This window comes from Drosophila ananassae, chromosome 3L (genome assembly GCF_017639315.1).
Source record: "Drosophila ananassae strain 14024-0371.13 chromosome 3L, ASM1763931v2, whole genome shotgun sequence".
In the NCBI taxonomy this organism is placed as follows: domain Eukaryota; kingdom Metazoa; phylum Arthropoda; class Insecta; order Diptera; family Drosophilidae; genus Drosophila; species Drosophila ananassae.
In genome coordinates, this window is record NC_057929.1 from 1,919,851 (window position 1) to 2,122,174 (window position 202,324).

Here is a 202,324-nt window from a genome sequence, read left to right on the forward strand (position 1 = left end):
AATTGCGAACTAACTCAATTTTATGTCCTGCAATTGTTGTTATTTCCATTTGGAAATTGCGTTAAATTCAGTAGAGAACTTATCGAGACCCTCGGACTAGACTAACTGCAACGGATGAAAAATTAATAAATGCTCATGTGACGATGGGAAATTGTGTTTTTGGTTTATGATTTCAGCATTTTTGCTTTGTTATTTAATTTGCCTGAAAGATTTGGCCAGCTCAAGTTGCAATCAAATTGAATTCCTTGTGGTCATAAATAAATTATACTATTTGCTTCAACCACAAATATTTTTTATGTTTCCCCCCCTCATTTCCAACTTGTATATTTTTTTATTTTATTTCTTGTTAGATTTTGTGAACACAGCAACCGAATGATATCAGTGTCAGTATTCTATGTTTTATTTAAACAGTAACAAGTACTGGTTCATCAGTTTCCAAATTATTGTCCCTCATATAGAACCTAAATTTCGAGTAGCTCTAAGCGTCCTTATTTATTTTGCAAATTTTATTACTTGTAACTTTTGGCCCTCAAAACGGAAAAATATATACAAAATTTAGTTGGTTTTAATTTTGTCAGTTTGGGCCAAATCTTATATAAGAAGCCAGAAAATAAGGATGCCAATATTCTCGAAGAATTTTCCATCGTTGCGCCAGTTAACCGCGGGCAGCACTCGTCGGGCCCTCACCACTGGATCCAGCTTGGAGCAGGCGGTCCTTCTGACCACCTCATCACTCACCAATAACACCAATCCCATCCGTAAGAACTGGCCAGCGCGTGAGGAGTCCTACGCCGCATATCAGCTACTCCGCCAGAAGCAATTGAAGCGCACCTGGAGCAGCCGTGCCACCTCCCACCTGGAAGCCACCAACATGTTTCGCTCAGTTAGCCGGTTGGACCACGCTGCCCCCCGCCGGATGCCAGGTATGACCACCCATGCCCAGGCCAGGACCCGACTTGCCAACGACAATCATTCGAGATCGATCGCGGATAGCGATGGACACTGGCGATCTTATTCCGACCAGGAGCACGGGAGAGGAGAGTTTGAAATGCGTAACGCTCAGGATCGATACCAAAACATGGACAGGATGGACGCCGAAGACGAGCAGAACGAACAGGAGATGACCGTTCGCTCGGTTAGGGAGACGGTGTTCGGTCCTGCCGAGTCCAATGAGGACGACGAAAGGGAGCGGTATCGTGCCGACGACGAGCTTCTCAGGCGAGTAACAGCCGTACGCCCAGAAGCTCCCCAACCGTCCATCTCCAAGAAGGTTATATCGCCGTACAACTCGTATCGCAATCATCGCACCCGCTGGGCGGAGTTCAGGCACGGCATGATCTACGGACGGTCCTCCTACTAGGCAACGATACGCTCCAAATTATAGAACCTGTTTCAAGAATTACCATTTTTTAAGCATACGTTTCAAAAATTTGGTATTGTAGGGACTCAATATACTTTTTGGTTCACTGAATGAAATTTTCAAAAATCAATTCAATATAATACATACATTAATTGAAACTTGAATATTTTTAATTCATGTGATTCTGCTGGAATTAATTTGAACATGAAACATAATAAAATCAATGTAAAATAAAAGTTGTTTTTTTTTTCATATTCTAGAATTTAAAAATGTTGGAATAAGTATAGGGAATCTAAGCTAACTCCCTTTCTCTAAATGTTCAAAAGTAAAGTTTTAAAAACATTTATTTTTGAAGATCAGTTTATTGACATTTCTCAACCTAGTAATCTTTTCATTAAATATCATATACATATTAGAATGTACATAAATTAAACACATTTTAAAAATACAAAAAAAAAATATATATATTTTAACCGAAATATGAGCCGGAAATTGAACACGCTGGTTGGAAGGACTCCCGTAGTCCGAAATTTCATCCGGAGCATCGGGATGCATACGAAGTTCTACGCCGACGTCAGCTCCAGCTGCCATCCGGAGCAGCGCCGAACCTTGCCGTCAGTGTACCTGAACAAGATCGAGATGATGCCCATTCTGGAGACGGAGCTGCATCCCAGCGAGTGGAAGACCCGTCGCCCCAAAATGGCCACCACGATTCAGAGGCGCGGGAAAAAGGATCACTTCGATGAGCTGTACAAGAAGGAGCAACGTTGCTATTCGGACAGCTATCGCTGGTCGGAGTTTCGGCGGAAGTTCATCTACGGCAGTTACGTTTAGACCCGAGTACGATGAGGGTATTTTGATCTTAAATATGTATTTTCGAGGCATAGCACTATGCACTGAAAATGCAAATTTCAGATTAAAATAGACGAGGCGAGGGTGCATAATAAAATTGATAGTCAGGTCAACTTTGAAGAGTATTCTTAACCCTTGCTTTGCTACTTAATACGCAGGTTTGCACTCGAAAAACTAGCGACATACTTTGGCCAGAATGCGATCGCATCCGTTCTGAAAACAAAAAAACAGGACCAACATGAAAAAGTGGCAGAAGCAAAAGAGAAAGAAAGGAAAGAGGCACCCAAGTGCACTCAAGTAATATGCTTCATAATTTTTATTGTCAAGCCCTTTTCTTTTGGCTCGGGTGGCAGTGGCACTCGAAAACAAAAGCTCAAAAGCGCTTGGGAAAATGCTAAAAACAAAAAAAAAAGAGAAATAATAATAAAAAGCAAAGGCAGAAAATGAAGTGGCCAGGAGGGGACCCACTGGGTGGGTCGTGATGATGAAGGAGTGCAACAAAGCATAGCGGGTAGCATAAATTTTATAATATAGAAAAAATCAATGGGCCAACGAAGGCAGAAAAAAATGCAGAGCGCCAAGGATTACAGTACAGGACTAGACTGTCGAGGGTCCTGGGGCCTGGGACCACTTCTCATGCAAAGCACTGTCCTACTTGCCTGCAGACAGAAAAACACAATACACACTCTATTATTAAACATGTTTTTAAAATACAAAGAAAACTACTACCCTAAAGCTATATATCCTCTTATTTAGTTAAAAGTATCTATATTTTTTCGCTGTGTATCCCATTCCGAATCCGGATCCTGGCTGCACAATTAACTTGTCCCGCTACAGCTGTGATTTCAACGCTCACTCTCATTGTTGCCAGTTAATTTTGATGTATTTTTTTTATATCGTCCTCGGCAAACAAATTTGCATTTCACTTTTCCATCCACTGCACTTGGCGGCGTAATTAGGCCCGAAGCCAGATTTGGCTTTGATGTGCTACGTTTCGAATTGGGCTAAGTAAGGACAAGTGCCAAAAGGCTTTTTAATTGTTTAATTATGTTTTGTGCCCAAGTCTCGAGTGCATGTTACATTACAGTTCAGTAATTGGGATAGGTAAAGGGATTGCATTTTTAAATTTATAAAAAAAATGATTAGATATTTAAATATTTTTATTTATTAGATTTATTTTACATTTATTTTCTAAATCCTCTATCCCCAAAAAATATATCATTAAAAAGACCAGAAAATCAACATTTACAAGATGAAAAATTAGTACATTTACTAAACTAAAAAAGAAATTAAACAAACTGAGTATTGCTCGATACGGAGGGTCAAGAATCACGGCGTCTCTGCTATCGGATCCGACTCTTGAATAGGTTGTGGGTCCGCTTGAAGGAACTCCTCCGGTTGAGGATTTGGATTCGAAGGCACAATGGAACGATTACGATCCCAATCATAATGCTCCGAAATGCGTAGATACGGATTGTTTCGATCGCGGTCCGGTAGTTTCATTAGTTCGACTAGCAGAGTCCGGTGTGGCTTGAAGCTCAGCTCGTCCGTAGCTTGGGACACATGCTTCGCTTCGTAACCGGTGTCCAGGTGCCGCAAGTTAAAGAAGCTCTTGACCAGAAGAAATGGCGGACGGGTTAGGTCGGGCCAGGTTGTGGGACGGGATTGTATTGTTACTTTGGTGGATTTTCGCTTATATATCAGCCTCTCTTCTGACATCCTACGCTTCGAATAGGATGTCTTCGTATACGATAGTCCGGTCAAGGCCCGATTCAGCATCATTGTGCGGCAGGTTATTGCGATACCAGTTTTTATGTAATACTTTTCAAATTTAGGGTCAAAGCCAAATAAACAACTGGCTTTATAAGTGTATCCGTATCAAGAATGTATTCCATGAGCCTACTAAAAAATTACTGTACCCTAATCTAAACTAAAAACTATAAGACATTGAAAATATAAACAATGGTAACTTTGTTTGAAAAATCTTGAAATATATAGACTTACTTTCTCAGATATTTTCATGATTGAAATATATTTTTAAAACCCAAAAGAAAAAGCCCAGAGACACTGTTTTTCCTGCTATATAAAATTTTGTTTATCATACAACAAAAATTTATTACATGCGAAGATTTCCGGAACTATGTATTACTTTCCCATTAAGTCCGTGCCAATTCTCTATATCATTCAAGTCTTTAGGGTTCGTAATTTGAATTTACAACCACTTCCATTTCGATAAGAATTGATCACTAAACTCGATCGACACCTCTCGCATATACGACGAGTTAATTTGATTCAAGGCCTTGAAGCTTCTGATTAGCAGCCGTGGCGGCTTCGTTGTCTCTGCCCGGGAGAAGGTCCTCCGATCCGGAACCACGGGAAATGGCCTTCTCACTCGTCTCTGATGCAAGCCCCGGCACCCCGCCACGTTTGTTAGCACTAGACCACAGAGGTTTCGGCCCAGACTCATTCCGACTATGGGTTTTGATATTTAAGCCTTAATTTTAAGGAACACTTGTACAATTTATTGCCAAAACAAATTAATGCTCTGTTCGAGAACGACTCTACAGATATGGTTTAGCCTACTTTCTAATTCAAAAGGATCTTTTTTTTGTGGATGTTTTTAACGATTATCATGGCTACTTGTACAGAAAAAAAACATCAAACAGAATAAAAAAAATACAATTTTAATCTAAGCTTCTACCAGTTTTATTTCACTCAGCCTCGCATGTTCGGTTTTTTTGATGTGAATGGATTTAATTGCCTTAGTCCTGTGTATATATAGACTTTGTGCTGAAAAATAAAACAGAAATACTAATTTCTGACCACAAAACGAATTTACTTTGAGGGTTAGCAAAATATTTGCCAAAATGATTCCAAAAATCGTCCAAAAATGTGATTTTTCGACGTGATTTCCCAAAATACATATTTTTTATGTATCTCCATTTAGTTTAAATAAAATTATATTGTTAAGTTACGGATTAATTTAGTAAATTGTGATGTTTTTTGAAACATCCTGAATTTGTATTTCGGCCATTTTGTATTTTCACTGCTGGGGCTTTAGAGCGACGACGATTTGGCGGCTTTTGTGCCACGCGTGGTTTTATGTAACAGACCCCAATCCCCGATCCCTAGTCCCTATTCCCTAGTCCCCGAAAATCCTTCCCCCTCCTCCCCTCCTTCTTACATAGATGCGCGATTTTTTACATATACACCCACAAAACGTCAATTGCATGAGCCGGCACGTCGATATTTTTGCCAATTTTTTAGTCGGGGCCCTCGCAAATTGCTTTTTGAGCTTGTTAGTGTTTTTTGGGCCTCACCCTTACGCACACACACACACATATACACTGACCAACACACACATGCTAATGAATAGTCAAAGTCCAGGCAGCACTCGCCTGCAAAACGAAAACTAAACGCCATGTTTAGGCTGCATTACGGGACTGCAACGGGACCCCTACAGGAAGTGCAGGAGCAGCAAAAGCAGCGCCGCCATTTTGTAATCAAATGCAGCACAAAAGTATGCAAAGGAAATTGCCAGCAAAACAATTAACAAAACTCCAAAAAATTGTGCGCATTGGCTTTCTTCATACAGTGGTAATAAGTTCTAGATTTTTGGATAGAATTTCTAAAGTGCGTTGTTAGTTGATTATTTTAAATAAAATTATATGACTTTACTTGAGTAAACCCCTTGTTTTATTTTACTTATTTTTGATCACAATACTTTGTTATTGTATTATTTTATTGCCTAATTTATTTAAATAATCTCCATAGATCATGATCATTACTTTATTTACTGAACCCATCGCCTTGAATTGGTTCCTAAACCCTATCGCCCTCTTCCCACCCACCTCTCCTTAGCGGCAACTGCTGTTAGTGGCTGCTGCTTTTCAATTAGTGCCACCAGAGAACGGCAACCACCCCGTTACCCCGTTATCCTTGCAACCTGACACACACACACACCCATCCACTCGTCCCCCATCCCCATTTCTATGCCGGGCCGCCAATCCCAGGCAACACTTGATGCCACCGACTGTAGACTGCAGTCTGCAGTTGACGTTGCTTGTTCGTTTGTTCTATCCAGTTCTGTTCTGTCCTGTTCTGGCCGTGTTTTACGTAAATTGAACAACAGGCTTCCAAGGCACCGAAGCACGGACGTGCAGCGTGTACCTAAACTGCAAAAACCAATACATTGGAGTTGCAACAACTCCGAAATGCAGGCGAGCTAAAGCCATCACTGAAACAAATTAGTCTTTCAATCTCCAAGCTCTCTGAAGACTAAATGCTGAAATGCGAGCCTACATAGAGGCTTCTTCGATTGATGACATTTTAAAGGGTCCCTCGGAAAATTTGACAAAAAATTTAAAAAAAATGTTATTTCCAGATTTTAATGCAGATTGATGGAGAATCGATCTACAAATCGTTTGAGGTATTCCGCCCCAGAATCGAAAAAATTTTGGCCAAGATATAGACTTCGCTGGGGGTCATATGGAGCCTTCATGCATTCTTGATACATTTTGAAAGGGATCCCCCGGAAAATTTAACAAAAAATTTTTAGAATATTTTGTTTCCAGATTTTGATACAGATCGATGGAGAATCGATCCTCAAATCGTTAAAGGTATTCCGCTCAATAATCGGATCAGTATTGACAAAGATATAGCCTTCGCTGTGGGCCATATGGATCCTTCATGCATTCTTGATACATTTTGAAGAGGAACCCCCGGAAAATTTAACAAAAAATTTAAAAAATATTTTGTTTCCATATTTTGATGCAGATCGATGGAAAATCGATCCACAAATCGTTTAAGGTATTCCGTTTATTAATCGGATCAGTATTGACAAAGATATAGCCTTCGCTGGGGGCCATATGGAGCCTTCATGCATTCTTGATACATTTTGAAGGGGATCCCCCGGAAAATTTAACAAAAAATCTAAAAAATATTTTGTTTCCAGATTTTGATGCAGATCGATGGAAATTCGATCCACAAATCGTTTAAGGTATTCCGTTTATTAATCGGATCAGTATTGACAAAGATATAGCCTTCGCTGGGGGCCATATGGAGCCTTCATGCATTCTCGATACATTTTGAAGGGGATCCCCCGTAAAATTTAACAAAAAATCTAAAAAATATTTTGTTTCCAGATTTTGATGCAGATCGATGGAAATTCGATCCACAAATCGTTTAAGGTATTCCGTTTATTAATCGGATCAGTATTGACAAAGATATAGCCTTCGCTGGGGGCCATATGGAGCCTTCATGCATTCTTGATACATTTTGAAGGGGATCCCCCGTAAAATTTAACTAACATTCTAAAAAATATTTTGTTTCCAGATTTTGATGCAGATCGATGGAGATTCGATCCATAAATCGTTTAAGGTATTCCGTTTATTAATCGGATGAGTATTGACAAAGATATAGCCTTCGCTGTGGGCCATATGGAGCCTTCATGCATTCTTGATACATTTTGAAGAGGATCCCCCGGAAAATTTAACAAAAAATTTTAAAAATATTTTGTTTCCAGATTTTGATGCAGATCGATGGAGAATCGATGTACAAAACGTTTAAGGTATTCCGCGTAAGAATCGGATTATTATTGACAAGGATTCTCGTGAGAAAGTCAGACCCAATTTCTCCATGTGTAGACAGACACACTAGCAGTTCGCTTTGGGGTGAAGCATTGAAAAAGTGCAACGCCGACGCAAAAAGTTTAGACAAAAAACTGGCTCTCCAGAGAAGCAAATAAAAAGACGCAGTCACCAGACTCTCCCAGGTCCCTCCTAGTGCCTTTAAGCCTAAAAGCGAGCTTCATCTGTTATGCGAAACGTTTAATTATTTATCTGAAAGGAAAGGCTACACATCCCCGCCAGTCGGAATGAAAATAAAATAGCTAAAAAGAATTTTATTGACAGGATATCTAGAGGGATGTGCGAAGGGATGTGTGTGTATTTGCCCGCCTGGCCCCGGGGTTAATTAGTTGACATTTGCGCTTAATTGCAGTGCCTCATCCGAAAGGACACATAGAGCTTCAACGAGGCGTTCCGAATCGCTTGCATGATTGACAGCCGAGTGGTGGGCACATCCTTGTGGCGTCGATACCGAACGCGTTCAGGCAGAGCGACAAACTTGACACCCACTTACAGGTGCAAAGTGGCTCAATCAGTTGCAGCAAGGGGAGTGGCATGTGGCTTGGGTGGTTATTTTGTTGGATATTTATTTAAATTTATAGAAAGCAGACATAAAACTTTCCAATTAACTGAGAATCGGAAAGTCAATCTTGTAATCCTTTCAAGCCTCTGAAATATACGAGACCATAAGTTTCTTTCCAATTTATTTTATTATTTGTAACCCCAAGGACATGACATGGTATTAATCAAGTCAGTTTCCATTATTTAAGGACCAACTATCTTGGTCTCAATGAAATCATAAATCAGAGTAGTTGCTGGGCCTCATATTCGGCCAGGACAATAGGACACTTCTGGGCTCTTGGCGCGAATCCACTTGATGAACGAGGCGACCCGGGTGTTGACCGACGGCTGCTGGGTGGCACAACCCTGTCCAAAACTGACGATGCCCACGGCCACTAGGCGCCCATGAATCCGCTCGTACAGAGCTCCTCCGGAATCGTACTGACACGTGTCCCGTCCGGGCGTATAAGTGCAGAAAGTGTGTGACGGCACCACAGCCGAGGTCAAGGTTTGCCGACAACGCTGGCTATCGATCACATCCAGAGTGGTCTTCAGCAGGCGATGAGTCTGGGGTCCGCCATACGAAGTGGTGCCCCATCCGGCGGCCACCACCTGGTGCCCTGCCAGTGGCAATTTTTTCCCATCATCCGTGAACTGCAAAGGCAGGCAAGCGGGACCCACATTCCGGCTCCAGGCGATTGGTGATCGGGTCTTTAGAAGGGCTATGTCGTTCCTGGGCTGCCCATTGGCCTGGCTGAAGTCCTCGTGCAGGATCAGGGTCTCCAGGTCATAGCGCCGGGTGGCAAATGTCTCGTACGCACTGGCCAGGTCGTGCTCCCCCACCACCACCCGTAGCTGCTCTGCTTTACTGGTTTCCGAACCCAGAAAACAGTGAGCGGCGGAGAGTAAATAATGATGATGAACTGGAGGTTAAGATTATAGAAATATTAATAAAATAATATACATTTTAGAGAGTTATACTTACTAATGGCAGCTCCGCAGAAGACCTTGCCCTGTTTCTTGGTCAGCACCCCGGCCATGGGTGGAAACTCGTGAAGACCTGCCTCCTCATTGAAGGGACTGGCTATTCGGGGGGCTGTGTAGCGGCTCCAGCCGCAGGTGCACGTGGGCCGTATGGCCTCCACGAGGCAGGTGAACCGACCACCTCCTGGCAGAGGGGCCAGCGGATAGTTGGAAACAATTCGCGCACGTTTTGCGGAAGTCTTTGGAATGCTGAAAATCGTGGCACTTGATTTCCTGGACTCTTCGTCATCGTAAAGAAGTGAGGCCACATAGGCCAGTGCATCGCTAACGCCCACATCCTGCAACACGTGCAACACCTCATCGCTGAGGTCCTCCTCTGGCTCTTCCTGTTCCTCCAATTCCTCTTCCTCATCCTGCTCTTCGATTGAATCACCTTTGGGTGCCTCCGTGGTGGTAGTAGAACTTGTTGTTTTCTGTGGCACACTCGTGAGCTTATCCTTTAGCTTGACAGTCGAGGGGGGTGGAGCCTGGCCAGTGGATATGTAGGAAATCACGGCACGATTGAGAAAACTTTTGCGCTCGAATTTTCCGCTGCCACAAAAGTATTCGGAACTTGTTAACACCTCGTCGCCTTCGGAATTGAAATGAAATACCTCCGAACGGCATTTCAAATCTGTGGCAAGCTTTAGTTTAAAAAAATATATTAAAAATTAAGATTTTTTCACAAGAGGATATCCCCACCGTTTGCAATTGCAGCTCGCACTTGAACTGCAACATGTGATCCTTGGGAGCCTCCACGGCGTAGCGACAGGAAGTGCCGACAGGATACAGGGCGGGGTAATAGGGCGAGTTGATGAGCAGCTTTTGGCCCGATTGCAGTTTAACCTGGTGATTGCACTGCTCGTAAAGAGCCCGGACCGCAGAAAATATCTGAAGAGGTAGTAGCAGCAACAGATGTGGATGCCACATGATTGTGTTCCCGACGTCGCGACGTCTAACCGAGCACTGAAGGTGATCCGTCCAGAGACCGTCTCTTAAGAATGGATCGCCATCACGCGATCTGCCTACATGGGCTCTCAACACCTCTGTGGCACCCACGCCCTGTTCCTGCCTCAAATGCCAGTTAATTAGGGTCTCGAAGAAATCCCAAAGTTGTTAACGCCAAAAAGAAAGAAACCTATCACGATCATATCTGGCGGCTAATTGAAAGAAAGTGCAAGTGTGTCAATCAAAAACTGGTTTTCGAAGAAACAAAAAATAAGTGGCACGCTTTGAATTAGGTGAGAAGTTGGCAGTGACCATAAAAGTGGATTCATGGAGCTACCAGTTGAGGTAGGTCTTATGGAGATTGTTATTCAATCTTTTCTACGGGGAATTGTGTTAAATTAGAAACTAAAAGTAATACCTCTAATGATAATAGCTTTATTTATATGGCATTTTAGGATGCCCATAAACCTTTCACATCCTTGTTAATTCCAATTCCCCGAGATCTCTTTAAAGCCAACAATTTCGCACCCGCCAAGCCGGCACCTTCCTCCTCCCTTAATAACTCATTTTTTAGACCACTTCCAGAGCTGCTTAATTGGATGTGCTTCATATGAGGAAAAAGAGGAGCAAACTACAACTCCTGGATAAGCGAAACACAACAAACACACACACATAAAAAAATGGAAGCCGAAGCCAGGCAAGTTTGTCGCCCATTTTGTAAAATAAATATCAGAAGAAAAAAAAAGAAAGGATGAAGAATTGGGAAACGGAGGGATGCAGGATGTGGCGCCGTGTCTGTCAGAGGCGCAGAGACAAACGCTTAATGCTAATATTATTTTCTTGCTTAACAAGCGATGAGCTACCCTCTCTCGGGCACATTAGCTCAGCAAGGATGTGTACTAGGAACCAGACAGGGTATCCTGTCGATTGGCATGGCCGAACCGGACAGGACTGTCGGGACCTCAGCGACGACGAGGACTGTGACTTATTTGCACAAGCCATAAAAAATTTAACTTTATTTCGCCATTTTTAATTTCCTACTCCGCGGATCGCGACGTGGCGCAGGGCATTCGGCGTAAACAGTCAACGTTGGACAATAACTACAAAACCGGACTCGGACCAGGACCCGGACCTAGACTCTACTTTCCCCTTCAAACAACCACCCGCCCCCACCAACCACATCCCATAAGTCCCGTAAAACAATGCTGTTAAAAAAAGTACTCTGCTGTTGTTGTTGTTGTTGTCGTTTTCTATATTTTTTACTTTATTTTTTAGCCCGAAGAGCGAGCGGGGAAAACAAACAGCAAATAATTCAAAGTGGATACAACTAAAGCAAAGTCAAAGCTAATATACGAAAATGTAATAAAAATTAAAAAGAAATAAAAACGAATTAAAATGAATTTCGAAGGAGCAGAAAAGACCTTCTGGCATAATAAAAAATATACATTTGGGGGACAAAAAGGACATAGGAGTTCAGGACGACAGTCGTAGGACTTCCCCGTTTCGCAGTCCCGCTATGACATATGCAAGTTTTGGCGGGAAGGGAAAATATATCCTTTCTTTTATAGAATTTATTGGAATTGAGACTTCGAGGTTCACAATGTTTGATTGTTTAATAAGTTTACACAAGAATATTCATTAAATATTTAATATTAATATTAATATTAATATTAATATTAATAAAAAAATAGGATCTTAAATACTAATTCAAGTTAGTTATTTGAAAATTTTGTTTACTACTAAGAAATCTTAAAAGAAAAATAAAGCAAAATGTTATTGTTTTTTTGGTTTCTAATTACTTAAATCATTTTCTTAATTTATAGTAATATTAATAAATAAATAAGTTAATAATAATAATAAAAAATTTAAGTACGCCATCTATGGAACAAATGAAGTAACTAATTTCAGCGCCATCCATGTCTTAAGCTTGTGAGCTGCCTTTGGTTGTGAACTTTGCTATTATGGATTTTCCATATAAAAAATTCCAAAAAAAATAAGAAACAGAAACGAAAAACGCGATTAAAAATGAGTTCCGGGACGGGTAAACATGATGGGGGTATAAAAAAGGCGAAACAAAAGTCGAAACCGGGATAGAAATTTGTGGCAGCTCAAAAATGTGAATGGAACTGTAGTTAAAAGATGTGGCAGCACATCTGGTACAAGTCTGGCAACTTCAAACAAATTCAAATTTTGGCGAATAAAATGTCTGAGTTAAACGAAAAACAGGTTTTATCAACAAAGCTGAAGGGCAAGCTTGAAATCAGGAGACTAGGACCATAAGATAGCCAATGCCATGTGTGGATTTCAACATGAATATCCACCAATCCGCCAATCTAGAAAATTGGAAGAAACTATAGCTAATATATGTATGTCCTTTATGAATGTATCCTTTCTAAACCCTTAAATTGAAAATATCCCTATTGAATCCTAAATTTATAAAACTATATAACCCTGTTTCTTTATCGCTTATTACAAAAAATCGGGAACTAAAATGAGTCCCTCAAAAACATATCTTCCCCGAAATGATAAATAATACCAGTATAAGTTCCGTAGTCCTTTAATGATTCCTTGACAGACAATCCAGCCTTCTCCTTCGCTTGGTATTCCCAGGCGTCTTGCTTGACCAGTGAAATTAATTAACAATAGACTGTTTTGGCCACAGGATCCCAAGTGACCCACAGGAAGTTCCTGGCCAGCAACAAAAGGTAGGCTGGCCGAAGGTAGGAGAGACATCCTTCCGGAAGGAAGAAATGAAGCCAAGCGCAACAGTTGCATGAAGTGCGGGCACTTCAAATTAATAAAAGGAACTGCAAATAACAATGGAAACTAAATGGGAAACGCAAGAGAAAAGGTCAGTCAATGGAACGTCCTGGGGAGAGCGATGTGTGTGCAAGTGCACCAGTGTCCTGGCTGCGTGGGGTCCTTTCCCATTCCCACAGGTGTGTATCTGTGATTTCCCGAATATCCGAAATCCCATCTATACACTGACCACTGACCGATCACCTTTGATCAGGACCGCTGGGTGCAAATCTAATTAACGCAGATCGTTGGAAAATCGATCGATCTTAGGGGCCAAGGATCTGTTTGCTTGCATTGCGATTCGATGCGCCAATGTGAGGCCATAGAAAGGACATGCTCGATGGAATCTCAGTCGCAGGACTACCTGCTCGGCTCCGAGTCCTTGAGAAACGCACTTCATAAGTGTGCGCGTATCAAATTACCATTTCATTTAATTTCATTCTCGTTTTTCAGTCTTTCTTCATTATCCTTTTTCCCAGAGTCCTTAATTGCTTGGCTAATGTGTCGGTATGTACTGGAATGCTGATGCAAATGGAGTCCTGGAGACCTCTAGGTCCTGTTGCCACTTGATCCACGAATGGGTGATTTATGGGACAAGGAACATGCTCCAACCGATTCCCAATGGATTCCACATGATCGCCGATGACCACCCACTCGAAATATGGAATCCCATCCATCCATCCATTGCCCTAATCCTGACTGATCTCTGGGCTAAATACCTGTTAACCTGTTTCCGAATACAAACAAACAAAATGTTTCTCTCCCAGCCGAACAATAAGATCTTTTGCTCTGCCACAACAAATGAGATTTTCTCAGCACCTTCTTTTCATTTTCAGGTTTTTATTTTATTTTTTGGCCAACGATCTTATCGATGCGAGGGTGGGCCCACATCAAATTGGTTCCCGAGGACAGGTTCCCACATTCGCCGTGGCCCATATTTTGCAATTTAGATTTCTATTTATTGTCTGGGCACAAAATATCCTTTCTGCGTGCCCATCGCCCTGCTGCTCTCCTTTTCTTCCCAGCCAGCCAGTCAGCCAGCCAGTTCCGCTTACCGGAAGGAAGTGCACGAAATTTGTGTGAAATGTCTCAAAGGAACATGGAAGAGGATGGGAAAGGACAGGAAATTAGCAGAAATCGGAAACATTTGGTTGTGAAAATGAATTTCAAAATTGAATTAGAATTCGGGTTAAAGGAAAAAAAGGCTCAAATTGTTTGCTTGAGTTTTTAAGAAAGTATATATTTTTGGTTCTACATATATTTATTTTGGTATGAGATTAAAATCATTTAGGATCAGGTATTTAAATATCTAGAATAAACATTTTATTGTACATTTTACCAGAATAATAATATAAATATTTAAGATATTTAACAAATAAATAAAATATACGGAAATCCTTTCAAAACATTATATTTCTCAAAATACTTAAGTAGAGGTCTAATGATTTTAATAGAAACAATGTTAGAGAATTCAATTCATCTTTTTTATAAAAATGTTGTTTCTTCAGAAATAAAAATCTTTGAAAACCATTAGGAAACAAAACCCCTAACTCTTCCTTTAGATGATATATCATCCGCTCCACCGCCCACAATTTTCACAGCGTTTTCATCAGATTCTCAGCAAACAAAAAGGAGCCCAGCACGAATGAAACGAATTCCCACCACATATCGCACTCATTCCCATCTAAAGAGTTTCCCAAGCCAGACACCTTCGACAAATTCCCATAGCAAACAAATTTGACTTTTGCATACCTGTACAGTGCACATACCCATGCCAGGACCTGTTACACCTGCGAGCATTGAATTCTCACGGCCAACAACGGTAACACTCCAACGCACACACAAAAGGACATCCAACCCTGTGAAACAGGTTGCCAGGATCCCGAAACGCGGCATGGGCAATGGGAACGAAAGGACTCGCACATTGAACAGGACGATGACAAGTCCTGAAGTAGGCGCTTCGTTTTCGTTTCGTTTTTATTGATTCAGCTCGTTGATCATAATAAACGATTAGTGTGGCAAAGCAGAATCCTGGCTGATCCTTCAGAAATTTTCGCTCAGTTTTTTATTTTATTGTTCTGTTATATTTTTTTTTTTGTTTGTGTGAGGAATTTAGGATGGAATAGAGGCTGGGAAAATTAGTTTAACCGGGTTTCCGGACGATTATTGGCTGTGATTTTCAATTCAGGAATTTTTATGATTTTCCATTTATTTTGATAAGAAATTTTGTCAGATAAGCAAGAATTTTTTAACGAAAAAATTCTATTTCGGTATTATTTTTCCAGGAAAAAGGAGTCACAACGTTTTCTTAGAATTTGCCAACGAATCCATCAGGATTTTCAGCCAAGCTTACATAATATTACCTCACAACCAAAGCCTTTATCCTTTTTGGGTAAAATATTACTTTTCTGGGGAAAAAAATTGACTTTTCGAATCGCTGGCAAACGTTTTTTACGCAAATCTAACTTCAGTTTTTTACGCAAAACTAAAAACTCCGAAAAAATGGAAAAAGAACGAAACCTTTAGGACTTCCTGGAAGTTCTGGGCAAGCCCTTCGTTCAACCATCGACAACCCGCTAATCGTCCTGCTAATGGCTTGAGGATGCAAGGATATCCTAGCATTATCCTTGCCACCCGCCGTCTTTATTGTGACCAAAACAAATAATCACCCATTGCTCATATTGTTCAACGCTGAAAACGGTCTTTACGAGCGGCCCATAAAGTTATCCTTTCTTGCATCCTTCATAGCCAGAGTCTGGGTTGTGTGTGTTTGCAAGGATACGAAAATATGCCGTCAACTTTGCGCATCGCGCATCCTTTCGAGCATTTAGTCCTTTCGGGCATAGTCCTTTCATCACAGTCCTTCCGACCGCTTTACACGGAACTTTAGTTGGAAATTTGCCAAATCATAAAATGTAACCTTGTGTCGAGGACACCATCCTTGTCGTCCTCGTGGGAGTGGGAATGCACTATAAAGTCATTAGCGCTTCCATCAAGGTCGCCGAATTTGTTTACATTGACTTGGCCCATCAATTTGGCCCAAAGTACTAACAAACATTAATGAGGAAATCCTAAACACCAAAGTTTCAAGGTCCTTTGAGATAAAAATGTTAATATAACTGGAGTAATTACTTTTTTAAAGGAATATAAATTAATTCAACTGGAAAAATATAATGGCTTTTTGATAAAAATATTTTTCTATTATAGAAGTAACTATTTTTTATAAAATATCCTGTTTATCTTCTAGTGTCTAGTGTCAGCTGCCTAGAAAATAAATCCACAATTTGAGGCATTTAGCTCGCTTCGCAGGAACTGTAATTTCTTTGGCAAACTTCCTTTGTTTGCCCCGATGTGAGGGCCAGTTCTGTGCTGTAGACCAAGTCCCCTCAGCACACGCTTCTGACACATTCCCTCCCCACCCAAGGACGAGTTCCTTTTACGCCGCGACCAGATCGGGAAATCTTATTTTTTTTTTCTTCTATTTTATACAAAATGGCTGAAGCGTGGCTTGGCATACAGAACTTTCACACGAGTTGCACACAACCTGGTTGTGTTTTGGGGTGTCTTGAAGGAAATCTTTCGCTCAAGCAAAAACAACAGCTGCAAATGGAAAGAAACCCCCTGAAACCTGGAACAGAGAAAGGTCGTTGCGCCTCAGCGACCTCTCTGGCGGCCTCCTTCGTCTTTCGCGTCCCTCGCTGGCTTTCCTTCTAGTTTTAGTACTTTGCCAACCCCTAACCCCCTTTTTTTTTATTGTGGATTGAAAGCAACCCTCTGATTGTACATTTCGCAAAAGATTTTGTCAGACAATGGAAGACTTACCAAGGGGTGGACCACCACCTCCTGAGACTTTGAGTTGCGCATGCGCAGCAAACTTTGCTCGTTTTTTAAAGAATATTGCTTAGACACTGTAAGAAATTTAAATAAATAAGCAGAATATATATCTAACTTTTAAAAGGCATCGTAGTCCTTCCAATTCTATCATTTTCTCACCGTGTAAATTATGCATAAAAAGGTTGCGCAGATATCGGTTCTAGGCTGTATAATGTGTCGTCGTACGACTTGGCGCACACCTGGTCACAAGTTGCCATGCGATCCATGGGATTCTGACCTAAGGCTTTTCTGGTTTCGATTCGTTCTGGCTGAGCGATATGTTAAATTAATGGTTTATTTATGTAGAACAGAGTCTTTTTGCTGGCCGAGTTTCTAAACACACAAAAACCAAACCAACGACCGTAATTAGTTTTTACTTTTCGCCCAAAAAAAAAAATCTATATGTTTCCCAATCATAATCGCTTTATGGCTCACCTACAAAAATCCCTCAAAGAAAGAAGATTGTCAAAACACAGGAACTAGACCCAGAGTCAGTCGGCGGAGGAGGTGGGCGTTACCTGATTTTTCTACGGTCTTCTTGGAATACGCGTTATGGTTTTATAGACTAGACACTTTTGCACATTGACATCGAAAACTGCAAAATATTGTGAACCGAGGCACCCCCCAAGGTGGCATGCATAATGTGTTTATGAGTGGCCCAAGGATCCTCCTTCTCTTCCGGGGAGTGTCCTTTCGCCGTCGATGACACTTGCTGTGGTCAGCGATGCTCGGTTTTCGGCCCAAAACCCTGATTGCTGAAAACCCCGAAATAGATAATTTGCTGGCAACCATGAAAATGGTTAGAGAACTTTGCTCTACTGCTGCGTTCAAGGAAATCCTCAGCTCAAGCATTTCACGCCCCGTATCCTGAGTACAAAAATTTTGAGATACGTTCTGAGACTTTTCAGAGCAGCTCAGTTGAGTGGGAATATAGTTGAGTGAGATCTGTAGAGTGGTGTTCAGATAACTCAAAATAATGAAATGAGTTTGGGTCTTTAAAAGTGAGTGATATCATTTATTAGCTGGGAGATATAAGAATCAGATATTACAATAGTATAATAATGTATTATTCATTCATAATCGGGAAAAGACATATAGAAATTTTAATATTGAAGAAAATAGGATCTATTTTTAAATAAAACTAAGGCGAATTTCCAGAAGCTTTATAAATTAAGTATGAAAAGATCTTTGACAGATCCCTATTATTATATCCCAATTTTATATATCTTTTCATCAGATTTTGTTTTCAAAAAATAATAAATATAATATTCAAGCACCAGAACTCATGATAAAATGCCAATCTTTTTCTACAACTTCCGAGTTGACTTTTTGTTAATCCTTGAATATTTCTCCTATTCCTTGTCAACTTGAAAATAAATAAATATTTGACACTTTTTGAGCTGACCCAAAAAAAATTATATTTCCAAAATGATATTTCATCGTTATTTTCTGAAAAAATCTTCCCAAAACATAGCGACAGATTCTGACAGATTCGAGACCCAGGATCCCTGGGATCAGCTAAAAAAACAGATTCCGTCAACTATTTCAATTACTCGGCGTGTCAGGCCCTAGGATGTCCTGTAGGACGTCCTGTAAAAAAAAGACGAACAGCTGTTGGCCATATTATTAAGGAAAAGAGAGAGGGGGAAGATTTGGCGCGTGCCAGGCGCAAAGAGGGAAGACCGAAGGAACACCGGGCTCCGGGATCCTGGGCTCAAAGTAACGTTCGTTTCGGGATCACTGATAAACAATTACCCAAACAGGACGACGCTGATGAGTCCTTGCAGCGGCTCAATGTGCAACTGCAACCCCCGGTATGTTGCGGAAGAGAGAGCTCATTGCAGGGCTCATTGAGGGTCCTTTCCGCAGAAGAAAAGAGGGGTCCTGTTTGTTAGCCAAAGGGATCCTTTGCTCCCTTACGCGTGGCTCAACAAATTCGTTTGGAAATTACCGGTTGTAACGTATTTTCCAGCCAGCACCTCGTCGGCAGATGACGATTTCCTGGCACGTGTGTTCTTTTTTTTTTTTATAAAAATTCTATAACACAACATAGCTCACTCCTTTGTGGGTTTTCCTCTTCTGGATTTCTTCTTCAATTCAACATACAAATTTTTGTTTGCTTCCGACTGTCTAATTCAGCTTAATTAAATCAATTCGATGTGGCTACACAAAACCATCATCTGGCCGAATGACAACAAAAAAAATGTAATAACAATGCCGCAGACACAATGTCGCAATCGGGACCAGCAGCACACACAAATCTGTGGCAAGTGCTTCTTCCTCAGCACCACTTGCATCATTTACCAGCTATTTGAACATCAATTATGAGCAGAGGCTCGCCATGAATGGGGGTCTAGGTGGTAGGGGTTGGAGCAGCCGGGAAGGGGGTATTCCAAAGCAGGGGATTTCGTCAAAGCATCCGACATGCATAGAGGATGAGCAGCACTCGGCATGCAGAGGAGGGCATTCAATGGGGAAAAAAGAGGAGGCACAAGCCAAGGTGCAGCACAAAAGAGTGGCATGCCTCCAGCACAAAGGCGTTTATATAAAGGGGGTTCTTATAAATAATATATACTTTTAATGCCATAAAATATAAGGGAGAAGTTGTGTATAATCTAAACAAAAATCTTAAAAAGAAATATGTTTTAAAACATTATCCCTCTCCTGCCACCCCTGCCAGACATCAGCACTATCTCTGCGTCTGCCTCAGAATCCACCTAACCTACATTCAGGTCACTTGATACAAACATGGGGCATTGCTCTTCGTTCCTGCCCCCCAAAGCCCACCTCCTCCCTCTCAACCCCCTTTAACAACTTTGACCCAAATTGAGTTTGCATAACCGACTTGGGGCAACTGTCAATGCCCAACGAAATCTGTTCCCAGGGTCAGGTTTTTTCGAAACACCACAAATCTGTATTTTGCCAACTGTCCCCAATTACATCAAATTATACCCAAAATAACCCTTTTTTTGCTTTTGTTGAAAATATTTAAAAAGCTCTAATTATGCGGTTTGGGTTATTGAGAACATGTGTCAAGTATCCTGACAGATTGTGGGATAAAAAGAAGACTTTTATTCACAGATTTAATAACTGGCCATCAAAATGTGATAATTTTATCAAATCAAAAGGATATTTAAACAACTGTTGTTTTTAATTTTTATTAAAAATAATGTTTTTTTTTTAGTCTTTTAAGTCCCAAACAACTCAATTAAAAATCCAGATCCAAAGCACTTCCCATCGAATCCAAATCCACCCTTAAAACTCCTGAAAACCGGAACATTTTTTTCACACCTTCGCAAATGATTTGCCAGCTAGCGGTATCACCTGTTAATAGTAAGGATTCCCAGGATGTAGGACAATATAGGAACTCCAACTGTAAAATGAACAACAAAAGGATGTGGAGAAAGATTAGAAAGAAAGTAGAGAGAAATGAAGAACGGATGTTGTGCACGCTCCAAGCACAAGCGTAGCGGAAATCAAAACGAGACAAAGGACGATCGCAGAAATAAAGGAATGGATTGTGGGTGAGGAAGGACTATGGATATGGAGAGTTCCATTTTACCGCTAAGGGAAAGACAAAACGGAAGTACAGGGGAATCACTTCCGCGACCAGAGGGATAAAGAATATAAGACCACACACTTTGAAAAAGAAAAAATATTGGAGAATTTCTATACTGAAGACCTTAAAAATCAGGTTCTAATAACACAACCAGAGCCTTGCATCCCAAACAAATATGTGTCACTTCTAACAAGTGTTTATTTGTGGAAGTAACTTAAATAATTTATGAACCCTGGGGTTTTATCAAAACCGATAAAATTGCGTTCCCACAAGTGTTGCTTGAAACTGATAGAGGCCTACACACGATCTCAATTTCTTTGCATTGTAAACAAGAAAATATGAGAGGAATCATAAAGCAAATGCATACAATCTGAGGAAGCGCGCCCTTATCATTGTGACATTGAGACGATGTGGGGCAACAATTGGTGATTTTGGAATAAAAATATGATTGGAAGTGGGATGTGGGGAATGGAAATGGAAAAGGGATAGGGTCTGAGGAAAACAGCAAACAAACAAACCAATAAAACGGCCATTCTATAAAATCACTTCCCCCATTGCCATGTCAAAAGTCGAGTCGAGTTACATGTAACTGAATTTAAAACAGTGGAACGGAAATTTCAAATAAAAATCATTTAACGATAATACAAGGAGATATATTTATAGACTAAGAGATATCCAGTAACCAGTTAATAAGATGGAATACCTTAAAATATTTTTTAATTTATTATTCCATTGAAATTTTTACTTTATTTTAGAAACTTAAATCTTAAAATCGTAAATTTTTATAATTTATTTATCATATCCATATAATACCCCTTAAGGGCCCTCAAAAACAGGGCGCATGCGCAACATTCTTTCTCTCTTTGAATCTCTCTCGCGATCACGTACGCTTGTAAGTGTGCCATACATATGGGTGTGTGGGTGGGGTGGGAGAACCGCCGCCATTTCTCTCCGTCTGGGCTATCTTCGATGTACCGGCTCGTTAGAAACGGTCAACATTTGTTTTTGATCTTAAGCGTTTGGCTGATGGCTCCGTTTGGTTAGTATTTTCTGCGTTTGAATGCGTGCTGGAATGCTGTCCACAAGCGTATCGAACTTGGTTACAGGGTGTCCATATATGAGTCTCGACCACACCGACACACCGAAGAGCCTCAACCACATGGACGCCACATTAAGGCTCACCCACTGAGGGAAACAAGCGGAGCTGTTGTGCTCTCATTCCAGGCCGATAAGCTCCACAAACTCAAACACATACACTGTTCCCTGTGATGTATACTTGAGTCATCGTCCTAAAAACAACGCAACGTACTTTACACTGTAAAAAGTTATATTTTTAATTATATTTTTGATTTTAAAATAAGTTTATTTCATTACTTTTTATTATATTATTCCATTTTATTATAGAAATAATGTGAATAATAAATACATAAAAATGATGAATTATATTTCTTTCAGTGTACTCCACTCTCCTGATACTCTTCTTCTTTGGTGTTGCGTTCATTGATCGCCAAAGCCAATTGCTTCGAGTTGAGTTAAGTGCTGCGTCAACGTTGTTGACTTACATACACCCATAAAGGCATATAGACATAGCTGCCACACACACACACACGCTGGGTATGGTATCTTGATCTCCACCCCTCCCACCAGCCAACCAACCCACCCACCCCTTCCACCCACTCATCCACTCTCGCTCCATGTATCGCCAATGTCTTTCACCAATGGATTTTCATTTTAAGCTTTTTATGGCTCTAATTGAGTGCCTTCCAATTGGGTTATGGATTAATTTTTGTGCATAAATTAAATATCCATGCTGGTACGTCTGTTGGGGCATTTAGAAAGCAATTTCAAGTGCCAGAGGAGCCACGGCGAAAATGCAGAATGCCCCAGACCAACAGCTCCGGTCAAGATAGTAGCTATAACGCTAATTGAGATACTTTTGTATCTTTCAGATACGTTAAGCATATTTAGCTTGGCTTCCAAGATCGTATAATCTTAATAAAATGTTGATTAATGCAACTGTTAAATATTGGAATAAATACATATACTTTTTTAATCTTATCATTTTTTATCTTAATTGTTTTTAAAACAAAACCTATTCAAGAGTAGGTTTTTGGAAAAATAGCTTTCTTAAATGAAAAATAGCTTTCTTAAATGAAATAAAAATAGTATATATTTTTTAGATCCTCATAAATATTTATTGCTATTATTTTGACCTTGACTATACGATTTCTTGGATATACTGACATATAGGGTGTGGCAGGGAACTTATGTATGGATCGGACCGAACCAAAAATGGGCAAGTTTGAAAGTTCCATTTAAGTTATGCTCACTGTAGGAAAGTAAACATTTTTTAATTGTTTGCGGTGAGTGATTTAACTATTTTTTTGCGTTCAAAAACCCCATATTTCAGTCACTGACTCAGACTGAGTTCTCCTCCCGTCTGTGGATGATTGGAATTATGTGTAACAAAAAAATTAGTCAGCCTTTTCGGTGATTGTCTGACTTCATTGAAGCCATTCAGACATAGACATTCTCCCCCGATAAGTCCCAGACATGTGCCAATGGATCGTAGTATTATAGCACCCTGTAGTCCAACCCGATCCGTTCCATCTGGAGCTGCAGTTGATTAAACAATAAAATTATGGAATTATTTCCGATGTTTTATGTAGTTAAACTAAAGAGAAGACTTTATTTTGTAAAATGCAAGAGTATATTTTTGTTTTGTTTTGTTTTTCTGCTGGTGTTGGCTGCTTTCTGCTTTTCTGATTCTGCCGAGTGTGTTTGGGTGTTTTGTTTTATGACTTTTTTATGCATAATAGGTAAAATACAATTACAATATCAATAGCATACGTTATACATGGTTTCATTATTTTTGTTTTTCGTTCTTTTATAATTAATTTTAGGATCGATTTCGCCTCGTACTCGTATTTTTTTTCTGCTTAGGTGTTGCTTTAAGATATTTAAGTATTTTGTAAATACCGTTTTGGGTCTGGTTCGATTTAATTCGATGATGGCATTTGATATCCATATTCAATTCATTAGGCTAGCAAGTAATGTGTCCGTCAAGTAATGCCCTGAATCTATATATAATCGTATCGTAATATTGATAAAATACTGCAACTGCTATGAATTATTATAGTAATGGTACAAAAAAAACAAATGCAACGCCGGCCGAGTGCGCGATTGCTGTGCGAATAGAAGAAGCCTTGTGGGGGCGGCTGGGTGAGGCCTAGGACTAGGACTAGGACTAGGCCCAACAATATATATATATTTTTTATGCACTTTTTCTTGTATTACTTTATATGTAGGTATATGTATAGTTACGGGGATACGCTAGGGATTTCTTTTTTATGCTTTGTTTGTTTGTTGTTTTTAGTTTTTTTTTTTTTTCTCGAGATTAGCGCTTAAGAATATCATGGGGGGGAGATGGGTTGGGAGATGGGATGGTGTACGAGGGAGGAGTGGATTTTGAGCGTGTTGACTTAGAACAGACCCTTCTTCTTCTTTTCCTTTTTGCCATCAACATTGTCGGAACTGTTGTTGGCTCCCAGGCTTCGTCGCTTCAGCTCCTCGAGCGTCACATGGTTCACATCCTCCCACTCCTTCTTCTCCCGCTCGAACTCCCGCCGCTTCTCGTCCAGTTCACGGATCTGCAGTTCCAACGCCTTCTTCCGCTCCTCGTGGCGGCGTGCCAGCTCCAGCTCAGAGTCCCGAAGCTTCTGCATCTTCTCCTTCACCTTCATATCGAATACCTGCTCCATCTCGGCCTCCATCTTCTTCATCTTCTGTTCGTGCTCCCGCTTCTCCTCCTCCATCTGGGTGAGTGGATTCTTGTTGGACAGTCTGGCCTTTCCGTCCACCAGACCCAGCTCGGAGAGCTTACGGCATCGGTAGTTCTCGTAGTGGACGTTGTTCGTCACGTCCTTGAGATCCTGCAGGTGTGTGCGAATCACCATGTTTCGCAGGGCAATAAAGTCGCAGTGCGTCAGGTTCTCCACCTCCACCAGGCCCCAGGGATAGCGCCTACCGCGCACCTTCTTCCCGTCCTGCTCGATGATGGTGTTGGCACCCACCACCGCAAATGGCACTCGGCTACGCAGGTTCTGCGTCGTCTTCGCCTCCTCGGCCGCATCCTCCAGAGTGGCGGGGAAGTCGTAAATCTTAATCTTGTGCTGGGCAATCTCGTTGAGGATCTGCTTCTTGAACAGATGCACTTCGTCGGGAGTCATTGTGTCCGCCTTGGCGATCACTGGCACCAGATTCACCTTGTCCGACAGACTCTGCATGCAGGCAATGTCCAACGGCAGCAGTCCGTGTCCCGATGGTGCTATGAAGTACAGGCAGCAGTGCACCCGACTGTCCGAGATTGTCTTGCGATAAACTCGAGACTCAGCGGTCAGGTACTCCTCGTACTTGCTGTCCACATACTCCAGTATGGGCACCCAGCAATTGCTGTTATCGACGGCATCGCCAAATCCGGGAGTGTCCACTACGGTTAGGGTCAGGTTAACGCCATTCTCCTTGAGTACGACTTTGGTGGCCTCCACGGCGACGGTCTTCTTCTTGCGCAACGAGGGACCAGGATACTGCTCTGCGTTGTAAATGTCGGACAGAAACATCGAGTTGATGAGCGTGGACTTGCCCAATCCGCTGGCACCCACCACCATCAGGGTGAACTCAAAGCCCCGCTTCACCGCCTTGCGATAGACCTGATTGGGCAGGTTGGCAAATCCCACATAGCCGGCGATCTCCATGGGCTTTTGGCGCACCGGGAGCGGTGGCTTCTGTGGCTTCTGCACCAGCTGGTGCTCCTTCTCCTGCAGGTCGTGGGTTAGCTTGTTCGAATCGCCGTTAGAGGCGCTGTTCTCCAGCTTACTGGCACCCGTCAATGATGATGGCACACTAGGTGGCTGAGTTGCTGGCCTGCCGCCCACGGAGGAGGACTCGCTGCCGCCGTTGCTAGTGGCGGGGGATGCACCACTCGATGCAGCCGCCTGCTGCTTGTCGCGCAGAGCCAGTTGGGCGAGAGTGCTCGGAAGGGCGGAGATAGCACCACCGCCGCTGCCGACGCCACCGCCACCGCTGCCGCCATTGACCGCGTTTGTGCGAGGACTATTCATTTGAATGGCCGCCAAGCGACAGGCTCAAGTTTTCGGTTCGGTATGGACACGGGGTTGGGTCTGCTCGAGGGGGACACTGCACCGTAAGCTCCTTTGGGGTCAATTGCACTGTTCGTGCTGCACTACGCTTTTTTTCACCGTTTGTCACGCCTACGCCAGCTCTTTTCGCTCTTACTTTTTTTGCATTTTCTGTGTCAGTATGACCGTCCGAACAGTATGAAAAAAATACTTCTTATGTAGCAACAACAACGCCCGCTTAGCGCGTCGTGGCCCTGAAAAAATACTGAAAAGAGTCACTTAAATACCAAACGATGCCAGCCGACCAGGCGCATGAGTAATACACAGATACAGATACAGATACAGGAATGCAACTGCCGGGCTGTTTTCGAGTTCTTATCATTTGGAATTTTTATAAATAGCCAAAGAAACGCATTCATTCCACATGTGCGTCTATATATTCTGGGTCTGAATGAGTGTTCTCGAGTGGTTGGGTATTGGATTTCACTCAGTTGCAGCACCAAATGCGATTATTTCGTTCGATGACTTTGACTTTTCTGCCGAGCAAGGGTGGGGCCCCAAAGGGGTCCTTTGTCCTTCAGATACTTGAAACGTCATAACGACAATATACTTTAAACAAACCAAATCATTTAAAAGAAAAATATTAAAAATGTAGCTCTTTTTTGAATGGAATCTAGCTATTATTAGAATGATTATAAAAACCAGATTTTGTATCTTTATTTTAAAAGATTATTTATCTACATTAGTTGTTTTTGTTAATTCAAGCTATAAGATATGAAATACCACAAAATAAAATAGTAAATTTAAACCCTTAACCCCTTAAGACTTCCTGACAACTACGCCCTTGTGTATCTTTTGGATACGTATCCGTATTTTTGCAATGTTGCGCATGAGCACGGGATGGAGATAGAGAGGCAGAAGAGCTTAGTGCTCTGGGAGAAACCACAATGCTCTCGGATGAATCTGTATCTTTCTCTGCGAAAGCCTTAGCATCTCTTGGGTTGCCAGAGTCATCTCTGAGAACAAGAAACTAACTCTCTGTGGGACGTAATGAGCAGGAGGAGCTGAACTGAATGATTATTGCCTTCAGTGGGATGACCCGCTTCATGCTCGAGTGTCCTCGTGAAAAGTTCCCACACACGCCTCGTCCTGGCACCCTCCCTCCTGGCTCCTCCACCTCCTTCTCCTGCTCCTCCTCCTTATATCTCCCTCACATGCCGATGCACACACGCACAAAGCCCGTTGATTGTGAGTTCTCTGTTTGTTTGTAATTTAAATTCTCATGCACTTCTGGCGATCGACGGAGGAGGAGGAGGAGGAGGGGTAGCCAACCACTAGTACGCCGCCGACCACCACCATAATCATCACGAAGGTCCTGCGTCCTACTCCGCCTGCTTCCTTTTTGTCGGAGGTGATGTGGTGGTGGTGGTGGTGGTGCCCTGGTATTGCTCTAGTGGTGGTGGGTTCCTTATGCTTCCTTCCGAACTTCCCCCTTTTGCACGTGGATTTTCATTTCCATTAAACGCCGTCTGCGCGACATCAAGGTGATCGTGAGAAAGTTTTTTTCTCACATTATTCCGCATCGACTTCTGTTTTAATTTTAGCTCTGTCGGAATTATTATGCATTTATGAATTGATATGACTCGCAGTTGCTCGATATTTCCCCTGTGGTCTGTGACTGTACTTATCGTTAGATTTACGGCTCCTGTCGTCAGGGGAATGAAATGAAAAGTGACGTCTAGAGGGGAATATGAGCTTCCAATTTCCCAATCAAATTGAGTGGCAATTAGTTTTTATGATATCTGGGAAATGAGAAGAAAACTAGAGATTTCCATTTAGCTTTATGTTTTAAATACAATCTTCTACCCTTTTTCTTAAAAACATATTTCATATTTTTTAATAGTTCTTTAATATTCCAGAAAATATTTTATGTCCACCCTAGAATCTAAGAATTTGATGACAGAGATGCCCTAGGAAACTTACACCATAAATGCAACCGCAAATCTTTACAATAAACAAATCTCACTTAATCTCCCCACAACCCTTCCACGTCGCAGCGTCTTGGTGCTTTTGTGATCTGCAGCAGCTGGCTCGGATCAGGCACGCTCCATCAGAAATCCATTGCAAGTCGCATCTCTCCCGATTATGTAAGATGTTTGCCATGCAATTAGGGCCTGCTAGGAGCGGAAAAGGAGAAAAACCCTGCACGTCCCCTGGAAAGTCAGTTTTTCCTTAGCGCCGTCCATTGTCCGGGCCGTAAGCCATTGTTGTCATGTTGCCCGAAAAAAAGAATTCCGGGGGATGCTAAGGAGTTGGGGGTGTGGATCGGCAGATGTGGCAATCTTTGGCACGAGACGAAGGACATTTTAGTGCAAAATGTTGGCTCAGGAGCAGCTGATCCTCCAACTGACCGTTACATCCAATGGAAGAGGTCATAAATAAATGGGATTAGACATCATATGGAATGTGGATATAATATATTTCAGGAAATAGTTGTGGTCTCTAGAGGAAGGTGACTAATATTACTCATCACTAGTATCTCAAGTAAAGTGCATGTGCAATGCAAATGTTTATCTTAGTCTTTATTAAAATTGTAGTATTAATCATTGCATTCTCAGTGATGATGTAGTCCTTAAATTTATTTAATTCCCTCACATTTTTTATTATAAAGAAATGAAACATAAACCCTATTCTGTCACTAGAAGTGTTAAGTTCTCTTCCCCAGAATCTCTTTATTAATCTCCCCTGTTTTAATGTCTTTTTTGGGCGGAAAAGTGTGCGGGATTATAAGTTTCCCCTTTTGGGATGCCTGTCAGAAAGAACTTTCCAGTTATTAGCCCAACTCCCCGGCTCGCCATTTATCAAATTCATAAAAATAAAATCTCCCACAGACGGCAAAAAACAATCAAATACCCGGGGCGGCCCTATATGACTTCTAATGCCCCACAGACCGCACACTTCACTCAGGAGTCTCCCCCTCGCGACTAAGCGCCATAAAAATCAACAAGGAATTCATTTAAATCAACATATATCTTGGACGAACAGGAGTTGCTTCTCCTGACTGTATCCGGACAGGGGTTTAGTTCCGTTTGGATCAGTTCACACATTTGCCACCGTTTCATATTTTTCATGCTCATTATTTTTGAGGCACGCTGGAGTGGCGTGTGGGGTATGGGATGTGGGGTGCGGGGGCGTTGCTGCCAGCACAGCCCAAGTAATAACTGCAGTTCCCACAGCTAAAAATACAAACTCCTGAAGTCACTAATTTGAGGTTGAGAAAGGTCTCCTGTTCCTTCAGAATTGATTAAAAAAAGGAGGGAAGTAGATCGTCACTGGTCGACAGATCGAAGCTCCCAAACCGACCGGCTGTACAATAAAAATTAAAGTGTTTTAATGTGTAAATCGTGCGTTGGGAACGCATCGGGTATCCGTCGGTGCCCGGGAAGCCCCAAAAAGAGACCAGAAGAGATACAGATACAAGCCGGGCTACCGATCAGCAGCGATCGTGCCACACTAAATGGCGTTTACCTTGATCCCTTGCCGGGAATACAAAAAAAAAAAAGAACTCTGAAAACTGAAGGAAAAAAATAAGAAGAGAAGCCAAAACGACAACTGTGTTTTGGGGCTGATATTGAACTTTGATTTTTGCCTTGTTTCTTCGTTATAGAATTTCAATTCTGGTTTCTTCAGAAGGAACTCTGTCGCTTCTCCAGCACGTCTTCTGCCAGACGATTGATCCACATATGTCTGATGATGGTTCGTTCCATGGATTCTTTTTGCTTCTCAGCTCATTGAGTTTATTTGGCTTTTCGTGGGAAAATGTTTGCCAAAAATTTACGCCCAAATGGAGGCATTTAAAGGAGCCAAAGTGCCCGGTTATTATTCAGCTCATCAGTCTAGAATTTGACCGAACCCCAATGGTTTAGTTTGTCAACCCAACCGGCATCAGCAGCAGCAACAGCAGTAGCATTTATTCAATTTAAAGCTGTCACGATCGGTGGTGCAGAGATCGCATATGATGGATGATCGTGGCGGATTATTGCTCAACACGGGATTTACACTCCGGGCTTAATGCCAGGCCGAGATTGCTTTGCACAACCAGAGTTGCCAGGCGGCATCGCAACTTTTACTTTTACAATCCCAACCGATCTGATCCCAACTCCCCAAAATCGTAGGATATCCTAGGTAGTGAGATCTGGCAGCTGTCAGCTGGCGCATGGCCCGCGACAGTGGTTATTGACAACTCCTTTCGCCTTAATCCTGCCAACATCGTAAAGTAATAAATTTGCCTGAAGATGGAAAATCTGGACGGGGATCGGCCATAAAACTCCCGGCCCAGCCCAGGTAAGCTTCGTAATGATTGACCCCGAGAAGATCTCGTCTAGTTAGAAAGCAACCCCCTTTAAGACGACGATATCCAGGCAAAAACTAAATCAGAAACAAAAACAGAATATTCTTCGTCCTTCGAAAAAAGGGGGTTGGGCTGCCACGGGGGTTGCGGCAGCTGCGAGTAACAATTGCCAAGGATATCTCCTTAATGAATTGCAAATCATTCGACGGGCATTGATCAAGTTTGCCCTCTTCTATCCAAGGGTGAGCTAAGACGACACATCAGCCATCCAAAATACAGCCGGACTTCTTGTACGGATCGAATCCCAGCACAGCTGTCGCGAAATATTCGACTTATAAGGAATTATTTTATCGAAGTGATTGTAATTAGAGATCATTGATAGGGATATAGGGTTTTCTCATTTCAGATATTTTTAAGATTATAGTTTTTGAAGTTTTAGGAGTCCTTAGAGTTGTCCTTAGACTATGAAATACTTTAAAATAATTAAAGTTATAGTTATTTCTTAGAAAACATCTCAGAAACTTCTAATTCCCAAAGCCAACTCTGTATTTTGGAAAAATAATTCCCAAACATTTTCCAAAACCCTTGTTATAGAAGTTCGACTTTAGCAGAAAGCAGACTTCTAATGACTTTGGCTTTATAGCAATATTGTGTGGTTTCTGGATCAAAGTCCGGCTTAAGTTAGTTTATTTAGTTGAGCTCGGATTTTGACTAATCCCATGGCTGTAAGTGCCGTAATTTGTTGACTCGACTACTCTGACTACTCCGGCTGCCTGGCCGGAGGGGGAAAAACACTCACTCGACCAACCCCCAGAATGTGACACTCAATCAGTCGCACTCGGACTTTTGGGTTTCGAGTGCAAATGCCTCTGCTGCGGCTGAGCTGCAGAGTTCTTAGTCTGCAGACGATCGTTGAGTTGCCTACCTGCACTCTGCCGCCGTCGCTGCCAGCGTCGCCAGGTAAATGAGCACCTTCGTGTTTCCACTCGGGACTCGTTTCGGACTCGGGCATCGCCTTCGCCTCGATTCGTTTTTATTCACTGTCGTTACCCTCCGAGGATCAGTATCCTTTTGGCATCTCGTGAGCGCGGTCGTCCACCGCTCGACTTCGAATGAATCTGAAAACGAACTGAATACGCGTACCGTTGTTAAGTTTTTGTTATTCGAACTTTGCATAAGAGTACGGTGCAATAATTGTTAAAAAAAAATAATAATATTTTCGAACTGAAACCAAAGTATTTGTGTTGTGAAACCCCAAGCTGTATACTATCAGCTAGCACTTTTGGATTACTACTACACTATTTGGATAAATAAATTAAAATCGTTACAAAATGGATTACAAAAACGATATTAATTCCGACGATGACTTCGACTGCTCCAATGGATATAGCGATAGCTATGGAAGCAACGGTCGTCTGGCCAATCCCAATGGGTTGTCCAAGGCTGAGCTGAGAAAGGTGAGTGTGCCATGGACTAGAACACAATAATCAGCCAAAAATACATCGTTTTTGAATCAAAAAATAACTCTTTAAATGAGAAACTAAATCCCCTTTAATAGTCAAACACTCATTTATTTTGACTCTTGAAATTTCTAAAAAATTGCTTTTAAATTCCCCTAATTTATTAATTGGTATTTTCCCTTTTATTTGTAGACCAACAAACCGATTATGGAGAAACGTCGTCGGGCTCGCATTAATCACTGTCTGAACGAACTCAAGTCCCTGATACTGGAGGCAATGAAGAAAGACGTAAGTATCCTTATATATGGGAGTCCTCACGCGATTTAGAAACTAGGCCCCCGATCGAAATCAGTTCACGTTCCCTATAAATTATGTCAGGTCATAAAAAAAAAAAAAACAGAAACCCTTGAGACCACAAGTGTTCGAAGGCGGCAAAAGTACAAAAGGATAAAAAAAAAGAAACCAACTCCTACGACAAACGGACAGACGGACAAACGGACAGACCTCAGAGGTCTAATTGAGTATTAAATTTTATTGATGATCATTACACGAGAGCGCCGACGAGGAGTCAGTCAAGAGACCAAAAAGTGTTAACAAGTCGAGGAATTACGCAGAAATCGTCGGAGATGCGAACGAAACAAGTTTCCAAGGAGGAGGTGATCCTGCTGTGAGAAAACTACAAAGCAGAAATCAAGTAAAATTTGCCGCCGCAGAATTCTGCAGTGAGAAGGATGAGAAGACCAAAAAATCAAATAAGAAAGACATTGAGGGGGGGGGACATTGAGAAAAAAAGCAAAAGTAAACAAAAGGTTCAGACAGAGGAGCGGGGGAGGGGACGAGCTGAGGGCTAGAGGGGTATCAGGGGGTGGAGAATGGCGAGCGACCTGCGTGGGAACCTTTTTGCTAAAATATGCAGTCCCCGAAGGTGAGACAGAGATGCATGAAGGAACAGAGAATATTACACTGGGAGATATAAGGACAAAGTATAAAAATCTTGGTAAAGGGATAAGGTACAAAAGGATTAGTATATGAAATGGGAAACCTCTTTTTTTCTCTCTCTGTACTGAGAACCAAGATCGAGCTATCTTTTCTCAACGTTGTTGCTGAATCTCACCTCGGTCGTGTGATATTTGCAGAGTGGACTCCACCGAAGTGGACTGCAGATTACACGCGAATAGTTGGACATATGAGGCACAAATCGTGCTCCTTGACTTGCCCAGCCATTTTCCCAGCCATTGAACTTGTTATAGGGCCGAAAACAATTAGCCAGACCGACCATACCATCTTCTCCTCATTTCATCATTATCTGACCATGGATTTTTCTCATTCGTTTCGTTTTAGCCGGCTCGCCACGTCAAGCTGGAGAAGGCCGACATACTTGAGATGACGGTGAAGCATCTGCAATCCGTGCAGCGCCAGCAACTGAACATGGCCATCCAAACCGATCCCAGTGTCGTCCAGAAGTTCAAGACCGGCTTCGTGGAGTGCGCCGAGGAGGTGAATCGTTATGTCAGCCAGCTGGATGGAATTGATTCTGGTGTGCGACAGCGGCTCAGCGCCCATTTGAACAACTGCGCCAACAGTCTGGAGCAGATCGGTTCCATGAGCAACTTCAGCAATGGCTATCGTGGCGGAATCTTCCCCGCATCGGCCCCAGCAGCTGCTCCGGCTCCATTGTTTCCCTCGCTGCCGCAGGACTTGAACAACAACAGTCGCACCGAGACCACGGCTCCAGCGATCCAAATGGGTGGACTCCAGCTCATCCCCTCGCGTTTGCCATCGGGCGAATTTGCCCTGATTATGCCGAATACGGCGGGATCCACTGCTCCGCCACCGGGACCCTTCGCCTGGCCGGGATCAGCTGTTGGAGCAGCACCCGCTGGAGCAGCTAGCGCCGCTCTGGCCAGCATTGCCAATCCCACGCACCTCAATGACTACGCCCAGAGCTTCCGGATGAGCGCCTTCAGCAAGCCGACTCCAGCCGGCCAGCAGGAACACTCACTGCACAACCCACACCCGGCACAGACCCAGCTGGCCGTGAAGAACAGCACCAGCAGTCCGCCCCTGAGCCCCATCTCGTCGATTTCCAGCCACGGGGAGGAGTCCCGGACCGCCTCGCCCGGCGTCGATGTGCTGGCCAAGCACAGTTTCGCCGGTGTCTTCTCCACACCGCCGCCGACCAGCGCCGAGACCTCGTTCAACACGAGCGGATCCCTCAATCTGAGCGCCGGCAGCCACGACAGCAGCGGTTGCTCCCGATCCCTGGTCCACTTGCAGCAGCAGCAAGTGTCCTCCACCAGCGGATCGGTGAAGCGGGAGCGGGAAGCCGCACCCGGAGCCGATGCTGATTCCAGCGATTGCTCGTTGGACGAACAACCCTCGTCGAAGAAGTTCCTGGCCGCCGCCATCGAAAAGTCAGCAGGCTCCGCCTGGAGGCCCTGGTAGATCTATCAATAAAACATAAATCTCTATGTTAAGTTTATTATCAATTCCAAAAAAAAAAAAAAACAAAAAACATTGTTAAATTATTTAATTGCAATTTATTTTCAAAGACCACGAACTCGAATGCTTTAGAACCCCATTAAGTTTCAACTTATTCTATGTTTTTGTATCAATGTTTCGATTTCTTCATTTTTAAGTTCAGCTGTGATTTTGTATATTTTTTTGTGTAATTCTCATTTAAGCATTTTTATACATACATCTATTATGTAGTTCATTAATCAATTGTGTATGTTCTTTGATGTTCTATCGTTTCTTAAATATTTAAATCATTTTAAATACTTATTATATTTATAAGTTATGTAGATTCTCTTGTATAGCATTACGTTTTCACGTTTCTATTTTAGTGATTTATTATGATGATTGTAATTATAATTCTAAGTTCAACAATAAGTTAAAAAAAGAGTGAAAATATGAATAATAAATGATACAAGATTAAAACGAATTTTTCAACTTGACTTTTTCAAAAACTTGAACTCGAAATAAAACGGAAATAGACATTCGAGTGATAATGCAAGTTGCGGAACTAGCCTTGCAATCTGTTTTCATTAGAATATGTTTTTTTGATTAAAACAACTGATTAGCTAATCAAAAATGCTCTGAGCTAAAACCTATTTAAACTCAGACCCAGGCACTTTATGTGAAAAAATCAGAAAATATTGTTGCAGTCGAGAGCACGCAGTGATTTTCAGGCGTGCATTTTTAAAAACTCAAAAAGCATCTAAAATATATATTCCAAAATGCCAAAATCACTCAAAACATTACTAATCCTTTCAATTTTGCCCATTATTACCTTGGCAATTGATTACGAGGATACTATACTGAAATACCGCGCTTCGCCAAAGCTCACAGGTCCTGTTAAGCTGCTCCACGATCCTGACGACGCCATTTTGAATAAATTGGACGCCGCGATGGAAAAGATATCCGCCATTTATATGCAGGCAGTTTTTGCGGGAACCCACACACCGGAGATGGAGGCGCCACTGCGTGTCCTCGAAATGGAACTATTTGAACTACTGGATCAGCTATACAAGCAGAATCGTCTCAAGGACTATATGAAGTACGAGGCGGAAGTGACGCGACAAATGATAATCTACAATATGCTGAAGAGATTGTTTGGATACACGCAGGATAGTGTGGAAGTAGCGCCAGGAAGCTTTTGATTTATTTCTTCAATAGAAACTAATTATTAATTAAGCTATTAATTAAAATTTATTACTACACTTCCGTAGGAAGCCCAAAAAAAAGTGTTTGGCAGAAACAAATTGATTTTCATCCTCATTTCCGATTTTCAATTTTCCATTTTCCCCAACTCTCCGTTTTCTGATTTACCTTTCTCCCCTTTTTCCAATTTTTATATTCAAAAAAACAAAAAATTTGATTTCACTTCCGTAATAACTTCCGCAACAGCCTGTTCCTTGCGTGTGGCTGTCGAGCGTCGCCCCCGCCTCTCAAGGGTTCGCCGCGAGTCCTTCCACTCTCGGGATCCTCGGCACTTCCCACACTCAATCATATCGGCACTGCTGTTACTTGATCCTTCTGTGAGAAAAACAACAACACCTCCGTGGCGAGATCGAAAATTATCATAATTTTCATTTCCTCTTTACGCTATTATCCTTTTGCATTTCCAAATACCGTTGCACTTGTTTCGCTCCTCCGAGATCTGTGTGTTTCCCACACATCCTTCAGATCCTTTATCTTTGCTTGTTTGCTTTGTGGTTGTTCTCCTCCATCCGTCTCGCCTGTTTGCATTCCACTTGTCTTGCTGGATCCTTCGGTTTCATTCCTTTGTGTGTTATGTTTGCTGTGATTTGATGCTGGGACTGGGTCTGGGACTGGGACTCGAACTGGCATCCCTGGTATCTCCATGAGTGTGTAAGATTTTTTTTTCGTTTCGGCTATCACTTTTATTTTTTTACTTTTGATTTCTTTCCTGGGAATCGGTGTGGGAATGTGTGCACTTACATACCTACTTTTCGTATCATTTTTTGGACAATTTTCTTGTTGTTTTTGTTCTTATATTGAATAATTAATACTTTTCTCATACCTATCCATTCTGAGATCCCCTTTAAAATGTCAAAAAGGAGTGGAAGCCCCCACCGATGGTTCCACCAAAAGATATATCTTTGCCATATCAAATCCGATTCTTCTAAAAAATACCTTCACCGATTTGTAGATTGACTTTCCACAAATCTGCATATATATCTGAAAATGAAATATTTATACAATTTTTTCTCAAATTTTATGGGTTATCCCCTTCAAAATGTGGGGTTAGGCATGGGGACGACAATATGACCCACTGCGATAGCCATATCTTAGCCAATTTCCACCCGATTCATGAGGGGAATACCTTAAACGATTTGTAGAACGATTCTCCATCAATCTGTATCAAAATCTGGAAACGAAATATTTTTTTGATTTTTTCTCAAATTTTACGGGCTATCCCCTTCAAAATGTGGGGGACGACAATATGACCCACTGCGATAGCCATATCTTGGCCAATATTTATCCGATTCATGAGCTGAATACCTTAAACGATTTGTGAATCGATTCTCCACCAATCTGCATCAAAATCTAGGAACGAAATATTTTTTACATTTTTCTCAAATTTTACGGGCCATCCCCTTCAAAATGTGGGATCAGGCATGGGGACGACAATATGACCCACTGCGATAGCCATATCTTGGCCAATTTCCACCCGATTCATGAGCGGAATACCTTAAACGATTTGTGGAACGATTCTCCATCAATCTGTATCAAAATCTGGAAACGAAATATTTTTTAGATTTTTTCTCAAATTTTATGGGTTCAAAATGTGGGGTCAGGCATGAGGACGACAATATGACCCACTACGATAGCCATATCTTGGCCAATTTTTATCCGATTCATAAGCGGAATACCTTAAACGATTTGTAGAACGATTCTCCATCAATCTGTATCAAAATCTGGAAACGAAATATTTTTTTGATTTTTTCTCAAATTTTACGGGCTATCCCCTTCAAAATGTGGGGGACGACAATATGACCCACTGCGATAGCCATATCTTGGCCAATATTTATCCGATTCATGAGCTGAATACCTTAAACGATTTGTGAATCGATTCTCCACCAATCTGCATCAAAATCTAGGAACGAAATATTTTTTACATTTTTCTCAAATTTTACGGGCCATCCCCTTCAAAATGTGGGATCAGGCATGGGGACGACAATATGACCCACTGCGATAGCCATATCTTGGCCAATTTCCACCCGATTCATGAGCGGAATACCTTAAACGATTTGTGGAACGATTCTCCATCAATCTGTATCAAAATCTGGAAACGAAATATTTTTTAGATTTTTTCTCAAATTTTATGGGTTCAAAATGTGGGGTCAGGCATGAGGACGACAATATGACCCACTACGATAGCCATATCTTGGCCAATTTTTATCCGATTCATAAGCGGAATACCTTAAACGATTTGTAGAACGATTCTCCATCAATCTGTATCAAAATCTGGAAACGAAATATTTTTTTGATTTTTTCTCAAATTTTACGGGCTATCCCCTTCAAAATGTGGGGGACGACAATATGACCCACTGCGATAGCCATATCTTGGCCAATATTTATCCGATTCATGAGCTGAATACCTTAAACGATTTGTGAATCGATTCTCCACCAATCTGCATCAAAATCTAGGAACGAAATATTTTTTACATTTTTCTCAAATTTTACGGGCCATCCCCTTCAAAATGTGGGATCAGGCATGGGGACGACAATATGACCCACTGCGATAGCCATATCTTGGGCAATTTTTATCCGATTCATAAGCGGAATACCTTAAACGATTTGTGGATGGATTCTCCGCCAATCTGCATCAAAGTCTGGAAACGAAATATTTTTTAGATTTTTTCTCAAATTTTATGGGTCATCCCCTTCAAAATGTGGGGTCAGGCATAAGGACGACAGTATGACCCACTACGATAGCCATATCTTGGCCAATTTTTATCCGATTCATAAGCGGAATACCTTAAACGATTTGTGGATGGATTCTCCGCCAATCTGCATCAAAGTCTGGAAACGAAATATTTTTTAGATTTTTTTCTCAAATTTTATGGTGGGTCCCCTACTAGGCCTTGGCACAATTTTGAAGAATTGTATTTTAGCAAATTTGCCAAGATTTAATCTAAGCGCTTTCTTTATACCATTGTTTTTGGGATTGGGATATTTAATTGTCATTTAACAAATTAACTTGCAACAAATTTGAAAACTCTTGGCATTGTCCAGGGATATTTTCCCATAGCCCACAAATACGAGCCTTTTGAAAACAAAGTCATGCGGTGTTTAGCAGGAATTCTCCCACACAGACACAGACACACCATCACTTTGAATATGCCCCCGTGATCCTTTTTTCTGTTCGGTTGCAAGTGAAAAGGATGAAATGTATCCTGCCTACCTGTGCATCGGCAAATTCAAATCGCTTGCATTTCTCACACAAAATACAAAACACAAAACCAACAAATACAAAGGAAAGCAACCAATGGTCTCTGAATGAGCCCAGATATCCTTGTTTCTTTGCCTGATTTGGTTTCCTTGGTGGGTAACAAGTGTATCTATCGGAATCCGTGAGATTGCTGTGATTGAACAGCTTTGCGCAACCTATCGCAGGATATGATAGGTTTAAGAAAATGTGGAAAAGTATTTCCTTGAGGTTTCCCAGGATATGACCTCCTCATTCCACAGGTAAACTGCTGAAAGAGGAGAGATTTCAAAAAAAGTATTGGTTTTTTATTTGCGAATTAATGCATATTTATTTTTTTTTTGCGCGCATGGCTTTGCTTAACATACATATTTTATTGTTAATCATTTTTTTACAATATATATTTTTTTAAAATTTGGCTTTGTCTGAGCATTATTTTTACAGGAAATCTCGTTTTCTCTCGGCTTTAGGTCGATTGATGTGAAAATTGTGCAAACTATGTACGATATACAATACATAATACATAAATATGTTATGTACTACCGTTGTGTGAAGGATAATTCACTTAATTTCTATTCATTTCTGTTCATTAATTTGTATATATGCTTTTGTGTGCTGGCTCGCGTTCGTCCTGGCATTGTGATGACTTAATTTAAATGCATTTTTGGTCAATATCAATATCAATATCAATAGACGAATTCGTGCGTTTCGTTTCATTTCGATACATTTCACTAATTGGCAATGTGTGGTTTAGTGATTTAGCGAAAGACAAATCTTGCCATTTAAATGTTAACTAGGCTGCTTGCTGGCGGGCAATAAATGTATAAAATATGTACAATGTTCTTTTCAGCTCTCACGAGCTTTAACTAAATCTACCAACTATAAAATTTACAGATCCACTGAACGTTCCGGATTATACACACATACATCATTATACATATATAAAATTCATTTATCAAAAGGCGCATTGCTTGTTAAACGTTTAAACAAATGACAAGAAGAATTCCCATTTAAGGTATGTAGGTTTTAAGGACATCTCATTCGGTACATAACAAAGGGAGCATGGCTGCCTGAGTTAGAGCTCTTTGGATGAGGCCGGGTGTAGGCCATTTAAAAAAATTATATAAAATAATATCAAACATAAAAGGAAACAAAATGTACACAAACGTTTACGAAAAATTCGTTATATGGCTACACGCTATCAGTCCATTGTTCGAGTTCAAATCGGTAATGAGAATAATTATGATTTTTTTTCATTTTGTTTTTTTTTTTTTGGAGAAGGCTGCGCCTAACACAGATCTGGCTCGGGGCGTGTCAATCATCAGAGTATGTCCGGTGTATGATTCTCGTCATGCGTGTGCTGCAGCAGTCCCTTCCGCTCGTCCGGAGCCGTACTGTGAGCTATTTCCGTGCTAGCTGGCTCCGGAATGGAATCGGCGTACATGGATTCGTACACCGGATTGGCAAAGTTGCCCTGCGAACGAAAATTTGAATTAGTAATTGCTTTGGGTAATTGAGTTTAATAAATTCCAGCGTGTACCTTGTCATCCTCACTGGCGAATGTGGGCGCCTCGTCGGCATCACCGCGATACATGGCATTCGTGAGCATGATTTCCACATTGTCCGTGAGCCGGGCATGCGAAAATGGTTGAGCTATGCGATGTTTCCTATAGAAGATAAAAGGTATTACAAATAGGTCTAATTGCCAGTTTATGGAACTCACTTTAGGAAGTAAACAGCGCCAGCGAAGAGGGCCAAAACCAACATGATCACTGCCAAGATCAGGGCCATAACAGAGAGCACGCCACCCGACTCAGTCGATTGATCCTCACCCTTGAGAGCATCCACGCTATCCATCAGACAGGGCACCACCTTGGTGTTTTCGCAGAGACACTCGTTGATGGAGCTGCCCGGACGACAGACGTTGCACTCTCCGCCGACGCAGTACGGAGGCAAGTGGCAGGCATTACCCTGCCAATCCCCTATGCAGCTGCAATGCGGACGCGAGTACCCGTCCAGGTGGCACACTCCGCCATTGGCACAGAAGCGAGCGCAGGGATTATCATCTCCAACGGGCAGGGTGCAAAATTCACCGTTCCACTGATCCGTGCAGTTGCACAACGCCACACCTTTGATGACGTGACAGGTTCCAGAGTTTTGGCAGATGATTCCGGTGCAGGGATCTCGCAGGGGCACCTTGGCGGAGTCGCAGAAGTGCGGTGGATTGGAAGTCGTACACAAGTCCGACTCGCAGGTCTCTCCAATGTAACGCGGCGGGCAAGTGCAGCTCAATCGACGACCACGCTCCGAACAAGTGCCTCCATTCTGGCAGAAGTCCCGGCAAGAGCTGGATTCGCAGTGATCCCCAAAGAAGCCGCTGGGACATTTGCACTGACGCTGACCCTTGCTTCCGATGATACAGGAGCCTCCGTTCTTGCAAAAGTCGGCGCATTCGTTAATCTCACACCGTTTTCCGGTGAATCCGTCCGGACATTCGCACTGCGGGTTTCCCGTGAGCGTTTCCCGGCAGATGCCGCCATTATCGCAGGTGAGATTCAGGCAGTGCTCACATTGATCGCCAATGAACATTTCCGGGCAGCTGCACTTCATACCCTCCGTCTCGGACAGAAGGCAAGATCCGCCGTTGTGGCAGCGGCTTTGGCAAGCGGGCATGGATGTCTCGCACCGAGCTCCAGACCATCCGGCCGTACAGGTGCACTTCAGAGGCGGTGGATCAAAGGAGCCAGGCAACTGCGGCGCCACCGTGCACACTCCGTGGTTAAGACAGTGGCCGGAGCAACGATAGTGCTCGCACAACTCACCCTCGAACTGCGGCTGGCAGATGCACTTGGGTTCGTGGTCGACGATCTGGCAGGTTCCGAGGTTGCACTGCAGAGGGCAGTAGCCTGGAATGTCCGCATGGGCCGTACAGAGACCCGCGTCGGTCATGACGAAGCCATCAGCACACTTGCAACTATAGCCGCTGGATGATTCAGAGGAGAGGATGCAAAGAGAACGGGAGGCCTTGCAGGGATCCTTTCCACAGGGATTGGTAACTAAAAAGTAAACAAGGTTTAGAATGTGTCCTGGTCAGGACTAAGACCTATATACGTACTATTTTTATTCTGCTTCATGGGATGAAGAATTCCAATGTCGGACGATCGATATCCCTTCAGCAAATAGGTGCCATTGTCGTTGCCAAACTTGTTCATTTTGATGATGCTCTGGTCATATAGCTTGATGTACAAGTAGTCCTCGAAGACATCGATCTTCTGGGGCTTCTCCCGATTGCCAAAGCGGCGCACAACATTCCGATCCTTGCCATTGAGGCGACACGTTTCAATGGTGCCCTTACGGTAGTCCGCCCAGTACAGCCGACCAGTGGGATAGTCCATGGAAAGGCTGATCGGCCAACCCACGTCGCGCTCTACCAGGCTCTTCTTATTGCTGCCGTCCAGCGAAGCCACCAGGATGCCGTTCTCCAGGGTGGACCAGATCATGATACGCGACTCCGGTTCCAGGACAATGTCCGTGGGATTCAGACCGGTGGACACAAGGGATATGTACTTTTTGCCCTCAATGTCGGTGACCACAATTTGATTATGCCGCGAATCGATGATGTATACCCGTTGGGTAATCCAGTCCACAGCCAGGGACTTTGGATCATCCAGTTCTGGGATCTAGATAGTAAATGACATGGTTATTGGTGAGCTTTTCAAAGACAGCGTAAAACTTACATTAAAAGCCGTCAGCTCCTTGAGATCCCGACGCACTCGCAGTCCTGTTTCCTCCACATGCGGCGTGGCTATTTTCATGGTGTGCACTTTGCCATGATGCGAGTCAATCCAGAAGAGCAGCGTGTCCTTCGGTCTGATCAGTATATCAAACACGTCTATCTTCAAACTATCCGTTTGGAAAAAGCCGACCACGGTGGTTCCCTCCTGCTTGGCTGGCAGAATGAATCTGAACTCCTGCTCGGATGCCAGCAGAAGGATCTGATCCGGCCCAGAGGCCAGACAAGTGGCATTCTTCTCCGGACCTTTGTGGTAGCCATCGGCACACTTGCAGTTGTAGTGGCCCATCTTCTTTTCAATGCAAATCTGAGAGCAACTGCCGAAGCCGCACACCGGCGGCTGGCAGTTCATCTCATCGGAGCCATCGATGCAGTTGTACTGACCGTCGCAGCGGAAGATCTTTGAGATGCAGTCGTCGTTCTCGCACTGGAACTGGTCATGCCGGCACTTGGGCAACGCCGCACACACCTTCTCGGACTCGTCCTCGTTGTCGCCGCAATCGTCGACGCCATCGCAGAGCGCCGAGTTCCGGACGCACAATTGATTCTTGCACTTGAAGGCGTTGGCATGGCAGTGGACGTGGGCACAGGTCTCTAGGCTTTCGTCGCTGCCGTCCAGGCAGTCATCCCAGCCATCGCATTTCCAGCGGGACATGATGCACTTGCCGTTGCCGCAGCTGAAATGATCGGCGGGGCAGGTGCAGTTCACCTCGTCAGAACCATCCGGACAGTCGTCATCGCCATCACATTCGTATTGCCTGGAAGGGGATAAGGATTAGTTCCTGAAACAACTCTATTCTTTTGGGAGTTGCTTACTTATTGATGCAGGTATTGAAGGCGGCACACTTGAACTGGTTCGCTTTGCAGGTGATGTTGCAGTTGATCTCGTCGCTACTGTCGTCGCAGTGGATCTCCCCATCGCAGCGGTGGTTGTGCTTGATGCACTTGCCCGTTCCGCACCGGAACTCGCTCTCCGAGCAATTGCGCATCTGGCAGTTCATCTCGTCGCTGCCATCGCCGCAATCATTCTCGTAATCGCACCGCCAGCGTCCCGGTATGCACTTGGTATTGTTGCACTTGAAGTAGGTGGGGTCGCAGGTGGCCTTGGAGGTGAAGCAACTGGCCGGCTCATCCTCGCCGTTGGGACAATCAGCCTCGTCATCGCAGCGCCACGCCATGGGTATGCAGCGTCCTGAATCGCACCTGGAGAAGGAAGAAAGTAATCGGATGAGTAACCTGAAGGATCAGATGGTATTCTTGGACACTTACTGGAAGTCATTGGGACCACATGACAAGTTCTCGCAGTTGGCCTCATCCGACTTATCGGGACAGTCGATATCGCCATCGCAGACCCAAACGAAGGGCATGCAACGATTGTTGCCGCACTGGAACTCGTGCCTCTTGCAGACCAGCGGTAGGCATCCGGTTTCATCCTCGCCACCGGGACAATCCCGTACTCCGTCACACCGCTTTCCATTGTCCACACAGAAGGCACTGGAGTTGGACGTGGCGCCGCACTTCAGATGCGTATCGAAGCAGGTGAACTTGTCGCAATCGATCTCATCCGATCCGTCGCCGCAGTGGTTGGCGCCATCGCAGATATTGGACGGGTGGATGCACTTCTTGTTGGCGCACTGGTACTGTCCCGGCTCACAGTGGAAGGGCGGACAAGTGTCCGGCTCGTCGCTGCCGTCGCCGCAGTCATCCTGCGTATCGCACCGCCAGTAGAACGGAATGCATTTGTAGGTATTCTTGCACTCGAAGTGGGCTGCGGTGCAGTTGGCCCGGCAGGTGCGGCCATCGTCCGCCAGAATGAAGTTTGTGGGGCACATGCACTTGTAGTAGGGAGCCTCAGGGGAGAGGACACACAGGGTGGAGCAGTTGGCCGCCAGGCAGGGATTACCACTCAGGGGCTGTTGCTGGCGGTAGGGATGGAAGATGCGGAGATCCATGGGTCGGTGGATAGTGGTAATCAAGGTGGTGCAGTTGCGGTCGCCATAGATGCTGCAGTACTCGATGGACTTGGTCTCCCAGTCGGACCAATAGACACGTCCCTCCCACACGGCGATGGCGAAGATATGGTGCAGGTTCAGCAGAGGATTGATGCTCCTCGCCAGGAGCAGGCGCGTGTGCTTGCCTTCCAGATCGCTCACCGAAATGGTATCTTCCCTGGCGTCGCCCCAGAACAGTTGCTGAGTCTCAAAGCTGATGGTCAGGGCATTCGGCCAACCCAAACCATCCCGGATAATCATCCTGGGGTTGGATCCATCCATGCCTGCCTTGCCGATGTGCGGATTGTCGCCCCAATCCGACCAGAAGATGTGCCGCTGGTACGGATCCAGGGCAATGCCACGGGGCTCTCGCAGGTTCTCACTTATCAGCACCCGTCGATACTTGCCATCCAGCTGGGACACCTCGATGGTGTCCAAGCCCTTGTCGCACCAGTAGAGGTTCTTGGCCACCCAGTCGACAGCCAAGCCATCGGGATTCTTCAGGACGTTCTGGTGCAGGGTCTGGGTCTTGTTCTCCTTGGGGCAGTACCGCTTGATGGTGCCCACTATGCTGGTCACATCGGACCAGTACAGGCACTGGCTGTCCCAGTCAAAGTCCAGAGCCACCGCATTGGACAGCTCGTTGATCAGGATGGTGCCGTTGCCCACCATGTTCACCTGCCGGATGTAGTATCGGTTGGAGAAGATTAGCTCCATGGATATGTTGCTGGTGGCCTTGCAGGTGTGGGAATCGACCAGGGTATACCCCTTGGCACAGCCGCACTTGTAGGAGCCGTAGGTGTTGATGCAGGTCTGGGAGCACGGCTGCTGCTCGTCGCACTCGTCGATATCCGTGCAGAGGTGGGGACTCTTGGGCAGGACCTTGTAGCCTGGCCGGCAGTGGCACTTGTAGCCCACCACCTTGTCCTCGCACTCGTGCTCGCAAATATCCCGAATTAGGCACTCGTTCACGTTGCACAGCTCCTCGTCGGAGTAGTCGGCACAGTCATCCCTCCGATCGCAGAGCAAGTCCACGCTGATGCAGGCTCCGTTCTTGCACCGGAAGTCGTCCGTTCCGTTGCACCCACGGGTGTGGGCACACAGGCTGGCCAGCTCATCCGATCCGTCGCGGCAGTCCTGCCTGCCATCACACGTCTGGTTCCGGAAGATGCACAGTCCGTCCTGGCACTGATGCATTTGTGAGCCACCCGGACAAGCATGCGGCGGATAGACCGGCACACAACCCTCGTACTCGTCATCGCCTCCAGGGCAGTCCTCGTCGCCATCACACACGTACTGGGAATCGATGCAGAGACCTGGGGAAGCAGGAAGATATATTAGATCCCTTTCCACCTCAACTAGTAGTCTAAGACTTACCACTTGAACAAAGATGAGCCGGCGGTGGACAATCAGGAATGTGAGCAACCGTTCCGCACTGGGGTCCTTCGTCTTCACTGCCCTCGTCGCCTCCGGGACAGTCCTTCTCGCCGTCGCAGACCCACTTCTGGGGGATGCACCGTCCGGAGCTCTTGCACTGGAACAGATGAGGTCGGCACGGCCGACTGGGACATTGAGGACCCTCATCCGTACCGTCCTCGCAGTCGCTTTTGCCGTCGCACTGGAAGCTGGCCGGGATGCAGCCGTTGTCGCAGGCAAATTGGCTGCCGTGGCACTCATGGCGGCACTCCAACTCATCGCTGCCATCGGGACAGTCCTTCTCCCCGTCACAGTGCCAGGATCCGGAGATACAGTTCCCGGTGGCGCATCGGAACTGGCCAATGTCGCAGCTGCCGCTGGTGCGGTTGCCGCAGTTCAGCTCATCGGTGCCATCAGGACAGTCGGGGTCGCCGTCACACCGCCAGCTGGGCATGATGCAGATGGTGCTGTTGCCGCAGTGCTCGAAGGTTACGTCGCCAGCCTCGCAAGGCATCGGGGGGCAGTCCTTCTCATCGCTGAAGTCCCGGCAGTCCTTCATGTTGTCGCAGCGGAACTTGCGGGGAATGCACTCCCCGCTGCCGCAACGGAACTCCTCCCTCTGGCACTTGCAGAGTACGGCCGCCTCGTCGCTGCCATCGCCACATTGGTGCTGGCCATCGCACATGTTCTCCTTGGGAATGCAGCGATGGTTCTGGCACATAAAGTGCGTCTCGGGGCACTCCCGGAAGATGCAGTAGCTGCGCCACTCATCCGAGCCGTCTGCGCAGTGGGTCACATTGTCGCAGGTCAGCTCCATGGGTATGCACTCTCCGGAGTGGCAGTTGTACTGGGATTTTCCACAATTCGTGTTGACGGGGGCGATGCAACGGCGCCCGTCCGCTGCCAGGACACCCTGGGTGCAGTGGCAAGTGGCCTGGCCACTCGCGTTCAGGATGCACACATCCTCGCACTGACCGTTCAGGATCTTGCACTGGTTGGAGTCGCAGTTCACGCTGCTATTCTGCACCGCCACAATGCCCATGGGCCGGGTGACGTGCTCGCGCAGGAAGAGGACATCCGTGCCGGTGAACTTGTTGGCTCGCACCACGGCGTGCAGCACCCAGTCGGTCCAGAAGAGCAGGTCACCGTACACGGCCATGGCGAAGGCATGCTTGGGCGTGGAGTGGGCCAGGACCACCCGATGGCTACCATCGTAGTTGGCGCGCTCGATCTTGTCCAGCCTGGCGTCCGCCCAGTACAGCTTCTGCTGCTCCAGATCCAGAGTCAGGGCATTGGGCATCTTGATGTCCGTCTTGATGATACTCTCCACGCCGTATCCGGTGAGGAAAGCTCTCTGAATGCAAGGGGCCTCCTCGTTCCAGTTCGTCCAGTAGATCATGCCCAGACACGGCTCCACGGCAATGCCTCGCGGCTTGTCCTTCTCCCGCAGCTTGAGTACGTTCTTCACCTGCTTATGATTCCAATCCGACACCAGATCCAGGTGGCGCAGCTCCACGCTTCGGATGGCCGCGTTGTTGTTGGACGTCCAGAAGAGCTGCTCGTTGACAATGTCGTAGGCCAGGCCCTCCACCCGCTCCTGCTGTCCCAGCAGCACCCGCTGTCCAGTGCCATTAAAGTGTACCTGGTTTATGGTGCTCAGCTGGACATCCGAGTAGTAGACCAACTGCTCCTCGTAGTTGTAGCTGATGGCGATCACATTCCGCATCAGGGTACTGTTGGATATCATCTGGACGGGCCAGTTCTTGTTGGAGTGATCCGTCATGTGAATGCTCTCGATGTTGCTGCGGTAGCTGAACAGCAGGAAGTTCTCGTAGGGCTCACAGGAGGTGCCGTCCGCGGAGAGGCGACTGTGGGCACAGGCGCAAATGGCAGTGGTTCCATTGAACAGGCAGAGCTGCTCGCAGCCGCCGTTGGCCGTGGCGCACGGATTGCTGCCCCGCTGTATGTGCTTCGAGTAGATCTTCAGGTCCCTAATGGCGTCCTGCTCCGTCTGCAGCACCACCTTCGACTGGCTGAGATTGGCCAGTGGAGCCACCTTAATGGTTCCCTCATTGTACTTGTTCTCAGCCCAATACAGATAGTCTCCCATCTTGGCCAGAGCCACAGGGTTGTTCAATGTTTCGTTCAGCAGCTGTTCCCGAAGATTGCCATCGTAGTCCACCTTCATCAGGGCATCTGGATAACGCTCGCACCAGTACACCTTAGTGGCCTCGATGTCCAAAACAAGACTTCCCACCGCCCAGTTGGCACGCGTCTGGTTCACGAGGATGAAAGGCTGACTCCCGTCCAGCCCAACCCGTCCGATGTGCTGCTGGGTAACGTAAAAGAGCATTCCCTGGAGGGGATCCACAGCCAGAGCTGTAGGCTTGTCCACATTAGACACCACAACATAGCGATGACTTCCGTCCAAACGAGCCACCTCGATGAGATTTCTCTTCGTGTCGCTCCAGTAGATGTTCCCTGCCACCCAGTCAATGGCAATGCCACCCAGCCAGTCCTGCTGCTTATATCCGGCCACGTTGATGGCCTCCAGAATGGTCTCACGTTGGGTGCCGTCGCGTTTCACCCGCGAGATGCTGCCCAGCTCATTGTCGCCCCAGTAGAGGGTGTCCGTGGCAGCGAAATAGTCAACGAAGCTGGCAGAACTCACCCGGGAAATGGGCACCAAAGCCTGGAAATAAATCGAATTCTCAGTCAAGGATGGATGTGGGAGCACTGAAAAAACCTACCGCTGGTGGCGGAGCAAACTGCTCTGCAGGATCAATCATTTCCACTCCCTGCAAGACATCAATCGAGTAGAAAATAAACTCTGCCCGTGGAACACAACGTGCGGGATTGTTAGGTTCCATGTCGTAGCCAAGGGCGCAGCGGCAAACATGCTCCGTGGCGGAGGTGGCCAGACAGAGATGTTCGCATCCACCACGTAGTGGTCCTGCGCACGAATTAGTGCCAGTTTGGGCATCCGCATAGAACATTTTCATGCTCTGAATGGTCTCTGAAAGTAAGGTATTAATAGAAGAACTCTGAAGGACACAAGAGACTCCCTTACTTGTGTTGACCCTCAAGTAGGACATATTGGAGCAGGACTCCTTCTCGCACTGCATAATCACACTCTGGATATTCTCCGGGAAGTAGATAGTTCCATTATAGACGGTCAGGGAACTGATGGAGGTGATCTGACTGGCCACCAGTACCTTCCGCGTCTCATTCCTGGGGATGTCGTAGTAGGCGATGCCAGAGCCATCATAGGCATAGTACAACCGCTGGGAGTCAAAGTCCATGGTCAGACTCTGAAGGCTGCTTTCATGTTCGTAGATCAGAACCCGACCCGAACCATCCAGATTGGACTGCTCCAGTTGCGACAGATTGCCATCCGATGTGGAGTGAATCCAAAACATTTTTCCACTAAAAATAAAAAAAAGAATATAGAATCCCCTCCCGAGTTGTATGATTCCATCGCGTCTTACTTGGCTGGATCCAAGGCTATGCTGTCCACCATGTTCAGGTTTTCGTGGATGTACGTCACGAACTCTCCCTTCAAGTTACTGGCCAGTATATTGCACTTGATCTGTCCCGAGGAGAAGTACATGTTCCGACCAATCCAGTCGAGGGCGAATCCGTACGGCTTCTCTATGTTTGTGTTTATGATGGGTTCAATGAGGCCATTGGAGATCCCAGCGCTGGAGATCTCATTCTGCTGGATGTCCGACCAGAAGATGCGGCTCTCGTCCACCAGGAAGTCAATGCGTTGCGGCGCCACTAACTGCAAAGTTAAACAAAGTTTTAGTCAGTTTTAGTCCGATGATTATCAAAACCACTCACCCTTGGCGACTGCCTTATAGTTGGAATCGTATGGTGATTGGGCTGGTGGAGATCAATGCCCCGGATCTCATCCACCATCACGAAGAGCAGGACCTGCTCGTTGGCCACACAGTTGCGCTCATCGCTCGGATCCAGGCGCATGACATGGGGACACTCGCACTTGAATGTGCCCTGCCCACTGAGGAGACACAGATGCGAACATCCGCCATTATTTTCGCCACAAGGATTCGGTTGCCAGGGCTGGCGACTGGAGTGCAGCACCTGGATGCCGAATGGCTGCGATGTGGTCCGTTGCAAGACCTGGATATCGCTACCGTTCCATTTATTGGCCCGTATCACGGACGTACTTCGCCAGTCTGTCCAGTAGACATGGTTCTCGAACACGGAGATGGCAAAAGGATGTGAGAGTATCTCCTTGTTGCGCAACACCACATGGTGCTCGGAGCCATCGTACATGGTGCTACTGATCGAATCGGACTTGGCGTCCACCCAGTAGACCCTCTTCTGGGTGTAGTCCAGAGTGAGCCCATTTGGCCAGCCGGCGCTCAGCTGCCAGCTGGTGGAGATAATGCGCCTGCCTTCGCCGGACATGCTGGCCCGCTCAATCCTGGGCGAGTTGTCGTCCCAGTCCGTCCAGAAGAGCAGACCCTCGCGCGGATCTAAGGCTATGGCCCGGGGGCTCTCCATGTTGCCAGCAATGAGGGTGCGCCGGAAACTGCCGTTCAGCTTGGCCACCTCGATCTGGTCCAGGTTGGAGTCGATCCAGTACAGATTCTTGCCCACCCAGTCCACGGCCAGTCCCTCTGTGGTGGACAGTCCCGAGTGGATGACTGCCTCCACGTTGCGCAGACTCTCGCCCATCAACTGGCCCCTGTATATCTTGTCGTCGATCACATCCGTCCAATAGATCTCAATGCTGGTCTTGTTAATGTACAGAAAGTCCAAGGCAATGATGTTCCTCAGCGAAGTGTAGAAGTTGCCCACCTCCAGGGTCTTCAGGTTGATGCCTTTGATGTCCTGGCGGTTGGTGAAGATCACGTACGGCTCATCCGGAGCAGTGCTCTTGCAGGTGAACTTGTCGTAGGCCAAGTCGAAGCCCTCCAAGCAGCGACACTCGTACCCCTTGCCGCTGGTCTCACACACCTGGGAACAGCTGTCCCAGTGATCGCAGGCATGCTGCATGCTGCACCGCTTCCCGTTCGGCTGCAGGTACAAGTGATCCGGGCAGGAGCAGATGTAACCCTCCGGTGTATTGTGGCAGCGGTGGGAGCACTCGTGGTCCCGCTCGCACAGCTTATCCGCGCACAGGAAGCCCTCATCCGTGGTGTCCTCGCAGTCGTTCTTGCCGTCGCACAGCTGATTCACCGAGATGCACTGCCGCGAGAAGCCGCACAGTCGGTCCGGGTGCTCACAGATCACGGTCTCGTTCATGTCAAACCTGGTGGCATTGATCATGGTGCAATTGAGCTCGTCCGTCTTGTCGAAACAGTGCGGAATTCCGTCGCACCTAAGGTAGTCCGGAATGCATTCGAATGGATCCAGGCAGGCAAACTCGTGCTGGGCGCACTCGTCCACCTCCTTCCAGCCGCTCAGCGGATGATTGTCGCTCTTGGTCTGGTTGCAGTTGGCCTCGTCGCTGTTGTCCTCGCAGTCGATGATCCCGTCGCACATGTGCATCTCCCCGTAGCAACCAATGGGCCGGCAGTACTTCTCCCCAATGCCGCACTCCTGTTCGCATTCTGTCTCATCAGCATTGTTTCTAAAGGATTTAAATGATTAGTTGTGTCCAAAAAACCCCCCTCAACTAGTACCACTTACCCGCAATTGTCGGTACCATCGCACACATCCGGGAACTGCCGACACCGTCCATTGCCACAATCGAACTCCGGACACTTGCTGCCGAAGAATATCTCCGCCGACTCATCCGAGTCGTCGTCCGGTCCACAATCAATGACCCCGTCATTGACCCAGCTCATTTGGATGCAGCGACCACTCAGGGCGCAGGTGAACTCGTTGCTGTTGCAGGTGCTCTGCTCGCAGTTGGCCTGATCCGATCCGTCCGAGCAATAGGTAATGGAGCTGCAGAGCAGGGAGCGCTGGTAGCAGCGTCCATTGCACACGAAATTGTGCGTCTTATCGCAGACATTGGGATTGCAGGGACCATTCAGTTCACTGCTCTCGTCGAAGCCATTCTCGCAGTCCACGAATCCGTCGCACAGATCCTTGCTCTCGATGCACTGCCACGAGCTGCGGCACATGAACCCGGATGAGCAGTTGGGCAGAATCCGGGGCTGCAACAGCTGCGGGATGCAGTGGCTGCCGGTGCCATTGAGGGTGAATCCATCCGGGCAGCGACATATCGCTCCCTTGGGCGTATTCAGGCACATGCCCGGGCACTTGGACTGCGAACAGGCACTGGGCGCCTGAGCCAATGGCTGGATGGCTACATCGAAGATCCTGAGATTAGCCGCCCGTCCAGACCGCTGGAGGTGCACTGTCGAACTGACCGTGTTGTTGATGTTGGCTCCGTGCAGAGGAAAACGCCAGATGGTGGCGTTCCTGTCGTCCACCCAGTAGATCAGTCCGTTGTGCTGGACCATCGAGAAGATGCGGAACTGGTTCGATTTGAAGAGCACCTCCCGGCCAGTGCCATCCAGCTTCATGTGCTCGATGGTGCCCAGGCCGACGTCGCACCAGTACAGCCGCTTGGAGCGGGAGTCTACGTCCAGGCTACGGGGAGCTCGCATGGGCAGAGCGGTTGTGCCCTTGGCAAGTAGCTCCTTGTGAGTTCCGTCCATCCAGGCGCTGTAGATCCCTCCCTCACAGTTCAGGGACGTCCACTGGGTCCAGTAGAAGAGGCCCGTAGTGGGATCCAGAGCCATAGATCTGAAATGGAAAGTAATGTATCAGCACTGGTGACTTCGGTGGGTCTGGATATACCCACCTGGCATCGCAATCCACATTGAAAGACAGCACCCTGCTGATATTCTGCAAAGGAGCCACCTGGATCTTCCGGTGGATGGACCAGTACAGGTGCTCGTTGATCCAGTCGAAGGCCAGGCTGTGCACCAGCGTCAGATTAGTAACCAGTATCCGGGAAACGCTCCCGTTGAGCGACTGACTCCGGATTCCCAAGGCCGGCTCCTTGTCTTTGCCAACCGAATCCACGCTCACGTAGAAGATCGCCTTGCCGCGCACATTCACATCGATGTCCGGTTCACCCGGCACATTGTACACGGGCACCATCACGTCCGGCTGCTCGCCCTTCTGCTCCAGCCGCTGCACCTGCTCAGTGTCGAGTGGGACACCCGTGATCCTGGTCAGCTGTTTGTCGCTGTAGACCAGGAACTTGTCGAGGGCGGAGAGGAGGCAGGTGGTCTGGTTGTGCAGCTTGTAGCCAGAGGTGCACAGGCATTTGGCGCTGGCGAATCCTCGGGCCCACAGGGGAACACAGATCTGATTGCATCCGCCGTTATTGTCCCGGCAGGGATGCGCCACCTCCGGCTGCTTCTGGCGATGGAAGATTCGGAAATTGTTGGGATGACTGATACCCCGGATGAGGACTTGGGCCTTCAAGGTGAACCTGTCCAAGGTGACTATGCCAGTGCCCGTCCAGGGACCCAGAAATATGGTGTTCTCAAACACCTCCACAGCATGGATTGCTTTCAGGGGCACCAAGGACTGCAGTACGCAAAGGATGAAGGATTTATTCTCAGACTATCATTCAATAAAAACTACTTACATCTGCTGACTTTTTCAGAGTCCAGCGATTCTGACCCTCGTAGGTCACACGTTCGATGACATCTTTATAGATATCGACCCAATAAACCAGCTCATTGGCCAGGTCCAGGGTGATGCTGCTGGGGTGATAAATCTGTTCGGTGACCAGGACCGTGCGATTGGTGCCATCGGGCAGGGAACGCGACAAACTGGGCTTCCAATCCGTGTAGAACAAATAGCCCTTGGTGGGGTCCACCGCCAGCGAAGATATGTGGTCCACCTGCTGCAGGATCAGGCGGCAGAAGGTCATCGCATTGGTGCATAGATAGACCAGGCCGTTGTCCTCGTTCAGCAAATACCAATTTCCCGACAGCCAGTCCAGGCGCAGTTCCGTAAAAACTGCTGCAACAACATAACGTTTGGGGGTAACAATTTAAAGGATAATTCCCCCAAGCCCTCACTCACATAGACCCGTCGCTATCGACGGAGAGATGGGCAGTGTCCATTTGACCCGCCGGTCATCGATGCGCTGGCACTCGAGATGCAGATCCCGCCAGTTGTTGTGCAGGACGCAGAGGGTGCGATTCCGGTGCCACACTTCCATGGCTGCCACCGAGATGATACTGTGCTTGGAGAAAAGATCCACCTCCTTATCGGTAGTCGCATTCGCCGCGACATCTTTATCCTTTGCCTCCGCTGGGGAATCGATGAGTTCGCCATTGATTCCGATGCGAGCTACGCCGCCGGTATGGAGCAGCGTCAGCGATGCCGCCTCCGTGGGTGGTACTATAAATTGAGAGGGATTAGTGGAGCTGCTGGCGAATGTTTGGCTGCCACTCACCATTAATTGCCCTACAGCTTCGTCCTTTCGATTTGGCGTAGCCAGAGACGCAGGAGCATTCGTAGGAGCCTGGGGTATTGCGACACATCTGGTCGCAGATACCCGGCTCGGAGCACTCGTCGTAGTCCACGCAGCGGGTGGAGTTGGCCGATTCGGTCACCTGGCCCTTAGGGCAGTAGCACCGTGCACCCTGCGGCGTCAGCTTGCAGTTGTAGCTGCAGTTCAGAGCGGCACAGGCTGCGTTCTGTTTATCTATTGAACGGAAATGCCAGTTACTAACTAATCTCCCAATCCACTACCTTGGTGGTGACTTACCACATAGCAGCTCATCGTTATCACAGTCCCAATGGCCGTCGCAGAAGCGGGACAACTCCAGGCAGTCGCCGTTGCGACACTCGATCTCGAAGGCGCGGCACTTGGGCGCGGCACCATTTGGACCTGGTGGTCACCAAAATAAATAAATAAATGGCGATGATACAGATTGGGAGATTGGGGAGGTGCGTCTCCAGTTTTTGAATGGATATATATGAAAAGGGATATATGCCTCGCCTTACTTACAGTTGGTTTCATCGGATGTGTCGCCCTTGCCGCAGTCGTACTCCCCGTCGCAGAGCCAATTTTCCGGAATGCAGTGCCGGCTTTGCTTGCAACGAAACTGTCCCTCGTTGCACTTGGGAGCCTTTTCTGCAGAGAGAGAAAAAATAGGTTAAAGTTTAAGGATTAGAAAAGGGATTTAAATAGTAGTCAAAGGATAGTATTATAAGAGGTTTCTGAAGAAGGAGTCTATTATTGTTTAATTTATTTTAATCCCCTGTTTCTCCAAGTGTATCAAACAGAAGCCACTAGCAGAACTGAACACTGTTCACTCCCGTACAATAACAATAACCGAAATGAAGATTTATGGAAGGGTTTGTTAGTGGTTCTCGGGGCTATGTTGGTTCGTTGGTCCGCTTTTTGGCCAACAAAAAGTTGCTAGCACTGTTGTTCGTACAAATCGTTGAATTATTTCGCGAGATATCGTAAATAAAAGGCAAACAAGAGCAGTTGTGGGATAACTTCCAGCGGATACAAAACTTTTAACTAGCTCTTTAAGTTCAAAAATCCTATAAAGGTTGGGGCTTTTCCTCCTTTCTATATCCTTATAGCCCTTCAGTTCACTCCCTTTTCCGCTTTCCTATTAACCAATTAGCTCTAGCTCCTAATAAAGTGGATGACTTTTATTTCCATTTTAAGGGGGTGGCAATGAGCAATGACCCACCCCCTAAGAGACCCCATGAGAGAAAAAAAATGGAAAAGAAAGAAAAACTGTGACAAACACGCTTCGCTAGATGGGTTGACTTTGCATTCTCAGTTAGTTAAAGTAAATCCCCGTGGCACTGGAAAATGTTTAACAATTGCCCGGCAACATCATTTTTGACCGTTCTTCCTACGGCCCGGAGTTGATTAAATAAATGCCGGACGGACGGACGGACCAACCTCCGTCTTCCACACCGGCCAGGCCACCCTTGACAAAAATTTACGCTCCTGGTTTTTGTATTTGTTCGGGGCTTACTTTGGGCTCCAGTTCCGTCCCCATCAAGAGGAATAAAAAATTTAAACTTTACTCCGGACCCTGCTGCCCTGTGACTGCATGCCCTTGGGCTTATTACGTATTATATCCGTGTCCGCCACTGTCGGCATGCAAATTGCCACGCGAATACGGCAAAATGTGACTCCGGATGTCAAGGACTGGGGTAGAGCGCGCCACGGAGAAGTCGACGGAGTCATGGACACGTCCAATGGTTGTCTCTGGAGTTTAACCTCTTGGCAAGCAAAATATTTTTGGCCGTTCCCATGTGTCACCAATGTGGCTTTTATGGTTATAGTCGCGCATGTCGGTACCCGGTCTCCCGGACCTCCTCCCTCCATACCATGGGCATTGGGATAGCGACCATTCCATTCACAACCATCTACCCTGTCACGGTATTGTCATTGCTTTCTCTGATTTGGACCACCGATGTGGAGAAGAGTATAGCAACGCGTTATTTGAATTCTTCTCCCTGCGAATTTTCATTTTATTTGTGTCAAACAATTTGCATCTCGGGAAAGGCTCAGCGACGAAGGAACGAGCTCGACAATCGTACCAGTCCGGGCCGAGGGAAACAGGAAAAATATTATAATGTTGCTATGTGACAACATTCCACTTGGAGTGGCGGGGCATATGAAATGAGGAGACCTCATAAAAATCCCCATACACAGTCGGAAAATAGAACTTGAATTATATTTTTAAAGCATCTCCCGGGCATCCATCCTTGTGATCCATTTTAGTTAAATTTTTATGGAATAACAAGTAACCATCTCACACTCAAGTCGTGGAGATGCATTTGGAGGAAACTTTTTTGTCGCTAGTGTAACGAGGCCAGTTTAAATGCAATATATCAAGAGACTTATATATATGACAACACTTTATAAACTGGCATTTGTTTGTGTGCCTGTGGGTTCAGTTCAGTTCGGTTTAATTGAAATTGCGAGCGCGGAAGCCGTCCCTCCTCGTCTCTGATGGAGCGGATAGTAGTGGTATACATATATAGTATTCCCAGGGTCTGGGAGGAGAAGAAGCTCGCTCTGTTTGGCAAATGCAGATGACAACGATGTGCCAGGCACATTTATTATAATCTGTTGCATTAATATTTGCCGACAATTTGTCGTCTGTTGTCGTTGCCACTCCGGGTCTGGGGCTGTCCAGGGAGGAGCTCTCTCGATTCATTTCCTTGCCAACTTTCTCCCTCGCTCCACGGCAGCGCCATAAAAATGAAATTAAAAATGCCAGAAGAAGTCTCTGGGCCAGCAATTGTTGCAGTTAGCTGCTATGTTGTTTTTATTGGAATCTGGCTGCCAACAAGTAAGAAAAATGAGATCGAAAAAAGCACTACAGAGTAGACGAAGTTGGAGATACTCTTTGGAAGGACTTTTTAGGGATGTCCTGCCCTCTTACTCTAATTATAGAGACTCTCCTAGTTGTATCCTAGTCTTCAGGAATATAAAAATGTCTACACATTTATATTAGTGGGCTGGAAAGTGGCCGCCCCATCGAAACAGCAGCCATGTGGCTTTTTCCTCTTATCCTGAAAAGAGTCCTGGCCATTTCCAGCCAACTGGCAAAATTAAGGAGAAAAAAGCGCTTAAATTTCAACAAACAATCGACCAGTTTTAAAGTTCTGCTAGGCTGGCTTTCAATTTCGGAAAATGGTTCGGTTTCTAATTGCATTTGGTCTCCCCGTTTTTGGGGTCTCCCGTTTTTGGCCAGAATTAGTGGGTAAATGGGAGAGCAGTCTGTATTTTTGGTCATGTATTTTCGGTGAATTTTTCGGACCACCCACCTGTCATTAGGCGGTCCACACACATCGATGGTGGGTGTGTGAGTGTGTGTTTTGGGCCCAAAAAGCGTTTCTGACCAAACAGTCAAACCAATAATAAAGCAATCACCGACTGCTAATGTCCCCAACGGGGAGTCGTTGGGAGGCTTTTGTGGATTCCGTCCGGGTTTACAAGGATCAATGGGGGGGTGGGGTGGTTGGGTGGTGTAGAATGGCGAGGGTGGGTAGTGAATACTCACCGCATTCGCTGGTCTCATCGGACCTATCCGGACAGTCCGCCTTGGAGTCGCATTTCCAGCGCATCGGTATGCAGAAGCCATCGTTGCATGTAAAGTACGAGGCTGGACAGGGACCTGCAATCGGATAGATGACAGAATAATGGTCACTCAATGCGGTATGGATAGATACGAGCCGGACGACATCGACATCACATCGATTCATTCCAGTCTTTGTCCAGTTTGAATTCTAATTTACAAAGTGCAGGGGAGTGTGGGGTTTAATAATCGACATATTTGTGCTAATCTCACAGGCATGTTATACAATGCCTTTGAAGTAGAACTATGCCTTTAAGGACTAAGGATATTCCACAAACAAATGAGAACAAAAAAAAAACCCAATCAAATCCTCCATCAAAACAGAATTAATTATAATTCAAATCTGTTTACCGGCAGATGCGAGCCATAGGTTGCCAAATTATATTTTCATTTAATATGCAAAGTAGGTGTAGGGGGCCGCCCACTGGCCCATTCTTCTTCCTGAAAATGTCAGATAATTTCAATATTTATGCAGTTGTTGAGGCCCCCAGTAGCTGTTGCCACTGCTACGTGCTTACAATTAAACATTAACAACAAGCCTCCTTCGCCAGCCATTGTTATTGGTTACTTGCCGTTGTTATTGCTGCTGTTGTCGGCGGCCAACTGCTGGCGGCCAAGCCAGAGGTACGTGACTCTGGGGGCAGTGCATCATTAGGCCGGGAGACAACAAACTGTTTTCCAACTCGTGTCAAACAATAAAAAACTAATTTAAATTTGCTTAGAGCATAAATAATAAGGTGTCAGAGAATGTTGCGGGCTGTCTTCCTGATACGCAACAAAAAGAAAAACAATTACTTCAATTTTTGGGACTGCTTTCCAAACTCAAACAAAGGTCGTCAGCTGTCGAAACACTTGCGGGTAGGTAGGCCCATCTATCCCATAAAAGCCATAGTTTGGACCAGAAACCAAGACACAACACACCCACCAGCCATGTCGACCAAGTGGCTGATTCTATGCGCCCTGGTGGCACTCCTCAGCATCGGTTCCGAGACCTGGGCCAAGCCCGGCAGACGCACTATCCAGGCCAGGCCTGATCCTGAACAGGTGCAGCGACTGAATGCCCGCTACTATGCCCAGGATGATGAGGACGGCGATGATATCCTGGAGCACGAAGAGGACTTGGCCGATGACAACGAGGAGGATGACGACGAGGAAGCGGAGGACGCTGAGGACGCTGAGGACGCTGAGGAGAGGGAAGAGGACCTGCACGAGGAGAAGCCCAAGGAACAGACTTTAACCAACAAACAGTTGTCCATAAAAACGGAAACAGTTCCCCTCAAAAAGGAGCACCGGGAGGTCCAGGCCGAGGACAACGAGGACGATCTCCAAAATCTCGACTATGACGAGGACGAGAACGAAGCTCTGGCCGGGGGCATTGACTTCAAATTGAACGAGGGCCGTAACAATCGACGGGGAGCCGGCAGACGTGGAGGCAAGGGCGGTCGCAAGGGGCGTGGCAGGCGGAACCGAAGGCGTGGCAATCGTCGTTGCGGCGGTCGTGGCAAGCGCGGGCGAGGCGGCCAAAAGCGGCGCACTCCGTCAAAACGCAACGGTAACAAGCGAAAGACGGCTAACAAGCGGAAAACGGCTAACAAGCGACAGGGTCAAAAGCGTAAGGCCAACAATACCAACAACAACAAGCAGACTGGAGCACCTTCCACAAAAGTTGCTTAAAGGCCAGAAAGACTAGGAAGACTTTTCCCCAAATTAGAATACAAACTTTATAAAAATAAAAAAACAAAAATCATAATCTTTAAAAATGGTAGTCTTTAATTATTAATTTTAATTATAAATTATTGAACTAGTTTCCACTAATTTTCCATTATATAATGTCAAATTTAAAAACCTATAGCAACCAAAATACTTGATACTTATGGGATAATGAATCTCCACTGTCTTCTGCCTCATCCCAGCTGGACACTCTGATCTGAGGACACAGGACTTTCGATCACCATCCATTATATAACCATCTCTGCAGGCACAAGGACCTCCACATCCCACAACACAGGTTCTACTCAAAAATTCACAGGTTTCAGGACAAGGACTAGGACACAGCTCCCAGGTGGCGTTTAAAAAAGAGCAGTCTACTCTTGACAAGTCTATTTCTGAAGAATTTATTTTTAAAATAGTATAGATTAAATAAATAAAAATTAAGAAAATGTTAAACATTATTCTAATAAGATTTCAACTAAAATGAGTGGGAAATGGATGCTATAACACTTTGATTATAAAAGCTCTTCCATAACTAATTCTATTAAATTGTGATTATATTTAGTCTGATTTCAAAGCTCTTTTTAGATACTTTATTTTTATTTGAATTTTTTATATATATGGACTGTATCCTGACGATCTATTATTATATCCTTGCATATTCGTTCGTAAAAATTTTATTGTAGCATACTTTTCGGTCCAGATACTTTCGCATTTCGCCATTTCCGCCAGAGAAAGTTTTTATCGCAAACTCATACAAACACACTCAGATACAGGTAGAAATACAGGTGGAGGTGCGTGATTTTGTTGGTATGGCAGGTAGCAACCGCAAGTCATAAATTTCGCCAGCTATTCTGCTTTTGTTATAGTGCTTTTTTTTATATATTTATGTTGGTTTGTGGATGTCTGACCCCATAAATTATAGAACGCCGCAATTTCGTTTAGCGGCTTTTGCAGTTTTTCGAAATTAGTTTTAAGCCTCTTTTTTTTTATTTGATAGTTTTAAAACTTTAAAGCTTTCTGTGCATAAAAATCATAAGAATGGAAGAGCACTGAATTTTATATATCCATTCGTGATCAACCAGATATAAAATTCCAGAAAATTCCCAACTCGCATTCCAGCACTGCACTACTAGCACTCAATTTCAGTTTATTTTCCCTTCAGCTTATCTTTGGAGCTGGAATGGAGCTGGTGGTGGCTTGGCCAGTGGGTTCGTTTACCTGACAGCGTCATCATGTCAATCGTTTGTTCAAGGATGTTCCACAAGCACCAGTCCCTCAATTAAAACTAGAGAGGAGATATCCTTAGAGAATGGGATACATACTATTCATAAAATCATACTTTAAACAGATTATTATGATTAATATTTCCCTAAGTTTAAGAAAAACCCCTTCCTTATCTATCTATTTTTGAAAATCTCTGTGAAATTCCTTTAAAGAACATCCCTAGATGGTTTCCTCTGTTTACTCTGTCTACCTGTAGCCAATTTCGAGTTGCTCTTATCTGTCTGGACTGCTGCTGGCAGTTGGTCAGCATAATAGAATGGGATGGTGAGCGAGAACGAGAAGGATACGACTGTGGAAGTTTTTCTGTCCAGGAACAGGAACAGGAACAGAAGGATGTAGGTGGTCGACGTCCTGGCATGCCAGCCAACCAGCCAACCATCGTCCTGTGGCACTGTGCCTGCTAGCCGACGCGACGGTTGCCTGCCACTGACATTTACCAAATCAAATAGAAATTTTAATTGACTCTTGGCTGGCAGGACGTGCCAGTGCTATAGTTTCTATAGCTATAGATTGCTTTAATGAACTGAAAGAAAATATATTATTCAATATAAAAATATAATAAGAGATTTTTAAACTAATTCAAAAAACTTCTAAAGCTGTATTTTTATTAAATTTATGAATAGTTTCATAACTGATATATATTTCTCTCTGTGTCTTATTTTATGTGTCCTTGTTGGCGCTTCTTCTTATTAAATTGCAGCTCTTTAACACCATTGACATCCTATTACATTGGCTTTAAGGCCTTTGTCCCAGCCATTTGCTCTGATTTTGTTCAGCTCGACCTCAGCCCCGTTTATGCAACAAAAATAAAAAAAAATAGTAAAGGGGTTAAGCGCCTTTTGGGCTTGAAGCGAAATTTGCATCTGTCGCCGTCGCGAATTATGTGGGCGCACGCGGAAAACAGAAAGTTGCCAGGAGCATCAGATTCTCCTGCCTTCCGTGCACCAGCCAGCGCTCCATTCCTGCCCCATCCTATTTGTCAACAACTTTGAGTGTCGTTCTTCTTTTTTTTTCGCGAGGTTTTTGTTTGCTTTTTGGGTCAAAAAGATGTGTGTGTGTGTGGGGGTGTGGGGGTGTGGGGGTGTATCTGTGTGTAACATCCCAGCAGTACCAATCGCCCCGGAATCACCCTGGATTCACCCTGGATCCGCCCGGATCACCCCGGAATCCAACCGGAAAGCTAGAACAAGCGGCCCGGAATTTTGTACTGAAATTTTTGAAAATGTCCTCTCGGCCCGGAATTCGATTTCAGGCATGAATCAGCCCTGAATCCGCCCGGATTTCGAATCCGGATTCCGGCGTGAAAATTGTCTCGAAATCGCCCCTGATTCAGACCTGAATTTCAGAGCGGAATCAGGCCGGAAAAGAAAGCATGATTCCGCGGTGAAAAAGGTGGCTAAATCAGGTCGCATTCATAACCCAAAATTAAAGAAAAAAATTTCCTCTTACATTCTTCTAATCTGATAATCAATATTTTTTATGTATTCCTTAAAAATTGCTGTTAATTTATGTTTTAAACTAAATTAATATGTTAAATAACATAACATTATTAATATTGAAAACTATATTTAATAATTACTCACCCTGGGATTCGAACCTTAGTGCTTTTGTATACTGGACCGACATGCACGCCTCTAAGCTATCAAGGAATCGCGCGTACTTTGTGACTGACTATAATATACCTCTACAAATTTGCATGTTTAAAACAATCTCAATTATTAAGAGTCCCCGTTTAAAAAAAAGTATTGAATATAACAGTTTATTTTGAGACTGCGATATTAAAATAAAATGAAAGTAAACAAAAATCAACTCATAATAAAGACTTTTCCGCTTGGAATCGAACCCACGACCTTACGATTAACAGGCAGATACCTTAATCATTGAACCATGGGGTGAGAGTTTTTCGGGCAAAATATTTAGAATGACTAGAAAATATTAGTGATTAATAACTAATATCGAATATGCATAATTTCGAACTCTAGCAGCAGCAGAGGGCCGGCAGAATTAGTTCGCCTACTTTGTTTTGACGTTCGAAGAGCAAACCTTATTGAATTGTTTTTGTTTTTCGATCGAAATTTGACATTCGGGCCGGAAAAGTCGGGGCCAGGAATTTCAGTACTGCTGGGATAGTTTTTCACTTAATTAGCGCGTTGAATGACGCGTTGACAGTTGGCAGAAGTACGTGCCACGCCTGCGGGGTATGCAACACACAATTTTCCAGATTGTTGTCTAGTTGTTGTCTTGTTGTTGTTGTTGTTGTTGTTGTTGTTGCGGGGGAGAGGGGTTATGAGGCATGTGGCAGAGAAGAGATTCTCCGGATAGCGTGTTATCTGAACTTTCAACTTCAGCGCACACCGTTCATAATTAAGGACAATGCTTACAGTTTATTACGGAAATGAAAGGTTGTCCTAGTCCTAGTCCTAGTCCTAATAAGCTCTCAACACCTTTCATAATAAATTGCTTTAAATTCGCCACTAACTTGGCTTAAAAACAAAGTACTTGTTAAGCCCCCGAAACAAAATAATTGCCACTCAAATTTCGAACAAATTTAAGGACCAGTCTTAAGCCCTGCGCCCTGAATCGAGTTCATGAATATCGTAAACATTTTCACTGCCGCTGTCAGCTCGTGCAATTTACAGTTCACACATCACTTTTCCTTGCTGTTTTCCCGCCCAACCAACCCCCATGTCATCGCTTTTCCTCAGTCTCTCCCAGACTCCTCTGGGTCTTTAATGATAAGCCCTGTTGGTTGCTTTCGTGTTGCTTTTAATGAGCGATACATGGAGCAACAAGGATGTTTGGCAAGCTTTTAAATATTGATTCGTTATTAAAAGGATTCAAGGACTTTGCAGGAGGATGTTTCAGACAAAGGATAAGACTTTTTCATCAGACAGAATACATAATTTTTCAAACTCTCCTTTTATACCGTTTAATAAAAGCTTATCATTTGTCATTTTAAAATTATTCTAAAAAAAAAAAGGGCAGGTGACAAAGCGAATTGTTGGGGGAAACAGATTTCCGGCTGGCCATTGGTCAAACAACAAGCCATGGAATAACCGGAGGAAACAGGAAGCCAGAGCTGCATCCTGTGGGTTTTCCACATTGCCATCTGGCCACACGCACACACACAGCCATACAAATATGGCGGCTTCCGTTGGCATTTCAACTTCCTTTCACTGCGGTGGTCTCCATTTTCATTTATATCGACAGCATCGCATTTTGATGGAATATCCCTCGACGGCTGTGTTTCGTCCTTCGTCCTCGCCCCTTCTGTTTTTCTATGTATAATTTAATGCACTGATGTGCGCATAATGAGCGTCCTGATTGACATAAATGTACTTTAAATGCACAAGGGAATCGGAATCGGACCAGGAATCGGGCCAAAACGAATTGGCCAGAACAGTCATAACCGCAGGACATTCGGCCTGTCATTTTTTTGCAAAAATTTAACAAGAATTAGGTATAATTTTAGATTTTCTTTTTAAAGTCTATTTTCTGGCTACTGACTTTGCCAAAAATTTAAACTGAAAGTTGGAAGAGGAGAATGCAGTTTTTTGGTGGCATCCTTCGGGCCAGAGCCATGTCCGGTGTTGGCTTGTTTGTCGTGAACATTGGTCTGTGCCGTCGTTTTTGGGTTGCTGGCTCGGTTTGTTGTCTGTGGCCGTATGTTTTCGGCACTTAAATCGAGTTTATTACGTGCTTCCCAGCTCGGCCAAATGGCCAAAAAGAGGCAGGGCAGGGTACTGGGAGATACTGGGAGATACTGAGAGGTAGAGGGTACTGGGGGCACCGGACTAAAACACTCCTAAAAGCCAAATCACTTAGAACAATACAAAAAAGTAAAATAAAACTTTAACCCCAACTTTATTTGTAGTGTTTTGTTTTGGCCAACCACGAAATGCTGTAAATGAGTGTTTCGTTTATTAAATCTAATTGTTTTCTGAAAGCCTTAAAGTTTTCAAATGAAAAACTTGCCGCATCCTTTAAAACATCCTTTGTGAACAAATACAGGTTAGAATAACCCATTTTAGTTGACTCTTCATGGGGCTATCTAATGCATTGCCTTTACCAAAATTGAGATATTCTTTAGCATCCGTACGGACCATAAAAAGTTGCAGCATCATCAACGCTTGTCAAGGGACGAGGGAAATTGAAAAACAAAAAACCGGGAGGATGGAGGAAGTAGCTGAACTGCAGAGTGGCTCTGAAAGTTTCTCGTTGCATACCGGGAAAAACTTTGTAGCAAATATTTAAAAGAACTTCCCCTTTTTCCCAGCCAGCCCACAATTTATTCGTTGATTTTATTGCCAAAAAAAAAGGCCAAACTTTTGTTAATGAGACGCACAGCGAATCGCTTCAACACCTTTTTGACAAATGAAACTATTATTTTAAAAGGTATTATTCGTATTTCGATAGAGAAGTGGCAGGAAATTAAACAGAATTTCAATTAGAATTCATTTGTTGGCATGAATATTATCAAAAGTGTTAGCATGACCGTCGAATCATGATTAATAGTAGATGAATTCCAGCCAGGGGAAATTAAAAAACTGCAAAGCTGGATATGCAAAACAATACAGAACAACAACACAAAAAATCTACAGACTATGAAAAGTTTCCGGGCCAGCGTAATTCTACCGTCTGAAAAGTTTTCCCTTCCATCGGACCAGGGGCCTCCAGTTGCCTGCAAGTTTCGGGTTAGAGTTTGAGTCAATAACTTAAAGCACTTGATGCCTTTTGCAGCCTCCATCCCCAGTCTCCCACCACCACCATCATCATCATCATCATCCTTGTCGTGGGCCTGCAGTCCTATTCAATCTCCCAGTGGATGTTGGAAATTTCCTTCATAAATGTTTATAAACACAATTTTCTAGTTGTGGCAAAAGTTATACTATTGGAGGGCCAGGCCACCTCTCCTGTCCCTGTCCCTGTCCCTGTCCCTGTCCCTGTCCTGTCTATGATTTATATATAAGCGATCATCAATCTTCTTTAAATGACAAACACACAGAACATAGAGCTTTGGTGCAGCTCCGCCTGTTACTGCCAGTCGAGTTGAGCCGAACAACAGAGAAGCCTTGAACGATTCGCTTTTTGTCTCTCATTGATTTCCAAACTCCAAAGACTGCAAATTTATTTTAGTTGTACTAGGGAACAGGAACAGGACGATTGGATAGGATGGGAAGCAGTTGATGTGTTGTGGCTTGTCGTGTCTGTCATTGTCATGTTCCTGTCGTACAAGAGGACAATGAATGCATTTTCAGCACAAACATTTATTGCTGGAATCACCACCACAGCAAATGGCAATCAAACGATGATTTCTATTCATTTTTAAACACTTTTGTAGGAAGAAACATTAAAAGCTCTTACACAAAAATGACAAAAAACTATCAAAAATCTATGGCCATATGTTATCCTTAGAGTGTCATGTCGGTGACAGTGACAACTTATTAAGAAAATTCTCTTCTGGGTTTTCGAAAGCAAACCTAAAAACCAAATTTAAATCAAATGTAAAGCTACAAAGTTTGATTTATAGTTGTTTCATTATGTTGTTGACAACATTTTACCAGAATGTATACACACATATATTTCTTGTGTTTGTGTTTGTGTGCAACCCGGCGTATACGTAATGTTTATCCACAGATTACACATACGCCCTGTATGACATTCGTGTTTTATTTGCTACAGAATTACTGACCAAAGCAGCCATGGCCCGAAGCTGATTTCAGCAGGCTACAATGTTTTTGACCCCAGATCCTTATCCCTGGCAGTCTGCTTCATATCTGCTTCATTTCTTTTGAGCCATTTTTGAGGTGGCAGAGTCTTTTGTGGCACTTGTAGAGCTCCTGCTGGCTGATGACTTTTAAAATGTGTCTGTTTCTTCCCCAGCCCCAGTCGGGGGATTTATTTTTATTGCTTTGTAGGGGAAGGAGAAGCGCTGCAAATGATTAGCCTGACAGAGAAAGAGTTGGGTTGACGGGTGAAATGGGGAGCAAAGTTGAAGCCACGCATATTTTAAGTGGCAAAGTTTTTGGGTTCTGTGAGAAAATTGTTGCCTCAACTACTATGACTCTAGTCCATACTACAGTCGGCCAATAAAAAATACAAGGCAGCAGCAGCAGCAGCACAACGAAGCCCGAGGCATCTGAATGGCAGTAGTGTTTGCTGCAAGAGGCAAAGTCAAGTAAATAAAAAATTATTGCAAAACTTTTCCATGCAATAAACGATGAAAGTAAGACCTTCTTGAGAAACTGTGAGGCGGCGAAGCATGAAAATCGCTGTAAAAATAGTTATACGAGAGTAGCAACGACAGCAAGAACAGGATCTCACACCCGAAACATCAACATTAACATCCCAGTGGCTACAATGTCGCTGCTTCCCGCAATTGTGTAATCAACGCAGGTGCCGCAAAAACAGTCGAGGGCCAGGATCCTGACCGAAAGAGCATCGCGAGGATTTTAGGCGCAGTTAAATGGCCATCTTAGGGCCCAGTCCCAGTCCCAGTCCCAGCTCTAGCCCCAACCCTAGCCCCTCGCCATTACATTTCATTTCGTTCTTCGGGGAGCGGACCATACTTTCGTTGGGATGGCACACACGCTTACATAGTTGAGACAGACGTGACAATGGAACATTGTTGCACTGCACAGTGGGAGTTGTAGTGCTCTTTGGTGGTCAAAACAGTTCAAGGGAGGAAGTCTGGAAATTGTGGGCTGGTGAATTCAATTTTTCCTTACAATATCCCAAGTATTTATATTTGATAGCTTACAACATGCATATCTCTGCCGAAATATACCCAAACGAATCACATTAAAAGAATCGAAAATCGATTCTCCAATAATCTGCATCAAAACCTGGAAACAGAATATTTTTCATATTTTTTGTCAAATTTTCTAAAGGGTCCTTCAAAATCTCGAAAATGCATGGGAAGCACTATATGGCCCACTAAGAAGGCCATATCTTAGATAATACTTATCAGAATCTTAAGCGGAATACCTTAATGGATTTGTGGATCGATTCCCCACAAATCTGCATCAAAACCTGGAAACAAAATATTTTTTAGATTTTTTGCCGAAATTTCCAGGGGATACCCTTTCAAAATGTTGAAAATTCATGGAAAGCACTATATTGCTCACCGCGATAGCCATAGCTTTTCTAATTCCCATCCGATTTTTGATCGGAATATCTTAATCAATTCGTAGATCGATTTTCCGTCGATCTGCATCAAAATCAATCTAACTATCTAATTTAAATCTAGAGCAAAATATTTTTTAGATTTTTTATGAAATTTTCTGGGGTGGGAAAGGCACCAGTTGTCATCTGAATTTTCAGTCGAATACCTTAAAAGATTTGTAGATTGATTCTCCATCACTCCTATGGACCAGCTCTGATTAATTTATTTGAAGAATAAAAACCCCTCACGCCCCACTGTGGATTGTCCGAGCAGTTATTAGGGAAGATGCTGCAGCTATCAAATAGCCATAAAAGCGAATGTTAAACTGAGTTGCCGTAAACTGCTCACTATACGGCCGTAGTGGAGTAGTGGGCCGTATTCCTTGGATGCCTCTGAGGAAGCTGAATGCGGCCAGTTAGTTAGATGAAGGAAAAAGCGAGGAAATCAAGCGAGGCAGCCTCAATTAGCCCTTCGGTTTGATTAGAGGCTGGGAGCTGGCGGAGATGGATGGCGATGCCGATGGAAATTTCCATTACACTTAGCATGCCACAAGCTCTTCCCGACATCCACAGTGGCCCGGTCCCAGTCTCGGTCTCGTTCTCATTCTCCCCTTCTTTTCATTAGCTAAGTGGCAGAGTGCGGGCTCTGGCCATTGAGCCTCCGAACAATATAATTTTTATTTGCGTCTCCTATTTTTTTTTTTTCTGTATCTTCCTAATTATTTGATACAAGGGAATCCGCTTTAACTTTCGGGCGTTGATCTGTTTCAGCTGGCACAGTGGACCGTTCAAGTGGCATAAATCACACAGAACACTCGTCTTCTGACACAATGGGATAATTGGATGAAAATTGAGACATTCAATTCGGTTTGAAACCAAGTGCAACCCACAACCAGGGGGGCTGTTGTTGTTGTATACAAGATACAAGATACATCCATCAGATCTGTATGAGAATTACTTTATAATGGGGGAGTATAACAATATGGGGGCTGCTCTCAAATGACTTAAACAGAACATTTCAATTCCGTTTTTATTATCCAAATTTATTTTGAGATGCATCTTCAAGTAAATAGAGTAGATTATCATTCATCATCGCTTAATCTTTTCCATTTTTCTGCTCAACAAATTGTCAACAAACCCGAAAAGGGGGCATTATAAAAATATTACTGGCTAGATTGCACCGGCCCCCTGGGGGTTTTGACCAAAAATTTTCAAATAATAGACAAACGTGACCAGCAGATAACGAGGACAAACATGATTTTCACTTAAACGATAACTTTTTGGCAAGAAAATCCCTTAAAGGATCTATGTAAGAGGGAAAGTGTGAGAGGGGAAGAGATAGCAGAGTTCTAAGTCGGGGACATCTGTCAAAAGCAGGCAAAAGCGATTTTGTGGTTAGCTCGGTAAGCCATAGTGTTTTTTGACCTCCACCCCCGGGAGCGAGTTTTTCCAGCACTTTGTTCCTCATCTCAGTTCGTATTTTTTGGTCCTTCGCTCTCTGTCTTTCACTCGTCCTGGCTTCTGTGTTCTGGACTGGATGGGCTGCCCCTTCAAGTCCCTAAAATCCTGGCAGTCTCTCATTAAAAACAACAAAGACAGTTTAGTTCACCTGTTCCGGTTAAGAATACACAACAAACATAAAAATACAAAGTTTTTTTGAAGTTTTATAATCAATTCTCTATAATTTTTAACCATATCTTTTAGATTATAATATATATTTAATATTTATTATATTATAAACATTATTCTCTCCGTGTAGCATGTTCGTTTGATGCCATAGGATTCCGGCTGTTGCTGCAACATCAGCAGCCACGTAACTGAGACAGGAGCAGTCCACGTAATTGAATCACCCTCGAGAACATATTAAAACCATCCATGAAGAGAGCTCAGCCCTCAGCCCTCAGTCCGCAAGCCGAGCGAGCGAGTCCTTCTGCCAGCGACACCGATTGCTGGGCTTGTTGTATTGCGGTTTGTCCTTCAGACAGAAATGACCGATACCAGCGAAAAGGATTTACCTTCTAGGTGAGGTTTAAGTGTACATATGTACATGTTCACTCTCTGATACACTTTCTTTGAGTTATAATCTTTATATAGGAACTAAATCATATAATATTTTGAGTGTTTATTGAACCCTTTTGTTACGAGAATCCCTCTTATGGGGTTTATTTTTAAACGTTTTGTTGGCAAAAAAGTGTACAAATTCTCAGGCTTTCGATAAGAGTATTAATGTGCATCAACTCTTTTTATTTTCAGTTTTTTTTTATTTTTTTGAACAAGATGTTGCTGATGTTTTTGTGCTGCCCGTGTTCGTGTTGCTGCTGTTGCTGCTGCTGCTATTGCTGTTGCTGTTGCTGCTGCAGTTGAAGCGAACAGGTTCAGAAAAGGCGACCAGAACAAAGCCCAGGGAGAAGAGAATACGACAAGAATAAAAGGAAAATCACGACTGATAAATGAAATAAATATATATATATATAGCATACAGATGCACGCATTCTATATATACTGAGGTACATATATATATATATATTCAGATATATCTGCAAGTTCCCCGAACCCTGCACTTGGCTCGCTTATCATTTCGCCTCTGTGTCGTATGTTTGAAGTCTGTTGCCTTCTGCCTGCCAACTTTTCTTGGCCCTGGACATGTGCTGGCCAAAAGATCAACCTAGGGCCAAGGAGAGGAGCTACCCAGAAGACAGAAGAACTAGGAGAGGAGCTTTGGAGAATTGCAACAACGCCGCTCCTTGAGGCAACAACTCTCAGTCTCAGTCACAGTCTTGGTCTCGGTTCTTCTGGTCTTCCAATGTCATTGTGGATGCAGAAATTTGATGCCAGCTGCAACTTGTTAGGCTCCTACTTTGCTTGAACCCTTTTTTTTTTTTTTTTCCTTGCTTTTGTAACCATAGCAGCCTTTACTGGTTTTGAGTTTCAGGAGCTGCAGTTTGTGCAGTTTTGTAATTGCAGCACCACTGCCATTCCCACATTAAGCTTGAGAAACAAAGCAGCCATGCAGTTCAATGAAGGGGGATCTGTGATTTGCCAAATCATGATTTCGAACTTCTTTTGTTCATTAAGCAAAGGGGTAATGATGGGTTCAACCTCCAACTAAACCAAACTAGAGACTTCAAGTAAAAAGTTAAAGAGTTTTTCCATCAAAGACCACACAACAGGCACATCTTCACCTCAGCTCTGACCCTTTCTAATATTTATGAGAGAGAGACATAGAGACTTCCAACGTAATCCGAGATAAGTCCGAGACTAACTAATCGCATTCGAAATCAATCCAAAATCTAAATCGATAACCCGACTGGCAAGGCAAACTCAAAACGTAAACACATTAGAGTGTGATTCTCGAGCTGTAAATGTGCAATAATTTATTCAAATTCCCAAATGTGTGCTCTCGTAGACATTGTCATTAATATTTAGTTGATTTGATTTTCTTCTCGGGTCCAGGAGGCCATTAAGCCAAAGGCAGTTCGTTCTGCGTGGGCAGTAGAGCCCAGTAGTGGCCAGTCCAAAGAGACTGGGAAAGTCGTTAACCGGCAAGTCGCCCAATCAACTGAGCAAACTAGTTTAGACGGATTTCTTGGCCCAAGACGGTCGGTCGGTCGGTCGGACGGTCGGTCGGTAAGAGAGCTCAGAACTAGAAACTGTAACACGAAAAGTGGCCGAGTGACAAGTTTCCAACTGGTCATAAATATTATATTGCATATTAAATAATTTTGACATGCCCCGAACGAAACATTTAATTGGACACTTTTGTAGGTTTTTTTAAAGAGTTTTCCCCCAGAAAGTTCTCCGAGAAAATGATTCACTTTGAAGACAAAGGAAAGCATTGAATGCAATTGCACTTTTTATTAGTGCCTCACTGAGTTCCAACTAACCTTAGCAGATTAGATGTATTTCTTGCCCCGACTTTGCCCTTTTTTTTTTTGATTAATCGACCAGAATTTGTGTGCCATAAGCACGTTTTTGTAGTTTTTCTTTCTCTCTTCAGATAGGGCTAATCAAATTTCCTTGAATCGTGTTTCCTTTATGCATAGTTTGCTTTTGTTTTCCAGGCCAATTATTATTTTTTTCGGCAAGTCATAAATCTATCAAAATTTCATCCATATGTATGAAAGTATGGCATAAAGCGGAAGTCTCGGTATCGGTCTCTGGGGTAAATGAATAAATGATAATATCCTCCTATCTTCCCATACGATGTGTGCGATAAATATTTATGTGGCAATTTGGAGCACATTCAACCGACAGCTCAACAGCTTTACTGTCCTCAGTTCCGCAGAGGACAGAGAGCTGCAGAGCTCCTGAGGTCTCCACTCCACTCCACTTCATCCCGCATAAGTATTGAGACATATGTGACACATGTCAATACCATCTTACCCCCAACCCCCACCGCACTACACTCGGAGAAAGGGTATATTCTGAATTAGATGCTAGGCCATCTAAGATAGAATATTTATAATTGAATACTTTTTCTGTGTGGATTTTAAAATCCCTTCTGGAGTCTTCTTATCACGCTATCAATTTCCATGGGAGCCCAGCCATTGATTGGCAGCTGGCATAACTTTAAACATCCAGAGACTGGAGGGACTGGTGTTGTTGCCTTACCTTTTTGAAAATATGGGCATCGAGAGCAAGGTACAACCAGATTTCCAAAGCTCCTAAGCTGCTAACCATCAAAGGTGGTTAGATTTTCCTACTAGCAGAAGGAAGTAGGAGCAGGAATTCCTTTTTAAGAGGCTTCTAGTTATCCCTAGTTGGTTTTAAAAAAATAATATATATTTTCCTATGATTAGGCAGCTTTTGAGAGGGGAACTCCAGTGCCCATGGAGCTATTAAACTGTCAAAGTCCACCATCATCACTCACTCACAAAAATTACAACAGCAGACCCCTCAACCAGTATCCGATTCACTTTTGTCTGTTTACTTAAAGCTTCAAATTACGCTTAAATTGTTTTTACGCCTCTTTTGCTTTAGCCATTGAACAAAGATCTATAAAAAGCTTTTGACGCAATCTATACCCCAGGAATCTTCAAGAAAATATCTTTAGAATAAAGTAATCCGCCGTTGAAGGGGTATTCGAATATGAAATACTCTCCTCCAGTGAAAGATACTTATAATATGATTTAAAATATTTTTATTATAAGATAGTCTATCAAGTAGAGTGTCCCTAATACCCTCGCAAACAATTTGCCAAATCATTCCAAGAGCCAATCTCACCCACTTCTGGCCAGCATCCAGCATCCAGTTTGAAGCATTGTCTGCCGGCCATCAATAATTTATGCATTCAACCATCAATCACTTTGAGCGGCTTTGCGTTAGCCGAGAATTGAGAAAGGAATTTTGTCATAGAAGGAGGAGAAAGGCGGTAGAAAGGCGGCAGAAAGGCTATTGAGAGGAGGATACCAAACTCCTACCGAACGCTAAGTAAAATCAGTCAAGTGTGGATACCAAGGCGCAAATGGGTTTCGGTTAGGACTGGTATTGGTTTTGGTTTGATTTGATTCGACCCTACTGCCATCCATCCCAACCCCACCCTTTTGAAAATTGCCAGACAAGTGCCAGCGGGTGTCTTAGAGGGTCTAGAGGACATATATTTTATGTATTTTGCATCATTTTACTTATTTTGTGTACAATTCTAGTGAGTTCTTTTCTTGGCATTTGCCATTCGGTTTCTGCCATCTCTGCGAAATTCAGAACTGCCTCTCAGGATGAGGGTAAAGTTTTTCTCTTGGTCCTTTGTAAATTTGCAAAATTGCTTCCTTATTTCATTTTTTGCAAATAAACTGAAAGAATAACATGATGCCAGCTCCCCCATCCATGGCATTTGAATACGTACTTCCGACTCTCGTTTTCCTCCACTTGTGCCCCAAAAACAAGCCTATTTCAAACAGCTGACGTGGCTCAGATCTTTGATTTATGCAAAGTTGTTGCCTAAATTGATTTGCAATTGCCAATTTTGCGCCGAACGCCAAGCGAGTAATCAGCCGAGGCGTGCCGGGAAACAAAACCCGCCAAGAAATGCGACCCAGTTGCGTAATAATACTCCCATTTCACATCGAGGCGTCAATGGGTCTAAAAGATGTTAACAGATCTCCGGCTGCTTCCATTTGCCCGCCAATCCAATCCCCCGCCAGTTTTCACAATTTTCAATATGTGAGACGGCAAACAAGCTGCTTACAATGAGATGTGAGGAAAGCGAGAACGACGATGGCAAAGTTCACGCCCTAGAGCGGGGAACAAGTCAGCAAACAATGAAATCCATGTAAGATTATTGTTTAAAATAGGCTACAGACTCGACAGATACCCTGGAAATCTAATAAAAATCAACATCAATCAGACATCAATTAAAATAGATCTCCCAAAACTTTATAGTATCATTTAGAGTCAAAATTGTAGGCAGCTAAATAGCAATAGATTTTTAAGAACCGGGTATTATGAGAAACAAATTTCTGTAAATTATTAAAAGTATAAGAAACTTCTAGATCCCTGTTTACTTAAAAATACTTAAGTAACTTAATGTCTAAATAATAGGCAACAAATATAAAATCGATCTGCAAGTACCGGATACAATTATAAAAACTCATTCAACTTCCTCTAATTTCCTCTAAAAACTCCAAGATTACTCTTAAAAGGATCTAAATCCTTAAGAAATTCTCTCGAAAACTAAAGAATAGTAATATTTAGAGTCAAAATGATAGACAAAATACATTAAAATAGATCTACAAGTACCGGGTATTATTATAAAAATATAATTTTAAAACTTCATTCAACTTTCTCTAAAGTCCCAAACAACTCCTCTTACTTTCCAGATACCCTCTACAAAGAACACCAAAAACCCATTTAAATTATATTGAGTTTTCTTCTTTGGTGTGCCAGGTTTTTTTTTCAAGAGACTTTTAAGAGACTTTTTGGATCGGCATGGGGTTGCTTCATTTACATATGTACTTAACACGTGTCGTTTTCTTCTGTTTTTTCTGTTTTATGAGAAGGAATAATCTTTTGGGAAAACAGGAGGCAATTAGTTAATGAAGAAACAAAAGCTCGAACAAGTTCTGAGGCCAAAATGCAAATACTTTGGCGGCATTTCGCTTCCTAATTTATTTATTCAGATAAAATAAATGGAAATCAAATATGGGTTGTAATTAATTTTAATTCAGTATACAGGATTAACATGAAAAACATCTTAAAGGTTCTATTGGAGAATAATTTTTAAGCGAAAAAGAGGCAGCTTGGTAATAGATTTTTCATTTAAAATTTGTCCTTAAGCTAATTGCATTTTATTTTAAAAACAGAACATGCAAAGGCACTTTAAAAGACTACTTCGAGATGAGAAGCCCACAGTGGTTGGCACTGCCAACTGGCAACACAGCGTTGCAAGTTCATTACAAACAATTGATTTGGCAGAACGGCGTAAAACTTGGCACAGGTAAGACAGAGGAAAGCCAGGTGGCACAAGGGAAGGAAATGAGGCAAGTCGGGCAGGGCAACCCACTCACTCACAGCGACAAAGTCTGCCCATGACCAACGCAATGTGGTTGCAACTCTAGACAAAAAGCCAAGTCAGCAAATGCGGCCCAGACGCTGCGGGTTGTGGAAAATGAGGACGTGGGATTGGGATTGGATAGGAGCCAGGTGGGTGGCATAGGCTGGTGGTGGCAGGATGGCGTCAGGACGGCACGGCACAGCTTCAATGAGGGGGCGATGCGATGACTGCTGGCGAGCATTAATAATGAAAATATTCAGGCAGCTGCTGCTGCGGCTGCCGTTGATTGAAACTGAAAGGGCAGCAGCCAAGGAAGCAGCAGCCAAAGGAGCTGCACTGACAGAAATAGGGCTACTACTTCCTAGAGAGTAAGCTCTAGAGAGTAAAATATTTTTTAATATTTATTTATAGAGAATTTCCAATTAAAAGGATATTTTTCTGAATGCCTTCCCTGAACGGCAAGAAATCTTTTTGAAAAAGGATTAACATTAAAATCAGCATACATACGTATTTTATAAGGATATATAAGGATATGTGAGGATGTGCGTGTGCCTGGGTGTTTTGTAAATGGCCATGCGAGTGTGAGTGCGAGTGCGGATGAAAAGTTGCTCGTTGGACTGAGTAATGGGCGAACATAATGAGTAACAAAGCGCCCTAATGAAGTACTCAAAGCCCCCAAGCAGAAGCCAACTTCCAAGCTCCTGGATATTCGTATTACGTCTATATATATATATATATAAAGTTCGCCAAAGTGCTTGCTGGCCCCGAACTCCCAGCTAACTTGTCTTAAACTTTAAAACTTTCATAAATGCTCTCTCGCCCATAAGCGCCAAACAACAAACAAGAAAATTGGGGCCAATTGCCAAAACGGAAGTGGATTCTGAATTCTTTTCCCTCAAAAAAAATTAAATAAATAAATAAACAATAATATTAATGTAAACATAAACAATTTTGACTAAAGAATGTGTATTCATTTTGTTTTTTTTTAACCAAAGAATCAAGATACATCCTCTATATTATCTTAAAGATACTTTTGTGTATTTTTTTACAAAAAACTTAAACTTATACATTAAATAAGAGATCTGCTGGGCAACCTCTTAGTTTGATTTGATTTCTGTTTTCTGATGATGTTCTCTGATTTCTGGCACCGCGACGTCTACACGGCGTATACGTAATCTATGTCTCTGGCAAATAAAACGCAATTTTGTGGTTATTCTCCATTGCCTCTTCTATTGCCGCAATGATAATAAAAATAATGATAATCATAATAGTAATAGTAATAAAGAGTACAATGGGTTAGGTACTTAATAAACTTAATGTGTGTAGATTTGGCGACCAATTAGACGGACATTTTTTGCTCAATTTAATCCACAATGGCCTCCGTGTGTGGTGGCTGGGTAATTGAGGCAAGAATGTGTGGCAATACCTAGAAAGAAAAAAAAAAAAAGAAAGAATTTTCTTATTAGAACATTTTCAATTTCAGTTTGTGTGTCTCACCAAAGACATATTGGTCTAAAAACCCTCCATAAATCCCAGTGGCAGAATATAGTGCCAGAACCGCCCCTGAATCTTATTGGCTCCTAAGCCTCCTGAAATTTATTATAAAATTCAATCTTACTCCACCCAGGAGCGAGGAGGAAAGTGTCGAAAGCGCCGGCGATAAGAAGAATAGGAAAGAAAACATGGCAAAAGGTATTTAAATCGTTTTTAATGGAAAAATATGCAAAGCAGTCGCGGACTCGTAAGCCACTGAAGAGGCTGGGAGACTGGGAGCTTGAGAGTCAGGATGCGAGACAAATCTCCGCAGACTGCCCGCCCCAAACACCGCCCCCTTCATTAAAATTCCAAGCATTTTCACTTTGCGAGCAAAACACACGGGCTGATGAGGGGGTGGCTAAAAAAAGACCAAAGGACATAGAGATAGAGATAGAAACAGGAGCTGTGAAAGAGATGGGAGAGACAGGAAGACAGAAGAAATGCTGACACACTTTAAAACAATTTTCTGGCTTGGCTCTCGGGGCTTTTCTTCTTTCGGTATCCTACCCCCCATAGGGTGGTTGGGTGGTTGGACAGACACATCCTTGTCGCAGGACATATGACAAACTTGACGTAGCATGTCAAAAGATTTGAAGCCAATTTGTCTGCCATCTACCAGGGCTACCTCGGAAGTTACAAAGGGCATCATGAACCCATTTTTAATAAAAATATTTAATTAAATTTTAATATTATTAAGTATACTATTAAATAATCCCATTATCACTTTAATAAACATTATCTAATTATTACTTTTTTAAGTGTTTAGTTAAATATTCCATAATTATCGCATATTATTTGTCATTTTCTATTGTTCCTGTCACTTTGAATTTTAATTGCTAAATTAATAGAATGATTATTATATAATATTTTGGCCTCTAATTGGAGGGAAAACATTTCATATAATTTCATATAATTTCCACATATAATTTCCACATGGTAAATAGAATATTTGTCTCACTAATTGGACACTGAATGTGGGGTGGAGGCGTGTTTGTGTGCAAATGCATCGCAAATGCATATTTAAACTGATTAAATTAGTTCGAGCGTTTCCATAATGAATGCGAATGCGAATACGAACATGTACTACTACTTACTAAAGCATAATCACACACGTACACACATTCTGGTCTCTGAACAAGTTCTAAAGTGCCACTAAAAAGTGTTGAAGAGATAGACAGATAGAGCAGGCTAGGCTGCCACTTGCCTCATGCTTGTGGCAGGCATTCGAGGCAAGGAGTGGAGTTTGGGGGCCTTAAACCACCTCTCAACTCCAGAGCAAGAGCCTTGTGTTTGTTTAGCCAGAGGAAGAAAGCCCGTGAAGCTTTGCACTACTATAAAATTAAGATTAAAAGCTCCAACTGTAAATGAGTCCAGAGCTAGTCCTTCGTCCTTAATCCTTCGCCCCCCTGCCAGACTGTTTGTATTTGTTTAAGGTGAGCATTTGTGGCTCTGTTTGCGAATGTCGAATGGCTTTACCTCGCACGAATCACACAAAAAGATACATAAACAGGATAGAAAAAAGCATGCTTTATGCAAAGAAACGACGCTTGTGTACCTATGCTTTGACTTTAAAAGTTCTAAGCCGTTTCAAAGCCTGGCGGACAAATTAGCGGACACACGGACAAGGTGTAGAATGGTTGTGCCTCGCAAAACACACAAAAACAGTAGATAAACAGGCAAAAAAGTATGCTTTTTGTGCTTTTAGCTTAGAAACGGCTAAATACCCATTCTTTGACTTGGGCCATTTAAAGGACAAGCGGACAACTGGCGGACACACGGACAAGGTGTCAAAGGGCTTTGGCAAGCAAAATACACAAAATGTGCAACAAAAAAGCATGCTTTTTGAGTAAAAAGTAAACTTAAGTAGCCATGCTTTGGTTTTAATGGTATATTGTGATTTCTAGGCCATTTAAAAGTCAAGCGGACAAATTGGCGGACACACGGACAAGTCTAATGCCTTTTTTTATATTTTTTTCCGAAAAAAAAAACAAAAAAAGCATCTTAAACCACTCTATAGTCTAAAACATGCTTCTAACTTGTGCCTTTTTTTTAGTCCTTTTCATTGTTTCTTGGATTAGCCAGCTGCGTGCTCTTTTGTGAAAGCGAGAAAATTAAAAATTCTACCATGCACCCGAAACAAAGAAGAAATTTTAATTTCCTCAAACTGAAAAACCTTTGTGGTTGTTCTAGAAAACTAGAAATATTTTCAGATTCTAAAAACCATATATGCCAAAAATATAAAACTCCCCTATAAAGGAGCTGCGGGTGCCAGCAGATAACTACAAAAAAAAAACATATTTTCCAATTTTCCCGAGAGCCTCTTTGAAAAACTATGTCCCTGGCCTTTCAGTTTTTCTCTTGGAGAGTAAAAATTAACAAAGATTGATGAAAAGCAAAGGGATGCTCTGCCTGTTACTTTTTTTTTTAAATTTTTTTGTGGGATGGTGGTGACTTTTGTGACTTTAAAAGTGGGGTTGGGATGGCTGGTTGGCTGGATGGAAAAATGCTTTAATAAAGGTCTTAGTTCATAATCTGCATAACCCAAGGCATATGCGAAAAAAAATGTAAATAATATATTTTTTCCCATCTATAGTTGTTTGAAATATTCATGACAAATAATAAAACAATTGATTTTTGTCGTTTTTTTGCGTTCTTTTCATGAAAAATGCCATATCGTTGTCAATCATTTGTCAATTATGCACTTCATACATCCGAATGTCTGGCAGCGAATCGACACAGTCATGTAATATATCTCTCTGATATATATTTCATGCTAGGCCATACACATTTATTAAAAAAAATACATTTTTTTGTGTTTTTTGTGGCCATAAATTGAAATTTACTCGCTCCGACTGTCAGCATCGGGAGGGAGATATTGATATTATCGGAGGGATGATGCCGGCACACATATATCCAATCCATCTGGTGTGATGGAGGCCCTCCCTGTTTTCATAAAATTGAAAAATTGCTCGCCAGGCGCAAATTACACAAATCAACAGTCCCGGCATCAGAAATATTGCGGAAAATGAATTGCAACTTTATTTATTATTTTTAATCCATGATTTTTTAAGTATTTATTGCTTTATTATCGATGGCAATTAAAGGGGTTTTATTAATTAAATTAAAATGAAACAATTTTCGACTCTTTTTAAGAAGGTAACTGCTCACTTTTCAGAAAGCATTTATATCTCAATGTTGCTTTCTAATCTAGTTCAAGTTTGAACTTCTCTGAAATACTTAATTTCCCGGTTATAAGTGAGGAAGACAGAAAATGAAAAACTTTTGCTAATCATTCAACCCGAAGGCATCTTTTCCGCCCATCCTAGCCCGCCCTGCCTGACAAAATGTGGCTGGGCTGGCAACAGTCTCCGCCAAAAGTTTGCACATTAAAATTGGCGCTAAAACTAACAAACTTTGTCAGCAAAGCAAACAGAGAAACAAAACTCAACTCTCCACTGTATTGGCCCACTTTTCACCCACAGCCACGCATAACGCGCTTTCCCGAAAGTTTTCCAAAAATGAGGGGGATATAGGGGGCGCTGTAGAGGGCGCTGTAGAGCGATTTTAGGGATAGGGGCTTCCTAGGGTTTATACCTAGATGGGATAGGAATTTAGCCAATTTATAAAACAAAATATTTAGATTAGTTTAGGTTTTTGGGTAATTTGGTATTTTAGGCATTATGATGTATAGAAATTTCATTAAAAGGGGGGTTCCAGTAATCACTGGCCTAAGATAACTAGAAAACTATACAATATTTTATTCTAAAAGTTATAGAAATAGTGTATAACACAGTTATCTACCAAATAATAAATCAAAATGGATCAAGTTTTATGAAATATTGGAAATATTTACCAAATCTGACTAACATTTCGAACCAAACTATAAGAACTATGACGCGTGTCTTGTAAGTTTCCGCCAATTCCTGCCCCAATTTATGGGGACAGAGCCATAAATTAGAGAACAAAGTTGCGACGCACCAATAGACATGTGGAAGATGCCTCGGAAGCTCAGCTTATCGATGGCAATTGCAACATAGATGCTTCGGCACTATGATTAACAGGGGGAGAGGAAGGAAGCAGTTTACTCCAAATGGACTGGGGCAAGACAAAAGAAACGGAGATTGGGGGGGCAGAACAGGGTGGGCCACAGATGGGGGGGACGGCAGCCGGGAGGCGACTCGAGGTGGAAACAATTTTGCAAAGCGCTGAGCGTTGAACGTTGAGCGCTTTTGCTTATAATAACAGACATAGTGGCAGTAGCAACAACCAGTGTGGCAAACAAAGGAAGAGGAACAAATTACAGCACAAAAACCAGCAGCAGCAGCAGCAGCAACAACAGCAACTTGCAACAAAATCCATCAGCGGCAGATCCGACGAGTGCGCAAAGGTAGACAAATATGCAAAAAAAAAAGGAAACCGGAGAAGGGAAAATTCCGGGAAACTGCACTTGGAAGGGTGCGACTAAATAGTCCAGAGCTCACAGCTACCAGCTACCCTGTCCTGGCCAAGTTTAATTTTTTTTTAAATTATAACTTATTTTTGTTTGGAAATTAAAAGCCTTTGAAGTGTTATTAAAACAATTAATTGAAGGAAACAGCAGCTTGCAATTACAAGAGAACCCTGCTAGTCCAATGCCCCTGTGGTGTACCACCCTCTACTAACACACTCGCAGGACATCAGGACAACAGGACGAGAGGACATCAGGACAAAGTGTTCTTCAAACAAACGCCCACATGGAAGCGTGCGATTTGCCACAATTGCGTATCATTAATTTGCGTTTTGCCTGCCAGACGCCCAGGCACCTAGCTCCCAGTCACCCACCCACCCACTCTAATCCCTCCTGTCGTCGTTCGCTTAAATTACTTTGTAAAATGTATCCCACGGATGCAAAGAAAGGAAAGCGCAGTGCACAAATATTGTTTCAAAGCAGGACCAGAACCAGAACCATAACTAGCATTTTGCATGAATTCTATTTGATCGCAAAATCGATTGACGCATAAACCTTAACCGAAAGGTCCAATAGAGTCGATGGGAGAAGGATGGCTTTGGCTTTGCGGTTTTGTTGCTACACGAGTATAACATTTTCTACTTACGAGGCACTACTACCACTAGTCATTCAGCTCTATTTTAATGCACTTTCAATATTGTAGCGCTGGCCACAGAACTGGCCAACAAAACACATCAACGTCGAGTGCAGTTCTGGCCATATATAGAGACTAATACCAGTTCCAGTTCATCAATAGCTGACCTGTAACTGTGTTGGACTTAAAAACATAATTTTTTATCCATTTTTTAAGCTCACTTTTTAAAAGCCTCTCTTCTCATTTCAATTGAATGCAAAAATATATATATTCTTTTGACCTCAAGAGCCAGCAAGGCAATTATAAAATGTATTTCCATTATGAGAAATAATTATGCCAAAAGTATGCAAAGAGTGGAGAAGTGGTTGCCCACTCGAGATGCCCCCGTTGAGTTTGTAGCTTTTTCGCTTTTTCGTACAATTATTTCATGCTCATTGCTAATTAAAACTAAATTGAATGCACTTTGCTTCCCAGCCACATACTATACAAGTTTACTTTCCTGCTGGCTAGCTGCAAGCGTGGGTGAACGAGCAATTAAAAAAAGCTTGTAAATTAATTGTAGAATATTCGAAAATATTACTCATGAGCCAGAGGCCTCTGACTAAGATACAGTTTGTTTTAAAAAATCGTGACAATTTATGGCAAGAGTTGCAGTTCTCACTCAAGGCCAAGAATGAGGAGATGTCAGTGGTTTTAACTTAAAAGTACGTAGGCCCACAGTCCTGGCCCTGACCATATAGGGCTTGGAGTCTAGACCCCCTGGCAGAGTGGAGAGTTCTTTGTTCGTCGAAGCGATCTGAACCGGTCCCAGATTTCTTTTCTTTTCTGTCTTTTTTAACAAACACAGTAAGAAAAATATTATTTATTTAAGAATACTAATAAGCTATAATAATAAATCATTTTAAATCTTAATTATTTAAGACTTAAATCTTAGAAGTTATATTTTTTCTGGAAGAACCGGTCCGGTTCTAGTTATTATATTTATTTTTTTCAGTGATAATTCCCATCTTGGCAGTGCGTCATTCGATTCCAGACGGACCATAAATGTATTTTGTTTCTGCAACACAGAGTCGGGACATGCAACTCAATAGAGTTGAAAAAAAAGAAAATCAACAGTATATGGGTGGGGAGGAAAGGCCTCCTCCTGAATGGATTTTCCACATAATTGTTCTGCAACAAATTACTGGCTTAACCGAATTTTCCGACTCAATTATGCACCAACAAAAAAAAACAAAAATAAAAAGGAGAAAAAATCAGAGTCCTGAAATGTTTAAAGAGCCTTTAAGCCAAGCCATCACGTTCATGGCCTTTGGAAAGAAATCCAATCCCCAAACTCCTCCCACTCCCACCACTTGGCTGGCCAAAGCCGGCCGGCATGGTCAGTTTGTTTTGGGCCAAGTTTGCTTTTGCTTTTTTGCCTTTTGCCTTTTGGCTCAAAAGCATGCTTTTTTTTGAAGCCAAATTGTTTCGTTTTTTTTTTCTGTTTCTGTTTCTTTGGAGCTCTTTTGGAGCTCTTTGGGCTTTAAGCAGGTGCGACTTGTGCGTGTGTGTTGGAGTGTGTGTGTTGGTGTGTAAGGTGTCTTACAAACGTGTTTGCTGCTATTGTTGTTATTATTGTTATTGTTGTTGGTGGTGTTACCTAATCGTCTGCGGACAGGTTATCGTTTGCTCTTGAACTTGAGGCAGAAACAAACAAACAAACTCAACGTGGAACTTGAAACGGGCCTCTCTCCCTCTAAATATTTTAAAACAAATATGTAGAAATTTAAAATAAAATCTACGATTTGACAGAAAGTGATGACAGATGGTAGACCTTGCCCCTCGTCTGTTAGACAGAGATAAGTTTCAATTTAAAAAAAATATATGGAATAAATAGCTATTCTATTTTTTTAAAAATAATCTAAATTCTAGACAGAGGCAAAAGAGAGAGATAGAGATTCCTATCGGAAAGCCTTTCATCGCAGCTCAAGCACATTCAGGCACAAATGAGGCATGCCACACCCACTATGCCCCACTCCCACCACCCCACCACCCCTCTATCCCCCTTTTCCATTTAACGCGAACAGCAATTATTAAAACAGAGCCATTGGCGACATGATAAACGATTTCCGCAATATTTCCGCCTGCCCAGAACGCGCTGGCCAGGATGCCAGGCTGGGGCAGGAACGCTCTAGCCACCCCTTCTTTAGGCCGACCAGCCCTTTCCAAAGCTGGCCTGGCCTGTGATGACCCGCAGGCGGAACGCTTACTGCGACACACTTCAGTCGGCAACACAAATTTGCGCTGCGTTGCAAACAGTTGGGGGAGTTGTGGGAGTTGGGCAGTTAGGAGTTGGAAGTTGGAATTGGAAGTTGGTAGTTGGGGGAGTGTTTCCCTGGCAAACACTCTTGTTTACACAGAACGGCAAGTGAGGAGCCTAAGCAGGCTTAGAGGGACAGTTATTACCACACAAGAATCAAGAAAGACTGTCCAGAACCGCTCTTTCAAAGTTACCAGATTTGCAGGGTTTCAAAATTAAAATATTGCTTATTGGTTTAAAAAAAAAGTTAAAAATCTATAGAATATTTTTATAATAAAGTTATTATTCTATAGTTTATAGCTTAATAAGTTTTTTTAGATCCGTGTCATACTTTAAGAGATACTTTTGAGATACATAGACTATAAGAAGTAGAAGCTCCCTTGTCTCTTAAAACATAAGATTCTTTTTCTTCGAAAACTAGGATTTGAAAAACTTGATATCTCGAAAACTACTCAACAGATCTTGATGAAATTTCAGATACTTCTTCCAGATACAATTAGTAGTAGTAACTGAACAAAGGATTATTATTTATTTTAAAAAGATCTATTAAAAAATGGATTAAAATGCTCCAAAAATCTATTCCATCAATTTTAATAATTTTTCGTTTGAAAAAAAAGGTTACTCTAGTTCGTTAAATCTTAAATAGCTTTAAAAAATCAGATATTTTAGTGAATTTTATCTTTATTTTACAAAAAAATCCATGAAACCCACCTAAGCACACATTTTTACTGAAAGTTGGAGATCACTTAGACTCTAGACTCTAAATTTTAGAGTAACTTATAAGCCAAAAATTCATTATTTTTATTATTTAAAGCGTTTACTGACGTCTGAAAATGAAAAAAACCCTGTTTATCCCATTAATCTTTAAAAAATTAATAAAAAAAAGGCAATGGTTTGTGTTTTAAAGCCAAGAGCAATATGCAAATTGTATTAATTATGCGGTTTATTCTATGGCAAGTGAACGACCTTGGGAATGTGATACAAATGGAGGGGAATATTGTTATTGCATTTTATTAAAAAAATACTGAACTGGATTAATTGTGAAAGTAAAGAGCGCTCTGTCTAAATTCTTTCGTAATCTGACCTATTTGGAAGTGTGTTTTTTTTGTCATTTAACTCCTAGTCACTGATTAGAAAAAAAGAAAATCATTCCATTTCCAAGAAGAGAGATAACCCATGTCTCTTGTCTGTTGCCTCCCATCCCCCCTTAAGGGGTGGTTGTCAGGCAAACAAACAATTTGTTTGATTGATTTCGGTGGCTTTTGTGAATTATTTCCATTGAAATGCTTAAATTGTGACAATATTCTGACGTCGCGACGCCTCAAATAAGGAAATGCTTACTTTAATTTTATTTTTTTCTCATCTCCGCGACAGTCGTTCTTAATAACAGAGAAGGGGGGAGTGGAGAGTGGGGGAGTGCCAGCAATGGGGGTCTTTGTGTAAGGGGACCTCTGGGACCCCTCGGGTCATGGATCATGTGCATGCATAATGCGGCAAGTCAAGAATGGAGCACACACTCTACATGGTCCATCATTTATTTAAATTTATTTGTTTTTCAGTTGAATTTTTTTTTACATTTTTGTTGTAATAAAATAATAATAATAATAATAATAATAATAATAATAATATTGCTTAATATTATAAATTAGTCTTATAATAAATAACACAGGCCAACAGCAAAAAATCTCCACGCATAATTTTACCTGCTCCATAACCTTTAGGCTCCCCTGAACCAAAGTCCAGAACAAACATAGGTTCTATCACCCACCGTTTCCGCGGTACACCTAAGAGAAGAAATTGATCAAATTTTACCATATATTGAATTATGTAGGCCGTGAAATGGCTACGACCATCATTGTTTCCAGTACATATCATTTTTGAAATGTATGTGTACCAACTAAAATTAAAAAATGGTATCTAGCAGTTACCATATCTTTGGAATACTCATCAAAAGTTGAAATCTCAGATTTTCTACGTTAAGTTTTGGTCTTCTATGATTTTTCCCCAAACATTTTTCTATGGAAGATTTTTATTTTCTTATTGAAATCAGTAGATCATACCATGTTTTAATTTTGGATTTAAGGAAAAACTCGAAATAATTTTATTGAATTTAATATAGGTGGTTCAACAATATTTTCTTCAATTAAATTGGAGTTTTTAATCTCATATTTTCAAAAAGTCATGGCTATCTAAAACTATTTCTATATTCAAAACGTATCTATTGCAGGTTCAGCTTGTTTAGTAAAGCTTTACAGAAGTTGTAGATAGCCATGACTTTTTGAAAATATGAGATTAAAAACTCCAATTTAATTGAAGAAAATATTGTTGAACCACCTATATTAAATTCAATAAAATTATTTCGAGTTTTTCCTTAAATCCAAAATTAAAACATGGTATGATCTACTGATTTCAATAAGAAAATAAAAATCTTCCATAGAAAAATGTTTGGGGAAAAATCATAGAAGAGCAAAAATTAACGTAGAAAATCTGAGATTTCAACTTTGGATGAGTATTCCAAAGATATGGTAACTGCTAGATACCATTTTTTAATTTTAGTTGGTACACATACATTTCAAAAATGATATGTACTGGAAACAATGATGGTCGTAGCCATTTCACGGCCTACATAATTCAATATATGGTAAAATTTGATCAATTTCTTCTCTTAGGTGTACCGCGGAAACGGTGGGTGATAGAACCTATGTTTGTTCTGGACTTTGGTTCAGGGGAGCCTAAAGATTATGGAGCAGGTAAAATTATGCGTGGAGGAAAAAAAAAGTTGGAAATTGTCGGCCTGTGTAATAATATTATTATAACTTTTTTATTTTAAAGAAATATTCCAATAACCTTATTTAGAGGTTATGTTTTTTGTTTATGTTTTTGGGGATAACCCCCCCAAGGCCCTTCTGTCCATCATAACATGTTTACATTTCGTTTTAATCCCGTTATTGTGATGATGGGTTAAGAAACACCCGGAGGTTCTGTAACTTTCCATGGTTTCTGGATTTTTTTCCCCCCAAGCCTGAAAATTCCCCACAAAACCACCGAAATAAGAAATTTTCACTTTTTTTTTTTTTAGTTTTTTTTAGTATTTTATTTATTTATGTTTTAAATTTTTTTGTTTGTTTCCGTTTGTTTTGTGGCGCATTTTTGGAAGCAAGAAGAAAAACCAAAAGAATTTGCATAACAAAGTGAACAGAAACTAGCGGGGGGTTGGGTGGTGGAGCAGTCAGACAGGCGGAAAGAGAGAGAGGAGAGAGAGACTGGCTGGCAGACAGACGGAGAACAGTTGTTATTTTTGGCACACAACAAGGGGACGGGGGTGGGAGATTGGAATGGGGATAGGGATGGGGCCGCAACTGTTTGGTGGAAGCGAGAGGGGCTGATGTTTACTCGCCAGGTTAATGCACCGCAGATTAACAACAATTAAGAGCGATAGAGTGAGATACAATATACATACATAGATAGAGATGAAATCTCTTCTAGAGGTGGGAGGTGGGAGGTGGGAGGCGAATTTGTTACCTTTATCCGGGAGAGGACGAAGCGTGGACGTCAAGGACTCCTGTTGCTGCTGCTGCTGCTGGCCCTTTTTGCTGATGATGCTGCTGCTTTCTACGGCGACGACGACGCCGAACAACAGCAACAACACCCACGAATTCGCTGTCGCCGGCATCTTGCCGCAAGCCGCTCTTCTCGCCGCTGCCCTCTCTGATGTTTTGTTTTTCCTTTTACACAAAAACACAACAACCACTCGCACACACACACACACTTACACACTCACTATCTGACACAAACACGAACACACGGGGGAGGCAAGGAAGGAATCACGAACAGGAACCTTCTATTCAGGTTTCCACTGAACCTTGCATTTTTATTCCGATTTGTTTACTTTCCGAAGCGCCAGCTTGAATACTTGAATAGAAATAATCAACTTCTCCCGTCCGATATTTATTATTTGTCAACAACGGTATCCTTTTGGTTTTTTTTTTACGATTTATTTTGCTCGCAAACACAACAGTTGTCAGGAGGGTTTTTTTTTCAAGCACCAAAGATTCTCAAAACGATTTAGAGATTTTTTTTATATATTCCGGCAGTACTTCGAGCACAATATTCAGATTCGCCGTAAGATTTACGAAAGACCGGTGTTTGGTAGTGCGCGCGGCGGCGATGCTTTCTCCAGGTCATGAAAAATCCCGACCGTCGAAACGTCCGAACCGCGCGCCCTCAACTTATTTTTGAGACTTTCGAGACCTATTGATACCCCCTTTTGAATTTAATCTTTTGAAACCCTATTTTATACCTTTTATTTTGAGGGTGGGCACACTATAATTCTGGGCTGGTCACACTATTATTTCGAAATCAGCTGCTTTACCGGTTCAATTTCGAAATTCGAGAATGAAAGAATAGACATTTAAATTGCGAATAAAATTGAGTTCCGGTACGGGTAAACATGACAAAAGTTAAAAAAACACCCCAAAACTATAAAAATTAGAATAAAATGTGAGTTTAAAGGGAGTTCAGCACAAAAAAAAAGCGAACTGGTGGAGATATTTCAAACTATTTAAGAGCTATAACCGCCACACTTATCGATGGGCGCGAAGTTTCAAATTTTATGATATAAAATACATAAATAACTAATCATTTGTATCTAAAAGACAAATTTGAGTAATTAGGATTTAGTTCGAAACTATTTCTGTTGCTATATACGACTGATGTTGTGAATTTTTGATTTAAATTTGTCATTCTTCAATGGTATATCATAAAAAATAGGAAAAAAATCGATATAAGCCATAGTTTCTATTGACAATTGATTATTGCAAAAAAATAATAAAATCTGAGTAAATTTTTTAAATTATTTAAATTTATCACCAAAAACTGTGGGAATCCCTGGAATTATCGATGATAAAATCCCTCTTTCCCCCAAGCAGAGTGACCTTACATTCCCAAAGAACATCGATATATGAAAAAATAGTACGATTATTTTTCGGGGAAACATCGATATTTGTAGATATACATATATTTTGGACTTGCTATAAAAGCAGATAGCGCAAGGCATTCCCGAGACACTTTTTCGAGACAGACTTCGTGTAGAACAGTTGTGCGAGTGCTGTAAGCGAGAGATATTTTTAAGTTGAAAGTTAAGAAACCAAGACAAATACAAAATGAGGGAAATCGTTCACATCCAGGCTGGTCAGTGCGGCAACCAGATCGGAGCCAAGGTATGTAAACAATATAATTTTTTTTCTTATACATTTTTTTTGCACCATTATGAGCATAATTGTCGAGTACAGTCGCCAAAATGGCGTCATTTTTGCACGTCTGCCCATGTGGCAAAAAAATGATTGAGGCCGCTGCCGGCATTTTCACGCACACACTCACATTTTATGTATATATCCGATTCTCAGTGAGTTGGCCGTTGTTCGCCCGGCGTCTGTCTGTGTTTTTCCGATCTCTACAAAAATCTCTCCAAAAATCCCAACAAAAACTAGCAAATATGATGATTTATGTACTAACTTTTTGACCAAGTCCCTCGACACGCCCCAAATTTCCGAAAGCCACTCTTTTAGGGCCATTGACTTGCACATATGTGTGTGTGTGTAATTATAGTTGGGTGTGTCGAGCAATTACATTGCCCATAAAATTTGTCTATGTGTGTGTGTGGTAAGTGCATGAGTCATTTTCTCTTTGGCGAAAATACTTTCATAGTTTTCCTTTGGGCGTGAAAGCCGCTTTGCTGCACAGATGGTGAAGGGTACTTTTCTTCTTTGGTCAACAACACCACGAAAGGTTTTCTAAAACCCAATACCACTTTAAGTCATAAACTTTTACATACGGGGACGGGAATACGGCTTTTCTTCATGTATTGGTGAGCGTCGGCCGGTTTTTGCCGCTATGCGTCTTCTAAAGAGAAAACATGACGTCATTTTAACCTAAAATGGCTGAACTGAACCGTCGCCGTTGACCGGTTCGCAGTATAAGAGTATACACATAAATGGGATGTATAATATACCTATACTTAGAGATGTGTATATGTATCGTATGTACACAGCAGCAGATGTACTCGTTCTATCGATTTGCTTGCATTCCGCTAATTTTTTTTTTGCACAACTCCAGCACTACTCTCTATCTTATCTAGCGTGAAAATAATTTCTATTTTCTGAACATGACGCCATATACATACATATGTATATACAATAAATGCTCCCCAATTACCATACATACATGCTAACATGCCTACATGCAATTTTTTTACAAAAAGTTTGGCTTATTTTTTTTTTGTCTTAATGATGCTGGCAGAAGTGGGATGGCCATATATGGAGGAATTTGCCAGAGCCATCTGTTGTCTCTATCCAATTCCCGTACATACCGTACACCTTTTGGGGGCAGGAGAAAGGGCGGTGCTGCACATGCGCGCAGACTTGAGTAGTAACGGGACTTGGCGATGACGAATCCGCTGTGTCATCGCCTGTTTCTAGTCCTTGCGCCGAAAAATCAATATCCCTGTCGCATGTCCTGAGAATAGGCCGAAAACAACCCTCGGAAACGCCTAAAAATGCCGAGCAGCCCGAGCAGCTGCAACATAACAATTGTTGTGCCCAAATATGGCTCTAGGTATGGGTGTGACGGCTTCAAAGGCTGTGGCTTAAAAGGGAATATTTCTATATAGATTATAGAAAAAGATATATAGTTTTCCATTTTTTTTTTTGTACGAGTGGCAACCACACATTTCCATTTCCATTTCCTTTATACAGTAAATTGGTTTATTTGTTTACGCGACATAAACAACGACTTGAGCCTCACTTTTTCTGCTCTGCGATGACGCAATGCCCCCAAAAAACACGCCAATTTATGCGCCAGATGGTCGGTAGTTGAGCTTAGGAGAGCTGCATTTTAACCTTAACTACTAACGCCAACGCCTACGCCGTTCCTCTCTCCCCAAGTGCCTCCTCCGCCGTACGCCGTCTGGTGATGTAAGCCAGACGGGAGAGGAGGGAGTCTGGAGAAAATCCCAGCTCTGAGTGCGTGGGGCGATGTTCAGTCATGTACATATCACTGCAGGGGCAGCCCGTCATCAGCCTACGCTCCAAAAGCTTCAAGAGAGATCGAGATCGAGATCGAGAGCCAGATCCAATGCCAGCCGGCGGCGGCGGCGACAGCTGCGCCTCAAAACCCACGCCAGATGACGTTATCGTTGGTGGTTGGTTGGTTGGCTTGGTGGCACCAAAAATGGCAGCGGAATGAGACTTATGTTAATCGGAACTCGGCCCATACACAGTTCATGATGACGGTCGCCCCGCCGACACAAATAGGTCCATGGACATGTATGTAGCTTGTGTCTGGGGGGGTAGCCATCTAATTCAATCAATAAAGATTCATTTCAACTCTCCTCAACCGAATTTGTTCAAAAATTAACTCGGAAAAGAAAAAGTTGGTCGGTTCATTGATTTTCCCAGCTGAGTCATCGGCTTTTATTATTGATTTTTTCCAAATTTCCTTTCTAATTTGAAAACTTTTCTTTTTCTCTTTCGGATTGCAGTTCTGGGAAATCATCTCCGATGAGCACGGCATCGATGCCACCGGTGCCTACCACGGTGACAGCGATCTGCAGCTGGAGCGCATCAATGTGTACTACAATGAGGCCTCCGGTGGCAAGTATGTGCCCCGCGCCGTTCTTGTCGATCTGGAGCCCGGCACCATGGATTCGGTGCGTTCGGGTCCATTCGGACAGATCTTCAGGCCCGATAACTTTGTTTTCGGACAGTCTGGAGCCGGTAACAACTGGGCCAAGGGCCACTACACAGAAGGCGCTGAGCTTGTGGACTCCGTTCTCGATGTTGTTCGCAAGGAGGCCGAATCCTGCGATTGCCTGCAAGGCTTCCAGCTCACACACTCGCTTGGCGGCGGTACTGGCTCCGGTATGGGTACCCTGCTGATTTCTAAGATCCGTGAGGAATATCCCGACAGGATCATGAACACATACTCGGTGGTGCCGTCGCCAAAGGTATCGGACACCGTGGTGGAGCCCTACAATGCCACATTGTCGGTGCACCAGCTGGTGGAGAACACTGACGAGACCTACTGCATCGACAACGAGGCTCTCTACGATATCTGCTTCCGCACCCTCAAGCTGACGACACCCACATACGGTGACCTGAACCATCTCGTCTCCCTAACCATGTCCGGCGTCACCACCTGCCTTCGTTTCCCCGGCCAACTGAACGCTGATCTCCGCAAGCTCGCCGTCAACATGGTACCATTCCCCCGTCTTCACTTCTTCATGCCCGGTTTTGCGCCACTCACCTCCCGTGGATCCCAGCAGTATCGTGCCCTCACCGTTCCCGAGCTTACCCAGCAGATGTTCGATGCCAAGAACATGATGGCTGCCTGCGATCCACGTCACGGTCGCTATCTGACCGTTGCCGCCATCTTCCGTGGCCGTATGTCCATGAAGGAGGTCGACGAACAGATGCTTAACATCCAGAACAAGAACAGCTCCTACTTCGTTGAATGGATCCCCAACAATGTGAAGACTGCCGTGTGCGATATCCCACCCCGTGGTCTGAAGATGTCTGCCACATTCATTGGCAACTCCACTGCCATCCAGGAGCTGTTCAAGCGCATCTCTGAGCAGTTCACTGCTATGTTCCGTCGCAAGGCCTTCTTGCATTGGTACACCGGCGAGGGCATGGACGAGATGGAGTTCACTGAGGCTGAGAGCAACATGAACGATTTGGTGTCTGAATACCAGCAGTACCAGGAGGCCACCGCCGACGAGGATGCCGAATTCGAGGAGGAACAAGAGGCTGAGGTCGATGAGAACTAAACAACAACAAAAACCAATAAAAAATTCCCATTCGAATTTCCGATTCTCGATTCAAATGTTTTGCAAAAGAAATGAGAAAACGAGAACAAGAATTCAGTTGTAATTTGTTTGTTCTTTTAACAACGTAATCAATAAAGTCGGATCCAATTTTGTTCACAAGCCTAAACATTATCTATTTTGGTTGTATTTTCTGGGGGGGGGATTTAGTTCCTCATTTACTGAAAGACTATAAGACGAATATATGTATGTAGTCCCAGATATTTTCGATTATTTGTATTGGGGTTATGCTTGATGTATGTCTAGTCATTCATGAAAGGATCTATATATAGATTTTTATTTATTAGCCGGTGCCGATGCCGGTGCTGGTCCCCAACCTGCCCCAACTCTTCCGAAAACAAAATAATTACTTGCCCTTGAGGAGAGGGCATGATGATAACACTGACGTGGGCATTCCAGAATTACTTGTTTTTTTTACAAAAATCGGGTTCTGTAGGAGGCTACTTTCGAAATATATATATTTTAGATACCATATAAAGAAATGCCGGTAGTGTGAATGATCTTACTTTTGTTTTTATTAGTTAAATATTGATTGAAACAATCATATGGCGGTAATTGTCATTCATAACCTAAACCATTTTGGCCAAAAAGACGGCCTGAGTCATGGAACCGGTTTGAATAATAATGGGCTTTGTTATGTTAAAATAAACTTGAAAATGAGGAGACATTTCTATGGAGACATGGGCCTCATTGTGCAGAAGGAAATGAGGTTATTTAATCAATCAGATATCCGTAAAGGACAGAATATAGGATATTATATAGTTATAGGACATACCTAACCGATTCCATGCCCCTTCGAATTATACAGACTGCAAAATTATCATTTTGCTATACAATTAAGAGACTATCTTTTATAGAAACATACAGACAGACAGTCATGATTATATCGACTCTGGAGATAATCCTGATCATGAATATATATAATTTATTTAGTCATTTTAGTTGCCTACTTTTAGACACCCTCAGAAAGAGTATAAAATTTAGCGCCCCTAAAAGTATGCACCACATAACGCTACTCACAATCGATACTATCGATAAATTTGTCGTCTAAATTCACACCCCTAGTTTTGTCGTTCGTGTGTGAGTGTCACTGACTTTTGACAAGTAAGATAAAAAATAAATAATAGGCAATTTTTTTTGGCAACTACTACAGTAGACATATTCATCCACCCTTACTCCCAACAAAGATGATAGCAATGGATGAGCAGCGCGGCGACAAGATCTATGGCGGGTGCGAGGGGCCCGACGCCATGTACGTGAAGCTGATTTCCTCAGACGGCCATGAATTTGTTGTAAAACGCGAGCACGCTCTTACCTCCGGCACGATCCGGGCGATGTTGTCCGGACCGGGCCAATTTGCCGAGAACGAGGCCAACGAAGTGCATTTCCGTGAGATACCGTAAGTACCACCAATGGGGTTCGGAGTCCCACCCACCAGACAACAGCCTGGTAGCAGCCCCCAGCAGCAAAGTCATCCGGCTGACCTATTGACCGGCGACTCACAATCCTATATATAATTATATATATATATATATTCATGCGACGATGTGTAGGTCATACCATGCACAACTCAGGTGCACCTTTACGACAAATCTAGTCCCGGATTAATATACTACACGTAATCCTAAGTATCAAAACTAATCAAAAGGCGAGAAATCTCTCCGAAAGCCGGTTCCGGTTTTCAATTTCTCAAAATTTCATCATTCTTTTTTTTTAGAATTATTATTTATATTTTAAAGAAATGAATGTTATTTCCAAAAATAAAATATGACTTAATATTTTTGATTTTTTTTTTTTGATACTACTGGCTAGGCTATATCTGTTTGTATTATCTATTAATAATCGTGTTTTACTTTCCAGATCCCACGTTCTACAAAAGGTCTGCATGTACTTTACGTACAAAGTGCGATACACCAATAGTTCTACCGAAATTCCCGAATTCCCGATCGCACCCGAGATCGCATTAGAACTCTTGATGGCGGCCAATTTCCTAGACTGCTAAATTATATTTGAATAATTTGAATTTACATTATGATTAATCGAAAGGAAGGTATAATAATTCGCCTGTGTTGATTTGTAATGAAACGAAGAATGTCCTTGTATGCGAAACGAAAAAAAAATATATAAATTTCTGTTGATTTCCAAAAACTCCAAAAAACAAAATGGGTGATTTATTTCAAAACAAAATATGATTCTGGTTATTTGGAGATCTTGGCTTTGGCTTTGGAGGCGTCTTTGTTGCTCAACATGGCGAATCTCATCTGCTGGATGAGCCATTGGACACCTTCGCCGAGTCCCTCGCCGGATATGGCGTTGCTGGAGCAGATGTGCCACGGTTTCTCCTTGATGTTCTCCAGCCTCAGAGCTGTGGAGTTGTATTTTATAATTTTATTTATTAAAATAGAATGCTATGAACCTGCTGCTATTTTAACGCAAGACAAGGAGTCCTCCACATCCGACTTATTGCCGTAGAAAAGTATAGGCACTATCCGGTTGGACAAATCTGGATGTTTCAGGACCAGATCCAACTCATCCTTGACCACAACTGAAACAGGAAGGGCTTGCAATCAAAAGGATAACTTCTATTTAAAATATGAATACCAAATCTCATTCGATCGCTGGAATCAATGACGTAGATGATTCCATGACAGTTCTTGAACTGGTGCTCCCAGAGATTCCTATACCGCGTGGCTCCCGACATATCAATGGCCTTTATGCTGACACCAGACATGCCTTTTGAAGATAAACTTTAGATTGGATTTTAGGACATCCTTCACTTTCACTCACTGTAGAACTGCTCGACCATAAAACCAACTGTGGGCACCACAATACTAGTCTGTTCACTGGACTTCTTAAAATGGTTAATTATAGATGACTTTCCACTGTTGTTGAGGCCCAGCACCAAGATGGTCATTTTATCCTTCTTAATCTTTATCAAGTCGGCCAAATTGTGCAACATTCCCATTTTATTATTGAACTGGCATCGGTTCTATTTTGTTTACGGCTCAGTCTGTGATTGTTCTTGGCATGTTTGGCCCTGCAAAGGACTTTGGGTAGTCATGGCAACCACTGGGTAGTGTCGAAATCGATTTATTGAAGCATTGAAGCACCTTCAACTTTGGCACCCACATCCGATTCACATCACCCACTCGCAAATGTTCAAGTTCACCTACGGTCTGACATTGAAAATGGCTTGGGTTGACCCAGGCAGAAGAAAAGAACTATCTAACTAGCAATGGATAACAATTTCTCATCAAAAATAATCTATATTTCGTTCTAAACTCGATGAGCTTTTCAGTCAAACCACTAACTAAATTCTATAACAATTATAATTTCAAGTTTTACGTGTTGACACAAGCCAAGGTTTATTTTAGAATTCTTCTTAAAAAACATGGTTAGGAGTAGTACGCCTCTACTTCTTGCTGTTCAAGATGATACCATCGTACTTCTGCTGGAACCACTTCATGGCATCCTCCTTTGTCAGGCGGTGGGGGAAGCCCACAGTGCCGGACTTGCGCTTCCTGTGGTTCACGTTGTAGCCTGAAAATAGGAAATAGATTGTAAGTAAAAAAATACAAGATAGAAATATAGTTTGGTGTCGAAATTGTACCGTGTGGACTGGCAAGGTAAGAGAAGCCAATCCAACTGAGCACATCTTCTTTGATTTTCGCACATTTACTGAGCATCAGTGCCTCAAATGGCAGAGATACCTAATTAAGTGCGAGACTATATGGGAAAGAGCGATTTGCTTACCTGGGCGTCCCAGAACAACGTAAAAGTCCAGACCATAGATACCGATGGAGGGATCGTACTTGATACCCAGATCGATGTGTTCCTGGATGCCGAAACCGAAGTTACCGGTGGCGGAGAAGTTGTCGCGACGCAGCTCGTACTCGCGCACCTTCAGACCGCGCTCCAAGATCTCCTCGGCCTTGGCGCCACGCACCGTGCAGTGGACGGCGATCTTCTCGTTACGACGAATGCCAAAGGAGCGCACTGTGTAGCGGGCCTTGGAGAACACGGGCTGCTGACCAGTCAGCTGCTCCAGCACCTGTTTGCGAGACACCACAATATTAGCTTAGCACTGATAATAATATATTCCGGATATGTAGTCGTACCTTGGCGGCACGGGTAAGCCTATCACCAGACTCTCCCACGCAGATGTTCAGGCAAAGCTTGCGGATGTGCAGATCCCGCATGGGGTTCTTCGCCGGGTCGCGCTTAATCTTGGGTTCCTTCTTGGCAGCGGCCTGCAAAACAAGCAATGGACATCGTCACTTCCGATTCATAACCACGCAAAAAATAACCTTTCGGTCCGTCCGCATTTCGGGCGGTTTCCCTTTGTTTCTGCCCTCCAACAAATGCCTAGTCGCCCTTGCAGTGCAAGAATACATAGCCCACGTGTCAACCTACCGTCATTATGGATATTTATCTAAAATAAAAGTGCAATTATTAATAAAAGAAAACAAAAAAAAACGTGGAGCTGAAATATGGTGCATACCTCGCCGGAAACGAAAAGAAAAGAGGGAACCAGTGCTGCCAGATGGGAGGAGGGCAGTCTGGCCAAATACCACTTATTGTGGTACTAACGCGTTTTTGTCTGGGTTTTCTCAAATTCAAATGGTTATTCAAATATTTTGTGGGGAATAATAGCAATAACTTGTTAATTTAAAGCAAATAATATCGTATTATAATATATTTTAATAAAATTAGCCACGAATAACTTTTCGAAACGTTGCAATGTAACATTTCCACAACCGGTTAAGACCGATTAAAAAAAGAGTGGCAACGTCATGACTGAAATCCTGAACCGAAAAACCAGGGCTGACTATTTCCGGAGAAAGCAACACCCGCTACAAATAAATGATTTAAATAATGTTTCTGTGTTTATTTAAATAGAATTAGTTTACATGTTTTGCAAAAACACACAAATGAACAACAAAAATGATTTATTGTTACTGTATCTTAACGATTAATACCCAAAACATGCCAAATGTGCAATATTTTATATTATTTGAATAAACGTCCATGTTTTTTTTTTAATTTAAGTGAAATTTGTATCATATTCTGGTTATTTAATTGAAGCAGCATCGAAGCGCCTAACAAATTATCCACTTTAGTCGATAGACTTCATCTTGCAGAGGTGGTTAACCGGAATCATCTTCACCTCGTCGTTGATCTTGCAGACAAGGACGTCTCCCTCCTGCTTGGCCAGAACCCGGCCCACGGACTCGCGCTCCTCGCCATAGATGACCTTGAACTCGTCACCACTGTTTGGTGGCACCGGAGCCAGATGCTCGCTGACTATGGAGACACTGCGATCCTCCTGTCGCAAGAAAACGGAGCAAACTCCATTGGAAACCGTGCGAATAATGCCCGTTTGTCCAACCAGATCGGTATCGTCATGCGTGTGAATCCGAACTTCAATATCCGTAGTACACCAGTCGCCCATCGAGGAGTCGAGACTGGCGCCAGGAGTCTGCGGATTGTACGGAGACTGGGGAATGCCTCCCGGAGTGTTCGGGGAGTAGGTCGATGGCGACGGGGTGTTCATGTACCCAACTGGATAGGGAGATGGTGCTGGACTGGGACTGGGATTGAAGGGGCTGTAGCTCCTATCCGATCCATACAAAGTGCCAGGTGTTTGCGGGGCAAACTGCGATGTCATTTGATAGCCAGGAGTGCCTAAAAAATGAATTGAAATTAGAGCAAAAGAGGGATTTGAGAGAAGGGCAATTATTACTTGGATTGTAGCCGGGACTTGGGCTTGGCTCCTCCAGCGAATAGTCGAACTCGTTGTTTCTGGCTGGCGTGGTATTGGCCGTCGGATCCCAAGCTCCGTGGCGAGGCGTCATGCTGCCATCGTGCGACGGAGTCATGGTACCATAAGGAGTACGAGTATCCGTATCCCAGTTGGGTGTCTGGCTTCCCACCAACGGTGTTTTGGAGCCAGCAGCAGTGTAGCTGGGCGTCTGGGCTCCATAGCCAGGAGTACGGGCCGGAGTACGTCCGTAAGTGGACACACTGCCCTCCTTGCCGGGCACTCCCACAATGGCAATGTGATTCCTATCCACCGAAATAGTCTGACACGAAGTGTGCAGCTCCACGCGAGCAGTGCTCTCAGTGGCATCCTTGACGATTCCCACGGCTCCCTTGTAGGGTCCACCACTGATTTTGATGGTTTTTCCTAAAATCTCTCGATCTCGGGTAACACGGAATCCTCCCCTGCCGCCGCGGGCACCTCCTCGAGCTCCACGACCGCCGGACGGATGCATGGGCGACTGGATACGCGGCGACATGAATCCCAGGCCACCAAGAGTTCCGGCGTTGTTGACATTCGTCTTGCTGCCACCAGCCAACTGCAAGTGCCGGGTCTTGCAGACGAAGATGCCGCCGTTCTCGGTGTACATGCGGCAATGGAGGAAGGCGAGACTGCGGTACAAGTGCTTGATCTCTCCAGAGCGGCCCTAAAATTGAGTTTCTTTAATGAAGTTCTCAGAAATATAAGAATCTGCTTACGGCATGAGGTCCCTCCATGACTTTCACAATATCCCGACGACGAATCTGATTCTGATCCGCATCTAGGGCCACAGTATTCCGGTTCTCCCGGCGCTTGTGCAGAGCAGTGGGCTTGCACTCGATGCACTTTCCATTCATGCCAAGGACATGGAAGTTTTCACGCTCCAAACGAACAATGACGCCAACATTTTGGGAGCTATTGAAAGAGTTCTAAATGAGCTTAAATTCATGAACAAGTTAATGGGAAAACTCACTCTAACTGCACTAGATCTCCCCATTGGAACTGTCCAAGACAGTCCACACCTGTGGCCACATCGGAGCACAGCTGCAAATCGCGTGGCAAGACCTCCAACTCATGATTAGTCAGATCCGAAACGAGAACCACACGGGAGGGCTCAACGCGAATAATCAGACCAGTTTCGCCTTCATATCGGCCGGCCAAGACCCTGGCGTGATCTCCTGTCTTGAAGTACTTGCGCAGCTCAAGGGCTTTGAAGATCAAAGGATCCTGGAAAGGAATTCGGTTAGTTTCCATTTTATTTTATGGTCATTAGGGATCTCTACCTTCAGATCCTGATGCTTGGGCATCACGGTAATCATGGTGCCATCAATGGCCACAATCTTGGCTTGCAGATTCTCCAAATCACCCACGCAGACTTCCACATTGTCGCCCATTGAAAAGGAATGAGCTGAAGTTGGGTCGTCCTTGGCAGTGCCCATGATTTCCAAGTTGACCTCTGCAAGAATAATATATATTATTATTTTTCTTCACTATTTTAATGTTAAAATGTAAAATACCTTCTGGAGATTCTTCAAAGCGTTCCAGCTCGGCCAGGGTGGGCTTTACGCCATCGGACAGAATGGCCGACATGTTGAAGTTCTTGTAGAGAAATCCTTTCCGGGAATACCTGTTGCCCTCGAAGAGCAGGAAATCACCATCCGAATGGACTTCACCTCCAATAGCTCTGCATATTTATGTGGAAGTTAGTAATGCCTCAAAAATAATAAACAAACTGGTCGTATACCTGACGGCTTCTGGATCGAATGGCTTGGCCGGAGGTCGGCGTTTCTTCTTGCGCTTGCTGTCATCCGACTCCTGAAATAGTTTACATTCTCAGCTTTCTGTATTGGACTCTTGAAACTAAAACTTGCCGTTGCTGTGGTCCTCAGGGCACCGCGCATTCTCGTGTAATCGATGCGCGGCAGGAGCTTCAGATGCACCTGGTTTTGGGCCAGATCCACGTAGTCCACTTGGGCGATGTCGTCCTTGTAGAGGCCGCGCTTTAGACGCACCCATTGCTTGACCTTGAGGCCCACTTGCTCCTTAACCACCTTCAGGACGTCAGTCATCTCCTTGATGGGCACCATCTCCTGTTTCCACTTTCCCATTCGCAGGTTGCCCACATTGTCGATGGCCGTCTTGACGTGGGTCTGTTTGTAGGCCTCCAGGTAGATGTATCCCTTGACGCCTTCGGGGGCGACAATGGATTTAATTTGAAGCGGATCATCGGTGTTCAAGTAGGTCAGGAACTTCCGCATCAGCAGCAGGGCGGTGGCCTTCTCCTCGCCAATGCGGCACTTCACCATCCACAAGTTGGGATCCCTGAATGGAAATAAAAGGAATTGTGAAATATTTGGGACTTCCAAGAGTCGGGCATACTTACTTGATTCCTGGGAGCAGCGTTTGCTGGGTGATCTCATCCGACATTTCCTCTCCGCCATCGCCAAAGTGTCTTTTTGCGATGGATTCGTCGGCGTATTTCTTGCGGAGGTACTCCTCGATCTCGTCCTCTTTTTGGGTGCTGTGGTGAGGTATTTTTTAGATAAAAGACATAGTTTTGTAACAGTTACTTACTCCCAGAGGTTTGTGCCTCGTCGTCGGATTTCGATGTCCCTGGCCGTGGGTCCCAGCTCATCTATTTCGTTTCCCACAATGCCTATTTCGTTGGCACCTTCTTCCCACTCTTCATCCTCGTCGACCTGCAATTAAAAGTAGGATTAGTGAGAGCTTGGTGTTATGGAGAATAGAAATAAACCCACTTCATCGTCCACTTCGGCTTCGTCGATGATGAAACCACCGAATCGCTCCTTCTTTTTCTTCTTTCTTGGATGATCATCGTTCTCCTCCTCTTCGTACTCCTCCGAGTCGATGTCCTCGCCTGGCGGCTCTTCCTCCTCCTCACCGGACTCATCACTCTTCGGGCCACGATTGCCGCGACCGCGCGGCGACTCTGATCCCGACCGGGAGTGGCCCGACTGCGAGCGGGACCTGGATCTGGATCTGGAGACGGACCTCGATCCGGACCGGGACCTGGACCTCGACCTTGACTTGGAGCGGGCGCTGCGCTGCGATTTATTGGAAATCGATCCGTCCTCGGACCCACTGTCCGACATGTTGCTAACTTCGGAGTCCGACATTCCTGCCAACGTGTTCGGGGGCTTCTGCAATATGGTTTAAAGTTTTCAGCTGAATTATACTCTAGATTGGGAGAATGATATGGCTAGATATGGCGAGAAATACACATGCATATTGCAGGCATACGGTTTTCTTTGTTTTTATAACAATTATTAGGATTGGACAGAAGTCCAAAACTAGAAATGGCTTGGACAATAGTAATAGTGTATTTTTAGCCAAGATCTAATTACCGCACAACCAGTGGACAGCGGGAGGTGAAGTAACCACTCTTTACGGATAAAAATGCCACGCAAAATGCGTAAAATTACTTTTTTTTTGCTCAAAAAAGGCTTGTGTTGGCTCACCTTTTCGCGTTTTGAAGAACTTGTAGATGTCGCTGTATTTGGCTAGAGATGGAAGTTCTGTTCGAGATGGCAGTACTTTTTTCTAGAGGTGGGTTAGTGATGGTATTATTAGTTGATGGAAAAGTTCGATAACAACGAATCGGTGCTTTTATCAGTGTGTTTCCACCTCTACAGAGTATTTACTTTATTCGAAAATAGACATTTGAGGCCTGCCACGGCCATTGCGGGCGTTATTAGTTGAATTAAGTCGGTGATGCGGGGAGCCAGTAGGATCAGCGTTCGGTTTTTGCAATTAATGGTCCAATAACCACGCCAACCCCTCACATCTGGCAGCCCAGACTGCTATGTATGTATAAACAGATGCATATATATGTATAACAGATGTATTTTCATAAACCGAGAGTTTGGCAATAACCGAGTATCGCGCTTTCCCGGCCAGATTAGAGAATTCGGCCAAGTTGACCGTCGATCGTGCTATCCATCGGGCCATCGCAGAGAGTGGGCGGGCAGAGGCGGAAGAGAGTTAAGGTGTGGTTCGGTGCCACAACAGAAATTCATAACGAACGGGGTGGAAAGTCTCTCACTCTCCGCGACAACGTCTTCGACGACAACCTCCTCCACCTGTCCGTAGATTGGCACAGGATTTCCGACTAACTACCGTGTGATGCAATCGCTATCCGGCATATACCGTATAAACTACGCATCTGGTGCCCGTATCGCAGATTGAAGTTGTGTCCGGACGGCAGCTGGTGGAACATGAACGTCGTGGAAAGCAGTCAACCGCCGCCCACCAGCCATGACTGTGAGTAGGAGTTCTGGTTTGGCCTCTCCAATTTTCAGATTTTCCCCAAAAAAACACCCACTGATTCATTGATCTCTTCTGCAGCGCTCCTCGACGAGTACGTCATCCATGTGCACATGCCCAACAAGAGCTTCAAGGCGGTCAAGTTCAGTGTCAAGGAAACCGTCTTCAATGTGATCCGGAAGACCATCGAGGATCTGGGACGGGATGGGCGGCCGCCTAGCATCCAGCGCTATGCCTGTCGGATGATGAACATGATCACCAAGGAGGTGATCTGGTTGGCCAGGACCACCCCCATGCAGAAGGTCCTCACCCACATCCTGACGCCGGGCTGTGCCAATGTGGACTGCCCCAATAACGAGGACGCCAAGTTCGAGTTCGAGGAGGGAATGCTGCACCATCAGGATCAGGGAAAGAGGGTCATCGCCAACAGAGTCTGGCGGGTGGAGCTGAGGGTGCGCTATGTGCCCAACAGTATTCAGGATCTATTCGACGAGGACAAGGCCACATGCTTCTACTACTTCAATCAGGTGAAGGAAGATTTCATCCAGGCCAATGTAACCGCGATCGACACAGATGTGGCGGTCCAATTGTGCTGCCTGGGCATCCGTCATTTCTTCAAGAACATTACGGTTAAGGCTCCGGACAAGAAGCAGCACATCGATTACATTGAAAAGGAAATGGGATTTAAGAGTTTTCTTCCACAATCTGTGATAGCCACAACAAAGCCAAAGAATCTTAAGAAACTGATCCAAGTCGGTTACAAAAAGGTCTACAATTACAATGACATTGAGTACTTGACACGGTGAGGCATTTCTTGGTCATACGGCCTCACGTGTTCGCACGATTAAATTACCTTTTCCGTTGCAGGTTCTTCGATCTTTTAAAAAATATTTATTTAACAAACTTTGAGCAATTCTCGGTGACACTGAGCTCTGCCTGGAATATATCTGGAATCCTACACGTCGGCCCCCACATCGGTAATGCTATTTTTTTAATCAGAAGTATAAACATTTCTTGGTTAACAACTCCATATACTCTTGTATTCGCAGGAATCTCTTATCAGACCCATCCCCAAGCTAGCCTGAAGAATGTGGCTCAGTTCAAGGATGTCGTTGCAATAAAAACATGCACTCTACCAAAGGAAAAGCTGCCCAAGGCCAGCGAAAATGCTACGGAATCCACGGAGTCCCATAACTTCAACTGCAACTGCCAGAAGATCAAAACGCAGATCAAAATCTCTGCCTCGAATAATGTGGAGGACTTGGTTATTACGTGCAATGGCATTAATGTGAGTGTACTCTTCCCTTCGATTATCTCGTTTTGAATGCTAATATTATATTTTTCAGACGGCGGAGAGCATTGCCGACCTCATTGACGGCTACTGCAGATTGTTATCAAAAGACCTGGAGTTCACGATTTGGCAGAGGGAAACAACCGCATCGACCAGCGATGATAGCACAAAGGCCTCCAGCAATAATGCGACACTGGAGTCGAATAAATCAGGGGCGAGTCCGGCAAAGCCTATGCTAACGGATGACTACGCTGAGATTGGTCTGATGGAGGGGGAGGGCGACTACTCCACGCCCACTGTTCGCAACTATGAACTGGACAGGGCCCACATTACGCCGAGCGCTAAGATCGGAGTGGGACAGTTCGGGGATGTCTATGTGGGCACATACACGCTCCCGAAGTCGGCCAAGGCCAAGAACTTTGTGGGAAATGGGAAAGACAGTAGCAATAGCGACCAAAGAAATGCCGATGGAAGGCCTGATGTCATTCAGGTGGCAATAAAGACATGCAAAGCAAACGATGATCCCGAGAAGACAGAGAACTTCCTAGCAGAAGCTTGTAAGTATGGTAAATACTATGATATATGTTAAAATCTAATGGATTTGCCTTTTCAGATATTATGCAGAAGTTCGATCACCCTCATATTATACGACTAATAGGCATTTGTAGTGTAATGCCGATTTGGATAGTCATGGAGTTGGCGAAACTGGGAGAACTGCGGGCATACTTAAAGACAAACAGCGAAAGGTGAAGGCGTAAACTGATCTCTAATATGCAAATTAATCAATCTTGTTTTTGTTTAGACTAAGCCATGGCACTTTGCTTAAATACTGCTACCAATTATCCACGGCTCTCAGCTATCTAGAGTCCAAGAAGTTTGTCCATCGAGACATTGCTGCTCGCAATGTTCTCGTCAGCACTCCAACGTGTGTTAAGGTTTGTTTTCATGAAAGATTTCTTTATAATGCATTTTATATTCCCATTGGATTGTTGCAGTTGGCTGACTTCGGATTATCACGCTGGGTTTCCGATCAATCGTATTACCACTCGACACCCACAGGTAATAAATAAATATTCCAGCTGTGACCTTATAACATAAACTGGTTTTTTTTTGTGTTTTTTAGTGGCCCTGCCCATTAAGTGGATGTCGCCGGAGTCGATAAACTTTCGTAGGTTCACCACAGCCAGCGATGTGTGGATGTTTGGTGAGTGGAGCTGGGAGGAGGGAGGAGGAACACATTTATTAAACCGACACTAATCTCTTGAATTAATCTTGAATCAGGTGTCTGTATTTGGGAAATACTCATGCTCGGCGTCAAGCCGTTCCAGGGCGTTAAGAACAGCGATGTAATCTCAAAACTGGAGAACGGGGAGCGCCTCCCGTTGCCTCCCAACTGTCCCCCACGACTTTACTCACTTATGTCCCAGTGCTGGGCTTACGAACCACTTAAAAGACCGAATTTCAAGCGGATTAAAGAGACACTTCAGTAAGTTCCCAAAACCAACCAAAAATGCATAAAAGTCTTATGATTAAATCCATCTCAGGGAAATTCTGATTGAGGACAGCATTAGCTCATCGGAGACTCTGAAACGGGAGCACCGACGAGTGGCAACCATGTCCTGGGTGGGCAGTGACGACGTCGACATACCGCCCATGAAGCCATCGAGAGCTATACACGATTCGGGTAACAAAATAGATATTTTACTTGTTAGAAGGTTTTAAAATCGTTTTATCTCTTATAGACCTTTCAAACTTGATGTCCAATGTGAATGAAACAACCTCGACACCTCAAACCTACATCATTGCCCAAAACCCCGCGGTGCTGGCCAAGCTGATGATGGAGAACCAGAAGCGTGGCATCAATCCTGCCGCCTACACCACACCAGCATCGGTATTTAACACTCTAGCCGTAGAATTAGATGACAGCAAAGCGCAGGTTTCTCTCAAGACCACTAAGCTTCCGGCAGCCGATATGCTTAAGCTCGACCCCATCGCAGAATCTGAAAGACTCAAGACCCAATATTCCACTAACAGCAGTGCCAGTCAGATGGCCAACTCCCTAAACGCAGTAGTTAACCCCCTAGAGACCCTTACTCCCCATCAGGCAGGTATGTTTACGGGTAGTCTCCCCTCGAAGAGTAGCTTCGTCGTTTGTGCTCCGCACACCGAGGATCAGATGCCAATGGAGAACAATATGTCCAACCCGGCTGTTTCGAAGGTGGCCGGTTATAGCTTGTACGGCAGTTTGGAGCGACATCAGCCAGCGCCCGCCAAGTCGATGCATTCCAAGGGCGGCAGCCTAGAGCGCCATCAGTCGTTGATGTCCGCCCAGAACTTGGTGTTTTACAACGCCAAGCCGCCGCCCCATTGCACCAACACGGCGGAGCGTTCACGGAGCATGGAGCGGAACACATACTTCCATGCCTATCGTCAGCAAATGAAGACATCAATCGAGTGCGAAGCTCTGCCAGAGGAGATCTACGACTTTGGAGGAGCTGGACTCAAGACTTGTGTCTCCAACAAGCAGCAACCACAATGCAGTCCAATGATGAACTTGTGCCCCGTGGAAATACCACAAGTTCCGGTCCCAGAATGCTCTGGAATGCATCCCAATATCCCACCAAGTGGCCAAACCAGTTCATTTGGAGTCATCTCGCCACACAACCTGGAAAGTCAACGAGAATGGGAGCGCCAGTGGATGCTTTCAGGGCAGCAGAACGTTGGAATGGGACCCAGTGCATCCGATGGAGCTGTTTGTATGGCCACCTTGCAGGCAGAAGCTATGGGAAATCAGGTTTGGCGTTGTAGTGGACTTGTTGGCTAAAGAACTTTTGTTTTTATTATCCCCTTCTTTGATTGAGTCTTTAGTTTGTTGGTTTTTTGTTTTAGGAATTTGAGTTTTGTTAGTATTTTTGCTTTTTTTAAGCCAAAAAAGTAGAGTTTTGAACTAATATTCTTCCAACTTTTCAGGCTATTCATAATGTTATGGGCGAAAAGTTAAGACAGCAGCGAAAGGATAGCAACAGTGATAGCGAGTGGCTGATCCAGGAGGAGTTGCTGGTAAGTACTTCCATTTTCAAGGCTTAAGCCAATGAAATAATTAAATATTTGTTGCAGCGACGTCGATCCAGCTCGATACCACATGGAGCTCTACTCGATCACCAGCAACAGATGCTGCGACTCGACCTGATGTCAGCCGGGCCGTCTAGTCTACCCGACTGTTCCAACTCCAGTTCCCGGCCCATGACGCCCAACGCCAATCTTCTGTCCCTAAAATCGAACAATTCTTCGGCGGATCACTTGTCCGGCTCACATACCGGCGAAGATCAGACAGGCTCTAATGCCAGAAACTTTGGCCATTCGGTGTCCAGTCGCCCACTGAATCGCGCCGATGATGAGGTCTATTGTGCCACCACAATGGTGGTTAAATCGATAATGGTGCTGTCACAAGGGGTGGAGAAGGCCAACACCGAAGGCTATTTGGAATTGGTCAAGAATGTGGGCGTCAAGCTGAGGAACTTGCTGACGTCAGTGGACAGAATATCCGTACTCTTTCCAGCACAGGCCCTTAAGTAAGGAAATATTTGATTTATTTATTGAGAAATCCAATTAAATATTTATTGATATTTTTTAGGGAAGTCCAAATGGCACATCAAGTACTTTCCAAAGACATGCATGAGTTGGTATCCGCCATGCGATTAGCACAGCAATATAGCGACACTACTCTGGACTGTGAATATCGCAGGTATGTGCGGATGGATATTATTTATGATATCAAACTCTAATGGCTATACTTTCTTTAGGAGTATGTTATCGGCAGCCCATGCTCTGGCTCTGGATGCAAAGAATCTGTTTGATGTTGTCGACTCGATTCGGCAGCGTTATGACAACTTATTCCCGGCCTCCAACCCCAAGGACCACGTCAGTTCATCCAATTTCGAGCCATCCTCAAGCCATGAGCCTATCAACGAGCTGGGAGCCCACTTGAAGTCGAGTACCTCTGGTGATTTGCTCCATGGAACAGGAATATACGACAATGACTTGCACCAGAGCTTCAGTTCGCAGTTGCAGCTGCAAGGTGTTGCCAACAATAGTGGCGGCAGTGGTAGCCTTCAGAGGGGCATGAGCTTGGATCCCACAAATGAGCCATTGCGGATTGTGGAAGAGAATCTGGGTAGCCCCGGCGAACACATGTACTGCAACACATCCGCACTGCATGGCCACGCGTAATTCTTAAATAGCCTATGTGTTTTGTGTCTGCCCGATAGATATTAACTTAATCACTAAACTATTGTACATACTTAAAATATATGTATCGAAATATGTATAACCAACGGAATATCCAGCGAACAATTCGCTTATCAGCATACAGATTATACATAGATCCAAAATTACTCACTAAATTTTTTGACGAGACCCGCAACTCGGCCGGCCGCATTCTCACATCGTCACGTAGTCAAAATAATTTAAGGAACAAAGACGCGTTTTGAATGAAAATGGCTAGAAGTAATATTTATAGTTAATCTGCCCAATCTAACACAACTAAAACTGGAATTTCATCGCGACTTTGGGTGTGTTTTAAGACATTTATATTGTGATTTATTTACTACCATTATAAGCTGTAGTCAGAGCAAGTTATTTTGGTGCCAGGTTCAATCACAACAAATAAATTAAAATACTTAACAAAAAGTGTTGCTTGCGTTTTTAATTCTCAACTGTTCAGGATATTTTCAAAATATTGAAAAAGCACAGGGAGGAGACATTATGGCCCCTTGGGAAGGCCATATCTTGGCCAAAACCCATCAGATTCTTGAGCGGAATACCTTAATCGATTTGTGGATCGATTCCCCACAAATCTGCATCAAAATCTGGAAACAAAATATTTTTTCGATTTTTTGTCAAAATTCCAGGGGATCCCCTTCAAAATGTTGAAAATCCTTGGGGAGGACAATATGGCCCCTTAGGAAGACCATATCTTGGCCAAAACCCATCAGATTCTTGAGCGGAATACCTCAAACGATTTGTGGATCGATTCCCCACAAATCTGCATCAAAATCTGGAAATAAAATATTTTTTAAATTTTTTTTCAAAATTTCCAGGGGATCCCCTTCAAAATGTTGAAAATGCCTGTGGAGGACAATTTGGCCCCTTGGGAAGGCCATATCTTGGCTAAAACCCATCAGATTCTTCAGCGGAATACCTTAAACGATTTGTGGATCGATTCCCCACAAATCTGCATCAAAATCTGTAAACAAAATATTTTTTCGATTTTTTGTCAAAATTCCAGGGGATCCCCTTTAAAATGTTGAAAATGCCTGTGGAGGACAATATGGCCCTTGGGAAGGCCATATCTTGACCAAAACCCATCAGATTCTTGAGCGGAATACCTTAATCGATTTGTGGATCGATTTCACATAAACCCCCATTAAATTCGGAGAACAAATTAAATAAAATTCGAATAATTTGATCTGGAATTCTTTAATAAGTTAACATTGGCTCAAATTGCAAATTCTTGTACGGTCAGGAAGCTGCGTTAACAAGTCAATAAATTCGGAGATTTCTCCTTCGAGAACTTCTGCGGATGAACATTTTGTTTTGTACTATATAATGAAAAATATTCGAGATTACAAAAACCATTGAGAGACATAAGGATATTTGTTTGTTCGAGTGTGATTGGCTAACTAAGATGTCAAAAGCTTTTTATGAATAAATTGTGCGCTCGATCCATTCCTCCAAGGTGAAGGTAGCCGTTTCGTTCTTCTCCGTGTCCCGTTCTTTAAATATTTCTGTAAATAAATTCCTTGATTAATAATTATCCAAAGATATAAGAAAGTTTTATGTTACCAATATATGTCTTGATTTTCACGGCGCACATAATAAAGTCATCAAATGCAATCTTGCCGTCTCTGGAGCCATAACGATGCCCCAAGGCGTTGAGGACACGGTTGTTCAGATGATAGCCAGCTGAGTTAAGAGCCTCTCGAAGCTGGAAACCTGATATCCTTCCTGTATTCTCCACATCGTATATCTTGAATATAGCCTTCCATTTGGCAATTTCGGCGAGCAGTACTTCAAACTCTTCGAATCCCAGTTTGCCAGACTTATCAGCGTCCAACATGGCCACCATGGAGCGGCACACGTCCTTGGAGAAGCCATGGGTTTCATCGACAATGGCTAAGAAGGATTACAGTTTAGTAATTTTTTTTTATTAAACAGAATATAAGTTGTTAGTCGTACCAGTTGGTCCACCGTGTCCTCCAGCATCTGCGGGATTATCGCTTATAAGCCTCTTATTTGACTGGTCATTGGCTCCCAGCTGATCCTCAAACGGAGTACCCTTCAAAAATGGTCCACAGATCAAGGACAAAAGTCCACAAGCTCCAGCACCATCATCTCCAGGACCACCAGCCTGAGTCTCAAAGGCATTGTTTGGAGAAAAGCGATTGAACACAACAGGTTTTGGCAAATCTTTAAAAAACAAATCATAGTTATTATAAAAATTAATCATAGAATATTTAAACTATTCACCATCCTTCATGGAGTGATCCAAGATACGCTTCAGTTCCATCCAATCCACCTCCTGATCCTTGCCGGCAATGCTATCGAATAGACGTCGCAGGCCCTCCTTCTGGGGATCCAAGGGCTTCGGTGTGGGGAATCCTGGTGTAATCTTCAAAAGAAAGTCTTTAAGTCATTAATTAAAAGATTGGATTGGAAATAATGTACTTACCGTGTCGGCCTGGCCGCCATAACCCACATGATCATCATTCTCTCTAGATGGGAGTGAAAAGCGAAATGAGATGAGATGAGTGCGAATCGGAAATCGGAAATAATCCATTCATATAGGGAACATGTAATGGTTTTTATATACACTACATAAAGGATTTTAAATGGCCTAATGATAGTTTAAAGCAAGTATTTGAAATTATGGTTGACAGACCCGTTTTCAAAGCATAATACGTTGTTGTGGGTGTTTCATTTATTGTTACTTTAATAAATAATATATTGTAGTTAGGTACATGAGAGAAATACAATAGAAACAAGGATTTAAAAGTACACTGTCCTCCTTAAATTGTAAATCAGAGCTAATTTATTTTAATACTTTTCGTTTTAAGTTTTGTTCCTTTGTGGCAGACAGACGGACAAAGCTATCTATCCTCTTGTTTTTAAGAATAATTATTCAAAGGAGTGTTTTAATCTCAAATAGATTATGAAATAAAAAATATAATTATCAACATGCAATTGTGTGTTTCAACTTTAGGGAATGTGTAGAGGTGGAGAACCGAAACAAACAAGTTGATTAGCTTAAACAGGGCAAGTAATTATAGAAATATTTTGTAATCACATACCCACAAATTGCACTTTAGAAGCTTTTTTTTTTAGTTAAAGAAACCCCGCGTATTGGTCGCAACCCGAATTATGTCTAATATTCAAACTCATTATTATTCTCTACGTACTCCATGTTGTTTTGGGTTTCGGAGAATACTCGGATGATGAACTCTCCCTCCTCGTTCGGGTCGAAGGTCGAAGGCACAATCAGGTAGTGGCCAGGAGGCAACTTAAACCGGGCACATACCTAAAAGAAATGTCACATTTGTTAAGGAAAAGGCATTTATTAAAAGGCAATTATCTCCACTTACTTCACGGGTGTTGATGAAGTGAGGCGAACGTCCTACGGAGGACTTATACCTGAAGAAGCTCAGACCCTGCGGGCGGTTCTCCAGCTCACGATCAGTCAGGCTGTAGATGGCGAAGCCAATCGTAAGACACTCCATTCCCATGTTGCGCTTGGAACGCCTGTTTTTCTGCATCAGAGCCACAATCACGGTGCAATGTCCCTCCTCATCCTCCTCGTCGGGATCCACCAGAGTGATTATGTACTGGGGATTGTGCCAGAAGGTGTCCAGGAAGTTGCGGCATCCACCGGCCGTCACTCCAGGTGTCCATTCTCCTTCGTACATGGACATCTCCCACTTGCGTTTGCCACTGTTTTGTTGGTCTTCCGTCAGAGAATCCGGCGACAAATTGCAAATCTAAAAAAAAAGTTTTTAGAACAGATTTTTGAGAAAAAAAAGGAAGCTCTTAACCTCCACACGATCGAAGTGGTTGAGGAAATCCTGGAACGACATCCAGAACTCTCCATCTCTGTCGAAAGTGAGGCCTATTTCCGCTTTCTGTTCCTCTGGGATGTAGCGCCACTCCGGCGAGCTGTCACTCCAAGGACCATTCCACTCCGCCTCATTTCCCCAAGGATTTCGCATTCTAATCATGGGAATTTTTCCTTGGCGATTGGGAGTAACGATATCAATCATGCAGACCTAAAAATAATACATTCTCTTAGTGTTCAAGGCATAAAATGATAAAAACAAACCTTGGTGATGGAGTAGGCATGACCTCGAATCAATCCCTGGGGAGTTTCAGCCTCCAGCACATTCGGATCCGGCTCGATAGAGCAGCCCATCATGGAGTTACGGTCGGCTGCCTTTTGCAGAATGGTGAACAGGTTACCCGGGGCCTCCTTCAGGTCGTACCACTCGCTGACACCTCCGGTAAAGTCCTCCATAGCCTCGCAAGTGCTGCCGCCCTTAAGGGCCTCGTAAGAGCCATGAAGTCTGGAAAGATTTATATTTTATTTATATTTATTTTATTTATGTTGAAACTAAGTACTTGGCATAGGCCTTCTCCAGAAGGGCACTCCAGAATTCGTTCTTCTCCGTCGAATGCATGTACATGAGCTCCCCGTTGTAGGTGGGAAGACGGTCATCAATGATCACATCCACCCATTTACCTTTTTAATTAAACAGTAATTTATTAGTTTATTTAAGAAAGTGTTTAACATTAAGATTACCATATTGCCAGAAGCGGAAATGGAAGATTCCGGCGTAGTTCTCTTCGAAACTCTGCTCCGGTGGAATCACCCGGAAGAATAGATTGGATTCCTGGGTCAAGTTGGCCGTGGCAGCCAGGAGCCAGCAATCGCCCAGCTCTCCCTGCTGGACATCGAAACGGGAGTAGCCCTCCACAAAGAACTGCGGATTCTCAGCTATTTCCTGGATGATAAACAATATTTTATAATAATTTAAAATAAGAGATATTTCCAAAACCCACATGCGGTCTAAGCCATTCGATGTGACGATCTGGACGGCGAGAAAACATCAGAGATTCATTGGCAGCCGGGAACATGGGATCCTCGAAGAGTGATCCACTGGCTATGCAGCTATTCAGGATCGTCTCATAGTCCTGGACTTCGGAGTAGGGTCCCAGGTTGGAGCTCTTCTCTCCCAGCTAGAAATGTATTTTGCGTTAAAGAATGAATTACAGGAAAAAATAAGAAAAAATATCCTGAAAGTAGTTTGTTTGTACAGATACTTTATTATTATGAATAATTTTGAAGCGAGGATGCTTTTTTACACTTTACACGCAACAAGGACAATAACAAGGACAACACATTACGACATTACGACATCGTGGCAGCACATTATCCTCCAGAAGGAAAACCATGTCAATGCCATTAGGATGACTGGAGTAGGAGTAGGTACTTACGTTCCCATAGTACAACGTTTGAGATTTCAGTGGCTGAGATTGTAATTGTTGCTAATGATAACGAACATTTGAATTGGAATGTATAAATGTGGTTAACATGCATGTGTGGGTATTCAATGGATAGGTTTACATTTAGATGAATCACTTCTACTCTTAGTGATAACCTGGTCGATGGAAACTTACTACTCTCATGTTCTTGATGCTGGGCAGGACGCGCTTCGTGTCGGCCTCCTTCTTGATGAAGATCTCGTTGATCACAGATCCGACCACATCCTTGGCAGCTCCCATAGCTGCCTCGCCGGCGGCGTTGAGGAACTCCTGTCCCGCTTGCCTCAAGAAACCCTTCAGGTCATCCATCGTTCAGGTATCTAGAAATTTAATTTTAGAAAGAAATATATCGTTAGAACCACCGACCGAGATTAAAAGCCCATTACTGGTATCTTGTTAGCAAAGTCCAAAAATATTATATCGCCCATAGTTACTTATTTGGAGCTCGTGATGGAATTAGAAGCACACCCAGCGACTAAATGGGACAACTTATGGTCTAAACGGAGCGGAGATAGTATTCCCAACGTGACTGGGTCTTAATTAAATTACTTAAATTCACGCAAGGAGTAGCATTGGGTTTATTCAAACAGAAATTATACGTTAGAGACGAGAATGTCTCGCGGTTCGCACCCAAATATAATTCATTCGCATATGCTTAGATATACATATAAAAAAAAATGTCGAAATAATATGTGTCCGTATATATGCCACACGGTGTGACATCATTCCGAAGCATGAAATTCTCAAGTGACTCAAACTCAGAGAAACCCAGAGGGTGCCCGCCATTCGGGAGATTCACATCCACATCCAATATGCTTCCCATTTTCCACAACGACCTTGACATTGAGCCCGGAATTGGTCAGATACTGCGGCTTTGGATTTCCGCTCTGGCCGTAAATTGGCATTTAATTGGAGCCCTAAATTCGCTATTTATTGTCACAGAGCCACATAGTATATAGAAGCATTGTCTATTCCACTGCGGAGTCCAAACAGGTTTAGTAATTAATGCATTCTTTAGGCCTGGCTCATTCCCGTGGCCAGCCACTCTTCGGACGGGACTCCGTAGAATTAATTATAATTACGGCCAAAAGAAACAGATTATCCCTATTTTAGATGGACCTTGATTGGCCGAGAGAGCAATTTAAATCACGCACTTTCACTCCCCAAAACCGAATCGGTAACAGTCAACGGGACGAACGAGTTCCGTCTTCAAAGCAAACAATCTCACAAATATTTATTTTTGTTCAGCCCTGCATCTGTATCTGCGCCGTGAACCAGCTGATGGCCGGCACGGACTATCGTTTAAAAATGTAGTGTTGTGCAATTACTTTTAATTACTAATTGTTAAATTATAATAAATCAAAATTATAATTACTTAATGCAACTTAATACAATAATTATTTGAATAGAATCAAGCTTACTTGGTAATGTAAATTTAATTCAGTTGGCAGCCCTATTCAGTAGCCTTCTCGCTCGCACGCAACTGTACAGGACTAGTGGTTGAGAACCAGTATTGCAAAACTCTAATAAATACTAAATTTCTAGCTATCAATAAATTAATTCCTTTAAAAGTTTCAATTTGGAGGAAAACTATAATCCATACTAAAATAAACAGATATAACTTTATAAATTTAATAAAAGTAAAATCTTGTACAATAAAGCTGCCCAGTTGGTATATTTTGTACATTTGGTATTTTGGCTTTGGTAAATCTTTATCGGAATATGGCAACACTGTAATATTTTCGACCATCCGAACCGCACATCACGCGCAGCGAATTTTCGTGTAATTCAGCATTTACTAATTGTAAGCAACGGTTTTGTCCAATCCTCGGCCGAGTCAATTGGCACCCAAATAAGTGACTGTTAAATTCGAAAAAATTCTTTAAAAAAATAACCCGAGAGGACTCTGTGAAAGAGGACGCATCGATTTTTTCACGGCATTGCCGGTGACGGGACGCCGTCTATACACATACACACGAAATGTGTACATGTTGCGACCCTGTATTTGTATAAATAATATGACATAATCGACGTGTGCGGCTTAATTGACATAGTTTTTGTGCGATGAATACCTAAAAGTGCCAAGCGGGCTGCCAAAGAAGCGTATTTGTGGTCAGAGCGGCAGACAGGACTTGCACCGCTATTTTTTTCCATCCGCTTTGCTCCAAATATTCGTTCTTCCCAACTCACGCTCTCCTCTCTCTCACACACACACACACGTACGCGGCGTATATTTGGGCGTTGCAGGATGGTGGATCACTCTCCCTCTCTCTCACAGATATTCCAATAGTCAGAAATAAAAAGAAAAATTAACCTATAAAATACGATTAGTAATAGCTTATTGAAAAAGATAAATAAATTCGAAAGAAACCGCGGATTTGTTGTTAGTTTTAATAATTTCCCCAAAGTAGCTGCACCCACTTGACGTTGCCTAACACTGCCCGCCCGCCTTCTGGTCTCATCGGGCTCTTTCGGGCTTTCCTCGTCGAGTTGTCAAAGTGCGCTGTTCGTCGGACGATTCGTATTTATTTTCCCCCAAAGTTCGTAGGCAATTTTAATACAAATATTTACAGTTAATTGCAATAGTGCGGTGCAATGAAATAGTGCCTACGAGCGGCGCCATCTTTAAACTTTAAGATATATATTAACCGTTAAGAAAGAGAGAGAGAGCATTTTACCGTTATTTCGATCAGTGAGGTGCAGTGCCTTGTTTTGAATTCAGGAAGATCCAAAATTTATGCAATTTTTAAATTCAAGCCAATAAAAAGTTAAATTTATTAAATTTTCTCCCTTTCCCCCCATTTCTGATTTGTAGTCTTCTGTGGCATACATAGGTGTGTGTGTGTTGTACGAATATATGAAATAGCAGCCGAAAAAAGCAAAGTGCGAGAGCGAGGAAATATATATAGAAAACGCGTGCGTTCCCCCTCTAACGAATAAGTGAGTGCCACCGTTGTTGTTGTATTTGTGACAGAGATATAAGCTCAAGGAGCAAGGATAATCATACCGGTGAGTCTTCCTCTAAATAATATTTCCAAAAAATTACTTAATTAAAAGTTTAAAATACCGCCGGGCTGTCCTATAATTTGTAGTGTTATGATGAGCGGTGACGCCATCTTTTGTGCTTCTCTAATAAGTGTTGTTTTTGTTTTTTGGGTTTGGTCAAGCACCAAGTGTCCATGTGTGTGTGCGAGAGTGTGTCTATTTTGTTGTTATGCTTTGAGCTTGATGTTCTTCTTCTTCTTCTACTACTACTAGTACTCTCTTTCTTTCAATCAGTCCGGTCCCTCCACTCTCTTTTTTTTTTTTTTTTTGGGTGGGTGCGTGTGCTTTTCCTTTTTTTATTTTCCAAAATGGAAATGAATCATGTATCTTTCTCACGGCTCTATATAATTCTATGACTTTCTACAGTCTATAAGACTTTCCGGTTCTTCATCATTTGTCTCTAAATGCACTCTGTCGCTAATAAATTGCATCTCGGTGTGCTGTTGTGACCCACTTTTTCCCCCACTAGTCCCCAAGCCAAGTAAATAGCGAAAAGCGGCAGCAACAAGTGATAAACAGATTTGTAAATATTGGAAACTTGTTTATGCGATTTGTCAGTGCAGTTTTTTTTTTGTTAGACATGGGTTTCTCTCTCTTTTAGGTTCACTTTAGAGAGGTCCACCTGTACTGTCTATGCAATCTTATCAGAAGGGTCTCTCTTGTTACGATTCTTGTTAGATTTCCGTCTCCGATACAAGTATGTACTTGTAATAACAGCGTTCGAAGGTTAAAGGATTTTTTCCACTATTTTTTATTATTTTTTATTATTATTTTTTTTATTTATAACTTAATCAAAAATTCCATTATTTTTTCTTTCAATCGCCTGATAAACTTTACCCACCTTTTGTATGCCACATGACGTCATCTCACACACACATATACTCATTGCTTATATAAAAAGAAAAAAAAAAAATGAAAATTTGCTCTTTTTTGTTTGCTGGCTTTTGTTGCTAATTCGAATTTGCTCACAAACACACGTATACCTTTTATTCCATTGCTTATGTTGGCTCCTCCATCCTCTCCCCGCCCCTTATCACTCTTCCCGCGCTCATTCGCAAATTAGAGCTGACGCGTTTGTTCATGTTTTCAATTGATATTTTTTTTTTTTGGGCTGCATCTGTATCTAATAGATATAGTATAGTATAGTATAGTTATTGGAAAGGTTGATTTTCAATTGTTTATTGCCTCCTTCCGTAATCCATAAAAAAAAAGTGACAAAAAAAAAGAGTGAGATAGACTGTAGTTAGTAATTCTCACCTCTCTTCATCCAGTCGCAGGAAGTGCATAGTTAACTGTAAACAATTGTTGGGGCAGCACCGCTAGCCTGGAAATGTTTGCATGGAAATGAGTCGGAAATTCGAATTTGTGGCTCAACGAACGATGACACATAAACAATAACAAAAAAAAAATAGATGAAAAAAATAGTGTGTAGAAAGAGGAGAAATGGGAATCCAATGATAAGTAATGCACTTCAAGTAAAAGAAATGACTTTCCAGGCGTGTCTCTCTCTTTCTCTTTCTGACAATGATTTTTTGATTGGAAATTGTTTACTGAAGCGTGGGGTTGCACCTCAGCTGCCTCTTATCTAATTTCCCACTGACGTCACTTTTGCCGTGCACCGGTGATTAATTGATTTTGGGAATTAAGCTGCATAATTGTGACGTTTCTTTTTGATTAATGGAGCTTATCTGGCAGTTGGGCAGTCTGGCAACCCTGCCAGCCATGCAACCAAAAACAAATTTGTCTAAGAGACAGAAAAAAAAATAAAGTAAACTCAGACTTGCCCCAAAGCGTGGCGGGAATATGGGAATAAATAAAAAGAGGCGTACGTGCCAAGCTTCAAAACAGGGACACACAAGCGAGATTAAAAAAAAGTAAATAAAAAAAAGAAAAAGAAACAAAAAAGAGATGTTGCTGCTGCTGGGCTGGCTGCAACAACAACAACAAACTCATCAATAAAACAGCAGCAGCAACAACAAGAACAATAAACCAGAAACAGAGACAGAAGACGAAAGGGGGGAGCGAGATGGAGAAGGAGACAGGGCAGGCGAGAGACAAGCAATAACAAATGTACAGTTGCAGAAGCAGCATCCATCCAAGCAACAATAACAATAACAACAACAACAACATGATGTTGCAACACAACATAAATCTTGAAAGAAAATAAGATAGAAGACAGAGAGAGACAGCAAAAGAGGAGTCTTCAAAAAAGTCTTCGAAGAAGGAAGAGAAGCTTTTGTGGATTTTAGGCTGTTTTTTGAGAGGTTTTTAATAAAAATTGTTTAGAATTAGGTTTCTTGGTTAAAAAATTTAAATAATAATTGTTTTTAAAGAGTATTTAGAAGATGATGTATCTATATCTATAAGATAGTAGTAAAATCTAGTAGATAGTACTAGATATTATAGATATCTGGTAGATAATAGTAGTAGTATCTAGTAGATAATAGTAGTAGTAGATAGTAGTGTCTGTATCTATAAGATAGTAGTTTAGTAATAGTATTAGTATCTAGTAGTTATATCTACTATAGTAAAAGAAGTATCTTTTAGATATTAGTAGAAGTATCTGGTACATAGAAGTAGTAGTAGTATCTGTATCTATAAGATAGTAGAATAGTAATAATAAAAGTATCCAGTAGACATTATTACTATTAGTAGTAGTATCTAGAAGATAGTAGTAGTGGTAGTATCTAGTAGATCGTAGGAATAGTAGTATCTGTATCTATAAGATAGTATTATAATAGTCTATAGCTCAAAAAACCCTTAAAAAACCATTCTAATAATCCATTACCACTTTTTTCTCAAAGAAACCCTTCCCAAAATGCATCTTAAGCTTTGTTATTATGATGTATCTCTTAAATGCCAACATCTGAGATCCGAGATCTGAGTTCCAACCCGTAGAATGTGGATAATTATACAAAAAAAAAAAGGTTAAGGCAGCCGAGTCGGGGAAGAATGTGGACACTGTGTCGCTGCCTTTCTTGCAGCTCCTTCTTCTTACACCTTTCTTTCTTCGCTGCGCTTGAACTTCAATTGAAATCTTGCTCTCCATCTCTCTCTTCTCTTCTCGCTCTTCTTGTCTTCGGAAAGTGATTGAAAGCCCGTAATTACGGTCTGATTTTAAAATTTCAGATGGAATTTAGGCTAATTTCGTTGTAGAGGGCGTGGGAAGCGGCAACTAGTCTCTGATACTCTGATACTTGCCCCCAAATTGCCTTCCTTGCAAATTAAAGCAATTAGTAATTAATTCAAAAGCTTTAGAATTAAAAGTAATTTGCAAAAAGTGACAAGTGGTGGCTATTTGGTTGCTATTAGGAGAGTCAGATCTTCTTTTTTCTCTCTAATGGACTGTTAACCCACTTTGCTGGCAAAAAAATCTGGTTTTTCGAGCAACTTGTGGCATTACCGAACAAAGTGCAGCAATAAGGCAAGAGGCAAGAGGCTCTATAAAAAACATCATCATCATTATGGTCTCGGGTCTGGTCTGGTCTGGTCATCATATAACAATGGAGCTCGCGAGTAGCTGCATAAATGAATTCATAATTCCAATTGTTTTTTTAAATAATAAAAAAAAAGAAAAAGAAGAAGAAGAGGAGGCATGTTACATAATCATTTTGTGGCAAGTCGGCCCTAAAATCAACACCAGAAGTGCAGGAAATTGCAATTCAAATTGCAGAAACATTTAGAGCGAGTTTATGGGGTAATTTTGAAGGGAAATTGTGCGTGATAAGCATGTCAGAGCATGTTTGAGCTTGCAGTCTTAGTTTTTGAATTAAAAATGCAATTATTTGATGTAGTATAGCTTCGTATAATAATAACTAATAGTACGGAATACTTGAAAAGCCCGCTAACTAAAAATATTCGCGTGACATCATCGAACTGAGACGCCAGACGGCATCTCTCTTTCGCTCGCCCTCTCTCGCTCTCTCTCTCTGTGTTGGGAAATGTATTGGCTTTGAAAAGGGAAATTTTTTAAAAATATTCCTCTTCTCTTTCAGGAAACTCTCTCCCAATGAATTTTATTTATTTTTTTAATATTTACTCTTTAAATGAAAATAATCAAATAACCGTTTATTGAACTCTTTTTATTTTTAATTATGAAATTTTTCATATTTTTCTTTTTTTTTTACAGGCACTTTATACAATAAAGTATTATAATCACGCAGAAAATACAATTTTAAGGTGAGTTGCGGATCGCTGCCATCCATCAAGTGGCAAGCAAACAAAACAAACAACAAGGCGTGGCGAAAAAGATATAAATATTGAAGTTTTTTTTATTTACTTTTATTATCTGCCGGCGATGTTTAAATATTTGCATTTGATTTTTGCAATGAGGGGTGGATCTTATGGGCACTTGTTTGCTGGCCACACCTTTTCAACTTTGAACTTTCCAGCTTACGAAATAGTTGATCGATTCCGGGTTTTGTTTGCCAAACTAATTGAGAACTAATCGAGGCCATGACCATAAGGCAGGCACTCAACCGGAGACTGTTTTTTTTTTTTTAACTATTTTATTCATAATTTCATAATAATCAAGAGATGATATCATCTGTTTTAGAGACTAAAAGACACCTAGTTAGGTGTCATGTAATAGATATGCTAAGTAGCTCTCACTTTTTTTTGTTAAATCTATATCTTTTGGTGTCTCTGTTACATGCCACGCATAACTTCACCTCTAATTCAATTAAGCATGACCTTTGTTTTCTTTTCATTTTTTTTTTTATTTATTTTTTCGCAAAAACCTCGTTTTCAGTCTACGCTTCAGTTGAAATTAAATTAAAAGCCACTTAAGCGTTGAGTCTAGAGAGTATATATAGTGATGTTATATATCTCTCTCTGTATATGAGTTCATAAATTGTGATTTAGCCCTCGGGCATGTGGCATGGTAGACTGGATTTCAACAAACATTGCTGGCAATAAAGTGGGGAGCCATAAACAACAGAGACTCTCTACAGAGATCGAGTTCATCTAGCACTTTCATAAATGGGTCATTGAACCACGAAGAGAGTCTATCACAACCCTTTCAATAACCCTTCAATAATTAACATCCAAACCGGAACTGCTGTCCAATTAAAAGGCACTTTGTATCAAGATCAAGTTACTTGTCGCTAGGGACATGTGACTGTTTGGGTTTTCCATCGATTATCCTGCAACTTGAAGTATTCTTTGGCACGCGAGTCGGGGTCACCAGGGTTCAACCTGACACCCAAACACCCACCCTGCCTGACTGCCTGACTGATCCTGGAAGGTACAAGTGCCCTGTGACACGCCCAAACATTTTTTATTGGATTTTCGTTGCCGGCATTTTCATTACCATTCGTGTGTTGCCATGCCAGGCTATTATTTGGGCGGCCGGTGGCGCCATAAAAGGACAGAATGGTGGCGCCACCGAACAGAGTATGCCGGCCGGAGAAATGTTTCCACGCGACTCTCGTAAAAATATCCTTGGAGTGGGTGGTGGTTCTGTTTGTGTTTTGAGTTAATGACAGGAAGTGACGTCATTTGTAGCAAGGGATGAAGTTTTATTTCCTGATAGGAGGAGGGGGTGTCCTGGGTGCGACAATGTCCTGGATGATGTCATGCTCCACAAATATGATTATGTTATTTCCTCCAGTGGTAGAATTACTTTATTTCTTGTTTTAATGTCTTCTAATTAAAGATATTCTATAAAATTTATGAATTATTCACGAAAAGACGTCATTCAACCTCTAATATCTGTGCAGATTTCAAGTTTATTTGGCAATTTTACAAACCTATTTTTTATTCGAATCTCTGGCCTCTAGCCAAGTGAGTCAAAGACACCAAAAGATGTATCTCTACAAGGGATTACATCAAGGGTAGACCACCAGACCATCATCGCAGACAAAAAGCACAAAAGCGATTGTTTATTTTGAGTCGCAAATCATTTTCCTTTCGTTCAAAAGACCACTTGTTGTTGTCACTTTACTTTTTCTGCACTTGGTGGTATTTTTTTCTTTTTCTCAAACACAATGGGCGTTGGCGCCAACTGCCGTCTGGCTGGCCCGCTTTTGGATGAGATTTATGAGCAGATTTTGTAATTCAAGCCACGCGACTCACACGCGACTTTCGGTAGCAGCCGCAGCAGCGGGTCCAGAAGAGAAGCAAAAACCAGACACTCTGGCAGCTTGTTAGCAAAACAAACAAAATTAGCAGCAGCGAGGCAAGGTAGGTAGTAGTGGCAGACAGAAAAGCCTCACGGCTAGACGCGACGGTGGTACAGGTACTGGGCTACCTTATTAAGACATTCCACACACGACAGAAGAGGCCCAAAAACAAAGAGAGCCAACACACGACAGAAGAGGCTTAAAACAAAGGGAGAGATAAGATTCCAAAATAAACAAGTATATATAGTTTAGGTAGAGAATTTATAGATTTCCAGTGTTAAATACAATTCAAAAGTAAAGTAAAATAAATAAAATAGAAATTAAAATTTTGTTCAAGTTAAATAAAATAAAAATAAAAAAGTTATTTCGACCTGTTTCCGCCCGGGATCGAACCGGGGGCCTTCTGCGTGTTAGGCAGATGTGATAACCGCTACACCACGGAAACAGCTGGAAGCAGGGCAGCCAAATGCTCAGTAGATTGTTCACTAGACCGAAAAGGAAGGCAAAGCATAAGGGAAAGAAAATAAATAATTAAATAATAACTAATAAAAATAGTAATATTACTTCTAAAACAAACATTAGGTGATTATTTAACTAATATTATAATTTCCATCCAACATGCCATCTGAATTTCCTTTGTATAGTAAATTTCGTTACTTTCCTTTTCATCAATTTATTTTAACCATTTTTAAAAATAAATTACTAAGCAAATTACTAAATTGAAATGAAAATAAAGTGTAAATAAAATATAATTAAAAAGTAAAAAAAATTATACGACATGTTTCCGCCCGGGATCGAACCGGGGGCCTTCTGCGTGTTAGGCAGATGTGATAACCGCTACACCACGGAAACAGTTGAGGGGAGCCGAGCCTAAAGCCAAACAGTCTTCGGGTGACACTTTAATAGACAGAAAAAAACTATTTTTAGAAAACAAGTTATTAATTATTCTATTTAAACAGGAACTAAAATATATAATGAATTTATTTAAGCACAGCTATTTTAAAAAGCAGCAAGAACCAAGTAAACAAACCAGTAGTTCCCTCACAAAAATGTCCTGCTTAGAAAGAAGTGCCAGCTAAATATTAATTTTAATAGTTTCTTGTGTTAATATTTAAAAGTATAATAAAATAGAGAAAAAGTTAAATAAAATAAAAACAAAATAAATTTGGATAAAAAAAAAATTGAACCTTTCGCAGCCGGTAGGATTCGAACCTACGCTCCCAGAGGGAATCTGATTTCGAGTCAGACGCCTTAACCACTCGGCCACGACTGCTTGTGTGAGAAGCCGGTCGGATGTGCAATAAGGCAGCTAGAGCTCAGGGCAGACCCGTCCAGCAACCCTCTTGTTCGTTCTTAGTGCGGTGTTCGGGAAAATCGTGGCATGGCCTGGTGGAGTGGAGGTTGGCGGGCGAGACACTCTACTGTGGGGCTGGCAGACATTGCCAGTTGCCTCTGACCGTGTCTCGCAGATAAAAAAGTATATATTTTCACGCCGTGCGAGTCGTCCCAGTGATCCACAGCGTCGATCTTATAGAACAGTATTTTATTTAGATTTAAGGCTTGGCTTTCAGCTTTGCATTTTATTTTTTAGAGGCGGTGGGTGACAGCTACGAATTATCATTATTTACACTTGAAGCTCCAAGTTCTGGTTTATTTTTTTTTTTTGTCATTTTTTGTGGTTTAATGATCAGATCTGTGCCCCACTGACTGACTGACTGACTGACTGACTGGATATCTGAGTGACTTGTTGCATTATTAATACTGAATGACCTCTTACATCTCTCCCACTTGAGGCGATGGGACAGCTGCTGTCGTTGCTCTGCTCGATGGAGTGGAAGATTACGTAAGATTTCTTCCGTTGAGCGATAATTGAATGCTTTGGAAATTAAATTAACGCCAGCATACATACCATATGTGTGAGAGCTACAAAGAGGAGGTCAATTGGTTGAGTTGCTAATTTATAAAATATTATTTAAGAACTAACTACTTGCCATAGTATCTAGTAACTAGTATCTATAGCCTTGCCTTCCTTGTTCTAACCAAATTGTTGTGAAAAAAATTTAAGGCCTGCCGGTTTTGGCGCCGCCGGCACACTTAACCCATTGAAAGACATGGGTGTGTCCGGACCAAAACAAGTGTGAGGTAATTGCATAATGTCAATAACTGCCCGAGGCGACGCTCTGTCGTCTTCCGCCCTGAAAGGCCACAGGAATAGAAAATACAAAAATTTATAAATAAAAAGATTAGCAGAGGGTTCTCTGCCATTACCAAAGTTCAATAAACCATCAAATATTCAGAATAAGGCTTCTAATCAGGCACTGCTGACACTGTTGTCTAAACCGGGCAACCAGTTTTGGCCAAAAGAGTTACAAAAAAATGCAGGTTTCTAGAACTGGGCTGTTGTACACAAAATGCGTGAGAAAGCAAAAAGATTTATTTTTTTCTCTTTAAAAAAACCCACGCAATTGGAACTCCCAACTCCAGCCCACGCTGGAAAACTCTTTGGCTCGTTAAGTTTTTATTCAAAAAACAACCCACGCATTCTTGCCTCGTCTGCCGGGACTCCTTTTATATTTTTATTTTTGTTGGTGTAGTCACTTAAAAAGCGTTTATTCAGCATTATTCTGTTTGATTTCAACAGAAAGCTATACTTCCATTCGTCACCCACGCACTGCTAGCTGGGATAGTTGGAAGTGAGCAGACTGGTGTTTGTCCGCAAAGTTCAATTACCTGTACTGCAAAAAAAAAAAAAAAAAAAAAATTATGCGGCACGCGTTGCTTTCCATACGTCATAATTAGCAACAAAGGCTATGCACTTTGTTTTTATACACTTTCCAGGGGGTATTACAAGTTTATTATACATAAAAAAGTAGATATTCTGGATCAGAATCACTTCCAGAGCCTCTAGAAGCCTGTCCGCTTGTCCGTCTGTCCGCGAAACTGCTTTTAAGCTTAGTAACTCTCTCAGTTTTAAAGATATTTCCACCAAACTTGCCATATATGCTTCTTATCTTGTCATAAACCTATATAGTTGGAATGGTAAGGATCGGTGGACTATATCCTATAGTTGCCCTATAACTGTCTACTCGGAAAGGCCATAACTTTTGTATTTTTGAAGAAAGTGTCTCCAAGCTTCGACTCTTCCCTAAAATACCTTTTCCTTTTTGATTTTCCACTATTATTTAGCAAATAAGCCACCGCCCACTCCACTATATTTTCTCATTGCAATTTCCTTTCCGAAACGGCATACTTGTGTAGAAATTTGTGCTTTTAATTGGGAAGAAAGACAGAGAACAGAAGAATTGCTTGCCTTGCCGGCAGAGTAGTGGGTGTGCGGAAGAAATCGGGTCAGCATAATGCACATTAATTATGGTTTATGGCTGTTTCGAGTGTGTCATCTTAATGTAGAAATGCGACTCAAGTTTATAGTAATTTTTTTTGGTTTCAGTTTTAAGTTTCATTTTTGGCTGAGCCAAGAAATTGTTATTCGATTTGTTATCTCAGTCGCGACATCGTTTTGATTGCCATTTTCGATTGTTTACGACAAATTGAAGGTTAATATTCGTGGTATTTGAACTGAACTGAACACCACGCCTAAGAATACGCATTTTTTTGTTTATTTTCTTTATTTATCTCTGGCTGCTCTTTCGATCGAAATCGAGGCATTAATTTTTGGGGTTTTTCGTAAAAAGCCAAATGGATCTTAAAATAGTTTTCAGCGATTCTGTTCCGTTTCTGTTGCTGTCTCTTTGGCACGTGGGGTTGGGGGTTGGAGGAAAATATATGTGCATTTCCACTGCGTTTTCCCCCTCGAGTTTGGGGGCTTATTTTAGCCAAAATTAGAAATTAACTAAAGTGGAAATATGTGGCGGGCCATCCCATACCCCACACCTTTTCCTTTTTCCCATTTTCCCCTCTTAAACATTTTCTTTTGACATTCACAGTTTTCCGCTCTCTTCTCTGAGTGCTACTCTCTCTCTCGGAGAGAGTATCGGCACTTGGGTGGTTGCGTTGCATTCGCTCTCTCTTCCCGCTCTCTTTCACTCTCTTTGACTCTCTTTGACTCTCTTATGCTCCCTTGTGCGCTCTTGCGCTCTCTGTGTCTTGGGCTGAAGCCACCCCCTTTTTTCGTGCTGCCCTGCACTTTTTAAGGTCAGTCGAAAATTTTCCAGCTGAGCGTAAAGTTCAAGAAACACTTTTTCTAAAAACAAATTTTTATTCCATTTTTTTTTGCAGCATTTTTAACTAAAATACAAAAGAAATAAATCATGACTGAAGTCGAGCAACCGCCACAAAATGGCATAGATCCCACTGCCGGCGAGGACGATGACAACAGCAAAGCCCGTCCCGCGGATATTGAACAGGTAAGTCTGCACCACCACCACCACCCCAAAACCCAACCACCACCACCATTTCACCCCATAAAATTTGTTATTTTTCATCAGGATATGCGCGAAATGGAACGCCGTAAGCGGGTGGAGGCCATCATGGGCTCCAAACTCTTCCGCGAGGAACTGGAACGGATTGTGGATTCGGCCCGCGATGGCGGTTCTGGTGCCAGCGGCATCCTCCAGCAGTTATCGGACATTGTGGGTGTCCCAGTGACCCGGGTGGGCAGTGTCTTCAAGAGCAGCAGCTGCATGGTGCCCATTAATGATATACGCGGCGTGGAGTCCATGGGATATGCCAAGGGTGAGAAGATACTACGGTGCAAGCTGGCCGCCACATTCCGTCTCCTCGATCTGTATGGCTGGACCCAGGGCCTGGGGGCACTGATCAGCGCCCGGCTCAAGGTCGATCAGGAGTACTTCCTGGTTAATCCCTATGGACTACTCTACCACGAGATCACTGCCTCGGCGCTAAACAAGGTGGACATGCAGGGACAGATTGTCGAGCAGGGCACCACCAACTTTGGCGTCAACAAGAGTCGTAAGTTCTCTTTAAAGGATTAATCCCCATTTATCCTGATTCATCAGCTATTCATCTTGATTTGTAGACTTTGTCCTCCACTCCGTGGTGCATGCCGCCCGTCCCGACATCCGGTGCGCCATTTACATCGGTGCCAGTCCCGTGGTGGCCATCGCATCACTGAAATCCGGTCTTCTGCCACTGACCAAGGACGCCTGTGTCCTGGGCGAGGTCACCACGCACGCCTACACCGGCCTGTTCGACGAGGAGGAGCGCAATCGTCTGGTCCGCAGCCTGGGTCCCAACTCCAAGGTCATGCTTTTGGCCAACCACGGTGCCCTGTGCTGTGGCGAGACCATTGAGGAGGCCTTCTTCGCCGCCAGCCACATTGTGCAGGCGTGTGAGACGCAGCTGAAGCTGCTGCCGGTGGGTGTTGACAACCTGGTGCTGATACCCGAGGAGTCGCGCAAGGCCATATACGAGCAGTCGCGCCGGCCGCCAGAGGATCTGGAGAAGAAGTTCGCCGCCGTCACAGCCGGTGAGGATGGTGGTGCCGCCGACAAGGAGGCTACCGAAGCTGCCGTGCCCAAGATCGGCAGTCCGCCCAAGTGGCGGGTGGGTGGAGCGGACTTTGAAGCTCTGATGCGGATGCTGGACAATGCCGGCTACCGCACGGGCTACATCTACCGACATCCTCTGATCAAATCCGACCCACCCAAGCCCAAGAACGACGTGGAACTGCCGCCAGCTGTTTCCTCGCTGGGCTATCTGCTGGAGGAAGAGGACCTCATCCGTCAGGGGTAAGAATCTAACATAACTGTCATGGAATTGGTAATAATTGTCTGTATTTTAGCATCTGGAAGAAGGGAGATCTGCGCAAGGGTGGTGACCGCAGCCGATGGCTCAACTCGCCGAATGTTTACCAAAAGGTGGAAGTCCTGGAGACCGGTACTCCGGATCCCAAGAAGATAACAAAGGTAGAGATCATAACATTTGAAGATAAGAAGCAAACCACCACAACCACAACCAGCCTTAAGGAGATTGAGGGAAAATAGTTGTGTAATAGTGTCTCCTCCCAGCACTTTCCAGACATTCCACTTGCTATATCCCATCATAAGATTTATTTCCACTTAGTTAGCGCCTCAGTTTCAGTTTAAATCTTGCTACTAAAACGCATAATTATTCGTATTAGTGATTAAGTAAACTATATATTTATTATTTTATCTGCTTTTGCGAGCAAGCAAATCAACACTGTAATGTGCATTAATCAAATAAATGTCTAAACTGAAAAATAAAAACGAAAAACTCTAGTTTTTTAGCCTCTAGCATAGATGATTTTGTGCCATCTTTTAGGAAAAAATAAATAATGCAAAGAAAGAGAAAGAAATTTGCCATTTTAAACTCGACCACCTGAAATGCATCTTGAATATAATTTATTTTCATTAATCATCTGAAAAGTTTATTATTTTTCATTCCATGACTTATTTCTTTGCATGTTTTGTAATTATTTTCTGTTGATTTCTTCGTGATTGTTTTTTATTCATTGTTTTATTCAAGGCACAAAATCATTTACGCTTGTTATTTTTAAGTTTTTATGTTTATTCGATCATCGACTTTAGAAACTAAGTGATGGAAGTGTCAGTCTCAGTGTAACTCTCAAGAAATAGCTTGCAAATGGAATGCTAATTAATTATTTCCTGTATAACCTTAACTATTAAGAATAAGAATATTTAAAAAAAAACCACCACATTAAAAACAAATTTCTTTCTCTTTCTTTTTCTATTAAAATCAAAAAACAAATATAATTTAAACCCAAAAGTGGGTGGCTGAGGGTTCTCCGACCCACTCTACGCCAGTGAGGATAGAAGATCCACTCCAGTTTGTGCCTGCCGGAACTAATACGAGAGAGTTCAAGCGGGTCCAGCAACAAGTCAGTATTTAAATCAATTATTTCCCAAAAAACTCCAGTCACTAAAGAGAGAGATCCTTTCAGATCAAGGACAATCGCCGAGCGGATAAGATCTCCGCTGGACCACAGTCGCACATCTTGGAGGGCGTCACATGGGACGAGGCCAGCCGACTGAAGGACGCGACGGTCTCCCAGGCCGGCGATCATGTGGTGATGATGGGTGCTGCCTCCAAGGGCATCATCCAGCGAGGATTCCAGCATAATGCCACTGTCTACAAGGCTCCGTATGCCAAGAATCCATTCGACAATGTGACGGACGATGAACTCAATGAGTATAAGCGCACGGTGGAACGCAAAAAGAAGTCTATACATGGAGAATGTAAGTTTTATTTTATTTTTTAATTATTATATATTTTTAGTAAATAATTTTTTATTATTTCCAGATACCGACACAGACTTTTCAGAATCGGAAGCTGTCCTGCAGGCGGGGGCAAAGAAATACCCTCAAAGCGAACCAGAGACCGGTATGTAGTTTAATATTTATTAAATAAATAATAAATTGGATAAAAAATAATACTATATTTTATTAAATATTTTAGAACACCAAGTCATTGAGATCCAAACACAACAAGCGCCAGTTCCCAGGCAGGCTGAAGTCGTGCTGAGCGATGGTAAGTCCGTCTATGAGAAGTGTTCCCTAATGTCTTTATTTTTTTTTTAAATTTTATTTTAAAATTATCACGCACACACAAAAATTACACACACTTATATACCCATGTCCTAGAGTTACGTATGTCCTTTACGTATGTCCTTTTTCCCCAGTCATATTGCAAAAAAAAATTCCCATGACATTGTTTTTTGTTAAATGATTTTGTTTTATCCTTTCTGTCATGTTTTTTTATCCTATTTCTAGTTTTTATTAACCCAACAGGTCTTGATTAATGCTAAAATTAAAAGTTATTAAGTATTTTTGAGTAGTTTTATAAATCTATATTATTTTCTAGAAGTATTATTTGGTTTAATTTATTGATTCGATTCTAACATTTTTAATAACATTGTTTTTATGCCATTTCTCCTTTTTTCGTTTATTTTATTTGCCGTAAAATTTCGCATTTATTTTTAAAAAACCAAACAACACACATACGACCCGAAAAACTACACACATTTCTAAATCGAACTGAAGTCAATAAAAAGATACTTATAGCACTTGATACTGTTACAACTTCCTTCTTATAATTCTTATATAATTTCTTAAATAATTTCTTAGATTATAGTTTCTTTTCCCCATTCCCCAATACTTGTTACTTTTCTTAGGTTTTGATAATTGCTATTTTTTTTGTGAAAATCAAATATTATCCTTTATCCAAAAATACTTCCAAAGGAACCAACAAATGATTATTATTTCCAACAAAATACAACAAACAGCACAACCAGACAACCATTGATTTTAGTAGAAGAGCTGCAGTTTTAGTTTCAGTTTTTGAAAAAATTATTTTATTTCCCGAATCTGGAAAATTGTAAATCAAAATTCTCCCCCAACTTCTGTCTATTATTTCGCATAGGAAAAAAAACCAAATAAATTGGAATCTAAATCAAAAAAATGCACAAATAAAAGTAAAAGAGTAGATAGAATTGATTTTAAAACGAAGTGTGTGTAGGTCCTTAATGAAATAATTTAAAAAATGTAAAATAAAACGAAAAAAAAAAAGACAAAAACCAGCAACCAACAAGAAGAAGCAACCGAAGCTCTCAACAGAACACAAAATTCTACTCCTTCTACTCCACTACTACTACATACTACCTTTTCTACTACCACTACTACTACTACTACTGCGGCTGCTGCGCTCTAACATCTAAAAAAAATAAAAAATAAAATCAAATAATAAAAAAGTTTAAAAAAAGAATACACTATTGAGTTGGAGGTGAGTGCAGCCCCAAAGGTTTAGTGTGTAGTTTCACTTAAAAAAATTAATAAAAATTAAAGAAAAGAATTAAGAAATCATGAAAATAGTTTATAGAAACAGTTCAGCCTAACATAAAACATAAAACATAAACATTCTGCACACTAAACCCCATTCAAATAAATATATTTGCGGAATGCTATTAGCCAAGCAGCCTGCTCTTAACTCTTTTTTTTTTTTTTTAATTTTTTAAACTGCAGCTATTTTTTGTTGGTTGCTTCCTCAGTTGCCGCCTAGCCTGGCCAGCTAAACTATGTAGTTCTATGTCTCTTTAAAGCATGCTTTTTCAAAACTAATCCAAACTCACATTCGACTTAAGTATTCCTAGTTTAAGGCACTAACTTATGTATGTTACGCGTTATCGCACTTCTGAAAGCTGAATATGATTTTATTATTTCATTTCTCGATACTATTTTAGCCACTCTTAGTTTTATAAACGGCGAACGCTCTCACACAGCCACAAATCGCAAGCCGCCAACTGGCCGAGGTAAACAAAATACGACCCATGACCCCTGATTTCGTCCTTCAATTTGCTCAGGCTGAACGCCACGCCCCCCATGTATATATATCTCTAATCCTGGTTGTTGTATTATAATCCCCAAAGTGTACAAAAATATATACTATATACTAGATAACATCTTTATAATCCACAAAGACCATGGCCCATTGTTGTTGCACCTCAAGACTAAAAACTAGTTATATATTTTCACAAAAGTTGGGTCATCTAGGTACTAGGGTTTATGGTTAACACTTTCATCAATTTTCAGAAAGATATACAAAGCTATTCCCACTTAGTATTGGGAAGTAGCATCCTGACAACGATATAGATTCTGAATTTTCAGATATAATAGGCTTTTGGACACTTAATTCCACTACGTATCGCCCTCCTGTATGTATTTATTTCGAGAGCCGCACTACAGAAGCTGCTGGCTCGGGACTCCCCCGTAGATATTCCCACAAATACTCATTATTTCTTTGAATCCTTCTTCCATCCCCTGATCTGCGATATGAAATAGGAGATAATAATCCCGATGGATCTCAGATAGATGAACAGGATAAGGAGAATCAGCATCGTGGCGGGCGAGCGAGGAGCAAGTGCCGCAGGGATCTGTTGCCGTCGCTGAGCGAGGCCTCCAATATGCCGCAGGATCCCATGTACTCGTACGTGTATGCAACGGCGGCATCCTGGGGCCAGTGCTCCCAGCCGCAGGTGTGTTCGGCACTGCTCCGGGCTCTCCACTGCGAGCAACTGGTCCACCTGGCCAGCTGCTATCGGGGCGGGGCAGGGCCCTCGAATGCTGCCACTTCGAGCAGTGGCACCATCACCACCACGCACACCAGTGCCACTGGATCGTCGGGAGCATCGCGGCGTCCCCTGCAGCAATCGAATCAAATCCAACCACCACCTCCATACCGCACTGGGTCTCACTTTGGCTTCAACTCACCGCGCCAGTTGCCGCGCACAGAACACAAGCACTTGCCAGCCGCGGAGCGGGAGCGGCACGGCTACCGTCCCATGCAGCGGGCCATCAGCTACGAGGAGATATTTGCCTCGCCGCGATATGAACACCTCTGCCAGTACTGCTTCGAGCAGTTACTCCGCCTCAAGCCGGAGCTGCAGAGGATTGGCGGAGGTGTGGGTGGGGCTAGTAGCTGTGAGGAAGAGTTCAGCAGCATCGAGAGTGGCAATGTCATGACCCCGACCCACCATCCCAAGCAGCTGCCTCCGGTACCGGAGCTGGCCGGCGACGACGACGATGACTTCAGCGAGATGATGCGGCGTCCGGGGATACTGCGAGATGCCAGTACCCAGACACGGGGAATGTCCTCCGCCTCAACCACTAACTTCCTGCGACAAATCGAACGATTCAACTTCTCGGAGGAGTCGACGAATGTGGGCTACTCCCCTGGTCTCGTCACCAGTGAGATGAGCATCTTCGGGCTGGAAGCCGAACAGCCGACTGTCTCCAGTGCTGGGGCTAGTGCCACTAGTGCTCCTCCGGCGAGAATCTACCATCCGTATAGGGGTGACATTACCGAAGTTTGGAGCTTCGGTCGTTGGCAGGAACCGCAGGATTCCCAAATGATCCCTGGCCACCAGCCACTGACTGAGCATCGCCTGACCCTGGAGATTACAGAGCACTTTGAGCCGGATCAGATGGACGACCAGATGGGTCCTGGCGAGGAGACTGTTCCACGTCAACTGATGACTCGGGATGAGCGGCAGCGTCGCAAGTCCGAGTTCGAGGAGTTGTGGCAGGACCATGTGGAGTACTACACTGTCAAGGAGGAGCTGCAGCACGAGGAGGCGCAAACCATGGACTACCTGGAGCACACAGTACAGATTTGCATGGACGGGAACGGGGAGGAGAGGACCTTTACCTTCAGAGCTCAGGACTGGCTTAGCCATGACCAGGAGTTGGAGGACGAAGACGACGAGGAGCAGCTGGCAGTGGCTCCTCCCAACGATGAGACCCTGACCGAGCCCACCGATGAGCTGCCCAAAATTCTGCAAAACTTCGAAGAGAGCCTCACGCTGGCCGGCGAGAATCTGGAGAAGCTGGTGGCCACGACCAAGAAGATGCAGACCCTCGACGTCCAGACATCTAGCAGCTCCTTGAGGGACAGGGCCCTGGCCGACATAGGCAACCTCTACGCTTCTAATAGCTCGGAGAACATTCCACTCACTGACCAGGAAGTCTCCGATCAGGTCTGTGTATTGGAGGAGGTACAGGAAGAAGATATCCCGGCAAACACCAGCACGACCAGTAATGGAGAGGAGCTGGGTGAGGAGGTTGCTGGTGGTCTAAGCCCCGAGGAGGAGGAGAAGCGTGACGACGAAAAGCCCGTGACTCCAGATGCTCCAGAAGTGGAGGAACATCTGGAACCAAGTGAGAAGGAAAGGGAGATCGCCGACGAAAAGGACATAGATGAAAATGAGCTGAAGGAGCAGCAGGACTTGTTTACTCCTTTGGAACGAGAGATCCTGCAGCGCATCGAGAGCGATAGGCTGGACGAGAGTGAGCCCATCTTCGGGAAGATAGACCACAGCATCCGCAACAAGCTGACGCCGAAGAAGTTGCAGGACCTGGTCAGCGAAGAGATCTTTCGCACGTGCACCCATGTCTACACCAGTTCCCCCACTTCTGTGCTGGACAGTGCCCAGCCGGGGGAGAGTCCCTCGACTGCCAGTGGCTCCTCGTTGTCGGCCCACAACATTAGCGCTCCTTGCAGTTCGACAGCTCACACTCATCTGGTCATCCGGCCCTCACCGAGAATGTCACGGTCCTGGGCAGAGGATGCAGGCGGAGATCAAGAGGATAGCCAGACGCAGGAGCCGGAGGAAGAGGAGCGGGGTCTCCTGGAACGTGCCGTGTCCTCTACAACCTTCGTCTGTCGGCCGAGTGTGCGTCGCAAGCGGAACTTCATCCAGGAGAATATCCGGAATGCCTGTCGACCGCGTGTTGGAGCCGGGGCCGTTCAGAAGCAGAGGACCAACGTCTCAACCCCCTCCCTGGCTGCCCGCTCCAGTCCGACCTCGGTGTGTGCTTTCCAGTGCGGTCAGCGGGATAGTGGCGCCCGTCTGTGGGTTTCCCTGCCCACGCCACCTCGCTCCGCCTCCGGCTCAAAGCGGTGCAGCACTGTCAGTCCCACTCGGACTTTGTACTCCGTCCGGCGAAGTCCCACCTCGCCATATCCCAAACGCCGCAAGCCTTTGGTTATCCTGCCCCCCTTGAGGGGCGCCAATCTTGACAAGAAACCCTCCAATACCTTTGAACCCAGTTCGTCCAGCTTGTCCCTTCATAAGTCGATGTCCTCCAGCACCTACTTTGTGCCGAGTGATGAACAAGATGACGCCGATGCCGACAAAGCCTCCACCCACACCTTTCACATCAAGGATCTGAATGAGGAGCAGGAGGAGACAGAAGAGCCAGCAGAGTCGGAGGAGCCTGGTAACCATAGTCAGGCAGCCAATGCCACCAATAGCACCTTGTACTACAGCGCCAACAGCACCAGGGAGGAGACGACTGATCGTTCGCAGCCAAGCGGCGATGGGACTGAGGAGGAACTTGGGGTGATGCCTTTTCGGTCCCTAGAGAATGAAGAGAATCCGGAAATATCTTACTTGGGGGAGGCTAGCTCCCTTAGCTGTATGTATACCGAGAATTCCTCCCAGAAATCGGAGGAGGAGGTGCCATTGGAGGAGACCGAGACCTCTGTGCCCGAAACTGACATCGAATCGACCATAACGAACCTAGTCTCCGGGGAGTCTCAGATTCCATCGCAGTCTGAATATAGCGATGCCTATGTGGGAATAGAAGACTATAGTGAGGGGGCGGAGAATGGGGAGAGGTCGACATCCCCGCCAGAAGTCTCCGAAGAGCAAGCAGTTTCCGAGGAAGCAGAAGCCGATGAATATCAAGTGAATGCTTCGGAAATGACAACAGAAACTGAAGGACAACTGGAGGATGAGCAAGTGCGACTGGAGGGAGGATCAGAACCCAAAATAAAGTCCGCGGGGTCATCTGACAAAGGAGAGAACATCGAGGATGATGTCGGCAGGGCTCCTTCGAGCTTCTCGTTGACGAAGGCGCGAGAATTCAATCCGATACGATCCGATCACACCTATGCCCATGTAGTCAGTAGTGACGAGGAAAAGGCTGAGGAGCAGGTCATCCGGGTGACCAAGTCGGAGACAACTATGGCGCAGGATGACAACCAACCGAGCACATCCAAGGCGGCCGATCGCCAGAGTGGTGGGGCAGAAACCATCCCCCAGCCGCCGATCTTCTCGCCACCCTCCTACTTCAACCAGGAGGATGGGGATGTTGTTGTCCTGGAGACCTCTTGCACCGTCGTTGGCCAGCAGCTGCTTGTGCGGGAGGTGGTGGGGGTGGAAATGGAAATGGAAGAGAGAAAGGATGACCAGAATGTCCAATCGAATGGTTGGATCCAAATGGAGGGCATGATGGGGGAAGATTTTGAAGAAGACGATGATGATGAGGCTCAGGAGTCAGATAGCCAGGAGATAGATGTAGCAGACTACTCTGAAGAGGGTTGAGGTTCCTTTTTGTTTTGTAATTTTAAAAATTAAATATTCATACTACATTTTAAATAATTAAATAATATCATATAGTTTTAAGGCTTGGCATGAATTCAAGTTTAAATTTCACTTTTTATACCTTTTTTTTTGGTTCTGAATGAGATATTTTATAAAGAATATTTTTCACTTTCCATAAATCATATATTATTTCAACAATTTTTTACTTATTTATATACATTTATTAATTACTTAATTAATTATTAGTTACTAACGAAAACTGTATTTTGGTGAAAGGAGTATCAAGAGTTTTCTTTCAGGATAAAATAATGTTTTAGAATTAGTTAGTTTAAGTAACTTTGTTATCCCAGAGGTAGAGGTCCTCCAGTGTCAAGTGTTTCTATGTCAACCCTATATAGACCGTGAGTGATAGTTTGGATTTGTCCAGAAAATATGTCTAGAAAACATACTCACCACCACACACACTTCCTCCTCAGTGCAACTCCTCCATCTGGCTAGGAAGTATGCCTTCCTTTATTCCCCTGGGTGCTACCTGGAGGCCTGTACGCGCCAGGGGCCCATGGAACAGGAGGTGTTTGTCATACACAAAGTCGATACGGTGACCAAGCACAACTATCCGCCCGTCAACGGGCCTCTGGGGGATAATGTGGACATGTCCACGTCGGCAATAGAGCTGAGTGGCAGCAGGGTGGTCAGCAGCACTCCGATTAGATACCAACGGCCATCTGAGTCGATCCCGGGACCTGAGACGAGCTTCTCCTCGGCACCGCCGTACAGGAACAACTCCCACTTTGGGTTCATCTGCCCACTGACGACGGAGCCCAGTATTCCCCTGCATCCGGGCCACCAGTCCATTTGGCGGACAGTTGCCGAGCAGCGGGAGAAGGTCGTGTCCTTCATTAATCTCGCCACGCTGAGTATGGAGAATCGGAAGTTGCTCAGTGTGATGTCGGCTGGGACGACGCCTCCGCCCCCGCGATTCCAATCCCAATCGGAGCAGTCCCAGTCGGAGTCCCAGAACCAATCCTTCATCTCCGAGAAGCACATACAACTGGAGCAAAAGTCGCCGAAAAGGAAGCTGAAGCAGCGGGAACTGAGCATAGTGTCCAGCAGTGGTCGCAGCTTGGACGAGTCCCTGGAGGAAATGGAGTCCATGCTAAGCGCCATGACCCTGAAGAATTCTTCGAGGAGCCGGGCAGATCCCTCTGACTCTGGTCTCTACCGGAGCTACACTTTCTTGCCCAATAATCACGACTTGCCTGATGGCAGTGGCCAGACGAACAGGGATCGTCCGGAGGCCGAGCAGGAGCAGATTTTCGCCGACAGCGGAATGGGTGATTCTTCGGGAAGGCGTCAGCGATTGGCCACCACCAGCAACGAGTCGTCCACCCAGGAGGCGGAGGCCTACACCTCGGGAAAGCATGTCAAGCTGACACTCAGCAGCTCCCCCACCCTGATGACGTCCACACCGTCGACCATCGAGATCTTGATCAACGTAACGCTGCGGAATGCCGAGGGCGTGACCACCGAGGTGCCCAGTCACGAGCAGGAGTTCCGGGCCAAATTAGAAAGGATCATCGACGAAGAGATCAACTATATTGGGCAGAACCTGGCCTTTCAACGCCGCAGGTCGGAGTTGATCGAGGAGGGGCAGTCGTCGACACGTGCTCCCCTTGCCACGCCCTCGTCGTCGCCGCCCACATCCACGTCATCGGTGGTGCAGCGCAGCAACTCGGCACCGGCCCTGTGCCACACCTACAGCTACGTGGCACTGCCCGAAGCCGATATGCTGAAGAAGCAGCCGGAGTCCCCACCGATGTCGCCGGAGGGGGAGAATCTGAAAATGCTGCTGGGCAGCTTGGAGAAGGAACTGGAGCGTCTGCTGAACAGCGTGGTGAAGGCCTGGACTCTGCACAACAAGGCCATCATCCACGAGTGCCGGGCACGAATCTCCCAGATGAAGGAGGGATTTATTCACTCATAGACTTCATTGTTTGAAAATAATCTCCAAAAAAATAATAATTACATTTTTCTAAGATTCTATTTCATCTAAAAAAAATAAAAAGATATTAATTACATAATTAGTGTTAAATATTTTTAAAGAAACTACATTTTTTTTTCTAATTTAAGATGGAATATCTAATTAAGAAAACTACTAAGACTTTAATGAAACAAATCCTTTGTAAACTTAAATATTTTTGTGAATTTGTTGAGTTTTTTTTTTGTCAAAACTAAAAATTTTTGTTCAACTTTTTTTATAATTCAAATACATTGCATAATTTTTTCATTATATAATTGCAAAACCTTATTTGTAAAGCACTTTAATTGTAAGACATTTTTGTGTTAATTCAACCAGGTAATAATTTTCCATTTCTCATTTATGTTTTGTGATCTGTGCATGTCTGCTTGCTTACTAATCTTAACTGCCCTGCCATGTCCTGGTGATGTTGCATGCCCCTTAACCCACTATTCCATTTGTGTAATACATAATCGTACCACCCAGAAACCATTTAATACATATACATGTTTTAGTTAGTTTCTAATTTGTGTTTGAATTTGTGCGTGTCTCGAAAGGTGATAGATGAAAAAAAAATTTAATAAACACACCCCAAGTGAGCGTCCTCTGAGTTAAAATTGTAGGAAGATAACTACATCTATAAATTAAATAAAAATTTATTAATAAGAAATATTTTCCAATCATTTCCCTCCAGGTGAAAATGTACAAAACGGTGACCACTCGGAGGCCCACTTGAGCACCTTCTCCCAGAGCAGTAAAGAGGTAAGTAGCTCCAATGGGAATGCCACTCTGAATGCCACTTCACCGGCGATCATCATCATGAAGCATTGGAGATAACCCACCCATTATGTCTAATTACTAACCCCAAGCGCAAACGATATTCTCACTGCAAATTTCTATTACGGTTCCAGGACGTATCCACGGACGGATCACCCAAGAAAGACAAGAAGAAGAAGAAGGGCCTGCGTACACCTTCGTTTTTGAAAAAGAAGAAGGAAAAGAAGAAGACCGAGGCTTAAGCCGGGACAGAAGCTACCCTTTGGGGTAGCAGATAACCTGACAAGGAGTAGGAGGCACCACACGACAATGAATACCACGATTAAAGCAAATATAAACTGTAGCCCGGAGCAGAGATGAGGATTATTTAAGCGGAAGGACGATGGATGGAAGGATCACCTCCTGATCCTGATTATTGTATGAAAGATGTAGAGAGGCAACAAAGCAACAAATGAGCAGCTAGAATCGATTAAGAAGACGACGCAACTGAGAGAGAAGAGAAACCCCCGATTCGCATTCACCCCCCAATATTACCTATCTATTATAATATAATTCTAATTTTTAATTTATACAATGGCGATGCAACGCAATCCCCGCAACAATTTGTATATGGAAAGCCGAGAGTTGTATCTCTCAGATTGACACGCAATATCCAACACACAAAAAAAAAAAATAAAAGATAACTCTTCTAGATGTATTAGCCTTAAAAAAAAGCTACGTAAACACATTACATGGTAAAAAATACAAAAAAAAAAAACATCAAGCAAACAACAAACTGATCAGACATAAAGGATATATATCCTCAGATACCTATGTGCTACACTGAAAAACAAATCTTTTGAAATTTGCTTTTAAAAATATTAAAAAAAGAAACAAACTTTTGTCTTCAGTGGACAATTTTTTTCGTGGTACCTACATGCGTATGTACACGTATTAAATAATACTTAAATGCAATATTTTTTATAAATGCAATAAAATCGATGACATAAAAAACAAAAACGAAATTGATATTCTTTGCATGTGTGTGTGTTTGTCAAATTGCTTTTTAACAATCTTGTTTCTATTTTGACTTTCGAAAATGCATTTTTTGAGGAAGAACTGGAACAGGATTGTATGTTTTGTGTTTTTAAATTGTTTTGTTTTTACAATTCCGACAAGAAACAGGCACACCTTGCACATAAAAACGATTTAATAAAAAATATGTATACTTGCAGAAATTGTATTAGTTTTTTTAAAAAATAAATAATTATATATTTTTATGTACGTAAAACTGTTTATACATACATATACATATATATATTTATAAAACACAATAAATTATGATAAAAACAAAACACGTATAAACTTATGCGATTAATGAGAGGAAAGCAGAAACACATCCACAGATAAGACGATGGAATATTTCAAAAATATATATTCCCCAATATTTAAATTTCAGCATTTCTTTTGTAAGTAGATGTGCTTGATTTTTAATCGCTAATAACATTTAACATATTTGAATGATAACGAACACTGCAAGAAAACATATATGACTGCCATAGCATGTAAAGTTTTAAGGCACAACTTAATCGCATTTAAATTTCAAATAACCCCCATTAAACTTAAAAAATTCCAATCATTAAAATCACATAAATCAAATGTTTCTGCTTTTCCCGCCAACCACGCCGCCACACCCAACATACACAAATCTCTGTAATACATGCATTGATGAGCCTTAAAAAAAAATTGAAAAATACGTCAAACAATTACGATAATTATATAGAAATTACAATTAAAATGATTATTTGCGCAACGACAGAAGCTTATTTCTAACAACTTTTTTGCGTCATCAAAGCAAAAAGTTTGTATCATTTTGTCCTTAGATTAACCTTAGAAATTTGTCAATATTCTCAATCTCTGTGCAAATAATAAAAAACAAAATCTTTTGAAAAGCAAACGAAAAGCCGACAAGTTGTTTCTTAAACTTCGTTTAGATTGTAAGTCAAACGCATATAAATATATATATATTTAAATTGGTATTATGAAAATTATACACGACACACGAAGGAAAAAACACTGAATAAATAAACACTTGGAAATTGTACAAAATCATTGATATCTTTATTTAAAAAATATGATTTTTTAAATTTAAATCTCTTTAGCGGGTTTTAACTGTTGTTTTGCATAAATTTCCGCTGGATGGCAACCCTGAACATCTGTTCTCCATTTCTTTGTTTCATTTATTATTTTGTGACTCAGGCCGTACAAAATCAGTGATAAAACCTTCAGTATTGAAATAAAATTTAGTCATTTTCTGGAAACTTAGCTGCCAACATGTCTTTTGTAACTGATGAGGAGTGGGCCGAGTATAAGGTTTGCGAATTAAGATAATTCTGTTTGCATTTTGCCCTAAGACGCAATTTTGTTTGCAGGCGAAGTTCAACAAGTCTTATGAGGCTGAGGAGGACATTAATCGCCGTGGATTATACGAAAAAGCTAAAGCCAAAATCGAGGAACACAATCGTAGATTCGAAAAAGGAGAAGTGACATTTAAAATGGGAATCAACCATTTGGCTGATCTCACCCCTGAGGAATTCGGTCAACGCTGTGGAAAATAAGCAATCTCATCCAGAGAATCTCTATGTATTTTTTAAAGTCAAACTAATCTCTCTTATTTTAATTATAAATATGCATTTAAAAACATTATTTTTTGTACCCACCCACAAAAATAAACAATAAATCAGCTGATTGGGATAAGAAAGTGATTGTAGTCTTTGTTTAATCTGGGCACACCTTCAAGGTAAACAGTTCAGGTTCAGTGAACCGTTTTCCAGTTCCATTAACCCTCAATATACAAGGATCGTTTATTCCCATTTGCCAATTCTCTTTTTTTACTTTTTCATTATTTTTTCCATACAGAAATGTCTTGAAAGCAGTATGGTTGTGCAGTTTTTTATACGCACTTGGGTGTGCTTTTTTGATAACTATTTAAAAAAGAAATTGTATGGTGATATGAATTGTTTACACTAAAAATAAAGTCTGAAATAGTTTAGTTTATTTTTTATACCTTATAGTTGAAAATTTCGGTTTTTCAAATAAAATCTTAGCTTTTTTGTCCCACCTGATCTGGTGAACTAGTTCTGGTTTCTTTTACACACCGCTCCGCTCATGAGCTGAACCGCAGACCGACGAGCGGCCGTTCACAGACAACATTTGAAAAATTGTAAACTTTTCCTTTCGATCACATAGACACCGACACAAATAGTTATTGTTTTATACACTCACCCCTTTTATAAATATACGCGTAACAAAAATCCTCATCATTTCTTGCAGAAACCGCAGCAGAAACACCGCCAACCCTAGCCGTCAGTCACAATGTCCGGAATCATGCGTGTGCCATCGATTTTGGCCAAAAATGCAGTCGCCTCCATGGTAGGTACAGCCGGGAAAAACATTGCCTCCACATCATGTCCTCTAATCGTTCGATTGGTGATTATACAACCGGCAGAGGAGCAGCTAGTTTGAACTTATTTGGGAAAAACAAAATACCCCAGAAATTGGCCAAAACAGACGCCTGCACTCGTGTTATGTAATTGGCTCAGGCCGTGTTGGCCAGGTGACTTTTGATGGCTCCTATTTGACGTGTGCCTGGCGAGAGAGTTAATAACACCGTAATGCCTTGCTCCTGTGCTTTTAGAGAATTGGAGGCAAAAAAAAAAGTTGGTGCGCCTGCGACAGAAGAGGTTATGTTATGTGCTGATGCCTCGTCCCCGCTCCCGCCCCCGCTGTCAATCCACCCGCGGTGGATTCGTGCCACTCGATGTGCGTGCCACAAATTCAAGATCATTAATTGCAATTGCATTTAAGTGGAGGGCGGCTTTTGAGCCCAGAGACACGCCTTGATAAGCGCAACAAGTTCCGCTCAAGCGGTGGAGCACTTTGGAGGCACTGGCCGCGCCAGGGAGAGAGAGAGACACGGTGGGGAGAGGCAGATAGGGAGGCACGTCGGCCAGCTAACAACTAACAGCTGATTATACAATTGAGCTGACCACTCCCCCTTCCTTTGCCCCTTTTGTTTGAGAGAGAGTCTACAATTATTTAATTTGTTTATTACATAAGGAGTCTTATCTCTTGATGGAGAAGCTTCTGCAAGTCGCTCTTGTCTAGCGCTTGTCTTCTGGTCTTCTTCTCAGTGTCTACGTCATCTGTTCTCCTCTCTCTTTTAGTTGTTCTAACTAAGCTCTTGGGTTAACTAAGGGGGATGACTAAATGGTATTGTGTTTAGTTCCCTTTGGCATTTGCTGATAAGATAAGCGCCATGAGCTTCTCCAGATAGCTTAAATAGCAGGAGAATTAATAACCAAATATGTCATCTTTATCCTTCATTTGTAAATTACATAAAACACTTATTCTTCTCCAATATTCTCTTTATAAATTATCACTATCTTTTGTGGCTAAAAACGTCTTAAAAACCCGCCTTCCCAGCCAGCTTTACGTAATTTTTGTCACAAATACTTGCGAATTATGGCGGCATGACAAACAAAATCAACTATTTTGATGACTTTATTGGCAAGCCAGGCTCTCTAGTGACTATATACTATATATATTAGTCACTAAATTGTCCACACAGAGCGACCTATCTCGATTAAAACCCAGCAACGGGTGGGCCATTAAGATAATCACATCTAACTACTACTAATTTCTATTTACCTTCTATTTCTCTCACAGCAACGCGCTGCTGGCATCGGAGCGCAGCGCAGCTACCACATCACACATGGCCGTCAGCAGGCTACGGCCGCCAATCCCGACAAGATTTCGAAACAGTACCCCGTGGTGGACCATGCGTATGATGCCATTGTTGTAGGTGCTGGTGGAGCTGGACTGAGGGCTGCCTTCGGCCTGGTGGCCGAGGGATTCCGAACGGCGGTGATCACCAAGCTGTTTCCCACCAGATCGCACACTATCGCCGCCCAGGGCGGCATCAATGCTGCGCTGGGAAACATGGAGGAGGATGACTGGAAGTGGCATATGTACGACACGGTTAAGGGATCTGACTGGTTGGGCGATCAGGACGCTATACACTACATGACACGGGAGGCGCCCAAGGCTGTCATCGAACTGGAGAACTACGGCATGCCCTTCTCCCGCACCCAGGACGGCAAGATATACCAGCGTGCGTTCGGCGGCCAGAGCTTGAAGTTCGGCAAGGGCGGCCAGGCCCATCGATGCTGTGCGGTGGCCGATCGTACCGGTCACTCCCTGCTGCACACCCTCTACGGTCAGTCCCTCAGCTACGACTGCAACTACTTTGTGGAGTACTTCGCCCTGGATCTGATCTTCGAGGAGGGCGAGTGCCGCGGTGTGCTGGCTCTTAATCTGGAGGATGGTTCGCTCCACCGATTCCGTGCCAAGAACACTGTCGTTGCCACTGGTGGTTACGGACGTGCCTTCTTCTCGTGCACCTCGGCGCATACCTGTACTGGCGACGGTACCGCCATGGTGGCCCGCCAGGGATTGCCCTCCCAGGATCTGGAGTTCGTTCAGTTCCATCCCACTGGAATCTACGGTGCCGGATGTCTCATCACTGAGGGCTGCCGTGGAGAGGGTGGCTACCTCATCAACGGTAATGGCGAGCGCTTCATGGAGCGCTATGCCCCGGTGGCTAAGGATCTTGCCTCCCGTGACGTCGTCTCCCGTTCCATGACCATTGAGATCATGGAGGGACGTGGCGTTGGACCCGAGAAGGATCACGTGTTCTTGCAGTTGCACCATCTGCCTCCCAAGCAGCTGGCCGAGCGTCTGCCTGGAATCTCCGAGACTGCGATGATCTTTGCCGGCGTGGACGTGACCCGCGAGCCTATTCCTGTCCTGCCAACCGTGCACTACAACATGGGTGGTATTCCGACCAACTATCGCGGCCAGGTCATCACCATCGACAAGGACGGCAAGGATGTGATCGTGCCGGGACTGTATGCTGCTGGTGAGTCCGCTTCCAGCTCGGTGCATGGTGCCAATCGTTTGGGAGCCAACTCTCTGCTGGATCTGGTGGTGTTCGGACGTGCTTGCGCCAAGACCATTGCCGAGGAGAACAAACCGGGCGTTCCGGCGCCCACGCTCAAGGACAACGCCGGCGAGGCCTCTGTGGCCAACTTGGACAAGCTGCGCAACGCCAATGGCTCCATCACCACCGCCGATCTGCGCCTGAAGATGCAGAAGACCATGCAGCATCATGCTGCTGTGTTCCGCGACGGTCCCATCCTGAAGGACGGTGTCAACAAGATGCAGGAAATCTACAAGCAATTCAAGGACATCAAGGTCGTGGACAAGTCGCCTATCTGGAACTCGGATCTGGTGGAAACTCTGGAGCTGCAGAACTTGCTGGCCAATGCCCAAATGACTATTGTGGCTGCTGAGGCGCGTAAGGAGTCGCGTGGTGCTCACGCCCGTGAGGACTTCAAGACACGCGAGGACGAATATGTAAGTTGGGAAAATATTTAACTTTAAACTATTATTAAATTATAAAATTCCCATTACAGGATTACAGCAAACCAATTGAGGGCCAGACACAGAAACCCATGGACCAGCATTGGCGCAAGCACACACTATCCTGGGTCTGCAACGACAACGGCGACATCTCGTTGGACTATAGACCTGTCATCGACTCCACGTTGGACAAGGAGGTTACAACGGTGCCGCCGGCAATCCGCTCCTATTAAGACTAGACCTGGATATGCAGAACATCCGCATTCATTCAAATACAGAGTCCACCACTACAAATCACACTCACGGATGTCTACTTAATTGATTTTTAGGGACACCTAACACCCCAAACCCACAACCAGTCAAATTTTTCATCTCGCCACTGGTGCAGCAAGATCAGTTCCTGGCGCAAATATTTAAACCAGCTATTAACATCCTATATACATATATACTTTATATATCCTATTCAGCTGTTTCTATTTATTTTACTTTTTGTATGCTGCCCTCCACTTGGCTACTACTTATCGGTTGTCCATTAATTACACTTAAATAAGCGAAAAATGTGTGTGAGCGTTGAGGCGATTTGTCTGTTTGACGATGGAGTCTGTTAACAAGTAAACGAAAACAAATCCAACAATTTTCTAGTATTTGTTAAACTTATTAAATTATTAAAAACGAAAAAACATGTAAAAAAAAAACAATAAAAAATAACAAAAGTCGAAAACATTTGCTTGTAGAGTAAATAAAACTGAAGAAGATTGCATAAAAAATAGTTGATTCCTCTTGTTAGCCGCGGAATACATGGATCTGGTTGGGTTTCACCTTCAGCTCGGTTAGGATGTCCTCTGCAGCTGTGTTAAAGCTACTTGGTCCACATATCGCCACATAAGTACATCGGTCGGGCTGCTTCTCCTGGAACAGGGGAGCCAAGAGCTCGGTGGTAATTCGTTGCGGTTGGTCTTCGGCCTGGGAGAGAAAGTGGGTGCAGCTGAATCGCTCGTCCTGGGAATGGAGCTCTTCAAGTTTCTCTTTCAACCAAATGTCCTCCTTGGTTTTGTTGAAATAGAACAACAGCAGGCTTTCTCTAGAAGATCATTACTCGTTTAGTTAAAAATTCATTAAAATTTTAACAAAAACTCACATGCGATTCGTATTCCGTTTTAGAATTGGCTGAAGGAGGCTTAGGATGGGCGTTAACCCACTCCCAGCTGCCAAGAGTAGAATGTTTCGATGGCCAGTTAATTCGGACAGCAGGAAGCCACCACGGGGAGGAGTGAGCTGGACACGGGAGCCCACTGACAGCTGGTGCAGGTGACTGGACATGGGACCATTCGGGTATCGTTTGACTAAAAAGTGCAAGCCTTCAGGCGGGTTTGCTTCCAGGCCAAGAAGCGAACTTTCCACCGGTGTATAGCTTCTTTGTACTACTCCTCCATCTAAAGGGGCCTCCAGAGATACATGGTATCCCACTGGAGGGACCATCAGCACCTCCCGCTGATTGCTTTGAAGGCTTAGTTCGAAGGAATCGTCGTTGAATTCTTTAGTCCGAGTGACTTCATATTCATAGGATTCTTCCTCGAGAGTTGGGGAATCCAGCTTACTGGATGTGTGACTGCCATAGTTGGTCCATGGAGCTGACTCTTCCTTCCCCAAAACTATCTCTATTTTGCCCGTTTCCGCGCCAATTTTCACGGTTTTAGGAAGCCACTCCACCTTGTCTTTCAGCTGAAAGTCAAAAACATGCCATTTATGCTCCACCAGGACTCGAACCACCAGCTCTTTGGTGTTTCTTCTCCTCAGCAACAATCCTGGATTGGCGAAACTCCTTGTGTAGAAGATTAGGGTTAGCTCGCTACTCTTCTGAATCCAATCGAAGCGGGGAACAATCTCTGCAGGTTTTGAGATTGGAGCTGGCAAAGGAAAATCGGCAGTATCCTTGGAGACTTTCACGGGATTCTCCTTCAGTGGCCCTATGTAGCATTTTCCCAGCAGCTGTGGATAGTTGACCCAGGCGTGCACTTCGTCGAATAGCTTGGTGGCATCCCGACCAACACCACGCATAAGCTCATCCACGCCACCAGGATGAAAGTCCATGTACCGGGTGACATTGAACACCCGACCGCGAATAGCCATCCAGCCATCGGTGACCTTGTTGTGGAGCGCCAACTCGTTCTTAGTTACGGGTACAACACGTCCACCGGTGCCAGAGAGATCGGCTCCCGAATTGCACAACCGAATCCAGTTCATTAGCGAGTAGCCCGGCTTCAGGGCGCACTTGTTGCGGGGATTTCCGGTGGCGGATCCAGATGCAGAGGAGGAGGCGCTTGAATTTAGCTTCTGTTGCGCTGTCTGAGGTAACTGGAGTCCGCCAGAGGAGGCGAGTGCTTTTACCTGCGGCGGTCGCAGTGGTGCATTGCTAGTTGGTGGCTTTAGTGATGAATCGGACATGGCGGGATATATATTTTTACTAAACCATCAATATAAACAAAACGAAAAGAGGTTCCAAGAATCAGCTGTTTTAAATATGAACTGGTTCCATAATCCAACTAGTTCAAAATACCAAAACAAGTTGGCGGTAAAAAGAAATAGGTATTTAAATTTTAAAAGTGGTTTATTTTTGGTATTAGAATTTACCGTCGAAATGTAGGGAAGAAAAATTAGAAAATATATTGGTGATAATCCGCCAGCCATTGGACAACTGCCGTGAAACTGGGCATCGAATCGTAAAATGCTTGCGCCTCTGCATCTCCGGTAGCATTCATGAACTGCCGTCCAATTCCTACAATTGTCGAGGGCATCTCGAAATCGTAATCAGGTTTCTGGAATCAAAAAATGATTAAAATATAAACAACTTAGGAATATACAATATTTTCTTACCGTTAACTCAATTATGATGTCAATGAATTCTTTCTTTAATCCGTATGAGTAGAAAACGATGTACGGCGGAGTGACGGCCCTGAAGCTGTCCAACAGTGACCACTTGGTAATGGTCACATCTGTCAGGGGCTGAATGACCAGAGTGGAATGATCGGTAAAGTTGCATCTCATCACTAGCTGCAGGGTTTTGCCATCATCCAAAATGGTTCGGTTTAAAAGCGTCAGCGGAGGAGTGGGAATCGGGGTTTGTATCGGGGTTTTTCGTTCGATCCAAGTCAGGTTCTGGTACGCTTTCAAGTAGCGCCAATCAGGAATCGGCTGTGCGCAGACGGGCCATGCGTTGCAGTCGGCGGTCAAACTTCTCATATTGCTGAGATCCACGCCGGCTTCTGTGAGAGGACTACTGCCACGGCGATCCTGCAAGCTGATCAGGTATCCGGACTCGTTCCTGCTGACTGTGCCATCGAACTCGTAGAGCACACGGTTCACTTGCTGTATAAGATGGACAGTCAGTCAGTTGCCTGTTACAACAATGGATATAATTTTTATTTACTTACCAAAGAAGCAAGACGTTGCACATTAGTCTTGGGTCGGTAGGGGAAGCCAATCTCCGTGGAACTGGCCACGTAAATAGTAGCAGCACTGACGGCCACCAAAGCCACCAAAATAATACCAGAGCGACGAGACATATTGATAAGAAGAATCTGTAAATATTAAATAAAATGTTAAAGGAACTGGATAAAAATGTAGCAACTAATCTTACCAAGAAACCCATGGATAGAACAGTACCCAGAGCAGCCAAGGCCGAAATAAAAAGATCGGGGTTGGTGTTCCTAAAAAATTCAAATAAGTTAAACTAAAATATCTCTCTAAAAAAAGGTAGATATTGAACTTACTGTCCAAAGCGTCCCATCATTGGTGTGAGGATAACAATCAAAACATAGAAGATGTAGCTGTTGTACATGAAAGGAATCACTTGGAAGACCTTCAGGACAAAGGTCCACGACCAGCCGCGATCATGCAAAGTGCTCAGCAGGTTGAGGGCCAAGGGAATGGCGTAGAAGATCAGTGTCCAGGTGAAGACATAGGTGGTTCGGAGTCCATAATAGTTGAGGGCTACACACAGGAGTGACAGGACAACGGCGTGACCATGGAGAGCCATTTGGAGTTGTTGGACGTAAGTGAGGTTCTCCTGTTAAATACACACTTAGATCTTGAGATATTCTCCTTCTTTTGACCAGGATACTTACATTCTTTTGCAGCTTGAGGTAAATGCAGCTGGGCAAGGCCAATCCCACAAGGGAGGGGCAGACATAGAGACCCAGGGATAGGATCGGAGTGCTGTAGTACGAGAGAGTGAGTCCGTACTTGTCGAAAACGTAAGCCACAACTATGGGAAGACCCACGCCAAGGACGAAGGCAATCACCTGCACCACAAGGATCAGGACGAACCAAGTGATCACGTGTTCGGAGGTGACTTTGGCCACTGATGCAATCCGCAGCAGGGATAGATACACCAGAACAATGGTCACAGCAGCCACAGCGTAGTTAAGTTTTACGGCCACGGTGTTCGTGTAGGAGATCATGAACAGACCCAAGAAGTCAAAGAATACAGCGGTTCCAGTCTCCTTTAAAGGCAAGATGGTTAAAACTTCCTTTCTAAAATTGTTCAAATTAATGTAATACTTACAGTAGTTTCCGTCCAATCCTCAGTGGCCAGACCAACAATTAAAGACAACGCATTGTCACCAGTATTTTGAATAGAACCCAGGGGAATAATGTCATATCGATCGTACTTTGTGTGGTATACAAAGCCATTAATGCACTGTCCAATATCATAACCTGGTTAACATAATAAAAATATTTGTAAGAAAATCTCGAAATATTAAATATTAATTATCTTACCAACTAGAGTGTTTTTGACGGTGGTGTAAATGGACCAATCCGTATCTGAGGGCACTATGCCTGACTTGTAAATTTCCTCGGCGATGGCAGTGGCGAACGGATGGCGGACGTATTTCTTGTACAACTGGATATTATATATTTTATATATTATTATATATTATATATATTTAATAGGTTGACTCACCTTAGCAAGCCTTGGATCTTTTGATTGAAAAAGAATTTCTTTACTACCACTACCGGCAGCATCCATATTTACAAGGACCCTAACAAAATATAAAATTAATATTATGTATAATACATAGTTTAAATAGAAATTCTAGATCTTACGTGCAATTTTCCGCCCACGGGTGTTGGGTGATAAAGCCATGAGATCCCAGCAGCGTATTCTCCTCGGCTCCGTTGAACACAAAGACAATTGTGGTCTTTAGTTTGAAATCTTGGGTTGTAATTAATCGCAATACCTCCATTCCGATCACGACCATGAATCCGGCATCGCCAGCCGAAGGACTTGTGGGTTTTGAATCCGAGTGGGTGTTGAATAGAATCCACTTGTCGTTTGTGTTTCCCGTGGGAGTTACCTTCACCACGATATTCTGAACGTTCTCGTACAAATGTAGCTGGGTGTTGCGAATAAACGTACCGCTGACAGTTTGGGCGCTTATCTCCATGGTGACAATTTCGTCATTCACGTTTCCCAAAATAGTTTCCAATCGGTTTAGAATAAAATTATGGGTTTTGATTTCATTGTTATCACTGCTTAGCACCTTAGTGCCAATTGAGGCAAATACTCTGAGGTCCTCCTGAGCCCGTTCGGCGATGAAAGCCTTATTTCCTGGGCCGGCATCCTCGAGGGTCTTGCCCTCTGGTAAATGGTAGAAGAGGGGTATTACCACGCCCAGGAAGAGCATGATCCAGAACACGACATAACCACCAGCCACAAACCAAGGTAGCCTTGGAATAAGCTTGGTGATCCCTAGCTTCTTCTTAACATGAGCAGATTCCAGCGAATCGGCAGTTATCTAAAAGTCAGATAAAGTCAAATTATTAATTTTATTATTAACCTCTTTGTTGTTTCTCTGCTAAAATCCTTACAAGTTGCTCCTTGTCAGTCATGGTCCTGATCAGTGACTATAGCACAGTTCGAGACCTCTACAATTTGTGGACTGATCGGCGTTGAGTTGCTATAGCTTTTATATACCCAAAAATTGGCGAATCTCAATAAACTTTTAGTGAATCAATTAAAATGTGATTATTGGGCGTGCGTTTAGCAATTTAGATAATGATTTATTGGCCAATATGATCCATAAACATAACAAGGTGTGCTAAAGTATAGAAACTAAGTAGCTTTCAGAACGACACGTGTCAACTAGAACCGTCTGAGGACTTTAGCTTGAAATGTTTATAAAGTTTCTAGACAGTTCTTGAGAGAAGAAAATATGATATATAGCCTATGGAGGCTCAAGATTAGCCTTTTAATTTAAAAGAAAACATCCTGGGTAAGTACTTTGAATCCTTTGTGATATCACTCTTATATTATCTCAACTCATCAAAAAATTATAAAAGTAAAACTGATCAACTCTGGCGGCAAAATTTCGTTTATTACACTTTAACATAATCGATCTTATTCTCGAGAGTTTGATTTCTCATCGACTTTCATTGGCGATAGAAAATCTTTATGATTCCAGACCCACCGCAACTTAATGATTGTTACCAATGATATTGCGATAACGAATATTCCCCAAATCATTTCGATTATACAAATATACGTGTGTATATTTTATAGACTTCAATAATACAAGGTGCACTGATGCAGCGTCCTTCATACATATATTATCTTGAAATATACATAAAAGAAAAACCCCTTGATATCATGATAATTAATAATTAATCGGCTTGTTTCTAACGTACAGACTTTTGCATAATTTAGATTACGCACTTTTGTACAAGTAATGCCATAAAAGCGAAGGTGGTTTCAAGACTAATAGGTATTCTGTCTTCAAAAAGCATTAGTTTTTTGGATAAGTAAACTCCACCCTCGTTTATTTGAACTTTATAGTGTCAAGTAGTCTCATATCTTTGGCGATAAGAGACGATTTTTATGATCCAGACCCACCACAACTTTTCGATTTTAAAAAGCTATTAACTCGGTTCTGATTAGTCAGTATGTGAAAGACCTCTCCCAACTTTTCATCAAACTAACAAGCATTTTACAATATAATTTTAAAGACTGTAAAGCGAGGGTTAATTTAATTAAAAATAAATTAAAGTGGATTATTAAGCCATGTCAAAGTCATAGAAACAAACGCCAGATAGTACCCTATCTTTGACAATTTCAGAATTTTATAAAACCCAATTAAAAATCAATTAAAAATGGTGCGATGGGGGTAATTCAAATGCTTAAGTCTTAAGCTATGCAAAGTTCATGATGAAGTCATGGTTTTTATTGCAATTTCAAATTCGTTTTGATAGCCAGGTCTTTTGTTTAGCCATAATCTACCTAGAGGAAAGAAGTCAGTTCAAGGCAAAGTTAAGTTTTTGGGGTTTTATTTTGCTAGGATATGTCCACATAACATATATATTTCAAATGAAATCTTAATAAATATATCTCTTATAAATAGCTGGCCACTGGATAATCACTCCAAAATCAGGAAACTTTTTGGCAAACTCTTGGGCCTCCTCGTCGCCCTCACTGTCCATGAACTGCTCGGAAATTCCCACTCTAACAACTGGAACATTAAAGTCGCCATCCGTTTTCTGTAAATAAATAAATTTAAATTAACTTCCAAGTAATTTAAATAAATTTTAAATATCGCCTACCTTAACTTCGATGTAGAAATCCAGAGGTGACTTATCGATTCCATACGAGAAGTAAATGTGATATGGAGGAGTTTGTGAGGTGATGTAGTCCTTCAGGAAGGACCAGTCACTGATAGTGGCATCCCCCTCGGGCTGAATAAAGATGCTGGTGTGATCCGTGCAGTTTAGTTTAAATTCCAAACGGAGTGTTTTTCCATCCGACGATACAGTCCGGTTGAGCACTTCCAAGGTGGGTTCCGCCGGAGTGTAAACTTGATTCTTTCGCGGCAACCACATGTTGACCAACATGGACTCGACCCAACGGTGATCGTATTGTGGTTGTCCACAGTACATGTACTTTTTACAATCTTCCTCCGTGCCAACCAAGCCAGTCAGGTCGACGCCAGCATCCAACAGAGGTTGGTAGCCACGACGGTCCTGGAAGTTGAAATAGTAGCCGGACTCGTCCTTGATCACAGTGCCATCGTATTCGTAGAAAATGCGACGAACTTGCTAAAAATTGAATTTAAAAAATGTTATATTTAATTGATTAATTAGTTAATATCAAGGATAAACTAACCAAGTAGGGAATTCGCTGGACATTAGTCTTGGGACGGTAGGGGAATCCAATGTCGGTGGAACTGGCCACATAAACGGAGGCAGCAGCCACGGCCAAGAGTCCAAGAAGCACCAGGCCAGATCGGCGAGAGGCATGGATTAATAAAATCTAAAAATAGAAAAGATATTGTTTGCTTTCTTCCATAAAAGCCTCTCTAATAAATTCTTACCAGAAAACCCATTGAGAATATGGCACCAAAGGCAGTCAAGGCACCAATATAATAGTCAGGATTAGTATCTCTATAAACAGAATTTTTGTAAAGAATTATCCTTGATTAATAGTTTAAAAATAAAATAAAACTTACACTCCATACCGACCCATCATTGGAATGAAAATGATAATAAATGTGAAGCAAAGATAGCTGTTGTACAGGAAAGGAGCCAACTGGAAGGTTTTCAGGACTCCAGTCCAGGACAAGCCGCGATCGTGCAAAGTGCTCAGCAGGTTGAGGGCCAAAGGAACGACGTAAAAGATGAGTGTCCAGGTAAGAATGTAAGTGGTTCGTACGCCGTAGTAGGTCAAAGCAACTATAAGAAGGGCCAGGACAATGCCATGACCATGGAGAGCAAACTGGACATGTTGGGCATAGGAGATTTTATCCTGAAAGAGGTTCAGAAAATAAGTTTTTAAAATACAAATAACAGACTAAGGTATAACTTACATAAGTTTGGAACTTGAGGTAAATATAACTGGGCAGAGCCAGACCTATGAGACTCGGACACACATACAGGCCGACCAAGAGGGAAGTGGTTGTGAAGTAGCTGAGGGAGTAACCATACTTGTCCAGACCATAGGCCATCAAAAAGGGCAAGGCTACAGCCAGGACGAAGGCAATAACCTGGAGGACTTGAACCAGAATGAACCAGCCAAAGATCTTCTCATTGGACTCTTTGGACACAGAGGCCGTTCGCAGCAAGGACACATAGACGAGGATAATGGTAGCAGCAGCCACGGCATAGTTGAGCTTTACTCCTGTCTCCTCCGAGTACTTGATTAAATACAATCCGAGGACATCGAAGAACACCATATTACCAGATTCGTTTGACTGTTTTAACGAAGAGGTTATTGGATATCATGGACCATATTATCTTTGTATTAACTTACCTCCATATTCACCATTTCAGGGGCATTCGAAAGAGCTCGAACCAAACTGAGAAGATTGTCTCCGGTGTTCTGGAGAGCACCTCGGGGTATCACATCAATACTGTCGTATTTTGTGTGGTAAACAAAGCCATTGATTACCTGGCCGACATCCAGACCTTTAAAATGAAGCATTTTAATAAAAGTAATGGCTTTAAAATCATTTTGGTATTCTTACCAATAATGTTTCCAAATTCCACAAAAATAGCAAAATCCGTATAGGAAGGAACTAAGCCAGCTTGAAAAATTTCCTCAGCCATGACAGTGGAGAAATAATGCTTGGCATTCTTCTGGTACAACTGTTAAAAAAAATACAATAACTATATTAAAAGGGAAACATTTAAAGAAAAGGAGTCGTACATCAACTAGCCAGGGATTGTTGGGTCCTGTCTGGAACACAATTTCCCGACCGCCACTGCCACCAGCATCCAGATTAATCAGAGCCCTTAAAATAAATAAGATTTGTTAATTCATAAATATTTAAAAACAAGAATAGAAAACTAATATCGGGCGAAAACTAATATACCCTGGAATATATTTTGCCAATCCTTATAAGAAGATTGATATCATGAATCGGGTACAAATGGCTACTATCCTTGGGGATGATAAAAATTTTGAAGGCCCTTAGAGTCTTTAGAAAATGTATGAAAAAATCTAAAAAAAATTTTGTTTTCAGATTTTGATGCAGATTTGTGGAGAATCGATCCACAAAACGATTAACGCTTAAGAATCGGATAAGTATTGGCCAAGATATGGCTAAGATATAGCTCTCTGTATAGCAGAGAGCCATTCTGCCCTCAAGCCTATAGCTTTAAAAATGAGAGACTGAGAAATACAGACAGAAGGACTTATGTATATCGGATTAGGAGGATATTCTTATGAAGAATATAGACACTGTATAGAATCGGTCTAATTATATGAAAACCCCAAACTTACTTGCAGTTTTTGGCCCACTTGTGATGGGCAATGAAGGCATGAGAGGCCTGCAACGAATTCTCCTCGGATCCATTGAATAAAAAGATAATAGTGTGTTGGGTGGTCTCGTTGCCGGAGGAAATCACTCGCAGGACCTCCATTGAAGAGACCAGCATGTGACCATCATCGCCAGTGGAGGGACTGGTGGGCTGAGAATCAAAGTGACTATTCACCAGGACATAGTTCTCGCTGTTGCTACCTTTGGGTGTTAGTTTCACGACGACGTTCTGGATGCCCTGGTACATGTTCACCAGATTCCACTTCACATAAGCGCCATAGGCTCTTTGCACATCAATTTCAATTTCGAAGAGATCTGTGTTTAAGTTGTCCTTGATCAGATTGATTTCCTTGAGAAGAAACGCCACTGTCTTGATCTCATTGTTGTCACTGCCCACGACCTTGGTGCCGATGGCCCCGAACTCGTACAGATTGGCGTAGGCACGTTCGGCAATGAAGCCTCCTTTGGGTGCATCCTCCAGAGTCAGGGGCTCAGGCAGGCGGTAGAAGAGGGGCTTCACCACCGACACGAAAAGCAGGGCCCAGAACAGGACAATGCCACCGGCAAAGTACCAAGGCAGCTGGAAGTATCCCTTTTGATGCTTAGCATTTTTCTTTGAGATAGAGTAGTGGACTCCCTTTTCGACGGGTTCGTCTAAAATCTAAAAAAAATAAAACAAATATTCCTTGTTACTAAGAACTACTTCTTGTTGGCTACAAAATCCTTACCAGCTTTTCCTTGTCGCCCATTTTTCTGGCAGCTTCCTGAAGTGCTTGTCCAATGGAAGCCGGGGAGGTAATGTCTTGGACAAAATTAATCAAGTGCTTTTATAAGAGAGGCCTGAAAGTCTGGAAAATTTTGAAATTATCTATATCTAAACTACTCTCATCGTAAATCATGTTTATGGGCTTTACGAGCGAAATTATGATTTAGGCGTGAACCGACCTACCCCTCCAAAGCAATTTAATCGGCACGATTACAAAAAGGGCCATAATGTTTTGGCCAAAATTTTGATATACATATTTCTAATCAATCTTTGGCGATAAGAAAAGTCTATGAATTCATGGCGTTTATCTACCAAGGAGTGTCTAAAATTATAAATTTTTATGAGCCCACACGTGTGGCACTATCGAGAACATTATTTATGGTTTTTTAATGTGAAACACACTTATGCTAATAAAGTTCATATCTTTTCGATATGATAATTATGATTGAATTGATAAAAATAAATATTGTTCTATATTTATCTTGTAACACTTATGGAACTTTGATTTTTATTTCATAATCTATATATGTGCCATAAATTTTGGTTCGACATATTCATTAGTCACTTCATCACTATCCAGGTACTTTTGAAAGCGATGGCATATCTCCAGAGGTGTATGCTTTACAGCACGAAGTAGTTGTTTTATTGTGGCAATAATTTGAATTTAATGAAGGCATATGGTCATATAAATGGGGAACTTTTAGTTTAGTAAATGAATCGCTGGTACGAGGTTGGCCACTCAATCAAGACGGCATAGTCTGGGAAGGATTTGGCAAACTCCTGGCTGATCTGGTCTCCCTTGTCGCCGATAAAGTGTCCGGACACACCCATTTGGAAAAGCGGAACATTGAAATCACCATTGCTCTTCTGTAAAATAAAGTTTCAGATCAATGTTTGTCAATATTTATAACATAGACCACTTACATAGCAATCCATAAAGAAGGACAAGGGTGTACTGTCCCTACCATGTGAGAAATAAACATGGTAGGTAGTTTGCTGGTCGATGTAGGCCAGCGGGAAAGTCCAATTGGTTATATTGACGTACTCGTAGGGCTGGATGAATATGCTTGTGTGGTCTGTGACATTTATCTTGAACTTGTAGCGAATAGTTTTCTTGTCGGACTGGACGATTTTGCTCAGCAGTTCCACCTTGGGCACTCTGGGGGGATCTATTAGCTGTTCCCGTGGGAGCCACATTCCATTCAGACGATTCTTCACCCAGCGATGATCGTACAGTGGATACCCGCACATCATGTACTTCCCACAGTCCTCTGAAATGCCAACCAGTCCGGTTAAGTTGACTGACGTGCCCTGCAAGGGAGCGGGTCCTCGACGATCCTGGAAGTTGAACAAATACCCGGAATCGTCCTTGCTAATGGAGCCATCGTATTCATAAAGAGTTCTGCGAACATGCTGGAAAATGGGACTTATTAAAAGTGGTTCTTCGGGTGTCTAGGAAGGTAATACGTACTAGGTAAGGAACTCTTTCTACGTTAGTTTTTGGGCGATATGGAAAACCCAAATGAGTGGAAGTGGCGGCATAGATACTAATACCGGTCACGGCTAAGAGGGTGACTAAGATCATACCAGGACGACGGAATACATAGACCAGGGGAATCTAAATAAACAATTGGGGTTTATCATGTTTGTAGGACTTGGAAATAGATGATTCTTACCAAGAACCCCATTGCCAGCACAGTTCCCATAGCATTAATACCTGACATAATTAGATCCGGATTGGTGGACCTAAATGGACCAATGGATACAATAGACTTAAAATAGTTTTAAGAGGTTGGTTAGTTTACCTGCCAAACCGTCCCATCATGGCTATCATAGTCTTGACAAGGGTATATTGCAAATAGGTATTGTACAAAAAGGAAACCAGTTGTCCAATTAATAGGAAACCAATCCACGCTAAGCTGCGATCATGAAGTGAGGTGATCAGATTAAGGATCAGAGGTGTGACGTAAAAAACAAGAGTCCAGGTCACCACATAGATACTCCTTAAGCCATACAAAGTCAAGCCAATACCCAAAACTGCCAGGATTAAAGCTTGAGAATGGAGAATTAACTGCAGTTGTTGCCCAAAGGAAATTTTACGCTGAAAGATACAAATTATATTATTATAACTTATTAGTTTTAAAAATAGATTCTACTTACATTACTTGGCAGCTTCAGAAAAATGTACGAGGGAAGACATAGTCCCAAAAGACTGGGGCACACGTAGAGACCAAACATGAGTTCTGATGTCGAGAAGTAGGTTATAGGTAGACCATATTTGTCAAAATAATAAGCGATAAATATGGGCAAACCCATGCCCAGAACAAAGGATACAAGTTGTACTACTAGGATCAGTGTAAACCAGCACAGAATATATCCGTTGGATACTCGGGAAACCCCCGACATTCTGCATAAAGATACGAAGATTAGGATAATGGTGGCTAGGGCCACGGAATAATTAAGGATTATGCCAGTCCCCTCTGAGTAGCTGACCATGTAGAGTCCCAGTATATCGAAGAATACCGAACGACCCGAGGCATAGGCTGCTGTATCGCGCAATTCGGTGGCATTCGACAAAGCTCGAACCAAACTAAGAACATTATCGCCCATACTCTGGACAGAATCGGCGGGAATTATCTCGTAGCCATCGTACTTGGTGTGGTAGGTGAACCCATTAATATTCTGGGCCATGTCGAGGCCAACGAGATTTCCATATTTGACCAGGATTCCAAAGTCCGTGTCTGATGGAAGGGAACCTGTTTGGAAGATCTCCTCACCCACCGTTGTGGCAAACGGGTGTAGGGCATTCTGTTTGTAGGCCTGCAACGTAATTGGCATAACAACTAATAGATTTCAAAACAATTCCAACAATTCTTACTTCCACTAGCCAAGGGTGATTGGGTCCAGTTTGAAACAGCAGCTCTCTTCCGCCACCAGCACATCCTTCAAGATTTAGAAAAACTCTGGGGAGACATGAGGTTATAATACACAACCCCGTTATAAATTTTGACTTCACTCACTTGCAGTTTTTGGCCCACTTGTGCTGGGTAATAAAGCCATGTGATGCCTGGAGAGGATTCTCCTCAGCTCCGTTTAGCAGGAAGATAATTGGATGTTGAAAGGATTGCTTAGTCGTCGACATTACTCTCAGTACTTCCAGGATAATTGAAACCATTTGACCAGCGTCTCCAGCGGACGGACTCGTTGGCTTGGAGTCGAAGTGGCTGTTGACCAGGAGGTACGTATCGCTTGTGCAGTTCTTTGGGCTGAGCTTAATGACCAGGTTCTGGACTCCCTGGTACATGTTCACCATGGTCCAGTGAATGTAGGAACCTGAGACCTGCTGATGATCGATCTCGATATCGAAATAATCATCCAGAACCTGCTCCTTGATCAAAGCCAACTCGTTAAGCAAATACTGGACCGTCTTGTTTTCATTGTTGAAGCTACCAACTACTTTGGGACCGATCTTGACCAGGTTATACAGATTGTCCATGGCTCTTTGGGCGATGAATTCACCCTTGGTGGAGTCCTCCATACTCCTAGGATTGGGAACTCGATGGAAAAATGGGATTACCACGGCCAGAAACAGAAGCAGCCAGAAGAGAAGAAAGCCAATGCCGAAATACCAAGGACTCTTACGTCCCTGCTTCCTTATGCTTTTGGAGGAGGCACTTTCATCGCCACTTGAAAACTCATCTAACAACTGGAAATTAATAGTTTTCATTTATTTAGAAATTCTTAATATTTTGATATTCGAATAGTATTAGTACTTTTTCCTTGTCACCCATTTCGAAATCACTGCACGCGCTAGTTCTAGACTCCGACTAAATGGTTAGTATTAATTGGTCACTTCTTTTATAGTCGAAAAAACCTCGGAATTTGATTTCTTATCTGTTTATGGCACATCTATAAACGGTCCAATAAAGTTTTTTGATTTGCTGATTATATAACCGAACAGGTACAAACGAAAAAAGTATGGAGTAGTGTCTCAACGAAGAATTGGTGATGTTTTTTCTTCTTAAAAAGTAAATGAACGGAAATTCTTTGGCTTAAAAAATAAATTGTTGATATGAAGTGGGCCAGTCGATTATCGCGGCAAAGTCGGGGAAGGAATTGCCAAAATCCTGGCTGATCTTGTCTCCTTTATCGCCAATAAAGTGTCCTGATACACCCATTTCGAACAGGGGCTCCTCAATGTCCTTATTGCTTATCTGTTAATGGAAGGATGTTAGTTATTCGTTGCTTAAATATATTAATAATGTATAAACTCACGGCGAAATCAATAAAAAAGGAAAGAGGAGTATTGTCGTTGCCGTATGAGAAGTATATATGATACGGAGATTGGTGCTCGATGTACTTCAACGGAAATGTCCAATTTTTTACATTTACGTTTTCGTACGGTTGGATAAAAATACTTGTGTGATCTGTGACATTTATCTTGAAATTGTACCGAATGGTTTTATTGTCTGCTTGGACGAATTTGCTAAGAAGCTCCACCTCGGGCACCCTGGGAGGCTCGATGGGCTTCTCCCGGGGCAGCCACATTAGATCCATGCGGCTATTCACCCAGTGGTGATCGAACAGTGGATACCCGCACATCATGTACTTTTCGCAGTCCGCTGAAATGCCAACCAGCCCGGTTAAGTTCACAGTGTTTTCCAAGGGAGTGGGTCCGTGACGATCCTGGAAGTTGAACAAATACCCGGAATCGTCCTTGCTAATTGTGCCGTTGTAGTTAAAAAAGGTTCGTCGTATATGCTGAGAACAAAAAGTTTCATAAATGCTTGTTTAAGGATCATATCCATTAAGGTACACACCAGGTAAGGCACTCGTTCCACGTTTGTTGTTGGACGATACGGAAAACCAAAAGGTGTGCGGGCCAAAATGACGGTAATGAGGAAAATCACCAGAAAATAAACTATAACTGCGAAGGGACGACGGAACATATTGACCAATGGAATCTAAACAGTAAAAGAATTTCAAATTTAATCAACATGCTAAAATTTGGCACGGGAATTCCTACCACGAAGCCCATTGCCAGGATAGTTCCCATTGCATTGATAACTGCTATATAATAATCAGGATTGTAGCTTCTGAAATGAGATGCCACTTTTATTGCCAATATTTTCTTATAATTTCGTAACTTACCTGCCCAGTAGTCCCATCATAGGAGTTACTACCTTTAGCAGAGTGTATTGCAAATAGGTCACATAGAAAAATGAAAAACTGTGAAAGAGCAACAGGGCTCCCGACCAGGAGTATTGGACATCTGGGATGATCAAATTGATGATCAGTTGAAGATCAAAAAGGATAAGAGTCCAGATGATCACATAAGTACTCCTATATCCCGCGCAGGTGAAATAAATGGCCAGGATCGCCAGAATAAGCGCTTGGTTCAGTACAAAAAGATGCAATACTCGAGCATAGGAAACCGGTTGCTGCTGCAATAATACAAATATATATATTTAATAAATTAAAAGGATGGAAAATTAAAAATTACTTACACCCCGCCACATCGGCATATAGAGAATTGAGGGTAAACAAAGTCCAATAAGACTGGGACACACGTATAAACCGAACATAAGCGACGGGGAACTGAAATAAGTTAAGCTTCGACCACAATTATCAAAAACTTTTGCCACCCATATGGGCAGTATCCACCCAAGATAGAAGGCGAAAATCTGTAGAATTAAAACTGGGATGGAGTATCCAATTACGGTACTTGTGGATACATTAGACACGCGCGATATTTTGAATAGGTACAACACAATAAGGAATATGGTAGCTAAGGCCACGGTCCAGTTTACAAGCGAATAATTGGAGTACTCGACAACGGCCAGACCCAGGAAGTCGAAGAACACAGGGGATCCACCGGCATGCCCCTGTCAAGTAAAGATTAAAATCAAATTCTCAACAAAGGTTGGACTTACGGTTCCTACCTCAATGTCCTGCAGCTCTTTGGAATTGGAAAGGGCGCGTACCAAGCTAAGAACATTATCCCCAATGCTTTGGACCGAATCAGATGGAATAATGTTATAGTTGTCCAACCTGGTTTGGTAGGCGAAACTGTTGATGCTCTGGGCCAAATTCAGACCTAAAAATTACACTTTTTAAAAGGAATATTCAAAGAGGTATGAATTAATAGTAAAATACCTGACATATTTCCATATTTAGTCAGAATACTATAGTCTGTATCCGGTGAATAAACTTTTAAAATATCCTCAGCCAAGTTTGTGGCAAACGGATGTTTCACATTATGTTTGTAATACTAAAAAAAAGTATTATTGCTTTTGATTTAAAAATGATATTTAATGCTCACCTCCACCAGCCAGGATTGATCGGGACTACTTTGAAAAAGAAGGTCGCGTCCTCCGCCACCATAGCCGTCTAGATTGAGAAAAGCTCTGGCAAGGAAGAAGATTGTCATATGAATATGAAGATATGTATTTTCGAATCTTTTCTGTGCCTTACTTGCAATTTTTGGCCCATTTGTGCTGGGTAACAAAACCGTGGGAACCCTGCATGGGATTTTCCTCGGCTCCGTTTAGTAGGAAAACAATTGGATTCTGAAATATTTCTCGTGTGGTGGACATTACTCTCAATACTTCCAGGATAGTGGCAATCATTTGTCCTCCACCTCCAGCGGAAGGACTCGTCGGCTTGGAGTCAAAGTGGCTGTTGACCAGGAGATATGCATCGCTGGTGCAATTCTTTGGGCTGAGCTTAACGACCAGGTTCTGGACACCCTGGTACATGTTCACCATGGTCCAGTGAATGTACGAACCTGAGACCTGCTGATGATCGATCTCGATATCGAAATAATCATCCAGAACCTGCTCCTTGATCAAAGCCAACTCGTTAAGCAAATACTGGACCGTCTTGTTTTCATTGTTGAAGCTGCCAACTACTTTGGGACCGATATTGGTCAGGTTATATAGATTTTCCATAGCCCTTTGGGCGATAAAGACTCCCTTGGAGGACTCATCCTTGGTCTTGGCATTGGGCAGACTGTTGAACAACGGCACCACTATCGCTTGAAATAGGAGTAGCCAGAAAATAAGGAAGATGCTACTTATATACCATTGACTTCTCGAATTATCCACTCGATGACTCTAAAATTAAACATAAATATTTATTTTTGTATTTTAATTCAAGTTGTTTGGTAACACTTCTTTTACGTAACGATTCTTTTGAAAAATGGACTTCCCCGTAAATGGATGTGTATGTACATATGTATGTATGTGTGGATGTGTATGTATGTAATACATACATATGTACATATGTATTTACTTACAGGCATTTTTGTTTGTTTGAAGACAAGTCTTTAGTCTCAAAAATTCCTGGAAAAGAAAATGTTTATATAATTTCTAATATTTATATTGTATGTAAATTATAAAATTGTTAGCACAAAACAAATAATTTATTGTGAAGTTTTGTATATTTTTATATGTATATAAATAAAATTGTTCAAGGCACATGCGATTCTCCGATTCTAGCCGATCAAAAAAAATGTGTTAGTGTTAGTTTGTTAAAGGGAAATTCACACATAATTTAGTGACTAAATTAAGTCTCTTTTCAAATTACTTTTAATTTACAGGCTCTTATCGATACATCCGATCTAGTACTTGATATCATTAAACTTGTATTGACAAATAAGCGATCATGCCGAAAGTGGTGTGACCAAAATGCTTTAATCAAGTTTTACCGTATACTAAATTAATACCAAAATGGGCGCGAAATTTAAATCACTATAACCTTCATTTATGTTTAAATATATCTTATTTAAGTTATAGTTTATAATAAAATTATACAATTTTTATACTGCGTGCTAAAAATCTTTATTTGATTATTTACAAAGATCTGTTATTTACAAAGAGCCATAAAGGCTGTTATTTATTGTGGCTACGATGAAAGAATCAAGGCTAACAATTGTAATAAGTTCTTAATAACTATAAACTTGGTAAGAGGTTGGCCAATCTACTGGAGCGGCATAGGATGGCAGGGAATCTATAAACTTTTGACTTGTCTTATCGACAGGCTTGCCAATAAAATGTACGGCTAGACCAATCTGAAAAATGGGAATGTTGAAGTCCCCAGTGGATTTCTGAAAGAAAAACGAAAAAAATAATATAAGGAATATTTAGGAATTAACAATACTTACCGAAAACTCTATGAAGAAGGTCAGCGGTGATTTGTCCTTGCCGTATGTAAAGTATATATGATATGTGGTTTGCGTGCCGATGTAGGCGGGGTGGAAGGACCAGTTGGAGATCTTCACGTCAGTTTCGGGTTTTATAAACAGACTGCAGTGATCCGTGCAATTGGCCCGGAATTCGAAGCGCACCGTAACATTGTTCTCCAGGATAGTCCTGTTCAGTAGCTCCAGTTTGACTTCGTAAGGAACCACGACTGGCTCCGATCGGGGCAGATATAGTGCGTTGCGACGGTTCTTGACCCAACGATGATCGTACATGGGATAGCCGCACATCAAATACTTGTCACAATCGGAAGCGACACTGACCAGTCCCGTCAGATTTACCTCGGAGTCCTTCAGGGGGTTGGGTCCGCGACGATCCTGTAAATTGAATAAGTAACCGGAATCGTCCTTGCTCACTGAGCCATCGTACTCGTAGAAGGTTCTACGGACATGCTAAAATATAAGAATTAGTTAAATATGATTTAAAATATGAAATTTAAAAGAAATACCCACCAGAAAAGGTACTCGTTGTACATTGGTTTTGGGACGATATGGAAAACCGATCTGTGTGGAGGTAGCCATAAAAATGGTGACTCCACTCAGTCCCAAAAAAGCTATTAAAATAAGGCTAGGTCTGCGGAACATATTTATCAAAGGAATCTTTTAAGAAGAGATCCAGTTATTATTTAAAAAGTTCAGGGAATATTAATTGTACTCACCAAGAAACCCAAGGCCAGAATTGTGCCCAAAGAGTTCAAAGCAGAGATAATCAAATCGGGATTAATTGACCTAAATAAAATTATTTTAAGGTTGGAGGGTTTCCGAAGTGCTATGATCTATTAACTCACCTGCCGAAACGACCCATCATGGGTGTGAGAATCACAAGAAAACAGAAAATCAAATAGCTATTGTAGGCGAAAGGAATAATTTGGAAAATCTTGTGTAATCCAGACCAAGAGAACCCGCGATCGTGGAGAGTGGTTAGTAGATTAAGGATCAAAGGAATTGCATAGAAGATGAGGGTCCAGGTCACCACATAGGTGCTTCTCAGACCACAAAAGCTCATAGCAAATGTCAGGAGGGCCAGAACTGCAGCATGTCCATGAAGCACCAATAGCAATTGTTGGGCAAAGGAAAGTTTGTCCTGTTTCGTAAAATATTGATCATCAATAAATTATAATTGAAGAAATCATAAGACAACTTATTATAGACTCACTGTCTTCTGGAGTTGGAGATAGATGTAGGAGGGCAAGCTCAATCCCAGGAGACTGGGACAAACGTAAAGGCCAATCATCAATGCCGGAGTGCTAAAGTAAGTCATCGAAAGTCCATATTTGTCCAAGACATAAGCTACCACCAGAGGTAAACCAAAACCCAGGATGAAGGCTACGATTTGGAGTGCCAGGATTAGGGTAAACCATTTCAATACATAACCCGTGGGCACGAATGACACGGATGCAGTACGCCAAATGGATGCAAAAATAAGAATTAGTGTTCCTACGGCTACGCAATAGTTGAGGATAATGCCCGTGCTCTCATTATAGTTGATGAAATAAAGTCCCAGAAAATCAAAAAACACAGCATGACCCGAGCCATGGGCCTAGTTATAAACAAATCATAGTTTTAAGATGTATAATGGTATAAATATTCATAGAAATTACTTACCGAAAGGTCGTCCAACTCAGTGGCATTAACGAGGGCTCTAACCAGGGCCAGTACATTGTCACCTGTATTTTGGGTAGAGCCTCGAGGTATATTTGAAAAACGATCATATTTGGTATGGTAGGTATATCCATTGATGCACTGAGCAATATCCAGACCTGTAAATAGGGGTTATTTAACGTTTTACTACTTTAAAGATTAGGTTTCTAGTTACCAATTAGATTTCCGTACTTAACAAATATATGAAAGTCGGTATCGGATGGCAGGATACCTGTTTGGAAGATTTCTTCCGCCATGGTGGTGGCAAAATAATGTTTAGCATTTTTCTTATAGTACTGAAAGTATTTATTAGTTATAAAAAATCAAAATATTTAAAAGGGTAAGTCTTACCTTTATTAGCCAGGGGTGATTGGGACCAGTTTGAAAGACAATCTCTCGACCGCCACCACCAGAGGAATCCAAATTAATTAACAATCTAAAAAGAAAATCCATAAAATTAGGACATCAATGATTCTATTTATTATATTCATAATAAAACATACTTGCAGTCCTTGGCCCACGGGTGTTCGGTTATGAATCCATGCGAGGCCTCCAGGGGATTCTCTTCGGCGCCGTTTAAAAGAAATATGATTGGATGCCTGAATGTCTGTTCGGTTGTGGACATCACCCGTAGGATCTCTAGGATGACCGCAACCATTTGTCCATCGTCCCCAGCAGATGGGCTGGTTGGCTTCGAATCAAAGTGGGCGTTGATCAGGATGGTAGAATTACTTGTAGAGTTCTTCGGGGTCAACCGGACGGCTATATTCTGCACGCCTTGGTACATATTAATCATCGTCCTATGGATGTAGGAACCAGAAACCTCTTGTAGGTCGACTTCAACTTCAAAGTAGTCGTCCAGGGCGATTGCCTGAATCCCTTCCACCACACTCAGGAGGTAATTAACCGTTTGGTTCTCATTGGCATCACTTCCAACTACTTTGGGGCCAATCTTGTCCAGATTCCAGAGATCTTTCTGGGCTCGCTCGGCAATGAAGACGCCTTTGTAGGCATCCTCGATGGTCAAACCGTTCGGAAGACGGTAGAAGAGTGGCACCACAACGGCAAAGAACAGAAGAACCCAGAAGAGAAGGAAGCCACTGGCCAAATACCAAGGTCCCCTCCATTTTTGTTCGGCATATTTGGAATATTTAGAGGACCCCGATCGATTTCTACCTTCATCCGCTTCATCGGCAATCTGTCAAAGAATAAATATTTGTTTTTATAATTTATTCATTTATGAAAGTGGACTTTACTTCTAATGTTCTGCTATCAAACTTTAAGAAAACAAACAGATTCTGGAAGAATTTACCCTGTTATGCTGCCATTACCATAAAATTTGATAAGAATAATATTTTTTTTTCTAATTTTAGGCTGATATCTATCCAAATGATTAAAAACACGCGTGCGATTCCTTTTTCATTTTTCCAAAAAAAAGCAAATAATAATGGGCTATGCCAGATTCATATACCGGACCCACCACAACCCAATAAATGTTAATTAAAAAAGAGAAATGGGGTTGCTTGTCGATAAGCATTTAAGTAAACATTTTTTTGATTCTAAGCACTTGATTTATGGTATTTTCTCAACAGTTTTTAATTGAAAATGCGGGTTTCAAGTGTAACTCAAACTGATTTAATAGACAGTGTGTCGACTTTTGTCTCGTGGTAGCACTTTATTGACTTTTTACGACTAAAATCACCTTATTTCGGCAAGAATCGAAGCGGTTTCGCAGGCCCTGCCACATTTTCTTTAGAGGCAAACCACTCAACTGAGAAGAAATCTCCCGGAGACGCATCATTTTAAGCATTTACTTATCAGATTATTTTTGTCTAAAAAATTAGTATTCTCACGGTCGTAGTGTTCTCCGAGAAATTGTATTATTTTGTAGTTCTCTATCTCTAAAAAACACCGACTTCCTAGCCGTCTAATCTCGCAATAAATGTGAGATTCAGTTTTGGGTGGATTTCTTTTTTATGAAAATTCTTTCGTTACGCACCTTTGTGTTTACACTTTGCCAACGTTTTGTTTACCAAACTATTAATTCAGTCAGGAAATAAATAACCATGTCAGGGCTTTCATTTATAATTACAGTGTATTCGTAAGGTAGTTTAATAAAATATGAATTTTTTATGCCAGATTCTATACAGTTAAACATTAACGCCTAATGACTACAATTAGTAAATCGGATATAATATCAATGGGGGATTGTGACCTTAGAAGTACCAGGTCTCATAGGACCCGACCCAGCCCTGAATGTAGGCGTATGAGGGAAACCGACTGATGTAGCTGCTGAGCTTCTCGATGGCAGTGATGTCCTGGGTGACCCAGTGACCCCCAATACCAATTTCTAGGGTGGGTGTGTCAAACGTCGATGTGGTCTTCTGCAAACAGTGCAAGGCTTATTAATTATTCAGATTGATGTATTATATCAGAGACAAACCTCTACATCGATGGTAAACTCCAGGGGACTGTCATCGAGTCCGTAGGAAAAGTAAACCATGAATGGCGGTTCCTCATTCTCACGTAGGAGTGTGTCATTGAAGGACCAATTCAGTATTTTGGCATCGTTCTTTACATTGACGAAAATTCCCATATGCGAGGGTCCTTCCAGGGTGAAATTGAATCGCCTCTGGCCAGCACTCTCCAGCTCAATGCTGTCCTGCAGCACAAGCTTCGGATATTCGGTGGGTATTTCCGGTTGCTCCGATGTCTCCACCCACAGGCTATATTCTCGAGCCTTGTTCCATCGATGATTGTACAGCGGCATGCCACAAAACATTTCCTCGTGGCAAAAGTCACTGACTTTATGACTTTCACCAATAGCTTCAATTTGATCTACAAAGAGGTGGATTAAAGTAAAAAACTAACTAGATTGATGAAATACTTACCATGTGCTATGTCGAAACGTCTATCCTGGGGATATATGTACAAGCCGGACTCATCTATGCGAGTGCTTCCATCGGCATTATGCAAACGACGGTGGGCATGCTTTAAGTTCAATGAATATTAGTTTATCATGAAACTAATAATAGTTTTTACATAATACTTACAATCATAGAGTACCGCTGCGGTGATGTCTTTTCTTTGTAAGGAAACCCGGCATCTGTGACAGCAATGATGATGAACAAAATAGTAATTCCCAGAAAGCAAAGTACTATGGTTCTTGTCTTGCGGAAAAACATAATCAATGGAGCCTGGAAAAATAATAATTCAGTTTTTTTATATATGTACAAAAGAATAGTCCTCCACTTACAATGAAACCCGCAAACATTAGAGAAAAAAGCCAAACCATGGCTGCTACTACTAAATCAGGATTTGTGGAAGATCCTGATCGTCCTTGCATTGGCATTAAAGTAATCAGAGCTGTTGTACACAGATATGTGAAGAAAATAAAGGGCAGGATCTGGCACACCATGACAGCAATGGCAAACAGATAAGCTAAAGGATAAAAATATTAATTAATATTGTATATTATAAAAAGGATAAAATTTTAAATGCTTACCCTTTCGATGCCATTTGGTTACCAGATTCACAATCAGAGCTACAATATCGAAAACTAAGCAGATCATAATGAGAAAAGCCGATCGAATACCCATTCCGGTTAAGATCAACATGATCAAAATCAGACAAATGCAATGTGAGTGCATGAACAATTGGATGCGGAAACCCAGGCCCAAAGGATCTCGCTTGGTCCTCTCCAGGTACAAGGCAGGCAAAATACTCAGTCCGAAGATAATCGGTGCCAGGTACAGACCGTAGATAGTCCAGGAAGAAGTGAACCAGGTCATGGATCGATTGACGCCGTCCATGAAAACAGCCACCAGCAGGGCCAGTCCCACGGCCAGGAACAGGGAAACAAACTGGATGCCCAAGGTGATAGAGAACCTCAGCAGGACACCCTTCCAGCTGCAACCGGATCGGAGGCACATGAAATAGACGGAGATTCCAATTCCCAGGAGAGCCAGCACAGCCACAACCACGTTTATGATGATACTAGTGGTTTCGGTGTAAAAGATCATGAACCAGCCAAGGAAATCGTAGAAGATGTTGTGTCCTTCAGCATGGGCCTGAAAAAGGATAAACATATTCAAACCAGTCGAAAGATTAAGGTAGTTCCCAACTTACCTCAGTATCATCCAACTCAGGGGCATTGGCGAGAGCGCGAGCCAGGGATAGAACATTATCACCTGTGTGTTGAAAGGAAGCCCTCGGAAAGGCATTTATCCGGTCATACTTGGTGTGATAAACGTAGCCATTGAAGATGTAGGCCATGTCCAGACCGGGAACGCCCCCAAAATCGCGAAAGATGCGGAAATCTGTGTCTGATGGAATATAACCACCCTGGAAGAGCTCCTCGGCCAGGGTATTGGCAAAGGGATGCGGGACATTCCGATAGTAATTCATAAGCCAGGGATGATTAGGTCCGGATTGAAAGAGGATTTCCCGACCTCCACTGCCTGCTGAGTCGAGGTTGATGAGAGCTCTGTTGGTAAGTTAATTAATTAATACATAAATATTTAAAATTAAACTGACTACTTACTTGCAGTTTTTTGCCCATTTTTGCTGAGTGATGAAGGCGTGGGATGCCTGCAAAGGATTCTCCTCGGCGCCGTTGAAGAGAAATACTATGGGATGGGCCAGTGGATCACCTGTCTTGGCTATTACCCGCATCACCTCCAGCATGGTCACCACCATGGAACCATCGTCACCTGCTCCCGGACTGCCGGGCACTGAATCGTAGTGACTGTTGATCAGCAGGTAGTTCTCGTTGGTGGAGTTTCTCTCCGATAGCTTCACGACCACATTCTGAATACCCTGATACATGTTCACCATCTCCCAGTGCATGTAGGCACCGCTGGCCTGCTGGACATCCACTTCGATCTCATACCGATCGCTCATCTCGGCCTCCACCTTGGCCACCTCGGCGCGGAGGAACTCCACGGTGGTCTCCTCGTTGGCTATGCTGCCCACCACTCGGGGTCCGATGCGGGTCAGCTCGATGAGGGTCTCCTCCGCTCGCTGGGCGATGAAGGATGTGGGATTACTGGCCTCATCGCTCCGCAAAAGAGGCGTGGGCATGTTGTTGGTCTGGGTGTTCACCACGGAGAGGTACAAGACCAGCCAGAAGGCGAAGAAGGCGGGAGCATAGTACCATTGCAGCTTCTTCGGAACCTCAAAGTCCACATCCAGGTGATATTTCGAATTAAACTGTTGAAAAATGAGTTGAGTATCTTTTATATTCTTTTGGGGAAGTACTCCTTAATACTATTGAAATTATACACTGACTCTTTGATCAAAAAACAATATCTAATCGCTGGCTGGCAGCGGCCTGTCTACGGGAATAGAAACCCAAAGCCAGTATATCACATATTTGGGATAATTTATAGGCTGAAAGAATCCACGGTCTAGACCACCTGAATCCAAAGTTTCTACTGCCAAAAATCAGCAGAAAATATTAGTACAACCTTTTTTTTGTTAATAACGTTATGGTTTTATAATCAAACTTAATCGGTAAGCGATTAGTTGCAATTTCACAGGCCATGTTCGTGGTTTCCGAAACTTTTCTTTTTGATTTTTAGAGCAAACAGTCTTCGACATTGAAATCGTGCGGCGTCGCGTGTTCACTTCATGATTCACGGGGCGTGTGGGATGGGTGGGCCAGGCCAGTCAGGCTTTTGGTTAAAGTGAGATTATCAAGGACCATAAAACGGCAGAAGTTGCTGGCCCGTAAACCGATAACGCCCCTAATAAATAAGTAATAGTACGTTTTATCGCTTGGACATGCTAAGAAATTCGCAATTTTCGCCAAATCGACGGCGTCTTTGAAGTATGTCCATTCTTTTAAGTTAACTTAATCGATTTCCTATCTATATGAGGTGTTTATTTTATTTCTAAATTTGTAATACTGCTGACTCGTAATGATTGTAGATTCTAGATTGGTCAGAGGTCACATTTCTTTACACTTGATCTCAATTAAGTTTTATAAACTCCTTGATTTAAGATTAAAAAATGGACATTCTTGAAATCGTTTTCGATAAGATTGCTCTCGAAATAGATTTCAAGGAGCTAACAAATTTTAGCTTGGGGGTCTACAGATTAACAGCCCATTATTAAAATTTTATTGCTGTTGCGGAAATTAATCTTAAGACTTTTTGGGTGATTTGTTATAACATTCTTGGTTCTTTTTATCAAAGCTCACAATTTGATCAAAAAAATTAACACAAATACGTACAGTCATTGTGATTAAGGACTTTTTTCACTGGTATCCAATTATAACTGATATCCTTTTGAAGGATATTCCTTTAAATCGTTGCCAGACCGATCTGGTTTCTGTATTCCCTCGTTATCCCACAACCAGGGACCACCACCTTCCACTTCCAAGTGAGGATTGATTTGCTCCGGTTCCCTAAAGATATATGAGGCCCAGGGCCATAAGAACTATGGAGAATTCTCGGGGTAGGGGTACTATTATTGACGGTATCGGTGACTCTCCAATATCGTAGCAGTTAGATGATAAACAATCAATATTTTGTAGAATTTCGGGTTGAAATCGGTTGCGGATTTGTCGGCTGCCACCTGATTTTTATCTTTATGACGGAGAATATGTCCAGTTGTATCGTAAACGGGTGGTAGAACTTGTGCCCGATATCGTTAGCAATTTATTGGGATATATAGACATATATTCTGTGAGTGGTTGGGTAAGGGAATATTCCGTAATCCCGAGATGTGTCTCTTTGCCAGCTTCGCATCCGACTGACGGGCCTCGGATGCCAGCTCCCGGGGCACACCCCATCATGGCACTTGTTTCGCCCATTTCAGACTGTTTTTTTTTACAGAGTTTACTAATTAATTTGTGCCCGGCTGTTGTACGATTGTTGCTGATTTCATTCCATTTTCGTTTATATGTCATTTTAGCTTTGTCTGGCACATGGTAGTACTAGTACTACCTACTGCCTCCCGTTCGCTCGCATTGTCGCGAATCCTCGTCGGGGTTTTGGGTTCCGCTGATTTCGCTTGATTAACAGATTGTTTACGTATTTGAATTGCTTTCGCATGTATTTCAGATTCACCTGTCTATTGAATTGCCGTTTTGTTGGTAGCCTCTACTTTTTTTCTCTTATTTTTTGTTGTTGTTCTGCCTGAGCGGATCCAATAGCTGGGAAACTGGCGGGCGGCGGCTATCAAATTATGTCAATCGTTTTTGCGCTCGAGTGAACCAAGCCATGAAGCTACCTATCTGCCAGTTTCAGGTGTATCTGAAACACCTAAGAATTTCACAGAGCAACTATAGTCATCCCGAAGATAATAATAGGTTTAAAGGTAAAAGTTCTGAAGTCTTTAGCTCTCATCTTCACCAACCTATGCATAGGTATATCCCCACTTAATAATAAAACAATAAACAATATCCAACAAATACCTGAAACTTCTACCAACAAACTCGTGTCCAAGGCAATTAGGAGCTTGTAATTAGTCAATTACCCGCTGTCTTTGCTAAAAGTTAGAACAATAAAAGTTTAATAAATTTTCTGGAATATATTGCCGTTGTTGTTAAGCCAGTTATCAGTATGGTTAGTTACCTGTAATTCCTAATTGCTTAGATTACATTTTCAAAGCGATATTAGAGCCGGTAAAAAAGTTGATTCGCTTTGAACATGATATAGTACACATACCCAATAAGATTTAAAGAAAAGATAGAAATTTTCCCAAAAAACTGTTGTTTTGAATAATAAAACGTCATTGGAATTGTCAAAAAACCTAATTACTTGCTAAAAACACTGCTTATCATTCCGGAAAGAACTAACTATTGTTTTCGGTGTGTAATTCCCAATTATTTAGATTATATTACCATGATTCTTATCCATGAAAAGAATACAAATATACCCAGAATTGAAAACGTATATGGGCTACTTTTTGTTGACTAAGTGAAATCGCCTCAAGTGCCAGTTGTCTCGGCCACAAACTTATCTCTCGAGCACTGTCACTTTCAGACATCCGAATTCCGTCCAAGAAGCCCATAAAATCAGTGTGAACTTCTATTAATACCCACTAATCGTTACCACTTAATCTAGATTACGGCCAATTATGAATGTAATCGCTTGGCCAATACGGATGAAACAGGCCATAGGCCGCCCCTCTTCTCAGCTCCCCCCCTAAGTACCTGTCACATTACGTGATTATGTGTCCCGGGGCTCCCTGATAACTCAATACTTGTGATAAGCCCTCAGAAATCCGTCCGAAAATCCATCGGCACGTATAAAATTGCTACTGCCATTGTCCGGCAAATTAGTTGGTCTCCGTACGGCACGCGGCAGTAACATTACGGGATATTTTTTACGGACATTGGTTACGGACAAATTATAAATTCAAAATGAAGGAAAATGAAGCAGAAATGTGGCCAGAAAAAGATGTTGGTATTTTAGAAGATTTAAAGAATAATGATACAAAAATTTGGATATGGGATATAAGTTGTGAGAGTGTTGGGCTGCCCCCCTTAGGGACTTGGGGCCTTCAAATAAAAAGAGAACTGCCTTTTCTCTTCGATTCTTCATTCTCCCGCTTTTGGGGACCCGATCTCCTGCCTGAGAGCGGCAATTTATGCCATGTCGCAGCTCAGATGATCGGGGGCCCGCCAGCTGGCGGCAAACTCGAACACAACAAGTCGGCAGCTCGATGGCTGCAGTTGTGCCTCCACTGGTCTTCCAATTGGAATAGCTCTTCAGTGGCATAGACCGCGTATCCCCAATTCCGATTCTCAAACACCTACGACATTAAAAATAAAAAAAGTAAAAGAAAATTCAGTTTATTTTCGTTCAGATGTGCTAATAAACGTGCGAGTGCCAAACTATTTGTGCCGGTGGTTGTACAGTGCAAGTGCTTTTCTTCCCAAGTAGCAGTTTAGATTTTGTGGCAGGTTGAAAAGGTGAGAAGACTGGCCGAGGAGAAGAAAATAACAGAAGAAGAAACAGTTGCCGGGCTTCCTTCGTCGATTCTTTCTTCAACAAACAACCGCAAGTGGAGCCGCAACTTCCTTTTCTCTTCGGCAGGTTATTGACTCAAAGCCCTTGCAGCGTGTCGCATTTTATGTGTATTTATGTTTGAACGCCGTCTGCATCTGCATTCTGAGGCTGCATTCCGTATCTTCAGATACAAATGTATCTGTATCTGTGTCGGTGATTGTTTTCATTCTCAACTTCGTTTTTGTCCCGTTGCGTTTGTCGGGGCCTTATTCCAAACAAATGCGGTTCTTGTCACAAGACTACAGTTGGATCTTTTAGAAGATTCTTTTTCTTTTAAAGTGATTCTAGCTGACTTCCTATGTATATCTCTGGAACAAATAGTTTGTTCAATTATTAAATTTCTAATGAAACAAACTTGTTAATATGTTTAACTCTCAAATAGGTATCTTTTAGTCCATAAACTTCAAACTTGTTTGTTGATCTCGCCGGTTGCTGTCACAGTTGATTGCCGACGCCCCTGCAGATTCAAGTTTTGTTTTGGATTTTTCCTGGGCCCTGTCTTTAAATAGTTTTCTTCATTCTTCCAATAATATTTTTGTTTTCTTTCCCGGCTCTTTTTTTTTTTTTGGATTATTAAGTAGGCGTGGCTCCCACACACAGAGTTCTTTGGGAATGTTTTTGTTTGTTTCTCCACCGTGAAGTAAAGTGATTAGTCCCATCGATAAGCCATTCGCTTGGAAACAACAAAAAAAAGACGAAGGAGGGCATTTGTTTTTGCTCGCTTTTAATCGCAGGTCACCGAGAAGTCAGTGGAAAATGGGTCGCCGTCGTGCTCCAATCCAAATGCTATTTTGTATGCACTTGCGGAAAGCGAAAATAAAAACAAGAACCCTGCCTCTTAATTGCCTCAGCAGCCAGACGAACATTTCTCGCCACCCAACCCACCGCCACCCGCCGTTGATCTTATTTGTTTTTAGGACACTCTCGACATCAGTTCTCGTTTTAGTGACCATTAGTCTTAAATTCTACATATTCCGAGCAGCTTAATGAGCTTTAGATGTATCAAATGGTCTATTCCCTTGGATTCATTATCCATAGAGTATTTACGATTCGTTACAAAGCAAACAGAACCAAAATTTGTTATTAAATATTTCCCCACACAGGCACAAAAAATAAAAACAACGCTCTGTGGCATCACATGTGTGAACATTAAAACCATAATATGTATTATAGCCTCAGTCTGGCTATAAATAAGAATGAAATTTCCCACAAAAAATTACAAAAAAATTATGTGACTCGTTCCGAGATGATTATTTGCCTCGGATATTTGCTCGATTTGTTAGATTTTTCAAATTTTCAAATTTAAATATGGGCTCATTGTTTATTTTTTTAGAGCTGCATTATTTCAATGTCGTTTGGAAAAGTTGCCCGTCTGGGCCTGTCGTTATTTTCTATTCGAAATTTTCAACTTTTAAAGGCTACAAACAGCTTTTATTTGAGGTTTATGCCGCGAATGGTCAGCAGATGTTTTCCGGTCTGCAAATGTTGATATTTTGTTTCTGTTTACATAGTCAAGGCGAGTTTTCCCAGCTAATCTTCTATTGAAAATTGATTTCAAAAGTCTTCTGTCCTCAAGATTTCTGTACTCCTCCTCCTCTTCCACTTGTTTCATTTCCTGTCCACTTGAAGCTTCACAGTTCCGATAAGTACTATCTGAGGGCAAGATGCTTTGAATAAATAATCTATCTGGCAGTGATTTTGATAAAGAGTCCCATTCATCGGTCTAGACCCCCATTCATTCTGTTTTTTTTGGGGGAGGCTATCATGATTGATTTTTGGAGGGGCTTCAGCGGAACTTTCGATGGCTGGATTCCGCTTTAATTTTTTGTCTGACAGCTTAAAGTACGATCGCACTCGCTTATCACGGCACCTAATTATTTAATCGACACTTGAGTCTGAAGTGGCTGCATTAGTCCAAGAACTTAACCCATAACCCTATCGGACGAGTGTGGACGATGATTAGCTGAGCTGATGACGTGAGGCACACAAATCCCTCCGAGCTTTATCAGAGAGTGCGTCATGGCTGGGCGGCCGATCATTTAAGTCAATTAGTGGAGTGCATTGCCACTTTCAATGGGTTTTCGGTGACCAACTACATGAGCTTTTTTTTTTTACTTCCAGCACACAATGAAATCAAAGTACGAGAACATGAAGATCATCTACAATCGGAGCAAAATCGGCTGGTACTGGGCTCCCTTGTTTGTGTCCTTCTGGTTCGTGCTCTTCTATGTGGTGGTCATACCCGCCTTCCACCGCATGCCCCCGCTCAAGACCCAGGAGGATGAGCTCCAGCAGCCGGGCCAGTTCATCGGGGAGCGGGCGGAGAACACCCTACTGAGGCTCTCCAAGATTGGACCCAAGGTGGTCGGAAGTCCAACCAACGAACAGGTGGCGGTTCAATTCCTACTCAATGAAATCTCGGATATTATGGAAGAGGCACGCGGGGATTTGTACGACATCGAAAGGGATGTGCAGATAGCCTCTGGCAATTACCTCCTCTGGTCCATGGTGAATGTCTACCAGAGTATCCAGAATGTGGTGGTCAAGCTGACGCCAAAGAACTCCACCAGCGAAGCCGCTCTCCTAGTCAACAGTCACTTTGATTCCGTTCCGGGCAGTTCGGGAGCCGGTGATGCCGGAATGATGTGTGTCATAATGCTGGAGGTACTCCGGGTGATCGCCAAGAATGAGACGCCACTAACCTACTCGGTGGTGTTCCTATTCAATGGAGCCGAGGAGAATCCTCTCCAAGGCAGTCATGCCTTCATCACCCAACATCCTTGGGCCAAAAATGTGAAGTGAGTTTTTCAAATTCTTTCCATTAACTGGAATTTATTAATTTTATATATTTTATTCCCAAGAGCTGTCATAAATTTGGACTCAGCTGGCAGTGGAGGACGAGAAATTCTCTTTCAATCTGGACCCGATAATCCTTGGCTTATGAAGGTAAGTCTCTTACATTTTAAATCGTATCTTTATAATCTTTATCATGACTTGATTTCAGTATTATGGAAAGAACATAGTTCATCCGTTCGCCTCCACTATCGGAGAGGAATTGTTCCAGAATGGCTTTGTCCCCTCGGAGACCGATTATCGCGTGTTTCGTGACTTTGGCGAAATACCTGGTATTATAAAAATTAATGTGAGAATCAGCTAATCGCTCATACATTGTTTTCTGTTTAGGTCTCGATATGGCGCAGACTTTGAATGGCTATGTTTATCACACTAAATACGATCGATTTAATCTCATCCCGCGACGAACCTACCAACTAACTGGCGAAAATGTCTTGGCTCTGGTCAAGGCTTTGGCGAATGCCGAAGAACTGGAGAATCCATCGGTGGGTAGAGTGGTTCTTTATAGAGTTTACATCTAAAATCTAATTTAAATCTGTTTTTCAGGACCACGCCGAGGGTCATATGATATTCTTTGATGTGCTGGGCTGGTTCTTTGTCTATTATCCGGAGAGTACTGGCATCATCATCAACATATCCGTGTGTGTCCTGGTCTGCATCACCATTGTGGGATACATTTGGATTATGTCCAGTAGTACGGGCATGTTCCGGCGCCGCATTTGGGCAAAGTTTGGAATTCTGACAGCCCTTCAGGTGACTGGTGTCGCCCTGGGCATTGGTCTGGTCATGTCGATTGCCTTGTTCTTGGATGCAGTGAATCTCCCCATGTCCTGGTTCGCCCAGAACTGGATGCTATTTGGTTTATACTTTTGTCCCATGATCTTTGGCATGGGCATTGTGCCAGCTATATATTTCAGTAGGACAAAGGAGGTGAGTTCTCTGGCTTCTTTCTGTAGTATTTATTTTAAAACTTGTTTCTTTTTAGCATGGTCTTCCCCTGGGTTATGGCATACAGTTGCTAATGCACTCGCACTGCTTGATTCTGACCATCATCACGATTGTAATGGTCAGCTACGGCATACGATCGGCCTTTATTTTAATGCTTTGCATTAGTTTTTACACTTTATCCGTACTGATCAATATGGTCACTAAAGCTCACAAGACAAGTAAGTTTCTGATGGCGTCTTTAAATTTTTGATTTTTAATTAATTCCATGTTTTTTTTTTCAGACTTCCTCTGGCTCATTCCGCATTGCATTTGTCAGGTCCTGCCCTTCATGTTCTACACCTACTGCTGCTATGCCTTCTATGTGGTATTTGTGCCAATGCAGGGACGGGAATGCAATACCAATCCCGAGATCCTCATGGGTTTCTTCACGGCTCTGATGGTCCTGTTGTTTGCGCCCTTCCTGGTGCCATTGTTCTGTCTATTCCGCAAATCGAAGACCATCATTTCGTTGTTTGGAATTTGTACAATAGTGTTTATTGTTTTGGCCGCCACACCAGTTGGCTTTCCTTATGCTGAGAAGACGGCTGCTCAACGTTTCTATGCAGTGGTAAGTGAAGACTTAAGTCTAAATTTCATAAGAGTTTTAACGAATTTATTACAATTTCAGCACACTTCCCGTACCTTCCGGGATGGCGATCCATCGAGCGCAGTTACCCATACGGACTCGGGGTACTTTGTTCTTCCAGTTGATCGTCGTCCTCATACTGTGGACGACATCCTTTTCGAGGAAACCAACTACACCAAGTCAGAGGACATGTCCTGTGATTCTGAGATCATGTGTGGCTATCCGATTTACAGTTCCAGATGGCTTAATGCAGTGTAAGCTAAAAAAAATCCTTTAAACTGAAGTTAGTCCTGCTAATCACTCTTAAACCTACAGGGATAATAGCTACTTTGTGCCTGGCCCAGAACCCAACAAGGGATATATTCCTACTCTTCAAATTCTGGACAAGTCGAGTAAATCTGCTACCCACATACAATTCGATCTGGAGATCTCTGGGCCTGATCACATCAGCATGTTCATACAGCCTCTGAATGGCAGTAGACTAGTCGACTGGTCTTTCACCAAAAAAACTTTTGAAGAAAATGTGAAGCCTCCGTATTATGTCTATTGGTCTTATGCTTTGGACCCCACTCCCTTGCAGTTTCGTCTGGAATTTGAGGTAAATAGTATAAATAAATCTAATTGCTGGAATATAATAACTCACTATTTTACTAACCCATAGCACGACGATCCTAATTGGAGCGGCAACACTTTTAAAGTGGCCCTGATGGGTCACCGAATCCACGATGATATGTACATAACGGATGACTTCCGGCAGTTCCTGGCCACATTTCCGCCCTGGGTGCACGTCAGCTCCTGGCTTGGTTCCTACAACAGTTGGCAGCTCTAGATCTAGGCCGAAAGTCAATCCACAAACTCAACTCCAACCCATTGTTGCCATGACACCTCAGCTACTGTTATCTTTGGTATTAAAGTACATTATTTCGACCACTATCCCTAATCCAACGAACAAAGTGTCAGTTCCCATGTCACATCTTAGCTTATAAGTTTGATTAAGACCAGTGTAGTTACTACTTTGTAATTTGTAATAAAAAATATTTTATTTATTTATTAAGAATCAAATCTAGTATCTGTTAGAAGTTCCAGCTCTCGAGGGCTGAGAACCAGTCAGTGGTGTAAGTCCAGTCGGGGAAGGTGGCCAGGAATTCCTTATAGTCGTCGGTGTAATATTCCTGATGATACAGGAAGTGCTCGACGACCACCAGCTTAAAGAACGGTCCTTCGGTGTTGCTTTCATCATGTTCGAACTCCATCCAAAAGTCGAAGGGATCTTCGGTTTGGGAATACACATGGTAGATCAGAAAGGGAGGCAAGTGCTCCTCGATCAGCGGTGTCTGGTCCATGGACCAGTTGGCGACTCTGACATGGTCGTAGGGCTCTATGTACATCATTATACGATCGCTGGCCTTCAGGCTGAAATCGTATTTAAGCTTATTGGGTGTCTGAGCTTCCTTCGAAACCAGGGTGAGATCTATGGCAATCGGGAACTCGGGTGCCGTACTGTAAATCCAACGAGCAGAGTCCCTAAAAGATAAAGAAATAATGTTTAAGTTATGGGTTTATTTTGATGGATTGTCCACCTACTTCCAGTCATTCCAGCGACCACTGTAAATGGGCAAACCGCAGTAGGGCTCGGCAGCACAGGTGGCGTCTGTCCAGCTAGTTGGTTCTGCGTTCTTCAAAGTGGTGTCGTCCAGCTCATGGGTACGAGTTTCCACAGGTTGAATATAGAAACCAGAATCCTGCAGGGTACTGCCATCCAAGTTATGAAAGATTCGCTGCGTGTGCTACAAAAATCAAAAAATAATTATAAACTATAAAAACTGAAAGATAAATAATAAACCTACCAACACATAATAGCGCTGTGGAGCTACTTCCTTGACGAAGGGAAATCCTGCTGGAGTGGCTGCCAGGATAATAAAAATAATCGTAATCACACCAAACGTGGAGAATACGATTTTTGGTTTGCGGAACTTGTGCATAATGGGCACCTATAAGGAAAAAATTAAAGCTTTTTTAGTTCTATGGAATATATTTTATAACTTACCGTAAACCCAGCATATTGGATTCCAGTTATAATCACAAAGAGACAGACCAGGAGTTCCGGGCTACTGTCCGGACCATCACGTCCTTGCATGGGCACAAAGGTCACCAGGGAGGCATAAGCGATGTAGGTGTAGAATAGGAAGGGAAGGAACTGGCACAGCAGGTGAACAGTGACAAAGTAGCTTTCTACAATAAAAATACTATGTTAATAGATCTAGCTCAGGTCATATAAGTCTATGTAACCTACTTTTAACGGTCAATTTTAGAGTAATTTGAACTAGAACAGATATGGCGTAAAAAAAGATTCCAATCATGAAAAAGTAGCTGGAACGGATTCCCATGCTGGTCATGATAATACAGAGCAGCGCCAGAAGGATGCAATGAGCGTGCATGAAACAGGCTATGGTCTGATCCAGCTTCATGTGGGTCTTCCTCTTTGTCCACTGGATGTAGAAGGCTGGCAGCAGTCCCATGGCGAAGTACAGGGTGCAGAAGTACAGTCCAAAGGTCATCCACTTGCCATAGTACCAGGACTCTGCTAATCCCACTCCTTGCATGAACACAGCCACCAGAAGGGTGAGGCCACAGGACACTAAAGCAGTTCCCGTTTGGACCAGGAAGATCACGCCGAATCGTTTAATCACAGCCTTAGGAGCATCGGCACCATTGTCCAGGGTCATCATGTAGAGCGAGGATCCAATGCAGAGGAGCGCCGCCACCGAAACTACTATGTTGATGGCCACACTTACGGATGTGGTGTAGGTGAGCATGAACCAGCCCAGGAAATCGAAGTAAACCATGTGGCCCTCGGCATGAGCTTCGGGGTTATCTAGTTCAGGAGCATTGGCCAAGGTCCAGACCAGGGGCAGGACGTTCTCACCCGTAGACTGATACGTTCCCCTCTCTACGTTCCGGTAATTGTCGTATTGAGTATGATAGACATACCCATTTATTACGCTAGCCATGTCCAAGCCAGGAACTCCTCCGTAGTCGCGGAACACACGAAAGTCTGTATCCGAGGGTATAAAGTTATTCTGGAACAATTCTTCAGCCAGAGTCTGGGCATAGGGATGGGGAACACTCTGTTGGTAGTATTTGGCCAACCAGGGATGGTTAGGTCCTGTCTGGAAAAGCACTTCACGTCCTCCGGCACCAGTGGAATCTAAATTGACCAGAGCTCTGAAAAGTTAAATAATATTGCAGATATATGAAGAATCGATATTTGAACAAAGAAAATAAAGGTATTCCGCTTGGGAATCGGATCAATATTGGCCAAGATATGGCCATCGCAGTGGGTCATATTGTCGTCCCCATGCCTTTTCCACATTTTTAAGGGGATAGCCCATCAAATTTGAGAAAAAATCGAAAAAATATTTCGTTTCCAGATTGTGATGCAGATCGACGGAGAATCGATCCACAAATCGATTAAGGTATTCCGTTTGGGAATCGGATCAGTATTGGCCAAGATATGGCCATCGCAGAGGGTCATATTGTCGTCCCCATGCCTTTTCCACATTTTTAAGGGGATAGCCCATAAAATTTGAGAAAAAATCGAAAAAATAATTCGTTTCCAGATTGTGATGCAGATCGACGGAGAATCTATCCACAAATCGATTAAGGTATTCCGTTTGGGAATCGGATCAGTATTGGCCAAGATATGGCCATCGCAGTGGGTCATATTGTCGTCCCCATGCCATTTCCACATTTTTAAGGGGATGGCCCATAAAATTTGATGAATAATCTAAAAAATATTTCGTTTACAGTTTTTGATGCAGATTTGTGGAGAATCGATCTTGAAATCGTTTAAGGTATTCCGCTTAGGAATCGGACAAATATTCTTTAAGATATTGCTTTTGTGGTGTCCCTCTAAGCCATTCTATTTTAACTTACTTGCAATTCTTGGCCCATTTGTGCTGGGTGATGAATCCGTGGGCACCCAGCATACAGGCTTCTTCGGCGCCGTTGAAGAGGAAGACCACTGGGTGGACCAGGGGCTTCTCAGAGCGGGAGATAACACGTAGGGTTTCAAGCATAATCACCACCATGGCGCCATCATCTCCAGCAGCTGGGGTTTCCACTTCGGAGTCGTAGTGCGAGTTGACCAAGACATAGTTTTCGTTGTTTGAAGTCTTCTGGGAAATTTTTACCACCACATTTGAAAGATTCGTGTAGCTCATGGTCATGCCCCAAAGGAAGAAACCACCGGAAGAGTATTGTTTCTCCACCTCGATATCATAAAGATCAGTTCTCGCCTCATCTTTGATCTTTTGGATTTCTCGTAGCAGGAAGTTGACGGTGTGCACTTCATTGTTAATAGATCCAGCCAGTTTGTAGCCAATAGCGGAAAACTCGGCTAGCTGTGTCATTGCTCTTTCGCCTATGAACTCATCCGGATGCAATGCCTCCTCACTCCGGTAAAGCATCTTTGGGTAGCTGTTGAAACTGGGCAGCACAGTGACATAGAAAATGGCAAATAAGGCAGCCGCGTAGACAGGAGCTCCAAACCAGGGCCATTTCTTGTCCCTGGACTTTTCACCATCCTGGTCGGTTGTAATATCTACACTGGAAAATGTCATCTAACAAATTAAGGAATAAATACATACATATTAGTAAGAGTTTTTGTTAAAACTTTCATCATACTTTTCAGCATGAAAATATTTATGAAAAAGAAAGTATACTTTTTGGCATTATTTGTTTGTTCGATTTCTTTTCCAAAGGAGTACAATTATTTTCATTATTTTCTTTTCTATTTTAAGAATTTCTGAGGCCTGCATATGGAAAGGTTGTAAACTAATTACCACTCTCATTAGGGCACTTCACTTTATGGTCTAAACTATTGCAATAGCAACAAGAACTTGGTCTAAAAACAGCGTTCAATAATATGTACAAGAAGGTTTTAATTTATAGCCGAAATAAAGATTCTTATCGCTTTGGATACTTGAAAGTTTTTTAAAAAATACAAAGGGGAATTTTCACTTGGCTGAATACGATCTATAGAATAACTTTCACTTATCACTTTTGTATCATCTGTATTACTCGTTTACACTCTTACTTTGAATAAAAACCAAGACCCTGACCTTCCAAAAGCACGTGAATCTTAATTCGGAGATTAAAATCAAATACAACCGCTCCACAGGCCCACCTTTGGCCAACTGAGACTCCTTCGTACTGCTTCCAAGAATTAAATAGGGCCATCTAATAGGTAGACTTCGTGGATGGCTTATCGCGCGAATTCAGGCGATAAAAATTAAATGTTATGATTATAATCTTCAGTTTTTGCCACATAAAACGATTACATCCCGCGATAGGTGATATAGAAGGTACCTGCCGAATGCCAGAAGCCGATTCTCTTTATTGCCCTTTATAGATTAGGTCGGCAAATACCTTACGGTGGGGTCCAAAATATATAAATTCCACTAACAGTATAATTAATGGACATATAATTAAAACACCTAACATAAAACATTAATATTTATCATCATACTTCTTATCGGGGAATGGTTAATGGTTCAGAGATTTATTAAATTAATCTATTCAGTTATACATAATAATTCGGTTAGAAAATAAAACTTTCTAATGCCGCAAACCAATCCGTTGTATAAGACCAATCGGGAAAGGTGGCCAAGAAATTAGTGTATTCATCGGTATAATATTCCTGATGATATATAAAGTGTTCCACGATCACAAACTTAAAGAAAGGTCCCTCGGCGTTATCATTCTCGTGTTTAAGTTCTATCCAAAAGTTGAATGCCTCCTCGGTTTGGGCGTATATACGAAAAACTAGATAGGGTGGTGTGTGCTTTTCTTCTAGCGGGGTTTTGTCTAAGGACCAATCCGTAATGCTGACCTTATCGAAGGGGTTTACATACATAATAACACGATCACAGGCCTTCAAGCTAAACTCGTAGCGCCACTTGTTGCCAGTTAGCTGTTGTTTTGATTTCAGGGAAAGTTCTTTGTTAGTTGGCAGTGCGGGTGACGAGCTGGAGATCCAACGGGCAGAGTCCCTGTGGAGAAAATAATTGATATAGAAACTATATGAGAGAAAGTATTCCAAACCTACGTCCAGTTTATCCAGCCACGTCGGTAGACGGGCAAGCCACAGTAAGGCTCTGCGGCACAGGTGTCATCCATCCAACTCTGCGATTCCGCATTCTTGAATGTGGTGTCTTCCAGTTCATGGATGCGGGTCTCCTCAGGCTGGATATAGAAACCAGAATCCTGGGTGATACTTCCATTTAGGTTATGGAAAGTTCGCTGAGTGTGCTATCAAAAAATAGTTACAAATCAATGAAAAAACTATTCATGAATTATACTTAAATTTATAAACTCACTACTGCATAATATCGCTGAGGAGCCACATCTTTGGCAAAAGGGAATCCCGCAGGAGTGGCTGCCAGGATAATAAAAATAATCGTAATCACACCAAACGAAGAAAATATAATCTTTGGTTTCCGAAACTTGTGCATAACAGGGACCTGAAAGATATAGTTTTAGAGTAGATTTAATATAAATCTATTTTCCCTTTAATACTCACCGTAAAACCCGCATACTGAATTCCGGCTAGGATGATAAACACAGATATCAGGAAATCAGGACTGCTATTGGGACCATCGCGTCCCTCCATGGGCACAAAAATTACAAAGATGGCATAACAGATATAAGTGTAGAAGAGGAAAGGAAGGATTTGGAATAATAAGTGCACTGTCACAAAGTAGCTTTCTAAAAAGGATAAAGATCTTACTTTAAAACTCAGGAAAGTCTTTTTAAAAACTTACTCTTCACAGACAATTTAAGAACAATTTGCACTAGGACGGATAATGTGTAGAAAAAGATTCCAATCATAAAGAAGTAGCTGGACCGAATGTTCAAACCGGTTAGGGTTAAACAAAGCAATACCAGGAGGATACAGTGGGCGTGCATGAAGCAGGCTATGGTCTGATCCAGCTTCATGTGGGTCTTCCTTTTCGTCCACTGAATATAAAAGGCTGGAAGCAATCCCGTGGCGAAGAACAAAGGGCAGAAGTATAGTCCAAAAGCCATCCACTTTCCATGGTACCAGGACTCTGCCAATCCCACTCCTTGCATGAACAGAGCCATCAGAAGAGTGAGGCCACAGGCCCCGAAAACTGTTCCCGCCTGGACCAGGAAGATCAGACCAAATCGCTTGATCACCGCCTTTGGAGCATCGGCTCCATTGTCCAGGGTCATTATGAAGAGCGAGGTTCCAATGCTGAGGAGCGCTGCTACAGAGACCACTATGTTGATGGCCATACTAACGGATGTGGTGTAGGTAAGCATGAACCAGCCCATGAAATCGTAGAACACCATGTGGCCTTCCTCATTAGCCTGTAAATCATCCAGTTCAGGTGCATTTGCCAAGGCCCAAACTAAGGGTAGCACATTGTCTCCCGTAGACTGATAGGTTCCGCTCTCCACATTCCGGTAGTTGTCGTATTTAGTGTGGTAGGCGTACCCATTCACCACGCTGGCCATGTCCAGACCAGGAACTCCTCCAAAGTCACGAAAAATACGAAAGTCGGTATCCGATGGAATGAAGTTGTTCTGGAAGAGCTCTTCCGCCAGGGTCTGAGCATATGGATGGCGGGCACTTTGCTTGTAGTACTTGGCCAGCCACGGGTGATTGGGTCCCGTCTGAAAAAGGACCTCGCGCCCTCCAGTGCCCGTCGAATCCAAGTTAACCAGGGCTCTAAAATAAAGATAATTTTAGGTTGAACAGAAAATAATGATCCCTCTTAACATACCTGCAATTTTTGGCCCATTTATGCTGGGTGATGAATCCATGGGCTCCCAAGAGACGAGCCTCCTCAGCTCCATTGAAAAGGAAAACAACTGGGTGGTTCAGGGGCTTCTCAGAGCGAGAGATCACACGAAGAGTTTCCAGCATAACCACGACCATGACACCGTCATCTCCAGCCCCAGGACTTTTCATCTCAGAATCGTAATGGGAGTTCACCAACACATAGTTTTCGTTATTTGAGTCCTTTTGGGAGATCTTAACCACCACGTTGGAAAGATTCTCATAGCTTATTGCGAAGCCGTAGAGATAGAAGCCTCCTGTATAGAGTTGTTTCTCCACTTCGATATCATAGATATCCGAGCGAGCTTCGTCTTTGATTTTTTGGATTTCACGCAGAAGAAAATTCACCGTATGGACTTCGTTATTAATAGATCCGGCTGGCTTGGGGCCAATGGAAGAGAGCTCTGCCAGATGCTTCATCGCCCGCTCGCCTATGAACTCATCTGGGTGCAGGGCCTCCTCGCTTTGGGTGAACATCTCCGGGTAGCTGTTGAAACTGGGCACCACGGCAGCATAGAAGAGTGCAAAAAAGGCGGCAGCATAGATGGGAGCTCCAAACCAGGGCCATTTCTTGTCCCTGGCCGTTCCGCCATCCTTGTCGGTTGTGATATCAACGCTGGAGAAGGTCATCTGGAAAATGTATTTTTAATTATTCACAAAACCTTTAACAGCCCGTTAACAGTCGATTGCTGATTAAATCAGACATAATCTTAAATTATGTCATGGGTATTTCAAATTAGGTGGAGGCTATTTTTAAAATGCTAACCATATTGATTTGATTCATGGAGGGGTGTAAAATGTGCGACGTTGCCCAGAGGCCTCAGCATACGGAACTGCATTCTTGTTTGAATTGTAAAATTACTCAAAGTCTGGGTGTATATGTATCTATCCCCATACATCTTTGCATTTATACCAGCTGATTGTATATATTCTTGCCAATCCATCACAATAAAGCTATCGCTGGTGTTCAAGCATTGAACACGATAAAAATTCCAAACATAGAATGTAAGAGATCGGACCCATGAGAATAAGTAATCAACAGCATGGTTTGAAAGACGATCTCCTGCAGTCTAACCAAATATTTATGTGGTGCACTTGAAGCACTTAAGAAAGGGTCACATACCATGTCAGCGTGCAGTCCGTTGATAAGTAGTTTTAAATAGATTTAAGATTTTCATGTATGTTTCTTGTAAGAGAATTGTAAGAAGTAAAAACAGTTTTAAAACGGAACTCATTGGAGTATCACGACTATTTACGGGGCTCCTCTTAACAGCTGGAAAAGATCTACATGTTTCTCTATAGAATGTTTGCTTCTAAACATTGTGTGGGGTTGTTTTATAAATAATGAAGGAATGATTAGGGCTCTGCTTGCCTTTAAAAATATTAAATGCTTCTTTTAAGTTAAGAATTTAAGAAAACACACTTGAAATGCAACCGCACCGTACCTCAATCTCCCTAGAACTAAGCCAGCTCTCAAGAATATAAGTTCCCTTGACCGTTAATTGCTCAAAATTTTAATCTAGCTCTGATCTTAATCTTTGTTTTTGGTACTCAAAACGATAACATCTAGTGATAAGAGGCACCTCCTGCAGTCGATTCTATGTTTCTTACTTTTTAGATAATAATTTTACATGGCAATAGATTGAAAACTTTAAAAAATAAATACTTCAAAATTTTCAAAATGGTAATCTTGTCAAGACTCCTCAAGAATCAAACTTAATTTCTTCCGCTTTTCCATTTCATATTCATACAATGCTCTATAAAAAAGTCCAACATTGATTACAGACCAATTTTCTAATCTAATGTAAATGTAATAATATTGAGAGAGCCACATTTCTATTTCGCATATAAGAGTTCTATATTTCAGCCATTTAAAACTTGACATTTTTAATCAAAACACTTTGATATGAACCGCGAAGCCTATAGGATTAATTTCTGTAAACGCTTGATAAATAAATATCAAATAACCCACTCAATGTGACATCGAAGTGACTCAATCAATCATAACTTTCCATTCATTTTTCATAAAAAAGATCTCATATTGACTCAATTCTGTTAGTCTTTACTTAACAATAATAAAATCTACATATTTGCATAATCTAGTAAATCCAGCTCTCAAACGAAGCTGGCCAAGGTGTGGCATCCGTATATTTGGGGAAACTGTCTAGGAATTTCTTAAAATCGGGTGTCAACATGTCTTTGTGGTGGGTCCAGTGTCCTCCCAGACCTAGCTCCAGGCTGGAGGAGTTCAAGTTTCCATTGGGTTTCTAAAAATGAAGTTATTAATTGTTATTTTAAAAGGGTTTAATAAATAACCTACCTCTAGTTCTATCCAGAACTTGAGGGGATCTCCATTGACACCCCAGGAGAAGTAAACGAAATAGGGCGGATCGAATCTTAAACGCAAAGGAGCCTGGAATGGAATATTAATTAATATAGTTTTGATATACTATATACTATACAATAACTCACCTGATGGAAGGACCAGTTTGTGATGAAAGCACCATTCAAAGGCTGAACAAACACAGCCATGTGATTCGGCCCAGTTAATGACATGTCATAGCGGATCTTAGTGGCGGAAAGTTCCTTCTTGGAGATAACCTTGACGGTTGGCAGATCATCGCCCAGAACTGGCTCCGAGGCGGGGATCCATAAGCTGTTCTTTCTGTAGTGATTATTTAAATTAGTATTCTTCCACTACTATTTTTTTGTTAATAATGAAACTTACCTTGTTTTGTGCCAACGCTGGTTGTATAAGGGAAGTCCACAATTGATTTCCTTTTCGCAATCATCTCCGATTCTTTGGGCAAGAGTCATGTTGATCACATCATCTAAAAAATATATAATTTTTAAGTTTCTCCTAATAATAATGATTAATTAATAACCCACTTTTAACGGTGTATGTGCGTCTATCCTGGGGCATGATGAAGTAACCAGATTCCTGGCGACGAATTTTGTTGTCAGCGTCATGGAAAGTACGTTTAGCGTGCTATAGAAAAATAAATAAAAATTATAACACTTTTCATATAAAATAAGTACAATTTCTAACTTACCAGAACTGCAAAACGCTGAACATTGGTCTCCGGGCGATATGGGAATCCAGCAGGGGTTAGAGCAATAATAAAGCAAATCAGGGTGATGCCGAGCAGACCACAGATGATTGTCTTGGACTTGTTGAACAATTGCAGGACTGGGAGAATGAAGCCACAGCAGAGGAAGCCAACAGCCACGCTGAAAATTGCCACGGCCAAATCCGGGTTAAGATTCTCCCCGAAGCGACCGAACATGGGAATAAAAGTGGTAAAGAATCCGTGCGAGAAGTAGGCAAAGAAAACAAAGGGCGGAATAAGACAAACAATGTGGGGAATAACCCAGGCGACATCTGCAAAGGACATCAATAAATGGTTAACACAAATTGAAGGTTTATATCCATGTTTATCCCACCTTTGCTATGCAGTTTGGTGGCAATGTTGATGATCAGACCCACAGTGTAGAACAGACAGCTAAGGGTCAGAACGAATACAGAACGGACACCACAAATGGTGAGTATTAGAGTAAGAATGGCCAAAAGCAAGCAGTGGCTGTGCAGCAAGATCTGAACTCTCTGGCCGATGGGCAGTTTGTCCTGAAATAGTTACATCATTTAAGTCTTATTCCCCATCTAGAGTCTTGGTCCTACTCACAAACTTGGTCCAGTGGAAATACATGGCCGGCACAATGGCAAATCCAAAGAAGAAGGTGGTGAAGTACAGACCCAAGATGAGCCAGGAGTTGGAGAACCAGGACATTGGAAGGTGAACTGCGTCCATGAACAGACCCAGAAGAACTGGCAGAATAGCTGATACCAAAACAGAGAGCAAGTTCACAAAGAAAGTGTGCAACACCCGCTTCAGAATCTTCTCCAGTTTAATGCCAGAGCTCACGGACATCAGCTTGAAGGCGAAGCCACAGATGCCAATGGCCGTCAGGGAAACAATCACATTGAAGATAACTCCCTCGGTTTCAGTGTAGAAGACCAAGAACCAGCCCATCACATCAAAGTAGATGGTGTGTCCTTCGGCATATTTCTAAGAAGGAAATCGGGTTAAAACTTTATAAACTTCTCCATTTTAATACTAAACTTACCGAGGAGTCCTCCAACTCCGGAGAATTGGCAATCTCCCTAACCAAAGCCAGCAGATTGTCACCAGTGTGCTGGAGACTTCCTCTAGGAAAGATCTCAGCCTTATCGTGGCGCGTATGGTAGACATAGCCGTTGTAGGTGTAAGCCATGTCCAGTCCAGGAACAGCACCATGATCGCGGAAGATACGAAAATCGGTGTCCGAGGGTATCATGTTGTTCTGGAACATTTCCTCGCCCATGGTGGAGGCATAAGGATGCTTGATGGCGCGTCTGTAGTTCTTCATCAGCCAGGGATGATTGGGACCCGATTGGAAGAGGATCTCCCGACCGCCATTGCCGCAGGAATCAAGGTTAATAAGAGCTCTGAAACACAATAACTTATTTTTTAAGGAGGCAATCATTAATCGTTAGATCTGGAAACATACTTGCAGTACTTGGCCCACTTGTGCTGGGTGATGAAAGCATGGGAAGCCTGTAGGGGATTCTCCTCGGCTCCGTTGAACAGGAAAACCACGGGGTTCTTCAGGGGCTTCTCGGAGTTGACCAAAACACGCAGTACCTCCATCATGGTGGCCACCATGGAGGCATCGTCACCGGCACCTGGACCCGCAGGCACTGAATCGTAATGGCTGTTCACCAACAGCCATGTGGTACTGTTGGTTCCTCTGGGGCTAACCTTGACCACAATGTTTTGAATGCTCTGGTACATGTTGACCATAGACCAGTGGACATAGCTGCCAGAAGCCACTTGGACATCCACCTCGATTTCGTTGGCCGTTCCGGATTTGATCTTATGCGTCTTCTCAGAGAGGAGTTTCAAAGCTGCCATCTCGTTGGTGCGACTGCCCACTACACGCGGTCCCAGGCTCACCAGATCCCGCAGATTGTTCTCCGCCCGCTCGGCAATAAACTGATCCGGGTGCTTGGCCTCATCCTGAATAGTGAGTGGCCGGGGCAGGCGATGACAGGCGGGGATCGAGATGGTAACGTACAGGAGCAGCCAGAATCCAAAGAAAGCGGGTGCCCAGAACCACTTGATTTTGTTGTGCTGGATGAAGGCCCTCTCGCAGCCATTCGGTTGGGCCTGCAAGAAAAAATTGATAAGAATTAGAAAATAGATCCCTGGCATGTGAATATCACCAACAATTATAGCTGACTTATAGCTACTTCCATAAAAATATATAAGGCATGACTGAATATCTATGGGGGATAGATAAGTTGTTTGTTATACGCAGAAATTGTGGGTTCGGGGCTCATTCAAATGGAGAGGGGTTTAACCCATCCCTGATACTTGTAGATACTCGATACCCATGTCTAGCTCTAGAGCCGTGACTCAGTTTCGCCATTGGAATCGTCCAGGTGTATCGAAGTCGAATGTTAGATTTAATCCATCAGTTTCGTATCTTATCTGCCGGCAGTTAGGCAGGCACTCTAATAAAAATGTCGCAGTCGCCGGCTGTTGCCACCGAAAATCGAATTGGCTAGCAGGAACATGGTCGTCTTTTAGCTGCGCCAAACCAAACCAACCCAAACCAAACCCAGACGTCTAGATAAACGGGGTGTGCAACTAGGGCAACTAATACGCGAGCCACTATCTCAAGGGTTTCCGCAGTGGGTTAATTAACGACTCGCCGCCAGATAAGTGGGTGCACTGGTGCCGCCAAATATAATATATAATCAATAGGCGAATTATTTCGAAATGTTTAAAACCCTGATGGCCGGCGATTAGCCCGTAGCCCGTAGTACCGCACCCAAATCGAAAGTGGGGCAATCTAATCAAGGATCCGAAACGGGACTGCTTACCTCATATTGCTGCGAGCTGCGGGGTCTAAGGAGGGGATCCGTATTATGGGGATCACTGGTCGGCGTAATGACGCGCCGTCGCACGTTCTTCTCCGCCCCACTCATTTCTCCGGGTTCCGGACTTTCCTCCTGGTCAAGATTTTAGGGCCAACCGTTCGCTCGGCCGGCTAACGCGCAACTGATCGCCTCCGGCAGCAATAGGTTCTGGTAAAGTATACCTCCGATAATGTTGCCCATTTCCCGCTCCCTCTCTCTGGCACCTACGCTCACCTGTGGCCAATCTTATCTGGCGGTTCTCATAGATCGGATAACCGTGTTGCAGGTCGCGTCAGAGGTGTGAGGGGTTCTGTTTTCATTATGGGTTGGGGCGTCGAGAATGCCTACCTAACTTCCGCTTGAACTTAACATAATTCTGAACTTGACCAACAAGATATGGGGGAAATTAATTGAATTATTTGGTGCACACTGAGAAAAATGTTTTCTAACTAAAGGGGTTTAAAAAAGTGTTTGACCAAAAAAATATTTCTATAATTGGAGGAATAAATCTAATCTATCCATATGATCTATTGAAAGAGAACTTACAATTCTCTCAAAGCAGTCACATTTTCTCCCAGTGCTAGATACTTTTAGATCTTAAGCTACGGTGTTAGATCAATTTTCAATCCGTACCTTGGCCCTTTTCTCCTCCGTTTCGCTGCTCATTCTTAAATATTATTCCTCTTTTTGTCGGTTGTTTACGATGAAACCTTTTGTTTTAGCCGCTGTTGCTTCTGTCAGCCGCCGTCGGCGAGTGTGGAACAAAGTTCACCAAGCTGGGCTTTAATACCGCTCTACCACAAAGGCATTGCCGCACTAACTGAATTATTTAGCCCAGTCACCGTTGTTCTGTTGACCATACTTAGTTGCTTTTGTTGACTTTTCTTTTTTGCCGGCACGTTGTTTACTTTTCTAAACAAAAATTACGGAGGGCATTCGATTGGACCATAATAACTATCGCAACAAAAAGTTATCGCATTATACTAATTGTGGCTTTCAAAAATGATTGCATACTTCCAGGCGGCAATTTCTCTATAATTTCTTTTTACACTGGCCAACCAAATTAGAACAAAGCGCACAAGCTAACTTACAGTTATAGGCCCTGCGGGTGTCTCGCACTACTATGTGCATTAGATAACGATGACGTCGTCACACACACACACACTAACACACAGCATCCCGTTTGGAAAGGAGGACAACGTGCAAAACATGTGCCATAAAACATGCAATAATGGGTCGGGCGGAGAAAGGGCGGTAGGCTTAGTGTCATTCAACCTAAATGCGGGAAGAGCAAGCCAAAGTTACGGGTTTTCCCCCAATCTGTGTGTGGGTGTGTGTGTGTGTCTGAGTGTTACTCTCCTGCATTCATTCACTCACTGCCACGCTCTTTTATTCATTGCCTTGTGGCCAACAAATTCGTAAACAAAGCGTTCACCGGAATATTGGTCAAAAGGAAATCGATAGAATGAACACGCCCGTTATTGGAAGAAAGCGGGAGAGGATCCGAAATCTGTGCTATAAAAGAAAAAATACGCCGAGTTTCCGAGTGGCCTTCCACGCCAGCAGTTTTTAAACTACAATTTTGGTTTTTTATTTATGCCATTGAGGAGGCAAGAGCTAGAGGCGGAGGTGGAGCGCGGCGCAGGCGCAGACTGTCGACAAGAGAGAGAAGTGCCGGCTCCCACAACCAAAACAAAGCGAAATATGTGTCAGCTGCTGCTTCTTCTTGCTTTCCCGCTTTCCTTTGGACACAAATTCGCGCGTCCTCACCCTCTCCCAATTGGCCGCCCTTTCTCTCGTTCTGGCGCGTTCATTTCGGGTCTCCTTATTGGACACAGTGGTTCGGAAGATAAAATTACTCATCCGCCCCGTTGGCTTTAACTCGGGAGAGAGAATGTTAATCATACGCAGTGTGGGCTGCTCAGGGGGAGTAAATCTTTTATACTTGTTCTAAATATTTTGCATTTTAAGCTACAAATATCGAATAAAAATATTTTTCTTTAGGAAAATATTAATCATACGCCATGTGGGCTTAAGGATTATAAAAGATGGAAGGTGTAACCACTGTGCACTCTCCACTTTCTCTGGTGGCCTCTGTAGTATGGCTGAGCTGACGCCGCTGTCAAAGCTTCAGTCGCGTTTCAACGCTCGAAGTCTTTGGTCGTGCTCGCTCTTCAAGGAGAAAGTGGAAAGTCCAGAGTGCCCGCATAGCATATCGGTTCTAGGAGGAACAACAAATGTACAAATATGTGCTTGGAGTAAAACGGGGCCGCGTGTCTATGTCTGTGTGCGTGAGTGTCGGTGTGCGCGTCTATCTCTCGGCCTGTTCTGTTCCCTTTGCCTAGCCTTAGCCTGGCTAAAAATAAAATTATATAATTTTTAATAAACCCAAACAGCGAATGCAAATCGTATTTGAGAATCGTGCAATTTCCGTACACCAGTCTGCTGGAAAATAAAGCGGAATATGTGAGTAGCGGGCGGAGTTTTGGAGGCGACGGATGGCGGGATGCGAACACGTGAAATGTTTGCATACTTAATGGAGGCGTGTCAGTTGTACGCAGACATTTTAACTTGGTCCGCCTGTCTATGAAGTATTCACTGAATTAAAAATAAAATCATATAGAATACAAAAAAATAACCATACACTGTTTTATCATGTGAGGGGGTGTTATGGAAATTCCGAATCTAATAAACAAGTCCTGTGTCGTGTGCTCTTTTTGTTCGAAATTGTATTCCGATATTTTGGCCTTCTTCTGGCCTGGTTGGTTGCCCATATTTATTGCAAATCAATTAAAAGTTTTAAACAAAAACTTTCCTGTAACCAAGGGGAGCAACTTTGGCCGAAACTAAATTGTCAATTTGGGAACTTTCGAATTGGAATACACATGGTCGTTTTTGTTTATTGATTTCTATTTAAGTTTGTTCCGAGGGCAATTTTAGATTATTTTTTTATATATATAGCTAGTGACTGGCACACTATCGCCAAAGTTGGCTCTTAAAAGATTAATTCGCGGGGCTAACAGGTCGTTGACCAAGCCGATTATCATTAGCCTCCCATTAGGGGAGGCCCCATATGCGGCCCACTTGGAAGCGGTAGCGACCGCGGCTGGATGCCGTAAAGAATTTCCTTTATGAGACAATGGGCCCGCACCACACACACACACACACACACCGCCTGAAAGCTAAGTCCTTCCTTATTTTTTTTCCGTTTACTTTTGTGGGTCATAATAAAATTTGGACAATGACACAATAGCGGCAAATCAGTGGCAGGATGTGGAGCGAACAAAGCGCACGCAAGGAACTGGAACACGAAAGGAATAATAAAAGAAAACAAAGAAGCAAAACAAAACAAAACAAAAAACAGAACTGAAACTGGTAAAAACTGGTAGAAAAGTTTTCCAGTTAAGATTCCGCCAAGTAGTTGGCCACTGCAGGGCTTTTCTTGATCCTTCACTTTTAAAGAAAAGATTTTTACAATTGCCAGATTCGTGTCGATTTCATTCTTTTTTTTCCCTCCAATATCCTTGAATTTCAACTTTGCCACCTTGATACACTTTTCTCCTTCACCCCCTTTTGAGTGCCTAAGGACATTACTCAAACATTTTGGCTCCAATTAGGTCCTGTTTAGCTATAATTTGAATAGATTTTCAAGCAAGTTTCCCAGGCTAGTCCCCTTGAATGGGGGGTTTCGCCGACAATTGTTTACAATGCTGGAAAATGTCACGGCAAAAGTTCAAGAGTCCTTGGGCGGAGGTGCTGAGAAAATCTTGGGAAACTTTCCCATCTGCGTGTGTTTTTGAGAAGACAAAGGGCTGGGATTTCATCGAATTCGAGTCCTTGCTAATAGCGACTTCGAGCGTATCGGAGTGGCGGCAACAGGGATGAGCCTCCAGGGTGGTTGAATAGAGATAATAGACAGCAGAGTGCGTATATCTCATGCTCCTGCTCCTTCTCTCTCCGATATCCTTGTATACACTTGACTGAGCCTGCTGACAAGGCGACTCCCTATCCTGCAGTATCCTGCCAACAAAAAAAACCGAATAGCTTCTCAACTTTGAACTATGGGGAAATACCATTTTTGTAAATGTCAATTGTTTCCATTTTATTATCTTATATCTAGTATTAAAATCCCATCAAGTTGAAAGGTTATTCTCATAATAAATCAGTATTCTCCCTAATCAGACCCTTTATTTTTCTCTGTGTAGTTTCTTTCTGCGTTTCCCTGGCTGCGTGTATGCCGCTTTTTAATGAAGTCATTTGAAGCGTTCGCTGATTCGTTTGTGATTTATGAGCAGACACCACAGGACCTGGCACTGGCTCTGGGACAGGCAAAGGCACAGGCAGAACAGGATGAGCTGATTTCTTCTGCCTCAAAAATCCTTCCCCATCCAATGGCCCAGGTGCCGCATCAATCAGTTGTTGTTGTGTCTGGCTGGGCATGTGTGTAGCTCCAGTTCACTTGTCACGATAATTGCTTCAAAATTTTTGGCCCAGGAGCTAACTGGATTACGCTAATTGGCTGCCAGATGTTTTGGCTTTGAAATTCTACCGAGTCTTATCGTTCGCCTTCCAGATAAAGACGCACCAGTTTGAATAACGTTAATTAAGGTGGAGAAGCGTTGATTGCGAATTAAGAAAGCAAATAGTATTCATGAGCTCCTCATTCCCCCTTTTTAAGTATTCTTTTACAGGGATTTCGTTGCACTTTCCGTCCAGGTTGTCTCTGTCTCTGACATTTTATGCAAATCCTTGTTTTCTACGGCAGTATAACTTTAATTTCAATAATTAAAGTTATATAATTGCGTATACGCCTTGTACTTGTAGTCCACGAATCCCTAGCTCTTTGTCTTTAAGTTTGCTGATAAAATTTGTATTTTCAAGAAAGCTTCTTGAATGTAGTTGCGGTTGAAGTCGAAGACAAGTCAACAACCTAATCATGTTCGGCTTGGAGATATTTCTATATATATGTATATCCGACAAGGATTGGACTATTTCAGGCTTGATTAAACAACAGCCAAGCAGAAAATACTTATAACTCAATGTCGAGTTTTTCTGCACAAACACTATGCCAGGGGCACTGTCAAATGGATATGGCTCTATGGCAATGGCTCTCCTGCTACTTTCCCCTCCGAATGACACTGCAGACATTGACTTATTCATGCTCCTGTTGCAGTGCAGCTATTGTCCCGGCCAATGACTTTTGGTCTTGGCCGCAGCCAGAGGGCTGTGCAACAGGGGGCACGACTCCCCACAATGGCAAGTGGATGCCTTTTGGCATGCAGCAGTTGAAAAGCAGCGACCCCTTATTGCTTTTTCGCCCTTTCGGGACGGGGGAGAGGAGCAGCCAATTGCAGAGAAAGGAATGCCTGGCACTGCGGGTTCATTACTTTCATGTCAAGTTACCTCCAGGACATTTAAAATCAAATATGAATTATCCAAGATAGCTGGGACATAAAACTTTTCTCAGTGCACCCCGGTGGTCAACCAACAAAGTGGACTCTCATTAAGAGAAGGCAAAAGCGACCGCAAGCAGAGACACACTGTTTCAATGGATCCTTAAGCACTCCCACTTGACAGGATAATCGAATCTGTTGTCCAGGTGACCTTCTGGCCGATTGAGTGGCGAGCCTTGCCACAAAAAGGATAAGCTGCTCTGGACTGAGAACCGAGAATGTGAGGACTCATCGCGAGCCTGTCGATAATGATGTTGCGTTCCTCCCGTTGATTGACAGCTTCATTCATTGAGCTTTTTTCCTTTTTCCTCCTTTTGGGTCCTATTTTTTGTATTATTTTTCCGGATTAGGTTGTGAAAATTGTGTAATAATGAAATTTACGTCAAAGTTTCCGTTCAGCGCTCTTACGCATTTATTCACGACCGACGGCTCGCTGCTGCTTTAATGAAGAGGCTCAAAGGACTTGCACATCCTTTTCGACTTTTATTCCTGTATCGATTGCTCTAAGGGAGTGTGAGTAAGCATTGTCGATGAGCTGGCCGTATCTGGTGCTGATATGTTGGCCTAATCATTGAACTGGAAATCGTACAAACAAAGCCACGCCTTAACGAATGTTTTTGATGTTTAGTGAGTGGGACTCTGTGACTCTGACTCTGGTCGCGAGTCCTGTTGTGGTATGACGACTATTGTGGTCTTCTCATCAATGTCTTTGTGGCCATTTCTCCCTGGGGCTCTCCCATGTCCCATGACCTACCTCTCCATGCGAGAAAATAAAGTTAGGGGGCCCATCAGGCCATAGACCAGTAGACAGTAGACAAAAGTTGGCCTACTCTATATATAGTTAATGAAGAACCTACATATTAGACAGGGCCAAAACCCACATCAAAGCTGAACTTCAAACTAAATAAAATGCCACAGCTCCCACATATTTCAACGTGGGGCGAAGAATTTTATTGAAATCCTTTTAGCGACATAATTAAAATTTATGCACATTCTGAATTTAATTACACTCACTAATTTAATGCTTTCAAAGGCGAGTCTGTATATGAATTTAATTGGAAATATTAAAGCTATCGGGAAAATACTTTACTCTATTTAAGCACCACATTTCTGGACAGTTGAAGTAATTCAATAATTAATGCGTTTGTATTCGATTGCATCGTTGAAAAGTGATTAATTTCCACATTTTTTATTTTTGCAATTATGATATATTTTACGGGGGAAACAAAGCAAAAACTTTCCGCTCGCTGATTTATGGGCTGACATCACAGGTAATATCCAATCGGTGGAACGATTCTTTGGTTCTTTGCGTTGTAAATTAGTAATATTATCGCCCGAATAATTTTTATCAGGACCGGAGTACGGAAGCGAGCATCAATCAAATTCAAACGCAAATAATCAATGTGCGGAAAAGCGTGAAAATGTGCTGAAATGCGAAAGGATGATTACTGGTGTCTCGCCATCATAATCATAATGATGGTTATTTATGATTATTATAATAATCATAATTGTTATGGTGATTTTACCTGTCTTTTCCGTCGCATTGCCGCCGGCCACGGTGCGTATGAGTGATGATGTGCCGCGCCAAGCCGAGCCGAGCCGAGGAAATCAATGACAGTATGTGTTTACACATGCGGGATTTGCCGGAGAGGCCGCAAAAAAAAGCCACAATGCTTAATGTTTAGCCTCTGGAGACGAGACCTCAATATCAATGCAAATGTTTGGAGGACATATTTTCCTTCTCCGCACGACCACCAGCTCCACCTCCTGGAAAATTGATTTGATGACCACTTGGGAGTCCAGTTGCGCCAGTAGCGGCGGCCAACTTAATTTGCCGCACAATCTCCTAGCTTTTAATGAGAATTCTGTTGTCATTCCATGCCACATTTTCTTGTCTTTTTTTTGGTTTGTGTGTCTGTTTTGGGTTTTTTTTTATAAAAATTATGTAAATAATGCTGAGAAACAATTTGTGTCAGCTTCTGCCTCCTTTTTTTGTTTGGTTCTTTCAGTTTTAATACGAAAAGTCAGCAGAGTAATAGAAAATTGTTTGCCTTATAATGGAAGAATAAATCTGCTAACAGCGCATTGGGCACGCGTTGCGTATACGTAATATGAGAAAATAATTGCTGCTGGTCGTAGCGAGTGACTAAATTGCTTTTGAGG

At 42.9% G+C, this 202,324-nt stretch overlaps 31 protein-coding genes, 1 long non-coding RNA gene and 3 other non-coding genes across 57 annotated transcripts; 12 read left to right on the forward strand and 23 right to left on the reverse strand.

Annotated features, from left to right (window-relative positions):
• The first annotated feature begins 354 nt into the window (after positions 1–354).
• LOC6495449 lies at positions 355–1,518 on the forward strand. Its single transcript, XM_001958831.4, has one exon. The coding sequence runs from the start codon at positions 617–619 to the stop codon at positions 1,358–1,360; it is 744 nt and encodes a 247-aa protein (XP_001958867.1). The 5' UTR covers positions 355–616; the 3' UTR covers positions 1,361–1,518.
• A 200-nt stretch (positions 1,519–1,718) lies between these two features.
• LOC6495450 lies at positions 1,719–2,337 on the forward strand. Its single transcript, XM_001958832.4, has one exon. The coding sequence runs from the start codon at positions 1,841–1,843 to the stop codon at positions 2,192–2,194; it is 354 nt and encodes a 117-aa protein (XP_001958868.1). The 5' UTR covers positions 1,719–1,840; the 3' UTR covers positions 2,195–2,337.
• A 1,119-nt stretch (positions 2,338–3,456) lies between these two features.
• LOC6495200 lies at positions 3,457–4,136 on the reverse strand. The gene has a single exon (XM_001958833.4). It carries the CDS (start codon positions 3,992–3,994, stop codon positions 3,542–3,544), a length of 453 nt encoding a protein of 150 aa, XP_001958869.1. The 5' UTR covers positions 3,995–4,136; the 3' UTR covers positions 3,457–3,541.
• A 145-nt stretch (positions 4,137–4,281) lies between these two features.
• On the reverse strand, positions 4,282–4,812 carry LOC6502538. Its single transcript, XM_001958834.4, has one exon. It carries the CDS (start codon positions 4,677–4,679, stop codon positions 4,425–4,427), a length of 255 nt encoding a protein of 84 aa, XP_001958870.1. The 5' UTR covers positions 4,680–4,812; the 3' UTR covers positions 4,282–4,424.
• A 3,757-nt stretch (positions 4,813–8,569) lies between these two features.
• LOC6495199 (venom serine protease 34) lies at positions 8,570–10,404 on the reverse strand. The gene is made up of 3 exons (XM_001958835.3): positions 10,126–10,404; positions 9,386–10,067; positions 8,570–9,323 (listed from the first exon to the last, which is right to left on the reverse strand). The coding sequence occupies exons 1-3, from the start codon at positions 10,351–10,353 to the stop codon at positions 8,662–8,664; spliced, it is 1,572 nt and encodes a 523-aa protein (XP_001958871.1). The 5' UTR covers positions 10,354–10,404; the 3' UTR covers positions 8,570–8,661.
• A 12,857-nt stretch (positions 10,405–23,261) lies between these two features.
• On the reverse strand, positions 23,262–25,959 carry LOC6495198 (protein peanut). The gene has a single exon (XM_001958836.4). The coding sequence runs from the start codon at positions 25,720–25,722 to the stop codon at positions 24,085–24,087; it is 1,638 nt and encodes a 545-aa protein (XP_001958872.1). The 5' UTR covers positions 25,723–25,959; the 3' UTR covers positions 23,262–24,084.
• Positions 25,960–30,996: 5,037 nt separating this feature from the next.
• On the forward strand, positions 30,997–34,467 carry LOC6495451 (protein deadpan). The gene is made up of 3 exons (XM_001958837.3): positions 30,997–31,548; positions 31,744–31,839; positions 32,893–34,467. Exons 1-3 carry the CDS (start codon positions 31,423–31,425, stop codon positions 33,994–33,996), a joined length of 1,326 nt encoding a protein of 441 aa, XP_001958873.1. The 5' UTR covers positions 30,997–31,422; the 3' UTR covers positions 33,997–34,467.
• A 221-nt stretch (positions 34,468–34,688) lies between these two features.
• Positions 34,689–35,256, forward strand: LOC6495452. The gene has a single exon (XM_001958838.4). The coding sequence runs from the start codon at positions 34,791–34,793 to the stop codon at positions 35,211–35,213; it is 423 nt and encodes a 140-aa protein (XP_001958874.1). The 5' UTR covers positions 34,689–34,790; the 3' UTR covers positions 35,214–35,256.
• A 4,417-nt stretch (positions 35,257–39,673) lies between these two features.
• LOC6495196 (low-density lipoprotein receptor-related protein 1) lies at positions 39,674–88,653 on the reverse strand. The gene is made up of 21 exons (XM_001958839.4): positions 87,872–88,653; positions 57,709–57,822; positions 54,672–54,797; positions 54,429–54,551; positions 54,114–54,365; positions 53,738–54,058; positions 53,295–53,674; positions 52,497–53,233; positions 51,371–52,438; positions 49,553–51,311; positions 49,198–49,493; positions 48,780–49,135; positions 48,460–48,725; positions 45,671–48,401; positions 43,572–45,609; positions 43,119–43,505; positions 42,247–43,060; positions 41,625–42,189; positions 40,233–41,565; positions 40,050–40,176; positions 39,674–39,983 (listed from the first exon to the last, which is right to left on the reverse strand). The coding sequence occupies exons 1-21, from the start codon at positions 88,020–88,022 to the stop codon at positions 39,831–39,833; spliced, it is 14,097 nt and encodes a 4,698-aa protein (XP_001958875.2). The 5' UTR covers positions 88,023–88,653; the 3' UTR covers positions 39,674–39,830.
• LOC6495453 (protein nemuri) lies at positions 58,658–59,543 on the forward strand. Its single transcript, XM_001958840.3, has one exon. It carries the CDS (start codon positions 58,714–58,716, stop codon positions 59,455–59,457), a length of 744 nt encoding a protein of 247 aa, XP_001958876.2. The 5' UTR covers positions 58,658–58,713; the 3' UTR covers positions 59,458–59,543.
• A 717-nt stretch (positions 88,654–89,370) lies between the features above and the next one.
• On the forward strand, positions 89,371–93,339 carry LOC6495454 (tubulin beta-1 chain). Its single transcript, XM_001958843.4, has 2 exons — positions 89,371–89,568; positions 91,887–93,339. Exons 1-2 carry the CDS (start codon positions 89,512–89,514, stop codon positions 93,171–93,173), a joined length of 1,344 nt encoding a protein of 447 aa, XP_001958879.1. The 5' UTR covers positions 89,371–89,511; the 3' UTR covers positions 93,174–93,339.
• Positions 93,340–94,241: 902 nt separating this feature from the next.
• LOC6495455 (elongin-C) lies at positions 94,242–95,378 on the forward strand. Of its 3 annotated transcripts, none has more exons than XM_014907825.3 (3): positions 94,242–94,334; positions 94,418–94,629; positions 95,091–95,378. In XM_014907825.3, the coding sequence occupies exons 2-3, from the start codon at positions 94,418–94,420 to the stop codon at positions 95,230–95,232; spliced, it is 354 nt and encodes a 117-aa protein (XP_014763311.1). In that variant the 5' UTR covers positions 94,242–94,334; the 3' UTR covers positions 95,233–95,378. The 3 variants fall into 3 exon arrangements, with proteins under 3 accessions (XP_014763311.1, XP_044571683.1, XP_001958880.1); XM_044715748.1 differs by having other exon boundaries at positions 94,295–94,310; positions 94,384–94,629; XM_001958844.4 differs by having other exon boundaries at positions 94,298–94,629.
• LOC6495194 (ADP-ribosylation factor-like protein 6) lies at positions 95,369–96,433 on the reverse strand. Its single transcript, XM_001958845.4, has 4 exons — positions 96,018–96,433; positions 95,832–95,963; positions 95,647–95,775; positions 95,369–95,595 (listed from the first exon to the last, which is right to left on the reverse strand). Exons 1-4 carry the CDS (start codon positions 96,193–96,195, stop codon positions 95,429–95,431), a joined length of 606 nt encoding a protein of 201 aa, XP_001958881.1. The 5' UTR covers positions 96,196–96,433; the 3' UTR covers positions 95,369–95,428.
• A 129-nt stretch (positions 96,434–96,562) lies between these two features.
• On the reverse strand, positions 96,563–97,791 carry LOC6495193 (60S ribosomal protein L11). The gene is made up of 5 exons (XM_001958846.4): positions 97,732–97,791; positions 97,644–97,662; positions 97,349–97,480; positions 96,984–97,281; positions 96,563–96,770 (listed from the first exon to the last, which is right to left on the reverse strand). The coding sequence occupies exons 2-5, from the start codon at positions 97,647–97,649 to the stop codon at positions 96,643–96,645; spliced, it is 564 nt and encodes a 187-aa protein (XP_001958882.1). The 5' UTR covers positions 97,650–97,662; positions 97,732–97,791; the 3' UTR covers positions 96,563–96,642.
• A 371-nt stretch (positions 97,792–98,162) lies between these two features.
• Positions 98,163–102,607, reverse strand: LOC6495192 (transcription elongation factor SPT5). Of its 3 annotated transcripts, none has more exons than XM_001958847.4 (12): positions 102,510–102,607; positions 101,790–102,191; positions 101,605–101,729; positions 101,414–101,551; positions 100,902–101,352; positions 100,775–100,845; positions 100,548–100,714; positions 100,314–100,486; positions 100,004–100,257; positions 99,750–99,945; positions 98,974–99,697; positions 98,163–98,915 (listed from the first exon to the last, which is right to left on the reverse strand). In XM_001958847.4, exons 2-12 carry the CDS (start codon positions 102,165–102,167, stop codon positions 98,347–98,349), a joined length of 3,246 nt encoding a protein of 1,081 aa, XP_001958883.1. In that variant the 5' UTR covers positions 102,168–102,191; positions 102,510–102,607; the 3' UTR covers positions 98,163–98,346. The 3 variants fall into 3 exon arrangements, with proteins under 3 accessions (XP_001958883.1, XP_032307079.1, XP_032307078.1); XM_032451188.2 differs by having other exon boundaries at positions 102,474–102,546; XM_032451187.2 differs by lacking the exon at positions 102,510–102,607 and adding an exon at positions 102,396–102,418.
• Positions 102,608–102,631: 24 nt separating this feature from the next.
• LOC6495456 (focal adhesion kinase 1) lies at positions 102,632–108,944 on the forward strand. 3 transcript variants are annotated; one of them, XM_044715747.1, is made up of 17 exons: positions 102,632–102,855; positions 102,949–103,311; positions 103,396–104,116; positions 104,182–104,291; positions 104,364–104,602; positions 104,661–105,162; positions 105,219–105,351; positions 105,408–105,540; positions 105,601–105,664; positions 105,729–105,809; positions 105,887–106,091; positions 106,150–106,289; positions 106,348–107,399; positions 107,576–107,665; positions 107,723–108,177; positions 108,240–108,350; positions 108,409–108,944. In XM_044715747.1, the coding sequence occupies exons 2-17, from the start codon at positions 103,266–103,268 to the stop codon at positions 108,833–108,835; spliced, it is 4,509 nt and encodes a 1,502-aa protein (XP_044571682.1). In that variant the 5' UTR covers positions 102,632–102,855; positions 102,949–103,265; the 3' UTR covers positions 108,836–108,944. The 3 variants fall into 3 exon arrangements, with proteins under 3 accessions (XP_044571682.1, XP_032307077.1, XP_014763312.1); XM_032451186.2 differs by having other exon boundaries at positions 102,632–103,311; XM_014907826.3 differs by having other exon boundaries at positions 102,636–103,311; positions 106,348–106,496.
• A 1,123-nt stretch (positions 108,945–110,067) lies between these two features.
• Positions 110,068–115,496, reverse strand: LOC6495191 (calpain-A). Of its 3 annotated transcripts, none has more exons than XM_014907701.3 (14): positions 115,351–115,496; positions 114,332–114,516; positions 113,714–113,890; positions 113,454–113,655; positions 113,273–113,393; positions 112,977–113,217; positions 112,693–112,923; positions 112,246–112,638; positions 112,063–112,181; positions 111,336–111,378; positions 111,134–111,275; positions 110,843–111,073; positions 110,450–110,779; positions 110,068–110,391 (listed from the first exon to the last, which is right to left on the reverse strand). In XM_014907701.3, exons 2-14 carry the CDS (start codon positions 114,503–114,505, stop codon positions 110,306–110,308), a joined length of 2,490 nt encoding a protein of 829 aa, XP_014763187.1. In that variant the 5' UTR covers positions 114,506–114,516; positions 115,351–115,496; the 3' UTR covers positions 110,068–110,305. The 3 variants fall into 3 exon arrangements, with proteins under 3 accessions (XP_014763187.1, XP_001958885.1, XP_032306270.1); XM_001958849.4 differs by having other exon boundaries at positions 115,316–115,439; XM_032450379.2 differs by having other exon boundaries at positions 115,279–115,436.
• A 398-nt stretch (positions 115,497–115,894) lies between these two features.
• LOC6495457 (protein hu-li tai shao) lies at positions 115,895–142,080 on the forward strand. 9 transcript variants are annotated; one of them, XM_014907827.3, is made up of 14 exons: positions 115,896–116,000; positions 117,012–117,205; positions 121,371–121,420; positions 127,600–127,727; positions 127,809–128,292; positions 128,360–129,071; positions 129,125–129,248; positions 130,091–130,201; positions 130,265–130,559; positions 130,624–130,704; positions 130,780–130,851; positions 132,560–132,628; positions 139,915–139,982; positions 140,126–142,080. In XM_014907827.3, exons 4-14 carry the CDS (start codon positions 127,632–127,634, stop codon positions 140,237–140,239), a joined length of 2,226 nt encoding a protein of 741 aa, XP_014763313.1. In that variant the 5' UTR covers positions 115,896–116,000; positions 117,012–117,205; positions 121,371–121,420; positions 127,600–127,631; the 3' UTR covers positions 140,240–142,080. The 9 variants fall into 9 exon arrangements, 8 of the variants coding, with proteins under 8 accessions (XP_014763317.1, XP_014763313.1, XP_001958886.2 ...); XM_001958850.4 differs by having other exon boundaries at positions 140,132–142,080; XR_006507299.1 differs by lacking the exon at positions 132,560–132,628 and adding an exon at positions 131,562–132,102 and having other exon boundaries at positions 140,132–140,211.
• On the reverse strand, positions 123,736–123,808 carry Trnav-aac. The gene has a single exon. It is a non-coding gene; the product is annotated as a tRNA-Val (tRNA).
• Trnav-aac lies at positions 124,143–124,215 on the reverse strand. Its single transcript has one exon. It is a non-coding gene; the product is annotated as a tRNA-Val (tRNA).
• Positions 124,555–124,636, reverse strand: Trnas-cga. Its single transcript has one exon. It is a non-coding gene; the product is annotated as a tRNA-Ser (tRNA).
• Positions 142,081–142,209: 129 nt separating the features above from the next.
• On the forward strand, positions 142,210–142,741 carry LOC6495459 (protein CTLA-2-beta). Its single transcript, XM_001958852.4, has 2 exons — positions 142,210–142,349; positions 142,409–142,741. The coding sequence occupies exons 1-2, from the start codon at positions 142,311–142,313 to the stop codon at positions 142,592–142,594; spliced, it is 225 nt and encodes a 74-aa protein (XP_001958888.1). The 5' UTR covers positions 142,210–142,310; the 3' UTR covers positions 142,595–142,741.
• A 163-nt stretch (positions 142,742–142,904) lies between these two features.
• On the reverse strand, positions 142,905–143,090 carry LOC123257275. The gene is made up of 2 exons (XR_006507300.1): positions 143,044–143,090; positions 142,905–142,960 (listed from the first exon to the last, which is right to left on the reverse strand). It is a non-coding gene; the product is annotated as an uncharacterized LOC123257275 (long non-coding RNA).
• A 28-nt stretch (positions 143,091–143,118) lies between these two features.
• On the forward strand, positions 143,119–147,226 carry LOC6495460 (succinate dehydrogenase [ubiquinone] flavoprotein subunit, mitochondrial). The gene is made up of 4 exons (XM_014907832.3): positions 143,119–143,199; positions 143,310–143,408; positions 144,705–146,453; positions 146,513–147,226. The coding sequence occupies exons 2-4, from the start codon at positions 143,352–143,354 to the stop codon at positions 146,690–146,692; spliced, it is 1,986 nt and encodes a 661-aa protein (XP_014763318.1). The 5' UTR covers positions 143,119–143,199; positions 143,310–143,351; the 3' UTR covers positions 146,693–147,226.
• Positions 146,928–148,973, reverse strand: LOC6495190 (cytochrome b5 reductase 4). Its single transcript, XM_001958854.4, has 2 exons — positions 147,598–148,973; positions 146,928–147,540 (listed from the first exon to the last, which is right to left on the reverse strand). Exons 1-2 carry the CDS (start codon positions 148,902–148,904, stop codon positions 147,243–147,245), a joined length of 1,605 nt encoding a protein of 534 aa, XP_001958890.1. The 5' UTR covers positions 148,905–148,973; the 3' UTR covers positions 146,928–147,242.
• Positions 148,974–149,048: 75 nt separating this feature from the next.
• On the reverse strand, positions 149,049–152,413 carry LOC6495189 (endoplasmic reticulum metallopeptidase 1). Its single transcript, XM_001958855.3, has 11 exons — positions 152,331–152,413; positions 151,566–152,257; positions 151,423–151,501; positions 151,239–151,362; positions 151,024–151,175; positions 150,584–150,961; positions 150,230–150,525; positions 150,097–150,166; positions 149,891–150,037; positions 149,334–149,825; positions 149,049–149,275 (listed from the first exon to the last, which is right to left on the reverse strand). The coding sequence occupies exons 1-11, from the start codon at positions 152,349–152,351 to the stop codon at positions 149,114–149,116; spliced, it is 2,613 nt and encodes an 870-aa protein (XP_001958891.1). The 5' UTR covers positions 152,352–152,413; the 3' UTR covers positions 149,049–149,113.
• A 1,354-nt stretch (positions 152,414–153,767) lies between these two features.
• On the reverse strand, positions 153,768–157,918 carry LOC6495188 (endoplasmic reticulum metallopeptidase 1). Its single transcript, XM_001958856.4, has 11 exons — positions 157,495–157,918; positions 156,730–157,427; positions 156,154–156,238; positions 155,972–156,092; positions 155,758–155,912; positions 155,315–155,698; positions 154,958–155,253; positions 154,823–154,892; positions 154,615–154,761; positions 154,056–154,547; positions 153,768–153,992 (listed from the first exon to the last, which is right to left on the reverse strand). The coding sequence occupies exons 1-11, from the start codon at positions 157,513–157,515 to the stop codon at positions 153,831–153,833; spliced, it is 2,631 nt and encodes an 876-aa protein (XP_001958892.1). The 5' UTR covers positions 157,516–157,918; the 3' UTR covers positions 153,768–153,830.
• A 130-nt stretch (positions 157,919–158,048) lies between these two features.
• LOC6495187 (endoplasmic reticulum metallopeptidase 1) lies at positions 158,049–161,421 on the reverse strand. The gene is made up of 9 exons (XM_001958857.4): positions 161,306–161,421; positions 160,553–161,238; positions 160,411–160,495; positions 159,693–160,352; positions 159,338–159,633; positions 159,209–159,278; positions 159,004–159,150; positions 158,457–158,945; positions 158,049–158,399 (listed from the first exon to the last, which is right to left on the reverse strand). Exons 1-9 carry the CDS (start codon positions 161,321–161,323, stop codon positions 158,238–158,240), a joined length of 2,613 nt encoding a protein of 870 aa, XP_001958893.1. The 5' UTR covers positions 161,324–161,421; the 3' UTR covers positions 158,049–158,237.
• LOC6495186 (endoplasmic reticulum metallopeptidase 1) lies at positions 161,240–165,214 on the reverse strand. 2 transcript variants are annotated; one of them, XM_001958858.4, is made up of 12 exons: positions 165,120–165,214; positions 164,830–164,875; positions 164,007–164,647; positions 163,855–163,939; positions 163,689–163,803; positions 163,475–163,629; positions 163,040–163,417; positions 162,684–162,976; positions 162,559–162,628; positions 162,353–162,496; positions 161,808–162,293; positions 161,240–161,746 (listed from the first exon to the last, which is right to left on the reverse strand). In XM_001958858.4, the coding sequence occupies exons 2-12, from the start codon at positions 164,833–164,835 to the stop codon at positions 161,585–161,587; spliced, it is 2,535 nt and encodes an 844-aa protein (XP_001958894.2). In that variant the 5' UTR covers positions 164,836–164,875; positions 165,120–165,214; the 3' UTR covers positions 161,240–161,584. The 2 variants fall into 2 exon arrangements, with proteins under 2 accessions (XP_001958894.2, XP_032306195.1); XM_032450304.2 differs by having other exon boundaries at positions 165,131–165,176.
• A 140-nt stretch (positions 165,215–165,354) lies between these two features.
• LOC6495185 (endoplasmic reticulum metallopeptidase 1) lies at positions 165,355–169,273 on the reverse strand. The gene is made up of 11 exons (XM_001958859.4): positions 169,136–169,273; positions 167,937–168,631; positions 167,785–167,869; positions 167,609–167,729; positions 167,398–167,552; positions 166,949–167,332; positions 166,581–166,876; positions 166,452–166,521; positions 166,246–166,392; positions 165,697–166,185; positions 165,355–165,639 (listed from the first exon to the last, which is right to left on the reverse strand). The coding sequence occupies exons 1-11, from the start codon at positions 169,241–169,243 to the stop codon at positions 165,478–165,480; spliced, it is 2,712 nt and encodes a 903-aa protein (XP_001958895.2). The 5' UTR covers positions 169,244–169,273; the 3' UTR covers positions 165,355–165,477.
• Positions 169,274–169,509: 236 nt separating this feature from the next.
• Positions 169,510–174,210, reverse strand: LOC6495184 (endoplasmic reticulum metallopeptidase 1). The gene is made up of 9 exons (XM_001958860.4): positions 173,669–174,210; positions 171,977–172,644; positions 171,562–171,919; positions 170,939–171,503; positions 170,690–170,874; positions 170,487–170,630; positions 170,325–170,424; positions 169,877–170,271; positions 169,510–169,817 (listed from the first exon to the last, which is right to left on the reverse strand). The coding sequence occupies exons 1-9, from the start codon at positions 173,672–173,674 to the stop codon at positions 169,650–169,652; spliced, it is 2,589 nt and encodes an 862-aa protein (XP_001958896.1). The 5' UTR covers positions 173,675–174,210; the 3' UTR covers positions 169,510–169,649.
• Positions 174,211–175,724: 1,514 nt separating this feature from the next.
• LOC6495461 (endoplasmic reticulum metallopeptidase 1) lies at positions 175,725–181,941 on the forward strand. Of its 3 annotated transcripts, none has more exons than XM_014907833.3 (11): positions 175,725–175,843; positions 178,575–179,251; positions 179,315–179,399; positions 179,458–179,578; positions 179,637–179,791; positions 179,853–180,236; positions 180,292–180,472; positions 180,536–180,861; positions 180,922–181,133; positions 181,195–181,477; positions 181,541–181,941. In XM_014907833.3, exons 1-11 carry the CDS (start codon positions 175,805–175,807, stop codon positions 181,706–181,708), a joined length of 2,631 nt encoding a protein of 876 aa, XP_014763319.1. In that variant the 5' UTR covers positions 175,725–175,804; the 3' UTR covers positions 181,709–181,941. The 3 variants fall into 3 exon arrangements, with proteins under 3 accessions (XP_014763319.1, XP_014763320.1, XP_001958897.1); XM_014907834.3 differs by lacking the exon at positions 175,725–175,843 and adding an exon at positions 176,054–176,356; XM_001958861.4 differs by lacking the exon at positions 175,725–175,843 and adding an exon at positions 176,054–176,219.
• Positions 181,901–186,114, reverse strand: LOC6495183 (endoplasmic reticulum metallopeptidase 1). Of its 2 annotated transcripts, none has more exons than XM_032450545.2 (7): positions 186,003–186,114; positions 184,816–185,501; positions 183,173–184,104; positions 182,927–183,111; positions 182,727–182,870; positions 182,464–182,666; positions 181,901–182,403 (listed from the first exon to the last, which is right to left on the reverse strand). In XM_032450545.2, the coding sequence occupies exons 2-7, from the start codon at positions 185,499–185,501 to the stop codon at positions 181,953–181,955; spliced, it is 2,601 nt and encodes an 866-aa protein (XP_032306436.1). In that variant the 5' UTR covers positions 186,003–186,114; the 3' UTR covers positions 181,901–181,952. The 2 variants fall into 2 exon arrangements, with proteins under 2 accessions (XP_032306436.1, XP_032306435.1); XM_032450544.2 differs by having other exon boundaries at positions 185,978–186,114.
• Positions 186,115–186,426: 312 nt separating this feature from the next.
• Positions 186,427–190,353, reverse strand: LOC6495182 (endoplasmic reticulum metallopeptidase 1). 2 transcript variants are annotated; one of them, XM_032450441.2, is made up of 7 exons: positions 190,192–190,353; positions 188,691–189,376; positions 187,704–188,635; positions 187,463–187,647; positions 187,260–187,403; positions 186,989–187,191; positions 186,427–186,932 (listed from the first exon to the last, which is right to left on the reverse strand). In XM_032450441.2, exons 2-7 carry the CDS (start codon positions 189,374–189,376, stop codon positions 186,482–186,484), a joined length of 2,601 nt encoding a protein of 866 aa, XP_032306332.1. In that variant the 5' UTR covers positions 190,192–190,353; the 3' UTR covers positions 186,427–186,481. The 2 variants fall into 2 exon arrangements, with proteins under 2 accessions (XP_032306332.1, XP_001958899.2); XM_001958863.4 differs by lacking the exon at positions 190,192–190,353 and adding an exon at positions 189,513–189,702.
• Positions 190,354–190,787: 434 nt separating this feature from the next.
• Positions 190,788–195,647, reverse strand: LOC6495181 (endoplasmic reticulum metallopeptidase 1). Of its 2 annotated transcripts, none has more exons than XM_014907700.3 (11): positions 195,342–195,647; positions 193,295–193,953; positions 192,872–193,232; positions 192,430–192,813; positions 192,191–192,371; positions 191,800–192,128; positions 191,636–191,735; positions 191,475–191,577; positions 191,219–191,411; positions 191,067–191,159; positions 190,788–191,013 (listed from the first exon to the last, which is right to left on the reverse strand). In XM_014907700.3, the coding sequence occupies exons 1-11, from the start codon at positions 195,372–195,374 to the stop codon at positions 190,846–190,848; spliced, it is 2,604 nt and encodes an 867-aa protein (XP_014763186.1). In that variant the 5' UTR covers positions 195,375–195,647; the 3' UTR covers positions 190,788–190,845. The 2 variants fall into 2 exon arrangements, with proteins under 2 accessions (XP_014763186.1, XP_001958900.1); XM_001958864.4 differs by lacking the exon at positions 195,342–195,647 and adding an exon at positions 194,673–194,863.
• Positions 195,648–202,324: the final 6,677 nt, after the last annotated feature.

Bases quoted from the DNA above. Each gene is read 5' to 3' on its own strand.
- LOC6495449 (XM_001958831.4), top strand. From the start codon at position 617: ATGCCAATATTCTCGAAGAATTTTCCATCGTTGCGCCAGTTAACCGCG.
- LOC6495450 (XM_001958832.4), top strand. From the start codon at position 1,841: ATGAGCCGGAAATTGAACACGCTGGTTGGAAGGACTCCCGTAGTCCGA.
- LOC6495200 (XM_001958833.4), bottom strand. From the start codon at position 3,994: ATGATGCTGAATCGGGCCTTGACCGGACTATCGTATACGAAGACATCC.
- LOC6502538 (XM_001958834.4), bottom strand. From the start codon at position 4,679: ATGAGTCTGGGCCGAAACCTCTGTGGTCTAGTGCTAACAAACGTGGCG.
- LOC6495199 (XM_001958835.3), bottom strand. From the start codon at position 10,353: ATGTGGCATCCACATCTGTTGCTGCTACTACCTCTTCAGATATTTTCT. The intron at 10,068-10,125 runs GTGGGGATATCC...TTTAAACTAAAG, and splicing joins GCGAGCTGCAATTGCAAACG to CTTGCCACAGATTTGAAATG. The intron at 9,324-9,385 runs GTAAGTATAACT...CTTAACCTCCAG, and splicing joins CTTCTGCGGAGCTGCCATTA to TTCATCATCATTATTTACTC.
- LOC6495198 (XM_001958836.4), bottom strand. From the start codon at position 25,722: ATGAATAGTCCTCGCACAAACGCGGTCAATGGCGGCAGCGGTGGCGGT.
- LOC6495451 (XM_001958837.3), top strand. From the start codon at position 31,423: ATGGATTACAAAAACGATATTAATTCCGACGATGACTTCGACTGCTCC. The intron at 31,549-31,743 runs GTGAGTGTGCCA...TTTTATTTGTAG, and splicing joins CCAAGGCTGAGCTGAGAAAG to ACCAACAAACCGATTATGGA. The intron at 31,840-32,892 runs GTAAGTATCCTT...GTTTCGTTTTAG, and splicing joins TGGAGGCAATGAAGAAAGAC to CCGGCTCGCCACGTCAAGCT.
- LOC6495452 (XM_001958838.4), top strand. From the start codon at position 34,791: ATGCCAAAATCACTCAAAACATTACTAATCCTTTCAATTTTGCCCATT.
- LOC6495453 (XM_001958840.3), top strand. From the start codon at position 58,714: ATGTCGACCAAGTGGCTGATTCTATGCGCCCTGGTGGCACTCCTCAGC.
- LOC6495196 (XM_001958839.4), bottom strand. From the start codon at position 88,022: ATGCCGGCGACAGCGAATTCGTGGGTGTTGTTGCTGTTGTTCGGCGTC. The intron at 54,798-57,708 runs GTGAGTATTCAC...CTCTCTCTGCAG, and splicing joins CGATGAGACCAGCGAATGCG to AAAAGGCTCCCAAGTGCAAC. The intron at 49,494-49,552 runs GTGAGTGGTTTT...TTAACTTTGCAG, and splicing joins CTATAAGGCAGTCGCCAAGG to TTAGTGGCGCCGCAACGCAT.
- LOC6495454 (XM_001958843.4), top strand. From the start codon at position 89,512: ATGAGGGAAATCGTTCACATCCAGGCTGGTCAGTGCGGCAACCAGATC. The intron at 89,569-91,886 runs GTATGTAAACAA...TTCGGATTGCAG, and splicing joins GCAACCAGATCGGAGCCAAG to TTCTGGGAAATCATCTCCGA.
- LOC6495455 (XM_014907825.3), top strand. From the start codon at position 94,418: ATGATAGCAATGGATGAGCAGCGCGGCGACAAGATCTATGGCGGGTGC. The intron at 94,630-95,090 runs GTAAGTACCACC...TTTACTTTCCAG, and splicing joins GTGCATTTCCGTGAGATACC to ATCCCACGTTCTACAAAAGG.
- LOC6495194 (XM_001958845.4), bottom strand. From the start codon at position 96,195: ATGGGAATGTTGCACAATTTGGCCGACTTGATAAAGATTAAGAAGGAT. The intron at 95,964-96,017 runs GTGAGTGAAAGT...TATCTTCAAAAG, and splicing joins TATGGTCGAGCAGTTCTACA to GCATGTCTGGTGTCAGCATA. The intron at 95,596-95,646 runs GTTCATAGCATT...ACAACTCCACAG, and splicing joins TTGCGTTAAAATAGCAGCAG to CTCTGAGGCTGGAGAACATC.
- LOC6495193 (XM_001958846.4), bottom strand. The intron at 97,282-97,348 runs GTACGACTACAT...TCTCGCAAACAG, and splicing joins GGCTTACCCGTGCCGCCAAG to GTGCTGGAGCAGCTGACTGG. The intron at 96,771-96,983 runs GTAAGCAAATCG...TCCTATTTTCAG, and splicing joins CGTTGTTCTGGGACGCCCAG to GCTACAACGTGAACCACAGG.
- LOC6495192 (XM_001958847.4), bottom strand. From the start codon at position 102,167: ATGTCGGACTCCGAAGTTAGCAACATGTCGGACAGTGGGTCCGAGGAC. The intron at 100,715-100,774 runs GTATACGACCAG...ATAAATATGCAG, and splicing joins TTCGATCCAGAAGCCGTCAG to AGCTATTGGAGGTGAAGTCC. The intron at 99,698-99,749 runs GTAAGCAGATTC...ACTCAATTTTAG, and splicing joins TCATGGAGGGACCTCATGCC to GGCCGCTCTGGAGAGATCAA.
- LOC6495456 (XM_032451186.2), top strand. From the start codon at position 103,266: ATGAACGTCGTGGAAAGCAGTCAACCGCCGCCCACCAGCCATGACT. The intron at 105,163-105,218 runs GTAAGTATGGTA...TTGCCTTTTCAG, and splicing joins GAACTTCCTAGCAGAAGCTT to ATATTATGCAGAAGTTCGAT. The intron at 105,541-105,600 runs GTTTGTTTTCAT...GGATTGTTGCAG, and splicing joins GCACTCCAACGTGTGTTAAG to TTGGCTGACTTCGGATTATC.
- LOC6495191 (XM_014907701.3), bottom strand. From the start codon at position 114,505: ATGGATGACCTGAAGGGTTTCTTGAGGCAAGCGGGACAGGAGTTCCTC. The intron at 113,656-113,713 runs GTGGGTTTTGGA...TTTATCATCCAG, and splicing joins TCGAATGGCTTAGACCGCAT to GAAATAGCTGAGAATCCGCA. The intron at 111,276-111,335 runs GTAAGTACATTA...TTTCTTTTGAAG, and splicing joins ATGGCGGCCAGGCCGACACG to ATTACACCAGGATTCCCCAC.
- LOC6495457 (XM_014907831.3), top strand. From the start codon at position 127,632: ATGACTGAAGTCGAGCAACCGCCACAAAATGGCATAGATCCCACTGCC. The intron at 130,202-130,264 runs GTCAGTATTTAA...AGATCCTTTCAG, and splicing joins TCAAGCGGGTCCAGCAACAA to ATCAAGGACAATCGCCGAGC. The intron at 130,852-133,157 runs GTAAGTCCGTCT...GATATGAAATAG, and splicing joins TGAAGTCGTGCTGAGCGATG to GAGATAATAATCCCGATGGA.
- LOC6495459 (XM_001958852.4), top strand. From the start codon at position 142,311: ATGTCTTTTGTAACTGATGAGGAGTGGGCCGAGTATAAG. The intron at 142,350-142,408 runs GTTTGCGAATTA...TTTTGTTTGCAG, and splicing joins AGGAGTGGGCCGAGTATAAG to GCGAAGTTCAACAAGTCTTA.
- LOC6495460 (XM_014907832.3), top strand. From the start codon at position 143,352: ATGTCCGGAATCATGCGTGTGCCATCGATTTTGGCCAAAAATGCAGTC. The intron at 143,409-144,704 runs GTAGGTACAGCC...TTTCTCTCACAG, and splicing joins AAAATGCAGTCGCCTCCATG to CAACGCGCTGCTGGCATCGG. The intron at 146,454-146,512 runs GTAAGTTGGGAA...TTCCCATTACAG, and splicing joins AGACACGCGAGGACGAATAT to GATTACAGCAAACCAATTGA.
- LOC6495190 (XM_001958854.4), bottom strand. From the start codon at position 148,904: ATGTCCGATTCATCACTAAAGCCACCAACTAGCAATGCACCACTGCGA. The intron at 147,541-147,597 runs GTGAGTTTTTGT...ATGATCTTCTAG, and splicing joins AAACGGAATACGAATCGCAT to AGAAAGCCTGCTGTTGTTCT.
- LOC6495189 (XM_001958855.3), bottom strand. From the start codon at position 152,351: ATGACTGACAAGGAGCAACTT. The intron at 152,258-152,330 runs GTAAGGATTTTA...TCTGACTTTTAG, and splicing joins TGACTGACAAGGAGCAACTT to ATAACTGCCGATTCGCTGGA. The intron at 150,167-150,229 runs GTAAGTTCAATA...TGAATTTTTTAG, and splicing joins ATGATGGGACGCTTTGGACA to GAACACCAACCCCGATCTTT.
- LOC6495188 (XM_001958856.4), bottom strand. From the start codon at position 157,515: ATGGGCGACAAGGAAAAGCTG. The intron at 156,239-156,729 runs GTAAGTTTGGGG...ATTTATTTTAAG, and splicing joins AAGTGGGCCAAAAACTGCAA to GGCTCTGATTAATCTGGATG. The intron at 155,254-155,314 runs GTAAGTTATACC...AACCTCTTTCAG, and splicing joins ACCTCAAGTTCCAAACTTAT to GATAAAATCTCCTATGCCCA.
- LOC6495187 (XM_001958857.4), bottom strand. The intron at 159,279-159,337 runs GTAAACTAACCA...TGGTCCATTTAG, and splicing joins ATGATGGGACGGTTTGGCAG to GTCCACCAATCCGGATCTAA. The intron at 158,946-159,003 runs GTACGTATTACC...CCCATTTTCCAG, and splicing joins TAGAAAGAGTTCCTTACCTA to CATGTTCGCAGAACTCTTTA.
- LOC6495186 (XM_001958858.4), bottom strand. The intron at 163,940-164,006 runs GTAAGGCACAGA...CTTCCTTGCCAG, and splicing joins AAATGGGCCAAAAATTGCAA to AGCTTTTCTCAATCTAGACG. The intron at 162,294-162,352 runs GTGTGTACCTTA...TTTTGTTCTCAG, and splicing joins TGGAACGAGTGCCTTACCTG to CATATACGACGAACCTTTTT.
- LOC6495185 (XM_001958859.4), bottom strand. From the start codon at position 169,243: ATGCTTAAAATGATGCGTCTCCGGGAGATTTCTTCTCAGTTGAGTGGT. The intron at 167,553-167,608 runs GTAACTAGAAAC...CCCTATTTACAG, and splicing joins TAAGTACGGAAATCTAATTG to GTCTGGATATTGCTCAGTGC. The intron at 167,333-167,397 runs GTAAGTAATTTC...GTTTATAACTAG, and splicing joins CTGAGTTGGACGACCTTTCG to GCCCATGGCTCGGGTCATGC.
- LOC6495184 (XM_001958860.4), bottom strand. The intron at 170,875-170,938 runs GTAAGCATTTAA...TTTATCCTTTAG, and splicing joins AACCAAATGGCATCGAAAGG to CTTATCTGTTTGCCATTGCT. The intron at 169,818-169,876 runs GTTTGTCTCTGA...CACTGTTTGCAG, and splicing joins AGTTTACCATCGATGTAGAG to AAGACCACATCGACGTTTGA.
- LOC6495461 (XM_014907833.3), top strand. From the start codon at position 175,805: ATGAAGGAAAATGAAGCAGAAATGTGGCCAGAAAAAGAT. The intron at 180,237-180,291 runs GTGAGTTCTCTG...GTTTCTTTTTAG, and splicing joins ATTTCAGTAGGACAAAGGAG to CATGGTCTTCCCCTGGGTTA. The intron at 180,862-180,921 runs GTAAGTGAAGAC...TTACAATTTCAG, and splicing joins CTCAACGTTTCTATGCAGTG to CACACTTCCCGTACCTTCCG.
- LOC6495183 (XM_032450545.2), bottom strand. From the start codon at position 185,501: ATGACATTTTCCAGTGTAGATATTACAACCGACCAGGATGGTGAAAAG. The intron at 182,667-182,726 runs GTAGGTTTATTA...TGATTTTTGTAG, and splicing joins CACAGCGCTATTATGTGTTG to CACACGCAGCGAATCTTTCA. The intron at 182,404-182,463 runs GTAGGTGGACAA...TTTATCTTTTAG, and splicing joins GGTCGCTGGAATGACTGGAA to GGACTCTGCTCGTTGGATTT.
- LOC6495182 (XM_001958863.4), bottom strand. The intron at 187,192-187,259 runs GTGAGTTTATAA...ATTTTTTGATAG, and splicing joins CTCAGCGATATTATGCAGTA to CACACTCAGCGAACTTTCCA. The intron at 186,933-186,988 runs GTAGGTTTGGAA...TTTTCTCCACAG, and splicing joins CGTGGCTGGATAAACTGGAC to GGACTCTGCCCGTTGGATCT.
- LOC6495181 (XM_001958864.4), bottom strand. From the start codon at position 194,777: ATGAGTGGGGCGGAGAAGAACGTGCGACGGCGCGTCATTACGCCGACC. The intron at 191,736-191,799 runs GTAAGTTAGAAA...ATTTTTCTATAG, and splicing joins TTCAGCGTTTTGCAGTTCTG to CACGCTAAACGTACTTTCCA. The intron at 191,160-191,218 runs GTGAGTTATTGT...ATTCCATTCCAG, and splicing joins CAAACTGGTCCTTCCATCAG to GCTCCTTTGCGTTTAAGATT.